At 43.2% G+C, this 288,358-nt stretch overlaps 4 protein-coding genes and 1 long non-coding RNA gene across 21 annotated transcripts; 2 read left to right on the top strand and 3 right to left on the bottom strand.

The window, feature by feature from the left end:
- Positions 1 to 16,137: 16,137 nt before the first annotated feature.
- On the bottom strand, positions 16,138 to 36,020 carry THAP12 (THAP domain containing 12). The gene is made up of 5 exons (XM_019726439.2): positions 35,625 to 36,020; positions 27,048 to 27,168; positions 23,316 to 23,423; positions 20,460 to 20,496; positions 16,138 to 18,963 (listed from the first exon to the last, which is right to left on the bottom strand). Exons 1-5 carry the CDS (start codon positions 35,711 to 35,713, stop codon positions 17,030 to 17,032), a joined length of 2,289 nt encoding a protein of 762 aa, XP_019581998.2. The 5' UTR covers positions 35,714 to 36,020; the 3' UTR covers positions 16,138 to 17,029.
- A 126-nt stretch (positions 36,021 to 36,146) lies between these two features.
- GVQW3 (GVQW motif containing 3) lies at positions 36,147 to 37,604 on the top strand. Its single transcript, XM_074335750.1, has one exon. The coding sequence runs from the start codon at positions 36,720 to 36,722 to the stop codon at positions 37,350 to 37,352; it is 633 nt and encodes a 210-aa protein (XP_074191851.1). The 5' UTR covers positions 36,147 to 36,719; the 3' UTR covers positions 37,353 to 37,604.
- A 23,046-nt stretch (positions 37,605 to 60,650) lies between these two features.
- On the bottom strand, positions 60,651 to 88,432 carry LOC109444785 (uncharacterized). Its single transcript, XR_012497480.1, has 4 exons — positions 83,275 to 88,432; positions 82,825 to 82,967; positions 67,015 to 67,119; positions 60,651 to 65,231 (listed from the first exon to the last, which is right to left on the bottom strand). It is a non-coding gene; the product is annotated as an uncharacterized LOC109444785 (long non-coding RNA).
- Positions 88,433 to 90,783: 2,351 nt separating this feature from the next.
- On the top strand, positions 90,784 to 182,142 carry EMSY (EMSY transcriptional repressor, BRCA2 interacting). 16 transcript variants are annotated; one of them, XM_019726430.2, is made up of 22 exons: positions 90,784 to 91,121; positions 92,809 to 92,917; positions 98,781 to 98,880; positions 100,345 to 100,419; positions 101,775 to 101,816; positions 105,243 to 105,418; positions 107,070 to 107,219; positions 109,125 to 109,384; positions 117,411 to 117,687; positions 123,128 to 123,382; positions 137,263 to 137,412; positions 139,938 to 140,108; positions 145,830 to 145,966; positions 148,415 to 148,588; positions 150,220 to 150,418; positions 157,516 to 157,680; positions 159,414 to 159,569; positions 160,479 to 160,520; positions 162,804 to 162,955; positions 164,840 to 165,403; positions 166,370 to 166,870; positions 170,803 to 182,142. In XM_019726430.2, exons 2-22 carry the CDS (start codon positions 92,848 to 92,850, stop codon positions 170,995 to 170,997), a joined length of 4,011 nt encoding a protein of 1,336 aa, XP_019581989.1. In that variant the 5' UTR covers positions 90,784 to 91,121; positions 92,809 to 92,847; the 3' UTR covers positions 170,998 to 182,142. The 16 variants fall into 16 exon arrangements, with proteins under 16 accessions (XP_019581989.1, XP_019581992.1, XP_019581994.1 ...); XM_019726429.2 differs by having other exon boundaries at positions 90,785 to 91,121; positions 107,067 to 107,219; XM_019726433.2 differs by lacking the exon at positions 101,775 to 101,816.
- Positions 182,143 to 255,451: 73,309 nt separating this feature from the next.
- On the bottom strand, positions 255,452 to 269,236 carry LRRC32 (leucine rich repeat containing 32). Of its 2 annotated transcripts, none has more exons than XM_019726428.2 (3): positions 269,077 to 269,236; positions 264,194 to 264,284; positions 255,452 to 259,468 (listed from the first exon to the last, which is right to left on the bottom strand). In XM_019726428.2, exons 2-3 carry the CDS (start codon positions 264,278 to 264,280, stop codon positions 257,576 to 257,578), a joined length of 1,980 nt encoding a protein of 659 aa, XP_019581987.2. In that variant the 5' UTR covers positions 264,281 to 264,284; positions 269,077 to 269,236; the 3' UTR covers positions 255,452 to 257,575. The 2 variants fall into 2 exon arrangements, with proteins under 2 accessions (XP_019581987.2, XP_019581986.2); XM_019726427.2 differs by lacking the exon at positions 269,077 to 269,236 and adding an exon at positions 265,345 to 266,715.
- Positions 269,237 to 288,358: the final 19,122 nt, after the last annotated feature.

Raw genomic sequence — 288,358 nt, 5'->3', positions numbered from 1 at the left:
TAGAGAGGGGAGGTGATTTACCCAAAGTCACACAGCAAGTTAATAAAGAGTTGGGGCTAGAACCCGGGTCTCTGGCCTGTCAGCCCTATTTTCTGGCTCCGGGGCTTCTGCTCACAGGTCCTCCCGGGTTGCCGTAAATTCTTCGGGGCTCCAGTTCTGGTAGTCAGAGCTGGGCTGGTGCTGGGCTGCACAGGATCAAGTTCCCTGCCTGGAGAGGGTCCCCCTCAGGAGCCAGCCACTCTCCAGCTTGGCAAGAGGACAACTTGGCAAGGCTGGGCTCATGGAAGATGCCAGAGCTTCTACAATGGAGGGCTTCAGCCACCTAACACCTCCTTCAGGGCTGCTGTCACCAAACCCAGGCTGACACCCTGGCTCTGGGCAGAGGATGGCGGGGGCGGGTAGAGGAGGGGAGGTTGTTCAGAAGGCTCAGCCAGGCAAGAGAGGGAAGGGGAGGGAGCTGGCCTCTGTAAGAGGCTTCTTTCCTGCTTGCAGGGCTGTGCTCAGGCTGCACACCTCCCTGCTTCTCTCATAGACCCGCCCACTCTCCACCCAGTCAACAAAACCTCTTTGATTAATGAGGCCATGAAGAAGCTGCTTCAGGGGACCCATAGCCTGGTCTACTCTTCGGGACTTTGTCACCTAATCTGCGAAATGGCCGGTTGTGAGTATGTAGGTAGCTCAGCGCAAACACTGAGCCTTTCAGGTCAACTCTGTGGTGGGTGGGCTCCAGCTGAGGATGTGGACCCTTGGCAGCCCAGGTGGCCAATTCCTACCCTGCGCAGAGGGACAAGGACCCTTAATTTCTCTACCACATGTCAGAATGGAAGAAAATCCAGTCAACCATATGTTCCGGGCACCTGGAAGGTCTTAATAAATATTTGTGGAATGGATTAAAGACTATTAAGGTTCAGTTTAAGATGATTTTAAAGAAAGGTGCCACTGCATAAAAAAGAAAATCAAAGACGTACTCCAGCTGCCTTCATCTGACAGAAGAGGAAATAGGCCCAACAAAGGCCCTTTCTTGCTGAAGGTCACGCGGGTAACACACCTGGCCCGGCAGGCCTGAGCCCAGCCTTTGAGAGCTGCTCCTCTGATGGGTGAGAAGCTGAATACTCGATGAACCAATCCCCAACACTCAGCCCTCAAATCTGTAGCTTCCAGGGACACTCCCAGTCTTCAGATCTACACCTTGGGCTTCTTGAAAATTCCTACCATTCCTTGGGCTAGCTTGCTGAACCCCACCCCCTTCTTTTGAATTTCCCCCAACTACCCTACCCTCTGCTATAAGCTGTGTGATCTCGGACAAGTTGTTTAGCTTCTCTGAGCTTGCATCGTTTAAGTGAGAAGCACATGACTGTCCCTGAAGGGTTGCTGTGAGGGTCACAAGCTCTGGCAGAGAAAGTGCACAATAAAGTCAACATTGACGGGACCCCCCCACTGTGTGCCAGATACGTATGACATAGGATCATTTTCTGTACAAAACAGTGTAGGGGTTAAGCAGAGCTCAGATTCACAGGTAGCGCTGACCTGAGTTCGAATTCTAGCCCTACCACTGACTCACTATGTGACCCTGGGCCAGTCACTGAACCTTTCTGGGACTCTCTTTTCTCATCTGTAAAACAGAGATAATGATACCTACCTTGCTGGATTAAATGTGAGCCCTATAAATGCCCAGTGCTGGGCATATAGTAGGTGCTCAGTGAACAGCAGCCTCCATGCATTTCTCTTCCATGAAGTGCCCACTGGGCCAGTCCTGCAGCTCCCCCCAGTGAGCACTGGGCCCTGGCATTTAGGAAGTCCTCAGTTCAAGGCTGTGGAATATCACTTGGGTCCAACCTGGAGCACCAAGATAAAGAGGAATGAGGAGGCCCCAGGATGGGGAGCTTGGAGGCAGGGTGCTGGGCTGGGCTGGCAGCCAGTAGGCCTGGACCTGAGCCGCCAGCAGTCACCTTTCTAAATCAGGTCCTTCCCTCCGAGCAAGCAAGCGCGCCCTGGTGAAGGCCTGGCCAAGCACAGCAGACCTTTGTGAGCCCTTGGCTCTCTCCACAGCTCCTCCCTCATCTTGTCATCGCCTGCAAGGAGGCCTGGGGGTGGGGTTCCAGGCATGGGGGGGCAGGTGTGGGGGGAGCACCGGGAGCAGCTCTCAGCAATCTCTAACCGCCTTAGCCTGGCATTAAGGGCCCTAGGATCTGGTCTCAGCCCCCTCTCCTGTCACAACTCCCTCCAGCTCCGCCTCTGCTCCCAAGCTGCCACCTTGTCTTTACACGTGTTTCTCTCTCCCTTTGATTCTCTGGAGGGGTGTGAACAGGGCCAGGCTGTGGAGGGGCAGGGAGAGGCCCTCACTCCAGGAGAGGTCGGTCATGTCTCCCCATCCTCCCCGCTGCTAGATCAACACGTCCCCGCCACCCTGGCCAGTCCTAACTACTCAGACCTCTGTGTACGTCTCCACTGGCTCGTGGGGTGGCTTCAGCCCCGACAGTCACTTTCTTTCTCAGTTCCAAGAGATGAAATTCCTGCCTTGCACAGGCCCTAGTAGAGCAGCTTCCTGGCCACTCAGGGACTCGAGGAGACTCCCTGGACTTTGTCTTTGTCCCCCCCACATCCAGGACAGCCTGGCTCCAGGAACCTGAACTCTGAAACGCCCATCTCTCTGAGGTCTAGCCTTGTGAGTCACTGCTCAGAACAGCCCCTTCTGTAGCCACGACCCCAGGGTTGTTGTCCCTCCTCATTCCTCAGGCCTGGCTGAGGGAAGTGCCCTTGGGACATTCTCACTGAGCCCTGCCACCAGGGCAGTCTCTGCCTGTCTCATTTGGCACTGGATTCCCAGGGCCTGGTGGGGGCCTGGAACAAGGTAGGGGCTCCAAAAACAAAAACCGGCCCAGGTCCCCCCACCCTCTTTGCTATTGGCACCTGAACCCACCTTCACTTCACTGAGGACGTTTCTGCAGGAAAAAAACCAATATACATTCAGATGACAAATGGAGGAAACATTTATACATAAGACGGACACATGCTAATTCCCTTAATGTTTTTATAAAACAATAAAAATACCTTTGTTCATATTCTTTATCCAATTGGAAAAAAATACAATTTACAAAAAAGAGAAAAATAAGCATTTTTATGCCTGCGATAAGATGGCTAATCTCTAAAACAAAAGAAAACTCAACTAAAATAACAGTAAAATGTACTTTCTGAGCTATGCCCCTCAGATTGGCTTAGAGCAAATAGGATGATATTTATGAGAGATCAACCTGCACGTGTTTGCAGTAATGGGTAAGGCTATTCATTGCACCATTGTTTAGCGCTATAAAGGACCAGATAGTAGCCATTTGAGGCTTGAGGAGCCTATAGGCTCATTGCTATAAAAGCAGGTGGGTAGTGGGCTGGATTTAGCCAGCAGGCCAACCTCTGGTTTAGATGAACAAAAGACAAGAAGTGATCTCAATGCCCATCACTGGAGGAAAGGCTAAATGCACTGGACATGACCCCAGGATGGAATACACCTGCACAAGAGATGTGCTTAGCAGTTGCCTACATCTGCATTTTGAAAGCAAAGCACACACACGCATACTGTGTAGCCTAGAATTCCCAGAGAGGATACAGGAGAGCTATAAATGACACCCGTGGTAGAAGCAAACTGGGCATCTAAGGGAGCTGAGGGAGGGAGGAAAACTTTTCAAAGCATACCCCACTGCTCTGTTTGAAATGTACTCGTATCGTAAGCATATGTTAATTTAAAAAGCAACCCCCTAGTCTCCCAAATAAAGATGTTCCCTGCAACAAAAGGACTTATGGTGAAGTCAGTTTGATCCATGCAGGGTTAAGCAAAGTTAGTGTCTTTGCTGCAGGATTTAGGGCCTTGAATATGCTGCTGTGCCTCATGAATCCCGAGGAAGACACTGTTCGTGGTACTTTCCACGCATATTACGGGACCATGTTCCCACAGAGCATCTCTGGGGGGCTCGTATTCTGTGGAATAGATGCTAGAAATTGCCACCTCCAGGAACAAGTGCAAATGCATGAAACTTGCATACTTGTATTTGGCACAGACTTGGCCACAGCTGCCTTCTCCCATCCAACCCAATTTATCTTTCATTCAGTGTCCTGATACCACACAATGGAAAACTAAGAAACAGTTTCTGTGTACACACACACACACACACACACACACTATACCGCAACATTTCCTGAGGTGCATTCACAGGTCACTGATCTCCTGAGATGCTCCGTGGTCAAATATTCTTGGGGGACACTGCTCTGCCAAATTGGATGACAAATTATTACTCACACTTCTCCCAGATTTTACTGCTTTTCTGCCTTTGCTCACACCATTCCTTCCATCTGGACTGCTCTTTGTTTTAACCCATTTCTGCCTGCCCAAGTCCTAGCTCATCTGTCAAAGCCTGGGTCTCCTGCTTTCTGCAACATGAGCAAGGCTTCTTAGATCCTGGCAAGATTCTAGAGATGCCTGACAAGTGTCCCCAGACACTTGGTGAAAGAAAGACATTCTGAGTGCAAAGAATGACTGAGGGAGGGAAGAGGAAAGGATGGAGGGAGGATAGGTGGAGGAAGGATCAATGGGGATGGTGTGATTGGATTGGTGAGGGGGTGATGCAGTAGCTTGCTTGCCTGTGCCCAGGGTTCTAGTTATCACGGGTGGTGCAGGCAGAACTTCAGCTCTGTAGGTCTGAGGGTACCAAAGCAGCTTGCTGGCCCCCTCTTGGGCAGTCCCAGGGACAGCGGAGAGGTCCCGCTCTCCTAAGCCTCTCCCGTAGGCTCATCCCTGTCCAAAGCCCCATTAACAAAATGCCCACTTCTGAATGTGGATCTGAGGGTGTCTTGCCACATTACGCAGACTTGCCCTTTTAACTGCCCCATGGGCATTTCCGGGGAGGTGACTGCCTCAATTGTTTTAACCAAAAACCTGTGGGGGTCTGTAGAAACTGAGCGGTCCTCGTTCCTCACCCGGACTCTGCAGCAAACTGGATACCCCAGTGCTGCCCCTCTTAGGGGCTGTATAAGGGTAGGCCTGCACGGGGATCCAAAATGAAAAGTGGCCAATTAAACTGTTTACCCTTAATAGGCAATTTCCTCTGGAACCTTCTGCAAATTGCCTAACCTCTTTGAACATTATTTTCCCTAACTTTACAATGAGTATCTCTCTCTCATCAGCTACTTAAGAATATTATGTAGATGAAAGTACACAGTAGGAACTTACCCCGTTTCCCCGAAAATAAGACCTAGCCGGACCATCAGCTCTAAGGCGTCTTTTGGAGCAAAAATTAATAGAAGACCCGGTCTTATTTTACTAGAAGACCGGGTCTTATATAAGACCGGCCCTTCTATTAATTTTTGCTCCAAAACATGCATTAGAGCTAATGGTCCCTTAATTTCGGAGAAACAGTGTAGCAGCAATTTCTTTCTCCCTTTACCCTCAATGCTGATTCTGAGCTGCTAGAGAGATAGTTTCTTAGTTTTCCATTGTGTGGTATCAGGCTATTGAATGAAGGATAAATTGGGATGAATGGGAGAAGGCAGCTGTGGCCCAGTCTATGCCAAACAGGTATGCAAGTTTCAGAAGCAGCCTCACCCCCAGGTAAGGCTTCCCCCAGTCTTTCTCCTTCAAGGGTTGCTTTTATTGTTCTGTTTGTAACTAGTTGGTTTTCTTGTCAGTTTTCCCTCTCACCCCCACTTGCCTCCCACACATGTGGACCTACCTCAGATCAGCCTCAGATCAACCGCTAGGGATGACCCAGCTGTGTCCCCAAGCCCCGCTCAGGGCATGGCACAGAGTAGGCTCACCAGATGGAATGGTGGGAAAGGCTGGTCTCTGCAGCTGTCACTGAAGGTCCCTTAAAGAACAGTTTTACTTGCTGCCGAGAGGGTGCTGAGCCCTTGGCAAGAGTGAGCAGGCACTGGGAGTCCAGGCAAGGAGAGGGGATGAGGTGGTGAGAGGCAGGGATGGACAGAGCTGGAGGAGGGACAGGCTACTTTGTGATTTGCCCTTGGGCACTCATTAAACCCAGTGAACAAATATTAAGTGCTTAGTGCTTGCCAGACTCTGAGCATTCTGGCTTGGGGTACTGAGGTGTGTTGGTCAAGGGTGAGGAGGGTCTGGCTCTGTGCATTCTTGGGCGAGTTAATGTCCCTGAGCCTCAGTGATATCAGCAATATGGACACAAGACTCAATGTTTCACAAGGTTGTTCTGAGAATTACATGAACTTATTTATGTAAATCGCTTGACAAAATCCTGCTAGATAGATAACTGTTCCCTAATATAATTGTTAAAGATAATAACAGAGCAGGGCACTCTCTTTCCATCTAAGCCGTTGTTTTTCCCGGAGTTTAGAGCCTGCAGAGCAGGCGTGGATGCTGATTGGCTGAGCGCTCCTCTGGGGGAAGTGGTATGTGAAGCTAGGGAGCAGTTTGCACATAACAGTGCCTTAAAGGTGATTTCCGGGACTCACAGCTGAGGATGTATTACACGTAAGCACAAGCCACTGCTTGGCCTATGACGTTCTGCTCTGAGCATCACCTCTCTCGCTGTCCCTTCAGCTCAGGGATAGCCTGGCCCAGGAGACGTTACTGCTTCACTCCAGAACCTTGCCTTACTAGAGTCCGAGGCAATAACAAGTGTATTTGTAAGATTTTCCACTCTTTCCCTCATGCTATCATATCCTTGATTTCATTTGATCTCCGTAGGAATTGTTTTTAACAGATGGAGAAACTGAGGCGCAAGGAGTTAATTTATCTGAGGTCCTACTGTGTTTCTCTGAAAATAAGATCCAGCCGGACAATCAGCTCTAATGTGTCTTCTGGAGCAAAAATTATTATAAGACCCAGTCTTATATTATAGTAAAATGAGACCCTGTATTGTATTATATTATATTATTATATTATATTATATTATTATTATATTATATTATATTATATTATATTATATTATATTATATTATATTATATTATATTATATATTACAAGACCTGGTCTTATATTATAGTAAAATAAGACCAGGTCTTATATTAATTTTTGCTCCAAAAGACGCATTAGAGCTGATGGTCCAGCTAGGTCTTGTTTTCGGGGAAATACAGTAGGTAGTACCAGTCACCAGGTATTTTCACAAAGTCTAGTGCTTATTTAATTACTCAAAACCTGACACTTACTGGGTGCCTCCTGGAAGCCAGACTCCATTTGAAATGCTCTACCTACATTGAGTTCTAATAACTTTCACATCTGTCCTATGTGGCAGAAGTTATTATTTTTCTCCCAGATGACAGAGGTCAACTAGGGTTCAAATCCAGATAGTTGGGCTCTATAATCAACATTCTTAATCTTGATCAAGGTTTCCTAACCTCGAGCTACGGACATTTGAGCCAGAAAATCCTTTGGTCTGGGGGGACAGTCCCATGCGCTGCAGGTTTAGCAGCGTCTCTACCTTCTGTACACTGGATGCCAGTAGCTTCCCCCAAAGAGCTGTGACAACCCAAAATACTTCCAAATACTGCCAATGTCACTTGGGGGTCAAAGTCGCCCCTGGTTGAGAATCACTGCTCTGTTATACTATCCTAAAATGACAATACATAGGTTTGTTTTTTAAACTATGGAAACCCCTAATTTTAGACAAAATATGTTCTGTAGACCTCTTTCCAAAATGAATGAACATGCAGATTCAAGCCACCTCAACTGCTCACCTCCTATGCCCAGGCAATTTATAGACCATTTAAAAAAACGAATTGATGGTTAGGGAAATCCAATGACTTGCCCAGAATAACAAAGCCAGTGTGTGGCAGAGCGCAAACACCGGTCTCAAGGTCCACATGACGAACTTTTTCTGGTAGTATTCATTCTGAAGTGACGTAGTCTGTATTTTCTCAATTCTAAGATACACTTTCTCCCCAATTTAATGGTTTTGAAATGGAGATGCAATTTAAAACCAATGTATGCTTATAGTAGAAATATTTTTTATTCCCCTAAAAGCTACTTAATTAAAAGTGTGTCTTGTAACAGCCTCTTAGAATTGGGAGCCGAGGGCTGGAGCAGTGAATGTGGGATATGATGGAGCAGGATGGGAAGAGAGCAGTAGCCCTTCTGTGTTGGGGGGATGCCTGGTCCTCGGCCCCGGCAGTCCACCCAAACTTTGCACCCTTCCCTGCTGAGCCCCAGCCAGCCTTCACCACTCAGCTCCTACCAACACTCCTCCAAGACATCTTTCCAGGCCCTTTGGCGTGAAACTCATCCTTTTCTAATTTCATCTAGGTTTTTTCTATCAGAGCATTTCAGTGACATGATGGAGGATAGAAGCGGACTAAACACTTTCACCCTAATCATGGGAGATATTAGCATCCTTGCTTTACAGATGAGAAGCCTGAGGCCCAGAGACGGGCAGCAACTTGCCTAGCCTCTTTCTCAAGGACAGGGAAGAGAAGTCTCTCTAGGTTCTCCACCTCAGTACTCTATACTTGTTTGGGGACAGTTACCTATAACCATGACATTGGAGACCGTGGCATTCCAAGATGTGGTGAGGTTCACTCATGGTGGCACAAGGAGTACGGTGACAGCTGAGCTCAGAGAGGTGAGGTGGTTCACCCAAGGCCCCACAACTCCCAAGTGGCAGCGCTCGGACGGGGTCTCCTCACACTGAACCTCAGCTCTTTGCCTGCTCCTGCCTGCTGCTCTGTCCCACCCTGGCACCTTCTCTCCGATGCTTCCGCTCTCACCAGGAAAAGGGAGAGCAGCCTCTTCCAGGCCTCCCCGAGAGAATGAGCACCCATGTACCTACTCTTTGATGTCGCAGGGATTGTGGTCTGGCCTCCCAGCACAACCCGTCAGTGCTCTAATTGTTGCAGAGCTGGACTCAAATCCCGTCTGTAGCACACGATGGGCACAGGACCCTGCCCCAAGCACCAGACTCTGAATCAGCGCCGCCGCGCTGGAGGAAAGGAGGCATGAAGTTGAGTCCTCGTGGTGCTGTATTTTGGCAAGTCAGTTAGGGACGACACCACCCATCTCACGGGCTGTAATGAAAACTGAAATGAGGTAATGTCTGTGAAGACCCTTGGTGCACTTTCAAGTGCTGTGGCGGGGTTGAAGCTAGCTGTGCGTAAGTGCAAAAACATGGGACTGTGTGACCGAGGGAAATAATTTCTCTGAAACTCAGTTCTCTCATGGAACATATCAACCTTGACAAAATGTGAGTCTTAACTGAGATTATACACAGAAAGCATCTTACACAGTGCCTGGCATACAGGAGGCACGCAATAAAAATATTAAATCCCTTCCCAAGTATAAGGTCATTGTAGGAAACAGAGCAGAAATCAGTATCTTAATTCTATTATTTAAGCACGCTGATAAATCTCACGCTATGGGTGGGGACTTGAACCTCAAATGGGCACTGAGATCGCGAATGATTTTACACCAGCAGTCACCTTTGTGTTCAGTCATCTATCTTCCAGGGAGACTGAAAGCTGGAAAAGGAATGGCAGTCCAGAGGAAAATGCCACGAGGTAATGGAGGTAATTTAAAAGTGCACATCCCTCTCTCCACGCTGTTTCAGGTCTGCTCCCCTCCTCTATAAAAAGCTGAAGCTGAGACACTAACAGGTTCTAAAGAGGCCAATGAAAATTATATGGGTTGTGGTTTGAGAAGGGAAGGAAGAAAAGAAAAAAAAAAAGCCAAGGCAGAAATGACTTGACTTGGAAAAGAAGAGGTAAGACGGGTGATAAAAAAGAGGGTATTATACGGCATGGGAGGGTGATGAGTCACATGTCACGGTCGTCACTGTGGCAGGACCCGGGCGTACCAAAGGGATCCTGTCTCAAGACTTGGAACACTTTGGAAGAAAGACTATACAAATCACAGATGTTAATTACGATTAAGTGACCAATGTGGGGTTTGCTTTTCAGTTCAACCATGCTGTTTCTAAACATGCCCAGGAACTTCAGCTGGACTTGGCCATACACATCTCACCTACAAATGGTGAGGCCAGTTCACAAAGACAAGAGGTGTAGGCTTAGCACCTCTTGGAGCATCCACCTGACCAGAGGGTGATGGCCAACTCCTGAGCAGGAATTTCAAGGGTTTTCATGACTTGGCCCCTAAGTGCCTTTCCAGCCTCATCTCCAGTTGCTTTCCCCTCCCCTTAATCCTCTAGTCACTCTGAATTTCCCATAACCCTAGAAGACATCATTTGTCCCTTCATTCAACAGATATAGAGCCCTATTACATTCCAGGCGCTGTTAAAGGCAGTGGGTACAAGCACAGTGAACACGATGAGGTCCCAGGCCTTGTACAACTTATATACTAGTGTGGGCAGATGCCATTTCTAGTGAAGGTAGTAAAAGGCTAGTTTTGAAAGGGTAGTCAGAGAAGCTTCTCTGTGGACCTAATAATTATGCAAAGATCTGAATGATACAAAAAGTGAGCTGGGGTTACCTGGATTAACAGCTTCAAGACCCAGCAAGTATAAAGGTCTTAAACAACTTTCTCTGAGTGAGCTTGGTGAGTGGGAGAAACTAAAAGACCATAATAGCTGGGCAGTGAACAAGAATCTGACTAGGAGATGAGGCTGGAGGTTGGCACGGGCCAGATGGCATAGGGCCTGTCAGTCATGGGCAGAGCTTGACTTTGTAACTCCTCATATTCCCACCGCCTAGAGACAAACATTAGTATTTTGGTGTACTTCCTCCCCAGTCTTTTTGTACATATTGTTAAAATGGTGGGTATTCCCACTTTGAGGAGCAGCCTGGTCTCCCGGAATCAGTTGATTAGGGTTTGAATCCCACGCCACCGCTGAATGGCCTTGGACAAGTCACCTTCGGATCCACAAAATGAGGAACAGCAGCACCTACTGCATCATATTACTGAGCCTAAATGAAACGGTTCATACCACGTCCTACTGTGAAGCTCAGTACATAGTAAGTGCTCAATACATAGTAGCTGCTGTTAATGAAAGGAAGTCCAAATCCCACGAGACACAATCATAAAGAAAGCTTTCAACATCTCATTTTTTAGGAAAAAGGTTTTGCAAATCCACAATCTAACCACATGTACGCTTCCAAAGAAAAATAATCATACCAAGACTAGGAATTTGCCAAATAAGATGTAAGCAATACCAAATATTTTTAAAACCAAAATGTTACGGTAACTCAAAACAGAAATGTGCCAAGAACCAACCCCAGACCCTGGCCTGTTTCATAAATCTCTCTCGTATAAAGCTGACATACTTATGGGATTACCGTTTACATTAATAACAGTTTTAAGGGTGAACACTGCTCACTTGCCAAGAAATGGTTCTTTCAGGCTTTCCATCCTCAGTTACGTATGTAGGGTGTGACAGCACGGCACTGTTGGGACACTTCTGTTCATCCTGGCCTCTGCTGAGTGGCGTGATCATGAACAAGCTGTCCTGTTTAGAAATGACAGTTCTCTCTCTAACTTTACTGCTCTAAAACTCTACCACCAGGATTTTACGGTTTATTACGTGTAATACTGCTTTGAGAAAGTATTACATCTTAAGCAGGGATCTTGAAAACCTCAAATAGTGAGTATCATAATCATTTTTTGGAGGGGAATTGATTCACATTATAGGGCTATATTTCTAATACTACGATAACTCACATTTTAATTGAGAAGTGAGAGACTAACTTTAGAACATTTGGGGTTACGAAATGCCACAGTACATAGCATTTTCAAAGGTGGATCTACTCTTAGCAAGTGTTAATTCCTCAGTGGCTTCAAAACTATCCCACTGGATCTCTTATGGGAATTGTTGGTGGTGAATTTGGTAATTTTATATACCATTATCATTCATTAGTTAAATGAGTTAATATACGTGAATAAAAATATTGCTGGTTTACAGGTTTCTGCAAACGCTGTTGTCTACCCTTTGACTTCCTATATTCAACACTGTCTTAGCTAAAAACAGGGACACATGTCAGAACCACACAGGTTCTCACAGGGCTTCCATCTAGTGAAGAGCCAGGCAAACCTGGGAGCACATGTAAGAGCCACTTGACTCAGATTTCAGGGATAGGGAAGCCCTTGGAGAAAGTGACATCTAAGCTGAGGTCTGAAGGGTGAACAGAAAAGGTGTCAGGGTGACGACTGGAGATGAGAACATGTCTCCCACTTTGGAACCCTAGGTTTAGCTAGGGTATCAGCGCCTCTGGTCAGTTACAGCCTTCTCCTCCGTGCTTCCTTCACGGTGGGTTTCCTCCAGCTTGGGTGACCACTGGTCCTGGTTTACCTGTTGTCCCAGCGTAACTATTCCTAGTGCCCCCTTACACTCGTGCAAGTGCTCTGGCTGGGAAGATCAGTTACATGGTTACCCTATCTTCAGCCGGCTCCTGGCAGATCCCACTTGCGTGTCTGGCTCCCCCATGCGACTCAGTTAGTTCACTGAGGGACTGGGCTCAGTCTTACTTACCTTTGTATCCATGGCACAGGCTTCATCTCATTCACCTTTGCACCTGACACCCAGCTTCGTGCCTGAGGCTAAATTTTGATTGAGTACCAGAGGTGCTCAATACATTTGAAATTAGAATGAAAAGCAAATATGAGACACATTACACTTGCAAATCTTCACATCATGTTAGAATCATGGTTCTACCTTTCACTAGGTGTGCGACCTTCTCTTAGTTTTTTCCTGAAAAAATGGGGATAACAGTACTTTTCTTAGGATGAAATTTAAATGAGACAATCCAGATAAAGTGCTCTGGGATAGCACCTGGCATGTACTGAGCACTCTGTGAGCAGCAGCTGCTCCGTGGTGAGGACCACTCCTGCTGCTGCAACCCTGCTTCGCTGTAAGAAAATTAAACACCTAACAAGTATCCAGTAGGGACTCAATAAGTGTGCACTAAATGAATGCTTGGTCTCATGCCAGACGCTGGCTGCAGACCAGATTCTTGGATTACAAAATGCATTAATCAGAATTACAATTTAGAAGTCAAAAGGTTTGACTCCTCTAAGTCCAGTTTTAATAATAACAATTTTTTTAAAACTTACCTTACATCCTTAAGTAGAAAAGCACAGAACAAACACAAGAGCACCATCTGGTAGCATCTTAGATGTGTCAGTTAACAGCATTTAAACTACATCCTTCTTACAATCATGCCCTTTTAAAAGTTACTATTCCATAAGCATGGCAACTTGGGTATTTGGGGTCCATCTCTTCTCTTTTTGAACTGTCATCCTTTGTAGTTTTATGTGATTAATGTATATAGAGAAAATTAGAAAGGCTTCAGATCGAGTCAACAGTAGTTTTCTTAATCCCCCAATTACAATATCCTCTTTGCAGTATATCCTTGTTGAACATTTGGAATGAATCAAGACTTTAAACTTCCAGATGTTTAAACTACTACTGTAAATTCAAACTCATTAAAAAGAGCAGATTTACTACCTCTACTTCGTTTTGAAGTCTGTTGTTCACCCTGTCCAAATAATTTATGAAACCAAATACAGTGGCAGGTAGTGTATTCTATTTACATAGCATTCATGGTGAGAAATAAGGGGCACTTAAAAAGGTCTAGAAATTAACTGCCATTTTAGCCAACCTGTAGATCACACTTATTGTTGTTTCTAAGCTAGTAATTGTTTCCTGAAACCGATCTAGTAGAGATTTTTATGCTAATCGGTACTAAAAATTACTTTGCTTTTTCTGGCCACAAAAAGCTGGCTACAGAAGAGCATTTGATTACAGCAAGAAGACAGCTGCACCCACGTTCAAGAAATAAATGGGCCTGGATGTGCAGTCCTCTGTGGGGTGAGCTGGCAGCCACACAAAGGTGGCAGCATTTCTACACCCCGTTTGTAAAGTCTCAGAAGTTTCAGGCTTCGATTTTATTTTTTTGCAAGGAACCCACGTGGACTATAATGAGTGCATTTTAGAGATGCTGTGCTGAAAAAGAATGAACATAAAAGGAGCCTATTCGTAAAGCAAATATTTTGATAAACCTTAAGAATGAAGTGGCTTTCACAATCAATTTTATGACTGAAGGATTGAAGTACCTGGCTCTGGCACTTATTAGCTATATAATTTGGGGCAATTCATTTACCTCTGTAAGCTTGATTTCTCAATCAAAAATTGGGAATAATACTTGCCTGAGTTTCTCTGAGAACTTGAATGATACATTCAAAGTGCTCTGTAAGCTCTGAAGTGTAACTATTAATAAACACCACAGACAATTTTCCTGTTTTATGAGTTTCTCACTTTAAAAAGTGGCTGTCCTTAATATGAAACAAAAATCAGATTTAACTTACTGCTGAGAAACCGGCCTCAAGAGGAGGGGGTATCTTTCAGCTGAATCCACTATTATTTACCTTACAGGATTATTGTTAAAAATTAAATAAAATTACATAAAACTATTAATGACGCATTTGTTCTCATGTATTTTACAAGTAACAAATCCTATGTTAGGCATCAACTGTGTAACCCCCTCCACCCTAAATCAGAGTGAGTATGTCAAAAGCAAAAATTCCTCCAATTAGATATGCTAAATCTTGAATGTATTTCCTAGTACATTTTGCAAACTGTTTAGATGATACAGAATTTTTAAAACTGTACAAGGCTTTTATGGTACCTATATGCTATTTTCTTTTCCTTTAATTTCAATAATCTAGTTCACTTAACTCTATAAAGCGTGTATGTGTGCAGCTATAAATAACTATAATTGTAGTCCTGTGGGCCAAGTCTAGGCTGTAAGCTCTGTAAGAAAGTGCATCTGTTACTGCTAGCACTTAACCAAGAAGTATGGCACACAGTAAGCATTCAACTAATATTTGTGGAACAAATAAGTCACTACACCTGCCACGGTCTAACTATCTAATTTTGACAATCTCCGTTTTATCTTTGGGGAAACTACCATTGATTCAATCTACCTTCAAAGATCAGAGTTTGTGAAAATGCCTCTTAACAAATTAGGGTTTTTAAGCTTTCAATAACACTCCCAAATTAATTTAGAGAACATACTTGGAATATAAAAACAAAGGATGGGTACCTTAAAAGGTTAGTCAATGCTTCTTGCATGAATTTTTTGGATACATTATTTGGTAAACTGAAAATGGGGCCATATTTTGCAGCTTCTTCCATCAATATGAGAAGTGTTTCCTCATGCCTTGAATCCGGGCCAGCTTCATGACTTGCTTTGACCAAAAGAATGTGGTGAAAGTGATGTTCTGTCAGTTCTTGAGCCCAGGCTTTGACACTAGTGGCTTTGCCTTCTCGGTACTCCGAGACCACCATGCCATAAGCTCACGATAAAAGACCACATGGAAAAGCCCAGCTGTTTCACCCAATCCCCAGTCAATCTGCCAGCTGAATACAGAGAATCAAGAGAAGACTTAACAAAAGAATCACTCAACCAAGCTACAAAACTGAGAAACGATAAACTGATTTTCTAATCCCACTAAGTTTTGAGATGTTGTTAAGCAGTAAAGGGTAACTGATGGTAAACTAACCCTCATAGCACAACCATTATGTGTGGTTTTATAGTTTAGGAAACACTGTCAGGTGAAATAATCTGCCAAGTGTCCTAAGAACTGGATGCAGGTATTCAAAGGCCAGCTGTGAGTCTCCATTGTCATCCTGCCGTCATGAAGCTGATCCGCTCTTCCTGCCATGGACAGGTACACCTTTTAGAGATGTGGCTGTAAGATAAACTCTGATATCTTTTTTATAACCTGCGTGGGTAATGTGTCCTGATTTGACATATCTGCCGGGCTTGTCTACGACAGGGAAACGCACTGCCAGCTATCATTAAGACCCAGCACTCCACAAATATGCCCCATTCTGTTTGCTGAAACTCAAATAACACTAACTTATCCCAATAAAATAATTCAGTGACATCTCAGCAATTATATTCATTCATTTACATTTTAGCCAGCAACAATTACACAAATCTTGACATTTTATATCATGGGCCATACAGTATATAATATAAAAAAATAAGTTGGATAAAGTTTACATTTAATAATTTCTTAATTAAAATTTTTTTTATATATCCCACGTAGTGAACCACATACCAAAAATTATATAAATAAATAAATAAGAACTTACCTTCAGTTATGAAGGTGATATTTTTGAAGAGGTTTTACCACAAGAATCTGTTTTGTCCCCACCAAAAATAATGTACCTGAACTTTAAACAAAATTCACATTTTATTTAGGTTGAAATAAACTATACAAAATTGATTTTCTTCACCAAAAATAACAGCAATATTTTTCTGTGTTATTCCTAGATAAACCACAAAACACAGTTTTGTAGGTTTTCCAGGTTTTTCTTATAAATCAAGACGAGGCAGTTGTTATAGTCATGGAAACAGACAGACTAAAACAGACAAGTCAGTTGTCAGCATCCATGGCCTCTGATCCCGTCTTGACCATGAAAACAGAAGTGTTCAACATATACCAGCTAAAAAGCTTATGAAGATAAAGGCTCAACGAAGGAATGTAAACAGTAACAACCATATGTGGAACAACAATGGCAGGCTCTTCCATAAACCAAAACCCTGTTTGGCAAGTTCACGTTTCACTGGTAATTCACTTAACTGTCCATTACAGAGTTTTAACTGCATATTAAAAACTGCTATTCAAAGGTTAGTTGTGAGCTTCATTGTGACATTTTATAAAATGCATTCCTTCCTCCCACACCTCCTCAAAATTTACTTCTTCAAAGAACTGATAATTTAATACCCGACAACTGGATCCACAGTGATAATAAATGTTATGTCTAAACTGACTTAACAACAATTCCAAAGTGCCATCAGCAGAGATCACGCAGAAGTGTAACATGGCACTTTCAGTGCTATCTTCTGGAAGAACAGTAGTTCTCCAAAGCAAGAGATTTCAAACAGGGGCCATTTAAACAGGCAAATGATCAATGGCTAATGTACTCAATGGGAGGCCTATAGGTCAAGATATTCAGTGGTTAAGTGACCTACGCACACCTTACAGCTTCTCTATAAGATATTTTCAAATTTCTTAGATATTTTTAAATATCAGAAATAACAAAAAGCATATTTTTAAAGTCTCTCAGGTATTCTGGATGGTTTCTGAATTATCAGTAGGAAGCTGTGACTTAGTTGTATAGAGTTTGATATATGTATCCACCATTAAATCTAGATCATGTTTTATATCGAAATTTATGTGAAGCAAGGCTAAGTTACTCGACCTCTGGCCTGTCAAAGTGTTCCTCAGGTATGCTTTGAGACGCTTCCGCCCATTTTCATAGCGTTCGTTCTCTACCTTCATCACAGGAAGAATACATAGGACCTTCAGCAATGCATAAACATTAGGAAAAAACTTGATGTCTGGCAGGTGGAGGGCTTCATAAATGGTGGATGGAAGCTCTATATCTTTGCCTCTGTGTTTCCACTTGATTCTCCAACAATGCAGCTCAGCCGAGAGCGTGTCCGGATTGGGTAAGTCACTTCTGTACATGTCAGCATGGTGCTCCTCCGATGTATTGAATTTGAGCTGCCCCATGACAGACGGTACCAGAGATAAGCATTTAAGAGCTTTGAGGTGCTGTTCTGAGAATATATCTTTCAGTTCCTGAATGATGTGTTCCACTGTTGGAACACTTAGAGCTTCTTTATAGTAACTCTCAGAGGTCAGCTGAGATTCCAGGTTACCTTGCTGAGCTCTGCGGAATTTCCCAGGGAGCTTCATCTGAATATCAAGTTTGGTTGCTAAATTGGTGGCTTCCTCAAACCAAAACTCGTGATAAACTTCAATATTTTCCATCACTTCATTTAGTGAATGCAGCACTGCCGTCAAGCTACTGGCTGCAAAGAAGACATCAGACGTTTGCCCCTGGAGATTTTTCCCAAAAGCTCTTGTAAAAGATAGAACATTTTTAAGAACAACAATGGTAACGATGAAATCAAAATCTGTTACTGCACTACAGAGTACAAATGCTCGGCCAGCTATACAGTTATTCCATCTAATATTTGTGTCACTATTTATACCATCTAAACATAAAACAAGTGCTTGTAGGAGGTCCACTAAAATTTCAAAAGCATCATGCCTGCCTGTCCACTGAGAACGGCAAATTTCCTTTAGTTCTTTACCCCTTTCTTCATTGTTCTGAAAGAGGACAGAAATTACACTGTCAAGCTCTAAAAGCAGTTGTGGTGATCGATGGAAAAAAGAACAAACTTCCTCAATTGTTCCTAATGCAACAGACACTCCCATAACAGGCACGGATTTTGCCAACCACATATTTAAGGCACAGGAAGAGCAGAGCGTGTAGATAGCTTGGGGATATTTCTCTAAAAGTCTAGAAGCAACAACTTTCATTTTGGAAGAAAATCCACTGGACACAATGTAAGCCTGGCCGCGACAATACTCCATGTTTAAGCCCCACTTCTCAGTTATCATAGTATGAAATTTCATAGCCAAAATTTCGGCATCACCTTCGTAAGGCAAGAAGCCCACAAATTCCTCTCTCAGGTTATGAGATTCATCAACAAACCTCACCAACACGGGCAGGTGCTCTTCCCCTGCTATATCCACTACATCGTCAGTGATAATGGAGAAGAAATGAGAGTCTCTTACTTCCCGGAGGGTTTCTTCCCGAATGCAGCTCTCACAGATCTCCAGCATCTGTTTCTGCTGCGTTTTTGAACAGAACAGTGTGTTGACTGCTGTTGTCTCAAAGCGCTTTCGCAGAACCTCTTCACCAGAATTTATCCGGCACTCCAGTAGTGCTTGAAAGTTATCAGGAGTAAAGAGACCTTCTGGGATTTCATCAGCTTCATGTCCATCCAGAGGTATGTTTTGTTTTCCCATAAGAATCAAAATTTCAAATAAAGATTTTAAGTATTCTTTGTTTTCCTTCTCTTCAAGGGTTAAAGGTAAAATGTCTTCGTCCTGGTCTTCACCCCCTTCTTCTGCACTGGGGTTCTGAGCATTGCTGTTATTTATTTCTTTATGTTTTTGTTCCTGTTCAGAAGTTTCGTCAACTGGAAAATAAAGAATTAATTTTATAAAACAAGCTCATGAGGAACCATACAAACAAAAAATTTTATATTCTTGATTAGTTAAATATTTAAAATTCACTAACTCATCCATTCAGCATTCATAGGGCACCTCCTGGACAACAGACTACAACAGAGATTAAAATAAGACACACTCTAGTGGGGGAAACACACACTGTGAACAGATAGGTTTTAATCCTACATGTAAATGCTGTTATAGCAGCGAAACAACTTCTTATAAACTAAACAAGGCACATCATGAATACAGAGTAATAAGAGAGAGTCCATGCCCTTCAGAGAAAGGAAGAGGAAGAGAATTACTGTTTATGAGGCACTGCGTTGACATTCTATATGTACCACTCTACAGGCAGGTGTTATCAACCCCATTTGACAACTGACTGCCCAAGGTCGCAGATGCAGTTAGAAAGATGGAGGTGAAATTCAAACCCAATCTTGTCTGGATGCAAGGTCCATGCTGATGCTGTTTCTATCAAACTATTAATCTATAGTTTTATATAGGAGATGAGACAGTTATACAAACCAATATAATATAAAGCATATTCATGCAAGTTTTAAGGCTAACAGTAGAATATTAGAAATCTCAGCCTAATCTCTTCACATTTGGGTGGGAAAACTAAGGCCCCGACCACCGCCATACACACAACCTTGTAAGTCCTGGCCCCTGTGGTCCCCTCTGGGTTCATTTTCTAACCATTATGGATTATTAGAAGCTCCAACAACAAAGTAAGTGCAGTTCCCTAAATTTGGCACCCTGTATCAAGCCACTCTACATCTGCAGATACCCTTCCCCCCTTTCTTAGCCTGAGTCCACGTCTCCTCATCTACAAAAGGTGGAAAATAATAGTACTTACTTCAGGGCTAGTGTGAGATTTAAACGAACTAATATAAGTAAGGTACTTAGAATCATGTCTTGGCACACGATAAAAAGTCACGTTAATAATAACAGTAGCAGGAGGAGACGGAGGAGGAGGAATAGTCGTAACTGATACGAACACAAATAACTTCTAGTCCTTACCCTATGGTGACACAGCTCGGGCATCAGAACCTGCACAAAGGCTATTGTGACTCCTACCCCCTACAAGGCTAAGTGTCCCCACAGCATTTGTTCCTTAAATATTTACCAAGAAATGATTACACACCACATACTGGGAGGACAGAGATTCTGCTTCTGCCCTTTTTGGTGCCTTTCCTTCCCTAAACTGGGACACTGTGTGTCTGCCACCCCTGCCACACTGAGAGCACCCAGTGGAGAGAGAGTAAAGCATATGGCACAGTGGCACTCAACAAAGACAAACTGAATTTTAGTCTCACAGACAATTCGAGACCACACGACAATGACCACCACTTCCTTACATCATTCTCACAGTAGATTTCGGACAGAGAACATATTTATTTGTCCTTACCAGGTCAAGGCCTTTTTAAAAGGCATTCAGAAGTTGAGTCATAACACTATCACTTACTTTTTTTCTGTTTCAGAGTCCTGATTTCATCTTCACTCTAATGACAAGGAAAAAAGATCTTTAGAACACTGAGTTCTAGTGTGTTATGTAGCTTCACAAGTAAACAACATATTTGGAGTCCAATATAATTCTCTCAGGAGCATACATTCTTTATGAGGAATATAGATGACAGGAAAACCAGAAAAATAATTTGCTGACTCCAAGTTTATAATAAAATATTAGAGGGGAAAGACTATATCATTTAACTTAGTTTATACCTAGATCATCATAACTTTGTGTTGGGTTTACTAGTAGTAAAAATAAACCCATGTCTGGAAACTAAAAACAAAAATAATCCTGTGTTAAACAAACGGGAAATTACAAAACACTAATAGCTGAATAATGAAAGCACTACACATCTAAAATTGTGATATAGCTAAAACATACTTAAGAGAGACATGTACAGCTTTGCCTACACATAAATATATGCTAAACATTCAAGAAGCTAGAAAAAGGGTCAAAAGGTAAATCCTTCAACTCAAGAAGAAACCAAAAAATATCTCACAAGTACAGCAATCATTGATAAAACTAACCATTATTTCTTTGAAAAGATTATTAAATAATTTTAGGAGTAGAGAAAGGCAAGCATTCTAAAATCCTAGATAAAGTTCATAAACCTTTGGAAACATAAAACACAAGAGAAAACCAACAAATAAATTGAAATGGCAATCAAAATATTCTCTCACCCAACCCCAAGCCCTCTGATGGTTTTAACAAGTTCGATCTAACTTTCCAGAGCAGATAATATCTACCTCATTTAAGTTTTTCTAGCAAAATTGAGAGAAAGAAAAAAAAGTAAAGCTATTTTAAAATTAAGGCTAACAGAACCTTGATATCATAACTGGATAAAAAGAGTGCATGAAAAGAAAATTATGGACAGGCCAACACTTGTAATTATAAATGCAAAATCCTAAACAAATTATTGACCAACTGAATCCAATAGTGTATAAAAACAAAGAGATATAGTGCAATCAATTAGGGTTCATCATGGGAATGTAAAGGTGGTTCAACATGAAAAAATCCATCAGTGTTTTTCATTACATTAAAGAATGGAAAAAACTTGTGAACTTTTTCTCTTAATAGATAGATACAATGAAAGCATTTAATAAGCTCAACAAGTTAAGACAAAAACTCAGAATGAGTACTAGGAGGGAATGAAGGAAATTTAATCTTTAGCTTGATTAAAACTATCTTAACAATACCAGCAGCAAACATCATACTTAATGGAACAAAGCAAGTGGACTAGCTGTGATATTACTGGGACTAGTCAACATAGTAGTAGGGACCCTGATTATACAACAAAACAGGCAACAGAAAAAATTAAAATTATAAGAAGTGGAAGAAGAGGCAAATCTGTTCTTATTTGTAGATTGACCTTTTTTGTAGATGATATAATCAACTACATAGAAAACCCGGTAAATTATTAGGAATAACAAAAAAGGGTCTTCAAAATTGATGGAAACAATCTCATCCAGAATACATAATCTGTACCAACAAAATCCGTAATAAGAAAGTAGAATCCAAGGAAGAATGCACATGTTCTCTTTTAAAGAACTGCAACGAAATCCCTGAAATTTTTTCAAAATTTTGACTTTCTGCATTCCTAAAAGTGTTTTAATTCTTTTCAAAGAAGTAGTATTTAGTTTTGTCAATGATTACTGTTACTTGATAGCCATTTATTTATTTATTATGGCTGGGATCACAATTTTGAAAGAGAAGAGTTAAGAAATCACCTTATCTAAAAGTAAGGTGTATTATAAAGCCATGGTACTAAAAACAGTGTGATATAGCTGTGAACAAACAAATATTCCAACAGAACAGAACAGAGTTCCCAGAAACTGCCTTGTACATATGTAAACTTGGTATATGACAGAGGTGGCATGTTATACCAGTGGAAGAAAGGATGGATTAACAGACCATGTTGGGAAGACTGGTTCTCTATAAGGAGAAAAATAAAATTAGATCTCTAATAGACACTATACATACAAACTCCAAAATGGATTAAAGATCTAAATATGAAAAGTAAACATAGAACAAAACTAGGAAAATTAGATGTTATCTTAAAAAAACCACATAGTAAGTAGATTGAAATGACATGCATTAAGTACACCACCACGGATACCAACAGGTAGGGGAGGAATGGGAATGGTAATAGTGGAAGAAGGAAAAATAATAAACAAAATAAGGGCCTTGCTGGAGGCAAAGACACTAAAAAGCCATGGACTGAGGAGTCTGAGTAATTTAATTTTGTTCACCCAAGCTCAACAAAAAGCGAGTAGGTTTCAATCATAACTAAAGGGTATCAAAGGAATATAAAAACATGCATAAATGATGCCATATATGGAGATTTACAAGCTTTTTCTAAAGCCTGTCAGTACTTAATAGTGATAGTCCTTATCTGTAAGTAAAACTATTCATGTCTTAACTTTTATACTTTCCCTTTCTGTATCCATTTGTGCTGAGTTCCGGAAATACACCTCAGGCCCACTTTCCTTACTACAAAAGAAAAGGTAGTTTTTCGGTTTGTTTTTTTTATTCTTCCCAGGAAGGGAATGAACTAGTGGCCTGTAATTAACAGCACACTTTGGCCCAAGTCAACAAGTACCAAGTAGCTAAATTTGAAGATTTTTCCAATTTAAATACTAAAACAAACTAATCATCTTACATCTCGGCTACTTCAATAATAATCATAGCATTCATTTCCCATACTGCTATCTTTGTAATAGAGAGTAACCTGGTTCAATTTTAACATGGATGCATCTATACTTGATTTCATAGTATTATGGGGGGAGGGAAAGATGAAAGCACATTACATACCAATTCTTTTATTCGTTTTCTGTGTCTACTATGTGGATTGTTCAAATGACTGGTAAGATCAAATATTGTTGGTATTGCATTATCTCGAAGAACTGTCCTATAAGGACTCTGAAAAAGAAAAGTGTGTTAATTCAGAGACAGTCCTTAAAAATGTATCACACATAAATAAAATTCTATGTTAATGATTTCCCCAGTACTCCTTCAACTCCAGCTCTACAATGTAAAGAGAGACGTGAAGAATTGATATCATCAGTCTAGATCAGCTTCTTATTTCTAACTCTTTTTGCATTTGCCCTTTTCGCAATCTTACTATTATAAATTGAGGAAATGAATTGATGAGAGGCATAAGAAATAAAGTATTGTGCGTATTATTTCTAATTCACCCTTCCAGCTACTTTATTCTGCCCTTCCATTAGCTCACCAAATCTACAACAAGCACAAACGTTTCTCAAATAATCTATCCTCTGGTATGTTCTATAATAATTCTTTCCTCCTTCATCTGCTGTGCACTCCACTTCTACTGCTGTTACTGAGAAACATCAAGGCACAGTAATAATACTGGATTAGGTCCCAGAGACCTAGAAACAAGTCCAAACTCTACCAGTGACTCATTACAAGACCCTGGCCAAATACTTTCCCTTTTTGGACCTCAGTTTCCTCTTCTGAATAAAATTCAGGTATTGAACTAGATCTACATTTCCCCAAAATGAAATTGTCCACATACTAATGATCCTAATAATGCTTGCCATTTCAGTTATACCGTCTGTAGTTTTACACAACCCACTTGGTTTTTAAATTGACATTGTCTTAAGCAATAAAAGCTATACAATAATGGTTTGAAGGGCTAGTTATATTTTTAAGACATATTACAAAAACTCTACAATAAAAATTGATGCATGTGCCACCTGAAATCACTCATACCATAAGTGATAAATATAATCACACTTTTGCAAACATTGAACTGGGTATTTCTAAAGCCCCTTCTAATTCTAATGTCCTTATCATTGAAGGATGATGATCACGCTTTATCCTAATTCCTGTGAACCCATACAACCTGGCTAAGTGCTGACGACAGGCTTCCACAGCCAGCCCAAAAGGAGGTCAGGTAGAGACAAGAAGTTTATTAGGAGGTAGGGTAACAGATGAATAACTGCTGCTACTACATTCCCCCCAGCTCATTCAAAGAAACAGTGCCTTCCATTTCTTCCTGAATTTGCACTGATAAAGACAAAACACACTTCATTTTAAAAAGTTTTCTCGGGAGCAGTGATTATTTCAAAGTTGACTATTAAAGCATGTTCAAATTATATGCCAGACAAAAACAACAACTTCTATATTTTTTCAGGAAAGTTAGGAAGATGTGAAGGAATACAGTTGACCCTTGAACAACACAAGACTGAACTGCACTGATACACTTATATGAATTTTTTCAATAAATACTATAAATGTATATCCTCTTCCTTATGATTTTAGTAATATTTTCTTTTCTGTAGCTTACTTTATTGTAAGAACACAGTAGATAATACACATCATATACAAAATATGTGTCAATCAATTATTTATGTTATTGATAAGGATTCCAGTCAACAATAGGCTATTAGTAGTCAAGTTTTTGGGGAGTCAAAGTTATACATAGATTTTTCAACTGCGGGGACTGTCAGTACTAACCTCCATGTTGTTCAAGGGTCAACTCTATATAACTAAAGGACACACACTATCCTAGGTTTTAGCCAAAGAGTTGTTAAACACATTTGGGAAGAATTTCTATTAAGATGCACTATTTTCTAGTTCAATCCCCTGCCTCACAGAAAACACAAAGAAGTAAATCTACCTTAATGACACACCCAGCTTCTAATGCTGGGCCAATTATCCTGAGTCTACCTCGGAGTTTGAATCAGGGATTGATTAGGGACACAACCATTGAAGGGAGCAAAACCTACAGAATACCCAAAGTGTCTCATCTTTCCCACTTAACAAAAACCTCAGAAGCAAACATACACACATATACAGTCAACTCTCGATATCCTACCAATTATTAAATAAGAAGAGGAGGGATAAAACATTCCAATTAATTTTAAAATTCAAATCAAATTAATTTGCTATAAAGCAAAAACATTACAGACCAAACAACAGAATACATGAATGACAAACATGCAACTTTTTATAAGTACACATGCCAAAACGAGCTATATTCAATTCATGTGCATAATTTAAACTCAGTACCAGATTTAAATTTTAACTGCTCGATTAAGTTTTGAGCATAAAGCAATGATCTTCCTTTAGCATTAAAGATAGTATTTGGCTTTAGGACTAGCCACAAATGTTTACTGATGAGATCTTAAATGCCAGACTAATGAAATAAAAATTCTTAAACATTTGTATACAGATATCGGGTAATCCAGCTTTTATTTATTTATTTATTTAATTTATTTACTTAATTTTATTTTTAAGGGGGGCACAGCTCACAGTGGCCCACACAGGGAATGAACCGGCAACCTCGGTGTTATCAGCACAATGCTCTAACCAACTGAGCTAACCGGCCACCCCTAATCCAGCTTTTAATAGCAATTATCTTCTATATGTATAGAAAAACATCTTCTCACATTTGCATTAATTTATTCAAGACTGAAAAATCATGTGGAAATTTAAAAAGTGAAAATAGCTCATCTTTCTGTTCTATGCTCTGACTAAACAAAAATATGAAAATGAACTATATTTTAAATTTCTTACATTATTAATCTTGTTGGAATTATCTAATTGAGACTATATTTATCACTAAAATAAAAACGTAAAATGTATATGGCTTGTGTATTTAAAATAATAATTTGGGATATTTTTCCTTAATGTCAAAAACATAAAAGTAGTTTGCCTTTTAACATATGAAATCTCTTATTTTGGTTGGTCATTATTACCCTCTTAACAAAAGCAAGGCAAAATTATCCCTCAAATATTCGTGATTAAACTGTTGAACCGGAATTGGCTCACCTCCCAATGACTTCACAAGTATCTGCTTCAATAAATTTTGAGAAATAAAATAACCCAATCATTCTTTAGTTTTCTGATGCCTCTGCAAAATGTATCTGAAAAAAATATCAAAATAAATTGCTGCATAACAATATATAGTGTACCTTCAAATCAAGTTTATGTCTATCCCAATATCTGGGATGATATATCAGTTATACCTAAACACGAATATATTATTTGTTTAACAAAACTGTCCTCCTATAGTTTTTAGTGTTTTAAGTCTGCTCCATTTCAATCAAATCTGCCCTATTTGTACCTTTTATGAATCACAGTAATAACAGAATCACAGAGGGTTAAAAATCTTAGACGTCAGGAATTATCTTGTCTAATCTCATTAGAAATTGGGTCTAAAGAGAATCTGCTCCAAATAAAAATGCCAACTTTACCTTAAATATACACTTTTATAACAATCTAAAATTTTCTAAAGGCTACACAAGAAGTTTAAAAGTGGCTACTTCTGGTGAGTAGGAATGGGGCATCAGAAGCGGGGGAGGGGGTAAAAAAAACCAACAGGTTTCTAAGAACAAAATAGATACGATTCAGCTCCAAATTAAATTTGTCTTCGTCTTAAAAAAAAAAAAAGTGGAATGTAAGGATACCCTCTAACAATAGATTTACATTTCCAACCAGTTACTGAGAGAGAGAGAGAAAGAGAGAGAGAGAGAGAGAGAAAGAGAAAGAGGGAAACCAAACCCTCCTATTACTTACAGTTCTACAGATCATAGATGTCTCAAAGTGTTTGGCACATAATCGATAATGTTTATTTAGTTGATCAGGTGTTTTATCTTCTAAGTCCGCTCTCCTACAATTTTCCACCCACTTCTGGCATCTATAAAACAAATCAAAATACAATTTTGGAACATGAGCTCAACATTTAAATTTCAGCAGTTTTAAGGCAAATACATATTATGGACCACTATCCCCTCTCTCCTCTACCCACAGAATATAACATAATTTAGTGAAATTGATTAATAACAAAGTCAGAGCTGGAAGAAACCTTAGATATCATTTAGTACATTCAATTACAGACAAGATTAAGAAGTAACTTGCTCAGAGTCATGTACAAAATCAGCAACGAAACTAGAACTTAAACCTGAGTCTTTCAACAACCAGGACTCCTAGTATCAGAAAGGACTCAATCATCAGCAGTATAAATAAAAAGCTGCACAACTACCGTGTCTCCCTGAAAATAAGACCTAGTCGGGCTATCAGCTCTAATGCGTCTTTTGGAGCAAAAATTAATACAAGACCCGGTCTTATGTTACTGTAAGACTGGGTCAATATAATATGAAATACCAGATATAATATAATATAATATAATATAATACTGGGTATTATTTTAGACTGGGTATAATATAATATAATGTAATATAATACCAGGTCTTATATTACTTTTTGCTCCAAAAGATGTTTTAGAGCTGACTGTCTGGGTAGGTCTTATTTTCGGGGAAACACAGTACGAATATGATTTATTATTTACAATGATATGTACAAACTAGATTGCAAGCTCCACGAATGCAGGGATTGTGTCCACACAATCTAGTATACAGAAGGTATTGAAGATAGTGAACAAGGCAAGGTCCATACTCTCTTGGTGCTTACACATCTGCAGAAAAACAAATAATAACAATAATAATAATACTTACTAAGCACTTATGAGTCAGACACTACTCTAAGTCCTTTCCAAAGGGGGTATGATTATTATCCCCTTTGCGCAGATGAAGAAATGAAGGCACAAAAATGTTAATTTGCTAAAGGTTGCAACTAGATCTTTCTTTCATTCCTCAAGTTCCTAAGAATAAAGGTTCTGCGGTGAATAAACTGTGTCACAAATGTGAAAACCTTCATTTTATAATCATATCATAGTATATTTTCCTGTCTTAACATTATACTTCACCCCTCCCCCACACACACCCCAACACTTAATTCCCTCCATTCTCAGTATGTGAAAGAAACCATAGTGAAATGTTGGACTATCGAACCTAAACTAAAACCATACCGAAGGTGTACAGCATTTTATTCAGCCAAAAAGTATTACTACACATAGTAATAATGCCTAAGGTGTCTGGATTTTAATCATATATTTACATAGTTGTGCAATATGATTATAAGCATTTCATGTTTCAATATCCAAATATTTAGTATAAAAACTGTCGCACTATAAAATAACTTGCCATACTGTTAGAGGTAAGTTTGTTTTTTAATTCTCAGATCTCTGGAGACCTTCCACATAGATACTACTGCATGTATTGTCTCTGAACTAAGTTGAAACAGCTTTCTAATACTAAGAGCTAAATTAATTACACTTTCGAGTATGTTCATTTTGTAAAATTTCATCAAGCTCTAAAGTACCATTTTTGTACTTTTCTCTATGTATGTCATTATCAAAAAAACAGCTTCCCCATCACTCTTCTCATTCTCAATAACCAACTATCTGTTGAAGTCAGACAGTGGCTACCACTGGGAAGAGGGAGTTTGGGATATTAGTAATATTCTCTCTTTTTTAAAATTTTTTTTTAACTTTTTATTTATTTTAAGTGTGTTTTTCTAGGACCCAACAGCTCTAAGTCAAGCAGTTATTTCAATCTAATTGTGGAGGGCGCAGCCCACAGTGGCCCATGCAGGGATCAAACCGGCAACCCTGGTGTTATGAGTATCGTGCTCTAACCAACTGAGCTACCAGCCGCCCGTCTCTCTTTTTTTTTACCTGGGAAAAATTCTCATGGACATGTCACTCTGAAAATCCAACAAGCCATACACTTATAATTTAATCTTCTGTATATATACTGGTGGTGCCAAAAAAAATGTGCACACATTACTGTATTCATCTTTCGTTATTGGTATATACTATTACAACTTTAACACAGTTTTTTCCTTTCTTAAAATGTGTATACATTTTTTGGCACCCTCTGTGTGTGTGTGTGTGTGTGTGTGTGTATGTGTGTATATGTGTATATATATATACACACATATATATGTGTATGTTTTATAATAAAGTTATGAAAATTATGTATGACCATAATAAGTCTTTTTTACATACATACATATACTTATGAGCATGTATATGAGGTCAGACAATTAAGTTCGTGAACTCATCCTAGAACAAGTGCTACACACCTCATTGCTGAATATCACTACGGTCACCTAGAAGTACTCCCTTTGGGAAGCTATGCATCGATGCCAGCGCCTAATCCACCCTTCAAAGCAATTTTGGAACTCTTTTTCTGGAATGGCCATCAGAGCTGTCGTCGTATTACCCTTGATGTCCTGAATGTCATCAAAATGTCTTCCTTTCAATATTTCCTTTATCTTCACGTACAGAAAGAAGTCATTGGGGGCCAGATCAGGTAAGTAGGGAGGGTGTTCCAATACCATTATTTGTTTACTGGCTAAAAACTCCCTCACAGGCAGTGCTGTGTGAGCTGGTGCATTGTCCTGATGCAAGAGCCAGGAATTGTTGGTGAAAAGTTCAGGTCGTTTTTGGCTAACTTTTTCACGCAGCCTTTTCAGCACTTCCAAATAGTAAACTTGGTTAAGTGTTTGTCCAGTTGGTACAAATTCATAATGAATAATCCCTCTGATATTAAAAAAAAGTTAGCAATATCATTACAACAAATTCGCAAACTGAATTGTCAGACTTCATGTACAGAGGGTACCAAAAAATGTATACAAATTTTAAGAAAGGAAAAAAAACTGTTTTAAAATTGTAATAATATATACCAATAGCAAAAGATGACTACAAGTCATATGTATACATTTTTTGGCACCCCCATATATGTTCATAAATATATGTATGTAAAATATATGTACACATATGAACAAGCATATATATGCTTTTATGCTCATAGATAAATATATATACATTTATATACTTATATGTAGATATACACTAACATGCTTATATAAGTACACACACACACAATTATCTCTCAATTTTTTCTTAACCAACGTTCCCCCTTTCCTAGCTCTCCTTGTCACTGTTCTGTGCCCTGTACTCTATACTCTGCAGCCTTTTCTCTTAGCAGAGTAGAATGATTCCCCAAATCCATCTACTTCCAAAGTGGTCTTTTGTCTTTCTCTAACCCCTTCTCGTTGCTGCACAATAAATGTTTTAAAAAGCCAATGTCAGAATGTCTTTCCCTGCTTATGATCCTTTGTGGCTTCTCATTACTCTTAGGATAAAGACCCAATTCCTCAGGGTTTAGAAGACCCTGCACAATCTGGACCTTGTCTGTCTTTCCACTATGTCGCACCGCCCTTCCATTCTCTGTCCCCTCGCGTGCCTTACTTCAGTTTCAGGAATGCACTGTGCTCCTTTCTATCCTAGGGCTGTTCCCCATGCTTTATTCATCTTAGTTCCCTCTTCTTGTTGCTTTTTTTCCCACTTCTTTTGCACAGGAAAGCCTATGCAAAGATCAGCCATCAGATCATAGCCTAAATGTCATTTCTTGAGGAAAACCTTTCCTGATTCAGATGTGTGTGTGTGTGTGCATGTATACACACACCCAGGTAAGTAAGACTCTCCTCTACCTCTCCATAGGTAAGACTCTCCTCTACCTCTGTATGTAGATGGTCTCTCAACATCCTGTATTTATCCTACCATATTATGACGATCAGTATAAACAGGGTCTAGTATCTCCCATCTTAAACACTTCCTTAACCCTGATCCTCTACTTAGTAAAACTAGCTAGAGTCCATTTTCACTGTATCCACTTTCTTATCTCTCATCAATCAATTCCAAAGAGGCTACTGCTTTATCCCTTTTCCCCTGAAACTGCTTAAGATTACTCATGACTTCCATCCTGCCAAATCCAATGGTCACTTTCTATCCTCATCTTAATCACCCTTTCAACAAATACTATTCAACCGTCATCGACCACTCCTTTTTAAGTTTTGTTTTCAACTTTTTCCTTCAATGGTCTCCTAATAATATGCAGCATTTCCAAAAACATATTCTAAGGAACATTAGTCAAAAAAGTGTTCCATTAAAAAAAAGGGGGGTTTAATGGTCAAATAAGTTCAGATAATATTACCCATTTAATCCTACTCTTGGGGTTTTAGATATTCCTGTGAGACCTTGAACAAATAGCTAACCTTTCTATGCCTGCTTTGGTCATCTGAGAGAATGAGCATGAAAAAGGCAAATAATGCCAGTGTTATTATAAAAATACTTTTTACCTTGTGGATTCCTTGAAAGGGTTTTGGGGACCCTCATGAATGCCCAGAAAACCAATGTTTTACATTTTACAGGGGAGAGTACATCGACTTCCAATTACCTTTGATTAAATTACTAAAAGAATCTTGAAAGACCTCACCACTTCAGGAGTGAGTTAGTTCTAACTGCCTGAGGAGGAAGAAGAGGGCTTCAATTGCCCAACTCTCTCTAACAGGAGCAATTCATTAGGTCCACTTGTAAGTTCTCACCAGGTCTGGGGATGAGCCACTGAACTGCCCCCAGATTCCAGCCAAGCCTTGGCATTCCTCAAGCCATTCTGGAGCAATCGAAGTTTAGGCAGGTTTATTTTTTTTCTTTTTACTTAAATTTTAGGTAATCTAAGACCTCCCTGTCACTTCCCTAAGGGGAGTTGATTCTATTATTTTATAATGAAAGAAAAAAGAAAAGGAAAGAAAAGAGGGAGAGAAAGTGGGGAAGGGAGGGAAGGAAGAAAGGACATATTAATGCCACTTTTTCTAAACCAATAAGAGCTATTATGGTCTGAAATTCCACGTTGTGCCCTTTATTAATTACATTCTTGAATTTTAAATTACTTCTAAATAGCTGTTTCTAAAAGTGTGCATGGAATTTATAAATATGATGAATGGGAAATATACTATTTAATAGCATTAAATATATTTATCTTTATTGTTAGTAAAAAAATGTTAAGTTTTGAAGGATAAACAGGTTAGCAATCTCACCCTTTACCAACCTTCCCTACAACCCATTTACAGAAAAAAACTGGTTATAACTAATAACCCTAAAAATACTGTTATTAACTCAATAAACACCTCTGCAAACTACTTCTTTATTATAATTAACTCTGGGCATGGTGGAAAAAACTGTCCAATACAGTAGAATTTGAAATCCTAGAGTATGAGGAGATTTGGTTTGGATAAAAAGTTAAGATTTTGAAGATACTACGTTAAGTAAAATAAGCCAGACATAAAAGGACAATTATTGTATCATTCTACTTATATGAAATACTCAGAACAAATTTATGAAGACTGAAAGTTGATTAGAAGGGGTGGGGGCAAGTTATTGCTTAATGGTTACAGGGTTTTTGCTTGGGGTAATGAAAAAGCTTTGGAAATATATAATGGTCATGGTTGCACAACATTGTGAATCTAATTAATGCCACTGATTCATACACTTAAAAATGGTTAAAATGGCAAATTTTATGTCATATATATTTTACCAAAATTGTAAAAAATAATGTAATACACCAAAAACTATTGTACACTTTAAATGGGTGAACAGTATGATATGTGAATTATATCTCAATGAAAATGTTTTAAAAAGTTGAGACAAGTTCATAATTTGTCTTGAAATACTCAAAGAGCTTGCATAGAAAAGGGCACAGATTTGCTCAGGGTGACACTGGGGACAAAACTAGGACTTCCAAAGCATAAATTATAGGAAGGCATATTTCCACTCAAAACAAGGAAGAAACAATAGCCAAAGCTATCCAGAATCCTCATGTGTCCTCTCACAGAGCAAAGAACCATCACTGGAGATTTTTATCAAAAACCCACCTGTCAGGAATGCACAGGGCCCATAAAGGGTTCATAAATACCTTGACAGCGGAATGCAAAAGTGTGTCTCTATGTTTTTTCTCAAGTGAGAGTCCTTATATTAGATTCTCAAAGAGAACAACGACCCAGAAAAAGGTTAAAAAGCCGCTACTATTGAGGGAATTCCATTTCAAGGGATATTGTACTAGATCTAAAAACTTCCCAATCCAAGACTGTAAGCCCCTATAGGCCGTACTTCCCGTTAAGGAGTATATATGGACACAAATGACCTGTGGTCCAGAACTGACTAGTGGTGCCCTCATTAGGCAAGGAAATACACTCCCAAGAATGCCCTTGGGCTAAACTTTGAGTAAGATGAAGATAATATGTACTGGGCTAGCCCAATCAGACGAAGATGCTCCTCTTCTCTGCTCCCACAGAACCCAAAAGCCATTCCTCGCTCTCCAGAGCTAGTGCCTAGCTTTTCTCCCTAGGAACTCCCTAGGGCTTAATCCTCAGATTTACTCTGCATTATGTACCTGGGACCACGGCTTTAAATACCCTCTATAAACTGAGAAGACTGGTATTTACAACCTTCAGTTTGGAAGTCTCTAAATCCCAGACTTGTGTCTCTTTTTATGGTTTTACCTCTTAAATATTTAGGCCATTGCTCTAAATATGGGTCATTTTGAGTTCACTTCTGGACACGGTATGAAGGCATCTATTCTTGAACGTCCAGCAGGCCTCTCAAACTTCACGTCCCGAACCAAATTCTTAGCAGTTCTCCACCAAACCTGGGCCTCCCAGTATTCCTAAAGCTCTGTAAGCTAAGATTCAAAACCTTAGTCATTCTTGATTTCTCTTTTTCTCTTACAACCTTCACCTAAACCATTCAAAAATCCTGTTGGCTTCACCTTCATAACACATCTCAAATGCAACTTACCACCTCCTCTTTTGTTTACCTGAATTACTGCAGTTGCCTTTAACCAGTTTTTCTGATCTCACCTTTGCTTCCCTACAATCCATTAAACCAGCAGTCGGTGGTTCTGTTTAAAGTGTGTCTCCCTACTTTATACCCGATGACTTCCTATCTCACTCAGAATAAATGACCAAAGTTTTCTCCATGACCTACAATGCCCTACACAATTTGCCCCTAACACACACACACAGACACACACACACACACACACACTTTCTCTCCCTCCCTCCCTCCCTCCCTCCCTCCCTCCCTCCCTCCCCATCTCTTCCCTCTCCCTCCTTCCTTAAAGCAGCAGTCCATGCACTTCTGGTTGTACCCCTAACAAGCATGCGGTCTTTATATTTACTGTTTCCACAGACTGGAATGCTCTTCCCCTAGCTATCTCCATGGCTGGCCCCCTCACCTACCACTGGTCTTTGCTCAAATTCACCTTAGTGAGGCCCTTTCTGATCACCCTGTTTAAAGTAACAATTGTGCCTCCCCTGCTGTTCTCTACTCCCCTACCCCCACAACATGTGCTTTTTCCCCATAATATTTACCACTACCTGACACACTGTGTATTTACTTGTCTATTTCCCTCCCAGTGGAATGTAAACTCCATGAGAGCAGGGACTTTGAACTGTTCATCTGTACACTCCCAGTGCTCAAAACAATGCCTGGCCAGCACATAGTAGGCCTTCAGTAAACACCTGTGGAAGTAATAAACACCATGTTTTATTATAACCACCTGCTCGTATCTGTCTCTTTAATGGACTGTGAGCTTTCTGCCGGCAGCAACACTGCTTGGTTCACCTCTGGGTTTGCAGCACCTAACACATACAGGGGATGTTGATTTGAAATGAATGAAATCAACGAGAGGCCAAGGAACAATCCTCAGCCTTTCAAACACAGTCCCTACGCTTTCACTCTAAATATTAGTCAGAGAATGTAAGTTACATCAAGGAAGAGGTTTCAATACCAATTCCCGTGCCTTCACACGTACCCCACTCCCCGTTATCCCCACAATAACCAAGTGAAATAATGAGTAACGGTCACAGCCAGAATTTGATCCATGAACAAGTCCGAAGGAGGGAGTAACTGTGACTTAACTTGCGATCAAAGAAGGTGGCCGGACTCTAAAAAGAAAATGTCTCGGGGGGGTGGGGGAGGGAGAAGGGGGTAGAAGAGGGAAGGGCCCCGGTGACCATAACCATAAACTCCAGGTCCCTCTTTTGACAGCTCAGGAAACTAAACCCCAGAGAAGAAAGCGACTTGCCCGAAGTCACACAGCAAGCTAACCAGGGCGAGAACCCACCTTATCCTGCCTGCCCGCCGCCCCAATTGCCTCTTATTTCGGGTGGTGTCCTAGGCGCCGCACCCTCATCGGCGCACGTGCTCCGAAGTCCCCGGGTGCCCGCCCGCCCAGTGCTCGCGGCCCGTTCTCCACCCCAGTCTGAGGCTGGGGTCCACGAGTGTGCCCCCCACACCCCATCCGCCAACACACACCCTTCTTAGCCCGGAGCCTGCCCGGGGAGGGCGGCTGGCAGCGCGCACCGCGGAGGTGGGCCGGGACTGCCAGCTCCGCGCCTGCACCTTACCTGGCCGGGTCCCGCGGGAACCTGAAGAAGGCCAGGTCCGACTGCGTGCTCTTCCGCGTGCAGTTGGGGGCAGCGCAGAAGTTCGGCATTGTAGCCCGCCCGCGGGCCGGCCCAGCGCTCCCCTCCCCGCCTCCTCAGGGCAACCCGCCCGCCCGTCGGGGCTGGGGAGGGGAGCCAGGCCGGCCTGCCGGCTCGGCAGGGCCGGCGCGCCGGGGGGAGGGGCGGGCGGGCGAGAAGCCGCGAGGGGCAGGAGGGGCGCCGCGGTCCGAGGCCGAGCTGGGGACTCGGCCCCACAGTGCTGTGAGTGGCCGGGAGGATTTACCGCCGCCGCCGCCGCTGGTGCACCTCCCGCCCGCCCGGGACGCTGCCGCCTCCTTCCCACAATGCACCCTGGCGCCCGGGGGTGCCCTCTCTTCCCTCAGCCTTCCTCCCCCGCCCCTTCATTTCCGCTGACTTCTCCGCAGGCGGGCACACGCACGGAAGCGCGCCTGCCCGGGTGTGGTGAGGTGGAGGCGGGGCCTGGCGCGGGCTGCCACAGTGCGCCTGCGCAGGCCTTGTCCGCGAGGGGAGGAAATTGCGCATGCGGGCGTGTCTCCTGGGACTCTAAAGCAGGCGAGTACTGGCCGCTCCGGTAGGTTTGGCATGCGAGGGTTTCTGCAGGTCTGTGGCAAGCCTGCAGGTTACATCACTGGTGCATCGCTCTTTGCTTGCTTAAGATGCCACCACTTAAGCCTCTGTTGGAGAAATCGCCGTAGACTTTTTAAGGGCCGCAGAATCGAGACGACCTTGGTAACTGATTTGTACACTCCCGGCAGATCTGCGTGCACGAGTTGGACGGAGACGTGGGTTATAGGAGATTGCGTTTTCCTAGCTTTACAGCTACTCTTTTGCCCCATTAGCTTCTCAGAACGGGCCTCCCCAGGCTCAACTGAAAGCTGAGAGGCGAAAACTCAGAAAAGCAGTTACACTTTTCTGGTGAGGTTTCCAGAAGAGCAAGAATAGCGACGTGGTTCTACCTGCAGCACTATAGAGATTGGTCCCTCTGTCTTTCCCCCACAATCGTGGCCTGTTAACGTTCCTGTGTTAAGTTCCAGAATGAGTGACCGCTATCTAGAACAAAGGATTAGTATCAAATTTTGTGTGAAATTGAACAAGTCTGCAAGTGAGACCCACCATCTTTTAAAAGAAGCTTATGGAGATGAAGTCATGTCGAGGGCCAGAGTTTTTGACTGGCACAAAAGGTTTAAAGAAGGGCGGGAGGATGTTCGAGATGATGCCCGAAGTGGCCGGCCAGTTACCCACCGTACAGATGAAAATATCCAGAAGGTCAAGGACTTAGTTTGTTCAAACAGGCAGTTAACAGTGAGGATGATGGCTGAAGAGTTAAAGTTAGATAAAGAAACTGTTAGACTCATTCTGAAAGAAAACTTGAACATGAGGAAAATTTCTGCCAAAGTTACATCAGGTATTTTGAAGGATGACCCTAAACCTCAAAAACTTGACTTTCCTTCTGATCTTTCAAAAGAAACTAGGAAACATAGCTTGTGTGTGAAGAAAAAGGTAACAAGTTCGGAAACGTGGCGTCATCTCCAGTGTGAAGCTGGTGGGGAAATGCCTCTGCCTGTGCCCCATCCCAGAATCCACTATCCTACCAGCCAGCTTCTGCAGCCATCACCTTCTACAAGCCTTCCCACCAGGGCAGCTCAGGACTGGTTCCCACCCTGGTGAAAGGACTGGGAGGCAGCTGAACCTGAGCTCCAATGCTGCCTCACTGTAAGGCACCTTCATTTGCTGCACATTTTCAGTCTTCTCTACACCTCTCCCTACATGTCATGGCTCTTCTAGTTACTCTTTACTGGACTGTGGGGTCATCTCCCTGGTTGTTCGCCACAACTTTGAAGAACTTTTGGCTGTTGACTTCTGGTTCTTGCTTGTTCTTGATTTCTTTGGCTTAACAAATTTGGATCTCTTCACTACCCAGATCTTATTGTGTTGTGGCTGTCCTGTTCATTTGTTCTCAACATTCTGCCTCAGGGGACCATACCAGTGAGAGGTGGGAGCAAGATCTCCTGGAGTCTATAGCTCTGTGCACACGGAGGCATACTCTTCTGGGAGGACCCCCAAGAGAAGGCCTCCAGTTCCGGCCCGCTTCACAGTCAGGGTCTGAGGTACGGTACAGAAGGCAGTGGCACGCTGACAGTGAGCGATGCCAAGGGCCAATCCAGTACACATGATTCAGTGGGAGCCCCTCAGAACTTGGATGGGCCACTCACACTGAGCTCACAGACCTATCCCTCACAAAAGACCTAGATTTATTTCATTCTAGGCCTGTGCTTTGGACCTCCCACTCATTTGGGTATCCTCTCTTCTGGAAGAGGAGGATCTGGTCCTAGAAAATATAACCAGGGGACTCAGGCCCAGAATGTGATATGTGGGTAGGAAGACCAGGTGATACTCTAGACCCTACATTAAGGGAGTCTGCTGCCTAAGGGCTGATTCTCACACAGCAGCCTGTTTTTAATAACTAAGGCCAACATTTTCAAGTTCTTTCGGAGCACCTGCAGTTTTTAGAACACTGATGAGAATTGACAGAAGTTATGAAACAAGATCACCATGGGCTGGGTGGACTTCATGGATGAGGTGGCTCTTGAACTGGATCTGTAAGGAAAGATGGGACAAGGAGCTAGGAAATGAGGGAAAGCTTCCCAGTCGGGTGGAACAGCATGAGGCTTCAAACCTGAATTAGTAGGGAAGTGATGGCACTTTTGGCTGAAATAACAATGTATAAAGATGAAGAGAATGATGTTGCAGAAAATAACAATTGGGGATAATTTGCTTCCTTTCTTCTGCCTCCAACTCCATGCCAGTTTATAAATTGCCTTCCCCTGAGTCTGTGGACAAGTTACAATAACCCACTTATTTGCAAAATTTCTCGTCAACACCCCTCTCCAAACCAATCTCTATGAGTTCAAACTCCTTTATCTCTTCCTGCCTCTCTGCCAGGATTTATGGAATGAAACTTTTCCCAAGTGAGTTCCAAATACTGCCACATAGACGGGAAACATCTCAGAATGCCTGGTGGAGGTGCAGGGAGGGGAATGGTTAGTAATAGCATTTCATGGGATTCGCCAATGTCTGAGATTCACCCAAGGATTTTCACACTTAACATCTATTATTTAATAAGTTGGTAAACAATATTGGTTGATGGTAGAGGCCCAACAATTATTCAACAGTTATTTTTAGTTCTCTTCTTTCACTGTATCCCCTTCAAAAAATTACAATTTCCCCACTAATATCTGTCAGTTTTGAGGCACCCCAAAACCTAGACCTTATCGCACAAATAAAAGATAATTGTGCAAGAAAACTCAAACCAAGCAACAGCTTGCAGGCGTCTACCAACTTAGCCATTTCTAGACACTCCATTTAGGGACCATTACATTTTCCTACATCAGATGATGCTCTGGGTTCCCCAGAAGCACTTCCCACTGCACCCTGGAACAAAGTCCCCATGGTTAGCTATTGCAGCTTTGTAGCTGAACCTCATATTACTCTTTGCTCAAGCCCAGTGGTGATTGTTGCAGAGTTGTGTGTTCCTGGGCCAGGGCCAGGAACCCACAACAGTACCTACAGGCATTATCTCCAATCTATTATAATGCAGAGATCCCGAGAAAACTTGTTTCTGGACTTATTCCTGTCCTGTGCACAGAGCTAGAGTGACCCTTCCAAAGGTACTGGCCGAAGACCATGCTGGAGTGTGGGGTACCAGGAGCAGTGCTGGCCCAGACAAGGTTTAGACACAGCATCCGGAAGCAGGTCATCAGGAGTCTGAGTTCAAATTGTTCAAATAGCTATAATGAAAAGGACTTAAGTTATTACCTTAGATTATTTGCTGAGTAAAAGTCACATCAAACCCATTGCTCATTTGCAAGGTTTCTCAGAAAATATTCAATGAGACGATAACTACATGCTTCAGCTTTGGGGGAAGTAGAATGAATTACTGCTATAACTCTCACCCAGAGCAAACCATTCACACGTGGCCACTCAGAATCACTAAACCCCAGGCTAGAGCATGATCGAGGAGTACCCCCAGATGGGAGAGTTCTCGTAGAACAGTATCCCTTATGTGCCTACCCACCAACTCTGTTTCGTTGCTGACATGAATTTTACCTTGGCCGGCAACTTGCTGCCCAGGGCCCTTGAGCTGATCCTATGTTCTCACGGATCCTCCATCCTCTTGCCTCAGCCTCTTGTCCTTGGCTCTTCTCACACACCTCTCACTTTATTCTTCACCAGTTTGCTCTTGCTCCTCTGTTTCCCTGGTGCTTTGTTTTCTGGTTCTGGACCCCATCTCCCTCCAGTAGCTGCTTTCGGTCTCTTTCATGTCCTGATCTTGAATTGCCCTTTTGCTCATGGTTTTTCACTCAACTTGCAACTCCACTCTGCTCTGAATTTTGGGTCCCTCCTCTAGCTCCTACTTCAGCCCTGTAGTCTTGAGGAAGGAAATTGTTCTAGCCCTGGCCCTAGGTGGCCTTCCTATTCTCAGGCAGTGAAGTGAGCAACATGGGGGAGTGTGTTCTTGTTTTTGATAAGAGGCATACAGAGAAGGAAATAAACGCTCTCTCTCCCCACCCTTAGCCACCAGCGGTTCCACTCCCCAGCAGCAACCAGTGGTCACCATTTTCTTAAGGAGGCAATATGGTTACCTCTCTGGTACTCAGGAGTCATGAAAGTTTTTCAGAGATGTAACATCCAATCCCATTCTCCCAGCAACTGTATTTTCCCTAAGAGAAGCTCCACCTAATCATAGGAGATGAAGCCTGGCTCTCCGTAAGATGTCAGGAGGAGAACTGGCTATCTGCAAACCTTGACTATAATTCTTGAGCTCAAAACAATCAGTCACTGAATCTCTTTGGCTTTCAGGCTGATCTCCCTGCCCCTCTCCATTCTGGTTCAAAATCCACGTGGAGTGTCGCATGCCCCAGTGGAAAGCCCAGAGGAATAGACTCCTTCCAAGCAGATCATCCCATCACTGATATTATCTAATTTTTTCCTCCACCCATTACCCTACCCTATTTTATTCCACCTGTCCCACTGGTAACGATCAAACACAGAATGAATAATATGTTCACTGATCTTTGATTTTGAAACACCTGTAGATAGTTCAGCAGTCTTCTGAGTGCTGCCCCCAGCTCTGAATCCTTACTGAGAGGTTATTATTTGGGAAGAATGTGTACCTGGGGCCTGCTTTCCAGAGCCTTCCTTTCAGATCCATTTCTTAGTTAGAATTCATACTTGCCATTACAGATGCACAGATACATCTGGATGCTAAGTGATGTGAGGATATCTAGTAAAGAAGTAGAGTAGGATAGTATTAGGGAACCATCACTGTATCAGTGACACTGTTCAACCAGCCTGCTCTCTGCAGATATCATTGGCAACAAGTCTCACTAGGCTCCTTGGGATTGCATCTCACCAGGGTCTCATGTGGCTCAATTAGTAAGAGCTTCCTTTGCTGCTGCAATGGTATATGTAAACCCTGTGTTTTATTGCTTAGTTCGATAAGACCGCTCTCAGATTTTACCGGGCTTTTACCTCCTATCCAGGGCACCCCTCATGTATTTATCTTCTGTAATCTCTGCCTTATTAGATCCTTGCAAACACTGTCCCAGCTGCATCACCCTTCTCCCAGTATTGATATTCAGAAACCAAAAAAAAAATCTGTAATTGGAAACTTCAATACTTCCAAGGACCCACTTGGGTCCAGTGAAGGGGTCAGAAAGGAAATGTCTTAGAATTTGTGGGCCATACAGTCTCTGTTATAACTACTCAACATTTTATTGCAAAAGCAGGCATAGCCAATACAGAAACAGATGAGCATGGCTATGTCCTAAAAAAAAACTTTATTGATGGATACTGGAATTTGAATTTCATGTAATTTTCACAGGTTAAAATATTATTGTAAAAAAAAAAAAATAAATATATATATATATATATATATATATATATATATATATATATTATTGTGATTTTTTTCAACCATTTAAAAATGTGAAAGCTATTCTTACCCCTCTTAGCATGTACATTGTAGAAAAACAGATTTGGGCCCCACACCATAGTTTGTCAAGCCCTGGCCTAGTGTATATCACGTGTGTGTATAAAATGACACAATTGATCGTTTTCCATCAATAACACTGTTAATGCCAAATTGACCAGGCAGCGCCTGACAATTTACTCTATAGAAATGTGGAATATTGAAGGGAATATTTATGGTACCAGGAGAGTGAACTAGAGCTGAATGATTGACTATTTTACCTTGACCCTATTCCAGTTCACAAAATGAGTTTTGTGTCGGTTTTGACTAAGAATGATATTATACAAACTACTACCTGTATATGTCCTTGTAATATCTCAAAAACAATTTTGGCAGTATTACAAATGATACGAAGTTGCAACCAGCGATAACAGAATGAACGGAAATTAGTTCCAAAATAGTCTTGATCATGGGCAGCATTTGAGTAAGTTTATTACCTACAAAAGTGACTACTATCAAGGTGACAAAACTCACTGAATTATATTTTTTGCATATATATTTACATACGCAAAAAAGATAATTCAGTGAGTGTATACATATATACATATGTATATATGTATGTATATGTATATATGTGTGTGTGTATATATATATTTTTTGTTTGTTTGTTTGTTTTGTTTTTTTGCTGAGGTATGTCTTTTTAGGTGTGTTTACTTGTTTTTCCCCTAAAGAGAGTCGTATTGTATCACCTTCATTTAAACCGATTTTCCAAAGTTGAAATAGAATCCCAGCATTGGACAGACCTTTATAAGGGTGTTTAATCCACCCAGTCATGTTTCCCTTGAATCCAGGAGTGACTAAATCCTACAACTGCTGAAAAACTGCATCTGAAAGAAGATTCTGTGTTAATTCAACACATTTTTATTGAGTGGCTATACGTGCCAGGATCTGCCCTGTGTGCTGGGGTACAACCATGTACAAACCAGACACAGGCTTAGATGGGACGGTCTGAAATCTAGTTACATTACTCCACTTTTGCAAAACTTCTGTTCCATGTGCTCACACTAATTCATTGTTAATTGCATACCTGGAAATAGGTATGACCTTTGCCACAGGCCTCTGAATGTTCCACTTAAATTTTATTATCCTTTAGACAGATCTGTGTCGGTAGAAAAACACGCTGGCAATGTTGGAAGTGTAAATTGGCAACAGCTTTCTGAAAAGCAATTTGGCAGTATCTATCAGGAGCTTTAAAAATGTTTATATCTTCTGATCCTCTAATTCCACTTCTGGGAATCTGTCCTAAAGAAATAGTCTAAAATGCGGGTGGAATTTGTGCTTAATAATCCAGAAGTCCAACAGTAGAAAATTGGTTAAATAAATTACAGAGTGACTATACAATAGACTATTATGCAGTCATTATAATGAATGTTTATGAAGAGTTAACACAGCATAAAAATATGTTTATAATCTTATGTGAAAAGAATAATATACAAAATTGTATATGTAAATCCAAAAATGATTTCTAAATGACTAGAAAGGATATGCTATGGGTGGTTGGAGTATGAGTATTTTTTAAGATTTTTCCTTTTTCTTCTAAAAAATATTTCCAAAATAACATGACATTTATTATCAGAAGAAAATAATAGCGCCACAAATTGGCAATGAATCGAATGAGGCCAAATCTCTAGTTTGGGCCATGAAAAATTAACCGGCTCTGTGGATAGGCAGATTGTATGACATTGTGTTGTTTGCAGGGCCAGAAGGGAAAAGGGCCTGCCCCAGAAAAGGGGGTGTGACTGGAATCTCTCCAGAAAACCCAAGTGCTATGAGACGACACCACAAGTGGCACGCTTCTGTTAGGCAGTGCAGGTAAAGGAGCACGTAGGGATCAAGTGTATTCTGACAAGTGGAGAAGGCTATGAAATACTCACCTGGGTAAAATTAACCTCGTTTGGATTTCGTTCTTACATTCTCTCATACAAAGTGAGTATCCCCACGATGGATTTTGTTACAGCTGACTCACTGAAGAATCCTTGAGTCTTCCATATAATTTCTTTAGGATAGGGACGGCTTTCAATGTGCCGAGGCTACCTCCTCCCATAGTAGGATATTCAGACAACACGATGTACACAGTATTCCCCGCTGAGAATACCACACGCATATTATTAGTCATCTTAATGTTGGAACTTACAAAACTCTAAGGTTTGCAAATGTTATTTCGTGGGTGTCCAGAGTTACTGTGTTTTTTATTTTTATGTCTGAAGAGTCATCATGTTAGGGGATCTTACAATGAGAAATGATGTAGATAATGCCTATCGATACGGTAGATGAAATTGTTGTGATGCTGGGAAAATGTGTCCTTGATTGTTGCTTTAGCAAAATGTTTGTCATTAAAAGGCCAAATGTATCTCCTCAGTGAAATCTGAAACTTTCAAATGAGTACACAAGGTAAATACAGGTTTTATAGGCACATGGACTACAGATTTGTCAAGCTGAAAGAGTTCTTCACGATTTAAGTCTATGTCTGTTGGTCATAGAAAGAACAAAAGAGTATGACTTGGGTTTTAGTTCTTCTCCTTAGCAAGCCACGCGGTTGGCAGTTCGTTCGCACTCTTGGAACCCGAGTTTACTCATCTGTAAAAGGAGAATAGTAACACTTACCTTGTGGAGTTTATTTTGTTCATTCCACAAATATTTGTTGAGTGCTTATATGTATCTGACACTTATGGACAGTCAGGATGTAACAATAAACAAGACAAAAAATATTCCTCCTCATGAGCACACATTTAAGTGGGGGAAAGAGATAAGAAACAAGATAAATGAGGAAAAACACAGCATGATAGATAATGATATCAGATGTGAGGCTTACAGTAAATAATACATATGAGGTGCCCAGCACAAGACCTGCTGTGTAGTACTCAGTAGTGATTTCCTTCGCTGCTTCGGCCCTCCTAACAGCTCCTGAATTACTCTACAAGATGGTAGTAATCGGCAAAAAGCCTGACCCACGTTGCCTTCTATCTCTTGCCAGTTAATAAAGCCTAAACCTGTTTTTGCTTAAGAAGGCAAAAGAATTCTTACGGTTGTGTTTTGTACTTCCTGTATGGCAGATTAATCTACGTGGCGCCTAAACACTTGGTAAATGGCCTTTTCTGAAGCCATTTGGCAGGCGTCCTTGCCTGGGGCTAGATGGCAGGTGTTAGGTCCACAGAGACAAATGCATCGTGTCATTGCTGTTTAAGGAAAACAAACTGGAAGACTAACTGCTGTTTCTCTTAAAGAAGAGATGTGTGCCCTATGTCTGGTTCCAAACATTGGAGAACTGGGCAAAGTTTATGTGAGACAAGGGCATTGACAAAAAGCCAGGAAAAGGAGAGTTTAATGCTTGTGGTATGTTTGTATTGCTGCCCATTGTAGAAAATTTGGAAAGTTCAGAAATGTTTGAAGAAGCAGCTAAAAGTCCACCCCTAGGGTTCAGATATTTCACCAGACCTATCTATCTCTTTGCCTCAGCTTCCTCCTTGAGAAAATCCAATGAACAGTCCATTTACTGAATTCCTTTTTTGGGCCTGGGGCTGTACTAGGCACAGAGGGTTCAACCCCTATCCTTAGGCAGTGCCCAGCCTTGTGGGATAGGGACAGGGCCAGAGGTAGTGAGACCCCCAAGAATGTCCTCCTACCTTAGCCTGTCCATCGTTCCCAGAGGATAACTCAAAAGAACAAGCTTTTATAAAGAATTTGGAACAATAAATTGGAATGATCACACTTAGGGTGATTGTGGGAATGAGAAAGTGGGTAATGAAGATGTAAAACACAGAGCAATGGAAACTGGCCAGCTGGCTGTACCAACCCAAGCTCCTCTAATGTAAAAGGACCCTGAGCTCCATCCACAAGCATTTGGTGTGCAGTTTTACCTCCCAGAAGGAACTGGACATTAGGCTGTGGGCCAGTCAGTACCCCTGTACGTTGCTTTAAGAAACTAAGTGAAAATTCAGAATTACAACCCAGAGTAGAGGAGGAAATTGGCCCAGGGAGGTTGAGTGACTTGTCTTGAATCACACATCTAGTTGGTGGTAGAGCCAGGATAATAATGAAGGACCTTGAATTTCACTCAGTCCAGTGAGTTTGTTCCATTACTCCATTGGTCATAATTTCCTCTACTAAAGTGTACATTCTTAAGATATCTTTAAAATAGTGGTCACCCTTACATTTGATAAATATGATTTACCAACAGTTGATTTACATGCAGTTTGTAGGGAACATATTTATGGCACAGAAGGTGCTACAAAGGTTTTTCCAAATTTTCCTGGGGTGTCCAGGCCCCCTGGTCCTTCTTCCAGAGATGTGTATTCATAAGTAAATGTTGGCATTCTGTCGTTCATTTTTTCCAGATGTTCTTCCCAAGTAGTGCGTTGTGTTTTGTGTTTTTAATATTTCTCATATACCTTTGAAAAATCTGGGTACATAAATCCTAATAAAGTTCTCAACTATCTCCTCTGTGCTGTCTAAAATTTCCTGGTGTGTTTATATTTATAACAGCGTCTGAAGGCATGATCGGTATCACATCATTAGGGATTATATTCTTAAACCCTAGACTTGTGTTTTTAGATGTTCTGAAAATTCCTTACACCTCACTTGTAAATGCCACTTTACTATGTCATGACATTCCCATAGTAACATACACTTCAAACAGGAAAACAGGAAGCCCCCGAAAAAGGGAAGTAGATTCCAAATGCAAAAATTGTGTATATATTAAAAATAGCAGAATACATAAGAAATGGAGGGTGTACATTCTACTTTGATGTCCCCTGAGAACAGAATATCCTGTGGGCCCACCTTAGGGACCGGCAGTGTCTACCATCCACCAAAGTGACCCAATCTTGGAGTCACACTTTCTTTGACCCTCACATCCAGTCAGGTCCATGCCATTCCCCTAACATTTCTTAGTGTCACCTACTACAACCAGATGGGTGGGTGGTCACCCACTTGTCACCTCACTGTCCTGCAGTCCATCCTCTACACTGCTGCACATGTGCTGTTTGTTTTGGAGTTTGCTGAAGGCCGGAAGCTTTTTGACACCAGCTTTTTGAGCTGGTTCAGCTCACACCCTCTGCCTGGAATCTCGTCCTGCTGCCATCCACCTGGCAATCTCCTGCTCATCACTCAAGACTCAGCCTTGCCATTGCAGCTACCCCAGTGTACAATGCACATTCTTATGTCAAGGAAACGATAACATTTAACTGAACCTAATTGTTTTCAGAATGTTTTTCCTCTCCTACTAGCCCATGAGCTCCTCAAAAGTCAAGACCATCTCTGATTATTTCTGTATGCCCTGCATCCAGAATAAAGCTTGCCAGAAACTGCTCAACAAATGTTTGGTAGATGAATGAAAGAATAGACTGTCACGGTAATTGATTTTTTTATTGTAAAATCCACCATTGTAACCATTTTAAAGTGTGCATTTCAGTGGCATTTAGTACATTCACAGTGTTGTGCAACCATCACCACCATCTAATTCCAAAACATCTTCTCACTCCAAAAAGGAAACCTTGTATCTATTAAGCAGTCATTCCCAATTTTTTATCTACCCCTAGTCTCTGGACACGACTAATCAACTTTCTGTCTCTATGGGTTTGCCTATTATGGAAGTTTCATATAAATGGAATCATGCAATATGTGGCCGTTAGTGTCTGGCTTATCGCACTTAGCATACTGTTTTCAAGAGTCATCCGTATTATATCATGTATCAGTACTTCATTCCTTTTTAGGGCTAGACAATATTCCATCGTATTGATTTCTACATTTTTTTTTAATCCTTTCCTCCATTGATTGATAGACATTTGGGTTATTGCCACAAATGTCCATTTTGACTATTATGAATTGGGTACAAATTAGTACAAGTTTTTGATTGAATATCTATTTTTAATTCTCTCAGATATCTGCCTACGAATGGAATTGCTGAATCCTGTAGTAATTGTTTAACTTATCGAGGAACCACCAGACTGTTTTCCACAGTGACTGCACAATTTTACATTCCCTCCAGCAATGTATGAAGTGAGGGTTCCAACTTCTCCAGATTCTCATCAACACTTGTGCTTTCCTTTCTAAAATTTTTAATTATATCCAACCTGGTGAGTGTGAGGCGGTATGTCTTGTGGTTTTGATTTGCAGTTCCCTAATGACAAATGGTGAGCATCTTTTCATGTGTCTTTTGGGAAGGTGTATATCTTCTTTGGAGAAATGTCTATTCAAGTCCTTTGCCCAGTTTTTATTTGGATTGTCTTTTTGTTGTTGAGTGGTAAGAGATCTTTATATTCTGGATACCAGACCCTTATCAGATATATTATTTGGAAATATTTTCTGCCATTCTGTGGATTGTCTTTTCACCTTTTTTTTAAAAAAAAATTTCATTGGGGAAGGGGAACAGGACTTTATTGGGTACTTCCAGAACTTTTTCCAAGTCAAAGTTGTTGTCCTTTCTATCTTAGTTGTGGAGGGTGCAGCTCAGCTCCAGGTCCAGTTGCTAGTTGCAGGGGGCACAGCCCACCATCTCTTGAGGGAGTGGAACCAGCAACCTTGTGGTTGAGAGCCCGTGCTCCAACCAACTGAGCCATCCAGGAGCTCAGTGGCAGCTCAGCTCAAGGTGCCGTGTTCAATCTTAGTTGCAGGCGGTGGAGCCCACCATCCCTTGCGGGAGTCGAGGGATCAAACTGGCAGCCTTGTGGTTGAGAGCCCACTGGCCCATGTGGGAATCAAACCAGCAGCCTTTGGAGTTAGGAGCACGGAGCTCCAACCGCCTGAGCCACTGGGCCGGCCCTCACTTTCTTGATAGTGTCCTTTGATGCATAAAAGTTTTACATTTTGATTAAGTCCAATTTATCTATTTTTTCTTTGCTTGTGCTAAGAAACCATTGCCAAATCCAAAGTCGTGAAGATTTTTCTCTATGTTTTCTTTCAAGAGTTTTATAGTTTTAGCTATCATATTTAGGTCTTTGACCCATTTTGAGTTTGTTTTTGTATATGGTGTAAAATAAGTGTCCCTCTTCATTTTTTTGCATGTGGATATCCAGTTGTCCCTGCACCATTTATTAAAAAGACAATTCTTTCCCTATTGTCACATTTATATTTGAAATGTATTTTCAAATATAAGTTAACAATTCTTTTTTTTTTTCTTTCTGTACCTTAAGTATTTTGCTCCACTATCTTCTGGCTTGCATTGTTTCTGATGAAAAATGTGCCATAATTCTTACCTTTGTTTCTCTATATGTGCTCTTTTCTCTCTTGGTCCTCTTAAGACTTTATAACTGACTTTTGCAATTTGATTATGATATCCCCTGGTGTAGTTTTCCTTATGTTTCTTGTGCTTGGGTTCATTGATCTTCTTAGATTTGTGGGCCTAAAGTTTTCGTCAAACTTGGAAAACTTATGGCTATTGTTTCTTCAAGTTATTTTTTGACCCCTTCCTCCTTTACGAATTACATGTATATTAAGCCACTTGAAGTTGTCCCACAACTCATTATGCTCTGTCCAATTTTTTTCTGTCTTTTTTTGTTCTCTCTGTGTGTCTTTTTGTATAGTTTCTATTGCTGTGTTTCTAAATTCACTAATCTTTTCTTCTGAAAAGTCTAATCTATTTTTATCCCATTTAGTATATTTTTTGTTTCCAACATTATAGTTCCCATCTCCAGAAGTTTGATTTGGGTTTTTTAAGTAGATTTTTTATTTTGGAATAATTTGAGATTTACAGAAAATTTGCAAACATAGTACAGAGCATTCCCATATGTGCCTCATCCAGTTTCAGCTTCCCCTAATGTTATTACCTTACATTACTATGGAACACTTATAAAAACTAAGATACCAACATTGGCACATTACTGTTAACCCACACTTTTTTCAGATTTCAACAATTTTTCCATTAATGTCTTTCTTCTGTTCCAGGGACCAATTGAGGATATCACATTTCATTTGGTTGTCATGTCTCTTTAGTCTCTTCTGACCCATGACAGTTTCTCAGTGTTTTTCTTGTTTTTCATGACCTTAAAAGTTTTGTGCCGTCCTGGTCATGTATTTGATAGACTACCCCTTAATTTGGGGTTTGTTTGATGTTCTTCTTATGATTAAGCTGGAGTTATGACTTTTGGAAAAGAATAACAGACGTGAAGTGTCCTTATTACATCAAATTAGAGGGCACATGATAGCCACATGACATCATTGGTGAGGTACATTTGAATCACTTGGTTAAGGTAGTTTTGCTAGATTTTCCTACTGTGAAGCTACTATTTTTCCCTTTCCGTACTGTTCTTTGGAAGCAAGTCATTAAATTTAGCCCATATTCAAGGGGAGGGGAGTGATTAAGTTCCAGCTCCTGGAGAGGGAGTGTTTACCTATGTTATTTGTAATTCTTCTATATGGAAGAATTCTTTCTTTCTTTCTTTCTTTCTTTCTTTCTTTCTTTCTTTCTTTCTTTCTTTCTTTCTTTCTTTCTTTCTTTCTTTCTGTCTTTCTTTCTTTCTTTCTTCTTCCTTCCTTCCTTCCTTGCTTTCTTTCTTGCTTTCTTTCTTCCTTTCTTATTTATTTATTAGTCTATTTATTTACTATCAGTTTGGACACCTGTATATTTATTTTATATTTCGGGTTACAATCCAATACAATGTTATTTATTTTGTTGTTCAAATTGGTCCAGATTTGGCCACTGTGCTTTTTTCAGTTGGCTTCTGTGTCTCTTTGACATGCTCTCGTCTTTTTGTTTTTTGAGTATTTTCTTACTTCTGGTACTACAATATGCTCCAGCATCATCTTCTACTTTTCCTGTTCCAGATCTGCAATCAAACATTTCTCTCAACAGCACTGGTCCTTTTATTGGAAAATGGTATTTAGAACCCAAGATACAGGCACTGAGAATGTTTGCTGCTTCTGGGGTTTGGGTCTTTTTTGTATTTCCATGTTCCCACTGAACAAGCTCAGTCTTTTCTTTAGCGTTTTGATCACTGTTTTACTGTTCTTATCTCTCCATTCTACTATCTTGGTTAGTTCCAGTCGACTGATTTTTCTTGTCAGATGGGTCCTACTGTATGGGTCCTTTGGCTTTTTGGAAATAGCTTTTGGCTATTACTTTTAACCTTTGTTAGATGGGACCAGAGCAATATTAGTCTAGGGCTAATTTTGCCCCACTATTATAGCAAAGCTCACCTGATGCCTTGTGAAATAAGCATTGCTACTCTCAATATTGGGAATAGAAACTAGACCTGTGCAATCTCTGAATGTTCTTTCTAGTCCTTTTAGATGGTTCTTTCTCTGGCCTCAGGTAATTCCCTCGCATGCTGGAGACTCGAGGGGTACCCTCAGCAGATTGCCAGAGCTTTCTTTTGTGTATCTTTCTTCTCTTTGGTATTCTTCCCTGAAAAATCTTGCTACCTTGACCTCCCCAGATTCCTAGCCCCATCTCCTCAACTCAGGGCAACTACTGGGTTCTGTCTGGGTTTACTTTCTTGGCACCACAGCCTAGAAACCCTCTCCAGGAGGTAAGCAGGGTCATCATAGGGCTTACCTCACTTGTTTTCTCTGTCTCATGGATCACTGTCTGTTGTCACACAGCAGCCTACTCGTCTGTCCCCTCGTGCCTTTCCCTAAAGAAAGAAGAGTCTGTGAGACTGTTCCTTTCAGGGACTTTGCTTTACCTTTGTGCCTACACTTCATGTCTCCCTGTTTTGCCCCCAAAAGATGGTTGGTCAGCCAATGACGGGTAAGATTTCTCACAGGAGAAACAACCTAAGCCAGGCGTAACTGTGTGGGGACCACCAGGAGAATCCACGGGGTCAATAGAGGTGGGCACAGCCCCCACTTTCCCCCGCCTGAAGAGAGCTTCTGCCTATGTGGCTATTTTCCTTCTTACAACCTGCTTGAGAAGTGAGTCAATGATGTGATAACATCAGCGTTCCTTCCATTCTTAGCAATAAGTTTCAGTACATAGGATTTGTCCCTGAGAGGGCACATACCATAATTGTTAAGACATCATGGGACTTTCTGTTCCGGCTGTTTGCAGGCAAGGGTGATTGGTTTGAATCAGTTTTCTGGTATGATGTATGAGATTCACAGACCGTGAAAAAACAATGCTATTCCTTGTATGATAATCAATAAAAGCCACAAGACGGCCCAATTCGGGGCTCTCAGTCCTTTGCGGCTGGGAGACCCTTGGCCCCCTGTTTCATAACTTTCTTGACTTCTGTTTCTTTCTTAACCCTGCGCCGCCCCTTCTCGCTCTCCTACAACCTGTGCTGTGCTGGACGCGACAACTGTCTTTAGTTGCCTGATATCCAAACTGTGTTTCATATATTTTGTCCAGATTTTTAGCTGCTTCAAGTGGGAAGATAAATCCAGTCCCTATTACTACATCTTGGCCAGAAGCAATAGTATAAGCATTTGGGGCGGCTGGGTGGCTCAGTTGTTTAGAGCGCGAGCTCTCAACAACAAGATTGCCGGTTCAATTCCTGCATGGGATGGTGGGCTGCGCCCCCTGCAACTAAAGATTGAAAACAGCAACTGGACATGGAGCTGAGCTGCACCTTCCACAACCAGATTGAAGGACAACGACTTGGAGCTGATGGGCCCTGGAGAAACACACTGTTCCCTAATATCCAATAATCCCCAATTTTAAAAAAAATAGTATAAGCATTGGAAATTTTGGAAATTAATAAAGCCATAGGCTATGATTAGCACACAAGCATGCATAGCATAAGATTTGAAGAGGTAATATCATATAGTGATTAAGAGTATGAATTATGGAACCAGACTGCCTGGGTTCAAATTCTGATTCTCCATTTACTAGCTACATACTCTGGGCCAGTTGTAACTTTTCTGGGCCTCAATTTCCTTACGTTAAAATGGGGATCATAATGGTCCTAGCTCATTGTAATGAGATGGGTGTTAAATAGATTGATACATATAAAGCATTTGGAACAGTGCTTGGTTCAGTGTGAGCATTCAATAAATATTAACTATTATTATTCTATATACTTGTTAAAAAGTGGCTGGCTGTGAATTTCCTAGTGACCCTAGCAAAGTGGAAATATCAGTTACATGATTTAGTGTCCATAAAATATATACAAACTGGATGGGTAGGAGAAGTAGAGATTTCAGAGTATTTCCCCCACAAGATTTCTCATAAGAGGATACTGTATGTGCCTGTAATGATATACCAGCCAGAGGGAGTGTCCCAGGATTTTGTCTTTGCTATCCCTCCAAGTAGCCAATAGCTTCATACCAGAGCTCAGTTCAGTAAGAGTGATTCCCCTCTGACTAAAATATTGCAGTACCTTTGGTCTGGCTTAATCCAAAAATAAAATTTATAGCATCAAAATGAATCACATGTCTTTTGAACAATGCTCCATAAATATAGGAAGGTCAATTAGGAGACACTTACAATGGTCCAGGCAAGAGGCAACTAAAGCCTGAGCCAAAGAACTAGCTACAGGATGAAAGAGTTTGGGCACGGAACCAATCCGTAAGACTCTGCAACCGATGCAGGGTACAGCCATAGGCAGGAGAACCTTTTGAGGCCTAAGAACATAAGTATAGAAAGATGAAAAGAAAAATCTTCATTATTGTATCATTCAAATCTTCTGTAGCCTTACAAATATTTTGTCAGCTTACTCTATCAGCTGCTGAGGGAGATATGTTAATATCTCCCATTATGTAAATTTGTCCATTTGTTCTTGTATGTCTGTCTTACATATTTGGAGGCAATGTTTCCAGTTGGTACAGAGATTTTCTGGGTCATTATATCTTCCTGATGAACTGTTCCTTTTATAATTAAAGTACGTGACGAAAATAATGTTTTTTTGCCTTCAAATCTGTTATTATTGCATTATTTTACTTAGAGTTTGCCTGGTATATTTTCCCCGTTCTTTTATCATTTCTGTGTCATTATCTTATGAATTGATTGTTGTAATCAACATACAGCTGGATTTTTAAGAATCCAATCTGAGAATCTTTATCTTTTTGTAGGCGTGTTTATATTTCTTCTTATTATGATATATTGAGGCTCGTTTTCCCTTTGTTTTGTTTTGTCTATTTACCATGTGTTTTCTTTATTCTCTTATCTGCTGTCTTTTGATTTGATTGTTTTCTTTATATTCTCACTAGTGGCTTGGAAATTCTACATTCTAATTCTGTTCTTTTAGTGGGTGTTCTTACATTATTAATGTGCATACTTGACTTAACATTGTTAAGTTAATCACTATCTCTAACTCATTTCAGAAGCGTTAGAATTCTTAAATTCTGCTCTCCACCACCTTCTATCTTCCAAGTAATTTGGGTTTTAGTATTTTAGTTCCAACTTATTTTTAACTACTAACCCCTCCACTAGATATTTTAACAACCAGTATTTATTTAGATTTACAAACCTGTATACCAATTTCTTGCCTACCTTTCTTTAATCCTTTCTTTTTATTAAAATATAATTCACATGCAATAAAATTCACCTGTTTAAAGTATACAATTCAATCATTTTTAGTAGATTCACAAAATTATGCAGCCATCATGATTAATTGTAGAACATTTTTATTATCCCCAAAAAAACCTGTTACCAGTCACTCTCCATTCCCCCTTCTCCCCAGCTGCTGGCAACTACTAATCTACTTTCTGTCTCTATGGATTTACCTATTCTGGTAATTTCATATAAACGGAATCATACAATATATGGTCCTTTCTCACTTAGCATGATGTTTTCAAGATTCATCCATGTTGTAACATATACTTCATTCCTTGTTATGCCTGAATAATAGTCCACTGTATGGACATAGCACATTTATTTATCTATTCATTACTTGATGGGTATTTGGGTTGTGTCCCCCTTTCAGCTAATATGCATAACGCTGCTATGAATATTCATTACAAGTTTTTGGTGGACATATGTTTTCAGTTCTCTTGGATATATACCTAGCAGTGGAAACCATTTTCTTGGTGTGCTGATAAGTATTTAACAATCAGCGATAGGGGTAAGGGGTAGGGGAGAACTGCTTTGTAGCATTTGTTAATCTCTGGGTGGTAAATACTCAAGTTACCAATGTGATACCAAATGCCGAAGAGATGCACAGTAGCCCATCATTCTATAGTAGTTCTGCCATATAGATGCAGGAGCTATGAATAACCTCAGGAGCACAGGTAATAGTAAAATTATAGTAAAATAATTAAGAAGTAATGCATGGTGAAGGTTTTTTACCTTTATTTTTTAAACAACTCATTTACTTGTAAGTTCATATCATTTCATTTTTAATAATGACCACGTTTAACAACCAGTTCATAAAACTCCTATAATTTTAACGGTCGGCTCTCTGGGCCAGTGTGAGCTGGCCCTAGCACCTCACTTACATTCCGCTCCTTACATATCATTTCGTCTGGATTGAATTTTCTTCTTACTGAAGTATATTTATCAGTTCTTTCAGCAAGAGTTTTTGTGAGGTAAACCCATTGTCTTTGCGTGTCTGAAAATTTAGCTGTCACTTATAAATTTAACTGTGTATAGAATTCTGGTTTGAGATTTGTTTTCTTTCCTCATGGTGAAGATGTTATACTCCTTTCTCTTGGCTTCCATTGTTGCTGATGAGAAAAGGCTGCTGTCATTGTAATTAACACCCCTTTTGGTAATCTGTCCCTTTTCACTGAGGGCTTTTATATTTTTCTCTTTGACTTGTGGTTTTGCAGTTTCATTGGGGTATGACTAGTTATGAAATTATTTCTTGACTGCCTTGGTATATTTCTTAAATTCTGGGAAATTATCAGCCTTTGTGATGGTTGATTTTTGGTGTCAACTTGACTGGGCTGTGGGGTTCCCAGATATTTGGTCAAACATTATCCTAGATGTGTCTGTGAGGATATTTTTGGGTGAGATTAACGTTGGAATCAGTAGACAGAGTATAGCAGGCTGCTCTCTCATTCCCTCAGGCCTGAGTAGAACAAAAAGGTTGACCCTCCTGGGAATAAGAAGGAACACCTCCTGCCTGGCTGTTTAAGCTGGGACATCAGTCTTTTCCTGCCTTCAGACTCAGATGGAAATATCAGCTCCTCTTGGGTCTTGTGTCTGCTGGCTTTCAGACTGCAAACTTACACCATTTGACTGTCCTGGTTCTCCAGCCTTTGGACTCAGACTGGAAGTGCACCATTGAGTCTCCTAGGTCTCCAGCTTGCCAACGGCAAATCTTGCGACTTGTCAGCCTCCATAATTGTGTAAGCCAATTCCTTATAATAAATAAATAAGTATATGTATATGTATATATATATACATATATATGGTATAGATATAAGATATGGATTTTTTTTATTAAACAGATTTCTTATATTTATTGAACAAGTAAATGGATTTTCCAAGCATAGCCTCTGAGTGCCACCAAGAATGAGCTGTTTTCTTTTTTTTAAATTTAAAAATATGGAACACTTCACGAATTTGCATGTCATCCTTGCGCACGAAGCAAGCACAAGATATGGATTTTTTTTCATACACATGTATTGGTTCTGTTTCTCTGGAGAACCTTGACTAATACAGCTACAATATTTAAAAAAATGATTTCCCACCATTCCCCCTATTAAATCTTTCTGGAACTCCTGTTAGATATATGTTTGACTTTCTCTTTTTATCCTTTTCTTAAACTCTTTTTCTATCTCTTTCTGTCTCTTTACTCCAGGTTGCGTGATTTCCTCCAATGTCTCTTCTAACTAACTCACTGTTCAGCTAGATCTAATATGTAGTTTAATTCATCCTTTGAGTTTTTAATTTTAGTAAGTACATTTTTCCTTTCTGGAAGTTCTGTATGACTTTTTAAAAAATCTCCCAACTCTTTTTTCCTAATACTATTCTGTTCTTTTATGATAGCTTCTGGTCCTTCTCTTATCTCTCTATTTTAATCATCCTAATTCATAGCCTCTTTCAGATAGTTCTATTTTTACCCTTCTTCTCTCTAGTTGGTTGTGTTTGTTAACTCTCCGTTTTGGTCATTTCTTTCCTCATGTGGTCTGTTACTTTTTGTGAGCATCTTTACCAAGGATTGCTTTTTCTAGTGGATTCTGCAAGCCCTGGATTGTTAGGCATCCCTACAGAGCTATTTTGAATTTACTTCAGCCCTAACTTAAGAATTTTAATAGGTCTTACTTCAGCCCTAACTTAAGAATTTTAATGGTCTGGACCAATTTTTATGTAAAGTTATCTCAGTAGGTGCCTACACATACAGGTAGAGAACATTTAAACCCCATATGCATGTAGCAGACATTGGGGTTTCTGTTTCTCATGAGTGCCATTTTTCCCCATCCACGGCCTCTTTAGACATAAAGCTTCCTTGCAACTTCTCTAAACCTGGAGTACAGTTTTTCCAGTCTTCATAGAAGGGGGTAGAGCTTCCAATGTTAGGGTTTTATGCAGGACGCTCAGCTCAAGCGTCCTCACCTGGCTGGGACTGAAGCTCCATCTCCTATTCCTTAGTGTACAGTGTAACCCTGGTTTCCATCTCTCAGGCTCGATAGCTAAGTGTAAACTCTCTGTGCTGCTAAGGCATGTCACCTGGACCCTGTTTTTCATTTCTTTTTCATTTCTGACATCTGGCAATATCTCTTTATAGTTTTCAAATTTGGCAATAAAAATATAACATTTCTGTTACAGTTCATCCAGCATCTCTTTGGGTCTGTAGCGGCAAGTGGGATGTGAGACCCATGTACACTAGCGTCGCTGGTCATGTTTCTGGAAGTTGCCAGATTAGAAACAATAACTCTGTGAGAAAGACATTTATTGTCTCCATTTTATAGATAAGAAACTGAAGCTCAGAACGGTTGTCTAAATTGCCATAGCAATAAAGATTTTCCCCCCTTTCTTCCGCCTCCCCCCACCACTCCAGTTCAAGCCGTGTTTCTCAGTCCATTTGTGTAGGACACAGCTCCCTGGCCCAGGCTGGCTGCCGGCCACTCATGCTGGCCACCAGGACGCCAACCTCTGGCTGCTCACAGCAGCCCAGCTTCAGGGAGAGCTGTTGTTCACAATCTTAGCTGTAGAGGGCACAGCTCACTGGCCCATGTGGGAATCGAACCAGCGACCTCAGTGTTAGGAGCACGGAGCTCCAACCACCTTGGCCACTGGTCCAGCCTTGAAATAAAGATGTAAATGGGTTTTGTGTTCAGTCTTTGTCTACAAAATCCATGCAAGCTATCTAGATACCTTGAAGGTAGCTCGATACCCTGGCTTTTTTCCATTGTTAGCCTTTATGGACAATTCATCCCTGGGTTTTTGCTGAAGCAAATACTCTGAAAAAGAGTTCTCCTTCTACTAGGTAAAGCTGTTTGGTAGAGAGGGGAGGAAGTAGAAAGCAAGCCATGGAAGCCTGAACCTGAGAGCCGCTGGTAGGAGCATTTGGCTAGGAGGATATGAAAGCCAACAGGCATTTCTGCACCATCCAGAAGCATCCCCAAGCTTGCTTGTGCAGTGGCCAGTGAAGGAGACACACCAAGCGTCCTGCACAATGTTTTTGGCTTTCCTCTGGAAGAAGGAGGAAGCCCAGGCCATGGCAGGATTTACCTGTAAGTTTTGCGGGGTTTGGAGATGTCTCAGCAGAGACTGGCATAGTCTGAGGCTTTTCATGGCTAACAACTACCCGAGCCAGCAGCCCTCCACGTGAGGCCGAGCGCCTGGAAACTGCTCTCTGGGGCTCTGTCCCCACAGCCACCCATAAGGCAAAGGGCAGAGAGGGGAGATGGTGTCCCCAGGAACCGGGTGATCAGAAGCTGGAACCCTATCGGGCTTGCCAGTGGGAGCAGGAGCCTGGAGAACGTGTGGCCAGAGCTGCTACTGAGGCAGATGAGGAGGAGAAAACAACTCCTGGCCTCTTTCTCCCCCATCCACCTACCTCTAAGTTCTTGCTAGTACCTCCCTGTAGCCAAACTCAGCTGGAAATCAGATGTCTTAGAGTCTGGATTAGAAGGCTGAATGGATCAACCTCCCTGTTACAGAGCAAAGCAGGACAGGAGAGGGCTAGGGAATGGGCCTGAGAAAAACAAGCCCAGAACTGGCATGGAAGGAAGGAAGGAAGGAAGGAAGGAAGGAAGGAAGAAAGGAGGGAAGGAAGGAAGGAAGGAAGGAAGGAGGGAAGAAAGGAAGGAAAGAAAAAAGGAAAGGAGGGAGAGAGGGAGGAAGGAAAGAGAGAAGACAAGCCTATATGTAACATATAAGCATTCTAAAATATTTTTTATATATCATTTTACAATTAAAAATAGTCTCAGGATAAAAGTTGCCTTCCTTACAGAGTTGTGAGGATCAAATGACAAAATGGATTTCGAAATGTTTCGAAAACTGCCAAGGGCTGCATAAATATGAGATAACCATCATTAATATCATTAGTTCTTTCGAGGGAGGAATTGTATGTGAATGTGACTGTAAACAGAAATCCTTTATTGAGCATCTATTATGTATGGACACTTTGTGTGCATGCGTATTGGAACATTTTAGCAAGTAATGCTAACTAATTATGACGAATAAATGGGTAGCTATTTTCTGACATACCAAGAATTGCAGATGAGCTTCTTTGTTCTTTCCGCCTTGATTAGAGGATGGCTGTGATCCAGCCATCACCTCCAAGTTCAAGGCAGGACAAGGTGAGGGTGACAGTTCAGACTAAGCAGTCCTTTTTCATCAGGAAAGCAAGAGCTCTCCCAGTAACTCCCAGCTGAGTTATACCTAAATCTCATTGGCTAGAACTGGGCTGCATAATCACCATAATTACAAGGGAGCTGTGCTGGGAGGTAGCAAGGGAGGAATAGCTTCTGGGTAGCCAACCAACTGGGTCTGCCACATGCATATAAAGCATGGTACTTAGCACAGAGTAAGTGCTCAACACATGTTAGCTATTTCATGCACGTGTGTGTGTGTGTGTGTGTGTGTGTGGTTATAAGTGTTCTCCATTTCTCCTAACAATCCTGTGAAGTAGGGTGCTCTACAAAGAAGGCCTGACACACAGCTGTTAAAAGGCAAAGCCAAGCCTCAGACTCAGTTCTTTCTGACTGCAGTCTGAGGACTCTTTCCATTGTCACGCCATGTCCCACTCTTCCCGTTAACTGGCCCTCTTAGGTCTTGGTCATGGAATCACATCAGACCCAAGAGGGCTTGATGAAGAGAGAAGGTGGAAAAGGATCAGCTCTGAAATAAGTTGACACCTGTCCCTGGGGCTATACACAGAGTAACAATGAAGTCATGAGAAGAGGTCCCGTAATTGCACGTGCTAGACTCGTGCCTGCACCTGAGTGTAGTCACTCGAAGAGACATGCTGGGAGGCTTAGCACTTGTTCTGATGATACCACTTACCGCCCGGAACTCCTGTGGGACTTTTCTTTACAAGTCATGAAAAGACCTCAATCCCATTACTGTAAAATTACACCTCATTTCTTACCCCAAACCCAGCTGCAGCTCATCTCATTTACCATGAGTTCCAAATGGCTTTTGACTATTGCCAAAAATAAAACATCATTCCCCAAAGACAGAATTGTATTGTAATTTAGATGCAAAAGAACGGGTTGAATGCTCTGCAGGCAATTTTCAAATCAAACTTTTAGAAATGTTTCAAGTAGCAGAAGCACTGTTGAAATAAATATATCCTCCCAGGTTGATATCTTGTATGCTTTCTTCTGCTTAAGAAAAATGGCTCACCTTGAGGGGCATGGTGAAAAGAACACTGGACTTGGTCAAGATACCAATGGGGTAGTTTCTAATGCAGGTCAGGTCACAGTGAGATGGGCCCATTCATGCATGGGTGGAATTGTAAATTGGTATCCCTGTCTAAGGGCAATTTGGCAGTGAGCATCAAGAACCTTTACAGAGTTTAAATCAGTTGACTTAGAAATTCCATTCCTAGGAATCTCTCTTAGGGAAATAGTCAAAGAGGCAGACAAAGATTTACATATACAGCTATTCATTGTATTGATAACATAGTAAAAAGTAAATAACCCAAATCCCACAATTAAATGAAATAATGCAGTCATTTAAAATGGTGTTTTTGAAGAATTATCAGTGATGTTTGAAGATGTCCACAAAAGATTAGGTGATAAAATCAGACTGTAAAACTACGTGCGTTATGTACTTCCATTTTATTTTTCTATATGTTGGAAAAAGGCTCAAGATAGACTCCAAATGTTATCACCGGCTTTATCTGGGTGATTAAATCATAGGTGATTTTAAATTTTCTTCATTATACTTTTATATATACAATTTTTGATCCCTGTAACTATAAATATTACTTTTGTAATTAGAAAAATACATATAATGAAAATTACTTTTAAAGAAAGAAACATGTTTTACTGGGAAAGAAGAGGTCTGCCCCCAAGAAAGCTGTTGGTTTAATGGAGGAAGTGAGACATGTACACAAATAAATTTTTAAAAGGTAATAAGGGCCCTAATGGAGGTTTTACAAAGTATTGAGGGAAAGAGTAGCTCTGCCTGGGACAGTTGAAGGTTGGTGAAGGGGTCAACACTTATGCAGGGTCTTAAAGGACGAATAGGAGTCCTCTAAGGCTTTGTAAATTGTTAAGCCCTGTGTAAGTTGGTTTTGAGCCTTTATTATTGCAGTCAAAGTTTACCTCATATAAAGCTCTCTTTCTTGTCTCTTTCCCATGCTCCCCAAAGCCCGGGATCCCTGGGACAGGAAGCAGCAGCCGTTAAACAGTCACACATCAGTGCTCTAGCAAGTGAACTGAGGTGCATCAACTAAGGAGCAGATCCAAGACCAGAGGACATAAAATTGTCTGGGAGCAGGGCCAGAAAAGTGCTGGTGGGTAAACAATTCCCCCTTATTTGCCACCCTGTGGAAAGGCTGGCTTTGCTTGGAGCCTCCACTGTGAGCTCTGGGGCTATCTCCACCTGGGGGACGGTAAAAACCGAGAATGAGCATCACACAACAGTCCATGATTTACTCTGGCAGGAAATGGTGTGTCAGATGTCCTTACAGCCTCCAGACAGGGTGGAGTGGAAAAGAGGGGTGTGAGTCAGGGGACCAGGAAGGGTGGCAAGAGATGATTTGTTTGGGAGAAATCCTGAGAAGCTCAGGTTTGGAAAGGATTTAGAAGTGATCTGATTTAATCCTGATCCCCTCTCTAATGTCCTTATCACATGGTCATTCTTTGCTGCCTTCAGGGTGCAGCTCAGAGGCCACCTCTTCTGATACCCCCCCACCTCAATTCCTCTGGCCTGTGCTTCAGACATTCCTCATTGTTCAATTCTATGAGGAAAAAAATTCAGTGCTCTGTGTACCAGGCAGTGGGGTTATCATTCTTTGATTGCAGCATGCCCCCCGTGCCTCCTGTTTTTATTTATTTGTTTATTTATTTATTCATGCAACGTATATTGAATACCTACACCAAGCCTTGCAACGTTCCACATGATGCAATAGAGGGGAGAAAAAGACAGCCAAGGTCTCGTGTTTTTGTGGACCTGCCATACTAGTGGAGGAGACATACAAGAAACAAAGCAGCAACTAAGAAATTGTCAGGTTATAAATGTCAAGGAGTTAGCTTGGGAAAACTCTAGGGCAAGAACTTTCCCTACAGAGAGAGCAGCTGATTCCAAGCTCCTAGGGGACAACGGATAAGCTTTGCCGGCTCTAGGAACAAAAAGAAGGAAACTGACATTGTGCACAGAATACGCTTTCTTCCTTTATCTGCAAATGAAAAGCTTCTCATGGTTTAGGCCTTGCCTCAGGCACCTTCTCTTCGGGCAAATCTCTCCTGATTTCTCCAGGTAGAAGTGACCACTCTCTCCTCTCCTCCGCATTGCCTCTGAGTAGGCTTCTGTCGGCACACCTGTAACAATTTGCCGTTACGACCATACTATAGCATCGCTCCCCTTTAGTGGACCTCAGGGCCAAGCTTCTACCTTAATCCCTAATGTCCCTAATGCACAGAGCCTGGCACAGAGCCTGGGCCTGATAAACATTTGTTCCTTGCATATATGAATTCACATAGCACTCTCTCGGAACCTCCCTGGTGACGCTTACTCAGAATTAGTTACCATTTCTTGATCAGTGCTAGGTCCTGTGCAGGGTACTTGTAACTCTGCTAACTCGTGCAAGCCTCAGGAGGGCCATGAGCAGTAAGTGTTATTCACCTACTCTGTAGTTAAAGCTCAGAGAATCCAAGTGACTTCTGCAGTGGTTCAGTAATGAGAATCGGGGCTGAGATTTGAACCCAAATTCTCACGATGCCAAATCCCAATGCTATGCAATGCACCCACCCTCCATTAGTTCATCTGTGGACCTGTTTTCTTTTCTCCTAGGTAGCCATTCCCGGAAGGAAGGGTCTGTACTTGACTCCATTCTGTATTCCCCATGATACCAGAACAGTGCTTTGTATTTGTACACACTCAATATATGTGTCTCAAATCTCCAAGGGGTGGACAAGAAAGTATGAATGTGTGAATGAATGCTTCATCCAAAGTGAACCAGCATCTGGTATCAGGTCATAGGATGGTGATGCGCTGGAGGGAGAGAGATTTCTGAGGAGATGGGGCCTTCCCAGATACCCCCGCACCCATCTGGGAAAGCTGAATGTGCCGTCTCCATAGTAAAACACTCATTTCTTAGAAATCACACCTTTTGCTCAGTTGCACTTCTCAGCAGGCAGGCAGGGGCACAGAGGGGAACATGCATGGCTTCCAAGGAGTTGGGAAAACGAGGTTAGGTTTCGATTCAGATAGTTATTTGTGTTTTCTGGGTCTGCGCGGTCGATAAATTTTCAATGAGCAGTGATTCTGTTCCTCATCTTTCATGCTTTATGGGACTTCAGGGAATGAAAGCATAACATCCTGCTTTCCCATAAGTTCTCTGGCCGCTACCCTGGCACCAATTAAAGACATGTCTATGCAATTCATCAAAACCAATTTGGAAGCACTCTGGCGCTGCCCCTCTGATGTGCTGCCTGCTCCACATACAGTAGTTCCTCAGCTGCAGCCATGGAGTCAGGCACATAGGAGCTTTTGATGAACTGGCTGTGCCGGCCCTAAGTGTTAACTATGTCATCTGACATGACTAATGAGGCTCCCAACCTGATCCATGAGAGCGGAACAGCCCTGCTGTCTGGAGGAGGCTCAGTTTCCACAGCCAGCCTGGGAAGAGGCTGCAACGTGCGTAGTACACACTCCATTATGTCAGCTGGAGTCCTGGAGGCTTCTCGTGTTGGAGCCGGGAGCCGTCCACCGGGAGAGTGATGGAAATGGTGGTCCATGCTCTGTGCTGGGCGCTGGCGGGAATGTGACCCAACTCAAACTTCTAGCTCAGCCTCCTCATTTTACAGACATGGAAACCAAGACCCAGCAAAAGTGTGGGGCTTGCTAGACACCTAAAGTTTGAGGAGAGAAATAAAGGAGAAAAGATGGTCCCTATCCTTGAGGCGTTAAACCCTGAAAGGAGCAGCAGATCGATGCCCACGGGATAACAACTGGGGCCTGAGGCAAGTCCACCTTATCAAGGGTTAAACCGTGGGTTTCCTTCCTTCCTTCTGCAGATGTTCATTAAAGGGAGGAGAGCATGTGTTCTTGTCACCTCTGCAGTCCCCAAAGCATGGGATTTGGAGTCAACAGATCCGGGTTTGAGTCCCCGCTCTACTTAAAGTTGATGTAAACTTGAGCAAAATCACTTCATTTTTCTGAGCCTTGGTTTCCTTGGCTGTAACTTTCGGACAAGCCAATTACTGCTGCCCACCCAGCCTACTTCCTAGAGGCCTTCAGAGACCCAGCAGAGTTAATGTGTGTGAAAGTGTAAGAGGCTCTGCACATGTTAGTTATTACTCATATTATTACACTGTTTAAAGACCCCTGGCTGAAATCTCTAGAATATGGATCCACAGCTAGATTTAACTCTCTTCCTCTCCTGCCCTTTCAAAATGTGCAGGAAAGAAATGGATATAAAACTAGTTGGTCAGCTGCCTACAATCTTAACAGCTTTCCCAGAAAGTCATGATACAGAAAGAGGAAGAACTCAGCCGTTGTAATTTAATGTCATTCCACACTTTGACTGAGCACCTACCATACGCCAGGCATTTGTCACACTGTGTGGGGACTCAGAGTTGGATAAGCCATGTTCCTTGGCCACCTTGAGAAGCTTACCAGTTAGTGGGAGAAACAGACATGGACATAAATAACTATAACATCCTGCAGAAAAACACACTGCCATAAGAAAGACACAAATCAAGAGCTGCGGGAGCCAGAGGAGATTAGGAAAAGTTTCCTCCAGGAAGTGGTATTAAAGGATGGGCAGGGTTTAGCTCTGTCAGCAAGCACAAGAAAGGGTGTTCCAGTCTGAGGGAGCAGCATGGGCAAATGCATGGAATCCTGAAAGGAATGATCATCTAGAGAATAAAATCAAGTGAGATATGGGGTGTGAGCACGAACAAAGGGAAAATCGTCAGGCTCCAGCTCTGAACCCCAGGCATGGATGTTGCTATTTCACTCTTCTCTTTGCCGGCTGGGGTCACCTTGGCCTCTGTCCATCAATCAAAGAGAATCCCATACTGGCCCTTCCTCCAGCAAGGCTGAATCCAAGTCCCAGGCAGGAGAGCTGACACTGAATGAACAGAGAACAGCAACAACCATCAGATGCGAAACAGCCTGGGCTGGGAAGTGCGGGTCGGTCGCAGCCACACGTCCCCAGCTGAGGTGTGAGAGCTTCAGGGAATGTAGCGATGCCCTCAACATCTGAAGTATGATGGCAAAGACCTGCTACATTTCTCTCCTTCCCTGCCTCCTTTGTCCAGAAGAAGCCACCTTCTTTATGAGTACTGCTGTCAGAATGGCTTTGGAAGGCCGGGAGCTGCAGCTGTACTCCCCATGAGCCCATGAGGCTCATATTTCCTCAGTCTTTCCATTGTAAATTGTTTTTTATTGAGCAAATAATGCAGTGAAAAGAACAGAAACCCCCAAAAATAAGAGAAAGAGGAAAGAGAGCACATTGTCTCTTTCTGTTTCTTCCTTGCCCCTTCCTGTTATTGACTGTGAGCATGATTTTTTTTTTTTTTTGGCCGCTTTGATCATGGATGCAATTATATATTCTATTTGTATTGCTGAGGACTGTACTATGCAGCTTTTTCTATTGAGCTACTTACTAACTGCCAACTCCTAGTACCCACACAGGCATGGCCCTGCTTCCCCAAGGCTGAAGGAAGATGCCAGAGTCATGTAAAAGGGGTGCCCCATAGATAACAGGGTTACCATTGATATTTGCATTGTGGTGCAGAGGAAAATCACTGACTGCTCTGCTGTTGCACAGACTTGGGTTGGAATCTCAGCTCTTCTACTTCAAAGGTAGATGGCCCTGGGCAAATCACTCCATCTCTTTGAGCCTCAAATTCTTCCTTGTCCATAAAATGGGGTTGGTATTAGTACCACCTTCATGGGATTGCTTTGAGGATTAAATCAGATACCAAAATGGAAATGCCCAATATATAAATGGTAAGTCCCCTTCCTGTGCCCTTCCTGGGGTCAACCTAGGATCCACTCTGCTTCTACCATGTCTGTCTGGCCCCTCTCCCCTGGGCCCAGCAGACCTCCTGGGTGAGCCCATCTAACTTCTGACAGGCACACCATTCTGCATATTTATTATTCATTGGATGAATGCACTATCTTTTACTTAAGTACTCTCCTGTGATGCAAATGTTGGTTTTTGAGTTTTTATTTTATTTTCCAGTTTTTCACTATTTCCAATAATGATGTAATAAACACCTTCACATATATTGCTCACTCCATCCTTTAAAGAAAGCATTTCCTTAGGAACAATTCCCAGAAACAGGATCACTAAGACAGAGGTCAGAAACATTTTAATGGCTTCTGAGGTGTATTTCCAATTGTTTATTCAGGGGTTTGTACCTGCTGTTCTGCCACCAGCTTGTGGAAGCGGACTGCTTGGACTAAATTACAGGCTCTTGGGCTCCCGCTCCTGCTTTGTTTCCCACCATTTCTTCCAGCATGCCTCCCACAGTGCAGCCACATGGGACAATTCGCTGTTTTCCCCTCCAAATGATGCTCCTATGCTTTTGTGCCTTTGTACTTCCTGTTCTTCTTCATCTCTCTTCTGTGAGAATACGCTCCCCAACACACCTTAGAGCTCACCCTTTGTGAAAACGGGAACTTCTATACTCTATTCAAGACCCAGCTCAGCTACCCCTTCTCTTTGAATTCGTTCCAGTTCTCACAAGCAGAATTAGTCACTCTTGCCATGTGTGGTGCCTGAAGGGACCCTTGGATTCAAGTGCCCACCCAGAAACAGTCATCCCCTTACCCCAGCTACACACCCAGATCTGTGCGACTCTCCTCCCTTTCACCTTCCCTCCCTTTTTGCACCAGGCAATTACCAAGTTGTACCGATTCACAGCCCGAATATTCCTGAATCCACCTGTCTCTGTCTCATTGCCATCACCTTTGGCTGTCACCTCACATCAAGATTCCTGAATAGCCTCCTAAAAAGAAAAGAAGAGTAACATGTACTTGGCTCAAAAGTCAAATTTTTTTCTAAGCCTTCTAATAAATACCAATAGGTTCCTGTTCCACCTGTTCCCACCTCCAGCCTTACTCCTCAGACGCAACTAGCCACTTGCAACTCTTTCAATTGTTGCTTTTGGTATTTACTTCTGTTATCAAAACAATATACCTATACTTCCGTTCTTGATTTTTTATTTTTTTTTAAATTTTAAAAGAGTTTATTTGAGCCAAACTGACAACATATGCCAGGGGGCAAGATCTCAAAGGCTCCCCTATTGTTCTTGATTTTTAATTCAGAAATCACCTACTGACTGAACAATGGAAGATTTCTCTCACACCACTTCCCCATCCCATCCTTCAGTGTAATGATATCAAAATTTTTGGTTAAATCATTATGTAATATTTACATATTATGACCAGGAGTACTACTAAAAATATTTTGCCCTCTAAGATTCCAGCCTCCCCTCCAGCACTGCTGTCCTTCCTGGTGAGGTCTGAGCCTGCGGGGGAAGGCAGAACACTGAGGGACAGGGGCTGAGGTGTGGGAGGTGGGACAGGGGGGCCATTGGCTGGCAGGCTGGTGGGCACCAGCACAGCTCCTGATGGTTCCCATGCAGGTTCCCAAGTAAGTGTAGCAAGCAGGGCAGAGGTAAGCCTCTAGAAAAACCTCTGGCTGTGCCCAGGAGGGGCTGGGCGCTGCTGACTGGCATAGGCACTGACTGATCCAAACAGAGGCTGGCTTCTTGAGCAGGATTCTGGAGCCCCTGGCTATGCCGGGTGTTCTTGGATTCTGGGAAGGTGCAGGGAATTCTAAGACGGAGCAGGGGCAGCTGGAGCAGTGGTGCTCAGGGAGCTTGGAGTCGCTACTATTTACTAAGCTGCGTAGAAAAATTTCAACATTTTAACAACGAATACAGTCTAATAGAACAAGTACAGGCCTGTTGGCCCTGATGGTGATTATGGAAATATTATTCACAGCCAAGCTGTATAGGGCTTTGTGATTAATTTCTACTCTTGGTAAGATTTTCGTTTTTCCTTGAGGTAAGAATTGCCTTGTTTTCTGTTGCTTATACCCATCCCTGAAACCTTCTTCCAAAGTCTTTGGTAGAACAATGTGATGACCAAATCCATCAGGTCTATGCTAGGCACAGGGGACTCAGCTGTGAACAAGACAGACATATCTCTGCTTTCACTGAGACTGAAGTTTAGCAAGGGATCAGATATAAGTAATTACAGTTGTTTTATGTGTCACAATGGGAGAAGGAAGCATAGGTTCTGTGGGAACCCACAGTTTACAGCTCATCCAGCTAGAGAGTCAGGAAAGGTTTCAGACCTGAACGATGAATAGAAATGATTCATTTAGACAACGTATATTGACTCTTAAGGGTGCCTCTTAATTGCTAGGTACTGTTCTAAATGCTGAGAACACACTACTGGACAATACAGACAAGGCCCCTGCCTTCCTGGTGCTTATATTCTAGTGAAGGAAGACAGATAATGAACACAGAAGATAGATGTTCAATAGACACAAGGCCGATAAGACAAAAAGGGTGGCATGGGTGGCATGATGGAAAATGGTCAGGGTGGGAGGTGAGGTATGGGGGAGGGGTGACAAGGCTATTTTAGGCAGGTCTCGCTAAGGAGTTGACATCTGACTTGATATCTGAAGGATGAGACTAGCCAAGGGGAGAGTGTTCCCAACAGAGGGAATAGTATATGCCAGATCTAAGAAGCAGCAAGATCATAAGACTTTACAACAGAATTGAAAGCAATTCCATGTGGCTGGAACGTACATGGCAGGGGGCAGTTGCTAGAAATAAGGGAATGGATGTAAGCTGCAGGGTGGGAGCCCTGGCACCTCCTAATATTATTATTGATAAAAATCCCTATTCTGCAGTTATTTGCTATAAGATACAGTCGCACTCTCTTTAGCTGTCTTTAGTATTAGAGGAAGTGTGGAAACTTGCAAATTCCACTCTTGTAGACTACTTTGCCAGATGAATGGTGTGGACAGGGACAGAAAAACATGTGGAGGTTAGAAGCCATTGTTTGGTCCCACTTTTTGTCCAGCAGCATCACCACCACCACCACCACCACCACCACCACCACCACCACCACCACCAGGCGCAGGCTCTTGGGCTCCTCCTTAGCAGCAGCCCCCTGACAGAGCAGTGCCTGCTGTGGTCTGGCTTCCCCAGTGGTGGCAGCACCTTCCTGATCTCCCTTTTTCTCTTCTAACCCTTCTGAGCCTTTCTTCGTTGGGCTACTGCCATGTGCCCAACATCTCTGTAGATAATTTCCTACTTTAAATTGCTTTCTGCTTGAAATGATCTAGAGTAGTACTGTCCCACAGAATGTCCTGTGATGATAGAAATGGCTTAACTGTGCTGACTGATACAGTATCTACCAGCCATATGGGGCTACGGATCTCTTAAACTGTGGCCAGTGTGACTGAGGAAGTGAATTTTCAGTTTTGTTTAATTTTAATAATTTAAATGTAAATGACCACGTGGTTGATGACTGCTGTATTGGACAGCACAGATCTAGAACGATTTGTGTTTCCGACAGGACACTGGCTGATACAGTAGTTATATGGAAAGTGGTCATGGGAAACTGACCCACAAAGGTGAGACTCTGGGATTGTTATATGACCTGCCTGGGCTTGTGATGACCTCATTGCCAGTGGAAAATGGGATACTGTGTCATGGAAGAACTCCAACCTCATGGCAGATGGCACAGAGTAACAGGAATCCAAGTTGGCTTGCACACTCCATAGGTGCTGAAAGTAGACAATGAGACTAAGCGGATCAGAGAAAGAGAGTTTAGTTCACAAACAGCAGGAGTAATAGCATGGGACGGCTGGTTTCCTTGCCTTCCAACCCCGTGGGACTATGCGATGGGCCAAGATGGTGTCTACACATGCAATGAGGTTATGCTGTCACTGAGGAACCTTGGGCCAGGAGCTCAGAACCTTTTATAGCAAGCAGTCAACAAGCCAGTCTCCTTCCCCTGGGGAGTGACTAATTGTGTAGTAGTCACATTGTGGTCACCTAGTCCTACTTAATTGCCTTTGTGACTAGTTACAGAAATGACTCAGGGTAAGAGCATGGTTAGGCCTTGTACTTCGACACATTCAACAGGGACGTACTGGGACACTTGGGGCCCCTGGGGGATAGCCTCTCCCAATAACTACTAGTCCAGGGCATGCGACAGCAAAAGAGTGAACTAACTATCACCTGTGAATACCTGAGATGAAGTGCCTGTTGAAGGCAGGTCTTTGGGAGACCAAATTCCTGCTGACATAGACTTTTATGGTAGGAATTGTGACTACACAGATTTTGAGACAGGTTGGCTTCTTCTGATTATACTGGAGGGTTTGTTAAAAGAAAATTACAAGCTCAGAGTTCTAAACTAAGTTCTAGGCACATGTAGAAAAGCTGAGATCTTCTGCTATAGCTCTAAAACAATTTTTTACTTATTATAGTTGCAGGACAAATATTAATATAATTGAAATTCAGACCCAAATTTTGATCCTGTGACTGCAGAATTATAATGTTAGTAGAAGTCACAGTTTCCCCAGGGTTTTTAGATGAAAATTAGAGTATGGATGGGAAAGAATGGGACCCTGAGACTTGGAATGCAGACATTTGGCTTGATTCGGATATAGGAGACTCTTGAATGCCTAAATCCTCCTGCGTTCCAGGAAAGAAGAAAGAGGGTTCTTTTCTATCTATCTCCTTTCCTGGTGAAGCATGAGAGTGTAGTCGAGTTTTTAAAAAATAATCAATCTTTGCATACAGAAGTGTGTGTGTGTGTGTGTGTGTGTGTGTGTGTGTGTGTGTGAGAGAGAGAGAGAGAGAGAGAGAGAGAGAGAGAGAGAAGAGGTAGAGAGAGCAGAGAACATACGTGAGCATAAAGGCACCTGTACCTCCCCAATACCATATAGGACCCCTACATTTAAAGACAGAACATAAAAATTCAAAGCTTTTTCTCAATCAAATGAATCTAGGTCTCCTATTGCCTCCAAATCACTTTGACTCTATGTCCAGCCCTGGCTGTTAGTACACTGGAGGCAGTCAAGGTCCATGTGGAAACACAAAATTCCCAGTCTGAAATCTATCAGCTTTGGAAGCAGTCACAGCCCCTTGCCAACTCCAGTTCCAATCCTTCTCTTGGGAGCCTACATTTTCCTCTCTCACTTTTATTGTTTGTTTATTCAAATGCTCCAACTGCTGGGAATATCCCAAGGAAGTAAGTCATCATGCTATTTTGCTGTGGCTGGGATGCTGGGGGGGGGGAAGAAGGAGGAGGGTGAACGGTTTTGTGGCGCTATTTGCAGCTCCACACCACACCCATGGCAACTTCACTGGAAACGGCATAGCTCCCTTCACTGATAAGACTTCAATAGAGTGAGAACACTTCAACACTACTCACCTGAGGGTGGATCAATGAATAATTTGGGGGACCCGGCCCTCAACTCGTGGTCTTACAATCTAATGGTAAAGACAAAGAAGTAAAAGACAGTTACAATCCAGGGAAATCAATGCAATGATAGAAATAAATGCATGGTGCTTCAGGATTACTTAGGCTGTGGGTAGGAGGTGGAGAACGAGAATGCTCTCCTGAATTTCATCTGGAAGGATGAGGAGGGATTTTCCAGTCCAGGATGGCAGTGGGGTTGGCATTAATCCTGGAAGAGGAAGTAGCACAGGCAACAGCTGGGAGAGTAGAGACAGAGTGGTCTGCTCAGGAGCGACAGGTCACTGACCATTGACCACGTGACCCGTGACCAGAAATTGAGGGGAAGAGGATGAAAGATGAAGCTGTGCAGGTGAGCAGAGCCACCTGTTCTGGAAGACTCTTAAGTGCATGAGTGACATGGTTATTGTTCTCTGTCAGAAATGTCCTTCTGGAGGAGGACATGGGGGTAGAGAAAGCAGTTAAGAAGCTGCTGTATTACTCCAGGCAGGAGATCGTTGGAAGCCTGAAAAGGTGGTGGTGGTAGTGGGAAGAGGGAAGCATGAAACGATTTGAGGGTTATTTGAAAGGTGGAATTGACAGACCTTAGTAACCTACTAGCCATGAAACGTGGGAAAGGGAGGGATCAAGGGTGAGTCCAGGCTTAGGGCCTGGCTAACTGGATGTACTCAAAAATGTGACCCAATGAGAGAGGTTTAAGCAAGTGCTCTAGGAATTCTGAGGCCAGTAAGACCACAATGCAGGAATGCGGAAGGTGTGGTCAGAGGGTCTCTGCCTTCAGAGAGGAAATTAAATGAGAGATTAAGAGAGAAACAGGGGTCAGTGGAAAAGTATGGGTCTTCGGCATCAGAGACACATGGGTTCCAATCACTGCTCTGCCACTAACTTGCTGTGTGACCCACACCATGTTTTTATTCTCTGAGCTTCAATATCATCATCTGTACAAATTAGGACAAGGCTAATTTCTACCTCTCCGGGGAAAACTTAGTTTGTAAAAGTGTAAGAACTGGATCTAAGTGAATCATCACTGTCTTCAAGTGTTTCAAGTATGTAGGTGCAGGAATTCCCCCTCTACAGTCAAACACAAATCATTATGAATCCTTATAAGAACTCAGCCACCGTTTCTCAAGGCTCACTCAATTTGACAAACATGATGTATAGCCCCCATCTAATTTAATCATTACCATCACTCCATAAAACGGATATGGTGTCATCATCCCTATTTTACAGATGAGGAACATGATATTCAAAAAGAGGGAAGAGCTTTACCTAACATCACACTACTATAAGGTCTATTAGTGTAAGTGGTAGAGCTGTGATGGGAACCTAGATCTGACACAGCTATCGTCCTCGGTGCTGTGGAGGAGCAAAGGAGGCAGAAGATGGTTCCTACCCATCAAGCTGTCATCCTTATCTAAGGACTCAAAGGCCAAGAAATGAAATCTACTCTTGGTGTAGGGGTTGTTGGTCGTAGGCCATCTAACCCTTCAGAGGGGAGGTGGGGTTGCCTCTAATGCCCTCAGGGGCAAGAACACCAGGGGAGTGGGCCACGTAGCAGGAATCATCATCTTACTGGAAATCCTGACATAAAGGAAGAACTACTGGCCCAGTAGTGGGCGCCGCCATGGTGCACAACACTATAAACCAGTCCCTGCAGCAGTTCTATGAAGCAACTGACACCCGAGATGGGGCATGATGTATGGAGCTGGTGTCTTTCAAGCATATTCATGTTGCAAATCCTTGACTTCAGTTGGCCTCTCCAGAAAAGAAGCGTCAACAAGTTTTGGAACTCCCTTATGACAAAATGTTCGCAGCTCATTTAAGGAGCACTTATGCAGTGGGGAACCATGACTTCACAGAGGCATACAAATGCCAGACTGTCATCATCCAATCATTCCTGTGGGCCCACAAAGAAGAAAACTGGGCTCTGCCTGTCATGTATGCAGTAGCACTTGACCTTCAAGTATTTGCCAATAATCCTGGGTCCTGGAGAAGCCTGAAACCTGGGCACACCAACAGGCAGAGAGGAAGAAGCTCCAAGGAGAGCAGGAAGGGAGAAGGCAGGCAGCCCATTCGGACAGATCTCTTCAACAATTTCTGCTGTACTCCACACAGTCTGCAGGTCCCTGCCAGCAAGGCCCGTGGGGAGTCAGATCTCTACCCCACCCAGTGCCAAAGAGGCAGAGCCCTCGTTTCCTCATTAGCATGGTGTCTGTGGAGGCCTGCTGAAACAAGATAAATAAGGTCCACGTTCTCATAAGGTAATAATATCCCAAATGTCCAGGATATAATAGAAAATCACTTGTCTTACCAAAAACCAGGAAAAACTTCGCCTTTTGAGATTTTGATTGAGGAGAGACAATCAACAAACACCAACACTGACATGACACAACGTTGGAATTCCCTGACAAGGATTTTACACCAGCCATCATAAAAATGCCCTAGGGAACAATTATAAACATGCTTGAAACAAATGAAAAAGTGGGCAGTCTCAGCAAAGAAATAGAAGATATAAAGAACCAAATGGAAATTTTAGAACTGAAAAATAAAATAATTTAAATAAAAATTATTGAGGATTCCCTACCACGAACTCCCCCCACCCCAGCCCCCACAAACAAAAGGAGAACTACTGAGCATGGGCAACTGTTTTTGAAGGGTTAGGGTTGGGCAAATTAATACACGCAATCACAACTACAGAACATTATGAACTGTTTCTAGTGCTCATGCTTTTGAGCCTTTCAGGCTGAGGTCAACCCCAGGAACCTTTGTTCGAGACCTCAGCCTGCTGCCCAAGTACTCTGGAAATAATTATATACAACTATAATAAATAGTTATCATTTACTAAGCACCAAAGACTTGACAGGTCATCTCATTTAATTTTATAACCATCCAACAAATCAGATAATCCTATTCCCATTTTACAGATGAAGAACTCACTGCTCTAGGAGTTATGTGACTTGAATAAGTTCACACAGTAAGAGTTCAAAACTCTTGTCTGTTGTAACAGACACTGTTGGTTGCCTATCCAACAAGCATCCCACCGGTTCTCTGCTCACAAAATCCTCATTTTGTTCAGCTAGCCATCCATCAGGAAAAAGGACTCTATTTCCAGTATGACTGGCCAAGCCAATCGTGGTGATCCTATGTCCTGTGGTCAGCGATTTGATTAAAGTCAGGTGTGTGACTCAGCTTGGGCCAATGGTATGGGAGAGGGCATCAGTGAAGAAGTAGCATGTGAAAAGGCTTAGAGAGGGGAGACAGAGTTCTGTGAGAACACATGGGAAAGGTTTCCTTGCTTTTCAAAAAACAACACAAAGAAAGAGATGACGATCTTTTGCTGTTGCACATTATAGTGTCTGGATGTGATGCCTAGAACTGTGGTAGCCATCTTATGATCACAAGGAAAGCCGGTCGAAGAAGCCTATAAGCTGAGGTTGGAAGAGCATAAAGATGGAAAGAACCTGGGTCCTTGATGAATTAGCCAATCTTGAAACTGCCCTACTTCTGGACTTCTTGTTATGTGAGATAATACATTTTCCTTATTGTTTTAGCCATTTTGAGTTTTTTGAGTTTTTATTTGTTGTTTTTTTCTTGTTTTGTTTTGTTGCAGCTGAAGACATTCTGATATTGTACTTTTTCACTGAACTGTCACAAAAAGTCAATGCCTGGTGTTATTGTCTCTGTTTTACATATTAGAAAATGAAGGCTCAGAGAAGTTAGGTGATTTGTCTGAAGTCACAGAGATAAGAAATGGCAGAATAGTATTTGAAGCCAGTTCTGCTTAACTCTGGAGCCAGAGTTCTTAACCACACCATACTAGGCAAAACAATGAAAATTGAACCTGGTCTGGCTGGCCACAATGATCATGTTCTTTCTTCCACATTTCACTGCTTCCCAAATTCAGGGATGAAATTCCCAAACACCTGAGTCCACAATGTTTGGTACTTAAGCAATGATGGTCGCTATTAGGATTGGGAGGAGCAACCACAAGATGCAGGGCAAGATGACGGCAAGTGACGGGGATCCAGACACATGAGTTGGTTTGGCCTTGGTCCCATGACCAGCGGACTTTGGGTCATTCTGGGAAAGGTCCAACATGCCAGGGCGGATGACTTGGTTTGAATTTGGTAGGAAATGAGGAGACAATAAGGCCTTTGATCAGAAACATACCACACTTAGCACTATCCTTTAGAGTATGTTAATTCAGCAGGTACAAGTAGAATTGATGTGGGAAAAATGAGGAGCAGGGAGATCAGTTTGAAGACTTAGGGCATCCCTTCTTCCTGAACACCTAGTGAAGCCACTGCTTTCCCACCAGCGGAGCCCAAGTGTCTGGCATTTGCACAAAGGCAGCTTCAGTGGCCGGGGAAGAAACTCACACCTCACTCTCAGGGTTCCTGCCCGGCTTGAGGCTCACACAGGTCATGGTGCACACAGCAGAGATGCTGACAGAGCCAGAGAACTGAATCCGTTACACAGGCAGAGGAGGTAAGACTGCCAGAGCTGAGCTGCAGAGAATCACCATTGAAGACAGGAGGCCCCAAAGGAGCCCAAGGCAGCCTCTTCTCAGTCAGCTGCGAGTTGCTCAGAGCGGATCCAGGATTCTCAGAAGGCTGGAGGCCTTAGATACTTGGAAGTGCAGTACAGTCCAAGATGTGAGGACCACAGGGGGTTCTGAAGGATCCGTTAACAGTCTTACTGAGAACCTGGGCCAATTCTGCATGATTTCTGGGAGCAGCTTGGTCTTTTGGCCCTGGATCTAGGAAGTGTGGGGGGGTTGCACTGCATTTCCTCTATGCTGTCACTGGCTGCAAAGAAGTGCCATTAGCTGCCTTTCAGCCACGGACAAGCTCTTTTCTGAGTCTTCTTAATTTTTTCTACTTGATTCATCACCTATGTGAGGCTCTGAGAGTCAGTGTTAGCTCTGACAAGCTCTGGCCAGACATGTACATGTTTCCTGCACCTTCTTTAAGACTAGCACGCCTGGCAGATTACTTCTTGATGGTCTGTGAACATTGCCATTAGGTTTTATGAAAAGTAAGGCGGGCCCCATGAAGTCATCTCTTTTTACATAGCAAACCCTACAGGTAACATAAACGGGGGGAGGGGATGGGTTAGAGAAAGTTGCAGTTCTCCAACAGATGCACTGGTTTCTTCACTTTCCCAAACAAACATGTTATTCTCCATTTTTTGGAATGCCTGGCTCTTGTGGTCTAACCTCCATTTCCCCACTTTCCACAGACACACAAGTACTAAAAAGTATTTCTCCCCTTAAAGAAAAACAAGCGTGCAAGTGTGATGACAAAAGTGTGTGGTGGAGATGAACAAATTACAAAACACGTATGACATCTGAGAAGGAGAAACAACACTTGCCTCTTATGGGAATGAGAGCCTCACGTGGCTAGATCTTCTGATTTTTCAACAGAGGCTGGAGATCTAGAATTGTATGGTGTGGGGACAGAGTCCCAGAGAGCAGTTTCCAGGCTCTCGGCCTCACATGGAAAGGTGCTGGCTCAGTTATTAGATGGTCATCAGCTGTAATCAGATGGTCATCCGCTGTGGCTGGGTGGCCATCAGCTGTTACCAGTTAGCCATTAGCCACTAATGTAACTGCCATGGCTACACTGGCAAGGGGGTTGGTTCGTTGGTTGGTTGGCAGAGAAGTAGATGGCGGATTGCGACTAGCAAGTGTGGTTAGCAAGCGCGGATGGTGGATTGTGGATCATGTGAATTCTTCTTCCTGTCTCGACCAGCCGCCATCGAGAATATAGTGGTATGAACCCCTAATCCATGGCTCGTTGATGTTCCTTTTTGGCCTCACCATGTCCTGCGTTCTGCTGCAGGGAGCGGGAGCTGAGACACGGCATTACATATGTGAAATCTCCCAATTTTAAAATGTTGTCAAAACAATTTAAAAAGAAAATTTTGAGAGACAAAGAAAGCACATCTCTGGGCCAAATCATCCTTAACAATTTATCACCTCTACCCTCTAGGGCAAGGGTGCCCAAACTGTGGCCCGTGGGCCAACTGCAACCCATGATCCATTGTTAATTGACCCGTAGCAAATTCCAAAAATATATTTAGTTTACTTAAACCAGGTGAGGCAATCCGTACTTCACTTCGAGTGAGTGGCCCGGCTGTTTGTGTATTTTACCGCTTGTGGCCCTTGGTAAAAAACGTTGAAAAAAGTTTGAACACCCCTGCTCTAGGGTCATGTCTAACTAAGCTCCTTAGCTTGGAACTCAAGCCATTTATGACCTGACTTTCGCTCATTGCCCTCCACTTCCCAGCTGTGCTTCCATGCTCTTCCCACCACACAGCCCACCTACAGCTCCCCAGGCCCTGATCTTCCGTCTTCACAGCTCGGATTACTGGTTTCCATCTGCAATACACATCCTCCTTTCTCTGCCTACGAATCTTTTAAGCTATCACTCAAGACTCAGATCAAACTATACTTACTTCTGAAAGTTACCCTTCTCTTTGATTAGGATAACTTTCATTCTTGATTTCGTTTCCTGATTAGGTGCTCTTCATTCTTTCCATGCTCCCATACTACCCTGAACATACTTCAATCAGACCTCCTACCACACTGTACTGGAAGTTCTGGTTGCAGTAGCCTGAGAACTTGAGGGCAGGACTTTCATAGTCTCTGACCTGAGAACCTAGGGTAGGCGAGTAAGAAATACACAAAGAAAGTAAAATCATTTCATCAGAGGGGAAAATGAAAATTCAAACAAGATAGAGAGCCAGAGGCTTGAACATTTCAAGTAATATGTCCAAGAGGTAATAATAGCCGGTGATAAACAGAACACAAGCCCAGGAGTCAGAAATCAGGATGATTAGAACAGGTTGGGAGGTGGGATGGTTTAAGATAGAAGCCGTGGACAAGGAAAGGGTGTCCGGAGCCTGTTTCTACAGGGAGCTGAGAGGTGATCGGGACTGAGACGGGTCTCAGTGCCTTAATGGCTTAGTACTGGGCTCCACTATCAGCTTGATTGTCTGATAACTTTCTGTTCTCCATTTCAAGGATTTATTTTCTCAATAAACATCTATTGGACATCTATTCTGTGCCAGACACTGTTAGACGCCATAACTATAGAGGAATCAGATACGATCACTGTGCTTGAGCTTGTGGTCTGGTGGAGGAAATGGACACATAAATAGATAATGACAAGAAAATGAAATAAATACTACAACAGAAAGAAGCACAGGGAGGCCTGGTAGCACAGATGAAGAGCTCCTGATCTACTAAGGCCCAGGAATGGTAGGTCATACAGCGAAGGAGCAGCAGACCCTGGGTGAGAACCCAGGCCTCTGACTTAAAAACCCACTCTTTTTCCATTGTAGAAAATTAGGAGAAGATAAAAATGACTTTATGATGATCGAGGAAATTTATGTGTGTCAGCCTGGTTAAGCTACAGCTGTATGGTTCTAGACTAAAGTTAGTTAAAAACATTGTTACTTGAGATTTAGGAAGCAGATGGGAATCAGCAGCCATTGCTCTCTGAAGATGGTGGGGGCGAGTTACAGCAACAACAGACATGGAGGTGCCAGTAGATTCCAGCTTATCTTCACTCTCCTCTACTCCACATCCAGCTTTCCCAACTGCTGTCTCTCCCGGCCAAAAGGAGCTCCAGGCCCACCATCAGACACCTGGCTGTGGACCCCAGACTTCTCCCACAGACTTCTCCCTCAGCTCCCCCTTCACAGCAGCTGTGTGCTTGCCTTCTTCTGGGATTGGCTTGTTGGTGACTCCACTGGTCCTTGGCCCCTTCAGTTTCAGAGCTGCACTGTCCCAGCTCCTCCCACAATTGTATAAGTTCCAATTCCTGTAGTAAATCCTTTTCCCATAACTCATAGTCGTTCTGCTTCCTTAGCTGGACACTGACTAAAATACTGTGCTTTTCCCAAGGATAAAAATAATTGGGTAGATAGAACAGACTAAGGTTAGAAGTCAGCTTCACCACTGTGGGGACAGAGCCCCAGAAAGTAGTTTACAGGCTCTCAGCCTCACGTGGAAAGGTGCTGGCTCGGCTGTGGCTGATAGGCTGTCGGCTGTGGCTGGTTAGCCGACTGGCCGCCGGTATAACTGTTGCGGCTACAGAGGAGAGCCGAGGACTGCCGAGGATTGCCGAGGAGCCGAGCAGAGCCGAGGAGAGCGAAAGAGGAGAGCCAAGGAGAGCGGAAGAGAGGAGAGGAACAGAGTCGAGAGAGTGGAGGAGAGTTGTCGGAAAGGTCGGTTGGCGGAAAGGCGGACGGCAGGTCGCGCGTCCAGTGAACCCAGCCTCCAGTGAGACCATAGTGGTATGACTCCCTTACCTATGGCTCCGTGGGTGTTCCTTTTTGGCCTCACCATATCCTGCGTTCTTGTGTGGGGAGCGGGAGCAGAGACCCCCTAGGCCGCCCCGCCTGAAAAATGGCGCGGTGAGCAGGCCTCCGCGCACGACAACCACTATCTCCATAACTCCAGTGCTTCTACACTGAGGAGTTCAGTACATGTTTGTTGGATTGCATTGAATTTTTAGGTTGCTTCTATTTCTTTGTTGCTACAGACATCACTGCAAAGAATAGCTTCTGGGAAGAGGTGGTTTTTTGTTTCATTTTGCTTTTTTGTTTCTGTTTAATTTTTTTCCTAGTGTCATGCAGGGTGTCATGCGGGGTCTCTGGTTCCACTCCCCGCACAAGAACACAGGATATGGTGAGGCCAAAAAGGAACCCAATGGAGCCATAGATAGGGGAGTCATACCACTATATTCTTGATGGTGGCTTGTCGTGACACAAAAGCAAACATCTGCCAGTACCCCAACAAGGGGTCTTCCTGTACTCCAGTCTCGCTGGCGGCCGGGCGAGACACAGGAAGTAGGATCAACACGATCCACAATATAATCTGCTTGCTAGCCACAATCTACCCTCTGCTTCTCTGCCAACCAACCAACCCCACTTGCTAGCTGCAGTCTGCGCTTGACAGCTCAGCCACCGCAGTTATATTAGTGGCTAATGGCTAACTAGTCACAGCTGATGGCCATCTACTACCCGAGCCAGCACCTTTCCACGTGAGGCCGAGAGTCTGAAAACTGCTCTCTGGGACTCTGTCCCCACACCTAGGATCAGTGCAAGGGTGTAGAGTCCTCTATGGCTCAGGCTCTGAAGTTTTGACCTAGGTGATATCTGTTATGTTGACTACATGTTGTGGGGACAGAGCCAGGAGAGCAGTTTCCAGGCTCTCAGCCTCATGTGTTAAGGTGCTGGCTCAGGTAGCACATGGCCATCAGCTGTGACTAGTTGGCCATTAGCTGTAACCAGTTGGCCATTAGCCACTGATATAACTGCCGTGGCTGAGCTAGCAAGCGCCGGTTGCAGTTAGCAAGTGGGGTTGGTTGGCAGAGAAGCCAACTGCAGGCTGTGGATCGTGTGGCTCCTGCTTCCTGTGTCTCCAACCCAGCCGCCAGTGAGACTATAGTGGTATGACTCCCCTATTTATGGCTCTGTGGGTGCTCCTTTTTGGCCTCACCATGTCCTGCATTCTTATGCGGGGAGCAGTACCAGAGACTCCGCATGAAACCCCACGTGACACATGTATTTTTCATCTCCTGGGATATGACAGATTTCCTTCTGGCTTCAATTTTCTTCTTTCTCCCTTATTTTCTGTCCCTTGCAAAAACAGAGAAAAGCCTTGCTCTTGTGCATTTTCTCCAAAGAAAGTATTTCACACTCTAATCAGATCAGCAAAAAAAAGGTATATTGGGTTACCCATACGGGAATGCTCCTCTGACATGGCTGGGTTGGAAGTCAGAGAAACGAAGACATCTGAAAGTGGGGGCTCTGCTCCCGTGGGCTGGACAGACAGCAATCAACTCTGAACCACTTAATTGCAGGGAATTTCCTCCTTCCTACGTAGACCATTCAGCACTTGTTGGGAGAAGACCTGCTGCATATTCACGTTGCCTCCTGGAAAGCTGCAATAAATGCTGTTTCAATTAGACAACCATTTATGGAATGTCTATCCTAAACTAGTCCCTACGCTAATTGCTAGAGATACTGCCCTTGAAGCACTTTCAGCCAAGAGATGGGAAACAATGAATTATAGCATACGTCAGCCTCTAATAAGTGCTAGAAAAGAAGCATAAACAAAGCACCATGGAACAGAGGAGGGAGCAATTATACTTGATAAGGAAGTGCTGGGATGGGGGAAAGAAGTCTAAGTGTTAAAGAATGTATAGACAGAGGGGCTAACCCTGATGAAGCACGAAGTGGGGTTTCACAGAGGTAGGTTAACCAGGGGAGAGAGAGCTAACAGTTACTCGCTGATCATCTGTTCTGTGCTGGTCACTGAGGTAAGCGCTGTACATAAGTCATTACATTAAATCATCCCCAAAACCCATCTGGAGGAAACTGAGGCACAAAAAGTGAAGTACCTTGTTCAAGAACTTGAAAGCAGTAGAACTGGGATTCAAACGCAGATCTCTCTGACTTCTAAGACCATGCCCTGCTCCCCCATCTGTGCTTGGAAAATTATTTTCAAAAGACGTGTGAGATGACCTCTAAAGAATGAAAAGGATTTTGACAGGCTTCAAAAGGCAAAGGAGTGGAAGAAGGTATGAGGTAAAAGCATTCCAGGCAGAGGAAGAATGGGAGAACAGCTCCAAGGCAAGGTGTGAAGGTGCATGGCTTAGTTGTGGCATCTTGGGCCCTGTGGGGTGACTGAGAAGACATTGCCACCTGCCCACACCACTGTCTTCTTGGATTCAACATGTCATTCAGTGATTCGCTCAATAGTGCGGGGGATCCAGAGCTCAAAAACTTCAATCCTTACTCTCAAGGAGTCTCCAATCTAATTAATCTGGTGAGAACTGCTGTCACCACTGATTGTCTTGTATACTTGAGCTCAGTGTGTGTGCGTGTGTGTGTATAGTCACTCAAGTGTTGTTTGGACCATTTCCTTCCCACAGTCATTTCTCAACACATATATTCCCCGGGCTCCCCATAAGTGTGTGTTCCTTTATTGCCTCTGCTTCTAACAAGGCTTGATTTGAACTGCTTGCCTTGATGTGATAAGTTTAAAGCCCATAACATTTCAACAAGTGCCCTTTCAACCCAAGAGAGACCTGACCTGGTCTTCCACTAGCTCACTTAAAGATTAATGATTAACCCTAGGGTTGCAAGGAAAAGATCTTCATCGGAACTGACAAGAAAGGGACACCTACCATTTCTCTGCAGTCTTCAACAAGTGCTCAGTGCGTCTTGAAAGAGAATATGGCTCCAAGCCTTTTGCTCAGCTGGCTGGAGTTTTTAAAAATGCATTTCATCGCTGGCAAATCACAGAACGTCATAAACAGCTGGAAACTCTCTGAGGCGAAGACAGGCAGGATATTATGTTTGGATTTATAGACCCTCCCCCATGATAGCTGATTTCCACTTCTGACAGGGTTATTATTTCCATCTTTACGAAATATCTTGGATCTCACCTTGGATAATTACTGATTATCATCAGCTCCTCACATGAGGTGCCTTAGCACTTGGGTGAACCCCCTGCAATTTTTTTTTTTCAGAAATGAACTAGGGAAAACTCATTGTGTGAGGTTATGTATTTCCATTTTCATTTGCAATTCCCTTTGGCTTTCTAATGATCAAGTCATTAATCAGTGTCAAATTACCTTCTAGAGCACAGTATTTTTGCCACTTGATTTCCAACGTGGATTAAATGGTAATAACTTGTTATTAGGTCTGGTAGTTTCTTGTGAGGTACTGTGGTAATCACAAACCCAGAAACTTTTAGGGTATAGTCAAGATCTCAGTGGTCATCTGTAGTTTTTTGCTGAGTGTACATCACAATCTTCTGAAAAAAAACTTTTAAAAAAAATTTTTATTGTGTAACAGTGTGTTTTTTCCAGGACCCATCAGCTTCAAGTTGTCGTCCTTCAGTCCAGTTGCCGCCCTCAATCTAATTGTGAGGGGCGCAGCCCACTCTCCCATATGGGAAATGAACCAGCAACCCTGTGGTTAAGAGCTCATGCTCTAACGAACTGAACCATCCGGCTGCCCCCACAATCTTCTGAAATTTGGTAAAGCTCCCTACATTATTCTGACAAGTAGTCCCAGCTGAGGACCACTAAGAGTCCAACATCCCTCATTTCACTTACCATTTTATGCATCCTTTTATGCTTCCACACCTTTGCTTTACCTACTTCCTCTGCCATACTTTTTTTTTTTTTTTCAGTTTTATGCCATGATACTCTTGATACCCTCTCCTCATTCCTCTGCCTGGTCAAGTCCTGTTCACCGTACGAGGCCCAGCCCGAATGCTACTTCTGCTATGGAGCCTTCTGTGATGGGAATAATCCTTTCTCCCTGATCCCAGAGCACTTCTTAAATACCTTTATACCATTCTGTTAATCGGGTTCTCCTATAGTAGTATATAGAGCTATCTGATGCCTTTCCTGTATCTAACTTCCCCCCTCGACTGTGAGTTCCAGGAGAATAATGGTTATACTTTATTCATCTTCTTATCTCCAGAGCCTGGCTGGCATGGGGCCTGACACACTTATTCATTGAATGAATGAGGAGGCTGAGACCCAAAAGAAGTAAAGAGACTTTATGTTAGTCCATTTAATTTACCCAGATCTGGGCTTCCTCTGCATTTATTCACTAAGTTGCTTACAAAGAAAGATGTGCAAGGATGTGAAAAGGAAGGACCTAAAGGGCCATATTAGTTTTAATATTCTTTTTAAAACAACTTCCCAATAGCTCCTTTAATCTGAATTAGTAATGGGAGGCTGAATATCAACTTGAACTTGAGGATGTGTTTTCAAGGAAATCAAACAATGTCACCAAAATCCAAATCTCAGTTGATTGGTTAAATCAGTGTAGGCAATATTAGCCTGACAATCGGAGCTGCCCGCTCGTTCCTGTGTACAAGTTACTTCACCTCTGGGTCTCAGACACCTCTTCTGTATAATGGAGGATTAAACTGATTATCTCTGAGGTTCTAACTCTGAGGTTTGATGACCTTAACCAGAATCATTAGTCAAATGATGTAGCAGTTTCTTTATTTGGCTCTATTCCATACTTAGGAGAATGAAGTATTCTTAATAAGATACTAAGAAGTTTTACAAAATGTTATTAAATCGTAACAATAACATAAATACCTAAAAGAAAACCTGGAAAATAAAGGAAAAAGAATCATCCTAGTTCTACAAGTTATTGTTTTGGCATGTTTTCTTCCATTATTTTTTTTTTAAGGAGGGTGCATCTCAGAGTGGCCCATGTGGGGATTGAACCGGCAACGTTGGTGTTATTAGCACGACGCTCTAACCAACTGAGCTAATCGGCCACCCAACTTCCATTATTTTTGATATTCACCTATATATGCTTTTTCCACTTATCATAAGCATAGTCTTTGATGTTATTTATAATTCTTATTTTAAATGAATACATACTGAGTAGATATGTAGGATATGTAGATTCTCCTATTGTAAGATATTTAGGTTGTCAATTATTTTTTTTTTTTTTATTGGAGAAGGGGAACGTGGCTTTATTGGGGAACAGTGTGTACTTCCAGGACTTTTCCAAGTCAAGTTGTTGTCCTTTCAGTCTTAGTCGTGGAGGGCGCAGCTCAGCTCCAGGTCCCGTTGCCATTGTTAGTTGCAGGGGGCACAGCCCACCATCCCTTGCGGGGAGTCGAACCGGCAACCTTGTGGTTGAGAGCCTGCGCTCCAACTGAGCTATCTGGCCACCCAGGAGCTTAGCGGCAGCTCAGTGACTTCATTCTAGTTGGGGAGGGCGCAGCTCCCGGGCCCATGTGGGAATCCAACCAGCAGCCCCGTTGCCCAGAGCTCGCGCTCTAACGGAGCCACCCGTCTGTCCCCCAGGTTGTCAATTTTTTGATAGCACTGAAATTAAAATCTATAAATGTAATTTTCCCATATTTTGGATTATTCTCAGTATGGGAATCCTGTATCAAAGAGTATGAACATTTTTATGACTTATCACACGTTGCCAGTTTTAGTAAGCATCTGTGATTTTGCTCTGCAGTATTCTTTTGTCTTCCTCTGCTAACAGAACACTAATTTTCCTAAGAGAAACCAAGCCTACTCTCACTCCCACTCCATGTGTTTTGGGAATAATTACTTTACCCACATCCGTCCCCCCTTTCCCAGAGAGTAACATGTGGTTCAGGCATGGCAAGTCAGGGCATTACGTTGCCCTGGCCACAGTTCAGGGATGGGTATGTGACCCAGATGAAGTCAACAGCCAATACAGCAAGAAGACTTTTGATAAGACTGTTGGAAGAGATGGCATATACTCTTTTCTGCTTAGGCTATAAGCAGGGATGATACACGCCTGGAGCTGCTGGGAGCCAACATGTGGAACCTGAGAATGAAGCCAACGGTCAAGACAAAGCTGAAGGATGGAGAGATACTAAGACTGGCTCTGTATGAATCCTTGGATTCAGGAATCCCTGAAGCCTCACTAACTTGCCAATCATATGAGTGAGCTACCTTGGAAGCTGACCTTCCAGCGCCCTTCGCCTTCAGAATGCAGCCCCAGCTGACATCACCACTACAGCCTCTTAGAGACCCCAAGCCAGAACCACCCAACTAAGCTGCTCGCTTCACAAAGAAACTGCAAAAGATGTATGAAATAAAAATTTTATTACGTCACTATGGTTAATTTGGGATAATTTATTATGCACTAATAGTTAGCTAATAGATATATCAACATGGGAGAAGATGTAGAGAAACTAATTCAAAGTTGAGGGCTGTTTTAAGCTCTATGTGGAAGGACAGAGGTGGTTGAATGAACTTGAAAGTGCTGATGAGACTGAGTTTGAAGTAAATGATAATGGGGCCCAGGGTAGAAAGGAAAGGAAAGCCAGAGGAGGGGAGCAGACTTGGGACTGAGACACTGTAAACTGCAGATTTCACTGAAGTTGAAGAGCAGGTTTGGTAGGGTAGAGTAAGAAATCTGGCATAAAAGGAAGTTTTGTTTAGAATGTGGACTACTTTGGTTACTGGTTTTACAGGTGAAACAGTTCTGGAGAACAGAGTGCAGGATATAGTCACAGACGTGCACGCTCAAATGTCTGTGCTGGGGAAAGATTTCACACCTCTCTTCTAAGTACAAAGGCAGAGTGGACAATGGGGCAACCTAGCTCATCAGCAGACTGTTAAAAAATCTTCCTTCATTCCCAGTGTAATGGCATGAGGGTGGGATGAAGTTTGCATGGCTTGATGGTGAAAGCTTCAATGCAGGGGTAGATGGTCTGGAAGTTGTAGTGACAAGTTAGGAGAATGCCAGCCTTTACTTTTGGTTCAAGATATTGAAGATGGGAGGAGAAGGAAGAACTCTATTCGAAAGCGCTGACAGGGAAGCAATGAACTTAAGGAAAAGGTCAGATTTTAGACAAGATAAGGAGGTGACAGCACTGCTCCAGGGAAAGGTTAGCTATGTAAGGAAGTTTCTTTGCATTAGCATGGGTTTGCTTGTAAAAAAAACTAGAACTTTATTTTCTTGGCAACTGGGAGCCACCAGAGTTTTATGCAGGAGACTGACATGATGAGATCTGAATTCTAGAAAGCTCGCCCTGACAGCATGGGCAGTACGGTGGAGCACGGGAATGGAGTGCAGAGGTTCCCTTCGAGGAAAACAATTTGTAAAAAGGTCCATTCATTCCACACAGGTAATGAGGCCTCATCATCAGCCCACCAAAACAATGGCATCCGCTGTTTATGAAGTAGGGACTACAGAACTTAATGGACAGAGAGGAAAGGGAGTGATGGCAGTGGCCAGATCTTTCACTTCCTTTTGAAGCTGTTCTAGCAGTTGATCCTCCATTGAGCCTGGATACGTAATTGCCAGTTATCCATTTACTTTCCTTCTTTCTGTCCCCCAAAGCCACTCATCTTGATCTATTTATTTGATAGTCTACTGTTTTTTTTTTTCTTTTTCTTGTCTTGCTGTTCACATTTTTAGTACACACGTTGGCTATACAGTGTGGAAACAAAATTTTCTGAAGGTAAGACTCTAAGGGCAGTGTGGTAAAGTGAAATAAGCAGCAGACTGGAAGTTGAAAGGGCTGGTTTCCACTCCCAGTCCTGCCATGACATTCCTATATGACTTCGGTTAACTCATTTGACTTCTTTGGAACTCAGTTTTTTCCATTTAGAAAATGAATCTCTAAGGTCTTATCCATTTCAATTTGCCTACCTGTACAACACCATAGAAGCTTAACAGATATTTTCATGACAATGGTGAAATCTGCCTTCTCTAATATAGCTACAAAACCTGCTTAGTCAATGGAGTAATAAAGTTTGAGACAAGTATTGTACTCTAATACATTTTTTCTTCCTTGGAAGTGGAGGGTGGCTCTCATTTTTCATATATTTCCTGAAGTCAAAGTGCCTTCAATTGAAATCATGGCTCTGGGGCCGGCCCGGTGGCTCAGGTGGTTAGAGCTCCATGCTCCTAACTCCGAAGGCTGCCGGTTCGATTCCCACATGGGCCAGTGGGCTCTCAACCACAAGGTTGCCGGTTCAACTCCTTGAGTCCCGCAAGGGATGGTGGGCTCTGCTCCCTGCAACTAAGATTGAACACGGCACCTTGAGCTGAGCTGCCTCCCTGATGGCTCAATTGGTTGGAGCGCAGGCTCTCAACCACAAGGTTGCCAGTTCAATTCCTCGACTCCCACAAGGGATGGTGGGCTGTGCCCTGCAACTAGAAACGGCAACTGAACCTGGGGCTGAGCTGCGCCCTCCACAACTAAGATTGAAAGGACAACAACTTGACTTGGAAAAAAGGCCTGGAAGTACACACTGTTCCCCAATAAAGTCCTGTTACCCTCCCCCCCACCCCCCTCAAAAAGAAATCACAGCTCTGCTACGTACTAGCTTACCGTGGGTAAAAAACTTAACTTCTCTGTGCCTTATTTTCTTCACCCATAAAATCGCAATACTATATCTGATGAAGTTACTGTGGAGATTAAATAAGTTAATATATATAATAGCATCTGGAATAAAGCCCTGGATAAGTATTAGCTATTATTCTTATATGCTCGGCACTACAGGGCACATACCTGGTCTCTCTCCTTGAAGACCTCATTGTCTAGTCAGGGTAACTTTCAAATGACCTTGTATCAATGTTCTGAGTTCTGTAACAAGATGTGTGGTGAGTGGTGTAGGTGCAGAGGTGGGAATGTCCATCTCATCCTAGAGGGAAAGGTACGGGCAGGACAGCTTCTTAAGGGTAAAGTTTGATTCTGATCTTTAAGGAAGAGAATTTAACGTTGGGAAATTCTGGTAATACGGAGGTATCAGAGGCAGCATGGGGAAGGCAGTTTCTGGCTACAAGACAAATATGGCTAGGAGGAAAGGGAGGGTGTGTGGTAGATTAGACGCAATTGATGCCTGAGCATCAACATCACTTGAAACTTGTTAGAAATGCAGGATTTCAGGCCCTATCCAGACCTACTCAATCTAACTGTGCATTTTAACAAGATCCTCAAACAGTTCCTATTGAACATTGAAGTTTGAGAACCACTGGTCTAGAATAGACTCTGGTGCGAAGCTTCTTGGGTTTAAATCCTGGGTTTACCTACCATTTACTTAGGTGTGACTTTAGGCAAGCTATTTAATGTCCTTTCTGTGCCTCAATTTCCTCATTTGTAATTAGATTAGTTTCTAACTAATAAAGTTATTTTAAGCACTAAATTAAGATGTGAAAATGTTCAGAAAAGTACTGGCACCTAGTAAGCACATAATAATTCTTGACTCACATGCTACTTATTATGGTCAGGATCAATTTTATAAACAGTTTGTCTTTCTATTTCTACTCCAACACTTGGAAGTCAGAAGACCTAGGGTTATAAAGCCCAGCTCCCTTCAATTCCTAGCTTTGTGAAATTGGGTAAGTTCTTGAATATGTTTTTCCCATTCATTGTAGTAGGAATCTTAATGGTACCTGCCTCACTGAGATGCTGTGAGGCTCAAATAAAAGAATGTATGTTAAACTACAAAATCTTCTATTAAAGTTTCATTTACCATCTTTCCAAGAGTTAAGTAATTGGCCCCCAAACAGGTAGTACCTCAATTCAGTGGGAAATAGATGGAAGAGAATGTTTTGGAAGATCAGGGAGGGAATGGAGGGAGAGCCTGGCGATTATCTGTCCCATTTCATGACTTTCTGAAGAGGCAGGCTTGGGTCTTTACAGTAACAATTTTCCTGGACCTCAAGGAGTATTTTCAACTAAAGGGCAATAGTAGGAAACTTAAATGCTGTTATTTATTCTCTCTTCCTAATCTACAGCTCCATTCAAGAACATGAAGTTCCACATGTTTTTGTGGTGGTCTACAATTTACAAATAATTTTTTCCTACGTCGTGCATCACAACTTCCCCAAAGGGTAATATCAACCCCACTTTTTCAAGAAAGCATATTAAAAACCACTTCTGACATGCGCATTTTTACCAGATCCAATTTCCTAAGAGTACAAAATTTAAGAGGGAGGGCAATCACACAATTTGAATCTTCAAGAATACCAGGCACTGGCTTCGATTTTATAGCCGCAAGTAACTAGTTATTGGGCCCCTTTTCTCATCTGTAAAACAGGGGCAACAATACTTTCAACACAATTGTTCTGTGATTAAGTACAAGGGCTGAAGGGTGAACGTACCACGTCGTAGGGCCTCAAATAAATCCCTTTTCCTTCTTGCCTTTGACAGATATAGCACGAGATATCACTATTATTTCCACTTCACACGTGGAGAAACCCGAAGTCGGGGACACTCAGGTTCCCCTTCTCTGCGACTCCTCAACCTCCAGACCGGATAAAGGCAACTGCGATGTCCACTATGTCGGTTCTCGTTGCGCAAACTCTCTCCTCGAGTTGAGTTTGGAGCATTGGAAACCGCTGATAACTGCTCCCATGACTCTGGGAAATCCGATCCTAATCCTCCACGTCGCTTCAGGGACGAAGCTGCTTCCCTACCTTCCCTAATCTCGCCTTGAATAAAGGCCGCCGCAAAGCTTCGGATCCAGCTACCGACGCCATTTTGATCACTACGTATGACGCCACACGTAACTGAGAGCGCAGCCGATTGGCTGGGAGACGGCAGCTGGAGGCGAGGCGCGCGAAGCCTGAGAGGAGGGTATGAGAAGCCAAGGAAACTACAATCCCAGTCTTCCTTGCGCGTGCGACAGCCGACCTAGAGTGAAAGAAGAGAGTTTGGGTTCCGACCACAACTCCCAGCACCCCACGCGATGTCTCTCGTTTCCTTTCAAAACGCGGAGGAAAAGAGGGACAAGGAGAATGGAGGCCTTCTGCTGTCCGATCTCCGAAAGGCGGGAAAGGCGAACTACATCTCCCGACTGGCAGCGCGCAGCTGCGCCTGCGCTCTGATACCTGTCGCCATCTTGCCCCTTCTGAGGCACCGCAAACAAACCCAATTCCTGGTGTCCCCTAGTCTTGGCGGAGGAGCCTTTTAGATGAGCCACGAAAGGCCGGGCAGGTGGGTGACTCTCAGACAGGGTACTGGGCAGAGCTGGCAGATTAACCAGGCTGGAGGAGCGCCGGGCCAAGCATTTGGAGCCCGGCTTGGGGCGCCCAGCCCCATCCTCCGTTGTCTCCTAACGGGATCGTTGGGCTCCCGAGGTGTGCTGAGGGGGACTCTGGCAGGCCCCGTGATGGGATCTCGGGGGTCCAGTTCTGGGAGCCTCCCGGTGAGTCTCAGTCATCTGCTTGGCTGTCCGCGCGCCTACCCTCTCTCCGTTGTCCTCTCCGCAGAGGAGGGAGTGAGGCGCTGATCCTGGCCGGAGCCCCTGATTCCAGTTACTGGTCGCGAAGGGCTTGGGTCGTGGGCTTGACATTGGGGCTGGCGCCGAGCGGCAACGGTGAGGAAGATGGGCTGGCTGCTGTGTTGTGGTGCTGCGAGAGTGCGTGTTTGGGGAAGGGGCGGGGCGGGCTTGCCTTCTTGACACATGAGTGGGGCAAGGATTATACAAGATCCCGGTTCCCGGACCGGGCTCCAGCAACTGCTGCCCAGATTTTCCAGTGCGATGTGGCCCCGCGGTGGGGTCCGCTAGCGGGGACGCTTCGGGATGCTGTGACGTGGTGCTTGATTCCGGCGGTCGCCGGCCGCCTCCAAGATCCTGTCGGGAGGCGGGGACTGGCTTGTGGAGGGAGCGGATTCCTTTGGCTCTGCCCCTCTTCTTCCTCCCCACCCCTTTTCTTTATGTCATCCTGCCGGCTGGGGCGCGCAGTCCAGTTCTCCTTGCTCTGGGTTGGTTCTTAGCTGAGGGGACTATGGGAAGTAGGGGGAGGGGGAGTTCAACTCCAGGCGTGGAGTTGGGAGTTAGCAGCCCCAGCGCCTGGAACGGGATATAGCAGTTATTACGGTTCTGTGCCTGACTTCTAGACCAATGAGGTCGCTCATTCATTCCTTCGTTCACTCACTCATTCCTTCATTCATTTCACTCTTCCCAATCTTTTATTTAACAAATATTTACAGCAGATCTACTGTGTGCTAAGCAGGTATTGTGCAAGCGCCCATGGCTTTTGTCTTTTTATTCTCTAGATCAGGGAATTCCCGTTACCAAGTAAGTTCCTGACATCCAAACTTTTGGTCCATGGTTGTTTCAAGACTACAGGGTGTAAATTCATCTCAAATTGTTAAGGCTTGAGAAAGCTCTTTAAGTTCCATTAACCCACATATCGTGCTAGGAGCTTTCCATATTTTATCTCATGTAACTCATAAGTGAAAAAGCAGACTCACCCAAGGTTCTGCAGGTAGTAGCGCCCGTTTATTAAACAACGTGCCAGCGACTATAAGAACTTCACATACACTGTTCTTTAATCCTTATGACAAGCTGGGTGATAATACCTATGCTTTACAGATGTGTAAAACATATGCTCAGATAGGCCAATTTTCCCAGGATCACACAGTCAGTCAGTAGAAAGCTGGAACGAGAATCTAGAGGTGTATGACTCTTTAGCCTGTGCTTTCTCCACTGTCATAGGCTGGAATAGTAAGCTCCCAAATGGTTGTTTAGTTCTTCATTTGTGAGAAGTCGGAAAATGTGGTGAAATAGGATTGTGAGATAGTCTTATTGGTTTGACTTCTCAGAGAGTGGATCTCCAGGTGAGTGGCCTTTTGAATGTACTTTGGTAATTCGATTTTTTGTTTTTCGTTTTGGTAGTGAAGACAAGCTCTTTGGGGCTACCAAAAAGAAGCAGCAATGCCTGTTGTGTGGCCAACCCTTTTGGATCTCAGCAGGGATGAATGCAAAAGAATTCTTCGAAAATTGGGTATGATTTTCATTTTTTATGTTTTGATGCCTTTCTGTGATACTTTTCTCTTTCTATTTGGACCACGGCTGTTTGCATTCATTAGAAATTCTTTAGAGGTATAGTTCCCACCTTACTCATTGTTATTTCCCCAGTGCCTAGCATAGTGCTTTGAATATAGTAGGTGCATGAATTATAATAATAATCATAGCAACTAAGAGTTGTTGAGGGATCTGGGCTATTCTGAGTTCTTTACATTCAATATTTCATTTAATCGTCGCTCAAACTGAAAAGGTAGGTATTTTTCTCTTTTTTGTCCCCATTTTATAGATGACAAAACTGAAGCTTAGAACCCAAGGTAATGCTGATAGTAAGGCATGGAGTCAGGATTTCAACCCAGAGAACATAATTCTTGTCTCACTTAAGCAAACTTTTAACCTTCATGAATGTATGTATGAATTACATATTGGTTTTGAATTCTAAGTTAATATAAGCTATGCTGATTTTCCCAAATTATATTTGACTCTCAGTAATCAAACACCTTTTCCGCTTGTAATGAATTATTTTGTGTTTCTTTTCCTTTGGAGCAGCCTTTCTTATTTAGCATTTAGGGAGAGAATTAAGGCCTTGATGCTAAGGCATCTGTTTTATGTAATGAACTAACTTCTCACGCATCTAGAATGATATTAGTTATGTACCATCCTTGGGAAAATTGAGTTACTCAAATCATTTTCTGTATTCTGTGGTTCAGATGACGATCCTCGGTTGAGAAATGTTGCCTTAAACTGTACGGTCCAAGAAGGATCTTGTCTTATTTATCACTGTAATCTCAGGTTAGCACATAGTAGGTGCTCAGTAAATGAAAAAATAATTTGAAAAGAACATTAAATGTTTTGGCAGTGGATATGAATCATTGTGTCTCTGATTTTGAAGGGGAAAGTGTAGGTCTTGAATTCAAATAGACCTGGGATCTTGGTTCTGTTACTAATGACCCACGTGATCAAGGACAAATTATTCAATCTCCCTAAATCTGTCAACACTTTTGTAAAGAAAGGATAACAATATCTGCCTCATAAGTTTGTTATGTGGATTAACTGTATATAAAAAGGGCCTATCACAGTGCCTGATATCTCAGTGCATAGTGTTTTAAAGCAGTTGCTTTCAGACAGTTTATTTTTTGCAGATGAAACATTTCAAAGGAAATGCTTGTTGGAATTTCCTTTGTATAAATTTGGTCATAGCTGCTCCAGTCCTGTTTGCTAATAACCTTTGCCGTTTTTATTTCCCATCATGCTACAATGAGGATTTCTCTGTTTTAAACTACTTCTTAGTACTGTATTTTACCACAACTAGAGAGATTTTTTTTTTTTTTGGTCAATTATTCCCATATTTTTTTTCCCCTTTAACCTTCTATCCAAACTTTTAGTACTAATTTGGGGATGGTTTTTCTACACACTTACATGCAATTGCTATAACTTGCTAGCTACCAACTGTAAAGCTGGGCTTGTATTTATTTCACAGCTGAAATAATTAAGGAGGACCAGATCACAACTTCAGTAGATAAATTAAGGTTTCTGGGCTTTTGGGGCCTTGAATCAAGAGATTATGTTAGTATAAAAATGGTAAGCTTGAGGTCCAAATTTATCGTTAATTTTAGTCAGAGCTGTGTGGGTAGTGGTGCTGGAGAGCTGCTGCTATACAAAAGAAAACAGCCTTCCTACAGGGTAATGTCATCTTCAGTGACCCTTCACTTTGGGAGGTGAGCCTTGATAGTGATTTGCAGAAAGACTTCCTCCCCACCCATTGGCTGATTATCATAACAATGAAACCTTTGAATTGCCTTCAAACATTAGCTCTAGGTTCGAAGTTTAGAAAAGGTACTGTATTTAAGAATTAGCTTAAAATATTTGAAGAATTAGCTTTGTCCTTTTAAAAATAGTTATAAAACATTGTGTGATAAGATGCTAAACATTTAGATTTTACTTAAGTATAAAGAAACTGGAATAGAGAATTTCTTTATGATATACTGAACATACCGGTCATAGTTAAACGCTTCCTTTTATCTTGCCTCTCTCCTACCCTGTTTTTTTATGGCTGGTCCTGAGCTGTGACTCTGACGTGGGGCTTTATGGACTGTAGTATAATTGAATAGCTGATTTGTTGAAATGGAATAGGTTGAGGACTTTATTAAAAAGGGTTTGGTAAATCTTTTGTTTTTTTGTGGTGTTTGCATGTGTTTATTTCAGTATACCTTATGTGTCATTAGAATTAACACTAATAGAATGGCACCAAAATAACATCAGGAATTAATATTTGTCAGGATCTGAGGATACTCATCAAAATGGAAATCAAATGTGAAGGAGGTTGGGAATCTATTAAAGGTTATTTATAATGAGTGAATTTTTGGAGAAGGGGAGGAAGTGCCTTGGATTGTGTAGCTATGGTAACTGTTCTGAGTCCCAGTTTTGTGTTGAGATTGCCACCTCTTTTGTGCATGACTTTTTAATCAGACTTGAAGTGGGACTTGAAATGTCAAAAATCTTTGTTGCATTTTGTTGGTTAATTTCACTTTTGTTTTTTTGAAATAGTGTCTTGATCACTGTAAATTCCAAAGGCTAAAAGTGAACTTCTTTTTTTTTTTCCTCCACTCACTTCCTCTCTCTGACCTCTCCATTTCATTTGATGATACTGACATTCTCCTAAATATCTTGCAACCTACAAAACCTCATTCCTTTCTTTCTGCTGTTCCTTCCACCTTCAGTAAATTACTGAGCCCTATCAAATAAAAACTTTTTTAGACTGGAATTAGAGGCTTTTCGTAATCTGGCAGCCAACCACTTTTCCATTTTTATCCTTTGCTATTCCCTTACATGCATCCCTTGTTGGATTTGAATCCCCTTGAGCGTAGGGACTTTGTTTTGTTCATATAAATATTCTCCATGGTACCTTGTAGTAGTGATGTTCAAGTAATATTTGGTTTGAATTAGTGACTATCCAAGTACAGGCATATTTTTACTTCCTCTAGTGTAAACTCTCAGCATAGTCACTGACCGTTACTGGAAGTTTGATGTCTGTATGAATTATTGTCTGCTCTTGTCTTTTCTATTCCTTTTTGCACATTTGCCTTTTGTTTCCTTTCCTGCCTGGAGCACAGTTCTCGTTCTGGTTAAAGCTTATGCTTCCAGACTAGATGTGTTTTTCCTCTGTACCTTTACCGCTATATTGTACACTGTCTTATAATTGCCTGATGACTTGTTTCACTGTAGCTTTATTCTAGAGTTCACTCCTTGAGGGCAGGATTTAGCATACCATTTATTATAAACCTAGGATGCAGGTATGCTTGCCTTCATAACAGGACTCGATAGGACTAAAATATTTCATAAATGGGGCATAAACATTTAGAGTATAGTGATTTGTTAGTTGGTTATCTCCAGCGCGTTTCTGAACTCTATTTTGGTTCGTGATAGTAGCTCAGATATTATTTCCTGGAACTAAGTACCATATTTTGCTGTGTATAATGCACACTTTTTTTGCCTAAATTTGTGAGGGAAAGATAAGGATGTGCATTATACATGGGTAGTACTAATTCTGTGTCTATGTAAATGTTTTTGATTCTTTTATTGATGCTTATGAGTTAAAAGTGTAACTCTAGAAATCAATAACGATATCTGTATGCAAAATAATACCCTGGAATACAATAATCGGTTTTCTTGAACTTATGACAAACTTGCAACGATGAAGAGTTCTTGGCCTTCTCTTATGTGTAAATATTGTAAATTTGTTACCAATACATAAAATCTCTTGTACCTTGTATCTGTTCTTGTTTTGTAATTATTTGTTACATAACATTTCTTATGCCATAATGTTTAAAAATAAGTGCTAAAATTCCTTTATAATACAAAAAACGAGTACCTAAATGTAAACAAATAAAAATATGAATTAAAAAAATGAAAATGAAAGATTTTATTTTTCCTGAAAGTTTGGGCCAAAAACGTGGGTGTGTATTATACACGAGAGCTCGTCATACACGGCAAAATATGGTATTTCCTTCAGTATTCAGAGCAGCAGAGCTTTGTCCTTCCAGAGAGACCCACGTGAAACATCTACATTTTATAGTATCCAGATTAGACATGCAGGGTGTTTACATGTGGGATAATTCAGTTGGACTAGACATTTCTATTTAATATAGTCAGCTCACTTTTCTATATGTTTTTTTTTTTTGACAGAACTGTGAATAATATGAATGAGGCTACTAGTTTATTATTGATGTAGTACCTAGGGTGCAGGTATCCTTGACTTCATTGTTTGGCTAACTGGATGGTCTGTTGTGTGTCAGACATTGGCAAGTAGCAAATACTGGTAGCAATTTGAATCGAGTGAGAAGATAACTAGAGTCTGGACACTTATTTCCCTTTTTTTTTTTTTCACTCAGATACACCTGTCTCACAGTGTTAATGGTTTAAAACAACAACTGTTTTATTATTTCTCATGATTCCATCTATGTTGCTGGTCTCGCCTGAGCTCTCTCATGTGTCTATATTCAGCTGGTAGCTTATCCGGTTGACTGGGCTCAGCTGAGATTGCTGGGCCTCTGTTTCATGTGGCCTTTCATCCTGGGCTTTTTCACAGTTTGGTGATTTCAGGGTTTCAAAAGAGCAAGGCCCTGTGTGCAAGTGCTTGTCTGTTTATATCATGTATGCTGATGTTTCATGTGGCAAAGCAAGTCACATGCTAAGCCCAGAGTCAGTGTAGAAGGGGACTACCGTGTTTCCCCAAAAATAAGACCTACCGGACAATCAGCTCTAGTGTGTCTTTTGGAGGAAATATTAATATAAGACCCGGTCTTATTTTATTATAATATAAGACCGGGTCTTATATAATATAACCGGGTCTTATATAATATAAGACTGAGTCTTACTTTACTATAAGACCCGGTCTTATATTAATTTTTCCTCCAAAAGACGCATTAGAGCTGATGGTCTGGCTAGGTCTTATTTTTGGGGAAATGGTATATATACAAAGGTAGTACATGAGAAGTACACTGGGAGTCAGGCATAGTTCATTGGGAGCCGTTGGCGACTTTTTGGTTTCATATTTTAAACAGTACTAGGTATCACCAGTTTCATTTCATAATGGTTGTTGCTATGGAAAGAGTGAAATGAAGCTGTCTGGCATTAGGGTTCAGTATTTTAAGTCCTGGATGCTGTAAGAACAATGCATGTTCCCTAATCTGCCTTGGTCATTTTGATGGTGGTTTTTATAGATGCAGAGGATTTTAGATATGGAAGGTACCTTCAAAGTCTCTTCCAGGTAAACTGAGGCTCAGAGATGAGAAAGGACTTGCCCAAGGTCACACAACTAGTAAGTGGCAGTGCTAGAATCAGAATCTGTTCATTTCATTCTTGTTTCAGTGGTTTCTCAGTTGCACAGTATTTAGTACTCGCAACTACCTAGGAGGGAGGTGGAATATAGTTGGAATTCTTAAGTAGGCCTAAGGAATTATGTCAAGGATTGGTTAGGGAATGTACCTTTCAGTAATGCTAACAACTCCTTTTATCAGCCTTATTACATCACTTAAAGCCTGTTTCCAGTTGTTGGTAGCATTTGAGTTAAATGTTCTTCAGTGATAATGTGTGAGACAAAATATTTACTGTTAGATTTTTCTACTATACATTTTACATGTGACTTCTTGAGGCAATAAACAGAAAATGACATAAAATTTAAAAAGACATTTTAATCTGTTGTTAGATAAAATTTTTGAGAGGAATTTAAAAAAATATTTGTATAGTGATTTTTAGGTTTCTTGCCCTGAAGTTTCACTATATATAGCCACAGTATTAAAATATTGAAGGCCTTTCTTGATAAAATAATTTTCTTCTTCTAGAATTGGAGGCATATGCTGGAGTTATCAGTGCACTTCGGGCACAGGGGGATCTCACCAAGGAAAAGAAAGATCTTCTTGGAGAACTCTCAAAAGTTCTTAGGTAAATTATCATAAAAGTTTATGAGACATTAGACATTTCATTTTGAGAGGTTTAGATATACTTTTCACACTCAAGTTGAAGACAGCTATTCAATTTGTTAGTGCTTAAAGATCCCATCTGAGTTGTGTGCTTTGTTACAGAAAATTATGTAATTTACCATTTATTCTGTAATATAATCAGAAAGGGTTTAAGGCAGGTTATTTTAGGCTTGGGCCACCTAGGAAAGGGAGTTATTTTTGACATGGGTGAAAGAAGAAAGAGCTGGCAGCAACCAGATATGAAGATCTAGAGTGGCCCAGTGACATTTTTGGGGGGAGAAGAAGGAGGTAATAGGAAGATGTAGAAATGGGTGGTTATTATATAGTCATTGCCTTAAGGATAGTTTATCCCTTCAGCTTCTCACTAGAGTGGCACTTGAATCCATTAAAAAATTATCGTGAAAGGGGTTCTATGATACTTTGATTGATCCATTCTAACATCTTGAGCTTTCTCAGAAAATGTTGTAACTAAAATTTCCTTTCTACATTTAAAATCATTTTGTTCTATTCTTTTTTAAGTATAAATAGGGAAGAAGCTTTTCTTATATTTGATTAACATTAATATAGGGACATTATTAAGCCAAATCCTCAGTCTTATTGTCTTCATATTTAACGATTTATATTTTTTGTGTGTTGTTTATACTGCTTCATAAATTCTGTGTTCTAGCCCCTTAAATTTTATTTTAGTTCATGATTTTAAATTTAGCTTAAGCAGCAGTAAAGATTACAATTTGACGTGTGGTATTTATTTTATTGAGTACTTATGGATGGAATGGGTGTAGCCTTTTTTTCAGTTAATATTAACTTTATGTATATTTAATCAGGATCAACATAAGCACATTTTTACCATAGTGGTAACATGATACACTGTAGAAGACACACAGCTGAAGTGTGAAGTAATAAAGGAATAATATCCTGGTGTTAAGTTTCATAGCATATAGCTACAGGAAACAGATTATCTTTCCGCTTTTATTTCTTTGTTATAATCTTTGAACATAAAATTATAAACTATTAAGCGTTAGAAAGGACTTCAGAAGACTTTCTGCTGAGTGCCAAAATCCTTTTCTCAGTAACCACAATTAGGGGTCATTCAGTGGGTTTTTGCATATTTAGATAACAGGAACCTTTGCTAATCTTGAACATGGTCTGACATTTCTGAGTTTTGGAGCTAATGACTTGTTTTCCTGTGATTTCTAATTTGCCGCTAATTCTCTCTGCAGTTACATAGGATCAGTATGAATCTTTTTCTATGACTAATTAAATCAAGCATTTGAAGATATATATATATGTTAGGCCCCATCTATATCTTTTCACAAATCAATCCTGTCCTCCCTCCCCCTAGCAAAATGTTGACTTAAACATTAATAAAATATAGAAAAGAGCTGCCTGCTTGGCAGAGTTCTATAATGGCTATTTTTTTTCATAGCATCTCAACAGAACGCCACCGTGCTGAAGTTCGGAGAGCAGTAAACGATGAACGGTTAACAACAATTGCACATAAGTAAGCCATTAGTCATACCACCCCTGATTTTTATGACGTAGTATAACATAGTTTTGAAACAGTCTTCCTATTGTGTAGCAGATTCCTGAGTCTTTTATCTTAATAGTAATATGTCTGTACTCAGGGATCCTGACCATAATGGTGTTAATTGTTTATTCAGTTGGTTATGTTTTTGCCTTTGGTTAGGCAAGCTCTAAGTACTCAGGTCAAATCCCGTTACAATGTAATCTCTATATAACTAACGGCCACCACAGTTTAGCAGATGAGATGATTCACTTACTTGAAGCAAAGTTCAATAACAAAGTAGTGTGCTCCCCAAATTTGATAGCCCTTTAGAGGTTCTTTGTAATGGTATTTGATGTATATATTGCTTTATAAATAGGCGTTATAAAGTTTTTGGTAACCAACTCTAGTATTTCATGTGTTTTGAGATTCACAAAAAGGATTATAAAATACATGTTCTGCTTTTAAGAAACATGAATACAGTATATCTTACTTTACTTTAAAAAGCCAACAAAATAAACTAATAAAGGAGTTTTATCAAATTGTTTTCAGATCATTATAACTATTTGACAGATGGGGTGGAGGGAGGTGGAGGGCTAAGGGCAGGGATCAAGCTAAGCATTATAGGATGTATGGAGACAGTGCCTCATGAAGAATAGAGGAACAGAAATTATCCTATAAATGTTAATGCAAGATGATAGGAACATTTCATAAAATAAGATATAGTATAATTCATTTGTTTATTTTTATGTTTTAATGTGAAATAAAATAAAGGAAAAAACTCAATATATTTTCATAATGTGATAAATAGTGCATTTAAAATAAATGACAGTATTTGTATTGACCCTGAAGATCCATTAGCTTTGTGTTCTGCTTGACTGTTCCTCATTTACTTAACCTATAAAATGGGGTACTGCCTTTTTTAACTGCATAGTTTGAAAGTTTAGCTATTTGAATTTTGAGATTTTTTTCAGTGGTAGGTACGTATGTATTGTAGAAATTTGGAAATTTTCCATTAGAGACATTAAGTATTTAGTTATCAGACCAAAATGGTTGAAACATCCAAATATTGTGTTCCTTCTTTAATTTACCATAAACTTTTAAATTGGGATGCTCTAAAAATAATAACTGAGCCTAGATTCAAATTTGAGAACTGGTAATAGGAAACTTGTGTGCTAGATAATAAAATAGTAAACAATAGCTTGCATTCAGAGGCACTTAGATACAAACTTAGTACCTTAAAAGCATTGGAACAATATTGTGTGGGGCAATTAGTTGTAAGTTGATGCATCAGTTTCATACTTAAAGGATAACATTTATTTAGTCTCCTTTTCCTTTTTTCCCCTTTAAAGAATGAATTTATCCTTATATTTGGGTGAAAGACCAAGTTACAGGTATGCAAATAGGTTATTATTATTTCAGGCTTTTTCTCGTATTTATTTCAAAATTGAAGCTCTCAATTATTCAGGGGCACATATTCCATGTACAGATTAACCGTGCCCCTTACTTTTCCTTCTTTCCCTTCCTCCCCCACCTAACACTGCCCACTGTGGTTATTTTGCTGCTTGGGAGTACCTCTAGTCAGAGGGTGGGAAGGGAGAGGAGGCGAAAATTTTAATTAGTCATTGTACTACTTGTTAGTTGTCCTGGAAAAGGCTTGGTGGAAGAATTTTCAAGTATTTGCCAAAGTATTTTTAGATAATATGTGGGTTTCTTTAACCTGTTTGACCTCTCCCTTTCCCTCCTCTATTAGCATGGATAATTGAGAGTTGACTTTTATCTGCCTGTGATTCCTTTTTCCCCCCTCCTTCTGATTTCTTTAATACATGAATTTAATTTTTTGGAAAGAGTTTAGTGTATAATTTTAAGCTTCTTAGGTGTTTTCATACTCCTGTTTTAATATGTTATACTGTGGATTTTAGTTTGACCAGATGTCACATTTACTTGTTGAGCCTAGGGATCAGTGAGTGGGAATGGTGAAGAAGGCTTAGATCCCTCATTCTCTCCATCTCCTCTGCCCTCTTTCCCTCAGAGGTAGCAACAGAACTTAGTTTCAAAGAATATCTATAGGAGGGTTTCATAGTCAAGAGTCTGAAAAAAGCAACTCCAACCAAGGAGGAATGCGTCTGAACTGACTGCATTCCCCTTCTCCTCACACTTCCCTCCCCCACTCAAAACAGCAGCTTAGGCCAGAAGGAATGTGGTTGAAAGGTGAATAGAAAGCCAAGAAGATTGAGTACAAAGAAGGTAGAAACAAAAGGAGTGGGGTGTCTGGGATCAAAGAAAAACCTTGCTTGTGGCTTGAAGCATAATGCATGTTTATTATTTCTGCACCAGACCATTTATTAAGTTTGGTACTCTAATTCAGTTTTGAAACATGGCAGAATATTATAGTATTAAAGCCTGGAATGTCAAGGGGCTTCAGGGCTTTTAATTGGGCCGCTCTTGCCAGCATTGTCTCTAGAGGAAAGTGGCTATCTGGAATTACTGTTTTCTTAACCCCTTCTTCATCAGCCAAAGAGTCACTGGTTACTGTGTGAGTTTGTATGTGAGGATGAGGATTTCTTACTAGTGCCCTGCACACCAAAGTGTGTGAGGGGCCAACCAAGGTAGTTTCATTGGTGTCATGTTAGAGTTCTTAGAAAAGGGGCTGGAACAAGGTTCCCCCCTCCCTTGTCATGTTAGTATAACTCAGGTATGCCAGAGAAGCCCTGGAGTAAGATATTTATAAAAATCTGTTAACAGTTTAGATGTTTTGTGTAACTTAATGCGTATTTACATCTTCATTACTAAGCAGATAGGAATTTTTGATCTAATTCTAACATGATGTTTAGTTTTTCAATCACTTAAAAAAAGTTTGAGCATGTTTGCGTGAGTAGAAATTTGGAAGATTTATAGATCTTTCTGAAAGTTGCAGTTGTGTCTTTTGCACTGCAAATTCTCTCTTTTCAATAGCATATATTCATGTGTTTCAAATTATTAATCTTTTATAATTTCTGCCACCATTTAAACAATGCACCAGGTAAGTGTAGGCATCATTTTATTTGTATTATAAACTCACGAAGCAAATTTACTAGTGATATTCTAATAAAATGATAGTAGAATAGGAGTAAGCCAAGAAAATGCTGAATAGCTTTTAGAATTTTTTCCTTTGACAATTAGCTGTAGCTGTTTTCTGTCTCTTGTTTATACCATTCCGTTTCAAAACTAGCATCAACTTGGAGATTATGTGATAAAAAATCTGTGAGGGTTATTGGGGAACTCCTCTTTCTCTTGTTTTAGGTAGGACTCCGTTACCATGAGGGAATTGGCAGATTTCCCACAGTTACCCAATTGGATTCATCAACCCCTAGAAATTCCTTTCTGAACTGAATGTAGATCCTTCTCAAATTGTAAAGTAATTTACTTGTTCCTTTCAGTGACAGTCGGTAGTAGTTAAATAACAGTGCCCAATTAGTATAAATCAAAGGCGAAAGTTAGACATAAAACACGTTTGAAAAATTTTATGCTCTCTGTTTATAATGTGGCAAATAATTTCAGTAGCATGTTTGCTTGTTGCAGGAGACATTTAGTAGCTGTATGACCTTAGGAAAATTATTTAAAGCTCAGTGATTCAATTTCCCCATCTGTAAAATGAAGATAATGTTACCAATTTCATAGGACTTTTGAGAGAATTGCATGAGTTAATACATGTAAAATGTTTAGAACAATGCCTGACATACAGAAAATGATTAATTGATGTTAACTATCATCCTTACCACCGTCCTCATCATCATTCTCGTTACGCCACTATCCACTAACAAGGGCTGTTGTGTACTCTAAACATGAGGAATCGGTGGACATGCAGAGTCTTAAACTCTAGGTTGAGTTGTGGAATCGTTGGTTTTGAAAACGGTACAGAAATGTTTCTGATTTAGTGAAGAGGTTGATTGATTCTTCGTGAATTTTAAACCTCAACCTTAATCATTAGTCAGGAGAAGTGACACAACTACCTTTTGTGGTGCTGCATCAGGAGAAGTGACACAGTTATTTTTTCATATTGCAATCTCCGTTTGGATTCTTGGGGTAAAATTTGCTCAAGAAGTTTAGAGTAGAGAAACTGGGAATAGTGTCTGTGTAAGGATAGTGTTCAGTAGCCTCAAATGCTTAGAGTGAAGAGTGGTATAAATAAATAAAATTAAAGTAGTGGCAGGCTTCCTCCAGTGTCCTCAGACCTAGTCTGGTTTTTTCCAGGAAGCATAATAATATAACACATCCCCAGTGACATGTGCAGTGATATATATCTTCTATCCCTCAAGTTTCCCTCGTTTACTGCCTCAGTTTCCCTTGTTTGAAAGCCTTAGAACCTCTGGCCATGCAGGCAGTTAGATAATTTTGCAAAGGTTCACTGAATTCCATCCTTAATTATTAAGGAAAATCTGATTTTTAAAATTATTAGTGCTTTTTACCTTTCTAGTTTAATTACAAAATTAAGTTTTAAAAGTTAGTACAAATACTGGTTTTCATTAGCACTACTGGATTTAAACTAATGAAAATAATGTCAGTATTTACTTAGAAGACAGGAAAATTTTTCATAGTTTCAATTATATTCATTATCAGATCCATTCAGATTATAGAATAAAATACATAAGAACACAAGTGTGTGTGAAATTCCTTGAATTCTGATTATCATTCATAATTTTGATCTTGCTTGCTTAAAATAAACCTATTCACTCAGGGTACTTTTTACAATTTAAAAAGTTATATTTGTTTGAGAAAACATATTTGATTCATTTTTAGTGATTGAGAACCCTTGTAGCAGCATTTTCTTTTTTGTTCAGTATGTCTGGACCTAATAGCTCTTCAGAATGGTCCATTGAAGGCCGTCGATTGGTACCGCTGATGCCGCGGCTGGTTCCTCAGACTGCCTTCACTGTAACAGCTAACGCTGTTGCCAATGCAGCTATCCAGCACAATTCATCTCTTCCGGTGCCTGCAGAGACAGGAAGCAAGGAAGGTGAGTAGAAAAATGTTTGTATCTAGAGATGACTTCTCTCAGATTCTTCAATCATCTGTTCTTAACCAGCATGTAAAAGTTGCAAAACACAGTGAGCCAGTCTTATTCTGAAACTAGAAACTGCAAAGTTTTTCATCTCAGCCAAAATGAAATCTCCCTTTTGTTCAAAGTGTGAATTATATGAATCACAAAATTGCAAAAAACCTTCTTGGAATGAATTTTTGATATCAGTGTATTTTGTTAGGAGTGAATTCAAGGCCTTAATGAGTGACATGGAAGATAAATAAGAGATAGAAGTCATTTAGCTGCTGGGGAAAGATCCTGAACTGAATACTTTAGAATATCAAGCTCTGTTTTTGTCTCCTGGAATCAATGGTATATGCTGCTTCTCTGTTCCAGTCAATGTGCTGAATCCATTAGGGATTACCTGACAGATGGAGAAGGCATTCTTACTGTTATTTATTCTAATAATTGACAAATGCTTTAAAAATCTTTGAATTCTCCTGAGGTCACCAAAGAATAATATTAAATTCGAGAGTGCATATTTGGATTGACTTTAGTAGCTTACTTTGGTGTCGTATAAAAATGACCCTGAAAATAATGTATTAAGTTGTCAGATTACTTTGGGGAATTGTCTTTTCTTAACTAGCAATGAGCTGTGGAGCAGAGTGAAATACACTTTTCATCATGCCAGGCTCTCTTAGGCTGAAAAAAGCTATATTCAGAAAGAGACAGTTATTAGTGTGCAAACTTGGCTTCCATTGAGTTTCTTTCATTCGTTTTATGAGCGGTATCTTTCTTTGCTTCCCACTTTACCTTTTCCATCCACCAACTCTCTGGTAAAGTGGAGAAAATATAAGATTTTCAATAGTCAAATCTATGTTTGAATCCTAGTTTGCCATTTCCTAGCTATGTAACCTCAAGCAAGTTTTTTAGCTTCTGTGAACCTCAGGTTCCTCATCTTTTAAATGAGAGTGTGGTTTTGTGACAATTAGTGGTAACACTTGGAAATAATTTAGCTTAGTACATGGTACTCAGCAAATGGTGCCTATGAGCTGTTCTTGCTTGTTGTTGCTATTCAAGAAATTGAAATATGATGTTGTCATTACTTTAGTTGAGTTATTGTTGTACTGCTTGGATGGCAGGTGACCCAACTGAGTTGGTTTATAATAAAGAAACCTTGCCTTGGTTCCCCTCTAGTAGCCAAATTGGAAATTGCTATGGTTAGGGAAAAATTATCCATCACCCCATCATTGGTACCGCTATTATTAATAGTATTAAAAGGGAATACAAGTACTAAACGCCTGCCTGTTTAACTCCTGCCGTGAATGAACAATGATTTTCATTTTTCTCAGTCCAGTTTTAGGCTTGATTTCTTTGTAACTGCGCTCTTCTCCATTGGCAGTGTCACCTGCAGACAGCTGTTAACTACTTGGGGAAAACCCAGTTACGTGATGACTTTCAGGAAAGGTTTTAACGTGTGGACCTAATGAATAGCTTTTAACGTGTGGACCTAATACCTAGTACTGGCCTCTAACTTCAGATCACATGAAAATGTTAAAATTGGCCTACAGTAAAAAATAATTTTTCTGTATGCATGGACAGTTTTGGTGAAAGTTAACAGCAAACTTTTTTATCATTCCTTCAGTAGTGGTTTGCTATTCCTACACAAGTACCACGTCAACCCCAACCTCTACCCCCGTTCCAAGTGGCAGCATAGCAACGGTTAAGTCTCCAAGACCCGCCAGTCCTGCCTCCAATGTAGTTGTCTTGCCAAGTGGAAGTACTGTTTATGTCAAAAGTAAGTGATCTTCTCAGTGTCATCAGGGCCATCTTGGCAGAATGCTGCAGCGTAGGCTCTGATTAGGTCTGCCTTCCTGGGTTAAATCATTCGTTCACTGGCCATTAGCAGTGGGTCATTTCTGAAGGTTCTACAGAATTCCTTTCTTTACATGTGACTAGATATATATTGCTTTTTAATTAGTTCTGGGGGTTGAGAAATTTTTTTTTTGTTCTTTGTGGGGAGTCTACCTTGAACAGTGCTATCCTTCACGTATTTACTTGTTTTGATTGTCATGGAATAGAAATGTGAGCAAACACTAAAGGTATATATTCATGATTTATTTGGTGTTTGCTCCTGTAATTGTGATTTTTGTAGTGTTTTTTTAAAAATTACTTATGTAACATCTGTTAGATTCAGTGAAGCATTCCAGAGAGTCCATTTTTTATATTTCTAGTTGACTGTAATTTTTAGAAGTTTATTTGCGGTTTTTAACCCCTTGATTCTACTCTGTAAAACAGTTTCATAGCAAATTCATTTTTTATTTTTCATGTCTATTATGTTAGTATTTTCTGATTTTGGTATCAACTGGAGATCATTAATATTTGATTTTCATTTTTTCTCAGTATAGTTATAAACTTGATTTCTTTGTAACTTTTAGAGGTGGAGTTTGCTGTTTTAGACAGGAATGATTTTAGATCATTGTCAACCTTGTTTAAATTAGAGTCTAAAAATTGAACATGTAAGGAGTTATATATATTTATATATTTTTCACCAGTTCCATGAGTTATGCCGTATACTTTTTTTTTTTTATGTCTGCTCTGTAGAGATTTTCTATGTATGTTGCGAGGTTTTTGTTTCTCACTCGATTTTTTAAAAAGTCTACAAAAACAGTTGAGGCTTTAGTGCATAAAGAAAAAAACTAAGAATTTGGGACTGTTAATTAAGTTTATATCTGATTTCTGTGGATTTAGCCAAAGTGGTCTTTTAAAATAACTATAGAGACCTATTTTTTAATCATTTTTTAAAACCTTGAAAGTGAATCCCAAACATGAAGAAACCATTTCACATAACATGTAGTTTGAACTAACAGGAAGTTTATTGCTTTATTCTCAGAAATCACACAGGCAACATTAGTTTGGGATATAATTCATTCAGCTAGCTTTACATGTGCAAGGACTATACCAGGGAAGCAACCAATAAGAGTTAGTCATTGCCCTCTGGGAGCCCCTTGATAATGAGGGATGTACAGACTGACAGCCACATGGCCCTGGGGTAAGTGATACAGAAGAGAACGGACTTAGTGCTTGTAAGCTCAGAGGAGATGCGAATTCACTGAGGAGATGGCTTGCAGGATGATGATTGCAGGATCATTGATGGTGGCTGGTATTCATTCCCCAAAGAACAATAGTATATAGACTTCATGTGCGTAGACTGTGGTGAGGTGGCTTGGGGCCTGGTGAGCAGTTCAGTATGCCTGGGTGGAACAGGGTATTGCGTTTTTGGAAAGATACGGGTCTTCGAATGATATAGTAATGATTTTGTGCCTCATCTTATTGGGAGATAAAAATTACTTACTAAAGAATTTGAAGCAAGGCATTGGCATGATTAGATGTGAGATTTTATAATTGGTAGTAGTATGGAGAGGAAAAGAAGTGGAGAGATTAAAAGTGTGGACACCTTTTGGGAGCTTGCTCCTAAAATACAGGCAGGAGATAAGAAGGCCTGATGTGGTCATAGAGTGAAAGGAGGGAAGGCATTAAGAGACAACTTCTCTGAGGGAGGGTTGATAGGACTTACTGTCTGATTGGGCCTAAGGCAAAGGGAGAGCTGACGGATGACTTGATGACACAAAGATTTTAAAATAAAGTAGAAAATACACTGTTAGCTTGGTATAAATATAGCAATATTGTCATTGCCTTTCAGGTGTTAGTTGTTCAGATGAAGATGAAAAACCCAGGAAACGAAGGCGAACGAACTCGTCTAGCTCCTCCCCTGTTGTCCTAAAGGAGGTTCCAAAGGCCGTGGTTCCGGTCTCCAAGACCATCACTGTGCCTGTGAGTGGCAGTCCCAAGATGAGCAATATCATGCAGAGCATTGCCAACTCCTTACCTCCCCACATGTCTCCTGTGAAAATAACCTTCACCAAACCATCAACGCAGACGACAAACACGACAACACAGAAGGTATGTTCTGGAGGGAGTCTTTGCCTGCCAGTGGCTGCTTCCATCTCTTTCAGTCAGTATGGTGCAGATTTCACACACATGCACTGAGCGCGTACTATGTGCTTGGCATTTTGCTGGAATGTTCACATCTCTTTAAGTGTGCACGTAAAGCTTTGGAAGAGGTATTAGTATTTCACTTTTTGTAGATGAGGCTCAGAGATGCCAAATGACTTGACTTGCCTAATACACCATAGCTGGCAGATCCCTTACTTCTATGACCTTCATTCTATTTTATTGTGATGCCATTTGGACAAAAATTAGAATGTAAAAGATTTTTTTAACCTGTAATAGGAAATAAGGTAACTTTACCTTTAGGAACTCAGTTTTTACTTCGCCAGAGGAACAAAGTTGTCAGAGTTAAGTGTTTCATAGAAGAAGAAAGGATATGATTAAGTGAATAATTGTTGTCTTCTTTTTTTATTCTTTGTATGCTGTCATCGCTTTATTCCGAAACTGTTCTCTCAGTATGTTTGAATCATCAGCATGCTGTCAATTTCATGTTATTAGAACCCTCTGACTTCCCACGCTAATCTGTCTGGTTGCCGGTGGCACCCTAGACTTGTTGTATTTCTGGGGTCTCCCTTCTGATCTTCCACATTCTGATTGTCCTCTTTCTTGGTTTGTTTACTCATTTCCTGGAGCATATCCTCTAGTAGGTTCTTGTTGTATAGGTAGACGGAAAGTACATTTTTGAGACCTTGCATGGTGGATTGAAGATTTCCTTATTCTACCCTACCACTTTCTTGATGGTTTAGCTAGGGGAACTATCCTAGGATGGAGGTCATTTTCCTTGAGAATTTTGAAGATATTACTCTATTGGCTATGGCTTTTAATATTGCTTTTGAGAAACCCAATGCCATTCTAATTTCAGATCCTTTTTCTTTCTGAAAACTCAGTAACTTTCAGAGTTCTGAAATTTCAAGGTAATTTTCCATGGTGTGGGTCCTTATTATCTATTGGATTGCGTGCTCAATGGCCTCTTTCATTCTAGACACTCATGTACTTCAATTCTGGGAAATTTCTTAAATTATTTGTTTGATTTTTCTCTATTCTCTCTTTTTGGATCACCTAGTATTCAGGATGTTGAACTGCCTATATTGATCCTTTAATTTTTTTTTTTTTTAGTGCTTTCTCACTCCCATTTTCCGTTTGTTTACTTTTTCCTTCTACTGTAGTATAGAGGTTAAAAGCCTGGGGTTTGGAATTAGACTTCCTGAATTCGAATCCCAGTTTTTGCCACTTGCTAGCTGTGTGACTGTGGGAAAACTAAGCTCTAGATCTAAGTTCTCTTATTTATAAAATAGGGGAAAAAATATCTATTTTTTATGGTTTTGGGGTGTAAATAAATGAGATAATAAATGTAAAACTGTTAGAATAGAGCTAGCACATAGTTAAATGCTTTATAAGTATTATTGTATATTTATCCTTCAACTTTATCCTTTACTACTTATATAAAATTTTTTCATTTTTCCTCTATACTTTAAATTTCTAGTAATTCATTTTTGTTCTCTGGAAGTTCCTTTTTTAAAAAAATAGCATTCTGCTCTTTCATAATATTTTCTCTTATCTGATGATAATTCAGGATAATTTGTTTTTATTTTCTTCTTTCATGTTTTCTGTTTTACCTGTAACTTCCTTTCATCTGTTTGTTTTGCTCTCTCTCTCATTTCAGAGTTTCATTAAATGCTGGCTGTCTGTTTATATATGAAAGTGAGCACTAAAAAGCTGACAGGAAACTCTGTGTATAGGGTGGGACGTGTTGGCTGGTGACTTTCATTGTAGGTTGACCTAGCTGGGCTGTTTTGTTGAGAAGCACCCAATGACCCTTTCCTTCCACCAAGCTGTCACTCTCATTAGGGCTTTTTCATGGACTGGTCAGATTCCTCAGAGAAGAATCTTCTAATCTCCTACCTAGAGTAGCAATGTGAGTATTTTGAGAGTAAATGGAGGGAGAGGACTGGATAATCTCACCAGTCAGTATCCAGACTTGACTTTACCTCTCTGTTCTCAGCACATCACCCAGCCCACTCAGCATGGTGTCATCAAATTCCCTCGGATTTAGGTGTAGTCTTTAGGATGAGGGAGGATAATTGGGGATCGAAATGCTGCTTAAACAGAATTTCAACTAATTTTCTTCTCTCTAGTGCCACTTTTACCCCCACCTCAAAATTATTTAATTCTCTCGATTCCTGTGTCTTTCTGGGGTTCTCTGATGCAAGTTGTCTTGTTTTTGTTCTTTTTGCTGTCTTAGGTTTCCACTTTCTTGGGTGTGTTTGATTGGTTACTACTTGTCTGTTTTCCAGTTTCCAAAACTTTATAGCTGTTGTTTCCTTTCCATTTTGATCAAACAAATTTATGCACCTCTTCCCTTTAAAAAAAAAATCCCTTCATACTGTTTTAGAGGAGTTTGGGGAAAGGTGTGGAGATAAAGTCTTGTGTTAAATGTGTGGCCTTCCCCACCTTTGAATCTTTAGATCCATGATAACCTTCATTTAATGAACCTCCTTGAGATTCCTGGATATTTGAAAAATATTTTAAAAATTATTTTCTTATTAATAAACTACAAGTGATAATGAGCTGATCTGTGGAATGTAATTTTATTTTCAATCTTAGGATGAGGCATTATGGTGTAGTGTTAAAATCAAGCAAGAATTTTTGTAGTTAAAGAGGACTGGGTTGGGAACGCAACTCTTCCAGTCTGAGTGAGATACATTAATCTTTCTAAGTGTTTACCCATCTATGAGTTGAGAATAATGCCAATCTTATAAGGTTATTGTGAGGATTAAATGAAATTGGGTATTTTAAAGTGTAACATAACATATGTATTAAAAAAATGTTAGCTCCCATTCCTTGCAGGTATTTTATGAAAAGCAGTGTTTTACTTATTTACACTATTGCAAATGAGCTGTTCCAAATAAGCGAATTAATCAATTAACTGAAACTTACCCCTTACTATATAGAAATTGACTAGTTTTGATGACTTCTTAAGTATTACACTGAACATAAGTTTTGCATTTGTGTTTGATGACTCCAAGGTAATCTTTGTGAATATCACTTTTCATATAATATTATAATATAGTTATTGCTTCCTGGGCTATCCCTATATTAGGTGGCATCAATCTGCTATACTCTGTGAGTTTTTAAGTCAACATATTGTAACTTTTTTTACTGCCTTCTTTGCTGGATCTTATTTTATCAGTAATTCTTCACTCTTCCCCGCCTCATCTACTCTTTTAATTTGGTGTTTGAGAAACAGTGTAGCAAAGTTACACTAAAAGAGCATCCATCTCCCATCCATGTCTTTCTATTCCTTCACTCTTTTATTTTTGTTATACTTACAACTAGGTGACATTATGTTACATATTTGTCTATGTCCTATTTCTCCCATAGAGTAAAAGTTGTTGAGGGACTTTACCTTATTCATCACTGTATTCCCTAGTGTTTTAGAACAATGTCCGGCATGTAGTAGGCACTAATTAGTATTTGTTGAATAAGTGAATGAATGAATAGATCTGGTTCTAATACTGGCTCTAATACCATCTTTCTTGAGCCTCAATTTCCTTATAAAACAAAGTTAATAATAGTACTTATTTCCTAGAGTTATCAGGATAATTAAATGAGATGATTTATGGAAGGTGCTTGATTTAGTGCATATGAGCTCACAGTAAATGTCACCTAACATTATTAACTTTCCAATCTTCTTTGGTAAACCTTTATAAAAATACTTGGATTAGATGGGGGTTCACCTAATAAGTGAAACTGGTGAACTTTTTAAAAAAATTTACAGACTTTACCACATCTTTGTTTTTGTTTTTTTCCCTTCTGAATTGTCAATCGAGAATGAATAGTTGAGGTTGTCACGCTTGTGATGCTTATTAAGAGGGCATATCTCCAAAGTCATGTATGAGCCATACCATGAGATTTCAGGCTCAGAACCTTAGATTTGTGCTACTGTGTTTAAGAAATAAACATTTAAAATAAATTCTATTAAAAATAAGACTCATTCATTCCACAAATATTTATTATCTGCTTATGTTCCAGATGCAAAACTGTACTCTTTTAATTCATGTGTACGCATTGCTGTTAGTTTTGTTATTTCTTGGACAACTGAGTGTGGATATGACTAATAGATACTCTTTGGGATTTTTATTTGACTTTTGTTTTCCTTTTGCTGGTTTGCTGGGTAGTTGGATTTTTTTTGAAATCGCTGTAAGGCTTTTGACATTATTGCATTCACCTTGTATTTCTCACATATCCTTTGTAAGTCAACTTAGGAATTATTTTAGGAAAACTGACATTTACATTAAATATAATTATTTATGAATTTGTGGACTTGATTCAAATTTAAATAGGTCCTGTATTTTCAGGGTAGACACATTTACACCCGTGTTAATGTGGTGCCTTCATTTTAAGTGTAACATCGGTTATAGCACTTATATAAACAAAGCAACAGAATATGGCTTTATGCTTTCATGTGCTTGATTGATATTTTTCATTTTATCCTTAGGGTGCAAGTCCCAGCACTCTTAAGGAGTTTTTGTGAGTGCTAGAAGGTCAGTAATTTGACTTATGGCCTGAATAAACACTGTTTGGTTCACTTGGTTTCCCTGCTGTAATAAGTAACTTTAAAAAGCAAGTAAATTTTCTTCAAGGTGGATCTCTAAATTTGGATAACCCCTTTTCAGATCAGCAGTTAACTTGCAGACTGACATCTCAAAATATGTTTTATAATTTGTATCTATAACCTAAAACATCCTCTTTAAAGACACTAGGTTTTGTTGTCTTAATGTTAGAAGCCTACTAATTTCTAGTTATATTTGATACAAGTGTGCAGGCTTCCCCTTCCCTTGCCCATGACAGACATTGCTAATTAATTCGCATACTTCCTTGCCAAGCCTTGGCGAAGCCTCCTCTGTGCCTCCGAGTCCTCAGAAACGCTGTGCTCCAGGAAGCTGCTGCCAGCAACTCGGACTTGGCAACTGTGCAGCCTAATTGCCATCACTACCCCCGTTGCTTTGGCTGTGGTAGTAGCTATGAGTTCTTTGGATTCTCAGGGGTATCAGAATTTTGGGAAAAAGGTATCTAAAATTTTTTAATGAAACAAAAATGGAGTACATTAAACTATATACTTCCAGATTGATTTCATCTATAACATCTTTACTGCTATCCTTTTAGCATTTATTAAGTAGTAATAATAAACTATTAATACTAATAAGTACCATTTGTTGACTGCCAAATATTGACCACCTGCTATGTGCCTAGCACTATGTTAGATGCTTCACATCATTATCTCGTTTAATCCTTATAATGATTTGCAAGGTAGATATTATTATCCCTATTTTATAGATGAAAGCTGGAGCCTAGAGATTTGAACATGTCCAGGGATCTGCCGTTTGTCAGTGGCAGAGGCAGGATTAAGCTTAGGTTCTTCAGACTCTTAGGCTTCTGGTCTTTTTACCATATTGGTCTACTTCTTTTCAGTTTATGTGATGGCTGATGGGTGTTTTGTAATAAATGCTATACAGGTATTTGCTGATCAAATTTATGTAGAAGTATGCTGGTCAACTCTATATAGGTGCTTGCTGGTCAAGACTTGTATATCTCTCTTGACTCCTCAAATAATTAACAAACTCCTTAAAGTAATGAACGTGTACTTGTGTCTTTAAGTATCTGCAACACTAAAAATGTATAATAATGATATAGCCAAAGCTTCTTTGAGATGTAAGTACTGAGTAAAGACATACTCAGTAAATTTTGACTGACTGATTTAACTTCAGGTCTTCTTTAGGACTGATATAAAAATGAAAAAGAATTTCTCCCTTAAATTCTTTAGATTTTTCACAGTTTTCTGTCCTTGGTACAAGTAATGTTGGTGAAAGAGGAAAAAGATACTGTGCTCTGTTTTGGGGTATCATTACACCACATTATACTCACCCAAAATAAAACTGATATTACAGATTTGTAAATGATTTTTGTGTTTTCAACTGTAAAATAGGGATAATAATAGTATCTGTGTCATGGGATTGTTGGGAGATGTAAATAAACCCATGCATATTAGCTCTAGGAGCTAATCTTGGTTCTTTTCCTTAAGCCTGCCATTTCCATACTCCAAGTCCTGTTGATTCTACCTCCCCAAATCATCTGAATCTGATCACTTCTCCTTTTCTATCATTGCCTGGTCTACTGCAATAATAGCTTCTTTACTAGTTTCACTGCTTCTACTCTTGCCTCTTACTACATAATAGCTTGAATGATCTTATAAAATAAAAACCAAATTTTGTTGTTTCCCTACTTAAAGTCATCCCATGGCTTCCCATTATACTTAGTATAAAATCTAAATTCTTTACTCTGGCTTACAACAAATTTGGTCTGGCCTCTGCTTACTTTCCCAACCCCTCCTTGCCCTATATGCTTTTGCTACAATCGCTTGCTTTCTGTTTTTTAAGTACATCAAAGTAATTCCTACCTTAGGACCTTTGATCTATCCTGTTCTCTTGGTTTGAACTGCTTTGTCCCAATGTCATTTACTGTTTTCTAGCCATACTGGCTAAACTTGAAGTCTCTTTCCTGCCTTTTATCCCTATGTTCTCTGTATCAATCTGTTAGCAACTCCTGTTGGTTTTATCTTTAAATAAATTTAGAATCTGTTAACTTTTCAGCACTTCTACCATGAACACTTTGCTTACCATCATCTCTGCTTTATTGCAAAAGCCTCTTAATTTGTCTCCCTGTTCTACTGTCTCTGCCCTACTGTACTTTTCACTTAGCAGATAACTTTTTTTTTTTAACTGTTTTAGATTTAGAGAAAACTTGAGAAGATAGTACAGAAAGTTCTTATGTACCTTGCATTAAGGTTCTATTCTTAACATTTTACATTAGTATGGGGCATTTGTAAAAATTAATGAACCAATATTGATGCTAAAGTCCATGGTTTATTCAGATTCCTTTAATTTTTAATCTATTATCATTTTTCTGTTCCAGGATACCACATTACATTTACTTGTCATGTCTTCTTAGGCTCTTCTTAGCTGTGAAAGTTTCTCAGACTTTCCTTGTGTTTGATGACCTTGACAGTTTTGAGGAATACTGGTCAAGTATTTCGTAGGATGTCCCACAACTGGAATTTGTCTAGTATTTTTCTGATGATTAGGCTAGGGTTATGGATTGTCAGAAAGAAGACCACAGAGGTAAAGAGACTTTTTTATCATATCACATCAAGGGTATATACTATCAACCTGATCTTACACCAGCTAGTCCTACATTACTGCTCTGAATCCGCCCCTACTACTCTCTATCTTATAAATTCAATTTGTACGTTAGGTCCTTGATGTTTCTTGAACATACCAAGCTTGCTTTTGCCTCAGGGTCCTTGTATTTACTGCTTCCTGTGTCACTGAATGTTCTTCCTCTGGGTAGCAACATGGTTCACACCCCTTGGTTACTTCTAGTTTCTGTTCAAATGTCACCTTCTCAGAGTAATCTTCATTGAATACTTTATTAAAAAATCCCATTATCCTTTAGTTCCCACCTTTTTTATTGTCTCTTCCAACATGACCTATAGTTACTTTTTCTTTGTTAATTGTTTCTCTCCCCCTACTAGAATGCAGTTCCTTGAAAGTACAAACTTTGTCTGTTTTGTTCATTCCACTGTCCCCAGCATCTAGAACCATGCCTGGCACATAGTAGATGCTCAACAAATATTTATAAATGAATGACTATCTAAATTACTTTGTAGAAAGATTGTTCTGCTTTATATTCCCTAAGGAGTGTATGGAAATGCTTACTTCACTTTACTTTGCATAGCATTGAATGTTGTCTTTTAAAATATTTGGTTCATAAAATTTTTTCTTTTAATATTTTTAGGTGTAAATTTCTTTTTGTTGAATTGTTTCTTCATCTTTCGTAAGCTATTTTTGAACTAACTGCAAGTCTAGATACATTAGTAGTATAATAGATATATGAAAATAACTTATTTTCCCTTTCTTAGGTTATTATAGTGACCACATCACCAAGTTCAACCTTCGTGCCCAACATTCTCTCCAAATCCCATAACTATGCAGCCGTCACTAAGCTTGTACCAACATCAGTCATCGCTTCCACAACCCAGAAATCCCCGGTGGTGATCACTGCTTCACAGTCCGCTCTGGTCAGCAGTAGCAGCAGTGGCAGCAGCAGTTCTACGCCATCGCCTGTCCCTAGTACAGTTGCAGTAACAGCTGTGGTATCTTCCACACCGTCTGTGGTCATGTCAACAGTAGCACAAGGTGAGTGGTGATGCGCCGTGTAATTCTGTCCCTGTGGTATACAGGAATTTTGAAGAAAATGGGGGCGGGGGGTGTTTTTCTGCTTTGGGTGAGAAGGTACCTCCTGTTTCATCAGAGATTACCACTCTCCCTCCCCTAGTTTGAGAATGTCAAGCAGTGGGTCACTCAGGATTCTGATATTAATATGCTTACTACAAGATTATTTTTTTCAAATCCATAGATTAATATATTATTGCCTTTTACCCATGTGAATAACATTTTTTATTAATTTGGAATTAAAAAATATGTATTTCATTTGGTGTCATACTTCATGTAACATTGCTTCATTCATGTTATTCTATTTTTCTATAATCCAGGTACTGTTACTATTGCATAATTTATTAAATTATTCCCTTAATGTTGGATATTTAGAGTATTTCCAGGTTTTGATATTATAGAATTAACTCTAGTGAACATCTTTGTGAATTTAAATTGAGCCCTCTATTTTCTTAGAATAGGCTCTCAAGAGTAGGATTACCAAATTAAAAGGTTGGAATGTTTTGGTAGAGTTTGCTAAATGACATTTTTTAGCTTCCTGAACTACATCATGATGGAATATTTTGCTAGTATGTGTTCCACTATTAAGTCCTTGTTCTTCCTGTTTACAAGAAAAGGAAGGGGTATAATATCTAGGATTAAAAAATTTTGAATAGCATACTATTTAACCAGTCAGTTGTTTAATACCTGATTTTTTTTCTTCAATTTCTATGAGCACAAGACAAAACACAGGTAATATTCTTATGTATCTTCTTTCCCCTATATTTACCTGTTGTTTGATGTTTTTCGAGTTTTATTCTTCCCCTAGGGCTCATGTTAAAACTCTTAAGTATTTCATATTTATTCAAAATTACCAATGTAACCTGAACAATATAATTCCTTCAAATACGGACTATTATGTTTGCTTCACTGGTATTCACAGCAGCATATATTCTTTTGGTCATTCAAATGTTTAATAAATTGTTACAGAACCCCTGGATTGTTAATATCTAAATTGAATTGCAAAATTGGATTAAGTTATTGAATGACCTTGTATAAATCTGCACTAACTGAGTGATTGATTGGCTTTTAACAATAAGGAATCATCTCACAAAACCCGAAGTCCAAAAGCAGAGAGGTTCCAGTTAAGTTACCTAGTTTGTCATTGGAACCATCGAGGAGTTTATTTTTACTTTCTTCTCTGCTTTCTTTGGTGCATCAACTTTTGTGCCAGATAGCTCCCATTATGGTTGCAAGGTGAGTGCAGCAATTCCATGTATTATGTCCAGATATGACAATGGGCACAGGAAGAAGTTGTTCCCTGCTTTGGGTTTGTTTTATGAAAGAGAAAATCTTTCCCAAAAGTCCACAGAAGGACATTCCCCTCACGTCTTGTTGGCCACAAGTGTGTCATAGACCCTGGCCTAAATTAGTTCCTGGCAAAAGGAATGGGGCCACCATGACTAGGTTAGATCAGTTAGGAATTGCCTTAAAGTACATGCCAGTGCCCAGAAACGTGGATCCTCTGGGGGAGGGAAAACAGGCTTCAATTAGAAAGGAGAAAGAGCAGAGGGGAAAGAAAGTTAGGTAGGCAACCAAGAGTGTATGCTGCATTAGATTATTTAATAAATGGTTTTAGAACAATTGACTTTTCATTTGGGCTTATGTATTACAATGAGATTAAATTGGTTGATAGAATTGTTCAAATTATCCTTATCTTTTTTTTGTCTACTTGTTCTATCAATTACTGAGAGAAGAGTGTAAAACCTACAGCTGTAATTGTGACTTTGTGCATCTCTCCCTTTAACTCTGTCACTTTATGTTTCCAATATTCTGGACTCTGTTATTAGGTGTACGAACATTTAGGATTGTTACATTTTCTTGATGGATTGACCTCCTTTTCATTATAAAATATTGCTCTTCTCTGGTAATCCTCCTTGTTTACCTTTTCTGATGTTAACGTAGCCATTCTAGCTTTCATATGATTAGTGTTTGCATGATAGTGTTTATGATTAGTGTTTTTCATTACTTTTAACCCATCTGTACCTTTGTATTTAAAGTGCATCTCTTATGAACATTGTATAGTTAGGTCTTGCTTTTTTTTATCCAGTATGACCACCTCTGCCTTTTAATTGAAGGATTTAGTCCATTTACATTTAATGTAAATATCAATATAGTTGAGTATAAGTTTACCACATTGATAATTGTCTTTTATTTGTCCTCTCTGTTCTTTGTTTCCTTTTCCCTCTTTTTTCGTCTTTTGAATTTATTGATGGCTTTTTAAAGATTCCATTTCATCTCTTCCATTGGCTTATTGGCTGTGCTTTTTTTGTTTTTTTAAATAGTTGCTCTAGAGTAGGGTTCTCAACTGACATTTTGGACCCGATAATTCTTCGTTACAATGTTTATACAATGTTTAGCAGCATTCTCAGCCTATACCTGCTAGATACTAGTAGTACATCCCTTGTTGTGACAATAAAAAAGTATCACTAGTGATGGCCAAATATGGGGGGGAGGTTTGGAAAAAAATTACCCTTGGTTAAGAACTCAGCTCTGGAGCTTGCAATATGCATTTTGGATTTATAACAGTTTTTCATCAAGTAATATACTACTTACCATATTTTGTTACAATCTTAGAATAGTTCACTTCTATTTCCTCTCTCTCATCCTTGTGCTGTAGTTACTCATTTTAATTCTGTGTATGTATAAACCCCACCTTGCATGATTATTATTTTTGCTTTAAGTAGTGAATTTTCTTTTAAATAAATTACAAAAGAGGGGGGAAAAAAACTTTTATATTTACCAAGGTGTATTTTTCCTACTCTAGCCCTGGGGTCAGTGGAAAGTGATAATCAGAAGCCAATCTGGGTGCTAGATGTGTTTATTGCTAGTGTTTGTGTGCATGTGCACGTGCCTGTATGTACATTTATACACACACCCACACGCTTACATCTATATTCTGTATGTTGAAAACTATGGGGTCATACTGATGCATCTAATTTCAATGAAAAACACTACTTGTTAATTCTAGTTTTTCCTTTCTCATCTTTGATAGTGAAAAACCTAGCTTCCATTATCTTTTCATATGTTCCCTGATGTCATCAGTCTGCCAGTACGTAAGCACTCTGTCATCGTCGTCGTGCTGTTGTCGTTGCCCCACCTCCTTGCAGATGCCTTCCTCACTCCACCCCGGCTCTGACTGACACCCTGCAGACCACTACCTCACCCCACCTGAGTTCTGACACCTTCCCGATTCACCCTTTTGCATGGATGCCTATTTCACCCTGCTCAGCTCTGACACCTGTGCCTCCCACTCGGAAGTCTTCTTCATCCACTTTGGACTATCATACCTCCGTAGCTACCCCTTCCCGTGGACATAACTGCTTAAGGTTTGAGACCGTTTGCTAGGTGGCTCATAGTCATGGAACCCCTCTTTATCCTACTTGGGCTCCAACAGTATAGGCACGCTGTCCCCTGAGCTCCCCATGTGGACACCTTCCTCATCTCACTTGGACCCTGACTCCCATGGTAGGCCATTCTCTGCAGTGGGCTCTGACACGCCATGCTTGGTCAGTCTTCTCTTTAGCCGCCTAGTTGTCCATTTTGCTTTGCGCTACCTGATGGCTTTAGTGCTGAATTGTTTGGAAGAGGAAGAGGACCTTTTACTTGTTAAAACAAAGATAGCAGTTTGTAATAGATACGCGTGACCAGTTGATTGTCTTCTCTAACCTTCCTGAAGGTAGGGACTGTTTCATGGATAGAAAATAGTTTCCCAACGATATAGCATATAGAATCTGCTCAGTAAGTTTTTATTGAATGAATAAATATTCATAGAGATGAAGTACATTAATCAGATAATACAGCAATTACATGTTTATGTCTTGAAGGCATGATTTGAACACAATTTTCTGATTCTAAGTCATCCTTACTGTTTTTGCATCAGATAGTTTTCCTATACAAAAGTACATATATGGAGAACAGAGTTTAGTTAAGGACTTACTCATGTATACAGTTTACCTTGATTAATACAAAAGTTCATTGTGAATGTAATATAAAGGTTAAAACCTTAAAAATAATACCTTTCACTTGTATAATACTTTATGCTCATTGAGTCATGAAATGTTGCCAAAAGGGGCTCCAGAGATAATTCAGAGCAACTAAGCAGTGTAACAGACACATGTCACCAAAATACTAATATTCAGGGAAGGATGAGGGTGGCTGATGTAGGAGCATGTGTAAGTAATGTGAGTAAGTCCTTCATTTTATAGACAAAAATGTGACTACACTTTGTCTACCTTTAAAGTATTTCTCTGTGATCTTACGTGATCCACACAGCAACCCTTAGACTTGCCGGGCTAGGAAAACTCAATCAACATAATGGGAAGCTGAGACCCAGAGAGCCAGAGTGACTTCTCAAGGTTTCTTCTCCATCTTTATCATTCTCCAGAAACGTTTTACTTAAGAATGTGATATTATTTAAACATTTTTCTGTAATGCAATGTAATTGTCATGATGAGGGTGTGGTGGAAGAAGGTAGGAAATAGCCTATACTTGATAATTAGGCTATTAATTTATCACTTTCTTTGTTTCATCGGTGCTCAGAAAGTTAGTATGCTGAGTGAGTGAATTATATTCCAGGTTCTTTCTGTTAGGAATATTAATTTGTTTACAGATAATAGTCCTATTGTGTTGTTGATGAATTATAAGATTATTGATGACAAATCTGGGAGAGGAAAAAATTTCTCTAAACATAGATCTATAGTGGAAGTTATTGGTATTCCTTACCTATACATGCATTCTTGCTAATATTAGTATTGCATTGAATAGAAATGTCTTAAAACCGTATATCATCAGAATTGTTTTGCTGTGAATACATTGAGTATGCCCACTTGTAACTTTTCATATGATTATTTACTGACTCAGAGTTTTTAAGAAATGACTTTAATTGATAGATTATTGGAATGAGAAAGCTACTTATGCCATGTTTAAATTGTCTCACTAGAATCTGAAAAGTAATATTTGAAAAAATGTATTACAAATAAGATTCAAAACATACATTGCTTTGTTCTTGTATTACATTGAGAACCTGTATTTTCTGACAGAAAATCTATTGAGAGACATGTGTGAGGCTATCTTGCCTGATACTTTATTTCTTTCATTCTAACTCTTCATTAAGGGAAAATCAGTTTTTTTGAGTATGACAGCAATGATGCCTCCCTTGCAGAGTTTGGGAACGAGGTATCAAATATGTAAAATATCACAAGTTATATCTGACACTAGGTGCTTAATGTATCATTGCTTTTATTGATTTAACCCAGTCTGTATTATCTACTACAATAACCAAAAGTATTACCTACTACAGTAACCAGAAGTAACTTTAATTATGCTTTAGTATTAAATTTTCTTTTTCCTTACTCACCTACAGGTGTATCTACATCAGCAATCAAAATAGCATCAACCAGACTTCCTTCCCCCAAAAGCTTAGTGGGTACCCCAACTCAGATTCTTGCACAGTTTCCTAAACAACATCAACAGTCTCCTAAGCAGCAGTTACATCAAGTGCAGCAACAGACTCAACAACAGGTGGCCCAGCCTTCTCCAGTATCTCATCAGCCACAGCCTCAGCAGTCTCCTTTGCCACCTGGTATCAAGCCTACTATTCAAATCAAACAGGAGTCAGGTAACTGGGAAATGTTTACAAGATATAAGATATGGTAATCCTTCTCCAATCACCAGTTCTTTGAAGACTGCTTATATGTGGATTTACTTCCATATACAGTTTCCTCAAGAACCAGATTTTTAAGTTCCAAAATGTATTTTGAGCACCTTATATTGAGAATACTTATATAGAGAGAACTGGAGTTTGGGGATAGAAAAGGGATAAAAAGCAGCTTGCACAGCAGAAGGAGTTTTTTGTTTTTTGGTTTTTTTTTCAATGAATTCTCTGGAGAGATAAAGGCTGAGGAAACAAACCCAGGTTTTAGAATTATACTCTGGGGCCCATTGGGGTTATGGGAAGTGGGCAGTGGAAAAATTAGTCTCGGGAGTCTTGTGTTAGAGGGCAGTTCATATTTATGAATACGGCATAAAATTGTCATGAGCAGAGGTGATAAGATTATAGGACATTGTGTACAATGAAGAAGTTTGTGGTTTGTGGCATAACAAATTAGCTGTTTATTGAAAGCATCTCCACTATGGGTACTCAGAGGTAGGAGTCAACTACTGTAAGTTATCAAATCATAAAAGCATTAAATAGAAAGGCAGGAGATACAAGGAAATTAAAAAGCCTCCTAGCATACTTCATGTCTTTAAGAAAAGAAAATGGATTTTATTTCCTCTAACGAATCTGGACTCTTTTTAGTCGTAGAACGGGAATTTGGGAGGATGCTGACATTTTCAGTTTGTTTTGTTTTTTGATAAGAACATTGAATTTATTTTTCTGAGATACAATTAACATATAACATTGTGTTAGGTTTAGGTGCACTACATAATGATTTGATATCTATTTATATTGCAAAATGATTACTATAATAAATTTAGTTAATATCCATCACCATACATAGTTACAAACTTTTTTTCTTGTGATGAGAACTTCTAAGATCTATTCTCTTGGTAACTTTCAAATATACAATAGAGTATTGTTAACTCTAGTCACCATGCTGTACATTACATCCCCAGGACTCATTTAATCTTATAATTGGCAATTTTTACCTTTTGATCACCTTCACCCATTTCAGCCAACATCCCCACTGTTTTCCTTTGTTTGTTTAGATTCTACATATATATATGTATATACATATACTTATACATATACATATACATATACATATACATATACATATACATATACGTAGACCATACAGTATTTATGTTTCTCTGACTTACTCCACTTAGCATAATGTCTTCAAAGTCCATCCAAGATGTTGTAAATGGCAAGAATTCCTTCTTTCTCATGGCTGAATAATATTCCATTGTATCTATACACCACATTTGCTTTTTCCATTTATCCATTGATGACACTTAAGTTGTTTCCATGTCTTGGCTGTTGCAAATAATGGTGCAGTGAACCTGGAGATGCAGATATCTTTTCAAGATAGTCTTTTCATTTCCTTCTGATAAATACCCAGAGGTGGAATTGTTGGATTATATGGTAGTTCCACTTTTAATTTTTTGACCTCCATACTGTTTTTCATACTGGCTGCACCAGTTTACATTCCCACCAGCAGTGCACAAGGGTTCCCTTTCCTCCACGTCCTTGCCAACACTTGTTATTTCTTCTCTTTTTTATACTAGTCATTCTAATAGGTGTGAGGTAATACCTCATTGTAGTTTTGATCTGCATTTCCCTGATTAGTGATGTTGAGCACCTTTTCATGTACCTATTGGCCATTAGTATGTCTTCTTTGGAAAAATCTCTGTTCAGATTCTCTGCCCATTTTTCAATCAGGTTGTTTGTTTTTTTGTTGTTGAGTTGTATGAGTTCTTTTCATATTTTGAATATTAACCCCTTACCAGATATACGTTTTCTCCTAGGAGTTTCATGGTTTCAGGTCTTATGTTCAGGTCTTTAATCCATTTTGAGTTGACTTTTGTATGGTGTAAGATAGTGGCCTAATTTCATTTGTTTGTATGTGGCTGCCCAGTTTTTCAACACCATTTATTGAAAAGACTATATCATTTTCCCATTGTATATTCCTGGCTCTTCTATAGTAAATTAATTGCCCATGTCTGTATGGGTTTATTTCTGGGATGTCTGTTCTGTTCCATTGATATAATGTGTCTGTCTTTATGCCAGTACCACCCTGTTTGGATTACTACAGCTTTGTAACATAGTTTGAAATCAGGAAGTGTGAGTCCTCTGGCTTTGTTCTTCTTTCTCAAGATTGCTTTGGCTATTTGGGGTCTTTTGTAATTCCATACAGATTATAGGATTGTTCTATTTTTTAATGAAGAATGCCATGGAATTTTGATAGGAATTGCGTTGAATCTGTTAATTGTTTTGGGTACTGTGGACATTTTAACAATAGTGATCATTCCAATTTATGAACACAGAATATCTTCCCATTTATTTGTGTCTTCATTTTCTTTTATCAGTGTCTTACAGTTTTTAGCATACAGATCCTTCATCTCCTTGGTTAAATTTATTCATAGATTTTTTTTTAATACAGTTGTAAATGGGATTGTTTTCTGAATTTCTCAGTCTGATAGTGCATTATTAGTGTATAGAAACAGCTGATTTTTGAATATTGCTTTTGTATCGTACAATTTTACTGAATTTACCTATTCTGACAGTTTTTTGGTGGAGTCTTTAGGGTTTTCTATATATAATATGTCATCTACAAATAGACAATTTTATTTCTTCCTCTCTGATTTGGATGCCTTTTTTTTTTCTTGCCTAATTGCTCTAGTAAAGACTCCCAGTACTATGATGAATAAATGGTGAGAGTGGGCGTCCTTGTCTTGTTCTGAAAATGGATTTTTAATCATCTCTTTGGAGCAGCAGGGGTGGAATATACTAGAAAGTTTTTTGCTTTTGTGGGGACAGAGTCCCGGAGAGCAGTTTCCAGGCTCTCGGCCTCATGTGGCGAGGTGCTGGCTCAGGTAGTGAATGACCATCAGCTGTGATTGGTTGGCCATCATCTGTAACTGGTTAGCCAATTGGCTACTGATGTAACTGCAGGGCTGCGTTGATTGGTTGGTTGGTTAGTAGGCAGAGAAGTGAATGGCGGACTGCGGATCGTGTGGCTACTAACTGCGTGTGTCTCGCCCGGCCTCCAGCGAGACTATAGTGGTATGACTCCCCTACCTATGGCTCCGTGGGTATTCCTTTTTGGCCTAGGCACATCCTGCATTCTTATGTGGGGAGCGGGAGCAGAGACCGGGCAGGCCGCCCTGCACATTACATGACTCAGTGAGCAGGGTATGGTGCTGGCCACAACCTACTGAAGCATGGTGGAGCAGTTTCTGTGTGTGAAAGCTCAACTTCAGGAGGCCCATGAGAGCAACAGCAGGAACGGGAGGCACGGTCTGCCTGGGAGACTCAAACCTCCAGATGGCATGCAGCCCTGTTGGCCAGAGCAAGTGTCATCTTCCTTTTGGTAATCTGCTCCTGCCGTGGGCTCCTAGAGTTGTGGACATCTTACACAGAGGCCTCCACCCACTCAGACACCTGGCATGGTGAGCAAGATTCCAACCAGGTAGGAATGGAGTCTGACTCTGGGCAGGAGGACGTGTGGCCCCCACACAGTGTGTGGTGCCTGGTGGCCACTGTTCTCAGGAGTTGGACCCCCAAGGAGGGATGGAAGGACATGGATGGCTCTCTAGCCAGCGTGGAGAGGGCCCTGCAGGCTCTGGCTGAGCGGTTGCCGGAGGAGGAGAAGGCTACAGCCGGCCGCGTGGGCTGGATGTTCCTCACGGCCTTGAGTCTCAACTCGGAAAATGTGCTTAATGAAATGGCCCAGGTGCCGGACCAGGTGTCCCGCTGGAAGCCCGGGTCCGCCTGTTAGAACAGGGGCCCCAAGGTGGAGACTCTGAGGCAGAGGCAGAGGAAGCAAGTGGAGGCAATGTAGCTCCCAACCCCCAAGCCCGGCCAATCTTGAAGCAAAGGGTAAAACGTGAGCAACCTTTGGGCCCCGGAGGCGTTGCTGCTGGCAACCCAGCTGTCGTGCAGGGAGGCCTGCGGAGTCTCTGCTCCTGCTCCCCACACAAGAACGCAGGATATGGTGAGGCCAAAAAGGAACACCCACGGAGCCATAGATACGGGAGTCATACCACTGCATTCTCGTTGGCGGCTGGGTTGGAGAAACAGGAAACAGCAGTGTCGTGCGGGGGACCCTGCTCTCTGCGCCATTTGTCGTGCACGGAGGCCTGCGGGGTCTCTGCTCCCACTCCCCACACAAGAACGCAGGATATGGTGAGGCCAAAAAGGAACACCCACGGAGCCATAGGTAGGGGAGTCATACCACTATGGTCTCACGGGAGGCTGGGTTCACTGGACGTGCGACCTGCTGTCCGTTTTTCTGCCAACCAACCGACGACTCTCCTCCACTCTCCTCGACTCTGCTCCTCTGCTCTCTTCCGCTCTCCTCGGCAATCCTCGGCTCTCCTCCGTAGCTGCAGCAGTTACATCAGCGGCCAATTGGCCAACCAGCCTCAGCTGACGGCCATCCACTACCCGACCCAGCACCCTTCCACGTGAGGCCGAGAGCCTGTAAACTACTCTCTGGGGCTCTGTCCCCACACCAGCTGTGACTGAGTTCACAACCTACACCCCATACACTCCCACTGAGTTGCAGGAGCTGGGGAGGCGGTACCGACAGCGCCCTGGAGAACCAGTCTCGGCTTGGCTATTACGTTTATGGGATGAGGGAGCAGACAACATTCTCTGCTCCCTAGCTGAGATGGAAAAGCTAGCCTTCGTGACAGTGCATCCGTCCCTGCGACAAAGGTTACAAAACTGCCATAGGTTGGCCCACAACCAGGGCAACCATTCTCTAATGGCGTGGCTCACTGCTGCGGTACGCACCGTATGGGAACAGGCTGGCGAGCTGCCAGACACTGAGTCAATGGCAGTCATATACAGAACTTACGCAAATAATCCGTGAAATGGGTATGAGACATGCTATTTTTAACCTTAACATGCAGGACCCAGATGACAAGCTTTTTACTGCCAGCATGATTGGTTGGTTGGTTGGCAGGCAGAGAAGTGAATGGCGGGCTGTGGATCATGTGGCTACTACTGTGTGTGTCTCACCCGGCCTCCAGCGAGACTATAGTGGTATGACTCCCCTACCTATGGCTCCGTGGGTGTTCCTTTTTGGCCTCACCATGTCCTGTGTTCTTATGTGGGGAGCGGGAGCTGAGACCCCGCAGGCCGCCCCGCACAACACATGACGCAGCGAGCAGGGTCTCCCGCACAGCACTTTCCTGTGGTTTTACTGGAACAATTTGAGTGTTTTATTTTGTTCTGTTTTCTTAGTGCTTGCTCATGGTATTTTAATATGTATGTGTAAGTTATCCAGTTTTGATTTTTTTACCACATATTACTGTATATTTGAAATAATTATCTTTATAGTAAGGAAGGGAGATTGCAGTGTCTCTAATGTTGGTTAGCATATAATACTGCTGTATTCCAGTTTCTGAGGTCTGTTTTGGTGACTTTATTTGTGAATCATTTATTTTTGAATAGAGAATATACTTATCAAAAACTGAAAAGTATAAGTTATACAGCATAACTTGTTCTCTATCTGTCCAGTTTTCCCTAATCATTAAAAAAAGTATTTGTTTCTTATGTATTTTTAGAATCTGTATATACAAGCATTTAAATTTAAATTTGTATCCTTTCCTTTTTACACAGATATAGAATGTAACACCTGCATCTTGCTTTTTCCCCCCTCCCTTAACAATGTTGCTTGGAGATCTTCCTAATGCAGTCAGTACATAAAATTAAATTGCCTCTGCATTCTATATTGGACATACTATAATTTATTTAACTATTCCCTTGTAAGATTATTTCCAATCTTTTGGGACTTTTCCAAGCATAACTGCAATAAACAAGACTGTACATAATCATTTTGTATGTCTATAAGTATATGTATGGGATAAATTCCATGAGTGTGATTCCCAGGAGACTGAGTCCCAGGAGTGGCAAAGATAAAATAATTTAAAATTTTGATACGTATTGCCAGATAATCTTCTATAGAGATTTTCAATTTATACTCTAACCAGTAATGTACATGAGTCCCAGTTGCCTCACAGTGTCCTGTTCCCACCAGGATATTATTAAACGATTGGATTTTTCCAATCTGATAGGGGAGGGCATTATCTCAGTGTTGTTTTATTTTCATTTATTGAGAGTGGGTTTGAGCAACTCTTTATGTATTTCATTTTTTGTATACTATCTGTATTCATTTTCCATTTTTATACTGTGGTCTTTTTTCTGATCAATTTCTATGAATTCATTATATATCAGGATAATTAGCACTTGTGTGTTTCATGATTTACAGAGATTTTCATCCCAGTTTTTCTGTCTGTTGACTTCATGTATGGGGACTTCTGCTGTGCAAATCTTTTTTGTTTTATGTAGTTGAATTTATCAGTGTGGTCTTTAATGCTTCTAGATTTTTAGTCACAGTTCACATTTTTCACATTTAAATCTTTTGAAATTTATCTTAGTGTTACCAAATGTCTGCTTGCCACTGGTGAGCCGATGATTGAGAGACCATGGAAAGAAAAGGAGGATTATTCAAAATGATGGCATTTTGGGAAGATGGCGGACTCCTGTCTCAAAGGCCATCTTCCCCCTTCCTAGAATGGCCAGAAGGTTTTATAGGTGCTTAAGAAGAAGCAGAACAAAAGAAAGGGGTAGTTAGGCAATTCCTGGGTGCTGACAGTCCAGAAAAACGCCTCCTGGGGATCTGGTTTGCTTCGAGATAATGTTATCTCGAACCTAGTCTTAGAGGCGATCATCTGGTGGAAAATTGCAAGGGAGTTGCAGCCTGGTTATCGGTGTCCAGAGGTCTAAGAGCTGAAACAGTTTCTTTCAAGTTATTGTTCTGGCGATTAACAAGATTAGCAAGGTATGCATGTAACCTTAGGAAAAGCAGAACAGTTGAATCAGGGAGGAGGAGAAGGAAACAAAGAAAATAATAAAAAAGAAAAAATAAACTAGTTGTTAAATCTTGAAATGTATACGGTCACCCTTACAGTAGTATGAGGTATGGATAATATAGTATGTTGATAGTCATAGGGAAATTGGTCTGCAGTTTTCTTTACGTGTGCAATCTTTGTGAGGCTTTACTTTCTTTTTTTATTTTTTATAAATTTTTATTGGGGAATATTGGGGAACAGTATGTTTCTCCAGGGCCCATTAGCTCCAAGTAGTTGTCCTTCAATCTAATTGTGGAGGGTGCAGTTCAGCTCCAAGTCCAGTTGCCATTTTCAATCTTTAGTTGCAGGGAGCACAGCCCAGCATCCCATGCGAGAATTGAACCGGCAACCTTGTTGTTAAGAGCTTGTGCTCTAACCAACTGAGCCATCCGTCCGCCCCTCCGGAAGCTCAGCAGCAGCTCATTGTCTTCAGTCTAATTGTGGAGGGTGCAGCTCACTGGCCCATGTGGGAATCGAACCTGCAACCCTGTTGTTCAGAGCTCGCGCTCTAACCAACTGAGCCATCTGGCCGCCCCATGTGAGGCTTTACTTTCACTGTTAAGTGTGCTTCCAAGAGAGAATTGTAAAGTTTTCCATTTTTAAAATGCTCTGGATTTAAAAAAACAAAACAAAACAAAAACAATTTTATTGAGGTATAATTCACATACCATTTAATTAAGTCATTTAAAGTGTTTAATTCAGTCGTATTTGGTATGTTCACAGATATGTGCAGCCCTCACCACAGTCGATTTTAGAACATTTCATCACTTCAAAAAGACATCCTGTTCCCTTTAGCTATCATTTCACTACTCCCGATGACAATCTCTCCAGCCCTAAGCATCCACTAATCTACTTTCTGTCTCTATATTTCTATATTCTGGATTTTCATATGAATGGAATAATATAATATGTTGTGCTTTGTGACTGGCTTCTTTCACTTAACAATGTTTTCTAGGTTCATCCATGTTGTGGCATGTACTTCATTTCTTTATATGGCCAAATCATATTTCACATTTTGTTTATCCATTTGTCCATTGATGTACATTTGTATTTTTTCTACCTGTTGGCTATTACGATTAATTCTGCGGAAACATTCATGTATGAGTTTTTGGGTGTTCATTTCTCTTACATATATACCTAGGAGTGCATTATTGAGTTGTATGGTAATTATGTTTAATTGTTTGAGAAAGTGCTAGACTGTTTTTCAAAGTGGCTGCACCGTTCTACATTCCCACCAGCAGCTTAGGAGGGTTCCAGTTTCTCTACATCCTTTCTAACACTTGTATTTTCTGATTTCTTAAAAAAATTCTACCTATCCTAGTTCGTGTGATGTGGTATTTCATTTGGTTTCGATTTGTATTTCTCTGATGACTAATGACGTTGAACATCTTTTCATTTGCTTATTGGCCCTTTATATATCCTCCTTGGAGAAATGTGTATTTACCTCTTTTACCCACTTTTTAATTGGGTTTTCTGTATTTTGCATTATACAAATCTTTTTTAATATATATATTTTGGATATCAAGCCCTTATCAGATATATAATTTGCAGATACCTTCTTCTATTCTTTGGGTTGTCTTTTCATTTTCTTGATGATACGCTTTGAAGCACAAAAGTTTTTAATCTTGACGTTCAATTTATTTTTTTCTTTTGTTGCTCATTCTTTCAGTGTCATATTTAAGAATCTTTTGCCAAATGTCAGGTCATAAAGATTTATCCCTGTTTTTTCCTAAATGTTTGATAGTTTTACCTTTTAAATTTAGGTCTTTGATCCATTTTGAGTTAATTTCATTATGATGTGAGGTAAGGATCTCACTTTATCCTTTTGCATATGGTTATCCACTTGTGGCAATACCATTTGTTGAAAAGAATATCCCCTCACCAAATGGTTTTGGCACCCTTGTTGAACATCAGTTGACCATGTATATAGGTTTATTTCTGGGCTCTCAATTATATCCCATTAATTTATATGTCTGTTTGCATGCCAGCGCCATACTGTTTTGATTACCAGTGGTTTATAGTAAGCCTTGAAATCAGGAGGTGTGAGTACCCCTATTTCGTTTCTCTTTTTTAAAATATTGTTTTGGCTATTCAGGGTACCTTGCAGTTCCATATGAATTTTGTAATCAACTTGTCAGTTCTACAAAGAAGTCAGTTGAGATTCTGATAGGGATTGCATTGAATCTGTAGAACAGTTGAGGAGTAGTAGCATCTTAACAATATTTAATCTTCTAATCCATGACCATGGATGTTTTTCCATTTATTTAGATTTTCTTTCATTTCTTTCAACAATGTTTTGTTGTTTGCAGAGTATGAATTTTGTTCTTCTTTTGTTAAGTTTACGCCTAAGTATTTTATTTTTTGAAGCTATTGTAAATGGAATTGTTAATTTCATTTTTTGGATTGTCCTTTACTGATGTGTAGAAATGCAACTGATTTTTGCATGTTGATTTTGTATCCTGCAATTTTGTTGAAGTCATTTTTTACTTACAGTAGTATCTAGCAAATTCCTTAGGATTTTTTAATATGAAAGATGATGTCATCTGCAAATAGAGATAGTTTTTTCTGTTACAATTTGGGTGCCTTGTATTTCTTGCCTAACTTCCCTGACTAGAACCTCTAGTAAAATGTTGAATATTACTGGCAAGAGTGGACATCATTGTTTTGTTTTCTGTTCCTTCTAGTCATAGAACTTCCTTTAGTGTCTGTTGTAAGGCTGTCTGCTACCAGTAGATTCTGTTTTTATCTGGTAAAGACTTTGCTGGATATTGGATTCTTGGTTGACAGTTTTTTTTCCTTTGAGAACTTTGAATGCATTATCCTACTGCCTGCTAGCCTGCGTTGTTTTTGCTGAGAAGTAATTGTTAACTTTAATGCAGTTCTCTTGTAAGTGGTAAGTTGTTTTTCTCTTGTTGCTTTCAAGGTTTTTTCTTTGTCTTTGACTTTCAGCATTTTTAGGATGATGTGTCTGTTTGTGGATCTCTTTGGATTTATTTATCCTATTTGGAGTTTATTGAGCTCCCTGGATGTGTAAGTTACTGCTTTTTTAATAAATTTGGGACGTGTTTAGCCATTATTTCATTTTCTCTTTACTCTCTGTTCCTTTTGGTAGTTCCATTATATATCTATATTGGTGCACTTAGTGGTGTTTCACATTTCTCTGAGGCTGTGTTCATTTTTCTTCATTCTTTTTCTCTCTGTTCTTCAACTTGCATAATCTCTTACTTATCTATTTTTGAATTTGTTAATTATTTCTTCTGCCCATTCAAATCTATTCTTGAGCCTCTCTAGTGAATTTTTTATTTCAGTTATTGTACTCTTCAAATGCAGTTTTTTCATTTTTGTGTGTGTGTTTGTTTTTTTTTTGTAATTTCTATTGCTGTATTAATATTCTCTATTTGACGCCACTTTGTCATTATACCCTCTTTTACTTCTATAATCATGATTTCTTTAGTTTTGTAAACATTATAATGGCTATTTTGAAGTATTCTCGTTGTTGTTAAATCTGATATCTGGTCACTTGAATATAGGCAGTTTCTGTTACTTTTTTCCTAGTGAATGGGTTATATTTTCCAGTTTCTCTGTATGCTTCCTAATGATTTTTGTTGGAAACTAGACATTTTAGATGTTTATATTGAAATTTTTTGTACTACATATAACTGAGTACTGGTTCCCCCCCCCCCCCATTGTTGTTTTTATTTGCTTGGTTATATGTTTCGTGACAAGATCAATTATTTTAGTGACTACATCAATTATTTTAGTGAAGTTAAGCCTCTGGTGTTATTCCTCAAGGAGGTACAGCTCTGGGGATGCCCACAGTTATTCTGAGACAGTGGTATCGGTATTGCTCTCTTCCTTTTGTCCATGATCACACTCAGCTGTTAAAATTCTATTAACTGATTGCTCTATTGATTTCAGCAAGGCCGTGGAGCATAAGTTACTCAGTACAAACTAACCTAAATTGTGGCTTCTTTGAAGAAATAGTTTCAGAGGTCTATTTTTGATACTTGTTCTGACCACAGAAGGATTCTTCTCGCTTCCTTATTCCTCAGTTTTTCTCCTGTCCTGCAAACTGTGTGGCCTGTAGTTCAGAGTGTGTTTTCAGTAAATCCATGAATCTCCTTTCTTTTATCACATCTTCCACTGTTCTTGAGAACACCCTTAGGCTTGAATTGAATTTCTCCATGCTCTGTTACAAATGAAGTCAGTTCCTTTGGGAAGAGATTAGGAGTTACCTGTTTTATGACTTATTTCTACCTTCAGGCAGTTCTGGAGCTCAGGGGATTGGGTTAGGAGCATGCTTCTCTGAATGACATCCCTGCTCTAGAAGCTAAGCACTGAGTGAATGAAGGCAAGTAGAAGGGAGGGCAGCAGCCTGAAATCTTCTCGGCTTGCTTCTCCTGGTGGTGGAGCCACCGCCTCACAAGCCATGGCCTTGGTGATCAGGACCCCAGTATTCTCAGTGGCACCGAGACCAAGGGCGAGCCTTTGTTCCATGAATTGGGTGCTGAACAGAAGAAAGGAGCGCCCACCTCTTGACTGCACTTGCCCAGGGTTTAACACTAGCCATAGGTACCTGGGGGCTGGACAAGATAAGCTGAAGTCCTGTTGCTTCAAGTGCAGTTGAAGAAAACCCTACAACTGGAAGCTGGAGGAAGAGGAAACCCTGTGTTCTTGACTGAAGCAGGTCTGGAGAGCAGTCTTGACCTTGCTTGTAATGGGTTGAGGATGGGGGGAGGAGGAACCAGTCTTGGTTGAGATACTACAGATCTTGCCCCTCTTACTGAATTTTTCTGCATTTTCTTGAATAGATGATTCTTCATTGATCCTTGGGTCCATTTCCAGAGCTTTTCATTGGTTTTATTACTTTTATCAGTTTCATTGTATTAGCGAGCAGGTTGGTAGATCTCTTCATGCTCTCTTGTCAGAAGTCGATCTCTGGAGTAGTTTTTATTTGTTTTTAATTGAGATATAATTGACATATAACTGTATTAGTTTTAAGTATACAACATAATGATTTGATACAGGTTTAGTTAACATTACTTAACATCTATCACCACACAGGTACACGTTTTGCACGTGTGTGTGATGAGAACTTTTAAGAGGAATGGTTTTAAGTACATTGGAATTATCTTAAAGGACTATAGAATTGTCATGTGAAACTATCTGGGCCTGCTGTTCTTTGAAGAAAGGGGGAGCTCTTAAAAATTTGTTTTTCATGTCTTGGCTATTGATGCCCGACCACTGCAGTGTACACCTGAAGCTGAAGCTGAATAATACTGAATAATATCGAACTATAATTTAATATATATATAGTCACAGGATGTGGAGTACAGCATAGGGAATAGAGTCAGTGGAATTGTAACAGCCATATGCAATGTCAGAGAGGTAGTAGATTGGGAGAGGGGTGGTTAACACTGTGAGGGGTGTAAATGTCTATTACATTATTTTGTACACCTGAAACTAGTAAAATTTGTTTTAAGGAAATTTGTCTATTTAGATAGCTCTCTTTTCCGAGATCCGTTTTGATAGTGTTTTTCTAGAATATTATTTATTTGATCCAAATTTCATTTGTAGGAGTAAGCAAAGTAGTTTGCTATGATTCTCATAAACTTATCACTGTCTTTGGTTACTTCTTTGGGGACTTCTTTTTATGTGCCTTAAGCATTACTGTAATTCATTAATGAGGTAATACTGGAAATAATTTTTCCTCCTAGAAGAAATCACTGTTTATGATTTATTGTAGTCAGAATTACTTTATTTCTATAATAATAATACTTTATTGATTGAATTCTTGCTATGTACTAGGTGCTTTACAATTTTGATTTATTTAATCTTCACAATAGCCCTAGAAGTTATGTGCTAGTAGTATCTTTATTTTTTTGGATGCTGAGTCATAGAGATTAAGTAATTTGCCAAGTTATGCCTAGATGTCATCATTTTAATTTTTTTGTTGGCTACAAGAAATTTAAAATTACTTAAGGCTACTAAATAAATAGATTTGTTTACTTCCTGATATCTCAACCTAATCACCATCTAAAAAGGTAATAAAGTTTTTAGTTTTCTATGGAGTACATTCTATCCCCTGAATTATTTCAGTGAAGTTAATGGGGAAAAAGTGTTACCAAATTTTCTTCCTCAGTAAATTATAAGTACTTAAATTTGTAGTTAGCATGAAATATTTCCTTTAAATGGACGTTGTACATTTGGAAAGTCAGTATAACAATTATAACATTTAAATAAAAATTTTGAAAAATGTAAAAAATAACCTCACCACTGTAACATTTTTATTTTATTTTTACATATTGCCTTCAAATTCTTGTCCACATGCATATTTTTGTATGTGCAATAATAGTGTATCCTTTATTTTGTATTTGACAAAGTGAGCTATTAAAAGTACTTTTAAAAGAAGTCAATTTAAAAATAAAGGTTCAAAAAGAAAATGTTCTTGCTCCTTATAGTTTTCAACAGCCTTTATAGTTTAAGTGGTTAGAGAAATATTTGGTGTAAGTGGGAATATATAAAAGCTACATTAATATTTGTTCTTGTCTTCTTATCCTAATTCTTTTATCCCAAGCATTTAAATGGAATAGATTGTCTGTAAAAGTTCAGGTCATGGCTAATTTGGTTTGAAAGCTCTTATAAGACATGCTCATAGGCAAAAGAAAAAGAAATTGTTTTTCTTCAAGAATTTAAGAGCTTCTATAATGTTTTGATTGTATGCTTGAATAAGAGAAATTAGGAAAGATAAGAATTTGAGAAATAAAAGTTTGAAGAGTTTCATCCATATAAAGAAAGTTTGTCTTTAGGTAAGACTGAGTAAATGTAACTACTGCCCTCTTGGGTTGGTATAGGGCAGGCACATGGTTTTAAAAATGATTTGTACTGATATTTATCTTTCTTCTTTCAAAGGTGTTAAAATCATCACACAACAAGTTCAACCAAGTAAAATCTTACCCAAACCAGTGACAGCCACTCTGCCCACCAGTAGCAATTCCCCTATTATGGTGGTTAGCAGTAATGGTGCAATTATGACAACTAAGCTGGTAACCACACCTACTGGTAAGTTTTCTTGAGCATCAGTACATTCATCCATCGTATATTCATTGAGTAATTTCTCTGTACCAGTAATGTGCCTGACACTGGGGAGACAGAGGTTAATGAGACAATTCTTCAAAGAGGCCTTTCTTGATTTCCCTCTTCTGCCCAACTGAAAATAGCTTTCTCTTACTGTTGTACGGTCCCTCTGTTCTTTTCCTTTATTGCTGCAATTTCTAATTATTAGTTACTTGTTTGTTGATTTGTTTAATGTTGTTCACCTTATTAGACCATAAGCTCCTGTAAGCATAAGGGACCATGTCTGTTTTATTCACCATATATTCTCGTATGCAGAGCTGGTCTGTAAGCAAGTGTTTAGTCAGGATTTGTTGAGTGAATGAAAACACAGTCCCAGCCCACAAGGATCTCATTTTGATGGTCCTGGGAGTCTGTATTACATCACAGTGTAGTAAGCATTGCTCAGACTGAGGGAAGCACAGGATGGCATTTTGCCTGATATGAGAGCAACCAGGCTATGCCCAAGGAAGTGACAGTGTAGGACATTTTAAATAGTACCACCCTTTGTGACCTTGAATAGTTACTTAATCCCTCTAAATATTTCCCCTTGTCTATTTAAATGGGATAATAATTCCTGTACCAAAGGTTATTGTAAGTATTAATTGAAATGAAGTATGTAAACTCTTCAGCAGAGTGCTCAGTGGCTGTCATTATTAATTAATATTAGAATTAGCCATTACTATTATTTTAAATTTGTGTAACTCTTACCAAGCTTTTTGAGGAGGGTCAGTATTTAGAGGGTAGAATCTAAATAGTGTAAAATGATACCTGTCTGAAGTTTATAAGCTATCATCCATTGGCCAGTAGGTAAAGGTCTGTACGAACATTGTACTTAGTCTCCTTTAGGCTTTATTATCTCCATTTTCAGCTATAAAACAGAGACATTAAGCAACTTGCCCAAGTTCACATAGTCAAAATAAGGCAGAACTGGTATTTGAACCCAGATCTGTTTGAATCAAAACCCAGTGCTGTGTGTTTTTTTAAATTGTGGTAGAATATATATACCATGAAATTTACCATTTTTAAATGTATAGTTCATTGGCATTAAGCACATTAACATTATTTTGCAACCATAACCATCATCTAATCTAGTTCCAGAACTTTATCTTTTCAAACTGAATCTCTGTATTCATTAAACAGCAACTCTCTATTCCCATACCCACCCCTCTCTTCCCCAATCTTTGGCAACCACCATTCTACTTTCTGTCTCTATGCAAGGCTTGTATTTTAAAAACACTGTTATTCTTGTATTAAATCTATCATATTTCCCCCAAAACTTTTCTCCATTTGGTACAAAGATAGTAGTGTGGTGTATATATGATTTCCTTAAAGGTAGTGAAAAATAATAGTGTGTCTATGCTTATGTATCTATATTAGAATAAGTGCTTCTTTTTTAAAAACAAGCGTAAGTTGAAATTTTTTGCAGTTATAGTTCAACTGATTCAAATTATGTATTTACATAGCATACTTACATTGCACTAGACTTTTCTTTTCTTATTCAAGATGTATGTTTGCAACCAATTTAAACTAATTCTACTCAATGTTCTTCTTCCTTTTTTAGATAGGGATTATATTTTTAAATGGTGAATAACTTGCTAAAAGCATTTTTTGGGGGAGAGGGTTGTTGAAATTGGTTATCACAGTGACTTCTGAATCTGGTAATGAAAACATTTTTTTAGTTGAAGGAGGTGTTACCTTAGCCATCTTCATTCTCTCCAAGACTAAGAATTCTTAGTTTAGGAGTGGTATTTCTGAATTACCGGATTTATAAGAAACTGTAATAGGCTCATCCGGTTAGTTTTTAATTCCTGTTTTGGAAAAGAAAAAAGTCCTAGCAGTAGTGGAGAAATCCTTTGAGACACATGAAGAAAAATATCCTAACAGGTCAGTTGAAATTGAGAAAATATGTAAATAATGAATTTTTTAGGCTAAAAAGAAATATTCTTGGCAGGTTCAACTTTAATCTCTAGTAAAATGATGGAATAACTTTTTAAAAGATGGAAATGTATTTACAGAGTAGCAGAGTACAAAACAGTAAAAGTTTATAAAATATTAGGTAAAAAATGCCTTATTTGCTGAGTGCTGACATTGGTTTTGGCACTGAGACAGCATATGCAGAGACCTTAAAATCTATAACAGAAATAGCTAAAATGGTCTTTTTTTGGCATAAAATTAGTGGAAGAAGAGTAGTAGAAGAAGGGAACAGAGTTAGTTATACTTTTTCTTGGGGTTAGTAATTTGATATAACACATCACAATATTTTTATGTAAAATTCATTCAAATTGATTTGGTTATAGTTCTTGCTATGTGCATTGAAAACTGGCTGTAAATTGTTAATGTCTTGACGCCTTGTAATTCCATTGTCAAGTTAAAGCATTGTAGATTACATTGAATCATATAGTTAAACTATAAATTATCATTCTTCTATAAGTAATGACAAGTTTTTCTTTTGCCTTTTCCCTTTTTTATAGGCACACAGGCAACTTATACCCGGCCGACAGTGAGCCCATCCATAGGTCGGATGGCTGCAACCCCTGGAGCTGCAACCTATGTGAAAACTACCAGTGGTAGCATCATTACAGTAGTACCCAAATCATTAGCTACCTTGGGGGGCAAGATCATTAGCAGTAATATAGTTTCTGGTAGGTATATCTGAAATATGCAAAAGGTATAGGTAACTAGTAAGAGGAAAAAGCCTAGTTCAGCTGTTGAAGAATTCTGTTTGATCTCAGTTTTCGGCTTAGAAATCTAAAGCTGATTTTAGTCTGATGTTTAGTGATGAAGTATAGTTTTTTAGTTTTAGTATTAAATTTTCACATATTAAGCTTTTGATACTTTTAAAATCGAAAGAACATAAATGTTGCTTTTACTAGAATGGAAAGATTATCGTTTACATTTGTAGAGATTTTTCATTTATTAATATAAAGCGTCCTCCTGTTTGTTAATCCATTCAGACCTCATAACTCTGAGATAGTTAGTTATCATCCCCAGTTTACAGATACAGAGAGATTTAAGGTTATAGAGATGAAATTGACCTGTCCAAGACCACACAAGCTGGATAATAGAAGGACTAGTATTTATTTAAATGTCTTTGAGGGACCATATCTCATAATTTGAATTACTAATGTCACTTTAGCTCATTAAAAATGAAAATACTTAAACATCTTTATTTACTTTTCACCATTTATATTAATTCTTTACTTTTTAAAAATATTTTACTTAGATAGTGAAGGCTAATTTATTGGTATTTTGGAACCTTACCTGGTTTTTATTGGCTTGTTAATTCTTGAAGTATTTGGGTTGTGGATCATGAAGTGGAATGTTAACATGGCATTCATTTTCATCGATTATTATTTTTTAATTAAAATGATGTAAATAATCTCTGATCAAATAAGCCTTGTAGACTTTGTCTACCATTTTTGTAGACTAACCATATTTTGTATGCCCCAGGTGAGTTGTTCTAACATTTTAAAGTGAAGGGATTGAAGTTCCCGGCAGTAATACGATGTTGCTGATAACTCAGGGAGTGAAAAAAAAGCAAAGCAGGGCATGGTATTGGCATAAAGTACTATATTTAAAGCTGTTAATTTTGGCTCTACTTTTAAGTGTAAGTGAGAAAATCCAGCATTTGCCAAATTAAGGAGGGTGAAACCAGTAGGGAAAGAATCATCATACTCCAGATTTTAAGAGGGTATTTTAAATAACACAATTAAAACTCAAATTATAATTTATTACCTGACAGTATCTTTAAATAGTATAGTGTACATACTCAAACATTTCTCAAAAAGTGGTCGTGCTTTTCACTGGTATGTAGCCTTTAATGACTGTAAGGGTTTTTCTTATATATGAATTCATGGTACCGCATAACTTGAAGGAATGTCCAGATGTTATGAAGCCTCTATTTGCCAACCTTATTTATGATTTAGCTACTTTGTACTGGGTTAGAACAATACAAGCAAGCACATTTTCCTAGAAGCAAAGAGGTGGTCATATGTAACATTTATACCTTTTATTATGTATATATTTTATCCACCTTTGTATTTAAATATAAAGCAACTTAATTGCTATTTCAATTGTAATGGGTATACATGAGAATAGTTTGTAAGTTTTTCCAGCACTATAGGATATACTTGGCACATAGTTGAAACAACTCTATTCATTGCATGGAGCTCATTTTATCTACTTCTGCTTCACTGTTTGACACTTTTACTCTTAAAGAACTTCTCTCATTTCTGACTGCTCTAAACTGATCCTTATGTTATGTATCAATATTCTTTATAAAGACAGTTCTCTAATTTCGTAATATTCTCATCCGTGATACTAAGATTATAGGTTAGTTTATTAGTAGTTTTCAATCCCAGGTTGTTTATTTACAGTAAACTGATAAGCCTGATTGGATGAATTTAGACAGTTGTGCTTTCATCCATGAGCAGATGCTGGATTCTAGAGTCTGAACCCACCCCAACTCCATGCCATCCCTGTTCCCCAACAAAAAAAGTATGCTTTTCTTAAAATACACTCAAACATCTAGCTATAAGAATAGAAAGCTTTTTAAAAAAAATGATACTTCCCCTTTCATTGTGGGGAATTTGGAAAATATAGAAAGGTACAAAGAAAATTAAAAACTTAATAATTCTCACCATCCAGAGAAATGTGTTAAAATTTAAGTGTATATATTTCTGTTCATTCCTTTCTCTGTTCATTTTCTTGTATAAATGTGTTTGTGTGTGTGTGTGTGTGTGTATAATATATATATATATATATATATATATATATATATATATATGTATTTTAAATTGAGATCTAATATAATCAGTTTTAATCTTTTTTCATATAATACTATTTTCCCATTCCATTAAATGTATTTTGACACTCCCCCGACCCCTGCTTAATGGCTACACAATGTTCTCTAATATGATGCACCATAATTTAGCCATTTTCTTATTGTTAAATGTTTCAGGTTGCTTACAAATTTTTTGGTCATTATCAATAATTCTGTGATGAACATCTGTATATGTAAATTATTATGTAAAGTTCTTAATTCCTTTGTATAATATCCTAGAAAGCAAGTTCATGCTTCTATCTAAAAGGTCAAGTTTTTCTTTTTATTGGAATAAGCAATTAAATGGAAGGCGTGACTATTTTTACAGTTATTTAACTCATATCTTATAGAGTCAAATATTTACTTACATGTGTATACATAGAGAGAACTATCAGATTAAGATTTTTTGTGAGTGTTGCTGAGGGTTGGTTAAAGAATCATGCATATTTTATGCAGAAGATTTGATCCTTCAGAGGTGAACTCATTATCTTGACTCTGAGGACATTATGGGAACCTTTGACTGTGGCAAGATTTGATTTTGATTCTCTTCATCATTAGTACAATGTTCAGGCAAAGACCAAGTGTTTAAATACTTTTTAATTCATTCATTCATTTGCTTATTCTTTGAGCAAAACAACATAAAACATTACCCTAAAGACCAAGATTGTCAGGGTGACTTAAGAATCTGTGAATAGTAAAATCTAGGCCAGTAAATTAGTGTTCTTTACCTACCCTGAGGCTCAAACTTTTATAGGTATCTTATTTTTAAATAGGAATGTCTCTGGAATGCGTGACTGTCATAGCCCATGATCCTAATGTGATTCACAGTTATTGGCACCCATTGTACCTTGACTCTTTCTTTGTCAGTAAAGACTATATATAGGTGGGTTCTCTGATGTTATGAGCCAATTGTTGGACTGGGTGCTGTGATACATAGGGATGTACGTGAGGTGCATTCTCTGTTGTAAAGAATGCTAAACTTGTATACATTCTGTTGTAACACACTATGAAAGCATGGGGAAAGACCTTTTTAAAAAATTAGTACTACTTCTATCTTCAGTATAACATAGGTGTAGGTATAACCTAGGTATACATAGGTATAACCTGAGATACAGAAACATGCTCACTGGAATTTTAGACTTTTATAATTTGATAATTCTAGTCATAAATTGTATTCTACTTTAATGTAATGCTGTACTTGCTTTGTCTTATGCTATGCCTTTTTCTTCTGTTTTCTGACATCCCCTCCCTCCCGCCCCATGTATTAAGCTGGTGAACTTGGTTTGCAGCAGTCGCATAAATTGACACACCTCTGTAATGGAAAGGATTATAGACATAAATCACTTGTTAAGCAAGTTTTGTGTAGAGTTAAAGATTGGTTTACATTTCCTGGAGGTAGTTTTTAATGCTTACTTTCTAAAAAGTTTTTTATTAGCCAAAATTTGGTAAGGCTGTATTGTCAAAGGAGGCATCATAATCAATCACACATGAGGGATTGGAGTTAATTAAGAGTTAAAGTTGATGTAAGTGAATAATAGGTAGCTTGGTTTTTATAGCTCTTAACAGCCTATTCAGAGACCACAGATAAAGGAAAAAAACATTTGAGAAGCTGGTGCATGGATAAAAGTGCTTTTTTATGTAACCTGAGTGTGTTACCTTAGACTGATGAGACATTAGATGATGGCAAGTATATTATAAAGATATTGTAATAAGATTGTCAAAAATTCTTGTATATACTTATTCTTAGTACAATCTTATTTCTAAATCTACAATATTCTTCTTCTTAGTACAATCTTATTTCTAAATCTCTATTAAGGAGTGCTAAGGTTTTCCAGTAGAAAAGAATAAAATTTTATTTAATTTTTCATCTTGAGAATATATTAATCAGTCATGTTTTTAACGAGTACCTCTTCTGTGCTTAGTCATTTGATAAATGATATGTAAGCCTATAGAAGAAAAATATGACTTGCCTGTTTTCATAGGCAGAGGAAATTACAGGCGCAAAAATTGCATTGGGACTGGTGTGCTCAAGGACCAATGTGGAAACCAGCACACTGAAGGAGAGGTATATATTGGATAATCCTGAAAATTAAAGTCTGACGGAACCTGGAAAGCTAAGCAGAGGAGTTTGGGCTTTGTGTGGTAGGTAATAGGAAGCCATAGTGAAGAAATTACATGTTAGACTAGAGTTCATGGTGTGCATCATGGAGTAGGAACAAATAACATCAAGTTGGTAGATTAAAGGCCAGATCATATAGGATATTGAAAACCGAAAGGGGAAGTTGGAACTAGAAACAAGAGGGATTAGGAAGGTTTTTAACCAATTTCATGTATTCTGGGTTCTTGACATGATGGGATTGGTTTTTTGTTTTTGATATTTGATATGACAGGGACCATCAGAGCTATTTGCATGATAGAGAAACTTGAAATAGGAAGAAAATAATGAAAAGCCAAAAGAGATGGGGGTCTGTCTATTGAGCTGACATTGATAACATTTTGAAAAAAGATACACATTGGTGATAAATTGAGTTCATTCACATACTCATTACTAATTGCCATATACTGTGTGCTAAGCACTGAGGAATCAGTGACATGGAAAGATAACAGTGTGGAGCTCAAAGAGGCTTTCGTTTTGTTGGGGGATACTTGGATTGAAGACAGGGCATGAATTAAAGATTTGTACCAGGATTTCCAACTTGGGTAATGAGCTGAATAGTAGGGTACAAATTTGATAGATACGTTTCATAGGTAGAAGAGAAGCAGATTGTGGAAGAATCTGGGTGAGAGGGAAAGGTAATATTATGTTTCAATCAGTAGATATAGATTTACTAAGTAGATCTTAATAGTTGGAAATATAAATTTATATACATATATAAATATAAATTTATAAATTAATGTAAATTTATATTAATATAAATATATAAATTTATATATAAATTTATATTTATATATAAATAGTATGTATAGTTTCATCCTCACTCTTTGAAGTGCTGCAGATTATAAAAGCACATGTTTAATCTGTGACTTGGTCTCTGAATCAGTGTTTATTTTGTCTTGATCACACAAAAATTTGTGACTTATTTAATAAATTTTCTCTAGAATCTGGTGTTATGTGAGTTTTGATAAGTACTAGCTCTTTTTTATGATCTTTCTGAAGAATTTTCCCATCACACTAGTGATACAGATAAAACACTGGGTTGGGGGAAATATATATCATGGAATAGAGATTCTGATTTGTTTCAGTTAATTAGTCAGGAGAGGCATATTGACGGAGAAACTGATAGTGGTATTTTCAGGTTCTGAGTTTGGTGGGTCCTCAGATTCCCAAAAGATGACTGTTGCTAAGAGCCAGTTCTTAATCTTCTCTCATTCTAGGACAGCTTGTACTTTCCTGTTCCCAGCCTTCATTTTCATCCTCATGACAGCCTTCACATCACCTGGGGATGACATTGATGACATGTATGAATTGTGTACAACACAAACAAGTAATTCAGTATCACTAGTCCTTAACTCAGGCCTCCTTTTCTCCCCCTTCTCTAAGGAACGACCACCAAAATCACTACCATCCCCATGACTTCCAAGCCCAATGTGATTGTTGTGCAAAAGACCACAGGGAAAGGAGCGACCATTCAAGGGCTCCCAGGCAAAAACGTCGTCACAACGTTGCTCAACGCAGGGGTAAGTAAGAGCTCGAACTGAGGCCTCTGCGATCCCCTGAGGACACTAAGAACCAGCTGTGCAAACATTTGCCTCACGACTTCAGAACCCCGTAATGGCCACAGTGGCTCGATTTACCCACCCCTGTGATGTAATAAGTGTTCAAACACCAGCCACGGATGCCATTTTTCACAGTAATTTCTAAAACCTGTTGTTTATAGATAGGCTACTTATGACCATGATTTAGATGCTTAGCTTTATCCCGATGGAGGATTCCCCTGGCTTCACTACAGGAGGGCCTCTGTGAGAGGATCATTTTATTCCTGTATGTGGCCAGTGGAGAGTGGCCTCGTATTTGGCCTGGCCTGGGCAAAGAAAAGTATTTGGGATTAAGACTGAATTAATTGACAGGGATTTGTTACTCTTGTTTTTTTTCATTTTTACCCCTGAGCTAGTAAAAAAAAAAAAAAAAATCAAATAGATTTATTTATAGTTGTTTGTTTCTATTTATAGGTAGTTTTTAAGAGGTTAAGAGGTTTGGAGTTAGATAAACCTGCGCTTTGTCTCTTAGTATTGTAGTTGTTTGACCTTGGCTAATTTACTCAACTTCTCTTATCCTTAGTTTCCACATTTGTATGTTGGGGATGATGATCTCTACCAATGAGTTTGTTGACTAGTAGCTAATTTGAAAGTGCTTAGAGCAGTACCTGACACATAGGAAGTCCTCAATAAATGTTTTGGTTATTACTCTTGGTACTTAACTGTTGAGGCTGGTAATGTCCCTAGTTTGCTAGAAAAAAGAATGCTATACTTCACTGTATTAGATCTCTCAGAGCTTCCTAGGCATCAGTCTTTACAATGTTGATAGGGGGTCCAGCATTAGATTTTTTCATCATGTGGGAAAACACAGATTGTTCCTAGCCTGAGTTCACATAGTAAGCCAAAAGTAAAGGATTAGAATTTAGATTTTTCAGAACTCTTTATAGTCTTTATAGGTTGTGCTTTCATAGAACTTGATATATGCGAGGGGATGCCATGTGCCCTTGGTCCTATGGTCACGTAGATCTAAAGTCATGTGTAAATCCTAGCTGCTAGATATATCTAATTGCAATAGTTTGATACAGGAAATTATAGTAAAACAAGCAGAAAAGACTATAAGACCATCCTCTTTACCACATGTGTACACACACATCAGAAGAGCGTTTTCAAAAAATAGCCTGCTAGTTGGTTTTGATTGGTTTTGAATGGGTCATTATACTTGGACAGGGCCCATCAAGCCATTTTAATAGATAGGCATACCCACTTGCAAACCAGCACTCTTGGTAAATGAACTAGAGCTCTTTCCAGAGACGCTGCTGTGAAGGGGGTATGTGTGTTAAAATAAGTAATCACACAATTGGCAGACACTTCATGTTTTCCTTAGATAATTACAGCAGATAGTTAATTTTGTGATTTTTTAAAATCATGTTTACCTCTAAATTCATGGTGATTATCTTTTTGCCAGCTCACCTGGGTGCTTTATTTTTATTGGCTGCTAAATTTAGACAGCCACATATTTGAATGATGATGACTAAAAATTAAGAATAACTGATAAGCTGAAACATTTCAGATCCTTTCCTTTTTATTTATGGATTTAAGTTTTAAAATTTTTAATAATTTAGTAAAATTACTGTATTCGAATTTAATTTAGTTTAGTTCAAGTAATGACCAGAAAATGGTACTTAAGAATAAAGTACCAGATGGAAATGCAGAAAGTGGTGAAAAGTTAATGGGCTTAAGCTACGGTATCTAGTTAATAGACTAAAGTGATATTAGTAACAGTAATAAAACATGGGAAATGCTCTAATTTTTTTCCTTTGTGTTTTCCCATATAACCTCAGAAAGAATGTTAATATCTTTGCTGATTTCATCTCTTGTCCATACTTTTTCACATAGATATTCTGCTATTTAGCCTTATAATTTTATACTTGGGGAACTTAGGCAGTTTATTTTGTATGTGTACATTTAGCTATTGGTATAATGCACAATCATTCTATTATGTAAATGTTCATTACAGATAAATTAGAAAATAAAAATGAATGTGGGGGGTGGGGCAAGACCTATAATCCCAACTCTTAGAGAGAGAACCATTGTTAACAGTTTAGTATATATTCTTCTATAATTTTCTGACTCTTAATATATGTATTCTGTGAACGTGACAGTATAATTGTTCTTAATGTGAGTAGTTTATTTTTTTAATTCACTCATCAGGAAGTACTTAACACCTTGTTTGGACAGAAAGACTTCTAAGATCATTTCAACTAAGTCTAGGATTTTTGATCACCTGGAAACATTGTTCTTTGTTGCCCAATTTATAGTCCTTTTCCCATTATCCTGGTAAAATCTTTCTGTGATTTTTTTTTCAGTGAAAGGACAGTTTTCATCATTTAAATGCATATAAATCTCATATAGTCACTTACTTCCCTTTAGGGAGAAAAGACTATTCAGACAGTGCCAACGGGAGCAAAGCCAGCTATCATCACTGCTACAAGACCCATCACCAAAATGATTGTAACTCAACCAAAAGGAATAGGTTCCACAGTTCAACCAGCAGCTAAAATCATCCCAACAAAAATTGTTTATGGGCAGCAAGGGAAAACACAGGTATGCTATATAAGATATGGTGGTTTTTCTTGGCTCAGGTATATTTTAAATTCCTAAAATTCCAAGGTAGAAATTTGAATGAAAAGATCACTAATCTTTAAAAAGTCAGATTGTTAAAAGTTATGACTGAATGTGTATAATTATCCATTTATTTTCAATACCCGTGTTTCACTCTTCAGTACTTTTTTTTAAAATATCTAAATATTTGTGTCATATCATGAGCAAAGATTAGAGAAAAGAATCCCTTTGGAATAAAATTTGCTGAAGTTGTGTATATTATTTGAGGAGTATATGGTTGAGGGGGAAGGTGGTTATTCAGAATCTCTCAAAGAAAAGTATTTACTTTTTGTAAGCTAATATGGCCATCGAAAGCACTTTGTTATAAATTTTCTTTACTTGAAACCTAAATAATGTAGAAACCAGAGATCTATTCATTTTTTAACTACTAAGGGAACTCTTCTGGAAATTTGCCTGGGAAATTGAGACTCAGGATTTACTCTTATGTTTCTGGGCTGTTTATTTTGCAAATACTTTAACTGCTAGTCTGAGAGTATCAATGGAAGCAGTTAGCTTTGGTTGTGGAATGCTATCCTAGAATTTTTATAGAAGGTAGTGATTTACTTATAAACTAATAATTTGCCTTTAGAATTGATTCCCTCAAAATCATAGCTATATAGTTTACTATCTAAACAAGTAAGTTTTGTGATGAGAAGTAAGTCCAAATTGTCTTTTAAGTTTCAACTGTGACAATTTCATTTACTCCATCATCTAAGTCATAGTATAACCTATATTTTCATTCTGGAATTCTTGGAAATCAGTGACTTAAGAGTCTGAAAAGGGTTAAAATCTTATATATGTATGGGAGAAATAAAAAATAAATGTGATGAGTTAACATTTTTATTCCATGCACCCAATTGAAGTTAACTTCTTGAGTCCAAATTTTGAAATGGAATGGTTCAGTTTGAAAATTTTTTCCCATTTCACTTGTTTTAGTGTCTGTAGTTTTCCACTTTTGCCAGGAGTTGATCTACCACATGTTCCATATTGCTTCTAATAGTTGTCTAAATCATTGTTCCCCTGGGGATTTCTTCAAAGATGATTTAGGTCCCAAGTAAGTTTACTTTGTGTCAATTAGGAATTTTATTTGGTTGCTAATGAAAAGAAACCTAAAGAACAGTGACTTACTTAAATTGGGTTTTATATTTATTATGTTAATAAATGTTCAGAGGTGGGGAAATCCTAGGCTGTTATTGTGGCTCAGAATTTCCACTGGAAATCTAGGCTCCTTGTAGCTTTCTGTTCTGCTTTCCTTAGCTTGTGGCTATCATTTCTACTATACAGCCTACAGGTAGTTAAATGACTCCTGACATCATTACAGGCAAGGAAAAAAGGGGGGAACGGCTCTCGTCAGAATCATGGCTGTCACAGTCTGGCATGTGCCACTTAAAACATACATTGCTTGACTATAATTTGTTCATAGATTGAATTAGTCTTTGATGTACAATGCTGTGCCCACAGCATGTACAAAATGCTGTTTTCCATGTCTGGAAAATATTATTCATGACCTAGAAGTTTAACATTTTAAGTAGTGCTCTAAAGTTTAACTGGGTATATTTCTTCTTTTCCTCTAGGTTCTTATTAAACCCAAACCAGTGACGTTTCAAGCTACAGTTGTTAGTGAACAAACAAGGCAGCTGGTCACAGAAACATTACAGCAAGCATCCAGGGTGGCAGAGGCTGGTAATTCTTCTATTCAGGAGGGAAAAGAAGAGCCACAGAGTTACACAGATAGTAGTTCCTCTTCTACAGAGTCCTCCCAAAGTTCCCAAGGTAAGATCCATTTTACTTCTGATTTATATAATTACTGTTGACATAGTGCCCTAGTTCCAAAATACTTGCATCTAGGAATTTCAGACAAACATGTATGCTTTGATTTGTCAGTTCTTTAGATTTTATTTTCTTTTGTTTGATATGCAACCAGTGAGCTGAAGCTTTGTTTTTGGTAAGGCTTGCCATTCTTTCCTGCGTGATATATGTTCATCAAATAATTGAGAAACTTTAGATGATGATTTTGACAGGTAGGTATTATCAGACTGTTTACAGCTGTAATGCTCCTGTTTGCTCGGGTAAGTCGAAGTATGCAAGAAAGCAAATATACTATTTGAAGTGGTTGTTACTAAACATTGAGAAAGAATCAAGGTGGCCAGAGATGGGCTATAAATAAATGGGCTGCAAGTAGGGTGACCGTACATTGCAGTTTGCATGAGACAAGTCCTAGTTTATGTTCTAGCATAATTATTAAATAGCATTCCCTTTCACTCTCAATAGGTGTCCCAGTTTAGGTGATAGTTGTATGGCTCTCCTAACTATCAGAAAGGAGCTATGAAGCCAGACTTTGTAATAGGGAAGCTCTTTGTCCTCAGTGCTGTTTTAATTATGTTGTTCTTCTAGGAAGTCTCTTAAAATAAGGTCGTGATCACAATTTTTAAACCTTCTACAAATCTAGTACTCATGTCTGTCAGGTACTTTAACCACCCTTATAGTCAGGCGGTATATTATGCCAATGCTTATACACTCTGATACATCTAAGCAAAGCTGTTTATCTTCCCTTGATCATCATTCCTCATTCACTCCATTCTCTCCACCTGCCTCCCCATTATCCTCTCTGAAGTGCTTTCTTACCATTTTTCTAATACAGATTCTTCATATTGTGCAAACATTTTATTATTTTAACTCTTCAGTGGAGTCTTCCCAGATTAGTCTTAACATGGTTCAAATTGGTGATTAATTCCATTAATTCAATCTGACAATTATTAGTTTATAGTATGTACAAGCCTTGTGCTAGACCCTACAAGGTTGAGTAAAAATACAGTGCTTGTCCTCTAGGAGCTTGACATCTAGAATAGGGGCTAAAAAAATACATTTCAACTGCAGTATAAGAATTCTATTAATAACAAACCAAAAAAAGCCAGGGGCTGAAAGTTCACACTATAGTGAGGTGAGGACGAGCAAGTTTCGTGACGGAAGTAGCATTTGAAATGGTCTTTGAAAACTCATGAATTCAAAGTAAACAAAGATGTTGATTTTAACAAACAATATGGCACTCATTTTATAAAATATGTAAAATATTTAGCTTAGAAGTTGGTGCTAAAAGGGGAACATGAACAAGTATATATATATATATATATAATCTCAGGTTATCTTTAGAAATTGGGCTTCTTGTCCTCAGGGAGCTCTAAGTCATTCATTACTTCCCAAACATGTCATTTCATTAGTGAGTCTTCAGTTTTCATTCCAAAAATGGGACAAAAGTTTGGCTGTTTTTGGAAGTTATTGAGTGAGTATAAGGTTTTCTGCTCTTCAATCTGTTATTATACATGGCATCATCTATTGATATTTATTTGTTCTCTACCATTGTTTATTTTTTAAAAATATTCTATAATATACAAACATTTCATAATTCACAATAGACATATCAAATATAATTGACTATTAAGCCAGTTTTATAATCTGCATTTGCCCCTCTCTCCAAATCCTTGTATAGCTCCTTAGTACATTATCACAAAGACAAGGGGCTGTCCCATATATATATGCATGCTATGATTTAAAGAGAAAGGGGTAAAGGTTTTAGTCAATCTAAGATCATTCTGTTTTTCAAAATATGTGAGGGTCTTAACTACTCGGAATGTAAGCACTACATAGCAGTCCATTTTTACTTTATATTGCTTTTGTAGTTTTTAGTCACCTCCCTTTTAGCAACATTTTCTTTTAATGTACTTTCAAACTTACAAAAAAGTAGCAGGAGGAGTAAAAGAATTGTATATACTCTACCTAGATTCACCACTAGTTTGTATTTTTCCTTATTGGCTTTGTTGTTGATTCTCTTTCTGCCCCTCCTCCACCCATGTGTTTATCATTTTTCAATTTCTTAACCATTTGAGAGCAAATTCTAGATATCATGACCTTCACCTCTAAATACTTAACAGTTGTAGGTTTATATTTCTTAAAGTTAGTCTTTTTATAACTAAAATGCAATCATCAAAATTAAGAAATTGAACAGTATGATGTATAATCTACAATCCATTAAAATGTCATCAACTGTCCAATAATGTTCTTTATAATTTATTCCCCCACTCCACAATCCAATTCAGAATCAAGCACTGCATAGTTGCCTTTAATTGTCATGGGCTCTTCGTTTTCCTTTAACTTGGTATAGTCCCTCAGCCTTTCTTTGTGTTTCTTAACCTTGACATTTTGGAAGAGTCGATCAGTTACTTTGTAGAATATCCTTTAATTTGTTTTTGTCTGATGTTTTTCATGATTAGATTCAGCAGGAATTCCACAGATGTTTTGTCCTTAGTTTTATCTCATCAGGAGGCACATGATGTTAGTTTGTCCCAATACTGATGATGTCAATGTTGATCACTTGGCTAAGGCGATATCTTCCCCTTGTTTTGCATTATGAAGTTGAAGTTACCATATTTCCCTTCGAGATTAATATTAATTTGTGGGGAGATACTTTGAGACTCTATAAATATCATGTTCCTCATCTAACATTTACCAACTAGTTTTAGCATCCATTGATGATTTTCTAAAGTCGATTATTTATATATTTCATAGTTGGCATTTTACTGTAAAAACGAATCCACCTTTTCTTGAATTCAAATCTTTTTTCTGGTGACTTCCTTTACACAAGTCCTGGAATAAAGATGTCTTTATGCCAAGGGAATTTCTTGATTTCTAGTTCTAGTTTCTAAATTTTCCCCACCATCTCCCACCCCCAAGAAGGAGCAGTTGAGGCCTTGTCCTATTCCTTATTCCTGAGCTGTCTCCTCGCAGGCTAGAATAGAGGCCTTCATCTTCACCTTATTGTATCACCGATCACCCTGGAGGGCTCCTCATTCCTTCTACACTGTGCTTCCAGAATTACTTTGGTCATTTTATTTTGTACTTGTTTGTTTGTTAGTTTGTAATAATTGTTTTCTTTTCCACAAGGCTACTAGCTTTCCAAGGGCAAGGATCACTGTATATCCACCTCTGTATATCTAATAATTACAGAGAGGCTGATTAGCACTAAGAAGGCACTCAGAAATGTTTCACTGAATGAACACACAGCAACATGGCAGCCGTAGCATCTGTGGCATAGTGTTAAGCTTCAGCTTTATAAACTCATTTTTATTGCCTGAGTCCAAAATGTTTCCTTTCTGAGCTTCCCTCTAACCTTGTGGGTGGGCTTTTTGAATGGTATATGCGTGGAATAGTTTTAGATCTTGATGGATAATTAGGAGACCAGGCCTAATGGGTCAAGACCATACTTACCTAGGTCACTTACTGAAGATTGGACCATATGTCTTCCACAGCTCCTGAACTTTCGTTCCTAGTTGGAGCTTCTTTTTTTCTGTTTCTCATTTGGGAATAGGCTAGCTTTATTGGGTTCTAGATTTTAAAAAATAAAAATATATTAAAAGTTTCTTATATTCTCTTTGTTTCCAACCTGCTTATTCTGTAGGTGGAAAACTCTTAAAAGTTTGAAGGTGGATTAGAGAGAATACAAGATTAAGTGAAGTACAATGGAAGAGAACAAGGAGACAAAACCAAGGGTAGGGATTTAAGATGGAACGAGGCATGAGGCAAATACAAAAATGTATCCTATAAAGACATTGCTTTAAATAGGCCACACCTGGTTTTTAGGATGATTTTTCCAGAAGCTACATGATCTGGGTAGTCATAGTGAGAGTGGGGAATTAATCTGGGTTAAGCAAAACATACTTGTAGAACTTTTCAGAGCCATTATGTGCTAATATATATTGTGAAAGATGAAGTGTGGAGTATATAATGTAAAATGCTCCCCAACTTTTTGGCCATGGAACCTTTCTTTTGTAGAACATCTTTAGGAACTAATGTTCTCTGGAACATTTTTGGCAGTGCCATCTAGGCAGTTACATACTGTGAAAACCTTAGGTGTTGTGACAATCCTTCAGAGGGAAGGCACATATTACATCATAGGAGGGATGTAGACATGTTGGGTTTAGTTTAGAAGAGGTGGTTTCGATGGGTAAGGCCTCTGAGAATCATTTTATATGAGGAACGCTTGGTGGAGACAGAACATTTATCATGGAGAAGAGAAGAGAAGGATTGGATTCATTTGGGGGGACATGGGAGCTGTCATCAGTTATCTTGAGGACCGTGATGTGGAAGAGGGAAAAGAATTGGTCTTTCTGGATACCTAGACAGAAACCAGAACCATTGGGTAGAAATCACAGGAAGACCTGTTTCCACTCCATATGAAATTGTTTTCTAACTGTCATAACTGCAGAGATGGAAGGAAACTGTTTTGGAAAATAGTGAGTTCTTTGGTGCTGGAATTCCCAGACTGGCTGGGATTTGTTGTGAAGATTTTAGCATAGGCTTGATGATCGTGTTAAATGAACGTTTAGATCTTTTCTAACTGAAAGGTCTCACGATTCTATGAAAGTGTGGTATAGGCATTTTATAGTAAAGATATAAATATTTGTTAAATGACGTGGGGGGAAAGATATCTGAGGGTCAGCAGACCACCATCCTCAAGAGAGATAGAAAAGTCATTCAAAAAGAAACAACAACCTTCCCAAAGAAAACAAAATCAATATATAATAGATCTGGAATTTTTAATTACCATTAACAAACTGTAACCCCCACACCAAAAAAAAAAAAAAAAAAGAAAAGAAACACTAGGCAGAATATATGCCACACCAGGGATGTATAATTTCCATTAAACTTCCCCAAAAGTCTAGAAGATGAAAGCTACATAATCAAACGGTACTGTGAGATCAGGCTCTCTGACCCTAGCCTCAGACTTAATAGGCAATAGATTTATCCAGACTAATCATAAGCCGAAAGTAGAGCGGAAAATCACTCAAGGACTGGTTTTCACATGCAGGTTCAGACACTCATTCTGTGTCCCGGTTGTTGGGGTTGTTACAGTAAGACTTTATGATGGTCAGCTAGTCTTTCTGAGTATGGCTAGAAAGAGAGCGAGCAGTCTCCCCAGTCCCTATAGGATGATGTTATTTGTGGTGACATCTCTGAGAGGTGCTCCCATGTGGAAATTCATTTTCTAGTTTCTTTCTACCTTATCTCTCTCTATGAATGCAATCCTTGCTTTCCTCTAGATTTTCAGTGTATATAGAGTTGGGTTGCCAAGTCATTCCTTGCCTATAGGTCCTCTCACCTAACCGAAGGGTACTTATATCATCAATGATTTCTTAAATTTGAGAACTTAGGTTATATAAAAAGAATGATTCCCTAATATAATCAGTTCTCTTAAGTTTAAATTTGATGTATCTACTTAGATGAGTGAAGAAAAATTGTTATATGCTTCACATGGCATTTGGTGTTGCAGGATAGTGTCCTTCGATCTAGATTTTGGGGAAAGTTTAATGGAAATTATACATCCCTCATGTGGCATATGTTCTACTCAGTGTGTGGTATTATGTTTTTTGTGGGTTTTTTTGTTTTTTTTTGCAGGGGAGAGTATAGTTTGTTAATGGTAATTAAAAATTCCAGACCTATTGTATATTGATTTTGTTTTCTTTCAGAAGACTGGTATTTTCGTTTGTTTATTTTGAAGAGTTGTTCCCCTGTCCCAGCTTTTTTGGACAACTTTGTGGTTTTAAAAATATAATCGTTATAGAAGGTTGAACTTATATTTATTCTTGTTTTTTGGGCTACACGAATTCTTTTCATTCTTCTGTGATGCTTTCACTGACCATTCCAATTCAAAGTAGTCTTTTTAAATATATATATATTTATTTTATTTGCTCTAATCATTAGATTTTACCCCCAAATACAAAGCTATATGTATATTTTTTGTGTCTCCTTCATTATAATCTAAACTTGGGAGTATGCCTTTATATATCCTACATAATTTTCTGTGTGGTGTCTTGGACAAAGGAGTTTAAATTTAACATTAGTCTACTCCAACCTGCTTACTCTGTAGATGGAAAACTCAATAAATAATGTGTTGCTTGATTTGATACACATTTAGTGTTTACATGCTTACCTGTATAGCATGAATATAATAAACCTTGAATTAGGGCTGTAATTTATTTTGAAACTAACAAAAAGTTAGAATTGAGGACTTTTTCAGGTCACCACCACCACAACAAAACTAACATTTCTGTTGTCTTTCATAGTTACAAAGCTCTTTTTACATATATCATTTACATTATATCCTCAGAAATTCTGGGAGGTAGAGAGGTGATTTTATTGCCATTCTAGAAATAATACTGAGACCCAAAGAGTCAACTTGCTAATAATCGATGGAGCTGGAGCTGTAACCTAAGACTTGGAACTCCAAATGTTACACATGCCCTGTTATATATCGTGCTGCTTCTAGATCATCTATCCATTCTTATAGTCAGTAGACAGGGTTTCCTTTCAGTAATTCGGTCATCCGATACTTACTGACTGAATGCTGAGGTTGTATTACACAACACATTTTCAGGAACGTTGGGGGAAAAAAGACTCCTACAGCATTTTGTTCTCACTCTACACAAACATGCACCCGTCTACACAAATGCACACCTATTTATTACAGCAATTATCACATTGAGTTGTAATTTGTCTTTTTACATGTCTGTCTCCCCAACCAGATCGTGTGCTTCTTGAGCCTCCTCTGATAATCTTTGAGCTCCTTTATGTCTTCAATGCCAAATACAGACTCTGGCACAGAGGTGCCCAGACTGTTGAATCAATGAATGAATGAATATTGAATACAGACATGAAAGACATTATGCCTTCAGGGGGCTTATCGTCTTCTTGGGGAGATAAAGCATGAAATTTACAATAAATACAAAGGTTTTAAAAAAAAAGCAAGTTGTTTTTTTTTTTTTTTTAAGAGAAACTTTGTTTATAGGGTTTGTTTTTTTTTAACTAATATAAAACAGATTCCCAGCCTGTAGTTCATGTAATTGCTTCCCGGCGTCAGGATTGGTCAGAACATGAGATTGCAATGGAGACTAGCCCCACCATAATTTATCAGGATGTATCCAGTGAATCACAATCAGCTACTTCAACAATCAAAGCTCTATTAGAACTGCAACAGACAACAGGTATGAATTCACATGCTCAGCTGAATGAAGCATGTTATCTCTAGAGATGGGTTGTGCTAAAATACTACCACTGTTATATTTTCTTTGTTATTATTTGAGCACACTTCCCCCCTCTGGACTTGTCTATAATCATTGGTACAGTCTGTTTACTTGTCAGTTCATTAAGATGTGCACATGAGTACTGAAGGATAGATATAGTCGGTAGAAAGGAGAATGTAAAGAGCTCTTCTTCTCTGTCTTCTGCTTAAAATGGACAATCCTGTTGCCTCTTGTCACAGAAAGGAGTAGGTCTGTCACTTCTAAGCAGAAAGATAGATGTGGCACAGTTGCCAGTTGTATTCCAGCGTAGTAGCAGATTGAAGGGCTCCTGCCATCATTCTTGATATTAGTGGGGCAGTTTTATGGTCATAAAACACCGTGAATGGCCCTTCCTAGTATTCTGATTTGTTTCAATTTTACCTTCATATTTCTTTATATAATGAATCACTTGAGCTTCCATGGAAAGCTATCCTCATTTAACAAGATCCTATCAGTATTTCTAGTTACTAAATATCTTCAGTGAACTCTAGGCAAAACCTGTATTTATTATAAATACTGACTTTTCTTTAATAATGGGTCAAAGAGTGTCAAAGTACTTAAGGGACCTTAGCGATGCTCTCATCCAACCCTTTCATTTTATGGATAAGTAAACTGAGATCTAAAGAGGTTACCCAATTGGTTAGTGGCAGAGTGAGACTCCACATCTTTTGATTCCTATTCAGTGTCTTCTCTACTTGTGGGGTGACTTTTGTATTCTTTTGGTTTTGTTTTGCTTTCTTTGTTTAAATGATTATTTTGATTTTGTCACATTATATGCTTTGTGGGAATAATCTGAATGATCATTCAGTGGACTTAATTACTGGTTACTGTTTGTTGTAACATCCACTCTACACTACCCCAAAAATACTAGCATTTAATGTAAGTCTTTGGCTAACCATTCTGTATATTGGTGTTATTTTTGGCCTTAGTCGTTTCCTCAGAGCCCTGTTTTTGACATACTCAGCCATTTCCATTAATGCCTTTATAGAGGGTGGAAACTGAACAAGAAGACTTTGTAGAAAAAAATGATAAGATATAAAAGTAAATCTATTCACGGAAACCATTCTTGATTTCAGACCATTCCATAAGACATTTTTATAGGAACAGAGAGGCCATTTTTCCCTAACACTAAAATTTTTTATTTTTTAAGAGTCACTGAAAACATTGTAGTATTTATTTAAAATTATGTCAGATTTTTAACAGATCAAATTTCACTGATCACTGTGTTGTACTATTCTGGGTAGATGTGCCTGAGAGCAAATCATGCTTTGTACTGCTTATTCACCCTTTGTTTTCAGGTATTGAACTCAAGGATACCAGGGACTACCTTGAAAAAGGGTAAAGGAAATGTTCTAAAAGGAGTGTCTACAAGAGAAACAGACATAGTCGCCTGGCCTGGTGATAACAGGCTGGGATTGTACTCTGATTGCATATGAGTCCTTCATACTAGGCTGCTGGGTACTGTTGCACAAATGGTGGACTCGATAGCCATACATAGCAGTCTGCTTATTTCTTCCCAACTCACTGTCTCCTTAATCACTGCCACTGTGTCACCCCAGAGGTTGGGTTCATTATTCCCATGGACAGCTCTGGTTTTGGTACTTGTTTTGGTACTTGGTAATAAAAGTTGACTTTTCCCTGACTTTTTTATGCAGTAAAGGAAAAATTGGAGTCTAAACCAAGACAACCCACTATTGACTTGAGTCAAATGGCAGTGCCTATTCAGATGACCCAGGAAAAGAGACATTCTCCTGAGAGTCCATCAATTGCTGTGGTAGAGTCAGAACTAGTTGCTGAATACATCACCACTGGTAGGTGTCCTCTTAAAAAGTAGCATTACGGTAGGAGAGCTACCTTCCTGGATTATATGGGATGGTTGTTTGGGGGGGAATATATTTTTTATATTTCTAGCTCTTTTCCAGTTTGCTCTGATTGACATTGTCCTTGGGATTTACTCTGCCTTTAATGAGTAGGGGGGAAAATCAATAAAAAAATAAATATTTTTCTGCATCTGAATTTTTAGTTTTGGGGGAGAGGAGGTGGGTCAAGGGAGGAAGAAGGTATAAAATCCAACCCTTTTTTAATGTAAAGAAAAAAATGTGGAAAACTTGAAATTCCTGTAAATACTTAGGAGTTCTGGTGAAAAGCGAATTAGGTATTTGTTTAAAATGTGGTCTGGCAGCAAAGCACTAATACGATTTTTGGATGGCATATGTGGAGAAGCGGAGCAGGAAGGATAATAGATTCTTTCTCTCGTATTCATGAGACCACACCTGGAATACTGCTTTCTGTTTTGGGCACTTCATTACCTTGAGATCTGAACTAGTTCAGAGAATAGTAACGTGAATAATGACGGGTTAGGAGAAATGACTTAGGAGGCAATAATATAAATAACACCTGTCTTAAGTATTCTTAAGCAGTGATTAAAAGAGAACATAAAGTTACAGATATTTAAAGGCTATAAATACCAAAGCAGAAAAGGAATTCTTTGGCATCGTTTTAGGAGATATTACTAATGGGTTAAAATTGCCAAAAAGGGAAAATCCAGTTAAAGATTATGGAAAGCCATCTATCTAGCATCTTTCTTTTGAGATACTTAGCAGAAAGCTACATGAAGCCAAGGGCAGTATGTTGGGGAAATTAGTATTAACCTCTGGGGATAGACTGGATATAATTAGATGAAAAGATCTATGATTTCTTCCCTTACTTATCCTTTTCAGAACGCACTGATGAGGGGACAGAGGTTGCTTTTCCCCTTCTAGGTAAGTGGTGTGCATCCATTTGTAGTATAACCAAAGGTAAAAGATGATTGTTTTTGGGGGAACCACCTAAATGGATGCGCTCTACTCTGATCTGGTAGAGGAAAGGGAAGCTCCACTCAGTGAAAGAGAGGGAGAGACATTTTCCTGTTGCAGAATAGTGGGATTCTTTTTCAGACATGAGCAGTTTGACATTGGAAAAAGTAAGAGTTGTTTAAAGAAATAAGTTACTGTTTTATGGTGTTTATACGGCTTCGTTAAGGTCACTTCAGCTGTTTTCCAAATGTTCACTCTGTGACTGCCTTCCATAATCTCCTCCCATCATAGCCTCAGCCACATGGAGCATTTTCTTTGACTTCACAGCCAGCTTTCTGGCCCCAGCCTCTTGTATTATCCTGCAGTGGGTGCTCATTTTCTCTGACTTTCCTGCATTCCGGGTGGTTACTCTGGGGAAGAGGTTTGTAGTATCTCGAATGAGGATTATCTTATTTCTTAATAAAAAAAAAAATTAATGTAATAATTATGAAGATTAGTATGGACAGCAGAAGTGATCTGATAATTTCATCAGAAATTATCTTTATTTTTCAAATGTCATTCATTTTATTGATGCTTCATCAATAAAAACTTCATTAATTTGCTTGCTTAATTTTAATATTAGTATGATATGTTTTTTTCTCCTATTCAGTCATATCGTAAATGATTTCAATAGTTGTTTTGATATAAACCCTAGCTTCCTTTTTTTCAGTTTGGTTAAGCACATATGGAAAATTTTAACTCATATCGTTTAAAATGTACATATAACGCATGTGAAGTACAGTGAGATACTACAGTACATTTATAAAAGAATGTTGATAGTGCCACCTATAGTCTCTTATGTCACATGTAGACATGTACAGCAACAATAGAAAAACTGTATTTCTGAGTATAGACAGAATGTGTTGTAGAAATAAACAACACTTGTTTATATTTCAATAGATAGTTTTAAAGTTCTGTACTTAATAACACATAAACGGCACTTTTACATTGATTTTTGTAGTGCTCATCTTACCCTTCAATACCCCACTAGTAACTTTTCCAAGTATGGAACCACTACTAGAAATTGTAGATCAAGATATATGAGCATTAGAATCATGGATTGTAGAGGGAGTTTTGACTTTGACATTCTCAAAATCCTTAGCCAATTTTACAGATTTGTTTTACTCTGTCTCTGATTCAAAAAGTTGGTTTCCCAGTAACCATAAGCATTTGTGAAGCTCTGTAGAATAAGAAGTGGTGAATGTTTATACTGTGCAAATCATTGAATTTGAGGCTGATGAAAGATGATGAGTTGACATCAGTGTAGATGTATAGTCTACTCCATGGGACCTTTGCAGCAAGAGAATAAGAAGTGGGGTTGTTGCAGTCTGTATGTACTCTTACCCGTTTGTCAGATGAGCTAACTTTGGGGAAATGGGAGAACTCTATTTTTCTATTATTTTGTTAACTTTATATTTTAGTATTTAACAATTTAGGGACCATTTTCAATCCATTACTTCATTTGACCCTCTTCTAGGTAGAAACAGAAATTACTATCCCATTAAAAAACAAAAATCAAACAAAACAAAACTTCTAAGTTTTAGAGGTTAAGTAAAGTTTAAGTGACCTCTTCAAATCTACATTATCTGGTTGGTAGCAGAGTGTGACAGAATCCAGATATGACTCTTGGTCCAGTTCTCTTTCTGCGGTATCATCTTGACCTCTTACGGCTTTAGGAACTGTAAGGCTGTGAGACAGTGTCACTTCATATAAAGGATTGAATGCTTCTGGTTTTTGTATTGCATTTGGAACTGGGACCGAGAGATTAAAGAACTTGTATTGTCTTCCTATCCTTAAAGATTTCAGACTGGGAACTAATTACAGAAACTAATTATTGTTTTGTTACCTTAATGGGATAAAGGTCATTGGAGAAAGTGAGTACAGCTCACAGGAGGATGTAACTCTAAGGGGTTTGTTCCTCTTTTGTGGTAATAGTTTTCACAGTGCTTCCACACACATGTCTCATCTCATCCTTATAATAGCTCTGTTATTCCCATTTTACAGATGAGGACACAGAGTCTCAGAGAAGATAAGTGACTTTCTCAGAGTCACACAGCTCATAGATGGGCAGGCTCTGGTCTTCTGCCTCCTAGTTCACAGTACCACACTTTCTCTGTGACGCAGTATCACAGACTTTTGTTTAAAATGACTACTGGTTACAGATGCTGTGGTGATTTCTGGAGAAAATATCATCACCTCCTCTATTTTCAGTCAGCCATCGCTCCCAGCCCCAACAGCCTTCCCAGCCCCAGCGGACCCTGCTCCAGCACGTGGCGCAGTCACAGACCGCAACCCAGACTTCGGTGGTGGTGAAGTCCATCCCGGCATCTTCCCCTGGAGCAATCACCCACATTATGCAGCAGGTTGTATCTCTTCTTTTTCTTCCTACCTTCTGTAACTGTCTTTTTCCTGAAATAAGGTTCAGTTTCATCTCATAAGAGAAGAAATAACTGAATCAAAGAGTGTGTAGTTGTTTCATCTGTGAGGAGTGAGTAGAGGAAACGAATTGAGAGTCTTAACAAAGGAAAGTAATTAGTGTTCTTGGATCCTCTGTGAGCTCTTAACATTTCAAAAGGATGGGGCTATCTACATGAATCTATGAGATTAGAATTAGTCACTGTTTCTTTGTAGCTTATTGTTATAGAAGAATTTATCACTAAGGTAAGGTTTTCAAATGAAGTAGAAGTTGGCTTGGTTCGCTGTTTGTTGGCTGGGTTTTTTGTTTTACTTTTTGCCTTTATAATGAATCCTCATAGGAACATAAAGAATAAGGAGGTAAATAAATATTTGACTTTTTTTTTTTTTTTACTATATGTAACCAATTAAGGAGGAAAAGACTCAATAGTAAGGGGAATGAATTAATGTAGAACAGAAAATCTGGTACCAGGGGTAACAAGGAAAAGGAAGCATATTGATAAGTTGATTTTGTGTCAGATACTGTGCTTTGAGCTTTAAATACATTAACTTGTTTAATTCTCACTATGACCCTGCAAGATGGGTGCACTATCCCTCTTACAAATGAGGAAACTCATGCTCATAAGTTAAGTAACTTATCCTGGGTGACAGCCAGGATTTAAACCCAGAGCAGCCTGCTTTCATTACAAAGTGATATCATAGATATCAGATTGAAGCGTGACTTATCATTAGTATTCATGTAAATCACCATCACTTAACTATTAGTAGTTGACCCTAATAGGAGGCAAACTACCTGCAAAACAATGAAGAAATTGTTGAATTAAAAACTTGTATGTGTAAGTTCATTGTGAGATAGGGAAGGGTTTCAACTGAATATCAGAGTATTAAAGTTTAGAGTGGAGGTGCAACGGAGACAAGGCACGGGAAGGATGGGCTGGGGGTGGTTCTCATGTCACCAAGGGAAGCCAGATGGGCAGAGGTTTTTCTGGGTGTCAGATCTCAGTCTGCAGCCTGGCCCTCATCTGGCCCGTTCTGACATTGACCTTTCTCAAGACACCCAGAGAGGTCAGACAGGCTGGACCCAACCATGTCACTCAAGATCAAGGCCTCCTCCCAACACTATTATAACCGATACCAGGCAGTCTCCCTTTCCACTGACAGGAGGGCTCTTGTCCCCTCCCCACTCTCCTTCCCTCCCGGGAGCCGAGTCTCTGGGAAGCTGTTGTCTGTTGGGCCTGGAATCTGAGTGGAGGGGTGAGGAGGCTAGTGCAGAGGGTTGTGGGCAGACCTTTGTGAAGTGTATGAACCATCTCCACTCGGAGCAGAGAGGCCCTCTAGGGGGACTGGGAGGGGCTCGTCCCTCAGACGTCAGTTCTTACCTTCTGGGCAGTGCTGGCCGTGAACATGGCCAAGTGGGCTTCTCTGGACCTCGGCTTTTCTTGGCCTCACTTCTGGGTTGCTGAGTCTTTCTTTGGATGGTTAACACCTGTGATGACCAGGCCAGAGAGCTGTGTCCTGAGCCAGGGAGCCTTTTCATCTTTTTCTGTGTTGGGCTGTGCTTGCAGAGCAACCTAATTCCTCTTACCTATAAGTTCTGGGCCCTCTAGGACTTTACTTGTAGAAGTGAGAAGACCAGCAGAGTTGAAATTACAAGAGTCTTAATCTAAAGCCCCCATTAGATGTAGAAACCTGAAGTTTCTTGGTCTTTTTAAGCTCTTTCCTCTGAAAATTTTTACATGACTCTCATAACCAAGTCTTTTCCAGTTTGAGGAAAATGTAGCAATGTAGCTGTTTTTCTTACTTCATTCTTACTTTGTGCCTTTTTCACTTAGGCATTAAGCAGTCACACTGCTTTCACCAAACACAGCGAGGAACTTGGAACTGAGGAGGGCGAGGTTGAAGAGATGGACACTTTAGACCCTCAGACAGGTCTGTTTTACCGATCTGCCCTGACTCAGGCACAGTCAGCTAAACAGCAGAAACTTAGCCAGCCCCAGCTGGAACAGACTCAGCTGCAAGTGAAAACTCTGCAGTGCTTCCAGACTAAACAGAAGCAGACCATCCACCTACAGGCAGACCAGCTCCAGCACAAACTCCCGCAAATGCCCCAGCTTTCCATCAGGCATCAGAAACTCACCCCTCTCCAGCAAGAACAAGCACAGCCCAAGCCAGATGTACAGCACACACAGCATCCCATGGTGGCCAAAGACAGGCAGCTTCCTACCTTAATGGCACAGTCCCCGCAAACTGTAGTACAGGTGCTTGCAGTGAAAACCACGCAGCAGCTCCCTAAACTGCAGCAGGCTCCGAACCAACCAAAAATCTACGTGCAACCCCAAACCCCCCAGAGCCAAATGCCGCTCCCAGCCTCGTCAGAGAAACAGCCGGCAAGCCAGGTAACGGAATATTGATAGCATGCAAAGTTAAACTTCTCTGTTCACGGAAAAAATGAGACCATCACGACCCTGTTGTGATTAGCAGTGCTTTCTCCGGGCAAGAGGAAACTCTGAAAGCCTCATTACGCTGGTGTTAATTTGCCCCATCAGAAGGCTGACCTTAAGGAAAGAAATACACACATTATTATAGGAAGAGAAAAAAAGCATGGCCCTCAGAACTTGATTTTCCAGGCAGTTTTTAATGAAATCACTTCAGCATTGATCAACAGTGCATAGAAGCGATATCCTTAAATTTATTTTTTAGATATAAATTATTTATTTCCATGCCTGTAAACTCTTATTTCTGTGGCAATAATGCTAAGTAAACTACAGTCTTTTAAGTAGTTTTATTGAATGTCTTCCTTTGTAGTTTATATCATCACCATTTAGTTAATAAATTATCTTTTAGATTTATCTTCTATATTACAGAGGCATGTTCTGTGGATATTCAAAAGAAAAATGATGCTAGGGAAAATCAGTGGCTTTGTAGTAACGTGTGTGTGTTATAAATACATATACATAGAACATGTTTGTATTAAATGTATTTTGAAGCAAAGGATTTAAAAAGAACCCTACTTTTTATTTTAAGAAGTCAAAAATTATGAAATAATTTGAGACAGGTTGAAGGTATACTGTGTGGGGAATATAAATCCCAAAGGAAAACAAGGCTGCTGTGACTTTTTTTCCTTTACTGCCATGAACCTTGGCTGGCTGAACAAAGGTTCTTTCAACCCCTCCTCTTTCCCTAGGTTCTTTAAAAGTAACCAGATATACTTTCCCATCCAGCCCTCTTGTCGAAACACCAAGCTTCGAAATGTCTTCCTAGTATACCGCACGAATGTTTCTTTTGCCATATTGTCTGGGGTGTTGGATAGGTTTTCTCAAAGAGATGTAGCTGTAACACACACAACCCCAATTTGTTTTCAGGTGGAGCAGCCAATTATAACCCAAGGATCCTCTGTTACAAAGATAACTTTTGAGGGGCGCCAGCCACCCACAGTTACAAAGATAACTGGTGGCAGTTCTGTACCTAAGCTGACATCACCAGTTACAAGCATATCTCCCATTCAGGCCTCTGAGAAGACAGCAGTGTCAGACATTTTGAAAATGTCTTTGATGGAAGCTCAGATTGATACAAATGTAGAGCATATGGTAGTGGATCCCCCAAAGAAGGCTCTTGCCACTAGTATGCTCACTGGTGAAGCAGGATCATTGTCCTCCACCCATGTGGTGGTGGCAGGGATGGCGAATTCTACTCCCCAGCAACAGAAATGTAGAGAGTCCTGTTCAAGTCCATCTGCTGTTGGCCCTCCCCTAACGACAAGAAAAATCGACACACCAGGCGTGCCTACGACAGGCCAGTTCATGCGTATTCAGAATGTAGGCCAGAAGAAAGCTGAAGAGAGCCCAGCAGAAATTATCATCCAGGTAAGAATTGGAAAGAACATGAGAAATATTGGGCATCTTGGGGGTGGTGGGTTTGGTGTGTTTGGGGATGTCACAGGAAGAGTCAAGTCAAGGTGGGAAAAAGACATAGAGATCATCTTTGAGATGGCATTTGACAAATTTTATTGATACTTATTACAAATACACAATTTTATATTTATTTTCTGAAAAAGAGTCGTAGAAAATTGATGGGTATTGTTATATAGCACATCTTAGAGGCAATCAAGGGCCCTGAGCCCAGATGTCAGCTTGATTTATAGATCCAAGCCACACTTTCCAGTGTTAATTCAGCAAGTCATCCCTGAAGATCAGTTACTTCCTGGGGTCAAACTTTGGGCTCCCCAATCTTTGCTCAAGGACTGCTGGGATAGCACTGGGTTGTACTTCTATTCCAAGTACACTTCAGGCACCCTTTCCTTAGAAAAACACAGTTCTTGATCTTGATCCAAATTTACGGTTTTCAGGACAATAAAACCTTAATTAACTGAAATGTCTGGAGAAACGTTTTAAGAGAATATTTCTAAGTAATTTAATTTTATATCTAACTTGGGATTAACCATAAAGCTTTGCTTTTTATTTTAATCATTGTTATTAAAAATCTTGTTATGGTTACTGTCCTGCCTTGGTAAGTACAGGCTAGTGAACAAAATGTCTCACGTTCCCGTCATCCTAAAAGTCATCTTTCATCATGCATACTAGAGCAAAAGTGAAGAATTACCTAGTCCAGACTACCCCTTAAAAGTTATGTTTTATTTCCCTTTCTCCTTGCAGGATATCAGGTTATTTTCTTGACAGTTGTCAGTTTTTGATAAACTAATAACATGGCTTAGAAGATATCAGAGTAGCACATTTTAGTTAATTGAGAATTTGGATTTACTGAAATGTGGACGGTCTAGGATTTACCATAGATTCACTATTGTGTGGCTTGGAAGTTCCTGTGGTAAACTTTCCCTTTTCCATGATGCCAAGCTATGAGAGAATGCAAATGGACCAATATTATTCGAAATACAATATAATTAAGTATGGGGGAAATGCTTAAAGGCAAATAGAACCGGCCATTGAATTATTCAAATAATTTTTTCCTCCCTGTAAAAACAAATGTTAATGAATTAAATAACCCTTGACAAAGGGATTTTTTCCCCCCTGAAGAGGTATGGTGTAGTGAAAAAGGAATGGCTTCCTGGCTTTGCCATTCACTGTGTGACTCGTGGCAAGGCTACTTAACTTCACTGTGCCTTAGTTTCCTCAGTAAAATGGGAATAACAGATGCCACCTTTACATGAGATGGATGTAAGGATTTCACAAAATTGAGATGAAGCACCTAGCACAGTACCTGGCTCATAGTGATTGTCCAATAAATGGTAGCTATTACTATTTTTACTAAAATTTATTGGCTCCTGGGGGTTTTAATTGGTATACTCACTAAATTGAAAATAATTTTAATAACTTATTTGAAAGTTATTTTCTGCACTTTATGAACAGGAGTGAAAATATAGTTTGTTTTCACATATCAAACAATAGCTAATGAACAGTTTCTCTACAGAATACTCAACTTTAAACATCTACCACGTTTTAGATGGCTGTGTCATGGAAGGTCAGCATAGTGATTCCAAACCAAGCTTTTGGAGTCAGAAATGCCTAGATTTGAATCTTACCTGTACGCCTTCCCCGAATTTTGTCTTTGAGGAACAGAGTGAACTTATACTTCAGTTTCATGATTTATGAAATGGAAACAATACCATTTACTTCACAGGGTTGTTCTGAGGATTAGGTGAGAAGCTGTATATAAAGCCCCTGGTCAAGTGTCTGATATAGAGTGATACTCAATAAAGATAGCCCGTGTAATTATAATCATTATTAATGTATTGCTAGAACATTTTCAGATCTTATTAGTTATACTTAGCTCTGACCTGAAGTACTGATTTTACTGATTCAGTAAAATACCTATAGGGACTAGTGAAGGAAGTATGCAGAAGTGCTTTGATTACTTGAGAAATAGTCTATAAAAATTCAGTATGTTTGGTATTAAATGCTTTAAATGAAAAATCATTATTTGTAGACAGATAATGTGTGTTTTATTCATTTGTTCATTTCTTCATTTCACATGTTATTATTTAACCTCTGTGTTCCAGGCACTGTGCTAGGTGCTGAGGTTAGAGTAGTAAACAAGGTGAATATATTTTCTGTCCTGAAGGAGTCTATATATATGGAATTCATAGAGTTTTAGAGCTACAAGGATCTTGGGAGCATATCTTCTCTAACTGTCTTATTTTACACGAGATTAAACTAAAGTTCAAGGAAGTGAAGTGACTTGCTCTGCGGTCCACAAGTCAGAGCCAGAGCTGAACGAAAATCCTAGTCTCCTGACTGAGACTTTTTCATAGTGATTAGCTATATAAGATGGGGATGGGGGAGACCAAAAAAACACCACCACCCTAGAATCGATTTCTAGGCATCTTACAATATTTTCTTGATAGTATTAAAATTAATTTCACATCTCCCCCCCAGTAGAGGGTTGTTTTGGTCCATTATATTTGCAAAGTGCTTATATTCAACTTTGCTCTAGGATTTTAATGTTAAAGGTACGTTATTCATTTGGCCAATCTTTATTGAGCATCTGATGTGTGCCACGCCCTGTTCAAAGCCCTGGGACTTTAGCAATGATAAAGATAGTCAAAAAGGGATCAAATATATGGTGATGGAAGGAGAATTGACTCTAGGTGGCGAATACACAATGTAATATTTAGACGATGTATTAAGAATTGTACACTTGAAACCTATGTAACTTTACTAACAATTGTCCCCGCAGTAAACTTTAATGAAAAACAAACAAACAAAAAGATAGTTAAGATCTGTGTTCTGGTCCATACTCTCATGTTACATTCTAAGGGTGAGAACAAAATTTAACAAACATAATAAATGTAATGAAGAAAATGTAAAAGAACGTAATAGAAGTTGGGGGGTGGGGTGGGGGACTGACCGACCCAGAAATCTGGTTTCATGGTCATAGAAGGAAGGCATCGCAAAGTTTCTTCTTTAAGAAAGCGTTTGAGTTAAAATGCAGATGACAGGAAACCAGCCATCTGGAGGAAGAGTATTCCAGGAAGAGGGGAAGAACTAGTACAAGTGAGTTTGGCATAAGGCTGGAGCCATGGTGAGGAGTTCGGTTTTTATTAAAGGAAGTACAATAGGAAACAATTGTAGAGTTTTAAGAAGGGTATGATGTGAACTGAGTACTTTTTAAAAAGATGTCTAATGAAGATGAGAAAGAAGAATATGATAAGGCAGTATGGTCATAATATGTGTTTATCCACTGTTATTTTTATTATTAAAAAGATAGTTTTGTCCTCTCTATGCCCATTTTCAATAAAGATTGTCACAAGGTGACCCAAACAGATAATTCCCCCTTTGAACTACCAAAGGGTTACCAAAGGGCTTAAAATACTATTATAGTATCAGCAAATTAATCATTCATTTTACTGATAGAAATGAGCAAAATTACACTTGAAATTTGCTTACTGATCAAATGAAAATAACCTTCAAATTCTGTCTCAAATTAGGCACTGATAGCCTCCTTTGTTAGGAGACAGCAAGGAGCAGAAAGATCACTTTGTGTTTTATGGTACTTGAATTTGAATCTTGACATTAACCCTGACCAGCTGTATGCCCTTGATTACATCACTTACCCTCTTAGTTTCCTCATTTGTAAAACTGGAATAACATTTCCCTTATAGTCTTATTATGGGGGTTTAGTGGAACATCATATGTGAAATCACCTAGCACAGTGCCTAGCATATAGTAGTTGTCCAATAAATGTCAGAATCCTTTTTTCCTTCTTTAGTGTTATTGGGGAAATAAACTCTTCTGTTACCTTTTCTTACCGTAAAGCTTCTGTTCCGTGTCTTCTCTTCCAGGCCATTCCCCAGTATGCTATTCCTTGTCACTCCAGCTCCAATGTGGTAGTAGAGCCCAGTGGGCTCCTTGAGCTAAACAACTTCACCAGTCAGCAGTTGGATGACGATGAGACAGCAATGGAGCAGGACATAGACAGTAGCACAGAGGATGGAACTGAGCCCAGCCCCTCGCAGAGTTCTGCTGAACGGTCCTAGTGTTTTGGACACAGGAGTGCACTTTAAAACCTACTTGGTTACCAAGTGTCCAGGGAAGCCCTTGTATTTTGATGTCTAAAAAGAGCACTTTGCCCATGCTTGTTTTAGGCTATAGACCCTGAAACAGCAGTGTTTCAACAAGAATTGCTGCGGGAGCAGCATTTTAAAACAAGATAAAACTCACAAGGGAATGTACTTTAAAAAAAAAAAAAAAAGGAAAAAGAAAAAAAGGAAAAAAAAGATGCACATCAACAGTGACATAAGACCGAATATTCTTCCTCTGTTGGACCCTGGCTGATGGAAAGGTTTGTCTTGCAGTGGAAAGAGACTTTTCCTGTGAATGCTCCTCAACTGGTTTCTACTGAGCAAAACACCATCGAAAAAGCAGAATGTGAATAGTTTGTATTTTGAAACAGTGTGTCAGGAACTGTTTTTTTAAAATCTTGTATGTTTTTACAAATCCATGGAAGTATTGAATGGGTTAACATTTTTACATTTGCTCAGTTCATAGTTTATAAAATCACTAGAAAAATATTGGCATTGAAGAATCCTTGTTGGATGGTGGAAATCACATCCTTAACCAGTGGGAAGTGCTTTTTGGGTGGCTTGTACATTCTTACTAATTGTATGCTAATTTATTGTGTTGTTCTTTTGTGCTCTAGGTGGCACACTTGCCTTCTATTTATTTAAATGTAAACGTTTTTCAAAGCAGGCCACATTACTTCTGACAAATTTCTTGTAAACCAGGATTGCTTACCTTTCCACCTCCTACCCTCCCCCTTAAGAAAACTTCAGAGAAAATGTTTCATTGTGAAGCAGAGGAAAAAGAAACATTTTCTGGCTCAAAGGAACTGTTCAGTTCTGTTCAGGAAAACAAATTATTCATATGATGCTATCTTTACATAGAAATTGCACATACATGTTGGACTGAGACTTTGAAAAAAACTCACATACTTTTGTTTAACCCCTTTGAAATGTATAAAAAGTTCATTTACAGTTTCTAAATGTAATGTTTTTAAGCATTCTACCTTTTTAGGACAGTTTGTTTAAGCAATATGTTTGGGTCTTGTGCTCACCGTCCCAAGTAGACTGAGGGGTAAGAGGGTGGGAGGGTAAGGGTCAGTTTTGACAAGTTGTGGCAAAGGAAACTATACTTTTCGTTTTTAAAAAAATGTAAATAGAAAAGTTTTTAACGGTTTTATATAGATTTCACTATAAATAAGCATTTTAAGACTGACAAATGTTGAACTGTATATACATATATCAGCATAACTGCCCAGTTTTTTGGTGCTGAAGTACTGTAAGTAGAATTCATCAACAGTCTCCCAATTTTTGCATCTATATCTGGAAAAAAACTGGGATACTATAGTTAATAAATTCCCACTAGAGTGACACTGAAGATTTAAACCCAAGCATTCATAAGATGCACTGATCTCCGGTAGTTGTCATTATTTCTGTTAGGCGATGATGGCTCACCCATAGGTGGAGCTGTTGGATATTATTTTATTGTACAAATTCATGTTTAAAAGACTTTGTGACTGTTTCTAGTTATGTAATTTTTTAACCTCTCGGGTCATAGACTTCATTGAAAATCTGATCACAATATGAACTCCTCAAAATGATACACATGTTAGATTTTCCATACAATTTCAGGGGTCCATGGACCCTTCAGCCTATCCGTGTATTGCAGGGTAAGCCCTCTGTTATGGTCAGTCCATTACTTACAGATGTAAGTTTTTATAAAATAAAATCTTTTAAATATTTGTGGATCAGGTACCAAGAGCAAACTTGAATAAAATTATTATGTTCTACTTCGACATATTCTGGCAGCATAGCATACCTTTGTCCCTTTGAGAATTTAGCCTTAATATGTTTCAGCAACTGGAATGGCAAATGAAACTTCCATAGCCTACATTTAAAAAAAGTAGTACTTATATATATTAACAAATCAAATAAGGGATTTAAATTTTTTTTCTCTTAAAGGTATTAGTTTCAAGGACAGCATGAATTCTTTTATTCAACAAATATTAATTAAGCATCTTCTGTGTGCCAGGTACTGTTCTAAGCACCAGGGATACTGTCGTGAATAAAGAAAAAATCCTACCCACCCTGAGAGAGTTTACAAACAGGGCTTCCTGCTGATGACATGGATGTGAGGATTAAAGGAAGGAGGAAACAAGAGTGACTCTTAGGTTTCTTGATTAAGTACATGGTGATACCATATGTGGATCTCCAGGTATCCTTTCACTTAAGGTCTTAGCATTAGTATTTCATGTTTAAGTCCATGAATTAAATGTAGTTTTAAGTCATCCCTGTGAAAGATACTCAGAGATCATGAAGCAAATGTTACAAAATTATTGTAACAACTGTTATAGGCATCGATGAGAAAAATGCATTTGGTTCAAAGTAAACTTTGATAAATACTTCATATTACAGATGCAGTTTGTGGTGAACTTAGAAACTTTAAAAAATAGCTTTATTGAGATTAATTCGCATGCCATAGAATTTACCCATTAAAAGTGTACAGTTCAGTGTTTTTATTACAGGCACAGAGTTGGGCAAGCATCACTACAATCAATTTTAGAACATTTGCATAACCCCCAAAAGAAACCCTGTACCCCTTAGCCATCAGCCCTGAAACCCCACCACCACCATCCCAGCCCTAGGCAACCACTAAACTACCTTCTGTCTCTATGGATTTGCCTATTCTGGACATTTCATATAAATGGAATCAAACAATATGTGGTCTTTGTGACTGACTTCTTTCACTTAACATAACATTTTCAAGGTGCATCCATGCTGTAGCATGTGTCAGTGCTCTATTCCTTTTTATGGCTCAGTAATATTCCATTACATGGATGTACCATATTTTATTTATCCATTCATCAATTGATGGACATTTGGGAGGTTTCCACTTTTTGACTGTTACGAATAATGCTGTGAAAATTTGTACAAGTTTTACCCATGTTTTCAATTCTCTGGCATATATGTCTAGGAGTGCAATTGCTGTGTCTTGATGTTAGTGACGTTTTTCCTCGGTTCTTGTCTTCTTGAAGGAAATAATTCAGTCAAAAGACAGAATTAAGCGAGTTGCAGAAAAAGCAAGGTTTATTAGTAAGCAAGTGCACTGAGACCTGGCACGGGCTGACCTAGGAGAGAAATGGCCTCCTTACATGGTGTGAGGGTTTTTATTTCTATGGGTACAGTTGTCTCCCCATCTCCTTGTGTAGTAGCTTTCTCTCTTTCTACTGGCGTGTCCCGTCCTCCCTTCTTGTTCTCAAGGTTGTTTCCTAGGGTACAAATGTGAACCAGTCAATTTCCTGTAATTTATTTGAGAAACTCATTAAAAAGGGGCAAATTATAATTGTACGGTCCTGAGAAACAGGATGTACATTTTGATAAGTGGGATGTTTTCCCTCCCTTTTTGACATTTTTCCCCTTTTTCTAACAACATATGTATCTTGATAAGTAGGAGCAGCTGCAAGGGGCCTCCTAACCAGGGCTAGTTCTCTCCTGCTCATTTCTACCTTTCTACCTACCTTTCAGTACCGCCGGTTTAATGATTTGAAGAACTGCCAAACTGTTTCCCACGGCGCTGCACCTTTACATCCTTAACAGCCGTGCAGGAGAGTTCCCATTTCTCTACATCCTTGCCAGCACTTGATACTGTCTGTTTAACTGAGCCGCCCGAGTGTGTGAAGTGGTACCTCACTGTGGCTCTGATTTGCATTTCCCTGATGGCTAACGCTGAGCATCTTTTCATGTGCTTATTGTCCATTCGTATATCTTTGGAGAAATGTCTGTTCAGACCCTTTGCCCGTTTTTCAGTTGAATTATTTTCGGTTTTATTATTTAAATTGCGAACTTTTGAAATACAGAAAATATGACTCTTAACAGAAAAGTAAGCTATTCTCTGGTAATTGATTCATCACACTTAAAATCTTAATCAGGTTCTAGTTCTTCTCTAATGTAACAAATTGCTTCACGTTCTTGAAACTGTATAGAGCTTTAGAGTTGAAAACTCTTTTAAATACATTTCTTTGAGAGGTGGCTCTCTCAATAGCCTGCTAGGATAGGTTTCGTACAAAGGAACTAGTGGTCAGGTGGTCTGGATTTGAGTGCCAGGCAATAAACAGGTTGATTGTATGAACTTGAGCAAGTACGTTCCCCGTGATACAGCTTGAGCGTTTCTGACCTCACAGGATTATTATGGAGGCTAGATGACAGGGTGCATGTCAAATGCCAGGCACAGAGTTAAGTGCACTAGTTTTGAAGTCTAGCATTTATTGCACTCCCACTGTATAAATAGAAAACTCAGAGATAAAGGATATACCAAAACTCACATTAAATGCTAATTGGCATCCTGCTGAGCCACGAGTTGCTGCTTTCTACAGAGGAGTGTGTTTGCTGCACCAAACACAGGACTGGCCTTTGGAAGGGCAGAGGAACTTGGTGTTGGTCTATAACGTCATCTCTTCACCAACCTTAGATGCATTCACACAGAGGTGCTCAATTCAGGTTTGTTTTTTGAGTTTACTTATGTGTCACAAATGCCAGGTAAGAGGAAGTAGAGTGAAAAAGCACCATATAAGCAAGGCCTTTCCAAGAAGGGACAGTGAAAAACAGTCTGCTGCCTCTGCTTGCAGGTTTATAAGCCTTTAAGTGAGGCTTGATGACCTACATATTGAAAAAAGAAGAAAGGATCAGATTTGTACTTGTGAGAAGACTTGCTCCGCCTTCTTCCCTCTTCCTTGCTCACACATGCATACTGTAACTGAAAAAAACATGCTTGCTTTTTTTTGTTGTTTTGTTTTTAACCCGACAAGCCTGGGTTTGAATCCTGACAAGTCATGTGAGCTCTAAAAGGCTTAAAACAGCAGAAGATAGAATGAATTATAATGCCACATTATCTAATTACCACTTTTAAAAAGCCTGATAGATAAGCAATCTTCCTGCAAATGGTTTTTTCTGGCGGCTTGACTTTCTTCTAACAAATAGTTGTTGGGTACTTTCCATGTGTAGACAATGGGGACACAGTTGTCAACCAGGGGGAAAAGCCCCTACCCTAACCGAGCTTCAGCCTAGTAAAGGAGATATGTTAATCAAAGATCACAACTAAATGCACAGTGCTAAGTGCTGTGATGGAGAAATATGTGGTGCCATGATAGCATAGAGATGGGGGGTTCCCTCAGGAAGGAATGCTTAGGCTGTGATCTGAAGGAAGACTTAACTAGGCAAAAAAGGAGGGGGACAGCTGTCCAGGCAGGTGGATAGTGGGTACAAAAGCCCTGTGGTAGGAGTGAAAGGGGAGGAAACTTGGAGTAGGCCAGCGTGGCAGCAGCATGGAAAGCAAAGGCAGCTGATGTGGCAGGAGCAGAAAGTAGAGACTGACATGTGGGTCTTGTGGGTTGTGATAAACGTTTGGGTCTTTATTCTAAAAACAATGAGACGTTATGGAGAAGTTTTCGGCCGTTAGAACTGGCAAAATGAATTACTACATTTACAAAATATTTGGAGTTATGTTGGTCCATCAGAACAGAAAAATATTTGCCATTTCTTTTTTGATGCCAGTCTTATCTCCTCCTGTCCCTTTCTCCAACATCTTCAGTGGTTCCCCAATACTGTACTGTGAATCTGGCATACAAGGGTCCTAGCCAAAGCGTCAATCTTTTATTTCTAGATTCATAATCCATTTCACTATCCCAACTTACTGCCTGTCTCCCCCACCACACACACATTTTATGCTCTGCATTTGGAAGTCTCCCTCGTTCCTCTAAGCCCAGCTTGAAGTCCTCCACCAAGACTGCCCAGATCTCTTCAATGAGGACTCATCCCACCCCCCACTGCTGGGTTCTTCTAACATTTGGGGGAGAAACATGTTTACTTAGCACTTATGAGTTGTCTACTATAAATTATTTGCATCGCGTAAGGATCCTCTAGGCAAGGATTCACATGTTTCTGAAGTTACCCAATTTCTTGTATAACACGTAATAGGAATTCCAGATGTGCTCCATCACACAGTGTGACGGTTCCTTTGCAACCCCTCACAATGTGCCTCTCAGTGAGTCCTTGAAATTCAATATTCTAGAGAATTATTCTAAAAAATTTCTTTCAGCCTGAAGTGAGAGGTGCTACACTTTCACCATTCTTTTTCTCTTACACCCTTGAATTGACTCAAGGCTTAATATTCAAGTTTGTTAGAATTTAGTGAGATCATCGGTAATCCTGATAACATTCACTCTCATATGGAGTCAATAACATCCTACTTGGTTCTCCGTGGGATCAACTGCTTTTTCCTTGCGTGGTAGAGTTCCCCTGGGTCTATGCTCAATCCACATCCTTTTTCACTCTGCACCGTCTTCCTGAGGCTATGCTCTATACTGTGGTTGCAACCTCCACCTATATATGATTGATTAATTAAATCATTGAATGCATATTTGCTGAGTAGTTATGTCCCAGTTCTAGCCATGAACAAAATAGTGGGGGACGGGGGCAATACGCTGTCCCCCTATGTAGCTTATATTCTAAATTGGCTATAAATATAAATAAAAAATACATAATATCTTAGTTATGATAAGGAGAAATATAGAGAAGGAGAATATGAAATTCCAGTCTATGGGTGTGAAATTTTAGACAGGATAGACAGGGAAGTCGTCACTGAGAAGGCGACTTGAAAAACACCCTGAAGGAAGTGAGGGAGTCAGCAGGCTGCTATCTGTAGGAAGAGTGCTCAAGGTGGTGGGAGCAGCAAGTGCAAAGGCCCTGGGATGTATCTGACATGTTCAAAGAACAGTAAGGAGAATAATGACATAGGACCAGAGTGAATGGCGAGGGAGGAAGACAGTAGTAAAGTATAAGGTTGGAGAGAGAACTGGAAGCTATTACTGATTTTCTGAGTGTTTTTATTATGAAAAATAAAAAAACCACTCAATTGAGTGTTTGCATCGTTGAGATGATCATGTGGATTTTTTCCTCTTCATTCTATTAATGTAAATGAATTGATTTTCTTACGTTGAACTATTTTTGCATTCCTATGATAAACCCCACTTGGTTATGGTATATAATCCTTTTAATATGCTGTTGGATTTAATTTACTAGTGTTTTGTTGAGTATGCCTGTTATCTATATTCATAAGGGATATTGACCTATACGGTAATTTTCTTATGTCTTTAGCTGGCTTTGGTGCGTATCAGGGCAATGCTGGCTTCATAGAATGAGTTAGGAAGTGTTCCCACTTCTATTTTTTGAAAGAGTTTGAGACGATTGGTGTTAATTCTTTAAATGTTTGGTAGAATTCATCAGTAAAGCCATCTGGTCCTGGAATTTTCTTTGTTGGGAGATTTTTGATTAGCGATTCAATACCTTTTCTTGTTATAGGTGTATTGAGATTTTCTGTTTCTTCTTAAGTCTTTTTAGGTAATTTGTGTATATATTTCTCGGAATCTGCCCATTTTGTCTAGGTGATCTGATTTGTTGGTGTATAATTGTTCATAGTATTCTTATAATCATTTTAGTTCTGTAAGGACAGCAATCTGTCCCCACTTTCATTTCTGATTTTAGTTATTTGCGTCTTTTCTCTCTTTTCTTTGTCAGTAATTAAAGGGTTGTCAATTGTATTGATCTTTTCCAAGAACTGACTTTTGGTTTCATCAATACCCTCTATAGTTCTATTCTCTATTTAATTTATCTCCATTCTGTTATTTATTATTTTCTTCCTTTCGTCAGCTTTGGGTTTCGTTTTTCTTCTGGTTCCTCAAGGTGTAAAGTTAGGCTATTGATTTGAGATCTTCTTTCTTAATGTAGGCAGGTACCGCTGTAAGTTTCCCTTTAAGCACTGCTTTTGCTGCATTCCATAAATTTTGCTATGTTGTGGTTTTTTTTGTTTTCATCTCAAGGTTTCTTTAACCATTAGTTGTTTAGGAGTGTGTTGTTTAATTTCCACATATTTATGAATTTTCCAGTTTTCCTTCTGTTATTGATTTCTATCTTCATTCCATTGTGGATGATTGAAAGTGGTGTGCTGAAGTCTCCACAAGTCTCCATTATTGTTTTACTGTCTATTTCTCCCTTCAATTCTGTTAATATTTGCCTCAGATATTTTGGCACTCTGTTTGGTGCATATAATTGTTATGTCTTCTCAATGACTCAACCCCTTTATGTATTGTCCTTCGTTGTGTCTTGTAACAGTTTTTGACTTAAAGTGTATTTTCTCTCCTATTAACATAGTCACTTCAGCTGTCTTTTGGTCACTATTTGCCTGGAATACATTTTTTCATCTTTTCACTTGCAACCTACTTGTGTCTTTGGATCTAAAGTCTCATGAATAGGCTATTAGATCATGATTAAAAAAAAAAAAAAATACAACCTGCCAATCTTTGCTTTTTGATTGGAGAGTTTAACCCATTTACATTTAATGTAATTACCAATAAGAAAGGATTTACTTATGCTATTTGTTACTTGTTTTCCATGTGTCTTATGCCCTTTTTAAGTTCCTCATGTTTACCATTACAGCCTTTTGTGTTTAGTTGATTTTAGTGAAATGGTTTGATCCCCTTCTCATTTCCTTTGTGTACATTTTTTAGATACTTAGATATTTGCTTTGTGGTTACCATGGAGATTACACTGAACATCCTAAATTTATAGCAATTTAATTTAAATTGACATCAACTTAATTTCAATAGCATATAAAACTCGGCCCCTGTACAGCTTTGTCCTGCCTTTATATGTTGTCACCACAAATTACATCTTTATAGATTGTGTATCCAATAACATAGACTTATAATTATTTTATGTATTTGTCTTTTAAATTAGGTAGGAAATAAAAAGTGGAGTTACAAACCAAAAATACAATAATACTGACTTTTATATTTGCTCATGTAGTTCCCTTTACTGGAGATCTTTATTTCTTCATATGGCTTCATAAAGGCCACTCAAGTGGCCTTTAATTTCAACTTGAAGGACTCCCTTTAGCATTTCTTTTAGGGAATATCTAGTGGTAGTTAACTTCCTCAGATCTTGTTTATCTGAGAATGTCTTAATTTCTCCCTCATTTTTGAGGGACAATTTTGCCAGATATTAGATTCTTGTTTGATAGTTGTTTTTCTTTTCCCCAGAACTTAAAGTATGTTATCCCACTGCCTTTTGGGCTTCATGGTTTCTGGTGAAAAATGGGCTTGTAATCTTTTTGAGGAGTCCTATATGACAAGTTTCTGCCCTCATGCTTCTTTCAGATTCTCTCTTTGTCTTTGTCTCTTGACTGTTTGATTATAATGTGTCCTAGTATAGATCTTTGAGTTTATCCTATTTGGAATTCGTTGAACTCGAATATGTAGATTTGTGTCTTTCATCAAACTTGGGACGTTTTCAGTTATTATTTCTTCAAATGTTCTTTCTGCCCTGTTTCCTCTTGCTTTTCTTTCTGGAACTTCCAAAATGAATGTATTGATCCTTTTGATGGTGTCTCACGGGTCATGTAGGCTTTGTTCACTTTTCTTCATTCTTTTTTCTTTCTGCTCCTTGGACTGGAAAATTTCAGTTGTCCTATTTTTAAGATCACTGATTCTGTCATATGCATTCTCAAAGTTTATGTTGAACCCCTCTAGTGAAGGTTTTTAAAATTTTTATTTACCAATATTTCCCATTTCCCCAGCCCCTGGCAAGCACTATTCTATTCTCTGCTTCTATGAGTTCAACTTTTTTAAGATTCCACATATAGATGATAACATGCAGTATTTGTCTTTCTGTTTCTATCTCTTTTACTTCTCATGGTGTTCTCCAGGTTTATCCATGTTTTTGCAAATGACAGGGTTTCCTTCTTTTTAAGGGCTGAATAATATTCCGTGTGTGTGTGTGTGTGTGTTTCACACTTTATCCATTTATTTATTTATAGACAAGTTTCCATATCTTGGCTGCTGTGGATAATGCTGCAATGAACATGGGAGTGCAGCTATTTCTTCAAGATACTGATCTCATTTTCTTTGGATATACCTAGGAGTGGGATTGCTGCATCCTATGGTAGTTCCATTTTTTAATGTTTTAAGGAATTGTTATACTGTTTTCTGTGAAATTTTCATTTCAGTAATTATACTTTTCATCTCCAGAATTGCCATTTGGTTCCTTTCTGTAATTTCTCTTTATTGATATTCTCATTTGGTTCATACATCACTTTCATTATTCCTTTAGTTCTTTATCCATGTTATCTTTTAGTTCTTTGAGCATGTTTTAGAGTTAAAGTATTTGTGTAATAAGTCCAACGTCTGGGTTTTCTTGGAGACTGTTTCAGTCAATTAATTTTGTTCCTTTGAATGAGCCATGCTTTCCTGTTTATTTGTATATTTGTGATTTATTGTTGAAAAGTGAACATTTGAATATTATGATGTGGAGATTAGATTTTTTCCTTTCCCTCAGGGTTTGCTGGGGTTGGGGGTGTTGGTTTTGGTTTGATTTTTTTATTTTTCGAGGCTGTAGTGGTTCATTAGTGACTTCTAACTTTTTTCCCCAGAGGTCGTATTCCTTTTCCTCAGCATGTGTTTAACTAGTGTTTTGACAGATTTTCTTGAACCCTAGAAGCTAAGCAAATGAATGAATAAGCAAACACACTTCTGGTGTTTGCAGATTGGCTTCGAGCTGTGGCTCTTCTTCAGCATTACCCAGACTTCCACTGAGTCTAGGGGCCAGCCTGAGGGGAAAACTTGACGACTTCTCAGTTTTTTTCTAAGCAAATGTATGGCTTTCTAAATCCCTCCTTATATACAGGTGCTTTCCAATGCCCTAATTTCCCAAAGAAATTATGTCCCCGGATTTTCCTCCCAGGCCTTAGGTGGTCTATTTTATGTCTTAACCATAATCTTTTGCCTCAGGTATCTGCAGGTTGTCAGCCTTGCCATGTTTTCAAGCAATGTCTGCTGCTTTTCTAGCCTAGGTAAGTTCTGATTTATGTGAAACAGAGACAAGTGCTTTGCATTGGTTCTTCAGATAGCCCTGAAACAGGTTAGAGCAGATGTACGCAGTAATTTGCAAATAAGTGCTGTATTTCTAGAACTAGGGCCTCACACTGGTAACATGGGCTGACAGTTTCAAGACTGCTGTGGAGCCAGGGAGAGGGGAGGGCAAAGGTTAATAAAAATGCCATAAAGTTTTCCTACAGTTTTGGGGTTTTTTTGTCTCATTTTTTAAATTGTGACAAAATACACATAACATAAAATGTGTACTTACGATTTTTAAAATGGCTTAAAATGGTTACCACTTTAACCATCTGTAAGTGTGCAGTTCAGTGGCATTATGTACATTCATACTGCACAACCATCGCCACTATGCGTCTTCAATACTTTTCATCATCCCAAACTGAAACTCTGTACCTATTATAAATAACTTCCCATTCCCACCTCCACCCGCTCCTATTAACTATCATACACTTTTGAAGTTGCCATTTTCTTGATTCAGCCTTTGGTTGTGACTGTAAACCTTTGACTACTTTTCAGAGTTCTGACAAAGTTGGCTCTAAGCGTCTCTGCCTGTTTGTTGAGGTTTTGGTGTGGACGGATGGGAACTTAGAGCTACCTACTCTGCAATGTTGCTGATGTCACTCTCAACACCAAGGTTTTGTCCTGAGCAACTTGGAAGAGTCGAATGGCCAGTCCTTGAGGCGGAAAAGACTGTGGGAAGATCTTATTTCAAAAGAGACTGTCCAGGGCTCAGTGCAGGATAAACTGAATTGAACGTGCCTATTAGATGTCGAGTGGTGACGTCACGTAGCTAGGTAAAAAAGGAGAGTCCCAAGGGCTGCTCCCTAGGCAGCCCAGCACATAGGGGTCAGGAAGATGACGCAGAACTACAGAAGAGACGGAGAAGGTGTGGCCAGAAGGATGGGCGATGAAGCGGAGATTGAGATGGTAGTCTTGGAAACAGATGAAGAAAGCTGCTGAGTTAAATAAGATGAAGACTGTGGAGTTAGCCATGTGCCATCACTGTTGACCTTGGGAAGAGCAGTTCTGGGGGAGGTGGGGCAAAAAGCTAGAGGAGTGTGTGAGGAGGGAACTGGAGACTGAGAATACAGGTAATTCAATGAGTAGCTGCCAGGAGCAGAGATACGGAGCAGTTGCTGCAAAGGCAAGTGGGGAAGAGCTTTTGTTTTTCCATAATTTAAGGAAATGGGATTCCTGGTGGGATTGATCCATGGGAGAAGAGAACGTTTATAATGCAGAGGAGAAGCGAATGCTGGTGCACTGTTCTTGAGTAGTGGGAGGGGATGGGATTTGTGGAGGCTCTGCGCTCATCATCCATCACAGCAGGAGAGAAAGATGTGCAGGGTCAGAAGCAGGTAGTTGGGTAGATACATGTGCTATAATTTTATGATGTGTCTCAAATCCATATCTACAATCATTATCTCTTCCCTGATTCAAAACGCACTGCCATGAGGCATTGCCAGCTGGATTTCCTACAAGGACTTCAGGCTCAAATTGTCCCAAACGAAGATCAACTCCTTTCCTTCTAATTCCTGCTTTCTGTTGTGTTACTCCCTGTCTATGGCACCCCCATCCATGCTGAGGAGAGGAAGGGTCAGGTTTCTGGATGGGGTGGAAACCTGAAAAAGAAAAACAATCTCAGAGCCGAAGCTGAAAGAGCAGCAGGGCAAGGGGCTAGAAGAATGAAATAGGCACAGCACCAAAAGATGAGGTAGGAAACTGGGCTTGGATGTGGGGTGGCTAGGAGGCGGTCACCTGGAGACTGGTACACATCCAGAGGCCAACAAAGCATTCTGTCAGGTTCTGTGGAGTTAGCCATAGTTTTGTTACAAGCTTCAAGGGGCTACTTATCTTGAGTTTTTCTTCCGTAGCATTAGATTGTTGTCCTGCTGGAAGAACACTCACAAGCCCTCTCGGCCTTTCGCAGGCTGTCCCCTCCTCGTAAAATACCTCTGATTATTGACCAAACCTCCTCACCCTCCATCTCCAAGGTCACCTCCTGGGATGCTTTCCCAGACTCTTTTACTCCTTAGCCTTCTCCTTTATGGCTCCCAAGTTTTGTTCCATGAGAGGTTTGCTTTTAGAGTTGGATTCATCTCAGTGTCCTTAGAACATGACCTCCTATGGAAGAGGCATCAACAAGTTTGTTGGTTGACTGTACGACCTCCCCCTGACTATCCTGGGACTCTGCCCACAGGTACACAAATGCTTATTAACTACAATGCACAAGCAAATCCCAGAAGTAACATCCTTATCGCAGGTTGTTTGTGGATGAGGATGTTATTGTTGTGAGATATTTGTATATCAGCCATTCTGGGCTTAGGGAACAGTGCCCATCTCTGCTGTCATTTGTTCTGTCACTTCAAAGTGCAGGAAGACCATGGGTGGTGATTTTAAAATCTTATTTAAAACCCTCAGGGAATGAGTCATTTGTACTGACGACTTTTCCGAATTGCCACAGTTCAAATAAATTAAGCAACGGGACATTGTTAATTTTAATCCTTTTAGTTCGTAAATTCCAGAAATGCATTATCATACTTTTCTGAACATGATTCTACCATTTCTTATTTCTTCAGAATCCTCATTACAAACATAGTTGTAATAATTTTCCAGCTCAGCAATGAGACTACAGAGCCTTGGTAAAAGAGTAAGAGGAGGGGTAATTCAGGCTCAGTGTCTGCCTGGAGCAGATCCCAACTAGAGCCCAAAATCTTAGGTGGAGGCAGCTGAGCTGCCCCAGAAATCAGAGGGGACAGTGGGGGAGAAGAGCCCTGAGCCCAAGACAGGACCGCTGAGCCTCTGGCTTCAATGTGCATTTGCTCCACCTGGGGATCTTGTTATAATGCAGATTCTGATTCCATAGATTCAAATTCAACTGAGCTGGGATCTGAGTTTTGTATTTTTAACAAGATCCCGGATGGTGCTGATGCCACTGAGCCACAGCCCACACTTTCAATATCAAGTCTTTAGTTGACCTCCCCAGGGTTACCTTGTGGTCTTGCATAATTTTATTGGGAAGCTTATCTTTAGCGACTCTTTCTCTGGGGCATCTTACAAGTACCAGGTGGCCTCTAGTAGTAACAATTCCTCCATGTGCACAGTGCTGTAAAGTTTATAGTGGTTTCACATTCCCTGTTTCTCTTCATTCTCACAATAGTCCTAGGAGGTAAGTTAGCACCATTTTACGGACTGGAAAATCAATTCTTAACATCCCAGAGCTCACAAAGAGGCCAAAGCAAGGGCCCGTGGCTCCACAGTTAGCGCTCTTTTCACTGTTTCTTATTGTCTTCACCATATCTGTGTGCCACACACAGCCCTGTGGACTCTGTGCTGGGAGAACGCTGGGGGAGATGGTTGCGTGTGCAGGCACGTGTGTGCCTGTGCTAAAACGAAAGGCTGATCAACAGCTGTAGCACATGGGGTCCATGCAGTCTCACTTAGGACACCCCGACTGAGGATGACATTTTCTCTCTCCTCGAATCTCCACCCGTAGATGATGACCTTGCCTTATATTGTATAGACTAAATACTGAATCCACAAGCAGCAAGATTAGATGCTAAGATGACCTACTGAGATGCTGTTAGTGCCCCTATAAACCTTTCCATTTCAGGGCAGGCTGGCCACACTTGATCTGATTAGCATCTTTCTCTGGTCTGCTGTGTCCCGTGCAAGCACTGACTGCTGGAAAATTTACACCTCTCAATCAACCAAGAACGGATGGGAGTTGATGTAAAAATAACCTAGCTCTCCTGTCTCTTCATTTCGGATAACTCAGGCATTTTCCACACACAAAGGCCCAGTTACCCACAGTAGTAACTTGCTTGATAATGTTGCCTTTATTTGCTGCCTTCCCCTTCCTGTTTTACTTCCCCACTCCTGCAATAGTGTTTCCTGGGATCCCCTCTTCAGTGAATAACTTACACGCAACTCCTGTCTCAGGGCCTGCTGGGGGAACCCAAATTAAGACACTTCTCCCAACCACTGTTTCTCCTAATCTACTCACATCTGGACCCACATACCTGACTTTCCTCTAGTCATAGTGGAGAAAGTATTCCAGTTCCTTAGTAACCCTCTACCAGGGATCTGGATTATATCCTTCCTGCTTCCCAAGGATTTGCCTCCTGCAATTATCCCCTTTGCCCTTCCTCCTCTTCTTCCTCTCTCTCTTAGATCATTCCAACCTGCCACACCTCAATATGACCCTTCAGCCATGGCCTTCTGATTCTGGCCAATGTGGAGTAACAGGGACTGGATTTTCTCTTACAAACAAAATACATGAAATAATGGTTTTCAAGACCCTGGGCATCAAGCAACAAAGGACAGTGATTCTGGTTGTGTGGGATGTTGTCATTAAGGGAAGCTAGGTGAGCATACGTGGAAACAAAGAAAAGACAGCTCAAATAGCAAGATGATAGATTTAAACCTAGCCATATAATCACATTGAAAGTAAACAATCTACCCTAAACTAAAAGGCATAGATCATTCAATTAAATATAAAAGCAAGACCCAACTATATGCTGCCTACAAGAAATATACTTTAAAAATAAAGTCATAAATAGATAAAATAGATTGAAAAATCTATACCATGATATTAATAACAAAGAAAGTTGGATTAACTATGTTGATGTCAAAGTAGATTTCAGAACAAAGGATTATTATCAAGGATAAAGAATATAATTTCCTAATGAGAAAGGGGTCAAATCATCAAGAGGATTTCAATCCTAAAATCATATGCACCTAATAAAAAAATTTCAAACTATAGTAAAGAAAAACTTATAGAACTGCAAGGAGAAATAGACAAATCCACAATTATGTCCAGAGACTTGAACATCTCTTTCTTATTAATTACTAAAAGAAACAGAAAATAAGTAAAGATATTGAAGACGTGAACAAAGCTATCAGCCAACTTGATCTAACTGACATTTTAGAACACTCCACCCAGCAACAGTAGAATACACATTGTTTTCAAGTGCACATGAGATATTTACCAATAAAGACCGTATTCTGGGCTGTAAAATAAATCTTGATTAATTTAAAGGGATTCAAGTCATACAAAGTATGTTCTCTGATGACAATGGATTAAATTAGAAATCAATACCAGAAACAGTTCTGAAAAATCTCCAAATATTTAGAAACTAGCACGCTTCTAAATAATCCAAGGATCAAATAATAAATTAAAATATAGAAAGTATTTTCAACTGAATAAAAATAAAAGCAGCATATCAAAATTAATTTGTGCGATACCACTAAAACAATGCTTCAGGGAAATTTATGACACTAAAAACCTATATTATAAAAGGAAAAAAGTTCTCAAATCAATGACCTAAGCTTCCACCTTAGGAAACTAGAAAAAAAAAAGGAACAAATTAAACCCAAAGTAAGTGGAAGAAATGAAATGACAAAGATCAGAGCAGAAGTCAGTGAAATAGAAAACAGAAAAATAATAGAGAAAGTAAATGAAAAAGTTAGTTCTTTGAAATGCATTAAATTGATAAATCCCTAGTCAAACTAGGAAAAAGGGGGAGAGACACAACTACCCATATTAGGAATCAAAGAGTTGACATCACTACAGATTCCAAAGATATTAATAGGATAATAAGAGAAGATTATGAATGAATTTATGTAAATAAACCAACAACTGAGATGAATTGGACAAGTTTCTTGAAACACTACCATATCTCACTCAAGAAGAGAAATAACATGAGTAGCTCCAAATCTATCAAAGAACTTGAATTTGTAGTAAAAGCATTCCTTCACAGATTACTCCAGGCCAAAATAGATTCAGTGGTGAATGTTATCAATCTTTGAGAAAGAAATAATGCAAATTCTGTACAAACTCTTGCAGAAAATGGAAGAGAAGGAAATAGTTTCTGGTTAATTCTATGAAGACAGCACTTCTTTGATACCCAAACCAGACAAAAACATTATAGGAAAAGAAAGCTACAGTCTAATATCTCTCATTAATGTAGATGCAAATATTCTCAGCAAAATTTTTAACAAACCAAATCCAACAATACTACACCATGATCCAGGAAGGCATTATCCCAAGATTGTAAGGTTGGCTTAACATTTGAAAACCAATCAATGCAATTAACCACATTAATATATATATATTTTTAAAAACATGATTATCTGAATAGATGCAGAAAAAATATTGACAAAATTCAACATGCATTCCCAGTGATAGCTCTGAGCAGAGTACAAATGAAAAGGAACTTCCTATACCTGAAAAAGGGCATCTACAAAAAACTCACAGCTAACATCATACTTAATGATGAAAGATTAAATGTTTTCCCCATAAGATCAGGAACAAGTCATGGATATTTGCTCTTGCCACTTCTGTTCAAAATTGTGCTGGAGGTTCTAGTCAGTGCAATAAGGCAAGAAAAAGAAATAAAATGCATTCAGATAGAAAAGAAAGAAGTAAAACTGTCTTTATTTGTAGATGACATAACCATCTATGTAGAAAATCCAATTGAAACCACAAGAAAGAATCTAGAACTAATTTATGAATTTGTCAAGGTAGCAGGATACAAGACCAACATACAAAAATCAATTGTTATTTTCAACAAATGGTGCTGGGACAACTAGATATCAACATGAAAAAGAATGAATTTTGACCTGTACCTCACACCATATACAAAAGTTGACTCAAAATGGATTAAAGTAAAAGAAAAACTATAAAACTCTTGAAAACATAGACACAAATCTTTGTGACTTTGGATTAGGCAATGGTTTCTGAGATATGACAGCAAAAACACAATACAAAAGAAAGAATTTGATAAATTGGACTTCATCAAGATTAAGAAATTCTGTGCTTCAAAAGATACTAGCAAGAAAGTGAAAAGACAATTCACAGAATGAGAGAAAATATTTGCAATTCATATATCTGATAAGGGCATAGTATCCAGAATATAGAAATATAGAAATAGTTCTTAGAATTCAGCAATAAAAAGATAACTAAATTTTAAAATGGTCAAATAACCTAAATAAACATTTTTCCAAAGACAATACAGATAGCCAATAAGCACATGAAAGGATACGCAACATCATTAGCCATTAGGGAAATGCAAGGCCAGCTCAACTTCTCCATTCTTTTCATTCACCATGCTTCAACCACGGTGGCCTTCTCTCTGTTCCTGGACATAGCAAGCTGATTCATCTCTCAGGACCTTTGGATTTGCTGTGACTTTTACTTAGAAGGCCTTTCTTCCAACTCTTCAAACAGAACAATTGCATAAGCCAATTCCTATGTTAAACTTTGTTAGAAACCGCCAAATGGTTTTCCGAAGCAGCTGGACCATTTTGCATTCCCAACCAGTGAGGTTGCTCCACATCCTTGTAAGCATTTGGTATTGTCAAGTTTTTGGATTTTAGCCATTCTAATGACTGCGTAGTGGAAGCTAATGTTTTGGTTTGTATTTCCCAAATGACAAATGATTTTGAATGTAATCATATTTTTAATTTTTATTTTTCTGATTATTATTAAGGTTGAGTTTATTTTCATATATTTGTTGACCATATGATTTTTCTCTTTATAAAGTGCCTGTTCAAGTTTTTTGCCCATTTTTCTATTTGATTCTTATCTTTTTCTTATCATTTCGTAGAATTTCTTTATATATTCTGAGTATAAGTTCTTTTCTGGTGGAATGTATTGCTCATGTTTTTTCCTTTATGGCCTGCTTTTCACTCTTTAAAATGCTTTTTGATGAACAGAAAACCTCTGTATTTGAACTAGAGCATTTACTCTACATTTAAACACAAATATGTTGGGTATATATTTATCATTTATTTGTGCTTTCTGTTTATTCCATTTTTAAAATTTATTTTTCTCCCCTTTCTCACCTACATTTGGATCGATTATTTGTTACCATTCTATTTCTCCTGCACTAATCGGAAAGACACACACTCTCTTTTTATCTTCTCAGTGGTTTCTTTAGAAATTAAAAGATCATCAGAATTTACCAAAATCAGTTAATTTCTTTACCCTCCTCTTGAATAATAAAAAGACATTAGAATACATGTACCTTCCACCCCTGACTTACATGCTATTGTTATTGTGTATCTTAATGCTATCTTTATTTTGAAAAACCTTGTTCTTGCAGTATAATATAATGCAGGACACAGAACATAGCAAGCATGTTGACTCCATGAATTTTCACAAACTAAACACCTCCATGTAAGCAGAACTCAGATCAAGAAAGCTAAGATTATCAGCACCCTGAAATCCAGCCTTGCTCCTTTCTAGTCATTACCATCCTCTGCCAAAAAGTAACCACTATCTTGACTTCTAACAACATAGTTTACCCACTTTTGTACCTTGTAAGAATGGAATCATGTAGTAGGTACTTCTTTATACCACCTGCCTTCTTTTGCTCAACATTATGTTGTGAGATTTATAAAGATTGTTGATGCAGATTATTGCCTTGACCTGAAATCTGCTTTATCTGATATTAATATGGCCACTCCATCTTTGTTTTGATTAATGCTTTCATGATTTACTCTTTTCCATTGTTTTACTTTTAACCTGTAAATATCTATACATTTAAAGTGGGTTTCTTGTAGACAACATATGGTCATCTTGCTTTTTTAGGCAATATGACAATTTCTGTCTTTTAATTAGTGTATTTAGGCCACCAACATTTAATGTAATATAGCTCTCATGCAGGGTGTCACGCGGGGTCTCTGGTCCCGCCCCCCCACATAAGAACATGGTGAGGCCAAAAAGGAACACCCATGGAGCCATAGATAGGGCAGTCATACCACTATATTCTCGCTGGCGGCTGGGTTGGAGAGACAGGAAGCAGGAGTCATACTGTCCGCAACCTGCTGTCCACTTTTCTCTGCCAGCCAACCAACCTCACTTGCTAGCTTCAATCGCCGTGCTAACTGCAACCCGCTCTTGCAGGCTCAGCCACCATCTTCTTGCTAGCCCCCATTTGCTGCTAGCGTAGCCACAGCAGTTATATTAGTGGCCAGTGGCTCACTGGTTACAGCTGACGGCCAACTAGCCACAGCTGATGGCCATCCAATCACAGTTGATGGCCATTTACTACCTGAGTCAGCACCTTTCCACATGAGGCCGAGAGCCTGGAAACTGCATTCCTGGCTCTGTCCCCACAATATCATACACACACACACACACACACACACACACACACACACACACACACAAATTATATAGTTGAATTTAAATCTATCACCTTGCTAGTTGTTTTCTGTTTCTCCCATCTTCTCTCTGTTTCACTTTTCCTTTTTCTGCCTTCATTTTGATTGAGGGTCCTTTAAATTCAATTTTAACTCCACTATTGTCTTATTATTACATCTGTTTTTAAAATTTAAACCTTTAGTGGTTTACCTAGGATTTAAAAGATGTGCCCTTAATTTGTCACAGTCTATCCTCAGATAATATTATGCGACTTCACCTACAGTGTAAAAACTTCCTAATGGTATACTTTCAATTTCTCCTGACTATCCTTTGTACTGTTGTCATACATTTTGCTTTTATGTAAATTACAAACCCCACAACCTATTATTACGATTTTTGCTGTAGTCAATTATCAAGGAGGGTGCAGCTCACAGTGGCCCACACGGGGATCGAACCAGCAACCCTGGTGCTATCAGCACCATGCTCTAACCAACTGAGTCAACCCGCCACCTCATCAATTATCTTTTAGAGTAATTCAAGAAAAAAGTCTATCCTTATCTTCCTTTATAAAAATCCTAGATCTACTCATTTCTTTGTGCATATCTAAATTTTTGTCCGGTATCATATTCCTTCCGTCTGAACTCCTTTTAAAGTTTCTTGTAGCTCAGGTCTTCTGGAAATAGTGTGTGTCAGCTTTTGTTGGTCTGTAAAAGTCTTTATTTTGCCTTCATTTTTGAAAGGTTGTTTTTTTTACTGGGAAGACTTCTGGATAACAGTTCTTTTCTCTTTCAGTACTTTAAAGGTATGTCTTAATTGCCTTCTGGATTGCATTGTTCCACACAAGAAGTTGTCTGTAGTTTTTATCTTTGTGCCTCTAAGCAATTTGTATTTTTTTCCCCTTCTGGTGGCTTTCAAGATTTTCTCTGTATATTTAGTTTTGAATATGAGTTATCCAGGGTCTTTTTGTTTGTTTTTTTGATGTTTATTCTTCCTGATAGTCTCTTAACTTCTTCGATCTGTGGATTCATGTGTGGATTTTATTATTATTATTTTTGGAAAATTCTTAACTATTATCTCTTTAATATTTCTTCTCTCTCTCTCTCTCTCTCTCTCTCTCTCTCTCTTTCTCAACTTCTCTTTTGCTCTCTCCCCTTTCTGGGGCTCCAGTTACACTTATGTTAGACTGTTCGATACTGTCTCACAGCTCTTGAATTCTCTGTTCATTTTTATTTGTTTGTTTTTGTCACTTTTGTTTTCTTTGTATTTTAGTTTGGGTATTTTCTATTGGGCTATCTTCACTGATTCATTCCTCAACCATTTTCAGTCTACTCATGAGCCACTGAAGGAATTCTTCATCTCGGGTACTGTGATTTTTATTTCTAGGATTTCCATTACACTCAGTCTTATAGTTTTCATTTCTTTTCTGAAACTCCATCTATTTTTCATATTGTCCACCTTTTCTACTAGATTTTATAACCATCTCTTTTAGTTGTTTTATAGTCCCCTTCTAATAGTTCCAACATCTGGATCATTTCTGAGTCCAGTTTGATTGCTTTGTCTCTGGCAATGGGTCATTTGTTTCTTGCTTTTTTGATGTCTCTCATATTTTTGGTTGAATGTCAGACATCATGTGTAGAATAGTAGAGACTGAGATAAATAGAATTTTTACCTGCGAATAGACGTATCTCCTATTCTGTCAGACCATTAGTATGTGGAATTGAGTTGATCTAGTTGATTTGGAGTTGACTGGGTTTGGGATTTTGTTGTAACTTATGGTTATCTTTAGTGCATCACAAGTTTCAAATTCCTCTAGAATTGCCTTGTGCTTAGGATTAGAACTAGGGAGCTGGGGGATTTTTCCCAGTGATCCCTCCTCAGGCTTCAGCCATCCCTGCACTCCGTCACCACAGAAGGACTCACTGTCCACATTCTTGCTCCTCCCCCAGTGGTAGAGTAACGTTGCTTGTTACTCAGTGTTTGTGAGGCTCATTGTAGGTGCAGGGAGATGTTCTTTTTGTTGCATTCCACCCTTTGTTTTCGGCAAGTACTGTGTACCAGGGCCTCAGAGTTGGGAATTTCTCAGCATTCCTGCCCCTCCTCCCCATGGAAGCCACTCTCTGCCTTCTGTCATGTGGTGAGTCTTGTACTGGATGGGATGTCCTGCCTTCCTCCAGTGGTAAGAGACTTCTAGTGGGGTTAGTTTAGGATTCTAGGCCTGGGACAGTTTCCTGCCCTCTACTGGGTAGAGATTTATCAACAATGGGATTTTGCCTGCGCCCTTGGGGACAGCAAGGTTTGCTGCCTCTGCTCAAGTAACTTAAGTGTTTTGTTCCATATGAAAGAGGGTCTTGGCAGGGTGACAGCACTGTGTACCTTTCCTCATGTAGTTACTGGACCCCTCCTGCACACCTGCACTTCCAAAGGTGGCTCCCTACACTCTCTCAGCCCTCCTTTAATCTTTCTCATGAATCCTGGTAAGGTCCATGAAAGGAGCCTAAAAGTATGTTGAAACTCTACCGAGTCTGTGACAGTCTATACTGTCATGCTAACCAATACCTGGCTGTTAGCAGTGATTAAATGTCTAGCTGTTTGTGTCTTTATCTTCTTGTGTAGTGGCCAGTGCCTCTTCCTCCTGGGCTCTGTCACAGGCGAGCCAGTCTCTCCTTGGAGGTCCTGTCCCTCCTGGGGTTTCAGGGTACTTAATTGTCCTCCAACCTCAGATCTCTGATGGGCTCAGGGGATGTTCTGAGTTTGTAGGTTATATGGCTTTTTTTGTGAGGATGGGAGCAACACCTCTTTCCAGCTTTCTACATCTTGGGCGGCAGTGCAACCTCCCTCCTGTGTTCTTAATAAAGTAAACAGGCTTAGTCTCTTTTGCCATATCCTTCCCCCTCCCTACTGCCCTCTGACCAGGTTTTTCTCTGCTTACCCTCCAACCCCATCCCCCATTCCCAAGTGAAAGATTCTACCTGGCAGTGCAAGACCCACCGTGGAGGGTGAGGATGAGAAGAAACTGAAGGAGAAAGACAGTCTTGTTAGTGGGCAGGGCTTAGGAGAGGCCCTTGAATAATCATATGTTAATCATTTTTGTCCTGTCACAGCTTTAAATAATAGTAGGAATTGGCACGGACACAGGTCACTGCACAGGATCTCCACCTGACAAAGGGAATCCTACGAGGGACCCTGCAGTTTCGCCCTTTACTTTCCCTATCGCTGGAGGAGGCCAACCTGATCCACATAATTGGGGTTTAGGGGAGGGAGGAGGGAAGATGGGAACGAGCTGAATAGTTTGCGGTTGGAAGAGTTTTCAGGGTGTTTGAGGAGAGCGGAGCCAAACCAGGCACAGGATCGAAGTGGACAGGACCAAAAAAAAGTGGCTTCTGAGAGGATTGCATTGACTCTATTTAGATTCACTTTTCTTTTCAAGAGCATCAAGTAAAGAATGGATTATTCTGCGGCTTTATCTGTTTAGGTACACTTCTACATGCAACGCCACGCTGAGGCTGAACCATGAGTGTCCCTGGCTTCATGAGGGTTACACTGCAGGCTCATTGTGTACGCACCAGGCTGTGTTAAGTACTTTACAGATGAAGAAACCAAGGGTCCGAGGTGGTGGATGACTTATCCCCACTTACACAGCTAAGAAATTTCAGAGCTTGGACAAAGATCCAGCCAGGTCTGACTTTGTAGTCTGAGGTCTTTCAGTTTTGCTGCTCAGATAGCTTTCCCCTGATCAGTCACTGACCCTTAGCTCATTCCTGCCCCTCTCACACTCCCTGGCCCCGTCCACAATGAGGAGAGAAAGTTCTTTGCTTCCTGACACTCCCCAGACAGCTAGGCCCCAGGGGTTGCAGCCAAGCGGAACCCCTTCAGGCGCCCCCAGCCTGGGTTCCGGGTGTGCTCCCTGTCACAGCCCAGGAATGTGGGTATCCATGCATCAGCAGCAGACACGCTGGCTGTCAGCCGAGCCAGGGCCCCTGATAACTGACAGGAGCTCAAAGAACCATTAATGAAGAAGGCTGGGTCGAGGGAGCACATTTCAGAGTCACCTGGGCTGTGCAGAAGAATGCAGGGAAGCTGGGGATGGCAGCCTTGGGTGAGCCACTGCCTAACAGGCCTCAGTTTCCCCATCTGTAGAATAGGGATGACATTTCTTGCCCTGCCTGCCTCACCAGGCAGCTGTGAGAAAATGAATGTGGTTGATTGTACAGCCTGATTATGTTGCCTACTCCAGCCTGTCTCAGAGAACCACAGGGGACACTGAGGCCCCAAGAGCACAGCTTCCACCTTCAGCAGGTAACAGAGCCAGGACCAGACTGCAGGTCCCCTGCCTCCCCAATCAGGGCACTTCTACCCCAGTTTCATCCCTGTCTGTCCCGCACACACCCAGGGAGGGAGGACAGCTTCCTGAGTGGGGGTTCAGGATAAGGCAGAACTAGTCCTTGGACCCTGGATGGGGCCAGGAGTGCTGGGCTCAGTGTGGAAAAACTGAGCAGAGAGCTTCTCCTCTCAGGGCCTCCGTTCCTGACATCTCCTCGAACAACATTTCTCAGACTTTCCTGTGCTCGTAAATCACTGGGACCCTGTTAAGGGGCAGGTTCTGATTTAGCAGGTCTGGGGCAGGGCTTGAGAGTCTGCGTTTCTAACAAGCTTCCAGAATGTGCTAAAGTCGCTGGCCCTTGGGCCACATTTTAAGAGCAAGGGCCTGGAAGACCCGTAAGGGCTTCTAGGTCTGTCCTACGGAGATTCCTCCTTCCCCTCATCCCAGCTGCCCCTTCCCAGGGCTGTCCAGAGTTCCCATAACTCCTTGGCAGCACGTCCTCCACGTGTGGGACTCTCCCCTCCATCTGCTCCTGCTTCACCTTCAGGACGGAGAAGTCCCAAGCTGCAGTTTCCTCTAGCCCGGACTTGCCTCAGAAGCACCCTTGTAGGAGGGGGCCTTTCGTAGGAGACAGAACCCCCTCTCCACTGAGGATGCGGGGAGCTCATTACACAGCTTCCCAACTCCACAGCGAGGCTGAGGAAGCGGGGAGAGCAGGGCTCCTAGGAGCCTCCCATCCCAGAGGCCTGGCCCACAGGCTGGTGTGGAGCCCCCCGGGGCTTTCCTGTCCCTCCCCCACCCCCACCTGCCCAACAGCAGCAGCTGCTGCAGTGAGATTTATGTGGATGCCATTGGGGTTTTGTAAAGAAAAGAGGGTGTGTGTTCATAAGGAAGGAAGAAAACCAACATTTATTAAGGTTCTATTGTGCCGGCAGGCACATTTGCAAACATCACTTCCGCCCAGCACTTGGCCCTGGAAGGAACATTTGCCTTGAAGGTCGTGGTGAGAGTGAAATAAGGCGAAGCATGTGAAACTCCTGGGTGGCTCGTCAGCAGGTTAGGGAGCAGACAGAGGCCAGCCTGGCTTCAGAACACGAAGAAAGGGGAGGCTGGGGCGGGCACCGGAGAGGGCACCCAGCCTGCAGACCTCAGGTGGACTTCTTTTGAGGAGCAGTGAGAGACTGGAAAAGGATTAGGCCAGTGTGGGGCCAATCCCATCGGCTCTCCAGAAGTACAGTGTGGCCACCAAGTGGAGATGGACCGGAAGGAGCTCTGCTTCATGTGCAGAGGCTGGCGGGTCCCGAGGAGCCTCCAGGGAGGCCCCTTCCACCTCTGGGATCTTAAGCTGGGCAGGCTGTGTGGCAGTCCTGTTGTTTGCTCCACCTTCACTGTCTCTACAGCACATTCACATCCACAACCTGAGTCCCCTGTGAAAATCCCCAGAAGGGGACGGCACAGGCCTCAGTGTCCCCTTCAGCAGAGAAAGTCTCAGGAGCCCCAAAGCCTTCCCCAAGTTCACCCCGGATGAGTCATCGGGCTGAGTTTGGAACCCAGGCTCTCATAGGCTGTGCTGCTGCCAGGACTCTGGGGGAGAGGCCGGAAGGCCAGGGCCCAGCCCGGGTCAGCCAGCGTCCATCACCAGGGCCATCACCCGGCTGGCCTGGCTCAAAATAGCTCTCCAGACTCAAGGAAATATTTTATTCTACTCTGTTTTCCCACCAAAAAATAAATAAACATTTCCAACTCTCAATGGGGCCAGACTCCAAAGAGGGGGAAAGGGAACGAGAGCATGCCCGGCCGCCCACTGGGAAGTCCGGTTTCTGTCCTTTTAGTTCCTTTCTTCAGTGTCAAGACTCTGCTTTAGAACATGAGTGAGGAGGCTCCCACGGTTTTCCCAGTGGTGACTGGATTGCTTTTGGTGTCAGGCTGCCCTTTCCCTGCAGTCACTCATCTCGGTCATAGTGACTCTAATGGGACAGCTGCAGGGACCACCATGGGGGAGTGAAGGAGCCTATGACACAACTCTGCCCTCAAGGGGCTTCCAAGCCACTCAGGAGCGGGGTTGGACCTCTTCTCTCCCTGAGGAGCTGTTGGAAACTGGAGGAGAGAACACTGATATTTACTGAGAGCCCACTCTTTCCCTGGTACATTCCAGGCTCTTTCACAAACATCATCCCATTTGACCCTCACAACAAGTCTTTGAGGTTTATATTATCACTCTCCAAAAGATAAAGACTTTCATGCCTCAAAAAATTAATGATTTTCTAATACTATAATCAAATATGCAATGTATTAAATTTCCCTGGTTGTCTTTTTACATATATATATATATAAAACGTTTGCTTGAATAAGTATCCAATATAAGATCCAGCCATTGCCCATGACTGTGTCTCTTGAGTTTTATTTTTGTTTAATTCTGAAACAATCACAAACACACACACACACACACACACACACACACACACACACAATTGCAAGTATGTTACGAAAACGTTTCTTTTCTGCAAACCTTTTGAGACTGAGTTGTGGACCTGGTTTCCTATCACCCCCCGCCCCCCCAAAATCTGTAATGTTTCCTACAAACAAGGGCTGTCTTCTCTGTAAGTACAGTACAGCCGTCAAAACCAGGAAGTTCACATGGAGCCATTGCTAGCATATCCTGCTTGGACCCCAATAATGTCTTTCGTAGCTGAAAGATCCAGTTCACACACATGCTCTGTATTGAGTTGCCATGTCTCTTTAGTCTCCCTCAGTCTGGAAAAGTCCCTCAACTTTTACTTGACTAAGACCTTGACATTTTGAAAGTTATTGGGTAGCTCTCCCTTAGTTTGAGTTTGTCTGACGTTTCCTCACGATTAAGCAACTTTAGCAGGCGTATCACAGAAGTGACCCCATTTTTCTCATTGCACCTTTAGGTGGCACGCAATTTTGATCAGTCCCATTACTGACGATGATTCAGGGGAAGTCTGCCAGTCTTCACGGTGAAGTTACTCTTTTCTCCTTTGTGATTTTAATAGATGCTTTGAGACTAGGCAAATATCTCATTCCTCCTCAAACTTTCTATTTATTCATTTCTTTCTATCAGTATGAGCTGATGGCTTTGTGTTTTATTCAGTGTGTTGTAATCTGTTACTATCATTATTTATTGTCATGTTCAAATTGCCCCTAGTTTTGCCAGTGGGAGTCCCTTCCAGCTGGCTCCTGAATCCTTTTGAAAAGTCTCCATCATTCTTTGACTACTTCCTTATTTTCTGGCATAACAAGATGTTCCAGGTGCATCTTGTACTTTTCCTGTCCCTATCCTGTAATCAGGCATTCTCTAAGGAAATGTAAAACGGTGCTATTCTAACTCTATTATTCTATTTTTGTTTATTAGCTAGAATTCCTTTATTCAAAAACAAAAACTTCCCTTTTATCAACTACACTGGTTCATTTCCTTGAGGTACAGTTTAAGTAGAAAGGATTCATGTTTGAGTCTTTTCCTTTACTTGCCAGTTTTTATAACCATGAGTTAGTTTTCTAGCATCCTCCAAAGGTGATCAGTTAGTTTTAAAAAATATTATTATGAACTTATTTTTATGCATTTTTCAGTCTATTTGTCATTATTGTTATTGATGTTCATATGAGCCCGTCTTTGGTCAGTGGGAGCCTGTCTTGGACCTTTTCTTCCATATGAATCTAATCATGAGCAAACAGGAGAAACAAACCCAAACTGAGTTTTTTCCCAATGAATAAGGTCATTAGGAATTTTGTGCGTGGTTGCATTGAATCTATAGGTCAATTTGGAGAGAACTGACATCTTCAAGACAGAGAGCCTTCCTGACCGTGAACATACTGTACTTCTCTGTTCGTTTACGTCTCTAATGTCTTTCAGTGAAGTTTGATTAACGATTTTGTACATCTTTTGTTAGATTTATTCAAATATATTGCATGCATATTTTTATTATTACTACAAATCGTATCCTTTTTAAAGTGCATTTTCTAACTGAAAAAATAGAAAAATGGTGATATGTAGGAGTGCAGTTGGCTTTTTTGTGTATTTATTTTCCATCAGACAAATTGCAAAACTCTCTTATGAAATCTAATAATTTGACTGTAGATCATTTTGCTTATCTGTGTATACAATCATATTAAATCATAACACAAATCAATACAGAGTTTTGTTTCTTCCGTTTCAATTCTTGTAATTTTCTCTTTTGTCTTAGTGTGTTTTCTGGAGCTTCTAGTGCAATGTAGAAATAAAATGGCAATAGTAGGCAATCTTATCTTATTTCTGTTTTTAAAAGGAATATTTTAACGTTTCAGAATTTAGTAAGATGCTTTCTGTATGTTCTTTTTTATATTGTTTTGTAGCTATGAGGTTTAAAAAGTTTATTTATGTTACTAATTTGCTAATTTTATTTTTAACTATGAATGGATGTTGAATTGTATAAATGTTTTCTATGTATGTGTTGAAATAATTCTAATTTTTCCCCTTTAATCTGTTAATAAAGAGCAATTCATTTGTAGATTTGTCTGATGTTGATCCCTGTGGTCAGAGAACATGGTGTGTGATGAAACTGACTCTTTGGAATTTGCTGATGCTGGGTTTATAGCCCAGTGTATTATCAGTGTGCAAAGATGGTCCATACGCACTTTATATTTGGTTTATTCTCTAGTTATTGGATGCAGGGTTTTATATGAACTCATTAGGGCACTAAAGTCTTACTGATGGCTTTTTTTTTTTTTTTTAACATGATCTATCAAATCCTGATAGGTCTCCCAGTATAATATATATATATATATATATATATATATATATATATATATATAGTGCCAAAAAAAAGTATACATATGACTTGTATTCAACGTATGTTATCGGTATATACTGAGTATTACAATTTTAATACAGTTTTTTCCTTTCTTAAAATGTGGATACAATTTTTTGGCACCCTCTGTATATACATATTATATATATATTATGTGTGTGTATGAATTAAAGTTTTACATTTTCCTGGTTAATTGAATCTTTAATCATTTGGTAATGGCTCACTTTATGTCTAGTAATGCTTCTGTCTTCCAATCTGTTTTGTCTGATATTAATCTCTGGCTGTCCAGATTTCTTTTGGTTAATATTGATCTGTTCCATCCTTTGACTTTTCAACTTTAGTTCTTAGAGCTAAAATTTTTTACTTCAATCATCTTCATCTTGTTTTTATAATTACAGATGTATTTAATTCATTTCTACCTCTAGCACATAGTAGGTGCTCAGGAAATCAGCTATTGTTAACCCCAGGTCTCTTAGATGCCTGCTGGGGATCGAGGGCAGGGTAGGGACATGGGGACTGTTCTCACTATTACCCCTTAGTCTGGGGGGGGTGGGGATGGGGGGCAACGGGACATGGTTTTTCCTGAGAAAAGCATGGCGTTTCCAGAAAGACTTGGCTGAAAAAACCCCAACCTAGTCTGAGGCCACATAACTGTTTCCTAGAAACTAGATGTGAGTGAAACTCGTCCGGTGCCCGAGTCACAGCATTCATTTCCTGTTTTTCATCCAGTAGCCAATAAAGTTATTTCCTTCGTATGCTGCAATGCTGAGCAGGAAGGCCCCACTGCCTTAAGCCTTGAGGCCAGCTATTATCCACCACCAGGCTCCAAGCAGAGGGAGGAAGTGGCCTGGGCTCCCTGGGGAGGGCTTCCTGTCAGTCAGGGTTGTCAACTCTTCTCCCCTCACGTGCTTTGAGGTGGTAACAGAACCACCTCTGTCCTGACCGTCTCCAAGGCTCTGTCCCCAGCCTGGAGACTTCTGTGGATTGCCTGACCCATCTCTCTGCTTCTCTCAGAAGTCCCCTTGGCTGCGTGACCAGCACCTCAAATCCCACATGTCCGACACAGACCCTCTCTTGGCTCGCTTATGTTCTTCTGGGTGTTCCTCGTGTTCCCCATCTCTGTGGTGCTGTCACAAGCCACCTGGCTGCTCAATCGGAAGTAAAGGCATCTCTGTGCCCCCAGCCAGCTGTCTTGGTCTGGGCTCCCATCCAGTTCACAGCTGTGTAGGAGGGTTCTTGTCTGGCCCAGCCACGTCTCCCGTTCCCTGAGAGTTCTCCAGGGCAGGGGTCGCGTGGATTCATCTCTAGTGTCTAACACAGTGTGGCATGGGAAGACTGCTCAGGAAAGTTTGTTGAATGAATGAATGAATGAATGAATGAGTAGACCCCTCTGGAGTCTTCTCCAGGAAAACACCCTGTTATTCCACCTCCCCCAACTATCCTCCCTGGTTGTGGTTTCCAGAAGCCTCTGCCTTCTGCCCCTTCCTCTGAACCTGCTCCAGGCCCCCACTTTCTCCCCCACATGCGGAACCCAGTTGCACACCTGGTCATTGCCCTGGGGCAGAGCCCTGGCTCTGGCTCTGGAGGTGGCACGGTCCTGCTCAGATAATGTTGGCTCTCGGTGCAAGGGCTGTTTTACTGGATCATTCATTCTTTATTCACTCAAACATTCATAGAGCCCAGAGTATGTGCCATGCCCTGGGGATACAGCATGACAAAGACGGACAAGGTTCCTCCTGCCTTGAGGCTTATTCATCAGAGTAGGGAGCAGAGGACCCAGTAGCACCCAGTTACTAGTGGTGTCCAGGTGAAGTGAGGCATCTGCAGGTGTGATGGTGGCTATAGCCTTGGTGCAGGTAACACAGGGAGAGCAGGCCGAGGGGCAGTGCTGAGTCCAGTTCCTAGAATGGAGTGTGGCAGGAGGCTGGAAGGCAATGGCCCTTGGGGGCTGGGGTCCACTGCAGGCAACCCAAACAGGTGGTGGAGAGGGAAGGTCGTGGTTTCGGAGTCAGACAGCCCTGACGCACTGTGGAGGTTGCTCTCTGAGCCCCCGTTACCTTTCCTGTTGAATGGATGTTAACAATCCCCACCTCAGAGAGGATGAAACAAATGCACATCAGGGAAGGTGTGTAGCAAAGCTCCTGGCACTCACGTGGGGCTCCAGCCAGGACCCACCGTCAGCCCTGGAGAATGGCCTTCCTGCCCTCCTCTACCCAAAGGGGTCTTGAAGCTAAGACAGGGCCCAGGTGGAGGGGCAGGAGTTCAAGAGGATGAGGTTAGGGTGAGGGGCAGAAGTGGGAGGAAAGATTCAGTTTTGAGCTGGGCAATGTGTGTGCATGAAGAAAACCCTCACAAGCCTAAGGTACAGCTTGTCTCACCCCTAGGCAACTGGGGCTCAGAGAGGAAGGACCTGACACAGGGAAATTGCAGAGCTGGGCTCAGGTCCAGGTGTGCAGGAACCCTACGCCATGCCCCTGGGTGTGCGCTGAGGTTGGGGCCTCATCACAGCCCTCACTTCCTTTCTCAGTGGTGGCCCTGGGGTCAACTGAGCCGGTCCTCCCTGCCCTGGCCGCGTGCAGCTGCAGTTTTGAACATCTTATCCATTCCTGTTCAGTTCATTTTTGTGTCCGGGTTCAAGTGGAGTGCACCCCACAGTATCTGGTATTGTCCCCGCGTTGGCACAGGTCAGCCCCTCAAGGACACTTCCTAAAGAACAAGATTGCATGTAATGATAACTATAATTATGGCACACCCTTAACGGTGAGGTTTGGAGGAGAGAAGATGGGAGACCTGGCCCCTAAACCTGCTCTGCCGTGAGCTAGCGGTGTGGCCTTGGCCAAGTCCCTGCCCGTCCTGGCCTCAGCTTCCCGCTGGTACAAAGATGGCATGCACCAGGGGCACTTTCTCTTGCAGTGCCCAAGGCCCCTTCTCCTGCTTATCAACCTCAGTCCTCTCCTCCCCTAGGCCAGGAGGCTCAGTGAGCAGTTGCCTGTGTGTGAGGAGGGGGAAGCAGTGCTTCCCAAGAGCCTCTGCTCCCTGAACATTTTGTCTGCTTGTTCGCCAGTCCCTCAAGGACAGGGATCCTGGCTTTCTCCCATTCATTCATTCATTCACTCGTGTATTGAATGAGCCCTAGTCTGTGCCAGGCCTTGTGCAGGTCTGGCTGTGGGGGACCCAGTACCTGCCTTCCAGGGGCTCCCGGTCTGGTGGGAGGCCAGAACCAGGTGCCTGTGGTGGTACTACGCTGGTCCTACAAGGACGAGATGAGATTTTGGTGCTTTCTGCCTTGCAGAGGGGTGGGGTGGGGAGTGGCCTGCTGTGTGGACAAGCTGCGCCTTCTCCTTTAAGCTGTTTCCTCATCTGCAAAGCAGGTGTGAATCACAGCAGCCACCCCATCCCCATAAGGCTGCTGTGAGGAGCAAATAAGGGGGTGCACGTAAAGAGCAGAGCGCAGCTGTTCAGCAAACGCTCGGTCTCATGTGAATGTCCCACGGGTGGGGTGGACCCCGCCGGGAAATGCTGCACTCTGTGTCGGTCCATCCCTCAGCCAAACACTTCCTAGCACCTTACAGGTGCAAACATATTTCAGGTGCAGCATTGCACAAACAGCCCGAACGTGCTGCTTGGGGCTGTGAGGCATTTCTTGAGAACCCGTAGAGATGCTTATCTCCACGGAGCTACTGTTCTCAGAAGGAACCTCCTGGTGGTTGTGCATAAACCTTGGGTCCGGGACACAGAAGGGCAAGACCCAGGCCCCTCCCTCCAGATCCTTGATCTCACGGGGTGGAGACAGGTGTGAAACTGCAAGTGGCTTACCCTGTACGGGGTGGACAGTGGGACCCCAGGACCATGCCCCTAGCAAGGGTGGGAGGTGCGGAGCAAGAGTGACTCAATTCATGGATGGAGGATGGGATTGAAACTGAGGTAAAGGGACTGTTTGGGCAGGTTTGGATGTTTATTCTCACAATACCACCACCATCACCACACACACACACACACACACACACACACACGATTTAGGTATTATATCTACAATTCCCATTTTACAGATGGGGAAGCTGAGACTTAATAAAGCTATCCGCTTGCTGAAGATCACACTGCTGCAGGTGGCAAGGTCGGGATTTGAATGCCTGCACGTGTGACTTCAGAGGCCGCCACACTCCACTCCACTGTCTCACCAGTCTTTCTACCTTTCCGGGTACCTATCCTCCCCTCCTTCCCTTTTCCCCAGCTTGTTCTCTGACCTCCTCCAGGTTTGGCCAGAGGCTCCCTCCCTTTCCCTGTCATAGGCCTTCAGGCAGGGACTTCTTGGGTGCAATCCGCAGGAAGGAGGTAACTTTGTAATCCCCACTCCTCCCACAGCCACAGCCTGGGAATGTCCTCCTGCTCAGGTACGGCCCAGGTACTCAGGCTCCGCCCTGGGGTGTGGAGCTGGGGACAAAGCCTCTTTGTTCCATTGTTTACCCCCATGGGGCCCCACCCTGAGCAGCCTGGATTTGAGGAGGGCCTGGGCAGCTGTGCCAACCAAGTGTGGGTTTGCTGATGAGGCAGTGAGTCCACGTAGCCACAGATTTAGTACGCAGGCTCTCATCCCTGTCTGCGCAGCAGAGTCGCCTGGGAGCTTATAAAAAATCCCCGAGCCAGGACTCCACCCCAAACCAATTAAACCGGAATGTCTGGGCCCAGGCATCAGCATTCTATGGAAGCTCCTTGTAGGATTCCGTGTGCAGCCAGGTCCAGCTAAGTGAGCTGTAATTTGGTCCTAATGGTCCTGGTGGGGGAAGGGGTGCAAAGCCTGGACAGAAGTTTGCATTGAGCCTCAAACCTCCCACCAAACTAGTTTTATATTATCTCATGTTATGAGATGCATTTGTCTCTCTTGCCCCCGCCCCAAATTCATATGAAGTCCAGATTCCTCCTCCCTCAGAATATGACCTTATTTGGAGATTGGGTCTTTACGGAGGTAGTCAAGGTAAAATGCAGTCATTAGGGTGGGCCCTAACCCAGTATGACTAGTGTCCTATGTAAAAGGGAGTTTTGGATATACACTTGCACAGGGAAACAGCATGTGCAGATGGAGGCAGAGATTAAGGTGATGTTTCTACACGCCAAGGATGCCAAACATTGCCAGCAAACTGCCAGCAGCTAAGGGAGAGGAATAGAGCAGATTCTCCCTCAAAGCCTTCAGAAGGAAGCCACCCCTTGATCTTGGTCTCCTGGCCTCCAGAACTGGAGGAAAATACATTTCTGTCGTTTAAGCCACTCCGTTTTTGGTACTTTGTTACAACAATCCTAGCCAATGAATCTATCTCCTTTTTACAGATGAACAAAACCAAGATTATGACGTGACTTTCCCGAGGTTGCCTGGGCCCGGTGGACCTCTTTGGCTGGTGTTTATTTCTCTGCCACCTCTTAAATGCTGATACCCACCCTGTGGGGACAGAGCCCCAGAGAGCAGTTTCCAGGCTCTCGGCCTCACGTGGAAAGGTGCTGGCTCGGGTAGTAGATGGTCGTCAGCTGTGACTAGTTAGCCATTAGCCACTAATATAACTGGCGTGGCTACGCTAGGGAGTTAGTTGATTCATTGGCAGAGAGAAGCAGATGGCAGGTTGCGGATCGTGTGGCTCCTGCTTCCTGTGTCTCCAACCCAGCCGCCAGAGAGACTATAGTGGTATGACTCCCCTATTTATGGCTCTGTGGGTGTTCCTTTTTGGCCTCACCATGTCCTGCGTTCTTATGTGGGGAGCGGGAACTGAGACCCTGCATGGCACCCCCGCACCCCCAATCCTGAGCCCTCTGCTCTTCCGGGTGTTCATCCACCTATCCTTGAGGCAGGCAATGTTCTAAGCACAGAGCCCAGCAGAAAAACAAACAAACAACAGATACCTCACCCATGGGGAACAGACAATAAGCAAGATAAGTGAAATAGGTTAATAGTATGTTGCATGGTCTAAGTGCCACGGGGAACAGTGAGGCAGGGAAGGGGCATAGGAAGTATAGAGGGGGTGGGGTTTGAACTGGGTGGTTGGGGAAGGCTCACCACAAAGGTAACACTCCCAGGACCATTGCACCCACCCAAGCTGCAGCCCCCTCCAAAGAGAGATGCCTCCCAGATCCCCCCCAGCTCATGCTCCTTACAGTGCATCCCCCCAGGGCTCATCCTGCCTGACCAGAGCTCAGCGTACCCCATCGTGTGCTCCACCGCTGTTATGCATCCCATGGATGGTACCACCATCCACACTCAGCGCTCAAACCAGAAACCTGGACACCAACTAGATCTCCACCCACCCATGCCCCTCACCCCATTCGACGCTGGAGCTGGCGGTGCTCCCTCCACAAGTGCTGAAGTCACTGACTCAGCTCCCTCTCAGCTTGGGGACAGCACCCCAGCTTGGGGAAGAGGGCTGTTTCTGGTAACGGTAGAACCAGCGCCATTCTAATTACTGTGCAGACACTGTCCACCACAACTGGTGGCTCCAACTTTAGAGCCCATGGTTGGGCCCTGAGCTCTGCAAATCCACCTTCTCTTCTGTGCCTAACAAATGCCACACCCTTCCTGGGTGGGTGGGGCTTTCATGGCTTGTCCAGTGACAGCCAACACGAGGCTGTGGACAGACTCCCAGGACCAACACCCTGCAGCAGTCAGGGAACCAATTCCCTTCCCTTTCTGGGTCTTGGTCTCCACATCTGTGTAATGGGCACAAATCCCTGGGCACGGCTAAACTCTTGGATAATCTTGGCTGAGCCAATGGATGTGAAAGGCATTGCTATGAATGGTGTGTACACAGGGACGGACTGAGGTAAGGGGAAAGCAGGGTGGGATGCTCCATGTGTTGATGCCCTATGTGTTGATGTGGACCAGCTGGAAGGCAGTTGCTACAGCCCTGGAAGGGGCCAGAGTGACCAGGGCTAACCCAGTCCTCACAAGATACTTTCTCCCGTCCCCGGTTCCTCCACGGGCCTCTCTTCCTGTTGTCTTCTGCAGGAGGCTCTGGCCCAGGCACCCCTTGCCTCTAGGGGATGCAGTGTGCAGCAGGGAGCTTTCTTCCCCCAGCTGAACCACAAGATGGGATGGGACTGATTGATCTCTGGGATCGTAGAGTTTTCATGGACTTTCCAGGGATGTTGCAGATTTGGTAAGAGCGGAAAGTAGACTAAGACACATTCTCCGAACTGAAACACTGACCAAGTCTTCCTATTCTCTTGTCTCTGAGACACTCCAGGCCACAGCAGCACAGCTCCTGGGCGGATGGGAGTGGAAGGGCAGTCTCGGGCCAATTACCGCACTGAGTGCTGGCACAGGGCTTGAAGCAGAGTGGATACTCAGGACGCAGAAACGATGTGTCTGAGGTTGGGGGATGGTCGATGCACTTTTTCTCTCACTGTGTGCCTTAGTTTCTCCATCTGCTGAATGGAGCTGCTGACTTAGTCCCCTATTCAGGCTAAATGGCACCCCCTGCTCTGCTGTGTGTGTGTGTGAGTGTGTGTGCACACACGCACATAGGAAAGGGGGAAGGAAGGAGAAAACTTGCATCCTAGGTGGGCCCACCTGGCACCACCCATACCAGCCTTTGACAAGATCAAGGAGCAAAAAGCTTTTGTTGCCTATTCACCTCCTGGTTCCCTCACCTCCACATGAAGGAAGGGTACGTGAAGGACTGTCCCTGTACATGACTGTCCCTCTCTTGCTGAGCCAGGTCAGTGACTTCAGTGATCCTGGGGTGGCATGTCCTCTTTGTTCATCTGTGCCCCTGGGAGGGGGTGGACTGCAATATGTCCTCAGTGCTGGGGGGTGACTAAACTCCCATCCTGTTGTGTGACCCTGTAGGAGTCGCTTGACGTCTCTGAGTGGGATTCCTCTTCTAACTTACCAGAAGTAATGATACTGTTTAGGGTTGTTGAGGGGATGACATGACATAGGACCAGTACCTGGAGCCCATTGTCATCTCCGGGTGCAGAGCCTGGCCGGCACCTGGCACTGTGGCTCCCCTTCGTCACTCCTACTTGGAAAGCCAGCATCTTCAGCTCAACCCTGGGCCTCCACAACCCTGCTTTCCGATTCAGTGGCCATGAGCCACAGGGAGCTATCGAGCATTGGAAATGGTGGCTTCTCTGAATTGAGAAGTGCTGTAAGTATAAAACACGCACTGGATTTCAAAGACTTAATACAAAGAGAATGTAAAATATATCCATAATTTAAAAATATTAACTACATGTTGAAATATTAGGTTAAATAAAATATATTATTAAAGTCAAGTTCACCTGTTTCTTTTTACTTTCATAATGTGGCTACCGGAGTAATTTAATGACATATGTGGCTCCCATTGGATAAGGCTACTCTGGAACTCTTTGGAAAGGCCATTTCCAGGGCATCTTGCCGGTGATTCCCAGGAGAAGCAGCTTGGGAATTCCCACTGCGTTCCACGCAACCTCAGCCACTAAAGAGTGTCTACTTCCCAGACAGCCCCTGGTTTCCGGAACCCACTCGGGGTGGCCTCACTCACTTCTCCTCAATTCCCCAGAGTCCTGGAGCCTCCCAGGAAGCTGTCCCAGCCAACGGGGAGACCTGTGTCCCCAGGACAGTGTAGCCAATGAAGCTGCAGTTGCTTGCTCCAACTCCAGCTGCTCATCTGGTTAGAACCTCAAAGCTGTGTGGGAACCTCCCGGCGTCGCTTTCTCCCTCCCCGCAGACCCCAGGGATGTGGCTTTTCCTCGTTCCAGGCCCTGAGTCAGCTCTAAGGAATCCCCTCTTCTCTGGGAGCATTCTGCGGGGAGGAGGAAAGCCCATGTGATGCTCAAGAATATGTTTTTAAAAACCAGAGCGACCTGGTCGTGACACCAGGTTCTGCCTCACACCAGCCACACAGGCGAGTTGCCTCTTCCTACATTTCAGTTTCCTCATTTATAAAATGGGCATAATCACTATACCTGCCTCATAGAGTTGTTGGGGAATAAATGGCATCATCAACGGATGATCCCCAGCACAGTGCCTGGTTTATAGTTGTTAAAGAACAGGAAAGAGTTAAGGATGTGGCTTTTGGCCATAGCTTTACTCAGCCAGTCACGGAGAGGAGGCAGCGGGCAGGGCCCCCGGCTGGGAAGGAGGTGGTAGGACTGTAGGTCCCTTTAGAACTTGGGCTCTATGTAGCCCAACAGACAGCTCAGCTGGCCCATATTCAGATGAGGAAATTGAGGCTGATGAGATGAAACGACAGGAGCTGCCTTTCTCCAACGCCTGTGCTCTCTCTACCACACTGCATCGTGAAGTCTGAGAACGGTCCCTGAGTAAGTGGACTCAAGAGTGTTTGAGAAGAACTGAGCTAATATGGCCCCTTTCCCACTGGTGGTATTGAGCCTTTGAAAGAAAGTGTTTGCAATGCCTGTCCTAAGGTGTGTTCCCCAAAGCAGACCCTGAGCCAACAACTCCAGTGCAGGTAGTTCATTCAGAAAGTGACACAGGAAACACAGTGAGGACGGAGAAGCAAGACAGGGAGGGAGAGAACCCAAGAAAGAGCATTTTGATGAACAGGTCACCACTGTGGGCACCTGGGCTCAAGCCCACTAGATAGCCTCTGAGCTGGCGTATGGAACATACACCAGGCTTTTCAAACTGGGGAGCTGGAGGCGGGCATATTTGTCCAGCTTCCACCCTGGTGACAGGTTTGCCTCTGGGAATCTGGGCTCTCTCTCACTTCCCTGCACAGGCTGCACAAGCTCCTTTGGTACTGGAGGAAGCTCTTGGATAGAGTGAGAGGAGGAGAGAAACAAGCTGAAGCTGGGGTGCTGTGGGCAGAGTGTCCACTGGGTCGGTCTCAGCCCCACAGCTGTAAGGCCTCCTGGAGAAACTTTCCAACTCTGTGACGTTGCTCATGACAGTTTCAAAGTATATATGTAATAGTGGATATTTAGAAGTGAATATCCAGCAAGAGGGGATTGGCCTAGTAAATTATAATGCATCCACAAGATAGAACATTCTGCAGCCAACATGGAAAAGTGTTTTGGAAGGAATGGTGTGTAACAAGTGGCATATGCACACATGATCCCCACGTGGATGGTGCATCAGTCAGGTCCCCCTCAGAGAAGCAGAGCCACAGGAGATGTACATGGAGAGACTTACTGCCAGGAATTGGCATATAGATGTGGGGCTGGCTAAGCAAGTCGGAAGGACTCAGTTTGGGACAAGAGTCTAGGCTTGCTGGAGGCCAGGCAGCTGCATGAAGTTGGTACCACACCAGCCTGAGGCTTGATCCTTCCAGAGCTTCCCCCCTCCTGCACTTCCCTCAACAGCAGAAATAAGGTGGCCAGGGTAGAGGCCACTTTCCCTACTTTTTCTCAGCCTCAGCCTCAGCATTCGTCACTTCTGGGCACACTGCCTGGACGGACACACCACAGTCCTCTCCCTGCTTACCTCCCCGACCTCCTGGGGCTGGGTGGGAAGGGCTGAAGGGGAGATAAGACCCAAACACGTGGATCCCATCAGTGACCTCACTCTGACTAGCCTTCACTAGACTTTCCCTGGCCTGACAAAAGTCTGGCTCAAGCTGCCCTCACCCCAAGAATAGGATTCTTACAGACTCCAGTCCGCTAGGACGGACCAAGGCCTAGTAGAAAGGAGTCAGGCTATGATTAGTTGTGTTGCCTTGGGCAAGTCCCTGATCCTCTCTGGGCTCTCTGGCCATCCCTAAGTCTAACATGGGAAACGTGTGATGATGTGTTAGCCTCTATGCCTCTTAGCGTCAGTGTCCAGAGCTGAACTGCCCAACGCAGGCTGTGCAGACATGGGAGTTGGGCCGAGTGACGTGAGCTGGGGCCAGCTGGCCTGGGGCGGGGACATTTACGCCTGGAGTCTGATCTGTCTGTCTTTACTGGTCCCACACCTTGTGCCTCATCCTAGGCTGAGCTCACCAAACCCAAGGACCCCGTAGGATCCACCTCTGAGGCATCAGTGCCCAACTCAAGGTTGGCACAGAAGACAAACCACTCATTGAATAGGGAAGAAAGAGAGGGAAAGGAAGGGACGGAGGGAAGAAGGAAGGAAGGAAAGAAGGAAGGAAAGGAGGGAGGGAGGAAGGGAGGGAGGGAGGAAGGAGGGAAGGAAAAGATGAGGGAAAAAGGAGAGGGACTGACGGAGAAGACGCGTGAATGAGAGTAAGTGACTGAGTGACCTAGTGGGTGAGAGCAGAGGCCGTGCTGTGAGCAGTCCGTCGCTTATGTAGCCCAGTCTTGCTGCTGGCTCAGAATGCAGAGCTGGATGGGCAAGACCAGTTCTTTCCACAGAAGAAGAAACTGAGGTGCAGGGAGGGGAGGAAAGCTGCATGAGGCTGTGAGGTAAACAGAGGCAGGGACCGGACCAAAGCTCATGGTCCAGGGTTCTTGCCACCCCCCAAGACCACCCTCAGAGAAATGGTTTCCTAGAGCCGGTGGGAAGGTGATTTGGAGAACAGCACCTTGGGGAAGCGGGGACCAGGAGCTCTAAGTCCCCTGGTTCCAGGAGGGAGGGTGTCCTTGGGTACCCTGGGCTCTGACAGGTCAGTGGGCAAGAGCTGACCTCTCCCTGTGTGGCCATGGCTGCCCCAGGACTGGCTTCAGTGGGTGCCCAATGGGCTTGGGGGCTCCAGCTGCTCTGAGACTTCCTACAGTCTGCCAGTCTCACCAGCTCCCACTGTCCTGACATTTTCTCAGCTTCGTTCTTTTGCCTTTTGAGACTCTCCCTCTCTCTCCTCCCCTTCTAACCTCCTTTGTCCTTCTCTTTTTCTCACTGGCTGTCTCTCCTTCCTCTGCTAAGTCTCCCCAGTTGTCTCTGCCCCTCTCTGAGGGTCCATCTCTCAATGCCCTTTTCTCCCTGTCTTGCTCTCTGTCGGTGTCACTCATCTGAATGCCTCGTGCCATCACATCTGCCTGCTCTGTCTTGCTGTGCTGTGTCTCGGGGTCTCCCTCTGTCTCTGTCACCTTCTGTCTCTGACTCCCTCTCTGCCTCTGTCTAGCATGCCCTCGGCCCTGCTGGCAGCTCTGGGCAGTGCCCCACCCCTTCCCCTCTCCTCCCAACCCGGTCTTGCCCACCTCTGGTAACAATTACTCTGGGCTTGGAATGGAGTTCTTCAGTGCCTCAGACAGACCCACAGGCAGCACATGGGGACCAGATGGCGACAGATTCCTCAAGAAACTAACCACTTTGGGAAAGGGAGCTGGGGCCCAGAGGAGGCCCAGCCAGACAAAAAGCAAAGACCCACAGTCCTGTGTTACCAAACCCTACCCAGGAGCCTCTTGGGCTGTTCTGGCCACCAAGCTGGGAGGTATAGGAGGTGGTGCCAGGTGCCCAGGGTACGGACACCAAGACCAGCCAAAGGCAGAGAAGCAGGGTCACTGGAAATCAAGGGTCCTGCCCGCAATTTCACAAGCCAGAAATCAGACCCCGTTAGAGACCTTCTCAAAGTCACCAGCATGTGGGCGATAGACCAAAAACCTGAGTCTGAATGTGGACTCTGCTCCCCTGAGTGAATTCCTACTCTGGAGCCAGACTGTCTTGAGTCCTAGGTCTAGCGCCACCTCTTCCTGGCTGTGTGACCTTGGGCAAGTCACTGAACCTCTCAGTGTCTTTGCCTGTAAATCAGAAATAGTAATACCTGTCACAAAGGTTGACAGGAAGATTCATGAGTTAATATGTATAAAGCACTAGCACGGGGCGTGGCCACAGCAAGGGTTTAATCGATGATAATAAATAATATAATAATAAATAATAATTATTAATTTTCCTAAAGCACAGCTCAGCTCATGCCACACCCTGTTTGGAATCCTGCCATGTCCCCCAGTGTCTACTCTATAGATCCACACTAGCTACAATTTTCTGCCCTCATTTTTTTTTCCCTTCTTCTGTCTCCCCGCCCCCCACACTCCGGTTCCACCCGTTGTTTCTCAGTCTAGTTGTGTAGGACACAGCTCCCTGGACCATGCTGGTATTATGAGCCTTGTGCTTCCCCCACAGCTGAGGCAGTCGGTCGCCGGTCATTGGTCTGCCATTCACAGCAGCTCACGGCTGCTGTCGCTCGCTGCTGGCCGATCATGATGGTTGCCAGCCACTCACACAGGCCACCGGCCACTCATGGCAGCACACAGCAGCTCAAGGCAGCTCACGCCAACCTCCGGCTGCTCACTTCTTCCTTCATTGTGTTTAGCTTAGCCAGCTGGTCTCTCCCTCTTAGATATGGAGGCATTTTCCTCACTGGCTCCTGCGTCTCTGCCCACATCACTGGCAGCTTCTGCTCCCTCTCCTGCTGAGAACTGACCAACCAGTACCGTCCATCCCTTTAATGTGGCCTTGCTCCAGGGCTCTTTCCATCCACCAACTCACTGGCCATCTCAGGCAGGCCCATGGCTTTCAGTGTCTCCAGATACCAAATACTCCCACGTCCAGGCTGGGCCTCTCCCGGGACACTATTCCCAACTCTTGTCATCTTGACTTTCATACTTAGCTTGTCAGAACCAGAACGGGTGATTCTCTCCCCAAACCTTTCTCTGTCTCCCACTTCCCATTGTTCAGGCCAGGAATCTCGCAGTCATGCTTGAGTCCCCTCTTTCTCTCACATGCCACATCCAAACAGCAGCAAGTCCCATCCGCTCAGCCTTCAGAAATATACTTTGGTCTGAGCCAAGACCCCTCTGTGGGCCACCACCATCTCTCACCTGGGCTATTTCAACAGCCTCTAGCTGGCCTCCCCTGAGACCACTCTTGTCCCCTCCAGGGTATCTCGACTCAGCAACCAGCATGAGCCCTTTCAAAAGCAAAACATGATGTTTATACAGCTGTGTGCATGTGTCAAAACTCATTTCTAGTATACAGAATTGTACACTAGAAAGGGTGTATTTTACGGTATGTAAATTATATGTTAATGTGAAGGGGAAAAAAAAAGGTAACCAAAAAGCAAATGGATCACATCACTCCTCTATACAAACCTGTCCAATGGCTCTCAGCTCACTCGTTATAATGATCAGTGTTTTACAGACTGGGGGTCACAATGTTTTAATAGGTCAGGAAATCAATTTAAGGATCATGACGAGCGTTATTTTTTTAGATCCCATAGAATAAAATAAAATATATAAGCATGTACACATATAGTAAAGGTATGTTTCATTAAATGTTTATTTTGGTTTTATTTTTGTATATGTATGTTTGTACTGAATTGCAATATAAAATTTATTTCTTACTGTGGATTGTAATCCACAAAACTAAAAGACACTGCTCAGCATAGTCTGTTCCCTAGCCCCTGACATCCCCTTACTGTATCTCTTCCCTCTTTCCCTTCCTCACCATGCCGCAGCCTCACTGACTTTCTCGCTGTTCCTGTATCACTCCTGGCACAATCCTGGCTCAGGGCCTTTGCACTAGCTGTCTCCTCTGTGTGGAACATTCCTCCTTCAGATATTCCCAAAGCTCCCTCTTTCACTTCCTCCGGGTCTCAACTCCAATGTCAACCTCCAGAGAGAGAGGCCTTCCAGACAGGCCTGCTTAAAATAGACCTCATTTCAGTTTCCCTGTTGTCCCCTTGCCTCACTTTGTTTTCCTTAATAGCTCCTATGACTACCTGGAACATTACATATTTATTTGTCCACTTCCCTCCACTAGAATGTCAGTTCCATGAGGGCAGGGACTGTATCACTTTTACTCCCTGTTGTACCCCAGGGCTCAGTATACTGCTTTGCATACAGTAGACACTTATTGAATAAATTGCCACTAAATAGTTACTACCCTTGCCCTGAAGGAACATAGAGTCTGGTTTAGATGGCCTCTTACAGTTCTCTTTAAATGGTGAACTTCCTGGAAGCTGCCTTTGGTTTCTACTAAAAGGAGAGAGTGCAAACCTGAGAACTCATTAGAGTTCAAGGCCTGGCGAGACTGATGCATCCTAAGGGATCTTTATTGCCTCATTGGAATCTCAGTGAGAACTGGTGCCCTCTTTAAATTTTAGAGCATCTCTGCTGGGATTCCCTATCATCCTGCAGAGATGCCAGTGGTCTGTGTAGAACCCCTGGGCCTTTGCCCTGCTGAAATCAACAACATGGAAATGCTGTGGTTGGGATGTTTCATTCCAGTTTGCAAGACTTGTGGGCCGAGTGCTCCAGCTGAGACAAAACAGAGAAACCTGAACCAGATGGATGGTGAGAGGGAGGCCTCCTTGCATGGGAGGCTGCCTCGCTGGTTTGGAAGCCAGCCTGGCCACAGTGCCCTCTGGCCACAGCCAGAGAACCCCCTCAGGAGACCACACCTGCCTCTGGGAGACTGGCTTTGTGGGGAAAGTTGGTGGGGAAAGGAGGGGACCACACCTCTAGTAGCTTGAGGGTCAGAGGGAGTTCTCTCTACCAAAATGACCTTACTGCCCCAGATGGTGAATCATAGGTTCAGAATGCCGGGAGGGCCCATCCAGATCATGTAACACAACTTCTCCATTTCATGGGCAGGAAAACTGAGGGCCAGACAGGGGAGTGACAGCCCCAAAGTCACACAGCAAGCTAGGCTAGAACCTGCATCGTGCAACCATCAGTCTGGGGGTTTTTGAACCAAGCAGAAGTTATAGGGTGGGTAGGCCTGGGGGGTCAGAGACAGAGCACTGAAGCATGGCCACCTCCCCTATGCCCATGGCATTGGAGGACCTTGGGGCCCAGGTGGCATTTGAACTGACTCTTTATATAGTGACTAAATTTCAACAGATAATAAAGGCATTCCTTGGGGGTGGGTGCCATAGGGGAGGTCCAGTTAAGCCAAGTTTCAGAGGTTGGAAGCTCATTTGGGACCCATGTGGAACCATGTGGCTTGTGTCCAGATTGTGTGTGTGTGGGGGGGGGGGGGGAGGTCGTGGGAGCTGAGGGTCGAGGCCTTGTTTGTCGATCAGCAGTTAGACCCTGTGCAGTGGAAGAGTCAGGGGCCAAGGACTTCCTGCTTGGAAGGGATCAGAGAACACAGAGTGTGCTACCTGGGAGGTTTCTGTCCAGGCCAACCCCCTCTCACTCCCGAGCTTCCACCCCACCCCCAGCACTGTCCCTACAGGTGGCCAGCTCTACTTGCCAAGTGCTGATGCTATTTTAGAATGCGGAACCTGCCAGTGGACAGGGCCCTGGTCTTGGGCCCCACCTCCTGCAGGGAGGCTGAGGGTCTGGGAAGCAGGAGCAGGGCCTGGGAAAACATGCCATCAAAGCTGCCTGAGCAATTCCCTCCTGCAGTGGAGAAGAGAGGGCTGCAGGGTCACAGCAGATGGCTAAATATAGGGACACTCGGAGGTGGAAGTGGTTCCTGCCTGCCGCAGGGGGCCGTCCAGTTCCTTCTCATAGGAGCAGGGATGAGGTTCTCGAGAACGGAGCCCTGAGTACTGAGCCAGCCTGTGGTGGACTCAGGCACTTGGAGCATGTCAGTCTGGATTTGGTGTCAGCTCTTCGCCCATGGCTGGCATCATGGCATGGGTTACCCCCTGTATTATTATTCTTTTAATTCCGTTATCCATCGGGCTCCTCTTCTGGGCTTGAACTGGTGCTTGGAGCTCAGGCTCAGAGACCCTGCTTTAATAGGAGCAAATGCTTTCCTGAGGAGACAAATCTGTAAATGGCCAACCACCTTGTGGATAAATGGAATAAGGACTGACTCTAAAACATCAACATCTATCCCACTAGAATGCGAGCTTCCAGAGGGAAGGAGATTTGTCTGTTTGGTTCACTGCTATGTTCCCAGCAGCCTCTAGATCAGTGCCTGGCATATAGTAGATGCTCAATAAATAGGTGTTGAATAGCTGAATAATTGACTCTGCCCAGAGAATCAGAACAGACTTCATGGAGGGGTGGCTTAGGGTTGGCTTTTGAAGAAAGAATAGATTTTTGAACCAGTCCATAGGGGATGGGCATATCAAGCAGAAAGACTTGCATTGAAAAGACACAAAAAGGTGTGATATACTCAGGAATCTTGGATCCAGTTTTATGTGGGAGCCAAGGTGCGAGTAAGACAAGAACAGATCCTGAGGGGCTATGAACATGGCCAAGGACCCTGTTGAATTCCAGAAGTGTCCAAAATGGAGTACACAAGGGGATTTGTTCATGTAGAAAGAACATTCTAGAACTTTAATTTATATTTATTTTTACCTGGTTTTTAAAAAGGAAGAAAAAATTAAGCTCTACTAATATTTAATAAATAGACTGACATCAGTGCCCCCACCCCACACACATGGTAGGCCATATGTTCCATATCCCAGGTCTCCTGAGGAAAACAGGCATTAAATCAAGTGAAAAGATAAGTGGAATTTAGTTACTAGATTCTCAAATAAATGTACCACATCATTAAACCAAGGTTTTACTTAAAAATGAGATATACTTAGTCACAATTTTTAGTAATAATATATTCGGTCAGAGCAAGAAACTTTTTTAGATCATTAAATAAAATGAAACCAAAAGTTTAAAAATAATATTATTTATTCTTTCATTTTTTTCAGTTTCTACTTTTAGAATATATTTTATAACTTATCCAAAATATTTGTACGATGGCAAATGTATGTAATTTATATGTAAATAAATAAAGTCATATTTTGTTTAGATTGCACGAACTTTGCTTTTACTGGTGGGAAGGTGAGATTCATTCATGGCTGAGAGTGATGGGGAAGCTAAGGAGGGATTCCGGAGGAAAGGACTGGATCCATTTGAGGCCACTTTGGAAATTGGAGTCCTGAAGTTTCTAGAAGGGAGGCTGGGCTGTGACGAAGACCAGGTTCAGGAGGGAACCTGAATTGGACCTGGGGGACAGCTCAGGGGAGAAAGCCAGAGGTTTTGGAGAGACAGAAAGCGCAGGCTATGGTGATCGATGGGGCTGAGAGAGCTCAGGAGGCATCCGTGCTGCTGCCCAGGACCCTGGTCCATGTGATGAGGTGGCCATGTGGGGTCCCTGCTGGAGAAATCAGGAGACCAGGACCCAGGGAGAGCGCGAGAGAAGCCAAGGACTCTACTTCCTCTCTGGTCTCCTCCAGGCTGAGTAGCCCCAAAGACCCAGATATGGCCCCCTCCTGCCTTATTCTCCCTCACAGCCCCCCTGAAGCAGGGAGGGCTGCTCAGTAAGTGCTCCTGTCAGCAGCCAGTGGGGATTGTGGGGTGGGGTTGGAAGCCTCAGGTCTCAGACCACCGGGTCTGGAGGTCGCCCTGGCAACAGGCTCTGTTGTGAAGCTACACAGAGACAGAGGCCTGTTAGTCAGAGCCACTCAGGAAGGTTCCCTCTGGCCCTGGAAGGCTTGGCGGGCCAAATCTGGACATGCCTGGGAGCGGTCCAAGGACTGACCATTGTATGGCCTGGCCTTGGCTGCCAGGTCAGGGGAAGAACAGCTGGGTCCAGCAGGGATCGGGGTTCAAAAATCAATTTACTGTCCATTAACAAACTGGACTCCGATAGTAAGCAAATCAGGCCCTACCCTCGGTTGGGGGAGGAAGGGTCCTGTGATATCCCACATGAGATGGGATATCAGAGGTGTCACCAGAATAGTTAGGAGGCACCCCATCAAATATGCCTCAGCCCTCAAAGCAGTCCCCTTGGGAGGTTGCTGTGTTTATGCCAGTGATGTGACTGGGGTGCCCATATTTTAGGACTCCGTGTGAGGACTGCTTCAGAGCCACAGGGGAAAGACAACTCGCTTCAGACTGGCCTGGAATATGCTAGTATAGCCTGGGAGAGACAATCCTCCTTTTCCTGGGCCTTAGTCTCCCCATGGTATGTCAGCAGATTGCCCAAGAGATTGTCTCCATCTCTCCCTTAGAGCCCACCTCCTTATCTGGCCCTTACAAAGCCCCACTCCATCCACGTGGAGCCTTGCCCATGCCATCCGGGTCTCACTTCCACATTACTGTACATGCGGTACCAATTTGTTGCTTCTGCTGTGGCGCCTGCACTAAAAGCAATGAAGGGCCCTGGGTCCCGTCCCCACCCACCTCTCATCCCTCCCAAGACTAGGGTAACTCACTGGATTAAGGTCCTCAGGCAGTGGTCCCTTTCTTGCTGTGCCCACTCCCCCACCCCTCACAAGGCACACACAAATGTCCCCACCCCCACACGGGGGCACAGGATCTGAATGAGTGGCCTCAGTGGAGCCACTTCCCTCCCTGAGTCTCAGTTTTCTCATCTGTGTAAGGAGGGTGATGAGAGTGACCTCACAGGGAGGCACGCCTTGGCAATTACTTCCCATGCTTCTGATCACATTTAAGGAATTGTTATTTTTATTATTAACGTGGGTGTCTCCTGTTGGCTTTTTTTGGCTATTGGATGAATAATTCAGGCGTGGGTTGGACCTTACTTCCCTTGACCCTCCTGGGGGTCGAGGGGCTGGAGGAGGGAAGGGGAGGCCACGCCCTCCGGGAACCTGCCCCTTAGCATTTGGGTCAGGAAGCTGTGTCAACACACAGCAGACCTGAATCACTTGGCCTTCCCCATCCCTTGGGAGCTCTGAGAATAGATCCAGGAGCCCTTCCCAGAAGCAGCCCAAAGCACAGGAAAGGCAGACAGGCCCCAGTTAGAAGCACGTCTCTGTAGATGACTCAGAACAGGTCACCTGAGCTGCCCACAGCATCCTCTTCCCCATTCCCACCTTCTTCCTGCTCTGCCCTCTAGGAAGCCTCACTGTCTCTATTGCAACCATCTCTGTGGACCCTGTGGTTTCCCGCTGCCACACTCTTGGTCAAGCTGTTCCCTTTACCTGGAATGCCTTCTCTGTACTTCCGGGGCCAGCCACTGCCTCCCGGAAGTGCTCCCAGGTTCCCCTGCCTGGAAGGGACCTTTTCCTCAGCACCTTAAAGGCCCCAAATAGGAGCCCTAACTTAGCACATACAGCTGAAGCAGGGGCTTGGCCCTTCACCTGCAGCAGTTCACCTTCCTCCATTTTACAGACGAGGAAACTGAGGCTCAGGAATGTTGAGTAACTTGCCTTGGATAATTTACCGAGCTAGGATTCAAAACAAGGTGACACAGTGGTCCCTGCACTGCCCCCTCCCACCCCAGCCCACCCTCCCACAGTCCCATGTCTACACTACGTGTCTTTACTAGACAAATAGAGGTAATGTCCTGAAGGAAATCTGAGCTTAAAACAATGAAAAATTAACCCAAGACGACTCTTTAACTAACCAGTGACTCTCAAGTTCTTTCCTCTAAACTACTAACATCATAAACCTCTTTTTCTGGTAGAAATATAGTTCCTAGAACAAAACATTCTGAATGAACTCAAAGACGGGGAGATTTATGAAGTCGGTGGTCTCCTTTATGAGCCCGGATTTGCCTCCTCACAGGGACGCTCCGCAGCTCCTCCGTGGCCCAGCTGAGAGCTTCCCCAGCACTGAGGGCAGTGATAATAACTATGGTCATGCCGGGCTCAGAGGCCTCTGGCCTTTGCCTCCTTCCACCCTCACAACAACCCAGCTATGTGGGTACTACTGTTCTTATGTCATGGGGTGGAGGGACACTGAGGCCCCCAGGGGTTCATGGTAACCCCAACAGGTGTGCATGGCCCCGAAGTTCATGTTCATAACCTGCCAAACGAGGACCTCCTCTACCCTCCTTTCCCAGGGCAGCACTGCCCACTGTAGCCAGGGACCTCTGCCTGGCGGAAGCAGAAGGATTAGGTCTCTTGCCAGGGGACCTGCCTTGGGGGTCCTCACTTCGGGCTTTCCCTCCTTCCAAAGGCCACAGAGTTTGGCTGACCCCCAGCACCTGCTGGTCTGGGCCTGTCCTTGTGGCCTGGTCCACCCCTCCTGGTCTGGTCCTACGACCGTGGTCATAGGGACGGCGGTGTCCCATTATTGGAGGCAGCTATTGGAGAGAGAGTCTGAACTTGAAGTCAAGAGCCTGGGGTTCAAATCTTCACTCGGCCACGTATTTGCTGTCACCCATTTCTCTAAGCCTCTGAGGGATTGTCTCCCGGGTGGAATGAGGGTGTGGAGGTGACTGGGGCAGGAGCAGAGTGGGCCTCCTTGGAAGTGAGCTGTGTCTAAGATCAGAGTGGAGGGGCAGACAGGAGGACTCTTGACCCAAGAGGCCAGGTCATTCTAGATCTGGGTCAGGAAGCTGAGGAGGGAGGAACGGAGGGCACGAGAGCAGGGACGTGCTCGTCTGTACTTGGGCAACTTCAGGGTGCATCTTGTTCCTCCCATGGGTAGAAGGAAAAAAGTGCTTTCCCCTTTGGAATGTGCTCCTCTCCCTCCCCCACGCCACAAGACACAGACCTCCAGCATTTGGGCTGAATTAAGAGCCTCAGACGTCAGCTGCCTCTGAATCATGGGCTGTTTGGAGCCACGGGGAGCATGTAGGATCCCATCCCAGATGGTGATTTTAACACTGCATCTGTCCAGCAGGCCCTGGGGGGTTTGGGGGGCTCTGGGCCCCACCCAGGCTTTTCTCATAGCAGCTCTCTCTGTCTGTTGTACCTCTAATTTCAAGGGAAGGGAGCTTTGTATCCAGATAGAGAAAGGGAATAAACCACTCATATATCCAATGATCTGGTTTTAGAGTGCTGGAGAAGTCACACAGCCAGACGGTGTGAGGGGGGAATTCGCACCCCGCCTGCCAGGCTCATTCATGCGTGCATGCCTTCATTCACAAACTGATTCAGCAAAAGCAAGTACTGAATGTCCTCCCGGTGCCAGGCTTGGTGCTGCCCATGAGGATGCTATGGAAGGCAAAATACACAGGATTCCTGTCGTTATGGAGGTTAAAGTCTAAGCAGATGACACTGGTTGATAAGAGCCCCTGCATTCAGCCTTATTACTACCTGCCATGTACTTTTCACATATTATCAACTCTCTACGAGGTAAGTCAGTCCCTTATTTAGAGATGAGGAAATTGAGGTACAGAGAAGTGAAACAATATACAAGGCAGCTAGGAAGTGGCAGAGCTAAGATTTGCACCTCAGCTATCTGGCTGCAGAATGTGTGCTCATGACCACTACATCATGCAGATAAATACAGTTTATAATCTACGTTGTTGCTGTGTGTGTGTGTGTGTGTGTGTGTGTGTGTGTGTGTGTGTGCGCGCGCGCGCGCGTACAGGGGAACCTGGCTAAGCTGAGGTTGGCTAGGGAGGGGTGTTAGCAAAGGCTTCCCTGAGGAACTGATGCATGACTTAAGATGGAAGGATGACATTTACAGGCAGTCAGTTTTTGACAATGGTGCCAAGGCCACACCATGAGAAAAAGAACAGTCTTTTCAACAAATGGTGCTGGAACAAAAGAATGCAAGAGGGTGAAGTTAATCCTTTACCTCACACCATACACAAAAATGAACTCAAAATGGATCAAAGACCTCCATGTAAAAGGTAAAGCTATAAAACTCTTAGAAGAAAACAGAGTTGTAAATCTATTTGACCTTGGATTAAGCAATGATTTCTTGGAAATGACCCCAAAAGCATGAGTAACAAAAAGAATATTAGAAACAATAGATATCATGAAAATGAAAACCTTTAATGTTTCAAAGAACACAATGAAAAATGGGGAAAAAATTTTCAAATCATATATTTAATAAAGGACTTGTATCTAGAATATGTAAAGAATTCTTACAAATCAATAATAAAAAGATAAATGACCCAATTAAAAACAATGGGCAAAGGATCTGGATAAGCATTTCTCCAGGGAAGATACACAAATGGCCAATAAGCCCATGAAAAGATGCTCTGACATTTAGCCATCAGAGAAATGCAACTCAAAGCCGCAGTGAGATACCACTTCACACTCACTACAATGGATATATAAAAAGACAGACAATAAAAAGCACTGATAAAGATGTGGAGAAACTGGAACCCTAAAACACTACTAGTTGCAGTGAAAAAATGATGCAGCTTCTGTGGAAAATAGTCTGGTAGTTCCTTAAAGGGTCAAACATAGAGTTACCGTATGATCTAGCAATTCCAATCCTAGGCATATATGCAAGAGAAAAGAAAATATATGTCCACACAAAAATATGTACATGAATGTTCATAGCAGCATTATTTATACTAGCTAAAAAAGTGAACACAACCCAAGTGTCCATTAACTGATGAATGGATAAATAAAATGTGGGATCATCCATGCAATGGAATATTGTTATGCAATAAAAGTATGTATACATAACAACATGGATGAATCTTGAAGACATTAGGCTAAGTGAAAGAAGCCAGTCACAAAAGATCACATATTGTACGATTCCATTTATATGAAATGTCCAGAACAGGCAAATCCATAGAGACAAAAATTAGGTTAGTGGTTGCCAAATTGTGGGCTGGGAGGAGTGACTGCTAATGAGTACGGGGTTTTTCTGGGGGAGGGGGAGATGCAAATGTTCTAAAACTGATTGTGGTGATGGTTACCCAAATCTATGGATATACCAAAAACCATTGAATCATATAGTTGAAACAGGTGAATATGACATATGAAGTATATCTCAGTAAAGCTGTTATTTTCAAAAGATGGAAGGATAACGAAGCGTTAACTATGGACATAGAGGGCTTTGCAACTTGGGGCATGCCTTCTAAGCTAAGGGAACCGTCATGCAAAGGCCCTATGGTTGGGAGCCTGGTCTGCTTAAGAAAATAAAGAAGACCCCAAGGCAGGAGCTTGTAGGGCAAAGGAGAAAGAGGCTGAAGGGCCAGTGGAGCCAGGCCAGGGTCTTAAGGACTATGGTGAGGCCTCAAGTCCACGAGGAGGCAGAGCAAGGAAGTTCTCACCAAGCTCAGGCTGTCCTGTCCTTCCCGCCTTCCTGGCCTCTCTCATCTGCCTGGGGAAACCCTAGGCTAGGATGTGAGTTCTGGAGGAACCTCGGGAATCATCAGAGTCAGAAGTCTGTGGAGGACAGACGTTCTGGAAGAGCCAAGGTGTTAAGTCCCAGCCTTGTCACGTACTCTGTGACTCTGGGCAGCTTATTTCCTCACTCTCAGAGTCCCAGTTTCTGTATCTGTACAGTAATGGCTCTCCCTGTCCTACCTTCCTCATAGGACCATGGGCTGTGTGTGTGTGTGTGTGTGTGTGTGTGTGTGTGTGTGTGTGTGTTGTCCATATAATGATGTCCAGCACTTTGTAAAGGAGGTTTGAAAACCCAGACAAAGGTCATTACTTCTCTGCCGCCAGCTGCTTTCTTTCTGAATTCCAGGGCCTGCTAAGAGCCACCACACCCCCGCTCTGGGGATGAAGGGGTTTTACTAAGAGCTGGCTTTAATCCTGAGATTGGAGGGAAAGCCTCCGGCCTTGCAGGCCGCTCCTCCCCAGCTGCAGGGCACTCGGGGGTCAGGGAGTGGGAGATCTAGGAGCAGACAGACTGTCCATAGCCTTAGCGCTGACTAACTGGGGACAGGGAGGTAGGCTGGCTGGCCGGTGAGGCAGGACTGAGAGTGGATTCCTTGGACACGAACAAAGTCTGGGGCCTTGGCAGCTGCAATCTGTTCACTTGCTCTTTGAACAAACACTGAGGCCTTCTGTGCAACCTTAGAGATCATTCTAGTCTGATACAGGCCCTGGATTTGTGCAGGCGGCTGAGGCCCAGAGTGAGGGACGTCTTACATACGGCCTCACAGTCAGTATGGGGCAGAGGAAAACCACGAATCTGGGAAAAGTCAGAAAGAGAAGGGGGCTTGGAGTCTTCTGGTACAACCCCCACACTGCACACACACAGCAGAAGTCCATAAAGCTCAAATCATCCACGGTTAAAGGGACGGGCCAGCCTGCAGACAGGGATGGGCTGAGTGACCCACACTGCCCATGAGGTTTCTGTTGTCCTGACATGAGGCGTCTAATCCAGATGCTCAAGAGGAGGATGCTTTGGGCATCTTCCCAACGTCCCATCTCATGTCCTCGTCACTCTACCCTATACTAGCCTGTAATGGCCTTGCCCACCCCCTGGCTTCCCATGCCTCTCACTCTGATACCTGGAGGCCGTGAGCCCAGGATCCAGCACCATGTAACCATGCGTTGCGTGTCCCAAGCGGAGCCTGTCATGAGCCCCAGTCCTACGCCCCACCCTCTTGTCTATCTCTGTCAGTGGTAAACACCATCATCCAAGCTGTGCCCAAGCCAGCCACACCCCTGAGGTCACCTGCCTCCCTCTCTTTCCCCTGACAATCCCTGTGTCCCAAGGCCATCCCTTCACCTCTGAAATAGACCTTCCTCGCCTACTGCCCTTGACTGGACTCAGGCCTCCGTCTCTCTTTCTTCTCCCTGCTTGCATCTCCAGGGCCTCCTGGCCTCCTGCGCATCTCCCTGCTCCAGTCCAACCTCCCCCCAGTAGCCAGAGACACATTTTGGACACACAGTTCTGATCACACCCCTCCTCCCCTCAAATGCTTTCATGGCTCCCTAGCACCCTCAGGAAAAAGCCCAAGCTCCTCAGCGCGCTGTGCAAGGCCCTTCTTTACATGCCACTGGCACCTGCTGGTCTCATGGGCCCCATGCCGTCGTCACAGGAGACAGATTTCCAGGCTCCCACCTCCAAGCTTTGGTTCCCAGCCACCTCTGCTCAGCACTCTCTTCTTCTCCCTCTGGCCTGCCTGGCAAATAAATACCTTTCCATTTCTTAAGGATCACATTCCCCAAAGATTTCCGCCACAGGGTAGCCCTGACCCTTCCCTTACTCTCTGCCCTTCCCCCACTGTACCCTGTACCTTCATCTGAGCCCCTGTGACTCCGAGCATACAGCCCCCTCGCCTGACCTGGGAGCCCCTCAGCCCAGTGACCAGATCCTGAGCTCAGGGCGAAGTGTGGAAGGAAGGCTGGGAAGGAGGAGAACGGGGAAGGGCCACCACTGGTGGCATCTCCCTGTCACAGCCACCCAGGCCCCTTGTTTGCATCTCTGCTCGTGCCGTCAGTTGCTCATGTTCACACAGAGTCTGAGCGTTGGCAGAACTCAAGGCCCTGGGAGATCGTTTAGGCCACACCTCGTTTCACAGATGGGGAACACGAGGCCTGGGGATGAGCCGGCACCACTGAGCATCACTCCACCAGATTAGAGCAGAGCCAGGATTTAAACTCCGCCTGTCTGACCCCAAACCCTGCATTCTTTCTGCGCTTCTGCTGCCTGTTGGCGCCTCTGGATCCCAAGTGTACGTTATTTTGAAGGGACCTCTCCTTGACTGGGAGCCCCAAACCACAGGTCCCAATACGACTGGGGAGGGGTTGTGGGGTGGGAAAGGGGTGTGAGGAGGAGGGCAGGGGGTACTGAGCCTTGGGAGGCACCCACTCTATGCTGACCCCGCCCATCCCTGGTCTCATCCCAGCTCACTCTAGCTCAGCCAGGAGAGACTATTCATGATTGGAGCCCCCATTCACGGCCCTCTCCACACTTTCTGCACAGTGAGTCCTCTCGGGCTTGAATCCCAGCTCTGGGAACTTGTGCCATCACCTCCCTGTGCCTCGGCTTCCTCCTCTGTGAAATGGGACTATTACCATAGTTACGTACACTATGGGTTTGTGTGTGATTTTGATGAGCTTATACGTGTAAATCACTCAGAACAGTGCTTGGTCAGTACTCAAAAAATGAGCTTGTTATTATCATTGCTGTGATTATCACCTGTTTGTCCATCTGCCCACCAGATAGTAGACTCCAGATGGCTGAGTTTTTAGGGTCCCACTTTACCCCAGCACCCAGCACTGTACCTGGCCCAACAGGGGTTTCAGGGCATGTGTATGTGAGCAAGGACAGCCTGTTGGTTGAGTGAAGGGACTTATTCTAGGTCACACAGGCACGTCAGCCTGCATGCCCTGCTTCTGTCCTCCTGGCGGGGTAGGCTCCGTGCTGTGCTCACCTGGGGTGTATTGGCCAACATGACCTTAAGAAAAGGCTCTTGAAGCCTCTCTAAATCCGAATGTGATGTGAAGAGAAAAGAACCATCCGGGTGTTAGAGTAGAGGACCCAGGCGGGTGAGTGAAGGGCTCACTTCCTGCCCTGTGTGAAGCTGGTGTCCCACCTCACCCACTTGCAAGGCTGCAGGGAGGGGATGGGGGAATGGGGAGAGGGGGCTGTCCTCCTGTACATCTGCTTCGTGTCATCCTGTGGCTGGCGCATCAGGCACGTTTACATTCCCAAGTACCCCAGACAACAGCTGCTGATAAGGACGTCTCTGGTCTGCGAGCCTCCGCAGGGACTTATCTGCCTAGATAGGGCCGGGCTGGCCCTGTCTGGGGCACAGAAGGCAGCCTCAGGTTTTGAGAAGCCTCAGAGCCTGAGGCTCAGGTGTGGCTGAGCCCACCTGGCACTGGTGTGCTCCCCACCTCCCCACCTCCAGCTGTTGCCTGTTGTGCCTTCACTCCCCCTCCTATTCACCCTTGACTGGATCTTGTCAGGGCCTGCCCAGTCTCACTCCTCTTCTTCCCATATCCCAGTGAACTGGGGAGCAACCTGAGGGCAGTGTCTCCTGGGGACCCATCCAGCCTGCACGGAGCTGGGCTTCTCACACTCAGTGTCCACCAGAACTCATTGCTTTCCACGCTCCCTGAAGCCTTGTCCTCCGCCTCCCCACCCTGAGTAAGTCAGAGGCTGCGGCCACATCTCTGACCTTTTCCTTTCTTCCCAGCCTCACATCCATCCCTGTATCCACTAGGGAGCACTCACTCTGTGCCAGGCGCTTTATTGAATCAATCCCCAGACTGCTGAGAGACACTATTAGAATTCCCGTTTGACACAGAGGAAATTAATCATCAGAGAAGGTTGTTGATCTGCCCAAGGGCACACAACTGGAAGCGGCAGAGCTGGGCTTTGAGCCAGGGTTGTGCAGCTCAGTCTGGAGGCATCAGCGTTGGGCAGAAGACTGATTCCATGTTCTGCCTGCAGGAGTGGAAGTGGGACCCGAGAAGAGCTTACCTGTACCTGGCTGGGGTGACGCAGAGGCTGCAGGAGAAGGACGAGGGCTGTTTCTGTTACCTTGTATTCTGTGCCCAAAACGTAGTGCTGGAAACAATGACATTTACTCTGTTCTCAAATCTGCATTTGGGCAGGGCTCAGAGGGGATAGTTCATCTCTGCCCCACGTGATATTACTTGGGATGGTTTGCAGTCCGGAAGCCGGAATCATTTGAAGAGTCGTTCTTGCGTATGTGCAGTGGTTGAAGCTCGCCATTGGCTGAGACCTTAACTGGGGCTGTTGGTTAGGGCACCTGTAGTGGCCTCTCCATGTGGCTTGGGCTTCCTCATAATATGGTTGCTGGATTCCAGACACAGAGACAGACAAACAGACAGACAGACAGACAGGTAGAGCTGTATCATCTTTATAGATTTAGCCTGGGAAGCTATGTAATTCACTTCTGCCACATTCTGTTCATTGAAGCAGTCACAGAGTTCTCTCCAATTTCAAGGGGAAGGCCAAGAGACTCCATTGCTTGATGGAGAATGACAAGTTTCCAGTCTGTGAACCTGGAAATACTGCTGAGGCCATTTTTAGAAAATACCCCCTGCCATGGAGACCTCCTCTCCGTACCCCTCATCAGCAGTCCCACTTCCCTGACCTGGCAAGATACTTCCAGAGGCTCAATCAACACTGTCCTGCTCGCCCGAACTTTGGAAGCATGGTCCCAAGTAGTGGGAGACAGTAAACAGCCATTGACTGGGCACTATTACATGAAGGCCTTACCCTGGGCACTTCCAGGCCTTATTTTTTTCAATCCCCACCATGATCCTGCAAAAAGGACAGTGTGGTCCCCATTTTGTGGGTGAGAAAACTGAGGCTGAGAGAGGTGTGGCCTTACCAAGGCCACAAGGAGTTATCAGCGAGGCTGGGAGCTGAAGCCAGGTCTGTGTGGCTCCAAAGGCCCTGCTCTTGCCCCTGCACCAGCTGTCTCCAGGCTCAGGATACGGAAGGGGTGGTTAGGTGAGCCAGTGAGAACATGGGCGTTGGATCAAAACACCTTGGGTTCTTACTGAAGCTCCTTGACCTGGGGCCGGTCACTTTCTCTCTCTAGACCTCAGTTTTCATATCTGTCTAATCACAGATTTTAAAAAAAAACCACAGTGAAATAAAATAATCTTTGTTATAAGCTTGGCACAGCCTCTAGCACCTCATACATGGTACCCAGACCACCCAGCCCTCCCTAGACAGGATCTGCTCATCTGTGGGCAGAGCAGGTCCATAGGCTTTTTGCTATTCACCAAGGGGGAGCCCCTGGGCTCCTATTGGCTATTTTTAGGCCTGTATGGGCAACCACAGAACCACATGTAGGGTTTATCACCGCCGGGCCAAGTTCAGAAGAACAAGAAAATGACAGAGGGTGGAGATCCTGGGTCGGGATGGGCTTCAGTTCATCCTAGCATCTCGGGGTTGACTTCAGACAAAGGCGGAAAGCCTCCCCAAGTCTCAGTTTCTTCATGGGTTTCGTCGTAAGCACAATAGCTACTTTGGGGGGCTGCTTACCATGTGCCAGGTGTGAATGGAACACCTCCTGGGGTTGACTCACATGGTCTCACATGATGCTCGCTGTGAGGGAGGTGGGGTGTGGTTGGGGTGACGGGGGGAGGCAGAAGTTGCTTGTATAGAAAATGGGGGCAGGGGTGCAACCAGAGCCGGTCTTTTCTCCTTTCTGCTGCCAGCCTCCCCAAGCAGACTGGAAGAAGTTCACGAGGATTAGCTGAATTATGGATGTGGGTATGTTTTTTAAACTATAAACTAGAATGTAAACTGAACAGGCCCAGGGACGACTCAGGCGCAGAGCTTAGAACTATGTTCCATGGAGACGCCTCCCAAACCCTCCCCAATCCCAATCTTCAGCCATAGCACTTGCACTTTTTCATCTGCTTTCCATGGAAAGGATCCTTGTAAGATTTTATTTTGGCTCCACTACAAAAAACAAAACAACCCCCCGCTCCTACTCACACACACACAAAAATGCTTTGAAAGGCACTGATGGGTGGACTGAAGACTGGAGGTGGCAGTGACATTCCCCAGGGCACACAGGGAGGTGTGAGGCCCCTGGTGTCTCAAGCTCTTCACCAGCCTGGTCCACAGCAGTGGCCCTGGGGGCCTTCATTTAGTTCTCAAAGGAGCCCAAACCTCAGGCTCACCCCCCTTCCTCACTCACCTTGGACCTCTGATGTTCTTACTTGTCAAGTCCAGGAAACCATGTTCCTGGAAGAGCCACCAGCCATGGTTAAGATTCAGAAGCTCTGTAATTCCCCAAGAGGAAAAGAAAGAAAAGGGCAAGAAGGGTATGTTTGTGTGTGCACATACCTGTCACCATATGTATCATGCATACCACACATATCACACATGGGCACATGCACACTTCACACACAGATTTTCCTATATGCACATATTTGTAGATCTCCACACTCGTGTGTTCACATAGGCTCGCGTAAAACACTAATTTCCACAGGCATCCATACATACACCTCACACCTATCCTATATTAAGATACACCTACAGAGCACACACACACCTTACACAAACAGGCACACATGTACCACACCTTCATATGGATTAACATAAATGTACAACATGTATTTATGCAAAAAGCACAAACAGGTACATTTATACATACCCAATCATATACACCTCTATGGATAAACAGCTAGCTACAATCGATATGCTTGCATTGTGAAAGCTTGTATACAAATGGATGTCCACACAAACACACATGCCCATATGAACATGGCTATGCACATATACTTCATTTACACATTTTCATACACGATAGCAATAAACACTGATAGATAAGCATCTGGGTTTTCATAACAAAACCATACATCACAGCCATCTGCCATGCATGTGCAAACACACGTGCACATACCTGCATGCATGCACGCGCACACACACACACACACAAGCTCACCAACGCTGCATGCCATGAGTACACACTGCCTTTTCTGGCTCCATTGTTGCTGAGCAATCCTTCAAAGGTGCAGAAGCACAAACACCTAGCTCTGCTTCACCTGAAAACCCCTAGCCCCTGGGTGTGTGGGAGGGTGAACCAGACGCCCTCCTTGCAGGGGGCACAGTGGAAAGTATGACCACAGTTGACTTTTGCAATAAGAGCAAAGATGAGAGTTTTTTCCACCCTGTTACCTCACTGTGTCTGGGGTGACCAAGGCCACCATTGTTAATATACCTCCATTAGCCCCTCCAACCTTTGAGGACATTCAGGCCTAACAGCAGTTTATTAAGCAAATAACTACCAACACCTGACCCCACTGTGAGCCAGGTGCTGGGCTGGGGTTTAGGTGCAGTGAGAGCAGCTGGACCTACACCCTCTCCCCAGGGCTCACTGTCAGGAGGAGGAGAGGAGGATGGGATCGGTGGGAGGCTCTTGTTCAAGTCCCTAAAAACATATTCACCTGACAGCTAATTTGCCAAGTGATCAATCTTTCAAATGACTGGTTTGCTGAACACACCAAATTTATCAATTTCGTGGTAATTCTTTCTTTCGGTTCAAAAGTATACAGCAATTTTATTGAATGGGTTAGAATTAGTTTTCATTTTATCTTCATAATAGCATTTTAAGGAATGTTCCAATGGTCAAAAGGTAAGGGTTGGGGTGGTTTAGTTTAATAAAGGCATTTAATATTTATAAGTAAAGAAGGACTTTCTGGGGACATCCACCAGGCACAGGGCATTCTGGGAACGCTGCAGCATGCCAAGCTTTCCAGAACACTGACGCCCAGGTGCCACGTGACCTGTACCTGGGATTCTCCTCTGACTTCCCTGTGATCTCGGCCAGGTCCCTTTTCCTCTCTGAGCCTCAGACTCTCCACATCCAAAGAACTCGTCTTTAGGGCCTTGCTGACGTTTCATGAAACCTCCTGGAGCTTCCTGTGACCTCAGTCTCCCAGGGTGGCCAGGGTCTGGGCCATGAGCACTGGAGAGGGTGCTGACTTTTTTGGAGGGCTGGGAGCAGCCCTGCTTGGAAGGGGGGTTGGAGGGGGGTGGGGGTGGAAGGCATCACCCCATCTTGTGTTGATACCTCTCTGAACCATGACATTTCTGAGTCTTATCCCCAGCCCCAGGCAAGGGGCCTACCATGCTCGGAGGGGGAACACAAAGGCTGCAGAGGGTGGGGCCCAGCTAACTTTCCTTTCCTGGTAACACACTCGCTAACCTCATTTCCTTTTTCTGAAGGGAAATGCCATTGACATCACACGACTGGATTTCCAGTGTGGCCAGATGAGAACTCGTGATCTCTTCTTGCTGGCAAGAAGGATGCATATACGGTCTGGGTGCAAATCTGTCTAGCGGTAGATGTGAGGAGCTTCTGATCTGAGGATCCTACACCTTGCTTGGACCCATAGGCCAGCAAGGGGCAGAGACATGCCCTGGAGTCCACAGCCAGACAGCAGAGTGAGGCCAGAACCCAGGCCCCTGCCTCCCCACCAGGGCTTTAGATGGAGGGGACTAACCTTCAACCCCTACCCCATTTAATAATGGCACCAACATCCATCAAGCTGCCCAAGCCACAAACCAGCCTCAGCGTGGACTCACTAGCACCTCCTCCCTGCAGCTACCCGTCTCCTCCAGTCTATCCCCAGGTCGTGCCCCAGCTTGGGCCTCCTCGTCTCTTTCTATGACCCCTGCCCAGCTTCTGCTCACGTCTCCCCACACCCATCCAGACCTCTTCCTCCCATCTGCGAGCAGCTGGGTGACATTGCTAAAACACAGAGCCCACAGTGTCAGTCCCCAGCTCAAACCCTTCGGGGGCTTCCAGGCTGGGCATTTGAGGCCCTCCAAGATACTCCCCATCTTCTTCTCAGCCACTACTCTGATATGCCCCTTCACTCCCTCAGTGCAGAGATTGTTTGCCATCCCTAAATGTGGAACCTTCTTGTACTTGCTCTTCCCTCTCCTGGGAACTCCTCCCTAAATGCACATTCCTGCCTAAACGCACTCTGGGATGTGCCCCCATCACTGCCTTGGAGGGAACTAATCTCTTGGGTTGATATGTCTAAGTCCTCTTCCTGACCTTTTTGACAGCAGCAAAGACATTTTACTGTGGAAAATTTCAAGCATGAACTAAAACACGATAGTACAAAAAACCCCACGTAGACTTCACCCAGCTTCAACCCTCATCAACTCAAATCCACTCATGTTTCATTTACATTCCCCACAGGATTATTTGGAGCAATTCCGAAACATCAAATCATTTTATCCATAAATATGGCTGTATGTATTTCTATAAAGTAAAGGCATGACTGGGATACCATTATCATACTTATATTTTAATAATGTTTTTTATCATCAAATATCCAGCAGTGTCGAAATTTCCCCAACTGTCTCATAAATGGTCTTTTAAGTTTGGTTTGTTCAAAATCAGGATCCAAACAAGGTCCATCCATCTTACTTGATTACTGGGTCTCTTACATCTCTTTCAACCTGTAGGTTTCTCCCCCTTCTCTTATGTTTTCTCCCACTTCTTTGTTGAATAAACCAGATTGTTTGTCCTGTAGCATTCCACGTTCTGGGCTTCTCCTACTGTGCGCTATGGTGTTATGTAACATATTCTTTAGTCCTCTGCCTTTCCTAGAAATTGGTAGGTAGAGCTAGAGACTTGATTAAATGCAGATTCAAAGTTTTGGCAAGAACACTTCATAGGAGGTATGTGTACTTTCTTCTAAAGGCACATAATGTTTAGTTGTCTGATTTTTGCGTTTTTAGAAGCCTTTGAAGACAATTGCCTAGATCCACTATTTTGTTAGAAATTTGCAAAACAATATTTTAATTTTATCATTCCTTATTTATTAGCTGGAAAACTTCTATAGAGAGTAACCACTTGCAGCTTATTTACCAGTTTTCAGCATAATGAGTTGATTCCCTAACATTCTCCAAAAGTGACAAACAAGGTTTCTGTTTTTGTTTGTGTTTTGGGGGGATCGTTATTATCTCATAGTTTTAATGCAGTTGATATGTTTCAATCCATTACAGTTATCACTTGCTATCACTCAAAGTATCGCATCTCTGGCCAGTGGGGAGCGCCTTTAATTGGCTTTTGAGTCCTTTGACCTGATCTTTGTAGTGTTTAATTCTGGTATAACACAATGTCCATGTTTGTCTTATGCATTTTCTACCCAGAGCTGGAATCAGCTGTTGCTCCGAGAAGGCCTGGTTCTTTTAGTGAGAAATGGTGTTTAGAGACCACGTATCTGGATGCTGGGGGTGCTCGATGCTACTTCGTTTGTCGTTACATCTATGCCTTTACCGTGTGCAAGGCTGGGAAATACTTTTTTCTTAAGAAACTATGCATCAAGAGTTCATATTGATGTTTTAAGTAAAACCTAAGACTGTAGGGCTTTCACTTAAGTTCTTTGATTTCATACGTGCATCTCTTTTCTCTAACGCTGAAAACCTTGCTTCCTAACTACACTGACGTGATTACTGACGTGTTTTCTCCTCCTTCCCCTAAACCTCAGAATGACAAGACCAGTAGGATTACTAAAAATATGATGACTGAAAACTCTTTACAATTTGTTTGCAGTTTTTTTGTCCTTAGAATATATATACACAACTTGTCGAGTCACCGGGTTTCTAAATCGCTTGAAATAACTCTGAACGGTGAAATCATGAACTCAATATACAGATTCATTTATTTCATTTAGCTTTTGATTTTTGGGGGATTGCTTCTGACTTTTATTTTTATTTAACTTTGTTTCATTTGTATGTGAAGCATTTACCTATTTCTAAAGTTAATCTACAAAATGAGGTCTTTTCAGAGAAGTCTAGCTTTTACCCCCGTTGCCTTTACCCTATTTCCTCCTCCTCCAATAGATAACAATGTAAAACTTTCATTTTAAAATTTTTGACTGATTTTTTAAAATTAAAGAAAACATATATTCCTTTCCCTTTCTTTGATAAATGATGACGTACGATCTACATTTTATTCCACTTTGCTTTTTCACTTAATACTGTATCCTGGAGATGATGTCACAGTATCTAGAGAGTCTCCTCTTTCCCTTTTTTAGATGCAAAGTCATCCCTGTGTGGTCAGCTAATCCCAACCGATGGACATTTGAGTACTTTCTAGTTTTTTTACTATAACAAATGGTGCTTCCATGCATAGCTTTATGCATACGTCTTGTCTTATTTTTTGCCAGAATATTTTGGAGATAAATTCCTAAAAGAGGGATTGCTGAGTCAAAGGGTAAATACATATGTAATTTTGCTAGAAATGGCCAAATTCCCCTCCATATAGGGCTTGCAGCAGTTTGTATTCCCAGCACACAATGTACGAGAGGGCCTGTTTTCCCACAGTCTGGCCAACAGAGTATGTTGTCAAATTTTTGAGTTTCTGCCAGTCGGATAGATGAGATATGGTATTGTGGCTTAGCTTTAGTTGGTATTTCTCTGGTTACGGACAAGGTTTAACATCTTTTCATATGTTTAGATTCTGATTCACTTTTGGGTCTGTAGCCCCCAGCTCACACAGATGGGGTCCTTAGGAGAGATTTTTAGAATGAAAAGAAGGAACAGATGAACAAAAAAATGAACAGAGTCTTGGAAAGGATGGGTCACTTGCCCAAGGTCATGTGTCCAGTTGTCACCAGAGTTGGAACTAGAATTGTTCTCCTTTCTATCCCCTTGTATAATTAAATTTTTTCCAACTATAAAATGAACAAGTTTATAGTAGACCTTTTCTGACTACGAAATGAGTAGTTTATAGTAGAAAGTTTGGAAAGCACAGGAAAGTATAAACCTAGAAAAAATTTTAATCTTTCCATGCCAAGTCAGTCATTTGTAGCAGTCTAGTCTATGCATGTTTCCTCAGTCTTTATGTATTTTTTTCAGTTAGGATCACACTACTTATAGGGTTTTGTATTCTGGGTTTTTTCACTGAACACTTTTACATGTTACTAACAACTCTTTGCAAATATAATTCTAATTTCTGCACAATATTTCACTATCTGAATACATGTTAACATATTTAAGCCTTTCTGTTACTGCTGGATTTCTAGATTGTTTCCAGAGTTTTGCTATTATAAATACATTCTACTATGTTCATCTTTGTTCACATTCTGGATTTTTTTCCCTTTAGGATTGATTCCTGGAAGTGGAGCTCCTAGAATCCTAGCACTGAGTTCCAATTTTAGGGTTTTTCTTGGCTGTGCTCAGAGAGAGGAGACTGCTTGTTAAGCTTTGGCTCCTGTGACTTCCCAGAGTACTGGCCTGGTCCTCAGTGTCTGATCTTAAGTAGAGACACACTCGCACCCAAGTCGAATCAGAGGATGGGCCGAGCTGTCCCGGCTGGAGCCCACTCAGGATGAAGAATCAAACTCTCCTGTCATTCACCCCTGTTCTTCTTGCCTTCCCAGGGCGATGGGCAGATAACTGGGGACCAACAAGAGGAAACCGCACACAAGCAAGGTCACATCTGGTGGAGGGTGCCAGCAGGCAGTGGTGTTGAGTGGATATTGCCTCTGTTTTGGAAGCTCTTACCATCCAGAGGAGCAGAAAGCTCAGGTCAGACCCTCCCATCCTGAGAAGGGCTCCATGATAGACTCAGACATAGTGCCATTCACAAAAGGAAGAATCTGGGAAAGGTGCCTGGAGGATACACCAACTGAGTTTAGTAGTAAGAAATATAGGTCTTATTTGACAGATGAGGTTGGGCAGTGGCCAATCACGAGGGGCCAGGTTATGGATCCTGGAACTTGTTCTATGGGCAGTGAAGCAGGCGGATGACAGAGTCAGGCCAGTATTAAAGACAATTCCTCTGGCTGCTGTGTGTGTGTGTGTGTGTGTTGGGGGGGGGGGGCGGGGCAGCGTGACGGATGGGAACTGGACAGACTATTAGAAAGAGGCCAACACCCAGGCAAGAGACCATGAGGCCCAAATCAAAGCAGCAGCCCTAGGGATGGAAAAGGAGGATGGAGATAAGAGACACCAGGTATGCAGTTTTTCGATAATCAAAGCAGAAAAAATCATGTCAATGATGACCTTCCTGTGCTATATGGGAAAGAGTCAAGGTACCTGAGTTCCAGCCCCAGCTCTGTGTAACTCAGGGCAAGTTTCTTGCCTATATCTGGGCCTCTGTTTCCATTTTTGTACACCAAGGAGATGGTACCAGGTCATCTCTGAGGGCCCTTATGTTCTGAAACCTGTGATGCTAAGGCTGCAAAATGGCTGAGGTCCCTGGGGGGCGGAAGGAGGGAGGAAACCAGGCCGAGCAGAGGGGCGTCCGGAGCTGGGGCCTGTGAATCCAGGCTCTGTCTCCCTGACCCATCAGTCTTGTAGCATTAATGTCAGTGAAGTGGCCTGGGTTCAGGCCAGGACCAGTTGTGGAGAGGGAGGAATTGTCTGGCTCGAGGAACAGAGAGGAAAGAATGCAGAGCTTCCAAAAAGCTGTGAACAAGTTGTCAGCTCTGGCTGGGTGCCCAGAGGTTTCGCAACTGTTCTCTCAGTTTGAATATCAAGAGTGAGCCAACGTGGGGAGCGCTCCTCAGTCCCCTCTTTGCATCAGAAACTACATGATGACAAGGGGCACTGAAGATGTCTTTGGCTGCAAGTAAGAGAAAACCCTGGCTCCAACGTCTGAATAAAACAAAGAAACGTATGATCCCCCAGCACTGCAAGTCCAGAGAGTGTGGCTCTGGCACCAGCAGCAGCTCCTGGTGTCAAGAACACAGACTTTTCTATTTCTCTCCTGTCTTCAGCTGGTTCCCCTGGTAACACCGTGATGGCTGCCGCTTGTTCTCCTCAGGGTTGAAAGATGGCTGCCAGTGCCAGTGGGGGATACAGGCTTCTCTGTGAATGTCCAGCAGGAAAGTGATAGAGAAAACTTCCCTCCCGTCCACCCCTGGACTGTAAGTCCTTTTCCTTGGTTTGAATAGGACAACTTGAGTCATGTTTCCAACCAATAACAGTCTCTCAGGGTATGCCATGTGCTGATTGGCCTAGATTAATTGAGATCTAGTGTTAAAACTGGGGATGGGGAGAATGAGCAGAATTGGAGTCCTATGAGGAAGGAACTGGTGAATAGACACTGGATGGGCAACCAACATGTCCCCAGGACCATGCGCCTCCATCCCTCTTCAGCTCCTTGGAACCCTTCCAAGTCCAGGGGCCAACGGGACAGTTTCATCTCTAGATGACCATTGAAGTCACTGAGTCATAAAGTGGAGTAGCTTGATAGGGCCACATAGTGAGTAAGTGGCAGAGCCTGAATTGACAAAAAATAAATGCATGGCAGACAAACCAAGCAGGCCTCAAACTGCCAGCTCTCAAGTCAAGCTCCTGAGCCTGCTCCCACAGGCAAGGATCCTGGTGCCTCCTCGGGGCTTCCCGTTGCCCGTCCAACCAGCAGCCCTCTGTCTCCGAGTCACCTCACAGTGGTGGTGACCCTCCAGCCTGAGGGTGTACTCATTCATCAAATGAAGCGGTCCAGAAGCTTCAGGATCCAACGCCAGGGGTGTGGGTTTGATCCCAGCCTTCATCTTGTGTGTCCTCCTCTGTGAGATGGGACCAGGAACCCCACCTGCACCTCTCGACATAATTGTTGTAGGTTCAGATGAAATGAGGAGATGGTACTTTAATAATTGTAAAGTGCTGTGGAAAGATTAGGTTTCCTTCTCCTGGTGGAAAAAGGTCATCCCATGAGCCTCATCTGCACTGGAAGACATCAGGAAACAGGCATCCAGAAGGAATGATGAGACCGCCAGACATGGAGCCACAAATGTGTAGTTCGAATGAATCCATCAATTGATAGATGAGAAAATATGTCCTGAGAGGAGTAGTAACCTGCCCAAGGTCACACAGGACTATTCCCAGCCCCCTGGCTCCCAGCTTTGTCCTCCCTGGACCAAGCCACAGGGGTTAAGTGAGGTCCACTACCTGGCCTGAGGGAGGGGGTGCAGCTGCAACACAGTGTGTGCTTGCCTGCACGTCCCCAAGTTTCTCGGGGGCCATTCTTTAGGGGTTCACTGAGGCGAGGCCACACTTCCCCTCGGGTGGCTTCCTGTTTTGGCCAAACAATGACTTGCTGGGACCTGGTGCCAGCTGGCTGCAGCTGCTGCCAAGGCCTTGACTTCTTGCATGCGGAGAGGGGAGAGCCTGGCCCCACGGATCTGTTGCTGGCCTCCGCATGTGAGGAACCCCACACTCAGACATGGTCTTTGGGCCCCACTGAATTCAGTAATCCCTTCAAGTACCGATCACACATGTTCTGTTTGCCTGGATCTGTCTAAGTACCCAGAACACAGAGGTACATGGACTAGAGTTTAGCCATTCTACAAACATTTATCCTCTGTCCATGAGGAGGAGGAGACTGCGCTAGGTCCCAGAGATGCAGATATGAATAAGATATACCCTATAAACTCACTGACTGATTCATCTGTTTGTCCTCCCAGTGCCTTGCAAGAGCTCCGAGTTGGCTGTCAGTCATGTACATACTCGTGTGAAAGAGTGCGCCTAGCTCCTTCCTGAAGGAACGACTCAGGTCACATGGGCAAGGGGTACTAAGGGGTGTGGGTAAAAATAATAAAGATGAAAATTTTTATGACTTTTTTTAATAGGTAAAAAAATCAAGACTCAGATATGTAAAGGGACTTACCTAAACTAAGGTAGGGGATGGAGCTGGGACCTTGACCTAAGTCTTCAGACTCCAAGCATTGTCCACAAGATGTTGCAAAATGCATCCAACCCAATGTGAAGATTCATAGCATTGGAGCTGCTGTGGGCGTGCCCGTGTGTACATGCGGGTGAATAAAATGTGGGGGCGACTAGATGACAGGAGGGAAACATTGAGTGCTCTCTACGGGCTAGATGCCTACCCAGTTATTTCCACTCTACGGATGAGGAAAATAAAGAGGTGAAAAACCTCCTTGAGCCTCTGGAAAGCAGTGTAGCTGGCACTTTCATCCAGGTTCCATGTTGTGCTGGCCATTCTCCATCTGCCCCAGATCTGTCCCCTGTCCTGCTCTGTGTCCTGGGAGGCTGACTTCTGTGGATGCATCACCTTTCTGTCAGGTTCAGCCAATGGGAGGCTGTGGCAGGAGACCAGCAAGGAGGAGAGAGAGGTCAAAGCATTTGGCCCCCCTGTTCTTCCCCGGGTGGGCACACTGCTGGCAGCTGCTACATTCTAAGGTTATGGCCCCAAGCACCAGCCTAGCACCAGAATGGACATAGCATCACTTCCTCTTGACTCTGCAGGCCTAGGGAAGTAACCATGTCCTGCTGTTGCTGGTCTGGGAGCCACTCACCTACTGTTGGTTCCCTTCACCCTGCCCATCTTTTCATTCATCTCACCTTGAGTGGTCCTGTTCCCTGCTGGGGTCCTGCCTGCTGGAATCCTAGCCAGGACTGAACTGGACCGTTCTCTTACCTTGCCACCTCACTCCACATCTCTATTGGGATGCCGCATCCACACCTGCCTGAGACAGGGCAGTGATTTGGCAAAGTCTGTCTTCCCCAGACCCCTTGAATTGTTTTGAGGCTGGTGCTGCTGTGAAAACCATGAGACAGAGGTTTCCAAGGGCTGGGACCAGGTCTCTCCATGTCTCCCATCTCCTGGGACAGGCTGGATCTCTGGATCTTGGCACCTGGAAAAGCAGAGTGTCCTGCTGAGGGGTCTTGGGAGAGTAGAGATCTGGACCCAGGCTTGTCTGCCTCTACCCCTATGCTGGGCATGAGGAAGGTATCAGAGACGGGAGAGCAAAAGCAGCAGAGGCTCTTCCTGTTGAGCTGCAGGCCCCTTAGGAGTCACCCAAGGCAATCTTTTTGGTTCAGTAGCAGGGACAGACCCAGGAGTGAGGGCCACTACTGACGTCGCCAGGCGGATGCCTCCCAAGTCTGCTTCAAGCCCAATCTCCCTCCTGAGCACCAAACACAGACCTCCGCATGCTCCAGAGACTTTTGTAAACCATGAGACCCCCACACCCAACCTGGTCTCTTCCTCCTACTCCTCTCCCCATGTCCCCTCCATCAGAGAAAAGCACCAGAAGCCTGGAGTCAGCCCTGACAGTCTCTCTCCCACCTCTTTCCACCCCCAATCCCTGACCTTTATCCAGGTTCTCACCAAGTCCAGCAGTCCCGCCTTCTAAGCTGCCCTGGACTCTGTCACCTTCCTTCCAGGCCATCGCCACTTCCCTAGTCTGGGCCTCTGCATCTATACTCAGCGACAGCAATGGCCTCCTCACTGGTCTCCTTGACCCCAGAATTGCTCCCTCCGATCACTCATCCTCCACTCAGCAGCCAAAGTGGCCTTTCAGCAATACAAATCAAAGCATGTCTCTTCTGTGCTTAAACGGAGCCCAGACTCGCTAACCTCTGTGATCTGCCCAGCCCTCCCTCTCCAATTTAACCTCTAAAGCAAAGCCTTGTTTGAGGTCCATAATCCATTAGCTTCTGTTGGCTTCTTCATGTGTGGCTCTGAGTCCATGCAGAATGCCCCCTTGGAAAGGGTTTCTCCTCATTCCCACCAGCGCCTGCCTTGCTGTCCTAGTTTGGGTTCCTCCTAAAGCAGAGTATAACACAAGGCCTTGGGGCAAATAGTTTGCTGGAGAGGTGACCCCAGGAAGGAGAATAAGGGTATGGGAATGTGAGTCAGGGAAGGAAGAAAAGCCCATGCCAGGGTGTGTTATATCCATCTCCACAGTGGGCCGCAGGACTGCATTCCACCAGGACCCTGCGAAGCCTACAGAATACCTCCTAGAATCGTCTACCTGCAGGCTGGAAGGCAGGAAGTCCATCTGCTGACCCCCATCCTGTCGAGTGAGGGCCTGCAGACTTCCCGGCTGCGTTGCCTGCCCAAGCAAGCTCCTGCGGTAGTGAAGAGCCTGCAGCCCACGAGGAAGGTCATGGCTCTGCCTTGAGGTAGAACACTGACCATGGGACGTGAGCTTCCGCTGAAATCAGACATGAACCAAGGGATATATGACAATGGCTTCTGAGGCGCTTGTGCAGGAACAATCCTTATCAGTACATCTGGCTTGTTGGAGCTCAGCTGCGCATGAGGTGTCGTGCGGAGGCTGTGGGGAGAGTGTACCTGAGGAGCTTGGGAAGGAGCGTGGGCTTTGCTGTCGGACTTCCTGTGTTCACACCTCGCTTTCGCTGGTGTCTGCTGGGGGACCTCGAACAGGACACATCACCTTTGAGCCACCATGTCCTCAGCAGTAAAATAGGGACAATAATTTCTAACATAAGGTGTTTCTGAGAATCAAATCTACTCTCAGAAATGAATGCTTATGGCATTCTGATGCCGAATGCAACGTTACGTCTTCTTCTTTCTTCCCTTATGAAGTTGTTGCCCCAGACTCTTCCTCATTCTGCTCCCTCCGCCAGGAGTACCCCCTTCTCCTCCGTGCCGTGGGTTTAAACTGTGTTACCCGGGAGCCCTGGCCGCCTGTGGGCAGGGCTGGTTTGGCTCTGGTCTGGCTTTGGACCAGCACCATCTACAAGCCCCTCCCCATTCCATTGTACTGAGCAGAAGTATCTTTTGTGGAAACACAGAAGAGTTGAGGGTGCATACCACACAGAGAAAACTTATTTTGTTAAAATCCCATGAGCTGTTTCTGTCTTTCCCCCAAATCCCTCTTCTGACTCAGATGCTTTTCTCACATGGGCAAATCTAGCTTGAGCCAGCACCTCCAGTTCTCCAGGCCCAGCCTTGCCCTTTGAGTTCTGGCCTCTACTCACCTATTATCAGTTGAATTTTGTTACCCCCGACCCCCCCAAAATCCATATATCGAAGTAACTCAGAATATGACCTTATTTGGAAATAGGGTGGTTGCAGATGTTGGTTAAGATGAAATCATATTGAAGTAAGAGTGGGCCCCTAATCCAATATGACTGATATCCTAATAAAAAGGGGGGAATTCAGGCACAGAGACACATACACACGTGGCGATTAGAATTGTGAACCAGCGAATCTCCAGAAGCGAAGAGAGAGGCCTGGAACAGGTCCTTCCCTGGAACTTGCAGAGGGAGTATGCCCCTGACACCTTGATCTTGGACTTCCAGCCTCCAGACCTGACACAATATATTTCTGTTGTTTTAAGCACCACCCCTGCCCCACCCGCCCCCACCCCCAGTTTGTGGTACTTTGTTCTGCAGCCTGAGCAAACTAATACACCACTTACAAGAGCAACTTTTTTTCTGCTACAAATATCATTGGCCTATCCTTTCTTCTAATCCAGCTTTTGTGTCTCTGTTTAGGTGTTTACATTTCTTCACTCCCTGATGGACTGTGAACCCCTTGGAGGCAGGGCCTGTGTCATTCTCACTGTTGTCTTTTCAGGGCCCGACACAGAGCTGGACCACAGGAACCCTCCAGCCAAGATTTGCTGAAGACTGTCTTGAAAGAGAGAACTCTGATGCTTACCCTTGGTGGTCCCGGTACAGACAGGCAGAGTATCAGGGGAAGGCGATCCAGGGAGAAGAGCGGCATGAGCAAAGGCACAGAGGCAGGAAAGGGCAATGTGGGAGCGAGTGAGCACACACGCACGGGAGGCTGGGGTGTGGAACACTGGTAGGGGCAGAGGCAAGGTGGGACCAGAGGGTGGGGAAGGGTGGAAGTTATCAGACCATCAGGGAATGTACTTAACTGGGTAGGGGATGGGGAAGTGGGGAGTCATGGGAAGGAGATAGAACAACAGCAGTGTTCTGGGAAGATTATTCAGCCACAGAACAGACTGAAGACAGGAAGACTGGGAGATCAGTATCTGGGGCTACAATCCAGGTGAGAGATGCTGAAGGCCTGAACCCTCAGGGCCATGAAGATGGGGAGAAGATGAGAGACGTTTAGGAGTAAGAAATGCCAACCTGATGACTGATTTGGAGGTATTTTTCTCCTCCGAGGTGCCTGCCTCCAAGCTCCTCCTTCTTCTGAAGATGCCACACTGAGAATTTCCATGATGTCTGCAGTGACATATAAATCATTCCACCCCCATCCCCTCTGTGACAGCTGTCCCTCTTGGTGAGCGAGCAAAATAAAGAGCCACCTCCACCCCAGGCAGCTGAGGTTTTTGGTCCACAGTTCAAAATGTCAATTCATGGAAACAGGTGCTTTTTCACCTTTTTTAATATCTTTTTTTTTCTTATCACTCACAAGTAATGTAAGTTAACTACATAAAAGCTCTGAAAATACAGTGGCGTGGGATCTTATGAGGACGAGAGGAAAAACGCATTTATTTAAAAAGGACCCAGGGTAATCCCTTCAGTGGAAGGACCTAGGATGTTAGAAATGCAAAAGCCAAAGATCGCATTGTGCAATTTCTTTACCTTTTGACTGTGACCTGCTTTTCCCTGGAGCATCAAAGGCCAAGGTCTAGTTCGAAGTGGGTGAGAGGGCAGAGTTTGGAGGTGGTAGGTGGCTGGACTAAATGCTTGTTGGGTTTGAGTCCACTATATGGATAAGTCAAAGAAGAAAGTAAACATCACCTGAAATCCTCTTCCCACTCTATTTTTAGGTGAATATCCTCTTTCCAGTGTTTCCCCCACCCCTTCATGCATATTAAAAGCTATTCTCAGTGGAGTATGAAGTGCTTCCTGATATGGTGACCTGAGAAAGACACATCACTTCTGTGGTATTTCTGCCAAAAAGGCGGAACCTGCAGAGGAAACATCAGACAAACCTAAATTGAAAACCAGTCTACAAAACTGGCCCAGACTCATCAAAAATGTCAGTGTCATAAAAGACAATGAAAGACGGAGGAACTGTTCCCAACTAAAGGAAATGAAACAGACATGGCAACCCAATAGATTGCATGATCTTGGATTAGATCCTAGATCAGAGGGACATTGCTATAAAGGACATTATTGGAGCATTTCATGAAATTTAGATCTGGCCTGAGGATTAGATAATAACAATGGTAAATTTCCTGAATTGATTACTGTGGTTGTGTAAGAGAATTTTTTTTTTTTTTTTTTTCCCTTAGGAAATACATGTTGAAATATTTGAGGTAATGATGCAACTTACCCTCAAATGGTCTGGGGAAAAATATGTGTATAGAGATAGAAGGTGACGAAGCAAAATGTTAACAATGGCTAACAGTTGGTGAATCTGGGTGAAGGATATAGGGGAATTCTTTGAATTATTCTTACAATTCTTCTGCAAGTTTGAAATTGTTTCAAAATTAAAGTTAAAAAAAAATCCAATTCAATTCAAATTAAACTTCAGTCCCTGGGAGAAAATGTTCACAAAAGGCATATCTGACTCCTCTAAAAAATATTCTATTTAAAAAGAAAAACTTCAGTCTCCTACTATATTCCAATGAAACGAATTAAAAACAATAGCAATACCAAGTGTTGGTGAGGACGAAGAGCAACTGGAACTCATACTCGCACTTGACTGATGGGAATTAAAAATAGAACAATCATTTTGGAAAACAGTTTGTCAGTGTCTTTGAAAGTTAAACAGACACCGGCCATAAGACCCAACATGCCCACTCTCAGGTATTTACCCAAGAGAAGTGAAAACTTATGTTCACACCAAAACCTATATGTGAACATTTTAGCAGCTTTGTTTATCTATTCCAGCCCCAAACTGGAAACAACTCAATGTACTTCAATAGTTGAGCGCTTGACAACTGTGGTACATGCACTCGATGAAATACTACTGCTCAGTAATAGGAAGGAACCTCGATACTATCTCCAACATGGATGAATGTCAAGTGCATTCTACTAAGTGAAAGAGCCCAGACTCACAAGGCTACGTACTGTGTGATTTCACTTACATGGCATTCTGGAAGAGACAAAACACTATGGCAGAAAATGGATCAGTGATTGCTAGGGCTGGGAATGGAGAAAGGAGTTGCCGATAGAGGAACACAAGGGAACTTTTCAGGGGCAGAGAAATGTTTTGCATCTTGACTGTAGTGGTAGTTACACAACTGCATGTGTTTGTCAAAACTCACAGAACTGTACATTAAGGGTGAATTTTACCTTATGCAAATTATATCTCAATTACACAAACAGATTTTCTCAAAGCTTCTCTCCTCTCCTACGGCTCTCAACGAGACACATTTCAGAAACTTGTGGTGGAGAGAGGAAGGATTGTTCATCTTTCTGTTCTGTATCTTTGAATCTGTCTCAGGGTTGAGTGGGGGTCTGGGGAACGTAAAGGAAAGTGCTAGGCTGGCTCAGGAACGGAGTTGTGGTAAACTAACGTTAGACCCCTCTGGGGGGCAGATGCCCAAACTGGCCCTTGCTCTCATGTGGCAAAGACTTTCTAGGTTGTGTGGAGCCTTCTTTGTGGTCTCCTCCAGCTGGTCCCTGGGCTCAGGGGACATATCCCTGGCTGACCACCTATGCCTGTCCCCTCCACTCCAGCTGAGGAGTCCTGGAGGGGTGAGGCAGACTTCTCAGGCAGGGATTTTGGGGGATGGCTCATGCTCAGCTACCTTGCACTGTATCCAGTGGTTGTCTTTTGGAAACATTCCTCTCTTTTGTTGCCCGGTTCTGGTAACACAGGCCGCTCCCACAGCAGCGCCCATCCCCACTTCGGCCTACCACCAGGACAGCTCCCACTATCCTCTCATCTTCAGACTTTTCATGGAAGAGGTAGGCTCAGGCTCTGTGTCTTCTAAGTACCAGGGAAGCCCCGGTTGCTTCACTTGAACCATGTAGGGTGATGCATGGCACTTGGACCTCTCTCCCCATGGAAAAGCCTCAGCACCCATCCTCTTCTCCTGGGTCAGGTCCTGCGGGAAGTGGGTGATAGGGTGAGGATGTCACAATCGCTGCCCGAGCCTGCTGGGTTGCTTGGTGCTGCTTTTTTAATATAACATATTTTATTTGATCACTTATATTTAAAATATTAATATTTCTACATGTAATCAATATAAAATCATGAATAAGATATTTTGCATGTTTTCATACCAAGTTTTCAAAATCTGTTGTGTATTTTACACTTACAGTATACCTTCATTTGCGCTACTAACCTTTTAAGTTCATAATTGTACTGCAATAGTGTGATTCTAGATTAACTAGTGCTTCCATGTTGGATACCATGTTTCCAAATTAACTTTATATGGACATACATAATATTCAATTATTTAGAAAAGTAAGTAGGGGGACAGAGCCCCAAAAAGTAGTTTACAGGCTCTCGGCCTCACGTGGAAGGGTGCTGGCTCGGGTGGTGAATGGCCCTCGGCTGTGGCTGATTGGCTGTCGGCTGTGGCCGGTTAGCCGATTGGCCGCCGGTATAACTGCTGCGGCTACGGAGGAGAGCCGAGGACTGCCAGGAGTCGAGCAGAGCTGAGGAGAGCGGAAGAGGAGGGCCGAAGAGAGCGGAAGGGAGGAGAGGAACAGAGTCGAGAGAGTGGAGGAGAGTCGTCGGTTGGTCGGTTGGCGGAAAGGCGGACGGCAGGTCGCGCGTCCGGTGGACCCGGCCTCCAGTGAGACCGTGGTGGTATGGCTCCCCTACCTATGGCTCCATGGGTGTTCCTTTTTGGCCTCACCATATCCTGCATTCTTGTGTGGGGAGCGGGAGCAGAGACCCCGCAGGCCGCCCCGCCTGAAAAATGGCGCGCGAGCAGGCCTCCACGCACGACAAATGGCGCAGCAGCAGGGTCTCCCGCACGACAGTAAGCAAAGTAAAGGTAAGCAGGCATGTCTGTTAAGAAGTTCATACACATGCTCTTATGATGACATAATCATTGATTGCTGTGTCCAAACACATTAATTTTCTATTTATTCTTATATTCAACAAATATTTGAATATGTATTGAATAATTTTGAATATGCAGAGGAAATGTTTAACTTTTCCATAGTAGGAGATTTTTTTTTTAAGTTTAGATTTTTTTTTTTTAGATTCAGGTGTACAAAACAATGTAATAGACATTTATCATTTATACCTGTCTGGTGCTGCTTTTAAGGTCCTAGGGGAAAGCAGCAATTCGGAGACAGTAAAAGTCCCATTTAAGATCCTATTATACATAACGAATATGTTATTTTAACAAAACTTGGATATTTTTATAACCTGCCTTTTCACTTCATATTATGTTTTGAGCATCTTTCCATGTTGATAAATATACCTCTACATTCATATTATTTTAAATGATTGATCACATTGCCTTGTATAGATATACTATAACTCGATGTATCAAATCCCAATTGTTGGCTCTTCTAAGTTGTTTCTAATTTTACATTATTATTAATAATGCTATAATTGGGTTAATTTATGTAGAGTCCCTCATTTCTAAATGCCCAGGAGGGGTCTAGCAATTTTAGATTAACGCTTTTGCCTTCTTTTTATAAAAGGGGACCTCTAAATTTTATAAGCTTCAGGGTCTACAAAAACTGGATGTGCCCTTGGCTGTGATAAATATACACACATTCAATTTTCTTTTGGCTACATCTCTATTTCCTAGGATAAACTCCTAGACACAGAATTGCTGGGTTAAACAGATGCACATTTTTGAGATTCTTGGAATGTATGTCCAAAGAGCCCTCCAAAAAAATGACCTAATTTGCACATCAACCCTGCCCTGAATTAGAACACATGACTGGGGTGGCTTTTATGGAATTGCGTTTCTCTGTTATTGTGGTTCAGTTGTAGGCTGCCATTAGACATTTTCCCAAAAGCAGGGATCCATGGGATGATCTGGGGTCCATGGGATGTTTGGGCAGAATTCTTGGGGTCTGTGAACTTAAGTGAGAAAAAGATTACATCTTTCTTTTCATCATTAGCCTCCAATTGAAATGTAATACCTCTTTCCATCATGAATGTAGGCCCCAAATCCCTATCGGATTACGAGTCTCTGTGACATTAGCAGTTCCCTCACCAACAGAAGTCACAGATGTTTTCATGCCTTGTTACAATAATGGCAGACATCTCAAAATATTGTTTATGCTTGTCAGTGCTTCAAAATTACAGTCGCAATTAGATTTGCCACTAGATCTCGTTATTTAATGTGTTAGTAAAAACATATATTACTAAATCAATTACTTTCTAATATTTTGATCAATGCATTCAATGTAATTGATTTCCTTTGTAATCAGGTGTATCGTTTGTTTTATGAAGTTGAAAATCTGATTCTGAGAAGAGGTCCATAGGCTTCATCAGACTGCCAAGGGGTTCCATGGCACGGTAAAGGTCAGAACCCTTAATGTATGGGACTCTCAACTCACATGTCCTTGAAACTTGTGCATGATACAGAAGAAAGCAATTAAACTTTCATGACCTCTGTCTAAAGCCAGGCCTTGTGTCTGGTGCTGGGATACAGAGGGACGGGATGGCCCACTGCTTTTGAGTTCACAGCGCAGGTGAGAGATGCAATTTCACAGCTCCTGCCACTCGTTGTCCTGCGGGTTGGGGGCCCAGTTTCTTAGATTTCACAGGATTTTAAGAAAAATCAGAAATTCAAATTTTTCTATGTTCTCATATAAAACAACTCTTCCAATTTTTAAATGTTGGCAACTAATACAGATTTACATAAACCACTGTGTGGGCCAAACAAAGCACGCCTGAAGGCTAAATCTGGCCCACAGGCCACCAGTTTTCAACCTTTGCTCTAGGAGGAGAACAGAATTCCAGGTAGGGTGGAACAAATTCACTCTATGAAACAAAGTAGCCAGGATTCTGAGCCCCCCACCCACACCTCCACTCTACTCCTGCAAGCCGGGGAGAGAGGGGATTAGAGCGCTGGTCTTGGAAAGGGAGGGCATGGGAGAAGGGGCTCTGTGGTAGGCAGTGGGGGTCCCTGCAACCTGGCTGCAGGCTGGGTGAAGGGAGGGCTGGCTGGGGGCAGGTGCTACTGTGGAGATCATCAAAGGAGTTGTGGAAACAATGAAGTCATTAAGAGATTGTATACTGAGTGTGTAGATTCATGATCAATGTGCTGTACAGCTGAAGCTGAAGTAGAATAATATTGTATGTCAACTATAATTAAATATGTATGTACATATATATGTATATAGTCATGGAAGCTGGAGTACAGCATAAGGAAGATAGTCAATGGTATTATAACAGTTATATAAGATGTCGGAGGGGTAGTAGCTTGGGGAAGGGGGGTTATCACTTTGTGAGGGTGTAAATGTCTAAATATTTTGTTGCTTTGTACGTCTGAACAAGTGAAAAAAAAAAAGATTGTATACTTAGAAAACCCAAGAGCCTCTATCAGAGAAACAAAAATCAAAAATGAATGCAAAAACAAAAGAAACAAATTTAAAAAACCTATTTGAATTCAGAAAAATTGATAAGGTTATTGGATACAGGATAAATATACAAAAACCAATCATTTTTCTCTATTTTGACAATAAACATGTAAAAATGGAAAAGATACTCTCATAAGTTACTTATGGAAATGTGAAATATTACTGTCTTTTGGAAAAGTAAGCTTTATTAAGTTACATGTAACATATATAATATCTATCCATTGAGCTAGAATTCCACTTATAAGTACTTATCTGACAGAAATACAAGTCCCAGAGACCTCAGGCATATGAACAAGGATGTTTTTGCAGCATGTTTATAGTTTCAAGGAAAGATAATAAAGTGAATGTCCATCATTTGATGAATGCCTAAATACATTATGGAATATTCACACTATGGAATATTATGTACTGTCAGAAATGAATCAGAACTATATCTGATTGGGGGAATTTCCTTGAAGTATTGTTGAATAAGAAAAGCAAGATGCAGGAAAATTATACACAATATAATCCCATTTTTATAAAACAATGATAAATGCATATATGTATTTGCATGTAATTTAAATGTGTCTGTCAGTGATTACTTGATTATGGAGAAAACATACAGAAGTTTAGTAATGAGAATGTTAATAAGTTACCTAGGATGAAAGAAGGGTTGCTGCCAGCTGATATGAGTGGTACAGAAATGGAGAAAGGAGCCAAGCCCACCCTACCCCCACCCCAATAATTTAAAAGTGGGGCCTTTGCTATTGGGCTTTCTTGCCCTGCAGCCTAGCTAGCCCCCTACGCTTACAATGCTTGACTCCTGAGACCCCTTCTTTGGCCATCCCTCTCACTACCATATGCCCTTTCATATTTTTCTCTATGATTCTAGAATGGGCAGCCAAGACACAGAGGAGGGGAGAGGGCCAGAGGGTCCCTGTGTAGGGGGCAGCTCTTAGTGCATGATAATGGACCTCGGGCTCTAGAGTGCAGCTCCTGCTCTCCCCAGGCATTTTGGCAAATTCATGGACTTCTCTGAGTCCACCCATCTCAATTACATCTCTTTATTTCCTCTCATGGTTCTCGTTACAATTTGCCATTTTGTCTTTATTTGCGCGCGCGTGTGTGTGTGTGTGTGTGTGTGTGTGTGTGTGTGTTTAATGTCTATTTCCCCCAATAAACAGCACCACGAGGAGAGGGATCTTGTGTATACAGCACCTAGCATGGTTTGTAGCAGGGGCTTAAGCAATTTCAGTTGAATTCAGTGATTCACTCACTTATTCTGTTTCGCATTCACTCACTCTTTTATTCATTCCTTTATTCATTTATTTACTTATTCATTCCAGAAACATATGATATTGGCTAGTGACTTTTCTCTAATCTGAGTCTTTCACTTTCTAGGGTGGCTTTTTGGAGGGAAGTGAGAGTAGGGACATGACTGCAGCATTCCGGGAATGCAGCCGTAATTTGGGAGAGCTGGGTGAGTCGGATATTCTCCAGGGAAGGAGGGAAGATTCCAGAAGGCTAGAAGGTCGAAGCAAAAGGTGCTGCAGGATCAGAGAGGACAAAGTTGGGAGTGATAGGGTGGAGGCTGGGCAGAGGCAGACTCATCTCTGCCCCTCCTGGGCCCTCATTTTCTCACTGCCTGACTTGCTTACGCATTTGCTCTGCTTGGAAGAACCTCTACTCATCTCCACATGCTGAAATCCTACCCTTCCTTGCAGGGCCAGCCAGGATGTCCTTGAAGTCCTCCTCACTCCTCCAGCTGGAAGGGCCACTCCCTGCTGCAAACAAATCCCCCAACACACAATCTGGACCTCCCTCGTGGCACTAACCACTTCCTGCTTGTGCAGTGCTGAGGCCCCTCCCTCGATCCCATAGGCAGGGGCTCTGTCTGACTGTCCTGGGATCCCACCAGGACCCAGCACAGAGAGGATGCTCAAGCTCCTCTGGCCTAACGTATGAATACTGCTGTGCATATATTCATACGTTATACGCACAGTGATTATCACCCCATTTTACAGATGGAGAAATGGAGGCACAGACAAGTGCCTTGACTTGCTTTTGTTCCCAAAGCAAAGCAGTGGCAGAGCCTAGACTCAGGCTTGTGTTTCTGGTCCTAGAGGCAGGGTTTTTTCCAGGGCAGCTTGGTGGGAGGTGGGAGCAGGGTGGGGTGGGAGCTGGGTCCTGAGAACCAGCAGGCCAGAAAGCTTTGGAGTTCGAATGGCCAAGTTCAGGGAAAGCACAGCTGGGGAAGAGCCAAGGTATTTATTATGCTTGGTTTCCAGCTCCAAACAGAGCTGATGGATGGAGCTGCTCCAGTTCCTATAAACAGCTCGGGCCTCCCTCCCCTCCACCCGTCCCTGTTCTCAGCCACCACAGCTCAAAATGCTTCCAGTGAGATGGGGGGTGGGAGGAGAGATGAACAAGGAAGGGAACGGGAAAGAGTAGGGAGGGGGGGAGGAGAAGATAAGACAGGGTCCTAGAGGCAAGAAGAAACTGGAGGGTGGGGAGAAATGATTGTTTCTTTGCCTCACCACTGGCCACTGCTGCTTTTGGGCAGCCCACACCCTGTATCCCTCTCTGTGTCCTCTATGTCCCCTGCATCTGTCTGAGGAGCCTGTCTCCCCATTCTGTCTGAGGGCTGGTCTTAATCCCCACTAGTTTTTAAGTCTTGGAGAGCAGTGGCCATCCATTCAAAAGTTGGGAAAAATTGTCTGCGTTGGCTCGTGGGCCCTGTGGACACAGAAAGGACTCCTGGTAGGACCTCCCTTCAGGAGCTCCCAGGCTGGTGGCAGATCAGGCAGACATCCCAATTGCTGTGGTCGAGGGCAGCCTGGGGCTGTGGGCAGCTGAAGGAGGGAAATCAGGGCAGTCTCCCCGGAGGACGCGACACGGGCAGGGGTGAAAAAGGAGGAGTTTGGTAGGTGGGTCCTAGTGGGTGAGACTTTTCAGCAGGAGGAAGTGGGAGAGGGCCTGACGCTGGGGAGGGTCAGGAGGCCGTGCTGCCTAACGGTTGATATTGCTGGCTCTGGAGTGGGGCAACCTGGGTTTATAAGTCTCAGCTCTAGCACTTTCCAGCTGTGGGAACTTGAGTGTCAGTTTCTCTAAAATGAGGATGATAATAATAGAAATCTCTTCAACGATTGTTAGAATGACATATACCAATGTATAGCCAAGTTCGGCACAAGGCCCAACTGGAGGTGCTCAATAACTGTCTGCTCGGAACACAGGGTGGGAGGCAGCCAGAGCGAGGTGGGGCTGGAGGACCGCAGGACCTTGCTCCACAGGGACTGTGAGCTGCCTAAAGGACAGGAAAGCGGACAGCAGTTCCCGGGTCCAGGGGGGACACGCCAGCACAGGGGACTGAGAGGGTCAGGCAGGTATGGGCCGTGGGCAGCCTTCCTCCCCTCCTACCTGGCCTGCAAGCCTGGCTCCTGCTGGATCCTGTGCCTCCTAAGGCTCCATAACAGCTCACTGAATGGAATGGGCCTGGTGACCTGGCACAGCAGGCCATCTGGGACTGGGCAGGCAGGGGCCTCCCCTCTCCCTGGAACTTGCCGGATGCTCTGATGACCTAGTTGGCAGCTGTGTCCATGTTTGGCTGAAAACAGGAATTTCTGCCTCACTGGGGGTCTTGGCCAGGTGAGCAAACACTCCTGTTTGCCAGGAAAAGGGGTCAGGAGCCTGGGGGGCTCCAGGTTAGATGGGAGGCCCACAGAGCCCTGCGCTGAGCTCAGCCCCTGCTACTGCTTTCCCTTAGGCCTTCACTGAGCATCTGTGTGCCAGGGCTGAGTCACATGCCCTCTCACCGCCTAACCCCATCCATGAAATAGGCATTAAAACTTTTCCTCTGGATAGTAGGAGCTGAGAGTAGGCGCTGGGAGGTGAGAGGTCACAGCCCAGAGAAGCTGGGTTGGAGAAATCTCCAGGATGCTTGGGGCGTGGGGGAGCAAAGCATCACTGACCTGGAGCTTGAGGGAGAGGAGGGTGGCACCTGAGGGGGCAGTATCTGGGTGTTAGGCAGCTGGGAAGGGGAGGTGGAGCCACATGAGCACAAGCACAGAGGGCTGCAAAGTGGGAGGTGGGGGAGCCACTCACTTCCCTCCAGAGTGCCTCAGAGCCCCTCACCTGCCCCCACCCCACATGAGGTGGCCCTTGCCCCCTTCCCCAGACCCCACAGCCCATACCCTTATCTTCCAATTCCCTTTTAGGAACCAAGGTGTTCTTCTGGACTCTCCTGGCTCTTCTTCCAAGTTCAACCTTGAGCTGCAGCCTGCCCACTTCTCCTCCATTCTCCCGCTCCTGGGAGACCTTTAGCTCTAGTGGGGAAGGCCCCTGGGCATCAGGGTATCAGGACGAGATGCTCAGGAGGCACTGGGGCTGGAGTTAGAGCTGTGGGCATTGTCAGAGCACTGTGGTGGCTATGGCGACGAGGGCCATGACCCTCCCAAAGGAAGAGGGCCTGGGATGGGAGACCTGGTGGCCACCAGTTAGATGGCTCTAGGCATGTAAGCAGATGAGCACACAGCAGGCCCTGACAAGGAGTGGCCTGAGATGAAGGTGAAAAACACAGGCGGTCCTCAGTGCCTTGGAGAGCATGCCTAGGGGAGGGCGCCTGTGACGGGAGGAGCTGGGGGAGGGGCCCTCATAGCTGAGAGGGCAAGGAGGTGCAGACTGGAAAGTGCAGGGACTTTGGCGAAGGCACCCTCGCTGGCCTTGGCCAGGGCAACACGGGGCACCGAGGGGCTGAAAGCAGCCTGGGTGGGTGGAAACGGAGGGGAGGCTGGGGAAGCTGCTTTACTAAGAAATTTACCGGTGAAGCACGAGAAGGACAGGGGAAGTAGTTTAGGGGTCTTTTTACTATTTTTAAGATGGGTGGAATTTGAGCACAGCTGATGTCTGAGAGGAAGACGTGACTAGAGAGGAGAGGCTGAGGAGGGGAAGAGGGGGTGAGCACAGGTAAAGGGCCAGAAGTGATCCTCCATCTTCTCAGCGATGGGGGTGGGGAGCAGGGTTCCTTGAGTGTGAAGGGATGTGATTGGGGCTGAAGTCCCAAGACCCAGGGTGGGGATGACCCAGAGCTTTAATCTCCCACTCAGCGGTTGTCCCCCAGGGTTTGCCATGAGGGTTCAAAGACCATAATGGAAGAGGAGGAAAGCAGGGTTCGAGTGGATGCAATGGTGCCAATTACCCTCAGCAAAGAAGAGGCTGGTAGGCCGCATTGTTTCTCCAAAATTATTTTTTAATACATTCATGTGGGTTATACAAAGAGCTGGTCCCAAGGCCTGGGCTGCAGCCTGGCTACTAGAAGGTGAGAGCAGCATTATGTAGTGTTTTCAAAGATCAGGCATGGAGGGGCCTGCCCCTGTCCCCAAGCCTGAGAGAGTGTTTGTGTGCAGTGAGCACCTGTGGTCATGAGCCCAATCAGGACTGGGTCCCCTGGGCTGCCCGCCCGGCCCCCAGGGCCGGAGGCTGGGGCCAGGACATCAGGTTCCAATCCTGGCTCTGCCATCGACTCCCTGAGTCCTTGACCCTCACTGGGGCTCAGTTTTCTCATCTGTACAATGGGGCGGAGAGAGGGGCATTTTCATTGTCTCACTCTTTCCCAAGCACTGTCCTGAGCCAGACAGCAGCCAAGCACAGGTGGGAGGTGAAGACAACACGAGGGCCTGGGCTGATCCCAGGGCTTCCTTTCTTGCTGGACAGCCCATGATTCCATGGGTATGTGGGATAAGGGGTTAAATCTGTATATGTTTTTCTACCTATTTTTCTAGGAGAAAAAAAAAAAATCCCCACATGATGAGGACCAGAAAGAGAATTTGGTGCCAGCATTATCTTGTGATGTGACAGCTGTGAGGGAAGGAAACCACTCAGGTCCAGCCCCCAACCTCTCCCCTGCCACACCCCCAATGCAGTCTGAATTGACTTTTTTCACAGGCTCTGCCAGCAACTTGTACAGCTCTGAGCAAGTCCCTATTTTCCTAAGCCTCAGTTTTCCTATCTGTGCAATGGGGAGGTTGGACTCATGGTCTTACACTCCATGCTGTGCTCACTGGATAAAAAGGGAATGAGGGAATGCAAGAGCAAGAAGAGACCAGCCTGCAAAGGAGGGAATGAGGGAAACTGAGGCAGAGAAGAGGAGAGGGCCTGTGGCTGCCTGTATTCTCTCTGCCTGCCTGAGGGAGAGGAGTGGGTGGGGATGCACAGCACAGGATTCTCCCTGGCCTTATTCCAGTGATGTGGGGCTACTTCCGGTCCACCTGACAGCCTGCAGCCCATACAGTGGCAAAGCTCAGGCCCTGAAATCAGGAGGATGAATCTGAATCTCAGTGGTGGCATTTCTTAGCTGAGGCTAAGAAATGGAGGGAGACTTGGAGCCTCTTTCATAAAACAGGATAAAATACCAACCTCAGAGTGTTGTCATAAAGAGGCAGATGCAGGCTTGGGTTTGTTACAGCTGCTAAGCCTGGTAAAACAGATCCAGAGCCCTAAGGCTCTAATTCCTGCCTCTCTGGTTAGGGTGGGACTGGGATGGAGCAAGGGGCCTGGGCAGGGAGTGGGGGCTAGGGTAGTATTTGGGCCAGTATGTGCAACACAAGGGTGCCAGGTAGGGAAAGAGCCTGTCCAGTGCAGGAAAAGGAATGGTCCAGTGTTGGCCGGAGCCCAGGGTGACAACCTCTTAACTAGGACCTGCTGCAGCTGCTGCAGCCCGCCCAACAGTGCTAGATCCAAGAGGTATTCATGTGGCTCCAGTTCTCTTCCGGTCACAAGCTCTTCATGTTCCAGAGAAGCTGAAAGTCATTATCAGAGTATGTGACAAATAGTCTGCTTGCAAATGTCTCAGACAAATCCTCTTGGTCTTGACCCTCCCTGGCCCTGTCTGGCCTGGCCGGGGCAGGACTCTGTGCACTCAGCTGGCACTGCTGAGCTTTGGAGCCCTGGACTCCACACTCTGTGTGGTCATTGCATGGCTCTGCGACCCCCTCCCCACCCAGACTGGGAGACGCTTGAGGGCAGGGATGTGTCTCCTTCACCAGTGTCCCCAATGCCCAGAGCAGGGTGTGGCACAAAACAGATGTCTGGTGAAGATTTGTTGATCCCCTGGGTCAACCTCATTTTCTGTCACTCCTGAAATTGCTCAACTTCCAGGTTCCACAGCTGGGCCACATGTGCAGCCTGGGAAATGGGTTGCCTTGCGATGCAGCAGGACGTAGGAAAAGGAGCACTGGGCTGGGATTAGAGACCAGGGCTCAGGGACCCCGGCTCACTGTGTGACGTTGGGCCAATCCCCACCCTTCCCTGTGCCTCTAGCTCCCAGCTGGGATGATCTGCAGCCCCAGCCTCTCTAGGCTTTATACTGTTGGTTGAACTTCTGCCGGCGGACACAGCAACAGGTGGCCAGCGTGGTGAGGACGATGGCAGAGACCAGTGCGAAGGTGAGGATGATGATGAGGTTGACGTTCTTGAGTTCCCCCTTCTCACAGTCCTCAGGTCGCACGTGGCTCAGGGACACCTCCTCCTGGGAGCGGAAGCGGCAGATCAGGTCCCGGGTGGCATCCACGTCCACACGGCCCTGGTGCAGCTGGGCCGCCAGCCAGCCATTGCCACAGCAGCTGAGCGGATTCCCCTGCAGGTAGAGGCGCCGGAGGCTGGTCTCCAGGCCGCCCATGGCACTGCCCGGCAGGAGGCTGAAGCTGTTGTTCCTTAAGTCCAGAACCTCCAGGGACACGGCCTGTGTCCAGGCTGGCAGGCGGCTCAGGCGATTCTCAGCAAGATTGAGCTGCTTGAGACAGCTGAAGCAGGGCAGGTCCACCTGCAGGACCTCCAGCCTATTGCCCTGCAGGGCCAGGACCTCTAAGGAGGTCTCCAGGCCTGCCAAGGCGCCGGTTGCCACCTCCAGCCCAGGGTTGGCAGAGAGGTCCAGCTCGGTAAGTGGCGTGTGGAGGAAGGCACCTGCCCTGAGTGTCTCCATCTCATTGTCCACCAAGTTCAGGATGCGTAGAGAGGAGATGCCAGAGAAGGCCACACAGCCTGAGGGTCCAGGCTCCCCTGGCCCCCCACAGGGGATGACCTGGTTCCCCTGCAGGTTGAGCCTATGCAGGCTGGCTAGGCCAGCAAAGGTGTATGGGGGCAGGTCCTGCAGGGTGTTGCCCTGTAGGAGCAGTGTCCGCAGAGACCCCAGGGCTCTGGCACCCAGCTCCAGTGTCTCCAGTGCATTGTAGCTGATGTCCAAGAGCACAAGGCAGGGCAGGGAACCTGCCTGCCGAGCCTCAAAGGCCTGCAAGCAGTTTCGGCTGAGGTTCAGGAAGCGCAGGGAGGTCAGTTGCTCAAGAAAGCCTTCGGGGAGGAGGTCAATTTCATTGTAGCTCAAATCCAGATTCAAGAGCTGGGAGAGGGGGTGGGTGCTGGTGTTGTGGCTGGGGTTCGAGAGGGGCGAGGCCGACCAGCCCTCGGAAGGTGCGTGGATGGCCTCCCCGCCCTGGGGCGGCCCCGCAGGGAGCTGGATGAGGTTGTTGGACACATTCAAGTAGATGAGTCTCGGGAATGTGGCCAGGTCGGGGAAGTGGAGCAATTTGTTCTCCCGCAGATCCAGCCAGGTGAGCTGGTACGTGGCCCGAGGCTCTGGGGCCGTCTGAAAGGCCTCGATGCTGTTGCAGCTGAGGTCCAGCACCCGCAGCTGCTGGAGGCTAAAGTCAGAGATGCAGGTGAGGGAGTTCCTGGAAAGGTTGAGGTGGGCCAGGTGGGGCAGGGCCTCGAAAGCACCGTCCTCGATGTCCATCAGCACGTTGCTGTGTAGGTCCAGCCGCTCAAGTGCCGGTGTGCCCCAGAAGGTCTGGCGGGAGAGGCGCGTCAGGCTGTTCTCTGCCAGCGTGAGGGTGCGCAGGGCGGGCGCCTCCCCCAGCAGCCGCTCCACCAGACCGCTGTACAGGCTGTTCCCAGACAGGTCCAGGGACGTCACGTGTGGCAGGGGGCCTAGACCACTGGTGCTCAGCGCCAGGCGGTTGTGGGCAAGGTTCAGATACTCCAGGTGGGCCAGGGCCTGGAACACACCTGGCTGGAGGAAGCTGATCTCATTGGAGCTCAGGTCCAGGTGACGAAGCGCCACGTAGAAGCCCAGGGGCAAGGCCAAGATGCTCCGAAGCTGGTTTCCAGACAGGTCGAGGGCCTCCATGTCCCGCGGAAGCACCGAGGGGACCTGGAGCAGGCCCAGGTCCTGACACAAGACCTCCTTGTCCACCTGTGCAGGGGGAAGCAGGGAGAGCAGCAGGCATGAGTGACTGCAGTCGCTGGAATCAGATACATGCCTCTAGGAAAGGGGACTGGAACCCCAGCCAGGCTTGGCTACACTTCGTCCCTAGCCTCCCAGAATACTCGACATACCTTCACCCCAGCCCAATCGTCCCATGTCTGAATGACCTGCATTCCGCTCCCTGCCCTGTCTGTGGCATGGCATAAGAACGGGACTCAAGGAAGCTTTGATGGGTAGACAGACAGAGAGCTGATAGACAGATAGAAGGACCAATGAACTGACAAAACACCCTGTACTGATTGGTATTCCGTTTTACAGGAAACTGAGCCACATGTCTTCTAATGTGACCCAGAGCCAGTGAAGATCAGGGCCAACGTGGAACCCAGGCCTCCTGGCTGCCCATCTTGAGTTCCTTTTATGGGCCCAGAGAGTTAAATTTGTCCAGCTGGTGTTAGACTAACCCACTTTAGGGGAAATGTTTTCAAAAGGGAAAAATGCAATTTGCACTCGTCATCCATTTTCAGCCTCCCACCCTCAGATCTCATTCAAGCCCTCGTTCAGTGGGACACAGTTCCAGGTCCCAGAGCTTGCCTTCCTCAGCGACACTCCCCAGAAATGACCTTCTTCCTGCCGCTGTTATCCACACACACCTCCATCAGTGGCTTCGCTTCCCATGGCCTGGTCCATATCAGCCCCTAGAGATGGGGAAAGTACAGGGGGCAGGGGAAGGATGGCCAGGGTGCCAACCCGCACTCTTGGATGATAACACTATGATTTTGCTACGTGAGCCTCATCAAGTCACATTCCCACTCTGGTTTCTTATCCAGTAAGTAAGTCATCCTCCCCAGCGCCCATTCAGTATTTGATTTTGTTTAGCATTTTTCAGACCAATGGTCTCATTGGATCTTCACAATAGCCTACTCATCAAATGTGATCACCTCTATTCAAGAAACCCAAGCTCAGAGAGGATAAGGGAGGATCTGAGATCACTCAGCCACTGAGCAGAGCTGGGGTTGGAACCCAGGTTTTTTAACAACCAAAGGCCCGTTTTGTCCTTCCACCCCATGAGCCTTCTGGGGCCAGAATTCTTTCCATGCAAATGCAGCCACCCTCTCGTCTTTTCCAGTATACCAGGAACCCCAGCCTTTCCCAACCAAGGGTCTCACTTCTCCCCCCACCCAGCTCAGGTCCAATTCCTGCCTCAGCTTCTATCTCCATTGATCCTTTCTGACCCATCCACCAACCAAATGCCTGGCAACTACTCAAAAATCTATTCTGACCGAGCTATCCTCTACTTAAACTCCTCCAGGGCAAAGTTCAGGACCCCAGCAGGCTGTTTGTGACCCTTGTTGACCTGTCCTCTCTCTTCCCAACCCCACTCTAGCTCAGCCCACATGCAGTGACCATACCTGACAACTGCCCATTGTACCCTCCCATGGCCACCTCTGGGCCTCCTCCTTGCTGTTCCGTGTTGGTTATGTCCCTCCCAATCAGATCTGGAGGGTGAATTCTGCATACTGAGCCCAGGGTCTCCTCCACCAGGAAGCCTTCCCTGACTGCAGGGCAAGTCAATGCTTCCTCCAGGTTCTCACGGCCTCGGTTCTTCTTCTGTCATAGCTTTGGCCCCTGAATTGTGACTGTCTGTGTGGGGACCAGCTAGACAGTGAGTTCAGAGCCAACAGGGACTGGTTTAGTTGATGTGGATGCCTTGGGCCTGGCCCACAGAAGGTGCTCAGTAATTCTTTTTAATGAATGAGTCACAGATATCCTCGCTTAGTAAAGTTCTGAGGGATTGAGTCAATCACTTTTCTGAAAGGAAAGAAAAGGGATGATCCATATATTCAGACTAAAGTCATAGACTGTTAGAGCAAAAAGGGTCCAGCCCACCCACTTCCCAGATGGGGAGACTGAGCCTGAAGATGGCAATGTCCTGCACTGGTCATGGTGAGTCAGTAGCTGAGCCAGCGGGGCAGGAACACCAGCCTAGGGGTTCCTGCCTGGCTCAGCTCTTGGCTTCCTCCCAAGAGCTCCAAGGTGAGGAGAGGGGAGGAACAGACTGCCCTCCATCAGGCATTTGTGTGCGTCTTCCTATTCCATGCAGTACAGCGACTGGCCTACTCAGAGGCACAGGGATACCCCTGCGGTAGGGCATCCATGTCAACTGGAAACCTACCCTGGCCACCTTGCCAGTCTTGCCTGGCTCCTTGACCTTTCCTCCCCCACAGCCTCTTGGCCAGCTGTGGCCACTAGGCATGGCCTCCCTGTCCTGTCCTCAGCTCCTGGACCATCCTGATTAAAGAAGGAACAGCAAAATGAACACGAACACAATGACTGCCACTAACTATGGAGTGCTACCATGTTTCCCCGAAAATAAGACCGGGTCTTATATTAATGTTTGCTCCAAAAGATGCATCAGGGCTTATGTTCAGGGGACGTCTTCCTGAAAAATCACGCTAAGGCTTATCTACCGGTTAGGTCTTATTTTCGGGGAAACACGGTAGCTCTGCCAAGATTGTGCTGAATGCATAGATCCCTTTGCCTTATTTAATCTTCCAAGGTACATTTACTCCTTAGTACACCCTAAGGAAATTGAGGTTCAGCGGGGTGGGCTGCCTCAAATCAGATAGTCAGAGGCTCAAAACTACGATTGCAAGTTCCTTTTCCTATTGGTGCCATCCAAGTTCTGACCACTGGGCCCTCAGCTGGTCGACCACCCAGGTTGAGTCTTTCGGCACAGTAAATAATACCAGCCACACTTCCTGAGCATTTACTGTGTTGCCGGCACAGTCCTGTGCATTACATGTTACCCTATATGCAAGCCCATATCCCATTTCACCTCTGGATACTCAAAGGCTCCCTGGGCACTAACCCCTGAAAGTTAAGCCTGGACACAAAGCTGGCCAAGCACAGAGCCTAAAACTTGCTTTATGCCCAGGGGCCCAGGACCCTGTCAGAGGCGCAGAGGAGGCTGCTGGCAGGTAGGCCTGCACTGGGCTACCCAACTCTCCAGTCTAGTCCGGGAAGGAGCTTAAAGGCCAGGGCAGCTCTCAGCACTCCATTTCCAGGGTGCCCACCATTTCCTGAGTGCCAAGCCCCCAGCATGACTGACTTACATGGGGAGGGGTCTTGGGGGAATCAGCCCTTAGCCAAGTTTATAGCTTCCCGACACCCCTACCCAAGCTCTCTGGGATGCCAGATGCCACTGCTCCCTACCTTTTTTTTTTTTTTTTTTGAAGGGAACAGGGCTTGACACCCAATTCCATTTTACCACCTGATCATAGAAGGAAAACAGGGTAGGGCAGGAACAGTCACACAGCAGTGGGTAGCATAAGCTCGGGACAGCTGGGTTCGAATCCTGCTCTGTTACTTCCTATTTGTATGACCCTGGCAGGTCATAGCTCTTCTCTCAGCCTTAGTTTCCTCAGCTGAAAAGAGGAGTTCTGGGCAGGAGAAAAGGAGAGAAAGCCCTCAGCATGGTGCAGGCACCACTCAAGCCCTGAGTCTGTGGCAATTTTTGTTTTACTATTTTGAAAATCATCGTAATTCCTTCTGTGGTAGTTCAGAAAGTGCTTCCCTGCCCATTATCTCATTTGCCCCAAATCCAAAGCTCACCCAGTTCCCCTTCCTGTTGGGTGGCCCAGGCCCTTCACCTCTCTGAGCCTGTCTCCCTAAGTAGAATGTCGGCTATATTTGGTGGCATGTGAGGCCTTCTCTGCTTATTATTATGGGTTCTAGGAATCTCAGAAAGGCTCTGAGGAGCAAGAAGTGAGGTGACAACAGCAGGACACTGCAACCCCAAAGAAGGGCTGCTGGGTTCTTGCTGCCAGCACATCCAGTCTCCAGAAGCAGGTGCCATTCTGTGTCATAAGCTTCCAGCCCCAAGTCCAGGTGGAGCTGTCAGAGCTCCTGCCTTGACCTCAGCGACCACCCAGCCTTACAAGTAGACCGAGATGGTCCCTTTTCTCTGTACCCCACAGGGTCACAGTAACTTTAGGGCTAGTCTCCCTGGCTCAGGGACAAAAAAAGAAACAAAGTGAATCAAATCTGGCCCTCAAGCAGTTCTTGGTCTTGCAGGTGAGACAGGCTTGGACCCATGTGTCAACTATGCCATGTGCTCAATATTGAGATGGAGGGAAGCTTGGGGTTGCGGAAGTCCAGAAAAGGGAGCAAACAGAACCAGGTCAGCCTGGGAAGAATCACAGGAGGAGTCAGCATTTAACCTGGGCCGTAATGAGTGAGAGACACCCCAGCAGGGATGTGGCATATGGGTCCCAGTCAAGGAGCACAGTTAGAAAAGGGGATTTGTCCTCAGGAGGAACCTAGTACATGAGAGCCCTTCCCAACTGGCCCACCCCAAATTCCCCCCCACCATATATATATTCAACATTACCCAGCTGACCACCGTCCTGTGGGGGCAGCTTGAGGGAACAGAGTTCAATGTTGGGCCTACTGATCCTAGTTGAATGACTTTTGGACAAGTTACCTAATCTCTCCAAACCTCAGCTTCCAACTCTGTAAAATGGGAATAATGGTACTTACCTGGCAGGATTAATAGTAAATAGGTATTTGAACATTCTAGCAGGTTTAAATGCATTACATGCCTTTCCTTTCCTCTTCTGACTCGTCTAACTTCTGGCTTCTGGGGCTGGGACAGTAGGATACCCTAGGGCTGGGGGAGAGGGAAGCTTACCCTGCCCGGGCAGGGTTTCTTACCATCTTACAAAGCACCTTGTCTCGGTGTTGGGAGGTAGCCTGGCCCCAGGTCAGCACGGCCAGGAGCAGCAGGGTCTGATGGCTCATGGCTCTGCGTAGGGAGGGAAGGAAAAGGGAACAGTGTAAAAGCTCAGGCTCCTTCCCACTGCCAGCCTCCACCCTCCCACCCTGTCTCTGCCTGGCCTCAGGGAACCCCAGGCCACAGTCATAGCTGGAATTAAGGTGCGTGAATGGGGCACGTTGTGAAGGGCACAGGAAATGGGACTGTTGCCCATCGCAAGGGGACTCCAAGGTCAAGCCAAGGAGCTGGGCCATTCCCCACCCTCAACCCCACCCCCCACCCCAGCAAGAATTTTTAAGCAGTGGGTGACATGATTAGATTTGGGTTTCAAAAGACCCCAACTGGTGGAAGACAGTCCAGACTGGTAAGCAGGAGGCAGAGGGACCCTAAGGGCTGCCCTAGGGCTGGGGTGGGATGAGGTGGGGAGCTGGGCCTCTGACTCCATTTCTTCACAAGCCACAAGCAGGTCACCCCATCCTAGCTCCTCAGGCCCCAAACAGAATTCCTCAACACCCCCACCCCCACTCCTGGACTTTATTTTGCCCTTTTTCTTTTGATTTTCTGATTCTCCAGTCCCTGCCATTGTTTGAAGGCTGGGCCTGGAGCCTTGACAGGAAGCCCCGCCAGGAGGCCTGCCCTGCCCCCCCCCCCCCCCCTGCACTGAGGTAGTGAACTTCCCCAGGAGCACACTGCCAGGCCTTTTACTTTCACTGAAGCCACAGCAAGTGCCAATGCAGGGGACACTCAGGCCTGCTGAACCCGCCCTTCTCTCTATGAGCTGGGGGAGCACAGAGACCCTCAATAGGGTGGAATCCCAGTGTTGCTAGGGGCTCCCTCACTGAGGACATGGGCCAAGTGCTAGGAACACACAGATCCATCCATCGATTGCATTCATTCATTCATTCATTCACACCTTTACTGAATGCCTCCTCATGTCTGGCTCTGTGCTGAGAACCAAGGATTCAAATAAATGTACAGAAGTGACATAATACATACAGAGCATTAAGAAAGAGGGACACACAAAGCCCTCCTAGGGCGCTGGACTCAGAGTCACCCATACTTGACTGTTCCTTATGTCTCCTCCACTTACCTGCTACATGACCTGATGCAAGTCATGTCACCTCTCTGAGCCTCAGTTTCCTTTTCTGAAGTTAATGCTGACCTGCCAAGTTTTGGTAAAGATCAAATAAGATATATTCTAGGAAAGTGCCACTTACAGAGCCCTTACCATGTTTCCCTGAAAATAAGACCTAACTGGAAAATAAGCCCTAGCATGACTTTTCAGGAGGGCATCCCCTAAACATAAGCCATAATGCGCCTTTTAGAGCAAACATTAATATAAGACCCGGTCTTATTTTCGGAGAGACACAGTATTATGCACCAGGTACTTTTCTTGACACTTTATATGGATTAACTCATTTAATCCTCATAGTAATTCAATGACTTGGCTCCATGATTCCCATTCCCATATTGCAGACCCATTCCCATATTGCAGACGGGGAAGCTGAGACTCAGAGAGATTAAGTAACACATCCAAGGTCTCACAGCTAACAAGTCTGGCTCCTCGGTCTGTGCCCTTAACCTCTACACTATAAGGTCTCCCAGAGGTGCTGAACGGTGACCCTGAGGCTGCTTTATAAGAGGCATTTCTAGAACTTTGAGGGCTGGGTCGTTACTGTTGGGACCCACTAGCATCCTTGTGATGAATTTTAAGTGAATGTGGCATTTGTGAGGTCCTTTCTTGTTCATACAGGCAGGGGCCATGGCGGTCTTTTAAACCCTGTTCCTTGGGTTCCCCTCAGCATGGGCCTCTGCTCCCACAGCTGCTCTCTTCTCACCTGCATCACAGGTTGGGTTTTCACAGGAAATTTTGTTCTGCTGTTTAAAAAGCAGAACATCATCACCCATCTGAAAGCCGGTGTACTCAGAATTGAGTGGAAAGCCCTCAGCCGGGCCTCTGAGGCCCTTGGGGAGTGTGCCACGACCAGCCAGTCTCCTTTCCAGCTTCATTTCTCACTGTCCCCTCTCCCACTCTGGGTTCTGAAAGCCTCTTATTTCCTTTACTTCTCAGAGTCCCTTTTCACTGACCCAAACCTTCCCTTCCTCCCCTCTCTTGTGCTGAATACCTCCTTATCCTTTGGGTCTCAGCTTAGATGTCACCTCCTCCCAGAAGCCTTCCTGGTCCCCTAAATCTGGGCTATGTGTTGGTCCCTCCTCCACGGTCCCATAGCCCTTGAGCTTCCAGTGAGCACAGCACCAAGCATTCTATGGTTTAACCACCACCCCCGCCGCCCACTCCTATGTGAAGTGTCCCTAGGGCAGAGGGGCTCACTGTCCTCTGGGACCCATCTCAAACCACTGGGCAGGTGGGGAGGAAGCACTGAGAATTGACATGAAGTATCTTGGTGACACTTGCGAGAGTAGTGTTCAACTTGACTCTCCCTGCCACACTCATTCCTTCCCCACCCCACCCCTCACCCCCATTGGCCAGCCAGTGGGTTCTGTCTGCTCTCCCTGAGAAATAGCCCCCATGATCTCCTTCCTCCATCATTGCCACAGGCTGAGGCACCACCATGACCCTGGGCCTCTTTCAGTCTGTCTTACACGTAGCAGCACAGAGGTGTTGTTAAATCATAGATCAGATCACAACTCTCACAGCTTGGAGGAACCTCCAATAGAGCCCAGGCTTTACACCTCTCCTCTCTGACTCCATCTCACCAAATTCTAGCGTTCTCACCATTCTTTTGGTCATTACTCAAACACAGCAAGTGCATTCCTGCCTCAGGACCTTTGCCCTGCTGCTCCCGCCACCTGGAATGCTCTTCCCCAGATCCTTACAGGTTTTCTTGTTTTCCTCACCTTGACCAATTCCTCATAATTAATTTTTTATTCTATGAGAACAGGGGTGTATTAAGGGGTGCTCACTAAAGAGCTATGGAACAAATGGGCTGAGGGGTGAGTGTGAGGGGAGGACAAGCAAGGGTCTGGCTTAGTTCTGACCTGAAGGCATTGCTGCTCAAAGGGGCCCTCACGTCCCCCTCCTCTGCCTGCCAAATCCCACCCTACCCCCAAGATGGGCACCAGAGCATCCAGCAGGGATTGTCCCTACAGCAGTGGAACTCTGTTCTGGCATCTGACAGAAGGGGACTCCTCAGCTGTGTGCATCCATCAGCAGTGCCCAAGACACAGTGTGTAGAATTTGAGGGTGACTTTTTCTCAAGTGGGAAGACTCCGGTCACTCAGAAGCAGGGTCCCATCCAGACTCTACTGCTCCCCAGCCCGTTCCCTGGGGCAAGTCCCTTAACTCTTCAGTGCCTCACCATCCCCTCGGTAGGGCAAGTAGCCTGGTTTCCGTTCTGCCATTGACTACCCCCAACCATTGTGATGATCAAGCTGAGAATGGCTATGAAGGTGCCCTGGACACATGTTATCTTTCTAGCTGGTACCATGACCTGCAGGACTGAGCAGCCCAGGTCAGGTGTGTTGAGGGCGGAGGCCCCAGGCCAGTGGACAAGTGGTGACAGGAGACATCCTAGGACTCTGACTGGAGGGAGAAGGGCTAAAGAATAGCTGTGTGTGTGTGTGTGTGTGTGTGTGTGTGTGTGTGAGAGAGAGAGAGACAGAGACAGAGACAGAGACAGAGAGATGGGGTGGGGCAATGCCTACTATCATAATAAGCCTATCCTTACTATTTAAGGATGTTAGACACTCTTTAAGCACTTGACCTATATCATCTCACTTAATTCTCACAACCCAATGAAGTAATTACTATAATTTCCATTTTACAGATGAGAAAACTAAGGCTCAGAAGGATGAAATGACTTACCCCATTGTTACCCAGCTCATAAGTGTTTGGGCATTTAGCTCAGCTCTATGTGACCCAAATGCTGTGTTCTCTCCAGCAGGTGTTGAGTTGCCTGTCCCTATAACACTGCCCTCAATTTGCCTGTGAGGAAAAGAGGCTCAGAGAGGTGACTTCCCCAGAGTCACACAGGTGATAAACAGCAGAGTCAGGATCAGAATCCAGTCTGTCTGCCTCCAAAGCAAATGTTTCCACTACCCCAGGCCAAGATCTCCCTCTCTGACCCCCTCCAATGACACCCACCCCCAACATCCACAAGCAGACAGGCTCATGATGCTGGGCTGGGGGTGTTCCTCCCCCTCCTCTCAGCAGGGATCATTGGTGGGGTCCTGGGAGAGCTGCGGATGCCGAACGGAGCAGTGAATCACTAAGGGCAGACATGTGCATCCCACGGGGGAATTAGACCTTAACCCAAAGGAATGTGGCTGTGATGGCAGAATTTCAGGCAGCCCAGGGTGGGGGTGGGGGTCCCTCACATCTTACCACCCATAAAGAAGGCTGGCTTTGGAGCCCCTTTGAGAGAGGTGGGTACACCCCACCCTCTAGATTGGCAGGTTATCTGGTACGGTGGGACGGGAAGCCCCACGCAGGGCCTGAGTAGAGGATGGTAGGAGACCTTGATTCAAATCCTGATCTGCCACTGACTAGCTATGTGTTCCCGCCAAGAGGTGTCCTTTCTGCTGTTGTCTTCCCATCTGTCAAATGGGAACGCCGGCCACGCCCTTCGCGGGAAAGATTCGTTGCTACAGGAGCCTGAGAGAGGCTCTGGGGCTGAGAGTGGGTCAACCCTGGCTCCACGCGCGAGGTGGGGGGCGGCGGCGGGAGGGGGCTGCTGTGGGGTGGGGATCGGCGTCCGGGTGGACTAGCCCCAGACCAGCTCCACGACCTCTGCTCTAGAGGGGCGCGGGACAGCCGGTTCCCTAGGGGGCCGGCCAGCCTCGCCCGCTGGGCGGCTCCTACCTGGCTCAGCGCGGCCGCCGCTCCTCTCCCAGGCAGCCCCGGCACATTTTGCGCAAACCTGACCCCCGGTCCCACCTCCAGCCAGACCCCGGGGTCACGGCCCGAAGAGGCGCACGGCCGCTCCTCTGCCCCACGGGAGCCCGACCCGCGAGGGGGCGGCTCGGGCTTCAATTTAAATACCTCTCCCGCCCCACCACGCCCCCCCTCGGCCATGCCGCGGGGTCCTAGCGCCCGGCGCTCCCCAGCGTGACTTGGTTTATCCCGAACCCGCAAGGGAATGAAGTATTTTCTTCACGCTGGAACCCCGGCTGGGAAGGGGTGGGTTGAAGGGTGCGGGATGAAAGGGCCGGGGGAGAGGGGTCGCTGAACAAGCCTAGTGAGAGCGAGACCCGGCCCCGGGCCGCCACACGTGCCGTTCGTGGCCCCCGCGGGGTCTGGAGGGGCGGGTGGCTCTAGGAGCCGTAGGTCCGCAGAGGAAATCCGGCCTGGCCCCGATTTCCCCGCTGCCGGCGCCACCGCACTTAGGGGGGACAAACAGAAGTCAACGCGGGGCTGAACGCGGAAGGAAATGACCCTTCACTGGCCCTGGGGCGGCCACAGAGGGGGCTCCCATACTGCCGCTGCGAGTCCCTGGCGAGTCCCGACAAATTATTTCCCCTCTGGATGTGATTTAGTGTTCAGACCTGTCTCCAAACCTTTGGCAACCCTGTGAAACGGTACCATCGAAGTCTTCAGTTTTCAGATTGAGAAACTGAGTTTAGGCATGGGGACAGCGAATATAAATAAAAATCAATAGCTAGAGACTGGTATGGTCGCCATTTATATTTTGGGAAATTGAGTCCAGGAATGTTCATTGGCACATCCAAAGTCATACAGCCCATTGAGCCCAATTTGTCCACAAAGCTAAATCCAGGCCAATCGGGGTGCCCTTTTCCAGGCACCATCTTGCTCAGGTTGTTTTAAAGTGCTGTGCAAAGTGGCATGGTATTATTACTGTCTTTTACTTCAAAGGTTGATGTACATCTTCCCCAAAGCCACCCCTTCTTCTAGGTACTTTGGCCATACCAAATCACAGGTACTGTGCCCTCCCTGCTGGCTATAGACTCAAGCATAGTGGTGCCTGGGCGAGGAGGGTCACAGCTGTCCTCAGGGTCCTGGTTCCCAGGATAGGAGGGAATTCCTCCTCCACAGTATTTCTCTTCCCTGATGTAGCGGCACAGGGTGCCCCATTTTACAGATGGGAAAGTGACCACCCAAAGCCTCATGGTGAATCAGGCTTAAAATCAGGCTTAAAATCTGGATTCTCTCAATGCTACAGGGCTGCTGCCTTTCCTCTTTCCACCTGTTTCACTGTGGGGACAGGCCTGGGTAGATGGGGATAGCCCAAAGAAGACAAGCTGTGATAGTGGATGGCCCAGGGCCTAACCTAGCCTCAGAGGAGATCAGGGAAAATTTCCCTAAGGAGGAACCCAAGCTGCGATGAGGGCATGGGTAGGGAAGGTTGCAGTATCTGGGCAGGGTTTCCAGACCTCCGTCTTCCCTCCTGCCATCTGAGGCCTCAGATCTATGCTCATGGAGGTCCCAGCTGGTTATCTTGAACCCCTCTCTGGGCTCTAGTGCTCACTTTGTCAAAGGGAACCTCAGTTTCCCTGTCTGTAAAGTGGGGAAGATAGTAGCTACTTCTCAAGTTTGGTACCAGAACTAAGTATAGCAGACCAAGCCTGGGGCCTGCACCCAGTTGGTGTTAAGTAACTTCTCATTATCTTTTTGGTGGTGATTGGTGATACCTCTGCTATATCCTTCAGGCTTCATTTTCCAGATTCTTGTTCAAGGGGTCAATGTCCAGGAAGTGATTGCCAGCAGCTCTCCAGCATGGGCAAAATATGGCTGAGTTGGATTCAAGCATCCCTGGCTCTCCCACCCGACCCGTTCCCCCCGGGCCAGCTGAGCACCACCTCACATTTCCCTGAGCTGCTGCGAAACAGAAAACACTGTGCTGGCTCATGGCTCTGACTGGGGCTGGGGCAGGGCAGGGCTGGGGCTATGGCAAGCTGGGGAGAGTGGCCTGCCTCCCCACACACCCCTAAAGGCTGCAGTTGTGGTTAGTTAGTTCATGGGGTTACACCTCACTCAGTGCCCAGATGGGGCTCCCCAAGAGTTAGACACAGGTGGGCAGCCAAGTATGCCCACTTGCTGCAGATGCCTCTTGGGACGGGGCAGGGTGTGTGTAGGGGGGGGAGTGCTAAAAGCTGGGAACCCCATGTGCTCAGCACACCTTCCTTCATTTGTTCACTGCTTCAGTAGTCATGTTGCAGTGTGACTTTTGGCAGCCCGCTTGATCTTTCTGACCTCAGTTTGCTGATCTGCAAAGTGACACTAATAATAGCACCTGATATTCTAGCTTGCTGTGAAGATCCAATACAACAACATGTGTAAAGTATCTGGTTGGGGGCCTGGCCCGTAGTCCTTGCTCAGTAAATGTGATCCCTTCCCTGGAGGGCCTGGGGAGAGCTGGTGAATAAAATAGTCCAGGACCTATCCTTCTGGAGCTCCCAGACCAGATGGGAGAATAAGAGGACATAGGATGACTGAGTCCAGAGGCCTCGAAGGCCAAGTCCAGGAATCAGAGCTTGAGCTGAAGGAGGAGGAGAGCTTGGAACTGAAAAGGGTGGGATTTGCCTGGTAGCCATGTGAAAGGTAGCTTCCTTTAAAGGCCACCAAGGCCAACTTTCCATCCAACGTTGCTTACTTAGCTTCTGCTCGCACATCTCTAGGAATGGGGAGTTCTCCTGCACAGCCCATCGATGGGCAGCTCAGTCTTCACTGTGCTGGCATTTTTGTGGCTATGCTACCATTCCTGCATGCATCTGTCCGTGAAAATAGAAGACACATCTTTCCCTGTGTTCTTAGGACTACCATCTGGGGTGAGAAAACCCTTTCAGGCACCAAGTCAGGCTCAAGGCTCCCTGGGAGGGTTTCACCTCAGGCCAGAATGAAACTCAAGTGTCCCAGTTAGGAGCGGGTGGCCCAGAAAGGCAATGATGTGCACATCCTGTGTGACCTTGGACAAGTTGCTGAACCTCTCTGAACCTTGCTGTCCTCATCTAACTGTAGAACCGAAATGAGAAGGATTGTGGCACCCCGGACCCCCAATTTAGAGATGAAGGACTGGTCCACAGTGTGTATTCAGCAACAGCTGCTGAATACACACTGTGGACCAGTCCTTCATCTCATGTGGCAAATCAGGATAAAGACAGCCATAGACAGCCTTCCAGTTAGGTGTCTTGACTCTCAATTACTCACTAGGAAACTGAGGCTCAGAGAAGTTAGGCAACTGGCCCAAGTCACACAGCTTTGGAGTCAGATTTCTGGATTCCCAGACCAAATCTCAGTGCAAGGATAGGCCTGTTCTCACTCCCTGTCCCTGCCTAGCACCTCTGTGGGCTCCTGGGAGTCAGGAAGTTCCCTCATCAGCCCCTATTGGGGCCCTGCCTTTTGAGGCAGAACACTGGGTTCCCCGGTTCTTCTGCTCACCCTCCCTTGCTCCCTAGGGAAACTGGGCTCAGACCATACCCACCATGGGGCACCTCATGGAGGGACAGAGCAAATGTTGCTGGATGTCAGCTGTAGGGAGTTTATGAGCTAGAAGCTAACATTGGGTGCTTGGGAAACAAACACATAAAGGGACAGGTGGTGTGTCCCTTGCTCTGAGGAATAGCTGGAGTGTTAAATGGGAATAGTGAGGGCTTGCAGGACTGGGCCTGGTGCCAGGTACTTTACTTGAATTATCTCCCCCTCACAGCAATCCGACACAGAGGGGACTATCATTGCCCCCCTTTAACAGAAGAAGGACAGAGGCTCGCAAGTGTTCTATGACTTGTCCATAGTCACACAGCTAACAGATGGGAAAGGGCAGTGCACAGCAGCCGCTCCCATACAAGTCCTCAGCCTCCAAGGCCGTATTGCATAGCCAGCAACTGGCTTGGCTGGTTTTCTGTTCTCAGTGGGGGCACTAGTCAATTCCTCCCACCCCCCATGCCACTGTGGCACTTGGAGCCACCAATGCAGGGGAAGCAGGTGCTGGTGAGACCCCGTGTACCCCTCGGCCACCACACCAGAGGCTTCCGGCTCTGAGTCTGGTCATTGGAACTGGGGCTGAGGGCTTAGGAGTCTGGAGGCTCCTGGAGGCCCCGAGGGAGAGGGGGATGTTAGGTGAGAAAATTCGAGACTGGGTGAAGCAGGCAGGGCAGGATCAGAAGCGTTTCCACAGTTTGACTGTGCTGTGTCGCGGACCATGAAACCACAGCTCTCTGCAGCAACCCGGCTGCTGGGAACCTGAGGGTTTGTTCCTTTGAGCCACACAACTTTTTCCTCCATTTTAACCATTTGAAGGTTAAACACAATGTACCCTTTTCTTGATGATCCAGGGTAACCGTCCCTGGCAGTCTCAGTTTCTCATCTGTAAAATTGGGCCAGTCATTCTGCCATTTCAAGGGGGTGTTGAGATGATAACACTGTGGAAACCTGAATGGAGTAGGGCTTGGGTTGATATGATTATTGATATTGTTTTCCTCACATGAAAGTCTGTGACTCCGTGGTTGACCAAAGGGACCTGTGGGCAGATGGAACCCCCAGTGATGGGAAGGGGCCGAGTTGGAGGAACCTTAGTGCTGGAGGCTCAGTGGTCCCAGGGCAGACATGGGTCCTGGGCCCCTCAGGTAGGGCAGTTCCTGTGAGCAGAAGGGCTGTAGCCCAGATAGGACATCCTTTGGTGGGGCACCCTGCCTCCCAGGGTTCCCCGGAGGTCCCTTCCCAACTTCAGGTTCTTTGCTGTGCTGAGCTCCCGGCAGGCTGTGGCCTCCCATCTTCTTCTGTGTCAGCTAAGCCCCAAAGCCTGGCACAGCTTCTGGAAACAGTCTCGTGCATGGTCACGTGATCCCCACAGATAACGGGCAGCTCTCGAAGTTTCAGAGAATCCTTTTTGTCTCCTTTTTTTCCACTCCAAGGACAGCAGATTCTAGGCCCAGAGAGCATGAGGAGGTGGCCTGAGGTCTCGGGAGGACTGAGGGTGCGGTTCCCCTACCCCCACCCTACTTTCCTAATTCGCCTCACATGAGGTACTCCCGCTTCACACCGCACACTCTTCAGGGTTCTAGCCCAGGTCCTCTCAAACTTTGGAGTGTATCCGGATCCGCGAGGTCTTGTTAAAGCAGATAGCTGGGCCCTAGAGTCTGGTTCAGTAGGTCTGAGGTGGGGCCAGAATCTGGAGTAAACTCCCAGTGGCCGATGCCACCAGTCCACAGGCCGCTGTGCCAGTGAGGGCCTGGGGCAGCGGACTCTGTGATGACGCTCTTCCAGTGCAGCCTTCCCCCCTCTATGAAGTGGCAACAACAATAGCCCCTGCCCACGGAGCTGAAGAAACAAAGGGATGAAATGTAAAGGTTCTGGTTAACAGGATTAGGACTCTTTCTTCCCATGAGTGAAATTCTGAGGCCAGTGTGAGGCCTCCGTGTACTTTCAAGTTGGGAAGGGGATGGGCTGGCCCAGGCAGCTTTCTAATGTAGCTTTCGTGTTGTAACCCATATAATCCTACCACACCGAATGAGGTGGATGTTATTATATTATTATCATTACTATTATTAGTGTCATCATTATCTCCGTTTTATAGATGACACATGAGGAAACCCAGAGAGATTAAGTAGCTCAGGCTTGTACAGCCAGTACATTCGTCCAGGCAGCGGGGCTCCAGCGCCTACCCACTTTATACTCTACTGTACTGTCACTAGATGGAGCATTTTAATTAGCCAAAAAAGCAAATAATCTAAAATTCTACATTTACCATGATATCCCCTGGGGGTAGAGTTGTATTTTCCTCCCTCTTGGGTGGGGTGAGGAGGGGCCTGAGGAGGGCAGAGTCGAGGGACATAAGCAGCCCAGGTTTCAGAGAGGGACCTACCTGGGTTCCCATCCTCACTGTGCTGCCCACTGCTGTGTGACTTTGGGCTGGTGGCCTCACCTCTCTGAACCCGCTCTGTCACTGTAAAGTAGAGCAATGAGGATGACTAGGGCTGCTTGGAGAGTGAGCTTCTTGTGTCATGTGCCTGCCCGCTGATGATACTCACCCAGCTGATGGCACAGCTTGTGATTTCTGGCCGAGTTCTTGTTTGCATATTTTGGGCAGCAGCTCCATCTTCTTCATAACAATTTGGTTCAGAGAAGGAGTGAAGTAGTTTGTGAAGTTTCCCCGGGCTGTGCTCGGGGGGTGTGGGGAGGGACCTTTCTAAAATGTAGCTGTGACTGCCTTTCAGAGGCAGTGAGAGTGGGCGGCATTCTCATTCTGCAGGGTGATGGGGGGACCGCAGAGGATGGGTGAGGGGATGGAGGCCTGGGCACACCCGACTCTCCCTGGGAGCATCCTCTTTAGCATAGGCCACTGTGACCTGTTCTTGTCCTACTCACATTGCCTTCCTTCTCCCAACCATAGGGCCTTCCCAGAATATGTCAAGTACTGCAATTGGGGGTGGGGGGAATCTGAGGCTTGAGGTGGATAGGAACTAGCTCAGAGCCAGGAAATGGCAAAGTGGGGGCTGGATGTCTGCCCTTCTCTGCTATGTTAGTCTCACACCTTCCCTGAGGACATCCTTCCATGCAGACACAGTGCACCTGCAAAGCACACTCCCCCCACCATGCATAGTACACACAGGTACACACACCTTTATATATACCCTCAAAGACAGCACAGGCCACCCAGAACCACAACTCAGGAAAACAACAAGCATGCATCAATCTTACATGAAAATTTCACACAGGCACACACACTATCTGCAAACACTTCACGGAGACACCCTCAAAACTCACCACACACAGATGCACACACCCTCACGAGTCCAACTCAAATATACAGCATGTGTGCAGCACACATTACAAGCATGCACATTGAGAATACACGATGTGCACACCGATACACACACACACACACACACACACACACACAACCAGGCTCCCAAACCCAGTGGACACACCCCACACCCAGTGCCCAGATCAGCACGCTACCTGTGTGCATAGACAAATACACGCATGGACACATGTGTTTGTGGGAGCTAGGCTGTGATCTTGCACTGCTCATGACTGATTTTCTCAGAAGCAGACAACACAATGAATCAAGAGACTTCCACTTGGCTGATTTCCTGGGGTGCGAAAGGGAAGAAGGGGAAGGGGCACTGTCTGACAGACTGCCATGCTTCCCCGGGACCTTGTGATGAATCCTGATGAGATATTGTGAGCTTAGGACCCCACGAGCCCAGAGGCTGGGCTGGGGCTCTGCAGCCCAGAGGGCTGGATCCTGTCTCTTAAGAAGTAGATCCCTGTCTCTGTCCTCAAATCCAGCCCCTTTCTCTAGGTCTGGAAGCTTGAAAGTGAGTATTCAGCCTTCTAGACTAATGCTCTCTTGCCTCTTCTGGACTCTGTGACTTCTGCCCACTTGCCTTCCCCCATCTTTGTATGCTGGGACAGGAGACCTGGATGTCAGGCCTGAACCAGACCCCTAAAACCAACCTCACCTCTGCCTGCATCAGGGCCCACCTGCCTCCTGGGGGATGGGCCGTGGTTCCCAATGGCAGAGGCTGCCTCTTGGGAAAGCTTCTGGGCATCCCCTGTCCCTTCAGTCTCTCACCAGCGTGTACACTCCCCTATTTCACAAACCCTTTCCAGGCCTCTCAGGTCCCCCCCAACTACTGCCTCACCCTCTTGTCTCCTCAGATCTAGACCTGTTAAGGTTGTCACCTACTCTTGCTATCTCTATTTCCCCACTCTCTTCACTGCTTCCTCCAGTTGTCTCCAGCCCCATCATTCCAACCAGCTCATTCCTGGCCTTCATGTCCAGAACTGCAATGGACAGACACTGTTTAGTCCCCAGCTGCCTTGGTCACTTGGTCACTTGGCTGCATTCTTCACAGATGCCCACTCCCTCCTTCCTGAATCACCTTCCCTTGGCACCTTGTGATGCCCTCTCCTGGTTCTATTCCTATGTCTCCTGCATCTCCTCCTGACTCCTTGTACTGGCCCCTCCTTTCTTCCTCTTCCTTCACCTGATTTTTAAATGTGGAAGCTCCTGGGTCTCTCCCTGTGGCCTTGGCTTCTTTTTCTCCTCTCCCTCCCCCAGGAGAACTTCCTGCCCTGGGGTCTCCCTTTCCTGTTCATCCATCCAGCCATTCATCCTCCACATGGCAGCCAGATGGAGTCGCTCCAAAACACAGGTTTGACTAGGTCACTCCCCTGCTTAAAACCCTTTGATGGCCCTGGGAGTCCAAGCACATGTCACATTTCCCATTTTCCTCTCTTTCACTACTCAGGGGGCCCAGATTCCATATCACGCACCCACATACATCCTCCATCATTCCTCTCTCCTTCCTGCTCTCTCCCAACCATGCTGTTAACTCTGTTAAACTCCCTCTCTTCTCTCACTCTCTCTGTCTCTGTCTCTCTGTCTCTGTCTCTCTCTCCATTTAGAGTTGGCAGACGTGAGGGCTGTAAGAATCAGCTTATGGGGCTCCCATAAAAGAGGAGAGATTGCAACCACAAGAGTGAGAAAACCACCTTCTCATTGGGCTATCCACAGGGGTAGTCTTAAAGACATCTTGCTCAATGTCTGGAAGGCCTGAATCAGCTTTTTAAAAGGCTCCGGGATTGGCCAGAGTTAGTTGACTTCCCTGCTCTTTCGCTCTCCCATTGCCCCACTTTCACTGCAGGTTTCAACCTTGACCTTGACTGCAGCACACTCCAGTGTCTGCCCGATTCAGCAACTCCAGCTGCCATCCAGACACCTGGCTGTTGGCCTTGGTTTCACCCGGGGCCCAGCCTCACCTGCCCGCTCCTCTGGACCTCACTCCAGTGCTCACCCCATTTCCTTTGGCTGGTCCCACCCTGTGGCTGGTGACTGAGGCCATCACGGGTGTGCGTCACGTTTTTCCGTGTAACACGTGGTTGTGGCCAACTGTGCAGCCAGGGTGGTGTGTGCGGTGGGGGCTTTGGAGTCAAGGTCCGGTTCTGCCACTGGCTTGCTGGTGACCTTGGACTAAGTCTCAGTAGCTTTATCAAAAATATGAGGAGAATGATGTCTACCTTGCATGATTGTAGTGAGGGTTAAAGTGCAGATAGTCAGCCTATTCCTATCAGTTCCCCTTTTCAGTGAAATAAAGACCCTTCTAAGGGCTGCCTGCAGGGGGAGGCGTGGAGACATCCTGCCCAATGCCTGGGAAAGCCTGCGTTTGCCCTTTTAAAGGCTCCTAGGCTTTAATTGATCTTGTAGTTGCTCTTTGGGTAAATACTAATGAAGCATGAAGCTGAGACTGGGTGTTGGTTGGCTTGGAATAAAAAGGGGTTGCGAGGCAAGGGAGTGGTGAGAAAGAGGACGAGGAAGCCGGGGCACTGCCCAGGAGGGGATTGGGAGGGAGAACTCAGAGGTTTAGAGGGGTTCACAAAACTTGGCTGCACGATGCGTGATGATATACTCTCTTCTGTTTCCCAGGAAATCTCCAGCAAACTCTCCACTTCTCACTGATACACTGGAAAGTTGGATCTGGTTTTAGGGCTATATCAAAATGCTCAAGGTAGACACACAGGAGAACAAAGCCTGCCCCCACAGCTTAGCTTTCCCCAGGCCATGCATGCAATGTCAGTTATGGAAATGGGCCAAGTGAATATTGTGACGTCCCTCAAGCTGGAAGGATTCTGCACCTGGACACAAAGGTGAGAGGGGAAGGTTACACGGTCTCCAGGTCACTGCTTCCAGGTGTTGGGGGGTTATTATAACTATTAACAAGAATACTTTGATAATGAAAATCCTCTAGCTTGAAACTGGGGACCTGAGAAATTTGAGTGGACAGCGTGGAGCTAGGCATGGGGGTGGGAAACGGCGGGGCTTCAGGGGAGACAGCGAGGAGGGTCTGTTGGCAGGAGCTCCGTGGCAAAGGGACCTGGCCATCAGCAGTGGGGAGCACACTAAGTAGGAAAGTGACGTGGCAAGGTCTGTACTGCAGGTAGACTGGGAACAGCACGGGCCAGTGGAGAGTGGAGACAGGAGAGTAGCATGGAGGTTGGTGCCGTCACGGAGGATCCAGGACGAGGCCTGGACAAAGGCAGAGGCCATTGTGGTGGGTGGGATGGACATGGGGATTGATCATGGGGGTACGGGTGAGGGTCATGGGAAGGACAGGGAAGAGAGGGTGATCACCCCTGGTTCTGGCTAGGACAGGGCAACGCACAGCCAGGCTGGTCTGTGGCTCATCAGGGAGGTGCCCGGCAGGCAGCCCGACACTGGGCCTGGAGCCCAGAGGGAAGGGCTCAGTCAGCAGTGGAAGAGAACTGTCAGCAAGAGCCTCGTTCTCCTGTCTTTGCATGGGGACCATTACACCTGCCTCCTAGGAGGGGGTGTGGTAGACCACACAAGCCAGTGCCCAGGAAAGCCCTGGGTAAGACTGAGTGTAACCTATGGGTTATTTAATAGGAAATGCAAATGGGCCAGGCCTTTCAAATGCGGACAGGATGCTGAGATTTACTGTCCTTCAGTCATTAGGGAGATTCCTCAAGCAAGAGTACTCTGTGGGGTGGGGCCCCACCTATGACTCTGGGCAGCACCACCCTCCCTCCCTGGCTGGGCAGTCAAACCCAAGGAGCCTGCAGGCTGGGGCAGGGCCAGGAATCTCTGGTTGTTGGAGGGGCTCCTGATTCTCTCTGGAACAGTTTGCCTGCCTCCTAGTGGACTTCTGAAGAGTCTCGAGGACTCATAGAAACCCCGAGCAGGAGTGGATTGTTCGAATGTAGGGGCAGAGCCAGGATTAGAGGCAGCATGACAAGCCCTCGGGAAAGAACCGGGACTTTGGCATCCAACAGCCCCAGGGAAACTCAGCAGCAATGGCAGTGATAGCACCCACTTCGCAATGATAGCACCCTCTTCCTAGGGCTGCGAGGACAGCATCCTGAGACGATACACACACACAACATGTTCAGTACATGTGTGGTCCTTCCTTCCCGCTCTACATCACTTATCTCTCCCTGTAAGAGTGTCGACTCAGCTCTAACAGCCTTTGAGCACACCTGATTTTCATGCATTCATGCAGGTGGATTTCCTTAAAGTGAGGTTTACCTGCCACCACAGTGGCTTCCTCTACCTCCCCTGTCTTGTTATATTTATTCTTCTACTGGGGTCACAGAAAGAGGGCTTAGACCCAGCCCTGCCCTCAGGAAGCCTCTAGTCTGCAGGACAGGGCTAGACAGGGTGGCTAGGGGGCTGTGGAGCCAGAGGACGTGCCCCTCCACCGCACTCAGAAGGATGGAAGGGAAGATTTCAGGGAAGGCTTCCTGGAGGAAGCGGCAAAGGAGCAGCATCATGAACGATGAAGAGAAGTTGGCCAGAAGGGGTGGGAAGCAGAGGGGCTGGGGAAGAGCACCCAGGCTTGGAGGTGATGAGAGTGTCCATAGCAGCAGGAGGGGTGGTGATGAGGAGAGAACGAGCAGCCAGGGACTAGTCATAGGCTGACACCCCTCGTGTGCAGGATTTCAACTAAGCATTAAACTAAGCCAGCCCAGATGCAGAGAACAGCAGAGGAGAAACTTGGCAGGAGACGTCAGGAGTGGAGGTTGTTCACTAAAAGCCTTTGGGCTAACTAGCTCATTAGTTTGTTCACTCATCTATTCACCTCCCAGTGCACACCTCTTCTCGGGCATTGGAAGGAAGGAATGAACTAGACTAGGCTGCTGCTATCATCAAGTGAGGGCCAGACATGGCAACTACTAATTGCATGTGGGGGGACTTAGGGAGATGGCTTTTCGGGTGGACTTTGAAGGATATATAGGAATTCACCAAATGTTGAAAAATGGATAAGGTCATTTAGGTAGAGAAAACAACGAGAGCAAGTCATCACGAAGGGCTTGGGGAAAAGTAAGCAGTCTGTCATGGCCAGAGAGCTGGCTGTGTAAGGGGCAGATGAGGTGAAGGCAGCGTGCGTAGGGCTGTGAATGACAGCTTAAAATGTTTGGGCTTTTCTAAGGAGTCCGTCCTAAATTGTGTCTACCCGAAGAACCATGGGTCAAGCAATTTCAGATCATCCAGCCCTGCGAGGACCTTCTGGAGCCCCATGGCCCCATCTGCCATAGTGAGAACCCCATCCCCTAGAGATGCCAGCAGTGTCCCATTGCTGGGAACCCACCCCAAGGGACAGGACGGTAGTCTCAGGCTGGCGGGGGAAGGAAGGGGGACTTCATAGGGACCAACTGGCACTGACTCATCATGAAAGTTGTGACGTGGGGCCCCATCTCTAGGGTTTCACCTGGACATGTGCCCGGAAGCCCCATGCAAATGTTGGGCTGGCTCCTCATGAGAGGAGGGCTAGCTCCTCAGCCTCACCTGTCCTCACCCCACTTGCAGAAGAGAAAGTTGTGTGTCCCCTGAGACCGTCCTCTCTGGGAGCCTCCAGGGACCACTGGCATTTCTCTGGGCCGTTGTAGCACCATGTGTCCACCTGAAATCAGGAAAGACACAGACCAGGGGCTGGCACAGACAAGTCACTTCATCCCTCCAAGCCTTTGTTTTCTCAGAGGATAAATAACTCCTCTCACAGGGTGGTTGTGTCGCAGAGATAATATGAGTAGAAAGAAGCTCCAGGTATAGGGCCTGGCCTGCAGTAGGCAGCGGGGAAATGCAGAACAAATGAGCCCAAAGGCTGTCAGCACAAAGGAAACCAGCACAGCCCCTGGTGGGGGCACAGCCCAGAAACCAGGAGGGTGCCGGCCCCTCAGTATCCTTGTCCACAGATGATGGGGGAAGGTTGGGGAGAGGTGAGGACCCCGGTGTGTGGGGGTCTGTTCACATGCAGTGTGTCAGATTTGGAGTCAGCGTTCCTTCCTGGAGCCCACGGTGTGCTGCCTTGGGGGTGGTCTGAGCAGGCAGTGTCTGAGAACAGAGCGATCTCAGTCCTTCTCAGAGGGTAGGCAGAGGGCCAGGGGCTGTCCCCCCACACTACCATTCTGGAGGGCCCAAGAGTAAGGATACCTACGGCTGGAACCAGACACACCCCAACATACTACTCACACATGTACAAGGCATGCACTTGGACACACACCACAGATGCGACAGTTCTCTCGGTTAATTCTTACAATGACGTGAGAAGTAAGGGTGGCTGGCCTCATTTTGCATTTGAGGAAACTGAAGTGTAAAAAGGATAGGCCTGAAGTTGTGTGGATAAGGACCAGCAGTGGCATCTCCCCAAGCCAAGTCCAGCACTTTCCACCACACAGCAGCTCATGGCTCCAAACACATATCACCCATATCCACACACACACACTCACACACTCAGCCTGGCCTCTGTGAGTACAACCCAGCAGAACATTTTCCCAACAACTCCCAAGGAGTCTTTGGAAGAAAGATGAGTTTGTTTAGGGCTTAACCTGCCCCCTGGCCCCCAGCCCTCTCCCCTCTGTCAGGGAAATGAATTCCACATGCTCCTGGTCTGCCTGGGGGTTTTGGTGAACACTCTTTGATGTTGGAAGCCAGATTAATGAGTTGGTTGTGGGTTTGGTTGTTTTTCTCTAAGACAGAAGTCTCATTTTCCTAAGAACCAAGGAATTATCACGCCCCTCCCCTTCCCAGAGATTCTGACAACCCAAGACCTGGACTCCCAGCACAGTGCTCACAGACACTCAAAGGGTTAGACCGGCTCAGGGAGGAGAGTCAGGAAAGGAGGCAGCAGTCTTTGAGCATTTGCTGTGGGCCTAGGCCTGTGTTAGGCATAAGCCTTGTGTGTAGTCTCTCAATGCTCATTTTAGAGACGACAAAACAGAGAGTCTGAGAAGAGATATAATGTGAGTAGGTGTCCTGGCTGAGCCTGGAGCCCCCCCTCTGCCTGGCTCCAGTTCCCGGTTCTGCTCATGCCACCTGGTGCAAGTGACGTCCTCCTTCTGCACCTGGGCACTTTGGCCGTACAACGGCGACAGTGTTTTGGGTGTGAAGAATACTGAGCGCTGTAATGACGAGCTCTCAGAGTCAAAACCATTTGTTTTGAGAATAAAGCGCTGCAGGAAAGGAAGGGAATATTTCTATTTTTATTATTTTTGTGTCAAGAGGCTAGTTTGCCCATAGGATTCATAGTGGAACACATCAATTAATGTCGTTCTAGGGTACTCATTAATGAGCACCTGGCTGGCTGCCAGGGAGCTCAGCAAGAGAATTCTTTGAGGGGAGTGAACCAGGCACAAGAGTCTCCCGGTTGGTACAAGCCCTTACCCCACTCTGTCCCTCACGTCAGGGCCCAACCAACGCCTTCCCTGAGCATTGCTTGCCTTTGGCAAAGGCTGCCCTGATTTCTTGGTTTATGAGGACCTGCTCTGGGACCCTAGGGAAAAAGGAGAAGCAAGAAGAATAAAACCGTATCCAGAACAACAGTGGTGGCTATTTAGAGCCCACACCGGCTTACGAGTAGCTCCTTTCATCTCCTTGACTTCTCCTGAGCCCTGCACTAGCCCTGCCATGGGCACACCAGTGCCCTCCCCACTTTGAACTCCAGGGGACCAAAGCTCAGACAGGTGCAGTACTGCTGCCTCACCTGCATGTGTCTGTCAAGTCCAGAGGCCTCCCAGGAGAGGGGGAGCTGGCCCTGGCTCTGTTCCTTACTTAGGATGTGATCTTGGGAGGTCATAAGGCCGTGGGGTGAGGGGCTTTGTGATTGCTAGGTATTATGCAAATCCAGGGAAGGAACCCTGGACCCCCACCCTGCACACACCCATTTTTTCATTCGCTTCCCATGTGCCCGAAGGAGGGTAGAGAGAGGTGATCGCCTTTGCACAGAGAAAGGAGCAAGACTCCAAGAGACAGCCAAGACCTCACAGCAACCTGGCAGGGGACACTTGAGCCTGGCTGGCAGGAGCAGAGGAGGGAGAAGGGGCCACTGTGTGCAATGTCTCTGTGACACGTGACAGAATGTCTTCTGCGAGCACTGCTGCCTGGGTTGTGGCTACAACAAGACACGGAGGGGGCTTTGGTCTTCCTCTGGTCTCCACCAGGCTCCCTGTATATCCCCAAATATAAAGATGAATAACTTCTACAGATGTGGCAAATACAGAAAGTGAGGATAGAAGCATTTTTAGAAAACTTGACTTGAAAAAAATTAAGCTATAACATGCAGTTCAAGTAAAATTTTGTAACTGCCTTGTAAACATAACTCTAAGACAAGTTCCCTCCCAAATGGCATCCTAGCCCTTCCTATAGAGAGTCTGTGTGTCTGTGTGTCTGTCTGTGAGCTCATCTCCAGGCAGATGGAAGGGCATGTGATGGTGTTTCTGTGTGTGTATGTGCCTGATGCTCATGATGGATGTAGTGTGTATGCACGTGTGTATGTGTATGCGTGCGCATGTGTGTGTGTGTGCACGCACGTGTCCATGGGCATGTGTGTGTGGTCCCCTGGGGGCCCATTCGCTGGGTGTGAGCCTGTGGGCCTCGGTGGGTATGGGATTCTCCCCTGCCTGCATGGAGGCCTGGGAGACGCCCCGATCAGGTGGTGCTCACTGGGGCTGATCTCTCTCCTCCTTCCCTAAGCCAAGAAGATGAAAACGTTTCTGGCACTTTCTAAAGTTTCTGTCTGGGAATGGAAAAGTCATCAGCTGAGGGAGCGCTGGTTGACAAATGGCTGCCAGGCCTGCTGGCTCCCACTCCCAGGACAGGGTGGGCTGAGGAGGGTTGGGAGCTGGGCTATCTAGTGCCTGCACAGCCAGGGCCCTGCTGGGGAGAGGCAGGAGCTCCAGAGCTCACCCTCCCTGGGTGCTGAGAGCCGGGGAATGTGCAGACGCACGCTGGCCAGCATCTCTGGGCTTGTGCTGGCAGGGGAAAGTTCCATAAACATGTCAACAGGAAATATCAGGGAGTAACAAGTGCTACAGCGACAATGCTGGGAGATGGGGTGGAGGGTGACAAGAGAGCTCCGTTTAGGAGGTGTGAGCAGGGCTGTCTCATGAAGGAGGCGGCATCAGAGCTGAGACCTGAAGGAGAGGACGGGACCAGGCCAGGTGTCCCAGGTATGGTGGACAGCGAGAACAAAGGCTCTGGGATGTGAAGCAGCTCAATGGATTTTAAGGAACCGTGAGAGGCCTTGAGTGGGTGGGTCAGCAGGATGAGGTGGCAGGAGAGACGAGACCGAGGGGCAGGCACTGGCCGGACAGACCTGGGCCTCAGAGGCAACATGAAAGAGTTTTGGTTTGAGCCTCAGAAGGATAGGAAGCCCCAGAGGGTTAAACAGGGAACTTTCATATTGATCATGTTTGTGTTTCCTTTAAAAGATCAGGTTGTATGAAAAAATGCTCAACATCACTAATCATCAGAGAAATGCAAATCAAAACCACAATGAGATATCACCTCACCCCTGTCAGAATGGCTATCATCAACAAGACAAATAGTAACAAGTGTTGGAGAGGCTGTGGAGAAAAAGGAGCCCTCATACACTATTGGTGGGAATGCAGACTGGTGCAGCCGCTATGGAAGGCAGTGTGGAGGTTCCTCAAAAAATTACGAATAGAATTACCATATGACCCAGCAATCCCTCTCCTGGGTATCTACCCAAAGAATCTGAAAACATTTATACATAAAGACACGTGTGCTCCAATGTTCATTGCAGCTTTGTTTACGGTGGCCAAGACATGGAAACAACCAAAATGTCCTTCAATAGATGAATGGATAAAGAAGTTGTGGGATATATACACAATGGAATACTATTCGGCGGTAAGAAAAGATGATAGAGGAACATTTGTGACAACATGGATGGATCTTGAGAGTGTAATGCTGAGCGAAATAAGTCAGACAGAAAAAGCAGAGAACCTTATGATTTCACTGATATGTGGTATATAAACCAAAAACAACAAAAGAACAAGACAAACACATGAGAAACAGAAACTCATAGACACAGACAATAGTTTAGTGGTTACCAGAGGGTAAAGGGGGTGGGGGGGTGGGAGATGAGGGTAAGGGGGATCAAATATATGGTGATGGAAGGAGAACTGACTCTGGGTGGTGAACACACAATGGGATTTATAGATAATGTAATACAATTGTACACCTGAAATCTATGTAATTTTACTAACAATTGTCACCCCAATAAATTTAAAAAATAAATTATTTAAAAAAAAAAAAGGATCATGTTGGCTGCCAGTGGAGATGGAGGGAGGGGCCCAGGGGATGAGGAGAAATGACTAGGAGCCCCTGCAGAGGCCAGAAGACACACGTGGAGGTAGAGAAGCCAGCAGGTTGGGGGGCGTGATAGAGGCAGAGCTGCGGGGTTGCTGAGGATTCCAGAACAGCGTCTGGCTTCCTGAGTGAAGATGGTGAGGCCACCCATGAGAAAAGAAGTCTGGAGGAAGGCCTGGCTGCCAGGTGGACCCAGTGGGTCTGACATGCCGCGAGGGCTCCAGAAGGAATCACTGATGGGGCAGTGTGAGCTGCGTGGTCCTGGAGCTCAGAGGGACTGTGGGGGCCTGAGGCCCACGAGGGGTGTTACCGGCATCTGCATAGGACAGAGAGCCCCAGGGAGGAACCCTCTGCAACCCAGCATTTAAGGGTTGGGGGAAGGGGAGGAGCCAGGTACTGAGGGAGCACAGCCAGGTACTGAGGAGGCCTGAGAGCCCATTTCCAGGAAACGGGAGAGCAAAGGGGAAATGCGGCTGAGCAGTCAGGCTGAGAACTAAAACTGCCCACGGATTCAGTGACACGGGTGGAGGTGGAGGTCAATGGTGACCTTCACAGAGCCTTCTGGTGGGTGGGGATGGAAGTCAGACTGCAGGGGTTGAGCAGGGAGTGGGAGATAAGGAAGTGAAGTCAGCGTCAGCAGATAGGCCTTCTGAGAAGTGCGGCTCCAAGTGGAAGTGAGAAGTGAGGTGGGCCGTGGAGGGCAGTGAGGTCAGAGGACGGCTTGCTCTTCGAGGGGCAAGAGAGGAGGGCTGGAGTAAAGGACCTTGATGGATGGTGAAAGGGCACCAAGGGCCACAGTTGCTCTCCTGGGGGTGGGTGAGCTGAGGCCACTGTGGCGTATGGGAAAGTCCAGAGAGCACAGGGACCTGCCCAAAGTCACACAAACAGTTCACGCCCTGGACCCAAGCCCCATCCTTGCACCACACTGCTGCTCCAGCACGCCGTCCGCTGGGCTGTGTGGTGGCCTTTCTGTGAACATAAACGGGTTCTGCCGGCATGTCCTTGTGAAAAGAGTGCATCCGCGTGTTCTCCATACACCAGTGCGTGCCCTGGTCCGTCCCCCTCCCAAGCTGTACATCAGGGAAGGGACTCGGAGATGAGTGGGGGCCCTTTGGCACTGCTCTGCCTTGGGCTCCTGGGGGCCTTGAGGCCTGGGGGTGCCCTGGCAGTGGGTGAAAAGGAAATGGCTGGTGCTCCCGGCTCTCTGTCCACATAAATCCCTTCACTGAAAGGACACATAGCATGGGCTGCTCTAACTCTGGTTCTTTCCCAGGAAGCCCATGTGTGTCCCACACATTTCTCATCTTTGAGAAATGGGAGGGGGCAGCCTTGGGCAGGGGGCCATCCTGGAAGAGCTGAGAGGAGCCAGTGGGAAGTTTTGATAAAGGAAAATCTCTGGGCAGGGAGCTATGATGTGGTCGTGCTGTGGGACCCCCAGTGGGCTCTACCCATCCCCAAGCTCAGCTTCCTCACTGGTGGAATGACCCATGGGCTGCTCTGGGCCCTGGAACCTTCTGTAATTCTCAGCAATGGGAACACCTGTGTCCCTTGTCTTCCAGCCTCTGCAGAAATAGTGTGAATGGCGACAAATGCCTGATAATATTTATCAACACACTCCCTGTGAGCAGGTCAAAATGAGAGGATTCTACGTGCTCAGCAATAAGAGAAAGGTTGAGCTAATCATGGGGCACCCACATGTTGCAATCCTGATGCTGTCACTATGCATGTGTTTATGAAGGCACTCGGACGTGGAGCTGAGAACACAGATCAGAATGAGAAGTTATCGAGGCAGCATGATCTCATCCACGACAGACACATCAGAAACAGGCCGGTAGGAACGGTACTAAAATGCTAACAGTGGAGATCTCTCAGGAGTGGGAAGATGGAGATTATTTAATCGTTAAAGAATTCTGTATTTTCCGCATTTTCCGCACTAGGCAGGTAAGACTTTTATCATCAGAAACATAACAAATATCAAATTTCGAACAAAAGAGGTCAAGCTTCTGGGGAAATTCCTCTTACTCACCCAGGTTTGATGTCCAGAGGTGTGGGGAGGGG

Source organism: Rhinolophus sinicus, linkage group LG06 (assembly GCF_036562045.2).
Source record: "Rhinolophus sinicus isolate RSC01 linkage group LG06, ASM3656204v1, whole genome shotgun sequence".
Classification (NCBI taxonomy): Eukaryota; Metazoa; Chordata; class Mammalia; order Chiroptera; family Rhinolophidae; genus Rhinolophus; species Rhinolophus sinicus.
The sequence above is the reverse complement of the archived record's forward strand: the minus strand, read 5'-3'. Positions and strand labels throughout refer to the sequence as shown.

Coding starts and splice junctions, on each gene's coding strand:
- THAP12 (XM_019726439.2), bottom strand. CDS start 35,713: ATGCCGAACTTCTGCGCTGCCCCCAACTGCACGCGGAAGAGCACGCAG. Junction 27,169..35,624: donor TTCCCGCGGGACCCGGCCAG/GTAAGGTGCAGG, acceptor TTTGTTTTATAG/ATGCCAGAAGTGGGTGGAAA. Junction 20,497..23,315: donor GAAAACGAATAAAAGAATTG/GTATGTAATGTG, acceptor CCTTGTCATTAG/AGTGAAGATGAAATCAGGAC.
- GVQW3 (XM_074335750.1), top strand. CDS start 36,720: ATGAGTGACCGCTATCTAGAACAAAGGATTAGTATCAAATTTTGTGTG.
- EMSY (XM_019726429.2), top strand. CDS start 92,848: ATGCCTGTTGTGTGGCCAACCCTTTTGGATCTCAGCAGGGATGAATGC. Junction 101,817..105,242: donor GGTGAAAGACCAAGTTACAG/GTATGCAAATAG, acceptor TTTTTTGTTCAG/TATGTCTGGACCTAATAGCT. Junction 107,220..109,124: donor AAGTACTGTTTATGTCAAAA/GTAAGTGATCTT, acceptor ATTGCCTTTCAG/GTGTTAGTTGTTCAGATGAA.
- LRRC32 (XM_019726427.2), bottom strand. CDS start 265,370: ATGACTTGCATCAGGTCATGTAGCAG. Junction 264,285..265,344: donor TGCATCAGGTCATGTAGCAG/GTAAGTGGAGGA, acceptor CTCCCTACGCAG/AGCCATGAGCCATCAGACCC. Junction 259,469..264,193: donor ACAAGGTGCTTTGTAAGATG/GTAAGAAACCCT, acceptor CCCCCTGCACAG/GTGGACAAGGAGGTCTTGTG.